The 288,358-nt window shown below is 36.3% G+C and overlaps 1 pseudogene; it reads right to left on the bottom strand.

Moving 5' to 3' along the window:
* Positions 1-88,980: 88,980 nt before the first annotated feature.
* LOC129014114 (small ribosomal subunit protein uS19-like) lies at positions 88,981-201,698 on the bottom strand (annotated as a pseudogene).
* Positions 201,699-288,358: the final 86,660 nt, after the last annotated feature.

Below are 288,358 nucleotides of genomic sequence, written 5' to 3'. Positions count from 1 at the left end.
TTTCCCTTGAGGACCCTGAACTGAAAAAGATGCTGTGTACAGGGACTACAATAGCCACTGGATTATAAAAGGTTGTAAAACCCAGTATTCTCAAGGAACTGATCATAGATAAGGTAGAGTTACACACAGAGCAGTACAGAAGCATTGACAAAGGCTATCTAAATCAAGTTGGGAGTGGTGATAAGGAAAAGTTTTTTTTTGGAAGAGATGATGCTTGATGTGAAACCTTTTATTACTGAAAAAATCAAATACATAAAAATGGAAAGAATATTGTAATAGGCTTCTCAGCTTCTTAAATAACCATTACTCAGTTTCAGTATTCATTAATTCCATCAACTCAAGGCCAATTTTATTTATCTCATCTAATTCGCCATCTCCTCCCCAGATTTATTTTGAATTTTTTTGTGGACAGCATATAATTACATGTGTATCTCCAAAATATGGGTACAGTATCACCATTTTCCAAAAAAATCAATGATTAAAGGTTAATATTATTGAATAGTCAGTGCTCAAAATTATCTAATTATATTATAAATGTTCTTTTTTCCAGCTTGTTTATCTGAATTTGGATCAGCTAAGGTCCATATATTATTATAATTGGCCTTTCCTATTCTATAGGTTCTTTTTCCATGTATAATTTTTCCCTTAGAATTTCTTTGTTGGAAAACCCTGGATTATTTAACCTATAGAATTTCTCTCTGTCTGGATTTTCTTGATTGCATAACATGTTTATCTCTATTTTCTATAACTTGATTGTAAGAACTAGAGCTTAATCTGACCCAGGTTCAACTTTGGTTTTGGTGAGAGGCAAGATTACTTCATAGGTTGGCAGTATGTACTTTTGTCAGAAAAAGTATAATTGGTTGCTTCTCATGTTTTTGATGTTAAGAGCCATTGATAATCATTGCCCTAGAGCAATGGTTTTCAAACTTCAGTGTTCATCAACATCACTTGGAAGACTTATTAAACCCCAAACTGCTGGGCCCTACCCCAGATTTTCTGATTCAGCAAGTCTGAGGTAAGACAGAGAACTTACATTCCTTACAACTGCCCAGTTGATGTTAGAGCTCTACCGGCCCAGTGACCAGATTTTTAGAGTTGCTCCAGTTAGCTTACCGATTCATTAAGGACCATCTCAAACATTTCCCATTCCAATACCAGACCTGGAATCAGCAATTTATGCACGGATCCCTGTTTCCTTATAGTAAGGTGTCTAGTTTAGAACCCATATTCTGAAGACTAAAGACACTAATTTCAGCTGGGATGTACATCGTTTTGAGACATTATGGATGGTTGAGTTGGGAAATATTTTTAAAAGAAAAATAAATTGTGACTTTGTATTGACAGTTCCAATCAAAATTGAAGACTACAGTTCAAGACTACTTAACCTTATATGTGTTACAATAGTGTTTCTTTCTTTCACTGTGAAAAATCCCTGCTTTTAATAACACCAGCATAATTCTCATTTGTTTATCCCATAATAATCACACAACAACCTAAGAATAACACTACCAACATATCCACTAACTATATGATTCCTCAAAATAGTCTAATTGTAGTGGGTGTTTTTGTTTGCTTGTTCTCTTTTATTCTACTTTTAATCCTTAGGGCATGTCCTAGGAATGTGCAATTAAATTACCATGTTTTAAATTCACTTGAATTAGTTCCTTTCTGTATAGTTATGCTCCTACTGTTTACACAGGTGGGTCATTTTTATACTTTTATTTTTAATTTTTAGAGATTGTATTTTATAAATTAAGCTGGCTTTGAAATTATGAAAAATATTTACAAGGGTCCAAAATTAAATTGTGTTTTATTTATTTATTTATTGTTAAAGACAGTATCTTGCTCTGTCACTTAGACTGGAGTGCAGTGCCATGAGGATAGATCACAGCAGTGCTGAACTCCTGGCCTCGAGTGATCCTCCCTCCTCGGCCTCACAAAGCACTGGGATTACAAGGCATGAGCCCTTACGCCCACCCCAGAATCAAAGTTTTGAAGCAAGTTATAATAAAAGAAGCTTAGCTTTTATTTCTGGTTATTTCACTCTAACTCTTCTCTTTCCCCACGAGTAAATTTAAAAGTTGTAAAAATATCTTCTGGCATTTAGGAAGGTTTGCATTTTTTGTTTTAATAATTACTTTTATATTTATTTTAATAAATCCTTTGTAATAGTAATTTCCATTCCTCCCTTTCTGGCTATTGACTATTGTTTCCTACTATGAGCACTAATGCAACCAACTAGTGACCTCTTTCTCTTTCTTTCTTCTCTCGAATCCAGCATTTGTTGACGTAATATCCTTGTAGACCTAATGAATACACATGAAATAATAAATGAGTTTATTGTACTTATCTATATTTGATTCTTGTACTACATCTACATTATTAGGGCACACAGACATTTTATTGTTATAATCATCAGCCTTGATTCTATAGAAAAAATATATTTAGTGCTACCTCTTGTCCTTATGTCAAAGCCTCTTAAGTCATTTTCATTGTATGAAGCTCATTCTCTAATGGATTATTCAGAGAAGGTTTAAGGGAATAATATTCCCTGAATAAACACACACACACACACACACACACACACACATGCACACACATATGCATGTATATATCTCCAGTCAGTTAGTAGAAAATTTCTTAATGTTGGCATTATAGATTTAATTCCCAGCTAAATGGTATACCCTTTCAATGTTTAGTTTTAAGACTTTTTATTATTGTAAAAGATTTTCCTGAGTTTTTAATATTTATTCTGTCCATTGCTTTGCTTTTCCTCTTCAGAGACTTCTAGTATATTTATGTTGAATCTCTTTTGCTTTTCTTCTATGTTCATCACTTACTCTCAAATGCTTTTTAGTAGTCTTTCAAAATTCTGTTATCTATAAAACTTCCTCTTTTCCGTATTCTATTTCTCTTAAGGCATATTTTGTTGTGTTTATTTACTTTTGTGTTTTTTCCTAACTTTAGAGGTAGTTATTTTTTCTTTTATTTCTAATTCTTTCCTGAATTCTTTTACCTCTCTTTTAAAATCTTTTTCTTAATCATCTCACTTCTGAGTTTTTAAATTCTGATATATTAAATTCTGATATATGTTGTTCTTTATAGATTCTAGAATTCTCTTATTTTTAGCTCATTTTGAAACATTAGGTTCTTCATCTGTTTTGTGGGCATAATTTTCTGGTGTGCTTTCCTTATTCGAGAGATTTTTTTTCACTATTTTATTTTTTATACTAATTTTATGTAGGATCCTGTGGCATTCTTTTGCTGCTCTTCATTGTTAAGTAAAATGACTTTTTATGTACTTTTAGAAGAGAAGATAGATCAAAATAGCTACCTCTTAGATCCTCCTCCTCTGCTACTCTTCTCAGTTTTGTCTTCACCATGTTTTTCCTTACTCTTATAGTCCCTGTTCTGCTCTCCGTGGCTTAGAATACCAGCAGTTTCTCCTTAGGGCTAAGCTCTGTAATGTAAGGGTTGATTTGTCTGTCACTTGAGAGTTTATAGACCCCAGACCCCAAAACTCTCTGGGACCATCAGATCATTCTTTAGGCCACTTGCACTTGCCCTCATTACTCTCAAAGTGGAACTTTCAAAATCCTCTCCCATTGTCTCCTGTTGTTCTCAGAAAAGCCCACTGTGCTTTCTAGGCGTGCCTGATAGTTGGGAGTTTCCAGCTCTCAGGGTCATCAGCAGTCCCTTTGTCTTTCCTCTGATTTCAGCCATACTGTTTTGATACCATATAGGTCTTGTAGTTTTTCCTAACTTAGCCCCACCAAATTATATTTTAGAGTTATATTTGTGATCTAGACTTATTGCGGATGTAGTCTATGAGGTCTTGTTTTTCCTACTATAGTTCCTCTGACTATCTTAATAGGAGGATTCAGGGAGCTTTCAGGTATTCCAGAACACTTCTTGAACTGATTCTTGGCAAGTTGGCTGGGTGTGTAGGAGGGAGGGCTAGGAAGGAGAGCAAAGAAGGGAAAAGGGAGAGTTTCTGAATAAAAATAGCACATGAGAAGGCAGGAAGGTGTAAAACACCGTGATGCAATAGTAGAGCTGTATTCTGGTTCGGTACCAGTAAAAGGTTTGTGTGAGGTAATGGAAGGAATGAATTACTGAGACAGAGCGGGTGTGACCACAATGAGCTATGTGTGCTAACCTGGGAAGCCTAAACTTTAACACTATAGGGAGCTGTTGAAAGGAGGCAAGGCAAAGTGACATTAGATTAATAATTTAGAAAAGTTTCCTTGGTAGCAGTGTAGAGAATGGCCTTGAAGTTAGTCCTGGGGCTAAACAGGAACCCTCTCTCCTGCCCATGTTAGGAAACTGGTAAAGTGAGAAGGGATGGGGACTAAACCAAGGCAGTGGTGGATGAAAAAGAATTGCTGTTTGTTATGTTAAATCTACAGGGTGTGGTAAATGGTTGGATATGAAAGGACAAGTTTGGATGTGCAGGATAAACCTAAAATGAGTCTCAAATTTCTGGGCAATATCTTGGTTCCTAAAATACTCACCCTTCTACTTCTTGCATCTCTTATTCTTGTAGGGTTGTTCTGATACTTCTCAAAATGGTAATTTTGGAGATGCTTGTTTTTCTGATTTTTACCTGGTGAGCTTAGTGATTGAAAGGGTTCTGTATAAGACTTATTTCAAACTTTTATAAAATAGTCTGTAATCTACAAAGTAATACAAAGAAGACACAGGATTATTTTTCCTTAACGCATGCCTGAGCTGGCTATCTCCCTTTCAGAATTTGGTGGCCATATTTATATTTATATTAGCATTCCAGTTTTCTTCTTCGAGACAAGGGGAAAATAGGATAGAAGAAGAAAGAGTCAGGAAGTTGAAAAGGGTATTCCAAACTAGATTGTGACATCACAGAAACTAGGTAATGTAAAGGAGGGCACAGGAAAACAACTAGAGCTGTACTTCTATCCCTTTGATGCATCTCAGGAAAAATTCCACAGACCTGCTGCTGTTTTTTCTTTTCTTTTTTTTTTTTTTTGAGACAGAGTCTCGCTCTGTCCCCCAGGCTGGAGTGCAGTGGCAGGATTTTGGCTCACTGCAAGCTCTGCCTCCTGGGTTCACACCATTCTTCTGCCTCAGCCTCCCCAGTAGCTGGGACTACAGGCGCCCGCCACTATGCCTGGCTGATTTTTTGTATTTTTAGTAGAGACGGGGTTTCACCGTGTTAGCCAGGATGGTCTCGATCTCCTGACCTCGTGATCTGTCCGTCTCGGCCTCCCAAAGTGCTGGGATTACAGGCGTGAGCCACTGCGCCCGGCCAGACCTGCTACTTAAAGTATGGTCTGAGGCAGCAGCAAGGACATCTCCAGGAAGCTTGTTGAAAATGCAGACTCTCAGGTCCCACCTCAGACCTACTGAATCAATATCTACATTTTAAAAAGATCTCCAGGTGATTTATTTGAACATTAAAATTTAACATCACTGCTCTAGACCATGTGAGGAAGTAAACTTTTTGTTAGTCTACCTTAACTCTCTGAAAATAGCAAGAGTCTTTATTACAGCAAAGCATTCATTTAGTGAATATTCTTCAGGAACTTGGAAGAGCGAATATAAAGAGGGTGTATAAAAGAGCAATTTAGGATTTGTGTTCGGTAGGGAATCAGTTTACTTAGGTTCAACATCTGGCTTCACAAGTAATTCATTATGTGACTATGGAAAAGATGCTTAATCTTTGTACACATTGGTATCCTCACTTAGAAATTTAATTAAGAGTGCTTACTTCCTAAGATTGTTGTGAGGATCAAATGAAATAGTATGTATAAAGTGGTTAGCACAGTTGCTGGTGCACAAGAAATGTGTCATTATCTATCGTTATTAAAAACGTAATAGTTTTAAAATGTCTTACATCTTGGATGTGTATAATACTTTATTAGAATTAACAATGCTGTGCAGGGACCTCATTTTTGTTCAAATATACAACATTGTCAGCGAATTTAGCACTTTACATACACCTGAAAATATTTCTCAGAGAAAGGTAAATCTTCAATATGATGGTTATATGTATTTGTATTATATGATTTCCTGGAAAAGGTGAAATATCAACATTAGAACCTACAAATATTTTAAACCTGTCTAGGTGAGCTAAACAAAAAACAGTATTTACTTTTTTTAAAAGAATCTTGAACTTCAGAAAGCTTGAGTCAGTCTTCATGTTTCTATTCACTCTGTTTTATATGTTTTTGGTATCTACATTCTGATAAAATCTTGATGAAATTTTACTTTAGATGCTTCATGATTCAGCCATCGTTAATGTCTTGAGACATTCTGAGCCAGTCATGTCAGAAATCAGCAACAACCATACAAAACATTGCATCTAACCACAAACTAATGAACAAAGGCAGAACACTAGACACAAACCCTTAAGTTTTTATATGCTTCAGGAACCTACCTGATTTGTTCTGTTTTCACCCACACATTTTAAAAGCCATGTTAATCCCTAGCAAGCATTTTTATCTAGAGAGGCCCATACTATGGAGGGTAGAATGAGGTCGAAGAAATAAACCCCAGATTGTATTTATTTCTTATTACAGAGCTCAGCATTTTTATGTTCTCTCATCAACCAAAAGACTCCCCCCTACACACCTTTGGTGTTTTCTATTTATGTTCACCTGCTACTCAATTAGCACCCCATCAAAACCCTCGCTTGCAGGGGGTTTATTGCAGAACACTGCACTGCAGCCCTTAACCCTCTATCTCATCTACATTACACATAGAGCTAAAAACAGTCCCCTGACTGTGCTTAGAAAACATGTCTTTTTATTTGGTGTTTGCGTAAGGTTTTCCTTGTGTGCATTACCCTGAGTGTTCCTAAAGTTATAACTGTATCTACGTGTGTTTGATATTTATTACCTTCCATAGGACTGTAAAGCACACTTTTCTCTTTTAATGGCATCTGCTGACATGTTGCATAAAATAAACTTTAAATATTATCTATAAATTAATTAGCATTTTATCTCTATTAGGAAAAGCAGATGAAGACTTACACTGTTTTAGTATACTCAGAAGTTTTAATTGGATTCTGTGCAAAACACAATGGTATTCTTATCTAGTTTTATTTTTTATTTTGCTATATTTATGTATTTGTATGAGCCATGTAATCTATTTTCATTTGTAGAATAAGGAAATACAGTAAAGTTTCAGAAAGAAAACTAACATCTTCCCCTTTAAAATTATTTCACTGGTTTCATAAACTCTATTACTATTTTATTTTTCTTAAATGTATAAATAACTATTATTTAAATTTTGATTTATAAATATTTTTTTAATTTAAATAAGTATTTTCTATATACAGTACTTTATATCAATGTATTTTTATACAAAATTTGATATTGGGCTTTTAATTTTTGTGTTGTTTTTTTATCCTATCTTTATTACATAATATTGCATAATTATCATGTCCCATGTTATCATATACTCTTCTTAATTTTGATTTTTAATACTATCTACAGTCATTTATCTTATGAAGATGCCATTATTTTATTATTTAGATGAGTTCAAAATTTTGCTGTTATAAATGACATTCAGCTGAACATCTTTCTATGAAAATTATGTCGGCATTTCTGATTATTTCTTCAAGTGAAATTCCTAGAAGTAGAAACACAGTTTAAAGCTTCTGAACAGCAAAGGAAATAATCAACAAGATGAAACAGCAGGATATATGGTAGCAGGAAATATTTGCAAATCATGCATCTGACAAGGAATTAATATCCAAAATTTATAAAGAACTTATACAACTCTATAGTGGAAAAGCAAATAATCGAACTAAAAAAAATGGCAAAAGGTCTAAGTAAACATTTCTCCAAAGAAGATGTAAAAATGGCCAACAGGTGTATGAAGAGATGCTCATCGTCATTGATCATCAGTGAAATGCAAATCAAAACCACTGTGAGATACCAGCTTACACCTGTTAGGATGGCTATTATCAAAAAGTCAAAAGATAACAAATGTTAGCAGAGGTGTGGAGAAGAGGGAACTCTTGTACATTGTTGATGGGACTGTAAATTGGTACAGTCATTATGAAAACAGTATTTCCATACTGTTTCTAAAGAAATTAAAAATAAACTAAAACGAAAACTAGAAGTATGACCTAGCAATCCCTCTTCTGGGCATATATCCAGAGGAAATAAAATCACCACCTTGTAAAGATACCTGCATGCCCATGTTCATTGCAGCATTATTCACAACAGCTAAGATATGGAAATGACCTAAGCGTCCATAGACAAATTAATGAATAAAGAAACTGTGATGCATATACACAATGGAATATTATTCAGCTTTAAAAAAGAACAAAATTTTTTTCCATTTCCCACAATGTGAATGAGCCTGGAGGATATTTTGCTGAGTGAAATAAGCCATACATAGAAAAACATATTGCATGGTGTCACTTACACAGGAAATCTAATAACAATAAATCATATACAGAGATGGAGAACAAAACAGTGGTTAACAGAGGCATGGCGGTGGGAGGTAGGGAGATGAGGATATGTAGGTCAGAAAATACAAAGCAACAGACAGTAGGATAAACAAGCCTAGACATCTAATGTACAACATGATAACTATAGATAATAAAGGTATGTGTATGGGATTCATGCAAAATGAGTAGGTTTTTGGCAATTCTTGCTACTAAAAAAAATGGGTAACTGTGAGACAATGCATGTTAATTTGTTTCACTATAGTAACCTTTTTACTATCTATATGTATCCCATAACATCATGTTGTATACTTTAAATATGTACAAAAAATTTATCTTAAAAAGTTTTAAAGATTTCAAAGACTCTTAAATCCCTTTACTAGAATGCTTTCCTGAAAGGTTGTAAAATTTTGTATGTCCACATTGTGCCCTAATCAAGTTTGGATATTTTTTAATCATGCTCAACTTAATAGTTGATTGTTGCTATTAAGTAGCTATTTATTTAATTAGTAGTTAGATTGAACATATAAAACTATTGCTATGTTTTGTCATCATTAGTCTTCATAGAACATACTGATAAAGTTCCTGAGCTCTAAAGATAGATGAATTTTAGTTCAGATTCAGACTTCATCACTGGTTTGGGAAAACATAAATTTCATGTCTAAAGCTCAGTTTCATCAAATGTAAATGGTGATGATATTAGCATCTATTTTACAGAACTGATGTGAGGATTAACAAAAAAGCATTATTGTACATAGCTTGGTACTTCACGTCCTCAATACATATTAAATGCTTAGTACATATTAAATGTATTCTTATCTGAATTTGGTTTTCATTACTTCCATCTACTTTTTTAAACTGATAGTTAATATAAAAAAGCTCTTCAAAACTAGTAGAAAAGATAGTATTTTCTATCATTGACTACTATATAATTGATTTTGCCATATTTTGACATAAAATTAGATTATAATTTTTATTTCAGCCACATCTCCATCAGTCAGAACAATATCTGGAAAATAGGGAGCACAGAATAGACATTTTTTGAATGAATGTATTCTTTTTCAAAATTTTCTTGGCTATTTTTGAACATTTCTCTGTAAGTAAATCTTAGAATCAATTTAAGAAATTCTCTAAAACATTCTGTTGGAATTCTAATTGCAAAAGCATTGGATTTATTTGCAGGGGAGGGGGGGACTGAAATATTTATAAAATTAGATGTTCTCATCCAGAATCATGGCACTTCTTTCCATTTAGTAGGGTCTTCTTTTAAGTTATTTTATAAAGTTTTATACTTACCATTATGTGGGACTTGACCATTTCTTGCTAGGTTCATGTGAGGTTTATTGTATTGGTTGTTGTTTTATTCAGTGAATTAGGTTTTTTAAAATTTTTGATTACATTTTCTAATTGGTTATTGTTCTAAAGAGAACTATTGAGTTTTCATATGCAGATATTTTATTAATCCAGTGTACTGATTCTAGTCCTTCTAGTTGTAGTAGTTGTTCAGTTAATTCTCTAGTTAGCTATTCACATCATTTACCAAAGATGCTTGTTTTCTCTTCTTTTTCTATATCTATTATTTATATTATTATCAGATCTTTTTGACTGCAATTGTAAGAATAATACTGAATAGTACTGGTAATAGCAGAATTCCTTGCACTAAAATCTGACTTTAATGAGAAGGCTTTTAATTCACAATTAAGTGTACTACTTGCCGTGAGTTTCTGCATAATTTCTGCATAATATTCTAACATTTAAAGGCAAATTCTTTTTAAGTCTACCTTGATAAGAGCTTTTTGTCATAAATAGATGTTCAATTCTATCAAGTTTTTTCACCATCTATTAATACGATTATTATGTTTTTGCCTTTAAATAGTAACCTATTCAAATGCATCACAAGAGTTTTAGATACTTAGCCAATCTTGTATTTCAAAAGATAAATTCTTCTGGGCCATCATGTGTTCTTTTTACTACAATTAGTTAAATTCAACTCATTAACATGTAATTTAGGGTTTTTACATCTGTCAAGTGAAGCTGACCAATAGGTGGTCATTTTCTTGTGATATCCTTTTCTGATGTCCTAAAGAAGTTTACTGACTGTACTCAGTTTACAGCACAGTTAAAGGAACTCAAAGATTGCATTAGTTCCATAGCAAGGGTTGTTTACCAGGCTGAGTTGGCTGAAATGACAGAAATAGAATTCAGAATATGCATAGAAACAAACATCATTGAGATTCAGGATATCATCAAAAACCAATCCAAGGAATATAAGGATCACAAAAAAAGATACAGGTGCTGATAGATGAAGTAGCCAGCATTAAAAAGGATGAAATTGAGCTGACAGAGCTGAAAAATACGCTACAAGAATTTCCTACTGAATCTCAAATATTAACAGCAAAATAGACCAAGCTGAGGAAAGAATTTCAGAGCTTGAAGACTAGTTCTCTAAAATAAGACAGACAGAAAGAAAAAAGATGAAGAGGAATAAATGAAACCTCTGAGAAATATGGAATTATGTAAAGACACCAAATCTGCAACTCACTGGTGTCCCTGAAAGAGACAGGGAGAAAGCAAACAACTTGGAAAATATATTTCAGGATATCATCCTTGAAAACCTTCCCAGTCTTGCTAGAGAGACCAACATCCAAACTCAGGACATCCAGAGAACTCCTGCATGATACTAAACAATAAGATCATCCCCAAGACAATAATCATCAGATTCTCCAAGGTTGAAATGAAATAAAAAATGTTAAAGAACATTTAACAGCTAGAGAGAAAGGACAGGTCACCTACGAAGGGAATCCCATCAGGAACTTTTCCCTGTAGCAGAAACCCTACAAGCTGGAAGAGACTATGGGCCAATATTCAACATTCTTAAATAAAAGAATTTTCAATCTAGAATTTCATATCCAGCCAAATTAAGATTCATAAAGGAAAAAGAAATAAGATCCTTTCCAGACAAATGCTAACGGAATTCATTACCACCAGATCTGCCTTCGAAGAGCTCCTGAAAGGATCACTAAATATAGAAAGAAATGACCATTACCAGCCACTACAAAAAAACTTAAGTACACAGATCAGTGGCACTATAAAGCAGCCACACAATTATAATATTGCATAATACCTAGCTAACAACATGACGACAGGATCAAATCCCATTTCAATACTAAATTTGAATGTAAATGGGCTAAATGCTCCAATTAAAAGTCACAGAGTGGCAAGCTGGATAAAGAAGCAGGGCTAAATATTGTGCTGTCTTCAAGAGACCCACCTCACATGCAATAACATCTATAGGCTCAAAATAAAAGGATACAGAAAAATCTACCAAGCAAATGGGAAACAGAGAAAAGCAGGGATTGCAATCGTAATTTCAGACAAAACAGACCTTAAACCAACAAAGAGCAAAAAGGACAAAGAAGGGAATTAATATTAAAGGGTTCAATTTGACAAGAAGACCTAACTATGCTAAATATATATTCACCCAACACAGGAGGACCTAGATTCATATAGCAAGTTCTTAGAGATCAATGAAGAAACTTAGGTTCCCACACAATAATAGTGAAAAACTTCAACACCTCACTGCGTATTAGATCATTAAGGCAGAAAATTAACAAAGATATTTAGAACCTGAACTCAATGCTTGATCAAATGGACCTAAAAGATATCCGCAGAACTCTCCATCCAAAAATAACAGAATATACATTCTTCTCATTGCCACATGTCATATACTCTAAAATTGACCACACAATTGGACGTGAAACAATCCTCAGCAAATTAAAAAAATCATATCATCAACACTCTTGGACCACAATGCAATACAAATATAAAATATGAAGAAAATTACCAAAACCATAAAATTATGTGGAAATTAAACAATATGCTTCTAAATGACTTTTGGGTGAATAATGAAATTGAGGCAGAAATCAATAATTTCTTTGAAATTAATGAGAACAAAGATACAACATACCAGAATCTCTAGGACACAGCTAAGGCAGTTTTAAGAGGGAAATTTATAGCACTAAAACGTCAACATCAAAAAGTTAGAAATCTCTTAAATTAACAATGTAACATCACAACTAGAAAAACTAGAGAAGAGAAAACCAAATTCCAAAGTTAGCAGAAGACAAGAAGTAATCAAAATCAGAGCTGAACTGAAGGAGATTAATACATGGGAAACCATATGAAAGATCAATGAATCCAGGAGTTGGTTCTTTGAAAAAATTATTAAGATAGACCACTAGCTAGGCTAAAAAAGAAGGAAAGAGAGAAGATCCAAATAAACACAATTAGAAATGACAAAGGGGATATTACCACTGACTCCACAGAAATACAGATTACCATCAGAGACTACTTTGAACACCTCTATGCACACAAACTAGAAAATCTGGAAGCGATGGGTAAATTCCCGGATGAATACATCCTCCTAAGACTAAACCAGGAAGATTCTCAGAAAGATTCATTGAAAAATACTACCAGATATACAGAGAAGAGCTGGTACCATTCCTATTGAAACTATTTCAAAAAAATGAGGAGGAGGGACTCCTCCCCAGCTTATTCTATGAGGCGACCATTATCCTGATATCAAAACCTGGTATAGAGAGACACAACAAAAAATGAAAACTTCAGGCCAATATCCTGGATGCAAAAGTCCTTGGTGCAAAAGTCCTCAACAAAATACTAGCAAACCAAATCCAGCAGCACATCAAAAAGCTAATCGACTACAATCAAGCAGGCTTTATCCCTGAAATGCAAGATTGGTTCAACAAATGCAAATCAATAAATGCGATTCATCATATAAACAGGACTGAGTTCAAAAACCACATGATTATCTTAATAGGTACAGAAAATGCTTTCAATAATATTCAACATGGCTTTATGTTAAGGACTCTCAATAAACTAGGCATTGAAGAAACAAACTTCAAAACAATAAGAGCCATCTATGACAAACTCATAGCCAACAGCATAGTGAATGGGAAAAAGCTGGAAACAGGCCCCAAGACAAGGATGCTCTTTCTCCTCACTTCTATTCAACATAGTTTTAGAAGTTCTGGCCAGAGAAATCAAGCAAGAAAAAAATAATAAAGAACATCCAAATAGAAAGAGAGGAAGTCAAACTATTCCTGTTTGCAAATGGTATGCTTCTATGTCTAGAAAACTCTGTAGTCTTTGCACAAAAGCTCCTTAAGGTAATAAACAACTTCAGCAAAGTTTCAGGATACAAAATCCATGTACAAAAATTAGTAGCATTTCTACCAACGATATCTAAGCCAAAAGCCAAATCAGGAACAGAATCCCACTCATAGTTGCCTCAGAAAGAATAAAATAACTACGAATACAGCTTACCAGGGAGGTGAAAGATCTCTACCCTGAGAATCACAAAACACTGCCCAAAGAAATCAAAGATGACACAAACAAATGGAAAACATTTTATGCTCATGGATAAGAGGTAATTAATATTGTCAAAATGGCCACACTGCCTGCCCAAAGATTATTACAGATTAAATGCTATTCCTATCAAACTTCCAATATTATTCTGTACAGAACTAGAAAAAAATCATTCCAAAATTCATACAGAAACGAATAAAAGCCCAAATAGCCAGGACAATCCTACACAAAAAGAATGAAGCTGGAGACATCATGTTACCTGACTTCAATTTACACTACAGGGCTACAGTAACCAAAACAGTATGCTACTGGAACAAAAACAGAAACATAGACCAATGGAGGAGAATAGAGAGCCCGGAAATAATGCTGCAGACCTCCAACTATCTAATCTTTGACACAGCTTACAAAAACAACTAGTGGGAAAGGACTCTGTATTTAATAAATAATGCTGGGATAACTGGTTAGCCATATGCAGAAGATTGAAACTGGGACCCTTCTTTACACTATATTAAAAAAAACAACTCAAGATGAATTAAAGACTTAAATGTAAAACCCAAAAGTATGAAAACCCTGGAATATAACCTAGGAGAAATCATTCTGGATATAGGAACTGGCAAAGATTTCAAAGATGCCAAAAGCAATTCCAACAAAAGCGAAAATTGACAAATGAGACCTAATTAAACCAAAGAGTTCTGACAGCAAAAGAAACTACCAACAGAGTAAACAGACAACCTACAGAAAGAGAGAAAGTATTTGCAAACTATGCTTCTGACAAAGACCTAATATTCAGAATCTATAAGGAACTTAAAAGCAAAAAAAAAAAAAAAAAAAAAAAACCATTCAAAAGTGGGCAAAGGACATGAACAGATACTTTTCAAAACAATATATACATGCAGCCAACACACATATGAAAAAATGCTCAACATCATTAATCATTAGAGAAATGCAAGTCAAAACCATAATTAGATGCCATCTTACACAGTCAAAATCGCTGTTATTTAAAACATCAAACAACAAATGCTGGCAGGCCAGGTGTGGCAGCTCATGCCTGTAATCCCGGCACTTTGGGGATCACGAGGTCAGGAGTTCAAGACGAGCCTGACCAATATGGTGAAACCCTGTCTCTACTAAAAATACAAAAATTAGCTGGGCATGGTGGCGGGCGCCTATAGTCCCAGCTACTTGGGAGGCTAAGGCAGGAGAATCGCTTGAACCCGGGAGGCGGAGGTTGCAGTGAGCCAAGATCGTGCCATTGCACTCCAACCTGGGTGACAGAGTGAGACTCCATCTCAAAAAAAAAAAGAAAAAAAAATCCCATTGTAAATGGCTAGCTGGGAGTTCTTTTCTCGGCTCACTGCAAGCTCCGCCTCCCGGGTTCACGCCATTATTCTGCCTCAGCCTCCCGAGTAGCTGGGGCTACAGGCGCCTGCCACCATGCCCGGCTAATTTTTTGTATTTCTTTATTAGAGACGGGGTTTCACGGTGTTAGCCAGGATGGTCTCGATCTCCTGACCTCGTGATCCGCCCACCTCGGCCTTCCAAAGTGCTGGGATTACAGGCGTGAGCCACCGCGCCCGGCCGGGAGTTCTTTTCTTTTAGATCCCACTTCCTCTTTCCTTGTTCATAAACCCCTAGATATTCTTTTATTCCTGTCCCCAAAATCTAAGCACCATTTGGGGAGTACAGAGGGATTATTATATCTTAAAATTCTATTAAGTACATGCTTTAGAATGAAATATCTACAATGTAAAGAAATATTTCTTTTTATAATATTAACTAGTTCTTACAACATAATTTTAATGCATAATTATGCTAATATAGTCTATATATTCTCTCTCTGTGTACATCTCTGTCTGTAGCTCTATCTTTATATCTAATCAAGGATTTTATCCAAAAATTTGGAAAGGAGGAAGAAGATAAGCAAAAAGGAGAACGGGAAGGAAGAAAACCTTCACCCTCTGATGCTTACCAACTTTTGATCTACTTCATTTCTTGATTGCTAATGAGGTATACATCCCACAGCACTGTGGATTCACCATATGTCTTCTTGAATCTCAATTTTTTTCCCTTTATATAATTCAACACTATATTTTTAGATTGTCCTTGGTAGAGTGTATATTTTATCAATGTGAAATTCTTCTGATACAGTTTTTCAAGCTTTTTACATAATATGCTATTTTTCTGTGTACTGTTTCTTTTAATGAGTATATGGTAGCCATATTTATATTGGATAATTATATATATATATTTATCCTGATAATTATTTTGTTTTCTATTTGTACTTTTTTGGTTTTTTTCCTTTGCTATTTTTTTAGGGGATTGATTGAATTTGTTATTTTATTTCTTCCTTCTTGTTGGTTGGCAGTCATATTTTCTCTATTTTTTTATAATGGTTATTCCTACATCCTAAACCATACTTTTACACTTATGTTTTTCTATTAAAGTCTAAATAGAACAAATGTATATAGCTTCCCCCAAAGACATAAATGTTATATACGTCCATTTCCCTCCTTTTTGCTTCCCCAACTCCACCACAGCTAACTCTCTTAATACCATCATCTGGAATTAGACTATTACATTTTAAAACTGATAAATTTTATATTTATATTTATTTAGTCTTAACTATTATATTTCAGACTCTTTCTTCTATCTCATACCTTCGTTTTCTGAATGTTTACATGCTTCCAAACTATCTTTATTTATTTTTCTAGTTTTATTGAGGTATAATTTATAAATAAAAATTATATCTCTCTAAGGTGTACAACATAATTGTTTGCTATGTGTATACATTGTAAGATGAGTATCACAACCAAGTTAATTAACACATTACCTCACATCATTATCATTTTTGCGTGTGGTACAAACACTTAAGATTTACTTTCTTAACAAATTTAAAGTATACGATACAATATTATTAACTATATACACCACGCTATACATTAGATCATCAGAACTCATTCATCTTATCACTGAAAGTTTGTATACCTAGACTGTTATCTCCCTATTTCCTCCACCCCACATTCCCTGGCATCCACCATTCTAATCTCTGTTTCTGTGAGATCAACTATTTTAAATTTCACATAAAAGTGATAGTATACAGTATTTGGCTTTCTATGTCTGGGTTATTTCACTTAGCATAATGTCTTCCAGGTTCATCTGTGTTGTTGCAAATGGCAGGATGTTTTCTCCTTATGGCTTTATAATATTCCATTGTGTGTGGGTGTGATACACACCCCCTCCCTTCACATTTTCTTTATCCATTCATCTGTCAACAGACACAGAGGTTGTTTCAAAATTTTGGCTATTATTAATAATACTGCAATAAGCATGAGAGTGCAGATATCTCTTCAAGATACTGATTTCATATTTGTTGGATATGTACCAAGCAATGAGACTGTTAGATCAGGTGGCAGTTCTATTTTTAACTATTTTAGGAAATTCGTACTGTTTTCCATGAGGCTGTACCAATTTACATTTCTAGCAATAATGTACAAGGGTTTCCTTTTCTCTACAATCTCATCAACACTTATTATCTTTCATCTTTTTGATAACAGCCATTCTAATAGGCAAGAGGTGATATTTCATTATGGTTTTCATTTGCATTTGCATTTTCCTGATGATTGGTGATGTTGAGCATCTTTTTATATGCTTGTCATTTGTATCTCTTTTTTGGGAAAATGTCTGTTTAGGTCATTTGCTCATGTTTTACTTGGGCTATCTGTTTTTTGTTTGTTTGTTTGTTTGCTATTGAGTTGTATGAGTTTCTTACATATTTTAGATATTAACCTTTTATCATATGGTGTTTTAGTCTGTTTTGTGTTCCTATTACAAAATACCACCAACTGGGTAATTTATAATGAACAGGAGTGTATGGACTTACAGTTTTGAAAGCTGAGAAGTTCAACATCAAGGTACCTGCATCTATTAGGCTCTTTGTGCTGCATCATAACATGGTGGAAGGCATCACATGGCAGAAGGACAAAGAGAGGACAAGAAAGAGACAAAAGTGGGATGAACTTGTGCTTTTATAAAGAACCCACTCCTCAATAACAGCATTAATGCATTCATGAGGGTAGAGCCCTCATTACCTCAACATCTCTTAAAAGCCTCACCTTCCAACACTTCCACATTGGGGATCAAATTTCCAACACATGAACTTTGAAGGGCACATTTAGACAATAGCATATGATTTGCAAATATTTTCTCCCATTCCATAGGTGGCCTTTTCATTTTATTGTTGGTTTCCTTTGCTGTGAAGAAACTTTTTAGTTTGATGTAGCCCCAATTGTTTAGTTTTTGCTTTTGTTTCCTATGCTTTTGATGTTATATCCAAAAAATCTTTGCCTAGGTCAATGTCAATAAGCTTTTCCCAATGTCTTCTTCTAGGAGTTTTACGGTTTCAGATCTTACATTTAAATCTTTAATCCATATTAAGTTATGTTTTGTATATAGTGCATGATAAGAGTCCAATGTCATATCTTTGCAATGTAGATATCCAATTTTCCCATTTATTGAAAAGATTGTCCCTTCTACAAGGTGTAATCTTGATGCCCCTGTTAAAGGCTACTTGATTGTATATACCAGGATTCATACCTAGGCTCTCTATTTTATTCCATTGGTCTATGCGTAATCCAACTTTAGTAGAGACAGGGTTTTACTGTTTTGGTCAAGCTGGTCTCAAACTCCTGACCTCAAGTGATCTGCCTGCCTCAGCCTCCCAAAGTGCTTGGATTACAGATGTAAGCCACCATGCCCAGCCTATGTGTCTGCTTTTATACCGCTGCCATACTGTTTTGATTACTATAGCTTTGTAGCATAGCTTTAAATCAGGAAGTGTGATGTCTCCAGCTTTTTCCTTCTTTCTGAAAATTGCTTTGGCTACTTGAGGTCTTTTGTGGTTTTATATGAATTTTGGGATTTTTTTTTCTATTTGTATGAAATATGCCATTGAAATATTGATAGAGGCTACAGTGAATCTGTAGATTGCTTTAAATAGTATGGACATTTTATCAATATTTCCAATCCATAAACATGGACTATCTTTCTATTCATTTGTGTTTTCTTCAATTTCTTTCTCAATGTCTTACAGTTTTTGATGTACAGATCTTTCAACTCCCTGATTAAATTTATTTCTAAGTACTTAATTGTTGCTATAGTAAATGGGAATGTTTCTATTTCTTTTTCAAATAGTTAATTGTTTGTGTAAGAAACACAGGTGATTATTGTTTGTTGATGTGCTTTCTGCTACTTCACCGAACTAACTTATTAATCCTAAAATTTTTTAGAGGATTATTTAGAGTTTTCTATGTATAGATCATATCATCTATAAATAAAGACAATTTAACTTTTTCCTTTCTGATTTGGATACTTTTTTTCCTCTTGCTTGATTGCTCTGGGTAGAACAGTACTCAGTTGAATAGAAGTGGTGGAAGCAGGAACCCTTGTCTAGTTTCTGATTTTAGAGGAAACACTTTTTAGTTTTTCCTTATTTAGTGTGATGTTAGCTGTAGGGTTGTCATACATGGCCTTTAGTATGTTGAGGTAGATTCCTTCTGTACTGAATTTATTGAGTTTTTATCAAAAGGATATTAATTTTTTTCAAATACATTTTGTGCAGCTATTGAAATGATCATGTGATTTTTATCCTCCACTTTGATAATGTGGACTATCATATTTATTGATTTCTGTCAAACCATCTTTGCATTCAAGAGACAAAACCCATTTGTTCATGGTGTATGATCCTGTTAATGTGTTGTTGAATTTGGTTTGCCAATATCTTGTTGAGGATTTTTGCACCTATGTTCATCAGGAATATTGGCCAGTAATTTTCTTTTCTTGTAGTGTCTTTATTGGGCTTTAATATTAGAGTAATGCTGACCTCATAAAATGGGTTTCAAAGTATTCCTTCATCTTCAATTTTTTGGAAGAGTTTGAGAAAGAATGGCATTAATTTGTTTTCAATGCTTAGTAAAATTTATCAGTAAAGCCATCTTGTCCTGGGCTCTTCTTTAACGGGAAACTTTTTATTATAGATTCAATCTTCATACTCATTACTGTTGTGTTCAGATTTTCTGTTTCTTCATAATTCAGTCTTTGTAGGTTGTATGTTTGTAGAAATTTATTCATTTCTTATAGGTGATGCAATTTGTTGGTGTATAATTGTTCATAGTGATCTCTTATGATCCTTTGCATTTCTGTGGTATCAACTGTAATGTCTTATCTTTCATTTATTATTTTATTTATTTGAGTTCTCTCTCTCTCTTATTTTTTTCATTTGTCTAGCTAAAGGTTTGTCCATTTATTTATCTTTTCAGGAAGCCAACTCTTACTTTTGTTGATCATTTCTATTGTATTTAGGATTGTGATCTTTTTCTAATGAACCAGTCCTTTTATAATTATATAATGTCCCTCTTTAGCTTTTTTAACTGCTGTTGCTTTAAAGTTTGTTTTGTTTAATATAAGAATAGCTTCTTATGCTTGCTTTTAGTGTCCATTTGCATGGAATATCTTTTTCCATCCCTTTTCCTTAAGCTTATGTGAGTCTTTAGGTGTTAGGTGAGACTCCTGAAGATAGGAGAAACTTGGTTGGTGAATTCTTACCCATTCTCCCATCCTGTGTCTTTTAAGTGAAGCATTTAAGTCATTTACATTCAATGTTAAAATTGAGATGTCATGTACTATTCTATTCATCATGCTATTTGTTGCCTGAGTACCTTGTTTCTTTTCCTTATTGTGTTATTTTTACATAGGCCCTGTGAGATTTATGCTTTAAGGTGGTTCTATTTTGGTGTATTTCAAAGATTTGCTTTAAGATTTAGAGCTCCTTTTAACAGTTATTGTAGTGCTAGCTTGGTAGTGGCAAACTCTCTCAGCATTTGTCTGGAAAAGACTGTATCTTTTGATCTATGGAGCTTAGTTTCACTGGATAAAAAATTCTTGGCTGATAATTGTTTTTTAAGGAGGCTAAAAATAGGACCCCAATTTATTCTAGGTTGTAGGGTTTCTGCTGAAAAATCTGCTGTTAATCTGGTAGGTTTTCCTTTATAGGTTGCCTGATGCTTTTGCTTCACAGCTGTTAAGATTCTTTCCTTTGCCTTGACTTTAGATAACCTGATGACTATGTGCCTAGGTAATGATCTTTTTGCAATAAATTTCCCAGGTGTTCTTTGAGCTTTTTGTATTTGGATGCCTAGATCTCTAGCAGGGCCAGGGAAGTTGTTTCCTCAATTATTCCCTCAAATATGTTTTCCAAACTTTTAGATTTCTCTTCTTCCTCAGGAATACTGATTATTCTTAGGCTTGGACATTAAACATAATTCCAAATTTCTTCGAGGCTTTGTTCATTTTTTTTAAATTCTTTTTTCTTTGACAGATAGGGTTAATTCAAAAGCCTTGTCTTTGAGCTCTGAGGTTCTTTCTTCTTTTTGTTCAATTCTATTACTGAGGCTTTCCAATGCATTTTGCATTTCTCTAAGTGTGTCCTTTATTTCCTGAAGGTGTGATTGTTTTTTATTTAAGCTATCTATTTTACTGAAGAATTTTTCTTTCATATGCTGTATCATGTTTTTTATTTTTTAAGTGGGACCTCACTTTTCTCTGGTTCCTCCTTGATTAGCTTAATAATCAGTCTTCTAACTTCTTTTTCTGTCAATTCAGAGATTTATTCTTGTTTTGGATTAGTTGCTGATGAGTTGGTATGATCTTTTCAGGGATGTTAAATAACCTCATTTTGTCATATTACCAGAATTGTTATTCTGGTTCCTTCTCATTTGGGTAGACTATGTCAGAAGGAAGATCTGGGATTCAAGGACTGCTTTTCAGGTTATTTTGTCCCTTAGGGTCCTCCTTTTATGTGGTGTTCTTCCCCTTTCCCTAGTAATGTGGCTTCCTGAGAGCTGAACTGTAGTGAATGTTTTTGCTGTTCTGGGTCTAGCCACCCAGCAGAGCTACCAGGCTCTGGGCTGATACTGGGGAGTGTCTGCAAAGAGTCCTCGGATGTGATCTGTCTTCAGGTCTTGCAGCTGTGGATACCAGCACCTGCTACAGCAGGGTTAGCAGGGAGTGAAGTGAACTCTGTGAGGGTCTTCCGTTGTGTTTTTGTTTAGTGTGCTGGTTTTGTGTTGGTTGGCCTCCAGCCAGGAGGTGGTGCTTTCAAGAATGCATCAGGTGCAATCCTATAGGAAGGATGCAAACTTGCCATAGGGACACCTGGTTGGTTAAGTATTCAAGTTTCTCAGGCAGTGGGCAGGGCCATAGAGGTCCCAAGAGATTATGATCTGTCTTCAGCTACCAGGGTACGTAGAGAAAGACAACCAGGTGGGGCAAGGATAAGCATGTCTGAGCTCAGCCCCTCCTTGAGCAGGGTTTGCTATGGCCGTTGTGGAGGATGGGGGTGTGGCTCCAAGACCAATAGAGTTATAGTCACAGAGGGATTATGGCTGCCTCAGCTGAGTAACAGAGGTCACCAGGGGAAGTGGGGGAAAGCCAGCAGTTACAGGCCTCATCCTGCTCCCATGCAGCTCACAATCCTAAAGGCTGGTCTTACTCCCATTGTGCCCCCACAAAGCACTGAGTCTATTTCCAGGCAGCCAGTGACCAGGGCTGAGAACTTGCCCCAGAACATGAGCCTCCTGCATTAAGAAAACAAGCAGACTCACAGTTTTTTATTATCTCGGGGAGCCTGCAGCTGTGATTCAGTTCCTTCAAAGGGTTTGTGAATTCTCTCAGCTTTCCTGGTATATTCCTGCAGTAGTTATTGGAGCAAAATTCATGATATGAGCCTTCACATGTTGCTCTGTCTGTCTGAGCAGGAAGCTAGTCATGCCTCCTATCCCACATCTGATCTATCATTAAAAATAAAGTCATAATTATAAGTCCTTAAAGTAAGTACAGGATTATTGCTTTTGATTGCCACAAGGATGGAGATGGATCTGGTTACCTGTACTTCAGCACCTTGCTAGGGTTTTCCTTTATCCCCTCCTATCTCTTGAGGACATGTGGCTTCTAATTTTCATGTTCATTTGCTCAATAGTGGCATGCTTTAATTCTTCTTCTCTTTATCTTTTGTGTATCTACTAGTGATTTTTTTCTTTATAGTTACCATGAGGCTTATATAAGCTCTTATAGTTATAATACTCTATTTTAAGCTGATAACAACTTAACTTAGTCATACAGAAAAACTCTTCACTTTTACTTCTCCCTCACATTTTATACTATTGATGTTACACTTTACATATTTTTATATTGTATATCATTAACAAATTATTGTAGCTATAGTTATTTTTAATACTTTTGTGACATTTATACTAGAAGTAAAAGTAATTTGTGCACCACCATTACAGTATCAGAGCATTCCAATTTGACTCTACATTTACCTTTACCTGTGGCTATTAGACATTCATGTTTTCATGTTGTTATTTACTGCCCTTTCATTTCAATGTGACAAATTCTCTTTATCATGTGTAAGGCATAGCTAATGGTGATTAACTTCTTCAGCTTTTATTTGTCTGGGAATGTCTTTATCTCTCCATCATTTATGAAGAATACCTTATATGAGTATAATATTCTTGATTAGCAGATCTTTCTTTTGGTACTTTGAACATATTACACCACTTTCTCCTGGCCTGCAATTTGTTAGTAGCCTCATAGAGTTCCCTTGTGTGTTACAAGTTACTTTTCTCTTGCTGCTTTCAAAACTCTCTTTGTCTTTGACTTTTGATAATTTGATAATAAAGTGTCTCATGTATTTACTTTGGGCTCATCTTGGTTGGAGTCTTCAGGAATTTGCATGTCCTTATATCCTTCTCAAGTTTTGGGAGGTTTTAAACCCTTATTTCTTATTTTTTTTTAGATGGAGTCTCACTCTGTTGCCTAGGCTGGGGTACAGTGGTGCAATCTCAGCTCACTGCAACTTCCACCTCCTGAGTTTAAGCAATTCTCCTACCTCAGCCTCCTGAGTAGCTAATTTTTGTATTTTTGGTAGAGACAGGGTTTCACCATGTTGGCCAGGTTGGTCTCAAACTCCTGACCTCAAGTGATCTACCCACTCAGCCTCCCAAAGTGCTGGGATTACAGGTGTGAGCCACCGCACCCTATTTTTTTTTAATTAAGAAATATGCTTTAACTAAAATTATTTCTCTGTTTTCTCTCTCTTCTTTTTGGGAACTCTCATAATGCATATATTTGTTCATTTGGTGGTATCCCATAGGTCCCCTATACTTCCTTTGTTCTTTTTCTCTCATTCCTTTTCTTTTTTGTTCCTATGTCTGGCTATTTTTAAAGACTGGTATTCAAGTTCACTGATTCTTTTCTCTGTACAATGGAGTCTGCTGTTGAAGCTTTCAATTGCATTTTATTTTTTTTTGTTCTGCCATTGTATTCTTTAACTTCTGGATTTTTGTTTTGCTCTTTTTTATGATTTTTATTTTTTATTGAACTTCTTATCTTGTTTATGCTCTTTTCCTGATTATATATAGTTGTTTATTTGTATTCTGTTGTATTTCATTGAACTTCTTTAAGATGATTATTCTGAATTCTTTATCAGGTAATTTGTAGACTCAATTTCTATAAATTGGAGATTGGAGCTGGTTATTGGATTGGTTATTGGAACTCTATTAGTTTCGTTTGGGTGTGTTGTGTTTGCGTGATTCTTCATGATTCATGTAGATTTACATCAATGCTTGTGCATTTGAAGGAACAAACACCTCTTCCAATCTTTAAAAACCAGTTTCAGCAGGTAAAGACCCTCTGCTGGAAGTCCCTGGGTTGATGGATTGCCTCTGGGATTACAGTCAACTGGGGTTGGAGCCAGGTTATGTGGTTGCTGCTATTTTTTTTTTTTTTTTTTTACTGGGGTCTATGGTTGAACCATGGTTTCGAGTGAGTGCGGATCCTGTCTGGTTCCTGGGCAAAGGATATTGCCTCTAAGACCTTGGTCAATAGGGCTGGCACTAGTACAAGGGTCTGCTTTCAGGTCCACAATTGGATCCACATATAACAGACCTCTTACCAAGTGTGTAGATGGGTGTGATTCCTGCTGGGTCTTTATAAGGGGCTCTGTTAGTTCACTGTATGGGTCTCTGGATGGGTAGGACTGCCCTGAGACTGTGGCTGAGTACAGTTGCAGCTGGGTCACAGGGCTTTCTCAGGATCTAGAGTTGATTTGAAGTTGGCAGATCTAGGTTCTGGAGCACGGACAGGCATGTCACCTGGAGGGTCCTTGGGTGGGTAGGACTGTTCCTGGGCCACAGATAAGAGGAGCTAAAATGGAATTACCAGAGCTACTTCAGGATCCGAATTGAATCAAGATCTTCAAACCTGCCTCCAGGGACACAGATGGGTATGTCTGCTGCCAGGTCTCTGTGCAGGCAGGACTGCTCATTGACTGTGGTCAAAAGAGTCTATAGCCACCTTACTGGGACACTTCAGGATCTGCAATAGGACTGAGGTCAGTGGGCCTGCCTTTAAGGGTATGGTCAGGCATGTCTCTTGGCCAAATTCCAATAGAACCTAGATACATCTGCAAGAAGTGAGTGTGAAATATGAAAGTCTGTGGAACCAACCAAATATCTGATAGTTGCCATCCTATACGCATTTTCCTTCTGTGTGAGACATAAATGGTATATAGCTTGAGCATTATTTAACTCATCAAGGCACATCTAACTCAATAGGATACATACTAGTAAATCTATAATTGATTCTGCTCATTCAAAGCTTTGGATGACTTTCCTTTTTGGTGTCATAGTCTGAGCATCAATTGTAAAACTTATCTTCACCATAGTAGCTAGACTAATTTACCCTGGAAATGTTTAGAATTTTCTTTCTATGCTATTGTAAGGTTTTGGAATAGTAATTTCCAATTATGCATATTTTCACATTACTTTTGTTTGGCAATTGGTGAATTTTTTCAACATGAATAATTTTACCTTTTTAAAAATTATCTTTTATAATTTTTTATTTGGGAAACTATCTTTTATAATTTCCCTGTTTATTTTCTACTATTTTCTTCTATCTTTCTGTGATTTCTATGGGAAGATATTGAAAGTTCTGTATCTATTCTCCATGTCACGTAACTTTTAATTATATTTTCCATCAGTAGCTGGTGCTGTTGATGCTCCACTCAGTTCCCAATTATCACTTTTGAGAATATTCTCCAAATGCTCTGCATTACTGCCAAAAGTTTACACCTCTGACTTTCTTTGGAGAGCTTTCCTTGGGCACTTGGAGCTGCTTTGCTTGGGAGATGACCGGTAGTCAATGACTAACCAAGGTAGGGATATAAAAGCCCAGATCCTTTGCCTCAAGGTAAGACAAACTCTCTAGGGCAATTTGCCTTTCAGAATGCTCCATAAAATAGATTGAGGCTAGACATCATTTGAAATCACAATTTTGCTTGACTTTTTCTTTTCTGTTTTCTTTCTTGCGTACAAGTTTTCTTTTTCATGGGGAGGTGGTCCTTAATAAATTACTCTTATATAAATCCTTGTCTCAGTTTTTTTTTAATATAATTCCATGGTCTCTTTATCTTGTTACACTCCATTTCTGGAGAATTTCTTAGTTTTATCACTCAGTTCACTAGATTTATCTTTGGCTATGTCTACTTAATAATTAAGCCCAACTATACATTTTTTTTATTTTGCTAATTAAAATTTTAATTAATAAAAATTGTCCCCAAATATTTATGGGTTAAGTGGCATCATATCTAGGATTTAATTAAAATAGCCCAGGATGGAAGTAGAAGAGTAAGTGGGGGTAATGATAAAATATGATAAGCCATGAGATGCTAATTATTGAAGGTATGTGAGAGGTACAGGGGCATTGATTATATTATACTTTCTTTTGTTGAATATGTTTGGCACTTTTTGTAATAAAATCTTGTTTTAAAATTATCTGTTGGTTAATTTTTATTATTCGTGAATATAGTCTTGAATTTTTCTAAGATTATTAAAGATGGTTATGCCCAATGGACATTGTTTGCCCTATTGTCTTTTTGAGGGTTTTTAAATGTTACTTATCTTAGTTTATTTTTTATTTCATTTTGCTTTGACATCCTTCTTTTCTCATTCATGGTGTTAATTTTTCTCAAATAGTTAGGAATATTGAATATTTGTCATTTAAAAATGTTTCCGATCATCTTTGAATATGAGAATCCCTGTTAATTGGCCTGTTATGCTTATAGCAGCTTGTGTCAGATGACTGAGTGAATGAATGATAGTGCCCATGCTATGCAGTGGTCCAAGAGTTTACTAACAGTACACAGGCATTCCTCATCTCTCATGGAACACTTGGCTATCTGGATTACTGATCTGCCTCTCTTACTGTAGTGTCACCAGTCTCTGCTATATTTTATACATAAAAGTGTAAATACAGGGTGTTTTTGGAAGGTGATTTGGGGTAGAGTTAGGTATTGTATTAGTCCATTTTCACACTGCTATAAACAACTGCCTGAGACTGGGTAATTCATAAAATAAAGAGGTTTAATTGACTTACAGTTCAACATGGCTGGGGAGGCCTCAGGAAACTCACAATCATGGTGGAAGGTGAAGGGGAGGCAAGGCACCTTCTTCACAAGGCAGCAGGAAGGAGAAGTGCTGAGCAAAGGGGGAAGAGCCCCTTATAAAACCATCAGATTTCATGAGGACTCACTATCATGAAAACAGCATGGGGGAAACTGCCCCATGATATAATTACCTCTACTTCTGCCTAGACATGTGGGGATTATGGGGATTCAAGATGAGATTTGGGTGGGCAAACAGAGCCTAACAATATCATTCTGTCCCTGGCCCCTCCCAAATCTCATCTCATTTCCCTTTCATATTTCAAAACCAATCATGTCTTCCCAACAGCCTTCCAAAGTCTTAATTTATTCCAGCATTACCCCAAAAGTCCAGGTCCAAAGTCTCCTCTGAGACAAGGTAAGTCCCTTCCACCTATGAGCCTGTAAAATTAAAAGCAAGTTAGTTACTTCCTACATACAATGGGAGTACAGGCATTGGTTAAATACACCCATTCCAAATAGGAGAAATTGGCCCAAACAAACAGGCTATAGGCACCATGCAAGTCAGAAATCCAGTGGGGCAGTCAAATCTCAAAGCTCCAAAATGATCGCCTTTGACTCCATGTCTCACATCCAGGTCATGCTGATGCAAGAGGTGGACTCCCATGGCCTTGGGCAGCTCCACCCTGTGGCTTGCAGAGTAGAGCCTCCCTCCTGGCTGCTTTCACAGGCTGACATTGAGTGTCTGTTGCTTTTCCAGGCACATGGTACATGCTGTTAATAGGTCTACCATTCTGGGGTCTGAAGTATGGTGGCCCTCTTCTCACAGCTCTACTAGGCAGTGCTCCATTGAGGACTCTGTGTGGGGGATCTGACCCCACATTTCCCTTCTGCACTGCCCTAGCAGAGGTCCTCTGTGAGGGCTCTGCCCTGCAGCAAACTTCTGCTGGACATCCAGGCATTTTCATACATCCTCTGATATCTAGGCAGCAGTTTCCAAACCTCAGATCTTGACCTCTCTGCACCCACAGCCCAACACAACGTGTAAACCACCAATGCTTGAGGCTTGCACCCCCTGAAGCAATGGCCTGAGCTCTATATTGGCTCCTTCTAGCCACTGTTGGGATGCAGAGCACTAAGTCCCAGGATTGCACAAAACAGCAAGGTCCTGAGCCTGGCTTATGATACCCCTTTTTCCCCTAGGCTTCTAGGCCTGCAATGGGAGGGACTGCTGTAAAGACTTCTGACATATCCTGGAGACATTTTCCTCATTGTCTTGGCAATTAATATTTCAATCCTTGTTACTTATGCAAATTTCTGCAGCCAGCTTGAATTTCTCCTCAGAAATGGTTTTTTCTTTTCTATCACATTGTCAGCCTGCAAATTTTCCAAACTTTTATGCTCTGCTTCCCTTTTAAACATAAGTTCCAATTCCAAACCATCCCTTTGTGAAAACATGAAACTCAATGCTTTTAAAAGCACCCAAGTCACATCTTGAATGCTTCGCTGCTTAGAAATTTCTTCTGCCAGATATCTGAATTAATCTCTGTTAAGTTCGATGTTCCACGGATCTCTAGGACAGGGGCAAAATGCTGATGCTGCCTGTCTTTTGCTAAAGCATAGCAAGAGTCACCTTTATTCCAGTTCCCAAAAAGTTCGTCATCTCCATCTGAGACCACTGGAGCATGAATTCATTGTCCATATCACTATCAGCATTTTGGTCAAAGCCATTCAACAAGTCTCTAGGAAGTTCCAAACTTTCCCACATCTTCCTTTCTTCTTCTGAGCCCTCCAAAGTGTTCCAACCTCTGCCTGTTACCCAGTTCCAAAGTCACTTCCACGTTTTTGGGTATCTTTATAGCAGCACCCTGTGCTCTCTGTGGTATCAATTTACTGTATTAGTCAGTTTTCATATTGCTATAAAGAACAGCCTAAGACTGGGTAATTCATAAAGTAAAAAGATTTAATTGATTCACAGTTCAGCATGGCTGGGGAGGTCTCAGGAAACTTCTAATCATGGCAGAAGGTGAAGGGGAAGCAAGACACCTTCTTCACAAGGCAGAAGGAAGGAGAAGTGCTGAATGAGGTGGGGAGAGCCCCTTATAAAACCATCAGATCTTGTGAGAACTGACTATCACAAGAACAGCATGGAGGAAACAGCCTCCATGATCCAATTACCTCCACCTTTTCTCTCCCTTGACATGTGGGGATTATGGGAATTATGGGGATTAGAATTCAAAATGTGATTTGGGTGGAGACATGAAGCCTAACCATATTGGTATCTATTTGTTTAGCTTCTCTAAATGCAACTCTCTTCTCTGAATGTAGCAGGAGTTCTTGTCTCCACTGACTGTTGATTTCGAAGCATCCGCCTCTCAAACAATCTTTACTCCATAATGGCTTATTCCTGAACATTTTTAGTGCTATAATTTTCTTCAGTTTTAAATTTTCATAAATATAATACTGTCTGCTTCTATCTTACATGGATTTCCTTTCCTGCACTGTTATGAATTATTTTTTTTTAAATGTGTGCGTGTGTGTGTGTTTGTGTGTGTGTGTGAGTGTTTGTGTGTGTATGTATTGTTTCATGACATCTGTTTAAAGGAATGTGAGCAGAATTCACCATCTTGATCCAATCCCCCTTTTACATCCACTAGAACGTATGATTTTATTGTTGCAATTTATTTCCTTGTCATCTAGTTTATAGTTTTTGCAGCCTATCCTATTTTCTTTTGTCTCATTTTGTTATTTCCTCCTGGCTTTCTGTTCCCATGTAACGGTCTTCTGCATGCTATCGAATATGCTAGATGCCTTGTTTTCAAGTTTGTTCTAGTTTCTATACTAGATTATATTCAGAAAAGAGCTTAACTTTGGGTTAAACTTAACTCATCTTTTTTGAGATAGAGCAGGAGAGCATGCTGATTCAACAGTTCAGAGCACAATTCCCATGATCCAGTCTGTGTCTGTCAGTTGTTTCTCTGGGGTGACTTCTTGGACCAATGCAGGAAGACATACCCTGATGTCCATTTCTATTTCTCTAATACTCCGTGTCCTCTCTTCCCCTATCCTCTAGCTCTAAAACTCTTTTAGTTAGGGCTAAATCTCACAAAAAGATTGTGCCAAAACCAGATCTTTTATACCAGCTATGAATTTCTAAGTGCAAATTAAAATAGAAAGATTAATTCAATTACTCAAGAATTATTACCTTCCTTCTCCATGCTTTCCTGAGACTGGGACTGGGAGTCAGCATGTGAAAATTTACTTTGCCTATCATGAAAGCCACATAGATACACTAGAGGAAGAAGACTTCTGGATGTTATGGATTATCTGAGCTGAAGCTAGTGATGAAGAAAGCCTTCCTACATTTTCTTTTTTCACCTTGAGTGGAGTTTCCCTATTTTGTCTATTCTATCTTTAGGGTACATTTCCTATATATGTTAACAATAGTTTCTCTCTTAGGGTTTGATTAGGGTATTGGTATGGGTGTCTGTTTTTTTCTCGTATACATTCTGGTGGAAAGTGATTTGGATGCCTGCCTCAAGAACTACTAGCAACTGTAGAAGTACAGATTAAATTTTGGCTTCTGTTAAGCATTGATTTTTCTTTATAACAAAACCGTATCTTAACTGTGGTTTTATCAATAGTTTACCATTCCAGATTTTAAATACTTTTTTTTTTTTTTTGAGTCGGCGTCTCTCTCTGTCACCCAGGCTGGAGTGGAGTGCAGTGGTGAGATCTCAGCTCACTGCAACCTCTGCCTCCCAGGTTCAAGCTATTCTCCTGCCTCAGCCTCTCAAGTAGCTAGGACTACAGGTGTGCGCCACCATGCCTGGCTAGTTTTTTGTATTTTTAGTGGAGATGGGGTTTCACCGTGTTAGCCAGGATGGTCTCCGTGATCCCCCTGCCTCGGTCTCCCAAAGTGCTGGGATTACAAGCATGAGCCACTGTGCCCGGCCTTTAAATACATTTGACTCACTAATTGTAATGCTGACAGAAGAAAATTATTTCAAAAACAATCTTCATTACTAGACAAGATTTTGATAGACACTGGTAATTCAACATGTTGCATTGTCCAGTAGAATATTACCAGGAGTTACTCTCTCAAGTCCCATCGATGTCCTTGGTTTTTCTTAAAGAAAACTCACTGAACAAAGTAGCTGTTTGTGGCAACTTCACAGATTGTACCACTTCAGGTGGTGATTCTGCTTTTGATTTTTACTAGATTAAAAACACCAAACTTATGGGGAGGAGAACTGCTTCTCTCCACATTTGTGTACTGCACTTACATATCACCTCTACCATAGTTCTAAAATAAATATATAAAAGAACAAAGACAAACAAAATAATAGCATTTTCTATTATAGCATCAATAATAGCATCAATCTGTCCCATCTCTACTCTTTTCTTGAAGTAGGACTTGGATTTTCTTTAACCACCAAATACTTTAGAAATTGAATTTTGCAAAGGGAAGTTCTTATTTCGAAGCATTTTAAAGTTTCAGCCTTCAATGTTTTGAAATGTTCCACTGAAACTTCTAGTATAGGATTAATATTTTTTATGTTTGCTACAGCATGGACATAATTTCCTTATTAGATTCAGTAAGAGTTATTGTCCCAATTTTTAAACGACTCAAATATTCTTTTAAAAAAGTATATCTAACGTAAGAGTCCACTGAAACTAATAAAAATTTTGAGACTTTAACTTTGATTTTAATCTGTTAATTATTATTTTGCCATAATAGTGAAAGTTATACCTGGGTATATCTATTAGTGACATTATTCCTTACTGGCTACTGGGTGTGAGTATGTCTGACTGTGATCTTATCCTCTCTATTAATTGCCAAGGTTGGACTGGCTTCTTTGTTCCATTTATACTCTGGACACTATGCTCAAGTGATGATAAATATTGTCGTCCTGAGCGACACTGGGGCTTTGTCTATTAAAACCTGAATTTCTATAAATGCATGCTGACTTCTCAGTGAATGTCTAGCCTATAGTTCTCTCAGGATTGTAAAGCCATAGCTTCTTTTAATTTTTAAATCCTCCCTGGAACAACTCATGAATCCTTAGCAAGAACACACACAGACCTTCAGGAAAATGTGACAGGTGGAGTGTAGATTTTCAGACCACTAACCATTTATTAGTTACGCTTTGGAGGCCTGGAAGTGAATTTTTTGGAAAAGAATATACCTTGTATTGTGTCTAAATTTTTGGTGGAATGAGTATAGGTTATGGAATCTCATAAAATTCAGGCCTTAGAGTCAGGTCTCCTTTTGATATCTCCTTTTGATAATGCAATATCTGTTTAAAAATAGTATCTATATTTCTTTTTTAATTATTAACATGATACATTTTATTATGAGAAATGTAAAAAAGAGGGATGAGTAAAACAAAACAGGAAAATAAAAATGCTCAGATAAAAACTCCATCAACAACAAAGAAAATAGCTTTCATGTATTTTTTAAATTAGTTTTTAATGACACATTTAATATCTGAACACCTCCTTTTTGTATAAAATTAAATTAGTAAAGGTAATCACCATCTTCAATTCCAATTTCTACCCAGTTATTAAACTTCTGTTTATCTGTCCAAACTTTTTTCCTATGCGTTACAGAAACACACACATACACACACACACACAAATGTAAGTGCTCCATTGTCCCTTTATATGTCAGCATGTACTTCTTAAAACAATACTCTCCCGCATAACACATTGTTACCGTCAATATTAGGAAATCAACATTGATACAATATCGACATTCAAATTTTGTTGACTGTCACAATAAAGCCATCTATAACTATTTTTTCTCATTCTAGTATCCAGTCAAATATCATGAATTGCATTTAGTTATCATGTCTCTATAGTCTCTTTCTATATAGAACTGTCCTTTAAGCTTTTCTTGTGAATCACGACCTTGATATTTTTAAAGAGTATGGTTAGTTTCTTGGTATAATGTCTCTCAATTAGCATTGGTCTATTGTTTCTTGGTGATTAGAATTAGGCTATGCTTTGGTTATAGTGATGTCTACATCATATAAGAGGCACACAATGCTGATATATGTGAGATTCACTTTTGACACTATTAAAATGGTCTCTTCTAGGTTTCTCCATTGTACATTTAATTAAAACACATTTTATAGTTATTTAATTAGTATTCAATAAGTATTTTTCAGAAACACTTAAAAAAATCTTGTTTCTCATCAAAGTTTTCTTCACTAATTTTAGCATCCATTGCTGACATTTGCCTGAAATACTTAATAGTAGGATGCAAAAGGGGATTGTCTAATGCCATCTTTCTTTACAGATTTATTACTAGGCATTTTGCTACAAGATAAAGCTTTCTGGTTCATTTTAAAAAAATATTAGTATAGAGTAATAGATTCTTATTTTATTAAATGGATTATAATTCCTTAGTATCATTATTTATCTTGATATTCAGATTATCCAAGATTTGGCCCTTTGTTCTTGTGTTCTCTTCATTCTCTGAGCAGTTGTTTATTTTCTGGCACAGCTATTTTTCCAAGGATTTCTAATTTTTTTAATTTTTTAATGAGGAGAGGTATGTAGAAACCAAGATTTGGGTGCTCAGTGTGTTTGTTACTGAAGTGTCATTGCTTCAAGGACAGAGCTTAGAAATATATGTTTCCACATGTACGTCTGTATTTATTTCTGTATTAGAAACTATGTGTTCACAGCAATACTGTCAATACCAAACCAATACTACAAGGTTTATTTTAGACTTTCACTTTTCATGTTTGTAACTCCCATCTCTTGCAAGAGAAATGTTGTTCCCACTATCCTCATTGTGTTTATTTATTTATTCAGTCTCCCTGTATAAAAACAATATCCTCAATTTGCAATTTGCCTCCTTAGCCCCAGCCATGCTGAATATACCAGTGCAGCTGGTGCACTGCTTAGCCTCTCCAAAGGAGGGAAAATGAGAAAAGGGCCTCTTAGATTTTTAAGTAAACATATTTCAGCTTATTTTTTTCCTGTCATAATTATTCATTATCTGTGTTGTCCCCCTGTATAAGTCAAGAAAGAAGCATGCTTTTAATTTTATCTGTCCCCTCAACCCCTATTTCATTTGTTGATATCATCTGAAATTTGATTTCCAGATTAGTAAACTTTATATGCTTATTTATGTAGACGTAATAATTATTTTAAAGTTTTTAGTCATTATTGTTGTTTCCCCCCGACTCCATTCTTCTTCTTGCTGAATTCCATCTTTTAATACTACTTCAGAATATTTGTCAGTCTGTGACTGGTAAATGTCTTTATTTCATTCTCATATGCCAATATTATTTGTCTAGCCATAGATTTAGAATTATACTGTTTTGAGTTCTTTAAAGTTGCTTCCCATTTTTTTAAAATTTATCCAATATAGCTGATGGGAAGACTGGTCTCAGATACAAGACTTACTTATGACAATTATTAAAAAAAGCCAATAGTAACAAGCAACCAAGAAATTTAACAAAACATAAGCAACAAAATAAGACAGCAGGGAAAGCTATAAAGTATTTTATATTTAAACAAAGTAGTCCTAAGACTTCTGTGGAGAATGATGAAAACTATATTGAAGAACATACATAGCTCAGAAAATATAAGGATAGTCCATGCTTTTGGATGGGAAAACTTGACATGTAAAGATGCCATTATTTACACCAATAATCTGTAAATTTATTGGAAGCTCTTTCAAAGCTCTAGCTGAAATTTCTTGCAAATGTATTCTATGAGTATTGTATTTGCTTAATATAAGATAAACAAACCGATAGAATAGAATAAAGACCTCAGAGAAGGGAATATATATAAACACACACATATATACAGGTATATATATTCAGGAGTAAGCTTAAGTTTAGCTCCCAGCCTCTTTAGAAAATATACAATCTTTACCAAGTTTTCATTATGTTAACTATATAAAAGTGAATTGCAAATGATTTTCTCTACTTCTAGTTTTTAGAATTATTTATATGATATCATTTATTCTTTAAAAGTTTAAAAAGACTATTTGAATAAAATGACTTGATAACTTGCTAAATTTATTATCAAAGTTTTAACTACTTTTATAAATCAATATTGGTAATTTATATTTTCCCAGAAAATTGATCATCTCTTTTTTTAAAGAGAGCTATGATATTGCATATACTAATCTATTTTAAATTAATTCCTGATTTTTCTGGTCTCCTTTTATGTTTGGGTAGGTTTATCAAATGTTTTTCCATTTTATATGTTTTGAAAGAACCAGCTCATGTTTATTTTACGTATTATTCTTTTAAAATTATTTTTTCTGTTTAAGAGTTATTTCTCTTATCTTTAGCTTTTCAATTACCTATATTATTATTTATTTTTTTCTTTTTTTATATTAAAAACACTTAAATGCATATGGTGAGTATTTTTGTATCTGATTTATATATATATTGTTTTTTAATTTTTATTAACTTTTATATAGCTCAAAATTGAAGCTTTGAGTTCTTTTTCTTTTTTTTTAATTATTATTATTATACTTTAAGTTTTAGGGTACATGTGCACAATGTGCAGGTTAGTTACATATGTATATATGTGCCATGCTGGTGCACTGCACCCACTAACTCGTCATCTAGCATTAGGTATATCTCCCAGTGCTATCCCTCCCCCCTCCCCCCACCCCACAACAGTCCCCGAAGTGTGATGTTCCCCTTCCTGTGTCCATGTGTTCTCATTGTTCAATTCCCACCTATGAGTGAGAATATGCGGTGTTTGGTTTTTTGTTCTTGCGATAGTTTACTGAGAATGATGATTTCCAATTTCATCCATGTCCCTACAAAAGACATGAACTCATCATTTTTTATGGTTGCATAGTATTCCATGGTGTATATGTGCCACATTTTCTTAATCCAGTCTATCATTGTTGGACATTTGGGTTGGTTCCAAGTCTTTGCTATTGTGAATAATGCCGCAATAAACATCCGTGTACATGTGTCTTTATAGCAGCATGATTTATAGTCCTTTGGGTATATACCCAGTAATGGGATGGCTGGGTCAAATGGAATTTCTAGTTCTAGATCCCTGAGGAATCGCCACACTGACCTCCACAAGGGTTGAACTAGTTTACAGTCCCACCAACAGTGTAAAAGTGTTCCTATTTCTCCACATCCTCTCCAGCACCTGTTGTTTCCTGACTTTTTAATGATTGCCATTCTAACTGGTGTGAGATGGTATCTCATTGTGGTTTTGATTTGCATTTCTCTGATGGCCAGTGATGGTGAGCATTTTTTCATGTGTTTTTTGGCTGCATAAATGTCTTCTTTTGAGAAGTGTCTGTTCATGTCCTTTGCCCACTTTTTGATGGGGTTGTTTGTTTTTTTCTTGTAAATTTGTTGGAGTTCATTGTAGATTCTGGATATTAGCCCTTTGTCAGATGAGTGGGTTGCGAAAATTTTCTCCCATTTTGTAGGTTGCCTGTTCACTCTGATGGTAGTTTCTTTTGCTGTGCAGAAGCTCTTTAGTTTAATTAGATCCCATTTGTCAATTTTGGCTTTTGTTGCCATTGCTTTTGGTGTTTTAGACATGAAGTCCTTGCCCATGCCTACGTCCTGAATGGTAATGCCTAGGTTTTCTTCTAGGGTTTTTATGGTTTTAGGTCTAACATTTAAGTCTTTGAGTTCTTTTTTAATCCATAACTCAATACCTTTTTTTCTTCCTTTCTTTAGTATTAGGGTGGTTTAATTTTAAGAAATCTTTTTAGTCCTTTGAAATTTAGAGGAAAGATATATTAAACTATTCTTTAAGATATTGAAAACATATTTATAACTGTTAAGGTAAAAATAAAGCAATTTCTACTGATTCCAAGAAAATGAGAAATTTTGTATGCTTGTACTTTCTTTAGCTATTTTTTTACCTCTTTATATTAAAATTTCTTGTTTATCATAACATAATCCCGAATTACAAAAATCAGGTTATTCACTTTTAGAGTATGTATTACCTCGTTCAATGTTTATTATGACACTTGCATTACATTTTATGAACATATTTTCAATAAATATTTAAGCAGTTGTTCAAATAATACTTTATTATTACCAATGCCCCTTCATAATATAATGAAATATATAATATAATGTAAATAAATATAAATAAATAAATGTAATGTAATGGCTAGTGGCTTTTAAGTTATTAGATTTATCTCTCCATCAGCTTGAGAATGGCCTTAAATAATTTTTAAGGAATATAATGTGGGTGGTAAGTTTTCTGAGCCCTGCTTTCTTGGCAATATATTCCTATTGTTCTTACCATATGCCTGGCAATGCATATCTGTGGCTACTTGGGTTAGTGCCGTACTTCTTCCTCAAGTTATAGAGGTTGCACCATTTTATCCTGGAGAATTAATTTTGTCCTGGAGATTAAAAACAGAACAACCGGATTTTTCTTTTTCTTTTAGAGATCATGTGTTTTTAAAATTTGCTTTCTGCTTGAACAAATGTGTGATTTTTTTCTTATTATTAAAATTCCAAGAATGTATCAAGATACATAGATCTTTTACAAGTAGTTTTTCTTATATGTGTATGTATGGGGAGAGTAAACTCTACCCCTTTGCCTCATGGTTCTAGGAGGAGGCTTCATTGACACTCTTGGTCCCCTTGAAAGCTCCTTTTCCATTCTCTAGCCAGCTCCTTGGAAGGAGTTACTTATCTATTTTTCTATTTTGTGAGTTTAGAAGATGTTGGTCAGTCACTTCTGAATATTTATCTCTGTCTTTTTAGTTCAGTCTACCTGCACAGAAGATGCATATCTGGTGTCCTCTGACCCCTGTGGTCAGCTACCAGACCGTGTTGGAGAGATGCAGTTGCACAGCCTTGCTAGTGACTTGGGTGGGTATGTCTGGCTGACTCAGGATTACACTACTAGGAAACTCTTGTGGTCTAAGATTTAAGTCAGGTTCTCAAATCAGCCCTATCAACCACCTGATAGTTTCATTTCTCATTACATGATTATTTTGTCTTCTTTGTGATTCAGGAGGACAATAGACACCCCATCCAAACTCTTAGTATTGGGTGTATTCTTTCTTTCAACTCACAGGTTCCAATATTTCTTCAGTTCAGAAAATTTCTTCTTGTTTTTCTCCTCTTCCTCCTCCCTTCTGTTTGCTCTGTATTTCTCTTTAAATTTAGAAATTCCTATTATTGCTTTGTTTTCTTTGTGTGCGTGTTTGTCTGTGTGTTTTATTTTCTTGATCTGCCAGTGGTCCTCACCCAATTTAAAGATTTTTGTGAATTTCTGCTGGGATTCCATCCCATTCAATTTTCAGGTGTTTTATAGAGATTATAAGCTGAGTTGGCCCTTCTTTCACTGTTTGTAGTAGCAGACAGCTCAGGAATTCTGGTGCATGATGCCTCATGGACTGTTTCCATGGCGGATACAGTCTTTTTTCTATTTGTATGCATGGGTAGTCATTTCAAGACAATTTGGAAAGGGGACCAGGGACAGCTAATCATGTTTAAGCAACTATTTTTTCTGCAAGTCTGTTCACTTAAATGGGTTACATTCACCTGTGACTTAGTTTCCCTATTTGTAAAGCAGAGATAACCTCAATTACTTACCAGAATCATGAAGATAAATATAGTTCATAGATGTGAAAAAGATTTGGAAGTGAATATTGTATGAAGTAGAAATTATGATTGGGCTTTTGAATAGTCACAAATATTACAATAAAATAAATTATGAGTTCAGGACTAAAATTTCCAACTGCTCTCTGTGGATAAAGTACTGATTCCTTACATTAAAAATAGCCACTGGATATAATTTAGTTTAGTGATGTGCTCTGAGGTAACCAGAACAGAAAGTAGTGACATATTCTTATAGCAGACCATGTGGGCAATCAGAATAGGAACAAATAAAGGATGCAGTTTCTTTTTATTGTACATCTGTTCTTTCATTTCTCTTTTCTTTGAAAAAACTGCTTCTTCAATAAAACCACCTTATGATGACTTTACTATGTTTCCATAATATTATGATGCAAATATTTATAGCCAGAGCTTGAGTGTGCAGGGGTAAAAGGCAGTGTTGTAAAGTTACTATTGAGATTTCTTTTTCTGTTGATCTCTTCAAATACAGGCAGGAGTTTCTCAGAATCTATAGGACTCAGGATAGTATTTTGGAAGCTTGTTGTGTTTTGCGTTTTTTTGGTTACTCATTTTAAAAAATCAAGTAACTTATTAAGCCTCAATTTCCTAAATAAAATAGAGATTATGTACCTTTGCTGAGTTGACAATTTTATACATCATTCATATATATTCATGTATGTTTATATCAATATCTCAATTAGTAATTTTAAAATGAGTTTAATAATCTAATATTGTAAGCAATATCTTATCTAATAGTCACTCATTTGTTCTAGGATGGCATGAAGGTAGAATCTGATTTAGATTGCCGAGAACTGAGGGGCTCTTTCCCTATGCTAATATTTTCTTTATCCTCTGTGGGATACCTCTACATGTCACAGGTTATATGCAGAGAGAACATCTATAGGACAAACTTAACAATAAGTAATACACTTCCTCATTTGCTTTTTAGAAATTACGCACGAAAATCATCAACTTAGTGAGTATGCTGAGAGGCTGAATCAGTGTGGCTGAAGGCTGGGGATAACAAACAATCTCATTATAAAGCATGTGATTAACATGGAATTGGTTAAAATGGAACCTATAATTCCTAACAGACAGATAATGGGCAATGGGAACTCTTAAATTTAAATCATTTGCTCCTACCTCTGATGTTGATGTGCTATTAGTGAACAATTTTGTCCATGAAAATAATGAAATACTTATTAATAATATGGCCATATATTTATTAACATATAGACTTTGATTTCTTCAGGGAAATAACGTGGAATAAAAGAATGAAATTTTTAATTACTTAGATCTCTTACAAATCTTGTTTGGGAAAATATTAAGGTACTTTATTTGGGTGATGCATTTCAAATGTCACTGAAGTTTTAATTACATCAATATAAAGACTCTTAATTAAACTCACAAGAAAAATAATTATTTGCATTAGCCATAACAACTTGTGCTATCACGTACTTGGCATGTCATTCAATAGAACCAGATCCTTGATTATTTAAAGGTGATCATAAATTACTTAGTATTGACAGCTATGCCCAATCTTAGTTTGAAGAGTATACATTGTAGAATCAAAGTTCAGGCTGTGAATCAAGTTCAGAATGCTGTTCAGGCATGGCTTCTATATATACAATGGTAATTCCACTGAAATCCACAAAATAGTTTGATTATTCTTCAAGAGATAGGGCCTAATGAGTGGTATTTATCAAGGCCATTACGGAAAAAAAGATTGTGTGCAATTTCTCTGTCTCTCTGGATTTCCACTTAGTCTACGTCAATTTCCCTCACCCCATCAGCGTCACTATAATCATTTTTCAGCTCCTTAGCTAATATGTTTCTACCTTAAGAAAGCTTCATTGAGTCTTTAGACTAAGTTATATTTCCTATTAAGGGCTCACATATCCACCTGTACTTTGTCTATGAAAATATTCATTATATAATGTTGATGTGACTTGTTTAATTATCTTCTCCCAGCTCAGTTCTTAAGACTAGACAGTGAAATAAACTCTTAGAAGGCAAGAACCATACATGCTACATTCTTAGTGTTCTTTTCTAAATCTTTTGCCTCTATCAGAGGACATGGTCTGTGTCATATTTAAAAGTTATTGTTGAATAAATAAGTAAATGAATAAATGGTTATGCAGATTTCTAGGTATGATGAACTTCTCAATGAAAAAAACTTCACTTAAAGCTAAAGCAGGTTTAATTAAAGCTAAAGTTTATCTTAATACCCACGGGTTTGAGTCAGTCAGTGAATTAACCAGAATAACCTAATAAAACTGTTCAGGTGGTTTTGGAACCATGAAAAATATGTGTATATTTAAAATTTTAATTATCTTAATTCAATGACATTAAAAATTGTGAATGAAGCTATTCTCTAAATATAAGATTTACTCTGCAGATAAGGAAAATATTGATCTTAAGTCAGTAAAGTATCTCATTCAATTTTATGGTCTATCCCTTGCTTTCAGACAGATTTATAAATGAATTCTGCTCATCACATTTTTTTCCTCTAGCCATTTGAAAAATGTTTAAGACAGTAATTTGATTATTCTAATGAGGTAAAAAAAATCATTGTTTCCCAAAACATTATAAATGAAAAGAGGAAACCTATAATTTAACCCCAGTTGAGGATATTTTCTTTGTTAGGCAGGTGTACACTGTCTGTGACTATTTATTTATAGTAAATGTTAGACATACTATGCTAGGTTTTTACCTTGGATATGATGGGGATACCTCCTGTGCTACCTCATAAGGCAGTGTAATAGAGTGGAAAGAATCTGGTTCTTGAAATAGATGAATCTGAGTTTAAATTCCATCCTATTCTGTATTGGAACTTAGCAAATTTATTTCTCTGTGGTTCAGATTTCTTTTGTTTTAGGGGAAAAATAATTGTAATAGAGGATGAAGTGAAATAATTGGTGTCATTTGAGTGGAGGATCACTTATTCTTTAGAGAAAAGGCTTTCCAAAAATGTATTACTCTGTCTTAAAAACTTCCACTGGAGAAAAGCACAAATTTGGTTTTAGTTAATATTTCTTTAAATCTAGAAATGGATTATCCTTGCCCATTTATATAGTATTTTGTTCCCAACCTTAAATCTTCTTTGGTCCTAATCTGATGTAGTATATGTTAATGTCTCAGGTTTATCTTTTAAGCAACATTAGGAATTTTGGTTCTACTGCATGTGAATTTTGAGTCACTTCTGATGGGGAGAATTCGAAAAAAGGCAGAATTCTTGGAAGAAATGAGAGTTAAAGGAGGTTGCAGAATGGTTGCAAAAAATTAGCCGAGTGTGACGGCGCATGTGTGTAGTTCCAGCTACTCAGGAGGCTGAGGTGGGAGGATCACCTGAGCCTGGGGAAGTCGAGGTTGCAGTGAGCCATGATCTCATCACTGCTCTCCAACCTGGACAACAGAGTGAGACCCTGTGTCAAAATAATAATAATAATAATAGTAACAACTGTCTCTCTCCTTCTAGTTAGGTTTCATTTGATATTTTATTTGTAAACTAATTATCAATGAGGAAAATGTTATTAAATGAAGAGTTTTGTACATGTTGACTTTAGTTGATGGTAAACAGATTTCAGTTTCTAATTTATACAATGTATATACTTTTGTATGACTATAGATAGAAAAAATATACATAAGGAGAAGAACCTCCATTGTATTTAGTGAACTTAAACTTTCTCCTTGCATTTATTATTAATGTGATAAGGTTAAGATTTAATCTTAACCTGTTTACTGAAGCCATAGCAGTAAATAAGATGTATTTTTGCAATTTATAGTTAAATATTATCATTTAAATTTGCTAATAAAATTTTACCTTGTCTATTAAATACTTAATATATTATTTTATGAATTAATTTTTCTCTAAAATATTTCTAGACTGATAATCATTTATATATAAGTCACAAATTTTATATACTGATTTTTACTTTCAATAGCTCTATAATTTAAATTATTTTCATTAGCTGAAGTACATTTAACTGTACAGAAAACCATATTTCTTGATTGCTACCTTAGAAAGAACAGAAATTTATCTTTTATGTCATTAATCTATTTTAATGGATATATAATTTCTGTGGGCTGTTCTTTATTAGTAAAGTCATACTTTCTGTATAACCCATTTAAAAATATTTGTATAGCTTAGAGTTGAAGGCTTCTTAAATTTGTTTTTGTATTTCAGGCTTTCTATATAAATGTATGTGCTACTGATTTTGAAAGAAGAACAAAGCCCCTGTGAGCTATATTGTAGATGTTAATGACATTGTTAAAATGATGACAGATTGCTTTAATGTTGGATATGCACTAATTGGAGGAAGTGTAACAAAATACTCTATTTCATATTATTTAAAAGAGTCAGTCAAGAGCCATCACCCACTTGCAGTTGAGTCTTTACCCAAATCATAAAGCATGTGAAGTATTAAAACTGATAGAAATTGCAAGGAGCATGTATTCATGCACTGTACATTCATCTAGACAACCCATTAAATAGTGTTTGTTAACCTTTAATTCAGATGTCTACAATAAGATAATATAATGTAAAACACAAGTCAATGGAGGGTCATAAAACTGTTTCTGCTACAGTTTTTATTAGCCTGGTATTTGATGCTGAATATAGTTAAACCCTGAAGCAAGTCTTGTATACAAGTATGGAATCAATATATTCTGATACAAATTTAATCTATTAAATATATGACAAGTAGTATGTTTATTGCTAGGATCCATTAAAATATAGACATTGTTGTTGATAAATGTCACCACATCCTACTCTATATCATTGGCTTGCCCTTGCAATTGAGAGAACCCATGGGGGCTCTTGGCTGCACCCTCTAACTTAGGTTGCCATAAAATCCAGTGTTGTTTAGCTACCCAGAGCATTTTTAACTTAATTTTTATGTTAGCTATTATATAAGGAAAGGAGATGTATATACACATAGATACATATTTTGCATAGACAAAGGGCAAGAATATCCTTCTAAAATGGGTGGAGGATTACAGATATCTAACTTATGTTATTTTCACTTATTTGTATTTTAGTTTTTATGTAATGAACATATGTTCTTGCATATTAATAATTTTTAATTAAGTTGACTATTGAATAGAAAAAGTGATGATAAAACTGCGTTAATCTCCTGCTCATGTTCACAAAACTATCTGTTGCAATCGGAAAATTAGATACCATCTTAGAGAGGAGCTTTAATTGAAGTTTAACATTCATTTGATCAGCCAGAGAAGCTATGTATATTATAATATTTGCTCAACGTTGATGGAGATTACTTTTTCGTGTTCTTCCAAATACAAAAGTTCAGAGTGATGACCAGCTTATGAATAGTAGCCATCAAGATACTCATACAGCCCCTCAACACTGCAAATGGATGACACCAGCTCTCAAACTTTGGGTAGAGTCAGAAAATGGAGTTCATTTTCTGTCTATTAGACTCTCATCTTCCCTGGCTAAGCATTGATAAGCATTCAAGATTTTCCTTGAAAAGATGACCTGAATTGGAAATAAAGTGGAATAGTTAGGAAACTTCGAACCATAACCTTCACACTAAATGAATGTGGTTGACACAGCTTATAAATCTACTTAGGGAAGGAGCACAAAGTCTTGAGTGCTTTCCCTCGTAAGTCCTTTCCATCTTTCCATTCATATGCCTATACACATTCATACACATACACACACAGAGACATTTACATTTAAATTTTCAAGTCCTCCAGAACCAAGTCTATTTACATAAGTCCTCTGAAGTGATAAATGTGTATTTGACTTACAAGAAAAAAGTGTATGTGGCTCTTTTTCATTTCTACCAGTTAATCAGGAGCCATTTTTGCCTCTGATTTTGTAGCCTATTTTTCTTCATAGTTGTGAGCCCAGTCTTACTTTAAGAATGATAGTACAACTTGCTTTGCTGTTTGATGATTTTAAGATACTGAACCATTAATTCCCTCATCTTTATCATAAACTCACACCTAAAAATAGCGTAATCGTGTGGTCTATTTACCTAATTCATTTAAACATATACAGGTTTCACATGGGCCATTATATAAGGTAATTCTCATTTTCCTCTTTCCCAAAGCTTGTGACTTCTTAATATCTAGATATTAAATTTTTAGCTTATATTTGGAAACCATAAATGTCTGGGGCTGACTCTAGAATAAGTTATATAATGTTAAAACAGCTAATCAAATCCAAGGATTTGCATTTAAATACATTATTAGCCCTCCTAAGATTTTCTTATTCCTTATAATTAGTTCTATGAGATTATTTACATTATTTATGCTGTTACATAGAGCCACTTCTTCCTTAAAATTAAATTGAGTATCTACCAACACTTCAACCATTTTATTAGGATAGTGGTCAAATTGCTCTGTCTTTAATTAAGAACCACTATAATTTGGACTGGTTAGTTATTTATAATGGTGAGTAGGTTGTTAATGGAATTGAAAGTAAAGTTTCTTTTACCTCTTAAAAAATTTTCTTGCTGTAAACTGCATTCCAATAACTCTACATAATGTTTGAAAATTTTACACAGCTTCAACAATTTGCTTGCTGAAAACATTTTTTTCCAGTCACATTCTTCTCTGATTTTCAAATCACTAGACAGTATCTTCTCCTGAACCAACACGTAAATAGCCTGTTGGAAGACTAGAAAAAGATTAACTTCATATTCGTTTTCTACTGTGGTGTAACAAATTACCACAAAACTAGTAGCTTTAAAGAAACTCGTTTATTGTGGCATAGTTTTTTTGGGGTGGGAGTCAGAGGACTATAGTCAAGGGGTTGAACAGGGTGTGTTTCTTTCTAGAGCTTGAGGCCCCTGATCAAGTGCACATGATTTTTGGCAAAAATCTGTTCTTAGTGCTTGTAGGACTAAGGTCTCCTTTTGTTTGGCTGCCTTTAGCCAGGGGTCACTCTCAGGTCCTATAAGTTACCCCAGTTCCTTCCAATGTAACCCTCCCACACACCTCTCATGACATAGAAGCTTGCTTTCTGAGGCCAACAAGAGAATCGGACCTCAGAGAAGGGCTAAGCACTCTGTTAAAGGGTTTCAAACTGATTAAATCAGACCTATCCAAGATAATCTCTCTTCTGATTAGTTTAAGTCAACTTGATCTGGGCCATTCATTACATATGCAAAATCCCTTCACCTTTGCCATATAAGGAAACAGAATCATGAATCCTTTCTTAATGTGAAGTGCACTTGAAATGTTGCTGTTTCTTACACCGTTGCATCTCAGAAGATCCCTTTGCTTGAAAGCCGTTATATTTATAATTAAAGGTAACGGCTCCAGCATATTGAACATCTATTATGTATTAGCACATACTTTTTAATCCTTAAAAACACTCTACAAAGGCATTATTGTGAACATCTTTTAAAGAAACCAAAGATCAAAAAGTTTATATTATTTTCTGAATGTCACAAAGACTGTAGAGATAGAGGTCTTATGTGAATTAGGTTTTTCTAATTCTAAAGTCTGTGTTTTTTTTCCCCCTTTTATTTCGCAGTATTGAAAAATCACATGGATTAGGTAAAGTTGACATAGCCCATCTGAAAAGTCCACTGAGCCCCAAATGACCAATGTATAGTCAAATCTCGCTCATAACAATTTCCCCTAGCACCTTGGGATTTGGTATTAAAAAGGATTTAAATCTATAACCAGGAAGAAATCTTTGTGCTAAATAGATGTGTGTATCTCATTGCACCATTGATGTCAAGCATTGAAATGGTAATAGATTATACCACTTCCAGAGATGTGGTGGAAGACAGATGGAAAAAGGGTTAAAATACCTATACGCTTTATTGCAGCTTAATGTGATTTTCTCCATTGCTCCATGTGAACAAAAAAGCTCTAAATACTTCTAGAATATTCCCTAGAGTCAATCACTTTGTTAATGCACAGTAAAGTTTGAGGCTGTATTCTTTCTAAAGAAAGCTAAGTTTACTAGGGCATGTGAGTTACAGCACCACCCCCACCCTCTTCACCCCTTTCTAATATTAATCTCATAAGAGCTACAGTTCAGTTTCTTAGATCATTGCTCCCTTTAGGGGAAAAAAAATCTTTCTTATGAGAATCACTCCTTGAATAGATCAGCCCTCACAGAAGATTTTAACATAATTCTGGTTAAGAATTTTAGAATACATTTTGTGCAATACTGCACAGAGGATTCATGGGCAGCATACCTATGAATATATGGAGAGTTGCAATGAAAACTTTCTAGGCTTTCATGATAGTCCACTGATTCCAGAAAACCAACAAGAACTTTGCCCAGTAGTGCTTAAGGTGCTATGTCTAGTCAAAGTATCCTTGGCTTTGTAACATATGTATTTAAGGGCTGGGAATTTATAAGCAGCTGGTAATAAATATTGATGTACAAAAACTTTGTTAGGCACTGCACTTAACTGTCAAACACCAGTGAAAATGTATGGCAGGTACCCGCTTTCTATGAATCTATCTTTTGAATTATTTCCTTAATTATTTTGTTTCCTAAGTTATCTTCTTTCTTCCACAAACAAAAGTATTGTTTAAATCGTTATGTACTGGAGTCTTTTAAAGAAAGCACTGCATAAGGCACATAAGCAGTAATTTGTTAAAAGGCTAATTTATCAAGACTCAGTGGGGCATGACCTCATAGCACATGCCATTCATTGCTTATGCCAGATAGGTGCTTGGCATAACTATATCCTAGAAAAAAAAATGTTGTCTCTACCTGACAGAGTCAATCCATGAAAATTTCAGCTACTGTTAAGATTCCTCAAAGACAAGCCAATAAATATAGCATGCTATTGGGAACACTTACTAGCAATCTCAGGAGTGGAAGGACCCACCAATTTTTTAAGGAATGCACTTTCAGTGACATTGTGACCCTAAAAGATGATGTCATTTTTTAACTATAGCATGATCTAGATAAATATGTGTCAGGCATAAGGCCAGGCACTCTACATACTTGCCTCACTTATTCCCCATAACCTGATGAGAAATATATTATATCCTTAATGTTGGCAAGGATAAAAATGAAACTGCTTCAGGAATCTAGAAGCTTCTCCAGGGTAAGGACAATAGATTATTAACCATACCCTTCAGTGCCTTGCACAAGAGCTGATATAGAGTAGGGGTTTAATAAATATTGGATGATTTGTATTTTCACATCTGGAGGGGCAGAGAGAGAATTCAAACCCAATTCCATCTAGCCCTAAAGGAAATGCCAATCGATTATGCCATGTGGATAAGTATGAAGTGGTATATTTATATATAAAAGCCAGATTGATAGTTAATGTGATCTGACCACCAAAATAACCACAGATCTTAGAAATGTAGCTTCCTTAATTACAGTCTACTATACTCAGGCTAGCCGTTGTGAAGATATTTTAAGACTATCATCAATGTTCTCTCTCTTTCTCTCTCCATAGATATATTATATATGTATATGTGTGTGTGTGTATGTATAAAATTTGCAACCCAGATTTTTCTTCTGAACCCTGCATTAGGTTATCCAACTGATTGATTTAACACATATATGTAGAAATCTTAAAATTATCTCTGACCCAAATAAAGAAGCAAGCACCAAACAGGGCAGAGAACATGGCTGTCTTGTTCATGACTGTTTCCTCAGAGTTTAGTATGATTCCTGACATAAAATAGGTTTTTAAGAAATCTGAGCTGAATGAGTAGATGGATGAATTAAGAAACTCATAATCTTCTCCATTGCCTGGTAGTTCTGTCCAAATCTGCTGTTTCTCTTGTATTTCTTACAAAGAAAAGGCATCATCTTCTTCCTGGTAACTCAGTTCTAAAATGTAGAAGTTATCCCCTACATTCGATTTCATTTGCTCTATGACACTCAAACATAATTGATGACCACATAGTATCATGTGCCTCTCCTAGAGTCCAATACTCTTATAGTCTTTCCTTCTATCCCAACCGATATTGCTGTAGTTCAAATCCATACCTTTCTTTTCTGAACTGTTGAGCTAGCTTCCTAGATGATGTCTGTGCCTCAAGTTCTGAAATCCTCCCATTTATCTTTCATACTATGCTGTTATCTTCTAAAATACAAATCTAATTATGTTATTTATAAGTTGGGCTCATTCCATAATTTCACCCTATCCAGACAATTATCGTTATTACCTCAAATGAGGCAAACAACAATGACAACAGTATACCTGACAATGGATCCCGTGATTACTAACATGTATTTTGGATTCTATTCCAGCCAGCTTTTTTTCTAGAAACTTTCATTACCAATTTTTCCTACTAATTAACCTCTTCTGCTTGACTGGAACTATCCCATGAACACTTAAATGTAACACGATTTCTATGTTTAAAAAAATGTAAATCTTCTTTGGCCCAACAGGAACCTAATTCCCTCTTTGTAAACAATTGTCTGTCCCCTGCACATTTTTCATCCTCACTAACAATACCATCGACCTCCCTGTTTCTAATTCCAATATTCAGAACTCATAATCCTTAACCTCTTAGCAATATCTGAGAGTTATTCATCACTTTTTTTTTCCTGGAATGATTCCCTTATTTCACCTTCGTGACATCACACTCTTCTTGTTTTCCTTCCATCTCTCTGGTTATTTTTCATTTTTCATTGAAGACTCTTTCTCCTCTATCTGGCCATTAAATGATAGCTTCTGAGAGCACAGTGATAAACCCTTTGTTTACTTGACATCTCCATCTGATATCTCAAAGTAACTTCAAATATGCTTACGATGTATTAGATGCAATGCTAAGAAACAATAATAATGAGAAAAAGCAGCCCTTGAAATCTAAGAATTGGTCTCACTTACAGCTAGGCCATAATATTCTCCTATTGGGCATATATAATCTTCCTAACATCAGACAAGGTCACTCTGACACCATAAGACGAAAGACCACTTCATAACTTTGTCTAAGCCCAGACAAAAACAAGATCACTGTGCAAAATACCACTCTCCTGACTAATATGAGTGGCCACTACTTAACCAATTACCACTTTAGCCATGCCTTCTCTGAGGATAATTTTTGAGATACCCAGTAATAGAATTCCCCCAACTTCCTGACACCACCCCTGTCTAGAGCCAAAACCTGCTTGCTTGGATCGTCCCCTAAATCTTTCAACCAAAGCCCAAATTCTAGGATAGGTCTTCCTTAACACTTCTTACTGAGGAGCCCATGGCTCCCCATGTTGTGCATTCTATTTCACTATAACAAGCAAGAAACCCAACTTACTCAATTACAAGTGTGTTCTTAATGATCATTGGCTGGAGAATATGACAATGCTAAGAAATTTAAGTGGATTACTTTAATTTTTGTAACAACTCTATAAATTGTAATTACTGTTATCATAATCTTTCCCAGTGTACATGTAAGCAAATTGAGGCTTATGGATGTTTTAAAAAAAACTACCCAAGATCACATGATTAGTAAGTCATAGAGGAATTCAACACAGCCAATTTAGATCTAGAGCTAGAGCTGGTAAAACATACACTAGACTTCCTCAATACATATTATTTGAATAAATTGAATAAATGAATTACCACTTATAACTCAGTATCTCCTAACTTTAGATATGTGGAATTACTTGCTGTTTTGTGCCTTAATATAGTTTATTTAACCCCAAATTTCCAAAATATCATAATTTCAACATATAATCAGTATAAAAATTGTTAATGAGATGTTTTACATTCTTTATAGCAAACTAAGTGTTTGAGATCTGGTATCTATTTTACATTTACAGCATCTTTCAACATTGACTAGCCATATTTCAAAAGTTTAAAAAGACACATGTAGTTAGACAGCACAGCTTTAGAATACTGAAATATTTCTGGCTTTAGGAAATTTAGTCATGGGTTTTTAATTTTAGCAAAAATTGTCACCTACCCAAAACACACTAAGTCAATAATGACAATAAACATTCTCTTACTTTACAATATACCTAGTAGTATGATTAAATTTCTTCTTTTTTATTATTTTTTAAAATATTTACTTTCTTGATAACAGCTTAGCAGTGCTATGATAGATTCAGTTATCATAATGTAATCAGTGTATATTTGCAATGTATTGACTTGGCTTAAAAGACTGTATCTTGCTGTCAAATTTCAATATCATAGTCTCATTGTAACTTCAAATTTATCAAGAAAAGCTTTTGCTTATCAGAACTTTCACATTTCCAAGAATAGAATAATGTATTTCCAAAATACACTGACAGAGATATGCAACTGAAAATATTAGAGACATTTCATTATTTTCTTCTTCAGGGTGCAATAGCTCAGCATCACCTTATCATAAAAACAGTAATAGACAAATTGGATCCAGGTGCTCCCAGATGAAATTTTTGATAATCAAAAGAAATCGGTGTGCTCAACTCTTAAATATTTAAAAGACCACTGAGGTCACTTGAAAACTTATGATACTGATTCCTATTAGAAAGATGATGGAAATAATAAAGTCATATTTAAAGAAAACTTATTCCATAATGATAGAGCAATAAAATGAAAATGTAACTGTTACTCTCATGAATATACATTTGTTATAGACAAATTTTCAATTTATTGGAGATGATGGATATAACTCAAATTTGAATAAAAGATCCTTTGATTCACACATAGAGAAGATGTCTTCTTGGTAGACAGAAGTAAAAAGTTATCCCCGACTTTTGTTATTGCAAACTAACTTCTGAAAAATGTTATTAGTCTCCAACTCTAAATTACCAAGAATAATGTCAAAAATAAAGAGACTCACAGGTCTTTCTGTGCATGTTAATGTCATATAAGTTGCACATATGCACCTAGAATATTTTTGTATAAGCAATGTTCATATTTTGTTCCTGTCAATGATCTTATATTTAGATTTTTTTCTCCTCATTACCATTCGTTTGCTATCACTAACTTAAGATTTTTAAGAATGTAGTAAAGACCACTCATGAAGACAAAATAAGAGTTTATGGGATGGGTGACAGCCACAACAAATTTGGAAAGATTTCCAGTTACTCCTGAGCGTAACTGATCAGTACTAGATGGGCAATGTAAAACTGATTCACACCTTGATGACTTTGATAAATTCCCTTTATGAGACATCCTCCCCTGTAATGCCTATTTTTTTTTTCTTTATGGTCCTATGCCTTTCCCCTGTGTCAGCTCCAAATGCACAGTGGCACAGGCATCCATGACTTTGAGAGGTGACCTCAGATAAGGGAGCTGGGAAAGGAGCTCCTGACATAGAAGAATGTGGGGAGAATCCCAGTTATTGTTTATCTCATTTTTTGCCACTGTACCCCAGTTGCTTGGAACTGTACAAGAAGGCAGGAAGGCTAAAACTCTGAAATAATCTCATCTTCCTGATCAGAGGAATTGGGAACTAGAAACCTCTTAACTGGGGCTTCTGACAACTAGAGAGAATGGCAGAAAATCCTGGCAGGAGAGAGCTGAAGGACATCCCTCATTTTCTGTTTGAACTGAAATGAATACTGAGATCCCCACTAAGCAGTGCATGTGTCAAACATAACCAAAGAAACACAGCAAAGATTTTTGAAACCGAACTTCAAAATAAACACCTATTATCTGAATTTTAAATAATGACAATGTATGTCATTTATAATTTAAAAATAATTTATAAATTTATAATTTAAAAATAAAAAATGAAAAGAAAAGCTGATATATCTAAAATAATGTAAAGTGAAGTAGAGTCTAAGGCAAAAGCAATACTAGAGATAGAGAGGAGTTGTTAGAGTTCCAAATTTGTATGCATCTAATAAAACAATGTCAAAACATATAAGGCAGAAATTGGGAGAATTACAAGAAGAAATAGACAAATACAAAACCATAGTAAGAAACTAAAAATGCTGTTTTTTTAGTAACTGATGGACTAATCACACCTTTTTAATACTCATATATTTTAGATACATCTCTTATTTACTCTATGGGCATTTATTTTTAATTCAGTCTGACAATCTTTGCCTCTTAACTGGAGCCTTTAGTATACAGTCATATATCACTTAATGACAGAGATGCATCCCTAGAAATGCATTGTTAAGCAATTTTGCTCTTGTTTGAACATTGTAGGGTATACTTACACAAACCTAGATAATATAGCCTACTGCACACCTAGGCTATTTGGTATATCTTGCTGCTCTTACTCTATAAACCTGTTCAGCATGTTACTGTGCTGAATACTGTAAATAGTTGTAACATAGTGGAAAGTATTAGTATTTGTGTACCTAAATATATCTAAACATAGAAAAGGTACAGGGAAAATATGGCATTACAATCTTATGGGATCACTGTTGTATATGCAGTTCATCATTGACTGAAACGCTGTTACGTAGCACATGACCATATTTCAGCATACATACTGAAATATTTGAGTTTAAATCTATTATCATACTAAATTTTTTCTATTTGCTCCACATTCACTGGAGCTCTTTTTGGTTTGAGTTTCTTTTTAGTCCCATTTTCTCTCATATTAGCTTGAAATGTATGCAAGTTTAATATTTTAATGGTTTCTCTGAATATGACAATGCGAATTATTGTTTATGAAAACCTAATATTAATGGGCACTTTTAACCTTTTTAAAGGTCAGTGTAAAGACTTTGAAATATCTTAACCATATTTTCCTATTACTGACTTGCATGCGTTTGTCTTAAATATAAATGAATGAATACAAAAATAAGTAATTACTATTGTATTAAGCCATCAGTATTAATTTATATTTACCCAAACCTTTTAACTTTTAATATTTTTCCTTGGATCTCTCAGCTTCCATCGTGGATAATTACTCATTTACCTAAAGAATAGCAGAGAGTACTTTTTTAAAAATGCTTTTCATTTTCAATAGTTTTCAAAAATAACTTTACTACACGTTGAGTATTCTTTATCTGAAATGTTTGAAACCAGAAATGTTTCAGATTTGGATTTTTTTTGATATTTGCATATATGTAATGAGATCTCTTGAAGGAAACCCAAGTCTAAACACAAAATTTATTTGTTTCATATACACTCCATGCACATAGTCTGAAGGTAATTTTAAACAATATTTTAAATAATTTTGTGCATGAAACAAAGTTTGTGTACACTGAACCATCAGAAAGCAACGGTGTCATTGTCTCAGCCATCCATGTGGAGAATCTGTGGTTGTTTGTCATCATCATTATTCCTAAGTGAATTTATGTGCTACTAATAAGTAATCATTTTCTTACTCTTACTCATGCATAAATACTTAACAGTAAAAAATATGACACACCATTAGTACAGAAAAAAATAATGTGTTCAGGTTAACTAAGCAGCACAGTGTCATCATCAGAATACCTGGATCAGCTATTAAAAGGTTACAAAACACTTTTTTTTTTTTTTTTTTGGTGGGAAGAAACATCAGAAGCAGTTGAGGGACCAGGAAGTGGGCCCTCTAGGGATAAAGAGGCGTTATGCTGGATGGCTTTTAAAAATGTTTTCTCGGCCGGGCGCGGTGGCTCATGCCTGTAATCCCAGCACTTTGGGAGGCCAAAGCAGGCGGATTACGAGGTCAGGAGTTCAAGACCAACCTAGCCAACATGGTGAAACCCTGTCTCTACTAAAAATACAAAAATTAGCTGGTTATGGTCCACATGCCTGTTATCCCGGCTACTCGGGAGGTTGAGGCAGAAGAATTGCTTAACCGGGACCCGGGAGGCAGAGGTTGCAGTGAGTTGAGATCACGCCACTGCACTCCAGCCTGGGCTACAGAGCGAGACTCTGTCTCAACAAAACAAAACAAAACAAAACAAAACAAAACAAAAATGTTTTCTCCAGAGTCATATGCCTTAACATTGTTTTTTGTCTCAGAAGTCTCTCTTTTATTTTATTTTTCATTTTTTTTGAGATGGAGTTTCACTCTTGTTGCCCAGGCTGGAGTACAGTGGCATGCTCTCGGTTCACCATAACCTCTGCCTCCCGGGTTCAAGTGATTCTCCTGCCTCAGCCTCCTGAGTAGCTGGGATTACAGGCATGCGCCACCATGCCCAGCTAATTTTGTATTTTTAGTAGAGACGGGGTTTCTCTATGTTGGTCAGGCTGGTCTTGAACTCCCGACTTCAGGTGATCCGCCCACCTTGGCCTCCCAAAGTGCTGGGATTTACAGGCGTGAGCCACTGCGCCTGGCCCTCTCTTTGTTTTTATAAGCTGAGATTATTTCTTTTTCTGTTATGAGTGAATACTGCTCTAGTCCTTCTACAAGCCCATCACACATTTTAACCATGTCATTTATGAGCACTTGGCTGTGGTGTTAAAAACATCATCTTCATCTTCACTATTATCACAATCACCTTAATTCAAAATCACTTTGGCTATTTCCTTATTGATTAATGAATGAAAATCTGAAGTCTCATTATCAATGTTAAAAAAACTCTTTGATATCCACTTCTTCCAGTTTACTGAGAGATTCTGAAAGTATATATTTTGCATATGTAGGAAGGTCAGATTTTTTTTTGCATTTGACATATGGAATCCTTCAAAGTCACCACCTTATTTAACATCATCACTGAACATAGTCACAAGCCAGGATTTGTGCCTGGCCTGCATAAAACTGGGTCATTCGTCACTGTATTCCAAGCATTGACAACAGCGTATATGCTATCATTCATGCTAACTTCCTTTTGAAAACCTTCCACACCCACGCCTCTGCACTGCTATTAGCATGCTGTTTAAAAGAGTGTTTTTATATTTACTCTTCACTGATCTAAGGATATACTGGTATCTGAGTGAATTAATGACGTCACATTTGGGGAAAGTACATAGCATAAACATTATTTTTATGACCATTTTAGTTGGAGAATGAGCAGAATAGTTGTCAAGGAATAACAAAATCTTGCATTCATTGTCTAGTCCAGTTTCCCTGCAGTGACCATGAGCCATTGGTACAAAATGTTTGTGAAACTAATTAGAAAAGATGCCCCGACTCCCTCTTCAATAAATGGTGCTGTGACAACTGGCTAGCCATAGGCAGAAGAATGAAACTGGACCCCTAACTTTCACCATGTACAAAAATGAACTCAAGATGGTCTAGAGATTCAAATGTAAGACCTCAAACTTAAAAAATTCCAGAAGAAAACTTAGGAAATACCCTTCTCAACATCAGCTTTGGCAGAGAATTTATGGCTAAGTCCTCAAAAGCAATTGCAACAAAAAATTGACAAGTGGAGCCTAATAAATCTAAAGAGCTTCTGCATAGCAAAAAACTAAAATTAAAAATTAACAGCTCCATCTTCATCCATGTCCCTGCAAAGGACATGAACTCATCGTTTTTTATGTCTGTATAGTATTCCATGGTGTATATGTGCCACATTCTCAGCAATCTATCACAAGGACTGAAAACAAAACACCACATGTTCTCACTCATAGGTGGGAACTGAACAATGATAACACTTGGACACAGGGCGGGGAACATCACACACTGGGGCCTGTCGAGGGGTGGGGGGCTGGGGGAGGGATAGCATTAGGAGAAATAACTAATGTAAATGATGAGTTGATGGGTGCAGCAAACCAAAATGGCCCATATATACCTATGTATCAAACCTGCACGTTGTGCACATGTACCTAGAACTTAAACTATAATAATAAAAAAAAATTAACAGCTCCAACCCCACTGGAAACAAGAAGAAAAAAATATTAACAGAGTAAACAGACAGCCTACAGAATGGGAGAAAATACTTGCAAACTATGTGTCTGACAAAGATCTGATATCCAGAATCTACAAGGAACTTAAATCTAAAAGCAAGAAAACAAAACAAAAACATTTAAAAAATGGCCAAAGACATGGATAGACACTTCTCAAAAGAAGACATAAATAAGTTGCCAACAAACATAAAAAAATGCTCATCATTACTAATAATCAGAAGCAATGCATCAGAGCAATGCAAATCAAAACCACAATGAGATACTATCTCACACCAGTCAGAATTGCTATTATTAAAAAGTCAAAAAAAATCACAGATGCTGGCAAGACTGCAGAGAAAAGGGAATGCTTCCACACTGTTTGTGGGAATGCAAATTTGTTCAGCCACTGTGAAAGCAGTTTGGATATTTCTCAAAGAACATAAAACAGAACTACGATGTGATCCAGCAATACCATTACTGTGTATATACCCAAAGGAATATAAATTATTCTACCAAAAAGACACATATGGGCATATTTTCATGCAGTGCTATCCACAATAGAAGACATGGAATCAACCTATGTATCCATCAATGGTGGATTGAATAATGAAAATGTAGCACATATACCACCATGGAATACTTTGTAGCCATAAAAAAGAATGAAATCATGTCCTTTGCAGCAACATGGATGGAGCTGGAGACCATTATCCTAAGTAAATTAACTGAAGAACAGAAAAACAGATACCTCAGTTTCTCACTTGTAGGTGGGAGCTAAAAATTGAGTACACGTAGATAAAAAGATGAGAACAATAGATACTGGGTATGGGACTACAAGAGTTGGGAGGGAGGGAGGGGGCCGTGGGTTGAGAAACTATGTATAGGGTACAATGCTCACTAACTGGGTTATGGGATGATCCATGACCCAAACCTCAGCATCGCACAATATACCCATGTAACGAAACTGCACATGTGCCCCCTAAATCCAAAATAAAAGTTGGAAAAAAATAAAGGGATGATGCATGGAAAAAAAATTAATTACAAAAAGAAGAGAAAATATGTCCCCGATGATCCATGGTTTTAGTTAGCATAACAACCGCGGGTGGTAAGGAAGTCATTCCTTGAAAATGGCAAGGACACAAAGCTTTCTCCTGTCACAGGAAGTTACATTTAACATGTGCCTGCTGCAATAGCACATCCCAGCATAGTTATTTCGTCCTTGGCATCCTTAATTCCTATAGGACATCAGCTGTTGTCATTGTCTTTCTGGGGCAATAATACCAAAACAGTGATCTTTCATCAGCATTATATACTTGTTCTACTGTCAGATTTTCAGCAGGGATAATGCTGGCAAACTCATCAATGAATTTCTCTACTGTTTCATGACTAGCAGATACTTTATTACCACAAATCTTTAAAAATGTAATGCCATGTATTTTCTTAAATTTCTGTAATCAGCCTGTTGAGTATTCACAGTTCCCTTCAATTTTTCAGTTCATCCTGGTAGATATTTGCTTGTTTCATTATCAGCATACCATGAAGTGGCATATGTTTACTGAGACTCTGATGGATCCACTCTTTCAATATATGATTGAGATTTTCAGTTTTAGCTTTATGCATTCTCTTTCTTGCTTGCTTGTTCTTTCTTTCTTTCTTTCTCTTTCTTTCTTTCTTTCTTTCTCTCTCTGTCTTTCTCTCTGTCTTCCTTTCCTTCCTTCCTTCCTTTTTTTTTTTTTTTTTTTTTTGACAGGCTCTCACTCTGTAGCCCAGACTGGAGTACAGTGGTGCGATCTCAGCTCACTGCCACCTCCACATCCCAAGCTCAAGCAATTCTCCTGTCTCAGCCTCCCAAGTAGCTGGGATTACAGGTGTGTGCCATTACCACCCAGCTAACCTTTGTATTTTTTGTAGAGACAGGGTTTCACCATGTTGGCCAGGCTGGTCTTGAACTCCTGACCTCAAATGATCCAACCGCCTTGGCCTCTCAAAATGCTGGGATTACAGGCACGAGCCACCACACCTGGCCTATGCAGTGTTTTTATATTTTTCATTGACTTCTGTTTATCACCTTCAGCATAAAACTTTATCAGCCTATCCTTCTGTTACTTCAGTTCATATATGATGGTTATTTGAACACCATACTCTTCTTTCACACTGCTGTCTAGTTTCTCCAGAAGCTTGACTTTCTGTGCTATAGGTAATGATAAATGTTTCCTCTCTTTCTTATCACTGTTACCAACAGTGCCAGCCTTTTGAACATTTTTAACAATATCTATACCATAGAACAGAAACTAGGCAAACAAAAAAACTCACAGTGAGTAATGCATGTAGGTCTTGTTCATGTACGTCATTGTGGGGAACCTGCCATTGGTCCATCTGGTCTTTATTAGTGTCATTTTATGACACTTTGTGGGTGTGCTTCTGTAGGGAAATCTGGGCATGTAAGGAAAAGATATATTGCAGCTGAAGAGAACTGGAAGGGTCTTTTTTCCCTTGGAGACACTGAATAAACTGTGTGTTGTGTGCCCGAGTTTAGACTGCAACCCATCATGTAAGGCCAGGTGTGGAATTTTATAAATGCGGCATAATGTTGGCACTCAGAAAGTTTTGGATTTGAAGCATTTACAATTTCTGATTTTCAGATTAGGAATGTTCAATCTGTAGCAGGCACCCAGTTTCTTTTTAATCTATAACACTTTTTGCATCTGTGGCTTGAAGTCTTTCAGCAATATTAGAAAGTTCACAGCTATTAGCTTTTCAAGTATTACTTCTTCCTCATTGTCTCCCACTCCTTTTTGGATTCCAGTATCTTAGTATTTTCTACGGTATAATCAATGTCACATATACTATTTTCTGTATTTTCCCTTGTTTTGTCTTTTCTTGTTTCACCTTGTATATTTTCTTCTGACATATGCTCCAGTTTCCTAACAGTTTTTTACAGCGATAACCGTCCAATGTTAACCTATCTGTTAAGTTCTTATTTTGGTTATTATATATGTATTTTTATATATTTAAGTTCCAGAATTTCCATTTTATTCTTCTATATATTTTGAGGTTTCTGATGATTTTTAAAATTTTTTTCTTATGTATCCTTGAACATCATAAATATAGCTGTTATAAATTGTATGTAGGATAACTCCCACTCTGTATTCCATTTGGGTAGGTTTCTGTTGTCTGTTGTTTTTTTCTGGCTTTATTTGTGTTGAGTTGGCTCTTTGTATCTGTTTATTTATTTAATGTGCTAGACCTTATATTTGCAGAGTTGTTTGTAGAAATAATGTAAAGCCATTACATTAAATGGCAAAAACCACAATTACTTTTGCATAACCTATACTTTCCTACATAGAGAAGTCTTGTTTGTTTATGTCAGGCAACCGGTGATGCTACCAGTATGGACTCACCATTGTCCAAGTTTAGCAATGGAGATAACTCAAAGCTGAGCTGCAGTACCTTTAATAATCTTTCTACTTGCAACTTACCCTATTTACTTCTGAATCACCAGAACTACCTTCCTGCTGGCAGTTGAACATCAATTGGAAGCCATAAAAAGTAGGGTTTAGTATTTTAGCCATTTAGAGTTGCGCTCTGGATTTAGTAAAGATCCAAGAGTGATCCCAAATTGGTAGTGTTGTCCTGAGTAACTCATTTCTCTAAGCTTTTGTCTTCCCTAGAACCTAGCCTGGTGAGTCTTCAGCATTTTGTTACTCTATGATACTTGCAAACGGACTTTACGTTTTCATACTTTTTCTTGCTTTTCTAGTTGTATTTTTAGGAAAAGTTAGACTGATTACTTTGCCCTCCAATTCTAGACTTTGATAAATTTTTCTCATTTTTGTTAAGCTGAGAGGCTGGTGACAGACTTATGCTGAAAAACCATTTGGTTCACCTCTTTCCAAGTTTTTCAGTGATGGTCATGCTTCCTCAAAATATGTAGAATATTTAACACTGATTGTCTTGACCTGTGGGTCTCTTCTGAAACTCTGAAATGAGAGAAAGAGTCTCATTTAATACCATTTGTTGTACATTTCTCACATTAAAATTAAATAGTACTTTACAGGGCTTCATATTTCTAAGATATTTAATTGAGTTTACAAAAATTATATCATTATGTCTAATGTGTTAATAATTTTATTTTATATATTAAATGTGATTATCTTTTTCTTAAACTATTTTGTCACCTTTAAATGTAGAAACTAGGTAAGGTAGAAAACCAAATCAAATTTACACGAGTAAGGCACTGGGCCAAAATAGTTCTTTAGTTTCCTAAGCTGGTTCCTCTTGTTGCCAGCAGTCTATTTACCAAGAACCTACAATTTATTTCTTTTAAAGTAATCATTTCTTCTTTAATAGAGGAATCAATGTTATTTCTGACTTTAGGATATTTAGAACTGAGTTCAGCTGTTTGTGGCCTAATTATATGACTTGGATTCTAGTTATTTTTTTTAACAAGCGTTTAACATTGGTAATGTGACTTTGGAAGACTGTCTTTTTAGGCAACTTGCATTTCATCTTGAGAAAGGTCATAAAAGAGGCTATCAGAAGACCCAGGTAAATCAACAAGATCTAGGGATTCCAGAAGATTTTTTGGAGAATTTAAATCTGTTTATTCAACTATTTGTGAGTACTTATTATTTGCTGTATGCTGATTATACAATGGTGAGCACAAGTTATAATGTCTTCATGGAGCTTATATTCTTCTCAGGGTTAGAGATAAATTAAACAAATAAACATACAATAGATCAGCTAGGGATAAATCCTATTCAGAGGGATAATATAAGATTATATTATAGAAATTAATTGGCTATTTGAGATTGAGTGGTTAGTAAGAGGATATCTTTTTGATATAATATTTAAGATAACATCTAGATGACAAGAAAGAGCCAGTCATAAAAGATCAGGGTGAAGAGTAATCAAGGTAGCGGATGATGAAATGTCCAAAAATGAGAAACATACCGATGTGCTCAAGAAATTGAGAGAATGCCATTAAGATTGGGACAAGACAGAAAGGAAAGATGAAGGAAACATCTTTTTATGTAGGACTTTGCAATTCAGTGTAAAGAGTTTGGATTTTATTATTTTTTAATTGCAGTAGGAAATCACTTGAAGATCTTAAGCATAGAGTAACATGATTTAAGTTTGAAAATGGCAAATATCTGCTGTTTGGGAAATGATTTGTAAGGGCCAAGACCAGTTAGGAGGTGATGGTGGTAGGTCAGGTGAGACCTGCTGGTAGTAGTAAAGAAATAGAGAATAGACTATCCAAGGTATATTTTTTGATAGATATGAGGTGAGCAAGGAAATTGAGATACATTGAAGGGTAAATTCAAAGGTAGTCTTTCAGATTGCTGGCTTAAGGAATTGGGTAGATGGGGCTGCCATCTACTGAGATGGGGATTCTGGAGAAAGGATCTAATTTTCTGGAGGGCTGCATTCCAAAGAGCTTTGTTGTGAGCCATGTTAAATTTGACCATGTTTAGGATGCCTATTAGCCATGTGGAAATGTTGTGAATACAGTTGTTTAAATGACCATGGAGTTCTGGTGCATGTTTGAGGCTAAAGATGTGGATTAGGGAATCATTGGCATGTAGCCTTTTAAAACCATCAAAGAGGATGAGTGTACTTAGAAAAAGTGAGCAGGTGAGAAGACAAAGGGAACTCAGGATAAAACTCTAGAAATGCTCAAATATTTAGAGATGGAGCAGAGGAGCCAAAGTCAGCTAAAGACACTGAGAGGAAACAATCAGTGGCCCAGAAGAAAATTGCCATAACTAGGTATATTAGAAGCTGATGGATATTATGTCTGACAGAAGGTGAAATATAAAATGAGTTCCTCTGAAGTCCTTTTTGCTTGGCATGTGTGTGAGATAAAAGAGGAAAGAGAATGAAATGTTTTAATCAGTTCCCTGATTTCTTTCCAAAAAGCAAAACATTGAAAGAGGAAATTCAGAACAATTGTGAATGAATGGCATGATTTTGTAGATGAACTCATCTAGGAGTCTAAGGGTCTGCCTAGGCAATTTCCAAGATGTTTTTGAGATTCTTTCAAGTGGATGTAATAAAATGAGTTTGCTTCTCTTACTAGGTTATAATACTCAAATGAAGTAACTTCCGGGAATGCATTTTCAAAGGTATGAATCTCTACATGAAAGACAATGTGAAATGGTCCACTGTTTTAAGGACCAACTAGGAAGCAACAGGCTCCTAAAGAGAAAATTTAATTTTAAAAGGCTATTAGTAACGACAGCAACAGCAACACAAACAACCCAATTCGAAAATGGACAAAGAATTTGAATAAACATTTTTCAAATGTTATACAAATGATATACAAATAGCCATAAACATATGAAAAGATGCTCAACGTCAGTTACAACTAAGGAAATGCAAGTCAAAACCACAACATGATATCAGCTCAAACCCATTAGGATGGCTAGATAAAAATAAAACGAAAAAAAAAAACCCAGAAAATAACAAGTCTTGGTAAGAAATGAAAACACTGGAACCCTTGTGCACTGTTGATGAGAATGTAAATCGGTACAGCTGTTCCAGGGAACAGTGTATGACAGTTCCTCAAAAAATTAAAAATAGATTTACCATAGGATCTAACAATTTCACTTCTGTTTTGGGCCATGTTAAATTTGTATATACGTAAAACAATTGAAAGGGTCTTGAAGAAATAGTTGTATACCCATTATGCAAAGCAGCATCATTCGAAATAGCTAAAATGCAGAAGCTATTTTGTATCCAACCATGTATCCATCCACAGATAAATAGTTAAGCAAAAGGAATATATATATACACACACACACACACATATACACACGCACACACATATACACACACACACACACTACACACACAATGGAATATACAATCGAATATATATACACAATGAAATATTATTCAGCCCTTATAAAAAGAAATTGTCACATATGCTACAATATGGATGATCTTTGAGGACATACGTTAAGTGGAACAGCCAGTAATGAAAAAGACAAATGATATATAATTCCACTTATATGAGATACCTAGAGTAGTCAAAATTATAAAGACAAAGTGTGGAATGGTGGTTTTCAGGAGCTCGGGGGAGAGGAGAGATAAGGAGTTATGGTTTAACGGGTAGAGAGTTTCAGTTTTGGAAGATGAAAATAGTTCTGATGATGAATGGTGGTGATGGCCGTACATGAATGTGAGTATGCTTAATACCACTGAATTGTACACTTAAAAGTGGTTAAGATAGTAAATTTTATATGTATTGTACAATAAAAATAATTGAAAAAAATAAATAGTAAGAAAAAGTTTTTAAAAGACTCTTGGTAGTATCTGGAAATTATTCAGCAGAATTCCATTCAGAAGAAGAACTGATTCTGATATATGGTCACTCAATAAAATTTGTTGGATAAATAAAATTGTATCGTTAAGGAGACAAAAAAGAATGATAAATGAAGGGGTCCCAATAGAGTGGGTGATATACGTACAGTGACTAAAAGCTCTGTTTATTTTAGCCTAGGAGATTCACTATGTTGAGGGGATGTTTTTAAACGGATGGATGTAGGGACATAATATTCAGAGTGGAGATAGTCCAAAATGTTACTTTACAGCCTCCTTTTCTTCCGTAAACATTTAGAAAAGTCTTCTTTATTAAAGGGAGATTAGTAAATTAATATAACTTGAGGATGTTGGTGCAAAAGTAATAAAGCATTCAATAATACCTGAAACTATTATTTTTCTTTCTTGAAAGATGTTCAAAAAATGAAAATTATGTGCTCAGTCCCATGGCTCCATATGAAGATGGTTTATTTGAGCAATAGCCAAGTGAATAACAGAAGTAAAAAATGAAAATTATATTTAAAAATTAGTTTAAATTATACAAGATGAAATTGTCCTATCTTTAAATTCTGAAAGGTTAATTGACTCAATCAAATTTTAAAATGTGGCAGTTGTTGACCCCTATAAAGTCAAAACAACTAATATAAACTTTCAGATAGTTGTTTTACAGTTTTACATTAGAAATAAAAATTGTTAAAATATGAAAGAAGCCAGTCAATTACCCTATTTCAATCTTTAAATTAAAGAAAATGATTTGTCTCAAGTAATGTAAGCCAATAGTGTGAGAGGTGAGAAAACAGCCTGGAAAGCCATTAAATGAATGAATACCTGTTTTGTATGGCACAGTTCACAGAGGAGGTAGGAATAATAATTCTTTAATTTTTAGATATTACATAGTTTTTCTAATGTTCTGTGTATCTATTTTAACCAATTTCTATCATTTTACAGTGAAAATGAACAGGTGAAAAAATATTTCACCAGGTGCATCTACGTCACATTTGGGAGATCTAACAGCTTATATTCTGGCAGCATGATGATGTTTACCAGGGACAGATCTAAATTTTGTGGGGCCTAAATCACATGCAACTTGGGTGAGGACTTTTTAAGGGAAATAGTACAAAATTATGAAGATAAAATTATTAGAAATACAATATTCACCTTGGAGGGTGTATTTAGTTGATGGACTTTGACACTTAACGCTATACTAACTTTGCATAAAATCTGCCTCTGCTGCACTCCAGCCTGGGCAACAGAGTAAGACTCTGTCTCAAAAAAAAAAAAAAAAAAAAAAAAATCTGCCTCTGCTTTAGGGAAATATTGGGTGAGTTTTTCATTACTCTTAAATATTTTTAAATAAAATTAACATTTTGATAAAAACTTCTGTTTGGATCTAATTTTGTATTATAAAATAATCCACTTTTTAAATTCTAAGAACTCTCCAAAATAGCATATAGTGTCTTCATAGTTTATTTCTACTTTGAATCTTGATAATATTTTAATGACAATAGAAGATGCCAAAAGTTACCCTTTTAGATTTTTTCAGCAGTATTTGTTTGGCATCTACTGTGTGAGGAGCAGGGAAATAATGGTATAAAACATCTATTGGGGTCTTTCTTCTCAACAATTTGATGCTAAGAACAACATAACTCCTGACTCAAGGGCGCTTGGGAAAGGGTAAATGAAGTGGTAGCACAAGGTTTACTTTAACAACTGAAAAAATGTGTCACATGTATTAATGTCAACAACTGGAATTTTACCTCATTAGGCAATTTCTGGATCTAAGGCTCTGATTATTATTCTAAGCAGAAAAAAATGCTAATTATTCACTCTGAATGTAGAAGGAAAAAACGTGTAAAATCTCCCGTTAGCCGTGTGACCATGTACTAATTGCATGTCATGTGTCAAAATAATGCAGCTCACTGTGCCTAAAGCAATTAGACACACAGAACTCCATTAATGAAGCACTGTCTGTCACTAAAAGTGTTTTCTGTGCTATAGTTGAAGATTAAAATATTAACTTCTCAAATATTTATGATAGTTACTGACAGCATTTCAAAATGTTGCTTTTAACAAAAGCTTTCTATTAAGAATTAGTTTTTAATTTGGATTTTATATTCAAGGAATATATTAACATATGGAAGTAAGAGGGGATTTCTTAGGTATCTGAAGAGAGTTTATTATAAAACGTGGATTACTTTTAGAAAACTTTACCATGCTTTTGCCCACTAATTTCTTTTCCTCAGAAAGGGAGTTTTCTCAAGGTATTTCCAAAATGTCTCTTTTTCTCATTTAAATATTCATTTGACGATGATGTGCAAATGTAGGTTTTACTTGTATTATTTCTCTCTTTTATTTAAATTAATCAGTTCTGAACTCATTATAACCAGTCAGACCCTACTGGTTAAATATATTATAATCTACATATTGTTTGGTGATTTGAGAGGCATCCAGAAGTGATGACAGTAACCTTAAAGATCATCAATTCTAAATCAATCAGGAACAAGAACACTGCTACCTCTACGCTTAACCCATTTATTGAGTGATTGCTAGGTGCCAGGTACTATGATAAACATACAGTTTTTAAAAAATTTATTCTGGCTGTGGACTCTACTTTTGTTTCTTTATTTTTTGTAACTATCTGATTCTGAACTAATTTCCATGACAGATAATTGACTTTGCTTTGGTCTATGCCTCAATTTTTACAGTCTGAAAGTTTTGGACAGAAAAAACAGCCGCCTTTAATTTTTGCATGTTTTGTACTGTTTCAGTGCATGCAATTCTCTACTAAGCTTTATGAATAAAAAAATTGTGTTGTCTTTTGTTCATGATTCCTTAGTTCCAGTTTATTTTAGATCAGTGATTTTCTGAAATCTGTTTAGATTCATGGCAAGATGATATAACCCTATTTATTAATTCAGGTTAAAAAAATAAAACTAATTGCTGTTATTAGACTAGCAATATTACATTAAGATGACATTCACTGATTTTTTAACATTTGTTTTGCCATTTTTGAGGTATCTTCTGAGTTTTCTATCAATCTTTTGTTTTGTAAATATACCTTAGAAAATTTAGTGCCAAATACTCTATCTTGGATTAGTGCGGAAACTTTTTAGTTTACCTCAATGAATGCTGTAACTCAATCTAAAATTAAATTACAAAACTTTACTCAGGTGGCAGCAAATACTACCTTTTTGTTTTTATAATCAAACTTAAGGACCACCTGAAGTTTTTGTACTTGATTGTGTTTCTTTTACCCTCTTCTCACTCCTATTTATATAGGAGGACAGCCTTGCTATCTAGAAACATTCATTATTATTGCAAACTAAAAGTAACACATTTTGTAGCCATATTAGCTGTTATTCTGATTAGTAATTTCTCTGCAGTTCTTAGCTGACTGAGTGCTTAACATTGACACCCTGAAAGTGATAACCTCCAGATTCTCCACTTTGGGATAGTATCTGGTTAATATGGACAAGTATTTATTTGGTTGAGGGTTCACATTGTTTCTAAAGGAATAGGCAAAGGTTTATTATCTACAATTATGATATGCTCAGTCCATATCTGCACCTAAAGAGTATTGAAGCAATTGTGAATGGGAGTTCACTCATGATTTGGCTCTCTGTTTGTCTGTTATTGGTGTATAAGAATGCTTGTGATTTTTGTACATTGATTTTGTATCCTGAGACTTTGCTGAAGTTGCTTATCAGCTTAAGGAGATTTTGGGCTGAGACAATGGGGTTTTCTAGATATACAATCATGTTGTCTGCAAACAAGGACAATTTGATTTCCTCTTTTCCTAATTGAATACCCTTTATTTCCTTCTCCTGCCTAATTGCCCTGGCCAGAACTTCCAACACTATGTTGAATAGGAGTGGTGAGAGAGGGCATCCCTGTCTTGTGCCAGTTTTCAAAGGCAATGCTTCCAGTTTTTGCCCATTCAGTATGATATTGGCTGTAGGTTTGTCATAGATAGCTCTTATTATTTTGAGATACATCCCATCAATACCTAATTTATTGAGAGTTTTTAGGATGAAGGTTGTTGAATTTTGTCAAAAGTCTTTTCTGCATCTATTGAGATAATCATGTGGTTTTTGTCTGGTTCTGTTTATATGCTGGATTACATTTATTGATTTGCGTATATTGAACCAGCCTTTCATCCCAGGGATGAAGCCCACTTGATCATGGTGGATAAGCTTTTTGATGTGCTGCTGGATTCGGTTTGCCAGTATTTTATTGAGGATTTTTGCATCAATGTTCATCAAGGATATTGGTCTAAAATTCTCTTTTTTGGTTGTGTCTCTGCCCAGCTTTGGTATCAGGATGATGCTGGCCTCATAAAATGAGTTAGGGAGGATTCTCTCTTTTTCTATTGATTGGAATAGTTTCAGAAGGAATGGTACCAGTTCCTCCTTGTACCTCTGGTAGAATTCAGCTGTGAATCCATCTGGTCCTGGACTCTTTTTGGTTGGTAAGCTATTGATTATTGCCACAATTTCAGATCCTGTTGTTGGTCTATTCAGAGATTCAACTTCTTCCTGGTTTAGTCTTGGGAGAGTGTATGTGTCGAGGAATTTATCCATTTCTTCTAGATTTTCTAGTTTATTTGCATAGAGGTGTTTGTAGTATTATCTGATGGTAGTTTGTATTTCTGTGGGATCGGTGGTGATATCCCCTTTATCATTTTTTATTGCATCTATTTGATTCTTCTCTCTTTTTTTCTTTATTAGTCTTGCTAGCGGTCTATCAATTTTGCTGATCCTTTCAAAAAACCAGCTCCTGGATTCATTAATTTTTTGAAGGGTTTTTTGTGTCTGTGTTTCCTTCAGTTCTGCTCTGATTTTAGTTATTTCTTGCCTTCTGCTAGCTTTTGAATGTGTTTGCTCTTGCTTTTCTAGTTCTTTTAATTGTGATGTTAGGGTGTCAATTTTGGATGTTTCCTGCTTTCTCTTGTGGGCATTTAGTGCTATAAATTTCCCTCTACACACTGCTTTAAATGTGTCCCAGAGATTCTGGTACGTTGTGTCTTTGTTCTCGTTGGTTTCAAAGAACATCTTTATTTCTGCCTTCATTTCGTTATGTACCCAGTAGTCATTCAGGAGCAGGTTGTTCAGTTTCCATGTAATTGAGCGGTTTTGAGTGAGTTTCTTAATCCTAAGTTCTAGTTTGATTGCACTGTGGTCTGAGAGACAGTTTGTTATAATTTCTGTTCTTTTACATTTGCTGAGGAGAGCTTTACTTCCAAGTATGTGGTCAATTTTGGAATAGGTGTGGTGTGGTGCTAAAAAAAATGTATATTCTGTTGATTTGGGGTGGAGAGTTCTGTAGATGTCTATTAGGTGCGCTTGGTGCAGAGCTGAGTTCAATTCCTGGGTATCCTTGTTGACTTTCTGTCTTGTTGATCTGTTGAATGTTGACAGTGGGGTGTTAAAGTCTCCCATTATTATTGTGTGGGAGTCTAAGTCTCTTTGTAGGTCACTCAGGACTTGCTTTATGAATCTGGGTGCTCCTGTATTGGGTGCATATATATTTAGGATAGTTAGCTCTTCTTGTTGAATTGATCCCTTTACCATTATGTAATGGCCTTCTTTGTCTCTTTTGATCTTTGTTGGTTTAAAGTGTGTTTTATCAGAGACTGTGATTGCAACCCCTGCCTTTTTTTGTTTTCCATTTGCTTGGTAGATCTTCGTCCATCCTTTTATTTTGAGCCTATGTGTGTCTCTGCAGGTGAGATGGGTTTCCTGAATAGAGCACACTGATGGGTCTTGACTCTTTATCCAATTTGCCAGTCTGTGTCTTTTAATTGGAGCATTTAGTCCCTTTACATTTAAAGTTAATATTGTTATGTGTGAATTTGATCCTGTCATTATGATGTTAGCTGGTTATTTTGCTCGTTAGTTGATGCAGTTTCTTCCTAGTCTCGATGGTCTTTACATTTTGGCATGATTTTGGAGCGGCTGGTACCGGTTGTGCCTTTCCGTGTTTAGTGCTTCCTTCAGGAGCTCTTTTAGGGCAGGCCTGGTGGTGACAAAATCTCTCAGCATTTGCTTGTCTGTGAAGTATTTTATTTCTCCTTCACTTATGAAGCTTAGTTTGGCTGGATATGAAATTCTGGGTTGAAAATTCTTTTCTTTAAGAATGTTGAATATTGGCCCCCACTCTCTTCTGGCTTGTAGAGTTTCTGCCAAGAGATCCGCTGTTAGTCTGATGGGCTTCCCTTTGTGGGTAACCCGACCTTTCTCTCTGGCTGCCCTCAACATTTTTTTCCTTCATTTCAGCTTTGGTGAATCTGACAATTATGTGTCTTGGAGTTGCTCTTCTCGAGGAGTATCTTTGTGGTGTTTTCTGTATTTCCTGAATCTGAATGTTGGCCTGCCTTGCTAGATTGGGGATGTTCTCCTGGATAATATCCTGCAGAGTGTTTTCCAACTTGGTTCCATTCTCCCTGTCACTTTCAGGTACACCAATCAGACGCAGATTTGGTCTTTTCACATAGTCCCATATTTCTTGGAGGCTTTGTTCGTTTCTTTTTATCCTTTTTTCTCTAAACTTCCCTTCTCGCTTCATTTCCTTCATTTCATCTTCCATCGCTGATACCCTTTCTTCCAGTTGGTCGCATCGGCTCCTGAGGCTTCTGCATTCTTCACGTAGTTCTCGAGCCTTGTCTTTCAGCTCCATCAGCTCCTTTAAGCACTTCTCTGTGTTGCTACCAATGACTTTCTTCACAGAATTGGAAAAAACTACTTTAAACTTCATATGGAACCAAAAAAGAGCCCGCATCACCAAGTCAATCCTAAGCTAAAAGAAGAAAGCTGGAGGCATCACGCTACCTGACTTCAAACTATACTACAAGGCTACAGTAACCAAAGCAGCATGGTACTGGTACCAAAACAGAGATATAGATCAGTGGAACAGAACACAGCCCTCAGAAATAACGCCGCATATCTACAACTATCTGATCTTTGACAAACCTGAGAAAAACAAGCAATGGGGAAAGCATTCCCTATTTAATAAATCGTGCTGGGAGAACTGGCTAGCCATATGTAGAAAGCTGAAACTGGATCCCTTCCTTACACCTTATATAAAAATTAATTCAAGATGGACTAAAGACTTAAATGTTAGACCTAAAACCATAAAAACCCTAGAAGAAAACCTAGGCATTACCATTCAGGACATAGGCATGGGCAAGTACTTCATGTGTAAAACACCAAAAGCAATGGCAACAAAAGCCAAAATTGACAAATGGGATCTAATTAAACTAAAGAGCTTCTGCACAGCAAAAGAAACTACCATCAGAGTGAACAGGCAACCTACAAAATGGGAGAACATTTTCGCAACCTACTCATCTGACAAAGGGCTAATATGCAGAGTCTACAATGAACTCCAACAAGTTTACAAGAAAAAAACAAACAACTCCATCAAAAATAGGGCAAAGGATATGAACAGACACTTCTCAAAAGAAGACATTTATGCAGCCAAAAGACACATGAAAAAATGCTCATCATCACTGGCCATCAGAGAAATGCAAATCAAAACCACAATGAGATACCATCTCACACCAGTTAGAATGGCAATCATTAAAAAGTCAGGAAACAACAGGTGCTGGAGAGGATGTGGAGAAATAGGAACACTTTTACACTGTTGGTGGGACTGTAAACTAGTTCAACCATTGTGGAAGTCAGTGTGGCGATTCCTCAGGGATCTAGAACTAGAAATACCATTTGACCCAGCCATCCCATTGCTGGGTATATACCCAAAGGACTATAAAACATGCTGCTATAAAGACACATGCACATGTATGTTTATTGCAGCACTATTCACAATAGCAAAGACTTGGAACCAACCCAAATGTCCAAGAATGATAGACTGGATTAAGAAAATGTGGCACATATACACCATGGAATGCTATGCAGCCATAAAAAATGATGAGTTCATGTCCTTTGTAGGGACATGGATGAAATTGGAAATCATCATTCTCAGTAAACTATCACAAGGACAAAAAACCAAACACCGCATGTTCTCATTCATAGATGGGAATCGAACAATGAGAACACATGGACACAGGAAGGGGAACATCACACTCTGGGGACTGTTGTGGGGTGGGGGGAGGGGGGAGGGATAGCATTAGGAGATATACCTAATGCTAAATGGCGAGTTAATGGGTGCAGCACACGAGTATGGCACATGTGTACATATGTAACTAACCTGCACATTGTGCACATGTACCTTAAAACTTAAAGTATAATAATAATACTAATAAAAAAAAGAGTACTGAATATTTAGAGGTGAAAAACATCAATTCTTTTTCACATTTGTGAAGCATTAAATAGAAAATAAATTATTTAAGCAGCTAAAACAATCATTTGTTCAGTTTGCCTTTCAAACCAAACCCTTTGGCCATCCCTGAAGCTCTTCTTTGTATGGAAAGGGTGAAATAAGATGACTATGTTAAAGAGATTTGATCTATTAATTTTTTGTCACCTCCTTTTGTCCAGATTATTGGTCATTTTTAAGTGAAAAACATTGACTTTATTTCTCCTACAGGCAACTTTGTAAGTATATTAATTTCATAAGTTCTGTTACATTAAGTTAGTTTAGCTGAATCTAGTAGAATGCATGGTCTATAAATACAAGAGTTTTCTTCTGTCACATTTAATACCAGTGGTATTATCGGTATTGTTTAATATCTGGTATGTAGGGTGGTTTCTAGCAGTAGTAGGTATTTAATAAGTATTTGCTAAATGAATAGATGAGTGTTTTATATTCTTTTATATCTTTATTCATTTTATTTTTATTATATCAATATGTTTTTGCATACACAAAAGATTTATATGCTATGCAAATATTATTAATAAAGCGTAAGGACACAACGACTCATAAGTCCAATACTCAGCCCAAGAAATAGGACATTACCAATAATTTGCATCTACCTACATGTTCCTTCCCTGTCTTTTTTTATTTATTTTTTATTTTTTTATTATACTTTAAGTTTTAGGGTACATGTGCACAACGTGCAGGTTTGTTACATATTTATACATGTGCCATGTTGGTGTGCTGCACCCATTAACTCGTCATTTAACATTAGGTATATCTCCTAATGCTATCCCTCCCCACTCCCCCGGTCTTATAATTGTGACTGTTTCCTCAAAGATACCACTATCCTAAATTTTGTGTTTATTATTCTGTTGCTTTTTTAAAATATGGAGTTCTTTCAGAAATACTAGCTCTTAAAAATATATTGTTTACTTTTGTTTTGGGGAGGGTTCTATAAAAGTGGTATTCTAAGTTATCTTTATCTTCTTAGACTTGCTTTTTTAACTCAACATTTATCCTTGTTGTTGTATGTACCTGTTTCTTTCCTTTACCGCTGTGTGATAGCCATAATGTATCTATACTATCTTAATGAAAAATTTCTACATTTTCCAGCTTTTTACTTTTATTAATAAGGCTATTGACATTCATGTATATCTTCTGGAACATGTGCATAAAACTTCATCACAGGCAGATACCTAGAAATAGAATTTCTCGGTTGTAAGGTATTTAATGGATTACCTTTGAGAGAAAATGTCAAATAATTTTCCAAGGTAATCTAAAAATTGAAATCAGCAACTTGCCTTCCAAGCAACAGTATATGAGAATTCCAGTGCTCTATATCGTTGTGCAAGCTTTGTTAGTTTTGTTGGTTTGCTTTTCTGCAAAAGCAAATGGTTTTTGGAATGGACGTATCCTTAGAAACTACCTTTACCTTTTTTGAGTCAGAGATTTCTCAAATAGTGTAGCTTTTCAAACCTCAATTATTTTGCAGTTAAAGGGTCCCTTGGTGCTGTAAGTCAGCCCTATTACCAGAACCTGAATACTTGCTATTTGAAAAATTATTCAAAGGTTTCTATATATAAGTACAATACACAAAAGCCACTTACAGTTTTGTATACAAGTAACAACCAGTTACAAAAATGTACCCTAAAAAGTCACTTAAATTACTAACTAAAAATATAAGTTATCTAAAAATAAATTTTTAAAAGGATGTGGTAAAGCTGTTAGGAACAAAACTATAACAGGTAGTTGATCAACAGAAAGTGAGAAGGTATGCCATGTTCATTGATAGAAGACTCAATATTCATGAAAATATATGTCCTTCCAAAACTGATCCAATACTTAAAAGCAACATCATTTCAAGTTCTAATATATTTATTCACCTTTCTAAATAATGAACTCATTGAATAATTTATGTGGAAGAATAAAAAGCTAAAAATTGCAAAGACACCTCTAAAGAAGCATTGGCAGGAAGATTTGTCCTATTAAATATCAAGACTTATAAAGGAAAATTATTAACACAGTGTAGTGGTATTGGTGTGGGGATGGAAAATGGATCAATGGAACAAAATAGACAGTCAAGGAACCTATTTATAAATGAAAACACATGCATTTATGGATATAGCTTTCATTGAGATAAATGAAGAAAGGAAAATATATTCAGTAAATATTGCTGGCACTAAAAATAAAAAATATTTTTTATTTGAAAAAATTTACCTCATAATATACACAAAAATCAACCTTAGAGAAATCAAAAACTTAAAGAAAAATTTTGAAATTTTTTTAAAAATTAAAATTTTGAAAATTTAAAAAACAGGATATATTTACCTCAGGATAAAGAATTATATCTCTTAAGAGCGATAGAAAAAACTCTAAAGAAAATAATAATAAGTTCAATAATAATAAAATTAAGAATCTTAAGTATATACACAAGAGAAACTCTTGTACATGAAGATGAATGCAAGAATGTTGAAAATAACACTGACTAATAAAAAAGAAATAGCCGAATGTCTATCAAAAAGAGAACAGTATTTTAAAAATGGATCAACGTGTAGTGATTTAAATGAATAAAAAGGAATATTTATCATCATGAATAATCCTCAAAAACATATTGCTTAGTTGAAAGAAGTAACAGAAAAAGGATAATTTTGTTTAATCTTTGATTTTTCCAAAATATGCTATCACTAGAGATGCAAACATATAGTGAAGTGTAAAATATGTGTGGAGATGTTAACCCAATTTGACAGAATGATTACTCGGGAGGTAGAGGGAGAAGAAAGAATGGGATACATGTGGTTACACAGGGACATTCAACCATATAAATAATGTTTCATTTCTTAAGTTTGATACATCAGTATCCATTATAATGTTTGTTATGCCTTTTGGGTACCTGATATGTTCCACAAAATACACCTTCAGTTCCTTTTTAATTTATAAATTTCTAACTAATTATAATATGTCCTACTTGGTTTGATTTTTCTCTAATTCCTAACTTATATTAATCCATCTCAGTTCAATATAGTTCAAAGCATAAAAATTGGTTAACAAATGTCCTAATCTTTATTTTAAAATATTTAAAAAACCTATCTGCCCAACCATCATGTATTGACCCTATGTGAGGTACTGTACTGATGGTTAGAAAAGAAGGAATAAAAAACAGCAGAAAAGAAGGAATAAAAAACAGATAGCACCGCTGCCCTGGAGGATCTCCCAGTTCAGTAAAGAAGATCAGCCTGTTAATGACCATGGTGTAAAACGCAAAGTAATAGATAAAAGGAACTAATGAACTGGGTCACAAAGTATGAACAGCCGTGTCAAGCATTCAAGATAAAGGGAACAACATATTTAAAGGTGAAGATGTAGACAAAGTATTAATTGTTTCAAAATTTGGGATTTTCTGGAATATCCAAATGCTGAGTCTATTTATCTTGAGAAAGTTGATATTGCTTGCCTTAGTTCTAACAAGCTATTGTTGTAATTCTGCCTATTGTTCCAATACAATAGAATTTTCTTTGTTTTCTGGACACTTTTGTCACCGAGTGTCAGTTTGTTTTAAGTACGGAATTTATGTTTACTCTTAATTTCCTATGGAAACAGTAATTATATACTTTGGGAATAATAATTTTAACTGGTTTACAAATTAGCATGTATTAAATAATACTACCATGTTGTAAATCTTACTCATCTATTTTATAGCCCTGACTTCTTGGAAATAATAAAAGGTGTTTCTGTTTTTTTTTTTTTTTTGAGACGGGAGTCTCACTGTCTCCCAGGCTGGAGTGCAGTGGCGCGATCTCAGCTCACTGCAAGCTCCGCCTCCCGGGTTCACGCCATTCTCCTGCTTCAGCCTCCCGAGTAGCTGGGACCACAGGCGCCCGCCACCACGCCCGGCTAATTTTTTTGTATTTTTAGTAGAGATGGGGTTTCACTGTGTTAGCCAGGATGGTCTCGATCTCCTGACCTCATGATCCGCCCACCTCGGCGTCCCAAAATGCTGGGATTACAAGTGTGAGCCACCACTGCGCCCGGCCTAAAACTGGTGTTTCTACGTTGGAAAATGGAGTAGATTATGATTGAAGTAAGAAAGAAAGATAATGTGTGTATATAGGTGTGGGCGACCTATGTTTGACTGGGTTTAGGGTTTGAGTAACTGGCTTTCTGTAATGCTCGTTTCAACAGTATGGAATGTGGCACAGTGTGATTGCTCCTCTAACAGAAACTCAATCCGCTGAGAGAGTACAAAGAGACAGACAAATTTCCATGGGAGAACTGGAGAAAGCCTCATGTAGGACTTTGCATTCGATCTGTGTCTTGGCAACTGGAAGGATTTAAAGTGGTAAAAAAGAGAAGGAAGAAATCACAAGTAGATGGAAGAAGTCATTCACAAAGAGCACAGTGGTGACTGTTTAGCCATCAAAAATTAGATCGCAGATAAAAAGTTCTCCAGTGTTGACTTTAATCTTCATTAATTTATCAGTTAACAACTTGATTGAGTGCCTACTCTAAGCAAACTAATATACTCAAGAGATTATGTTCTCAAAGAAGTTAGCAATTTAAGGGATGAAATAAATGTACATAGCAATAAATCTAAAATTAAAAGACAGTATATATTGAAAATTAAGACATACATCCAGGCTTTAGATGTCGAAAGAAAGAATTGAATTTTACCTTAGCACCAAATTAACACAGGATCCTAGTGTCTGAAACTCCCTTTCAACAAAAATGCCAAGTTACTTTTACTTGCGTATCTATTTTACCCACACTCCTGGAAATAGCTGCCTTGCGATATATTTGGAATACACAATTATCATTCTCAGTACATGGTTATAGGAAAATGAAATTATTTAGCAGAAAATAATAAGAAAAAGTGTTATAACAATAACGTGCATATTAAATGGAATCTTCTAACATTGGCAAAAGCTCAATTTTTTGAGTGTCTTCCACATTACTTACAGGACCTAAAATTGTACAAAAGTTTCTTGTTCCAGATTCCAGCTTCTCCTCCTGATTTTTCAGCCTTTCTCAGGTTTTCTCAACCTTTTTGGAACCTAAAGGTTATTGTAGTACCTCTGACACATTCTCAGCTATTTTGTGCTGAAATAATCTGCATTTGGACTCAATATCGGCAAGAAAGAGAACAAACGGAGCTTTAATTTGATATTAGAGCCTTCTTTTTTATTTCTGAAATTGGTATTTTAATTCATTAACTATCGGTAGAAAAAGTAATTTATATTTTCTGGACTTTGCACATCTTTCCTTCAAATCTATCCTTCTCTGTGTTTTTTTTTTTTTTTTTTTTGAGATGGAGTCTCGCTCTGTCGCCCAGGCTGGAGTGCAGTGGCGCGATCTCGGCTCACGGCAAGCTCCGCCTCCCAGGTTCACGCCATTCTCCTGCCTCAGCCTCCCTAGTAGCTGGGACTACAGGCTCCCACCACCACGCCCGGCTAATTTTTTGTATTTTTAGTAGAGACGGGGTTTCACCGTGTTAGCCAGGATGGTCTCTATCTCCTGACCTCGTGATCCACCCACCTCGGCCTCACGAAGTGCTGGGATTACAGACGTGAGCCACCGCGCCTGGCCAAATCTATCCTTCTAATAGATTCCTTGCTCATCCTTCTTCCTTTCTCCTCAAAACACGCACACATACACACACACACACACTCACGTCTTCCAGATTCCACACTATCTTCTTCAGCTTTCTCTGGCACGTCTGCTTTCTCACACAGGTGTTACAAATGCATTTAAATAGGGTTAGCCACATCATTTGCAGAATCGAGTAAAAATGAAAATGTGGGACTCTCCTTGTTTTAAAAGCCAGAAAAGAAAAGGCTTTTTTTTTGTCCTTGATCTGTCTCCACCTAGTTAATGTGCTTCCTCAGCCACCAGGTGCAGATGGTCACAGATGCCTGGGGCCCTACCATGAGATGCAAAGCCTGTGGAGTGTGCATAACCAACTCAGTCCTTTCTGCATTTGTGTCCAGGCCCCTGCCAGGGGTGAAGGTTGAGGTAGTCATTAGATGGACACATGGGAGATGGCTAAGAACTGATCCACAGAGGTAGCAGGAGGCTGGCTTTATATAAGCTGAGTCTCCAAGCCCCCGGCACAACCTTGATTATTCCATCAAACTTCACTAACAAAACAAAATCAAAGATAAAATTATTATTAAAGATTAAATTATTAACAATCTGAAGTTAGTGACTACAAAGCATTAAGCACCAGGGTGGGGTGGCTTCTGAGTGTGAGGCTCTGTGTGTCTACTGGTCACAAGCTCAGGCAATGAAGAATGAGGCCCCATCATCATTTAGTGTCTCCATACTGTTATTTTAAAGCTTTTCTTGACAATTTCTGTGGATCCAAGAATGTGACACTGGAAGAAAAGAACTATATGTCTACTTTCATAAGGGAAGTAGGAGCTGCTCCTCTAAGGAATGGGAAGAGTTGAAATAATACTGCCAGCTAAACAAGTTATCTCCTGGAGGATTCCCTTAAACTGTACTGGTATGGAATTCTTTTAATGAAATTTTATGTTGACTTTGGAAGTAATAACTACCCCTTATCAGGCACCAAGATATCATTGAACAATTTTATGTGCTTCTTTTTCTAAAAGAAATGTGCAACTTGGGCTTAATACAAATGCTGTATCTAATTAGGTTGAACCATATGAAATTGCTCTTATTCAACCATTTCTGAACTACAAAAGCAGCAGTTTTATATGGTTCCACCTAATATTAGCTGGCCAATGTTCCTTTCTCTGTTAATAAGTATACACAAATATTGTGCCTTACTTCTCATTTTCCTCCATCCAACTTCAGTTGCTTGATAATTCTGCAATATTACATCAATCTTTAATAAAATATTTCACCATTTTTAACATGTAAGTGTTTCTAGGAAGTTTAAAGAGATACCCTTTAATAACATTAGAAAATTGGCCTTCACTGTTTAACTAGAAAGTACACCAAAGTTAGAAGCAAACATATTTGCCTTGATAGCAACACCATGGAAACCAGAAGATACTGATTTGGTTGCTCAGAGCTTTCTTTCACTATGACCCTATTAAGCATTGCTTTACATATTCAGTCTTTTAAGAAACAAGGTAAGTTTATGGGGGCAAATATGTCTGTTTCACTCTTTTTTAGTTCTTTTGGGGTTAGTTTGTTATATATTTGAAAGGAAGTTGGTATATATTTCCTTTAGTCAACCAACTTTTTCCCCTTTGCCTAATAATATGCAGGAAGAAGTATAAGGTATTTATTATTTATTCTTATAATTAAAAAAAATTTTCATTCAGCCTGGTACTTAGGATGGGCTCAGAGACTGACGAGGAGAGGCCACAAAAGGCATTGGGTAATGCAGAAGAACACAGCGCTAAAAACTGTAAGTCCTACACATTTCCTGTTTGAGCAACTGGCATTCTTCCTTTGATTTCAATTTCTGGTGTATTTGGATTGAAAGAACTTCTTACTCTTTAGATATTTATGGAATAAGTGACTATCAGCTCTAAAATGCTTGCTCATTGGAAAAAGCAAATGTTGCTTTGGAACCAGTAATGCGAGAGCATAATAAAAGTGATAGAAGTACATTGGTACGGTATTTCCTAACATCATAATCATAAAAAACTAGCAAGAATTCTGTTAGAAAAATTCACAGCACTAATATTAAAACCAAAATTTCATGTAGTGTGTTGTCTGAGAAAAATTGTAAGATAAGAGAAAACAAAGATATTTTTAAATATCATTTTTAAAAAGTAGCTTGCCACATTTTATATTCTGTAAAAACATTATATAATTACTTAAACCTAAATAATTAATGTTGTATGACTTATGAGCATCATTGGTCAACTTTTACTCCAAAAAAAAAAAAAAAATGAAAGAAATTTGACCTGGAGTGCCTCTGGCCTATCTTATAGCATTAACTGTCAAACTTCCTTTTTTCATTTTAACCACAGAATTGTTATTCCTGTGTGTTGACTGCAGACTCTGCCTTAGTTTGGGAGCTATTAACATCTATCAGGATCAATTGTACATACTTGAACTAAGAAAAATTTACTTGACAACTCTAATGGCTGTGAAAAAGCCATTACAGAGTCACTGAGAAAAGGGGGAAAAGAGGCCAAGGCATGCCAGAACAAGAGGAGGAATTTTTCTCTTACTAGCCCCTAACATTTTTTCCTATTTCTAGCCCCAACTCTGTAATGTTTCCTTGTCCATTTTTACAGAGTTAAATGCATATGTCTCAAAGCCTTTGTGTTTTGTTAAAAACATGTATGTATAATAAAGGGGCACGGGCTGAGAGCTGTGGGCTGCTGGGAACACATGGCAATGTAGTGTGATGCAGCTGACAGGGCCAGCAAACACTGGAGAGAAGACTCTCCTTTAAAAAGGGCAGCAAAGAGCATGAAGGAAATCTCCTGATAGGTGGTATTTGTCAGGCCATCAGAGCAGCACTACCTGTGTTCAGTCCTGCCCAGGAGCCTTTCAAATGGCAAATAAGAGAATGATGCCATTGATGAGCTGAATCATTTCTCCGAGTCTTTTCCATTATATTTCAGAGCAGCCCCACCCAACAAATCCCTTACAATCCCACGCCGTATTTAAAGTAAATATACCTGGGAAAGGTAACCATAAAAGCTTTGTAAGTTCAGCCAAATTATTTGCAAATTGGCACTTTGGAGGATTTGGGCAGACAATTAGTATCCCTTTAAATAAAACAAAAAAGTATATAATTTGTATTAACCTTTGATGAGTAGTTGTCATTTTCCCCGAATACATTAAGATTTCTCCTGTTACTTTTCCTTCTGATCCTGCCTCCTGTTGTATGTATGTTTTATAAAGCAACAAATGGGTAAAAATGCATATTGTCCCGAAGATGACTATAGAAGATGATGGTGAAAGGAGCTGTCCAAGAGCGGTGGAACTGATTTCAAAATCAAACAACTTGTTTATAAAAATAATTTTATAACCACAGCATTTATTTAGAATGCAGCAGAGATCTGTCCAGGAGGAATAAATGTACCAAAAAAGAATAAAAAAAGAAGGAAGAAAGAAAAAAAAGAAAAGAAACAGAGATTTTACTTTTAGCTCATCTTCAGATTTGCAAGGGACAATAAGTGAGATTCATTAGGCCATTTGTTTCTGTCATCTGCCATGATTCAAAATGAAATACTAAATGTTTCATGGACTCGGAAAAAGAGTAAAATTTGTCTTTGTGTTGGCTGTGCAAAGATGGTGTGGCTTACAGCCCCTATACAAGAGGCCTGACAGATGAAAGGGGGCAGGGTGGTGCCGTCTGAATGATGATGGGCTAATATCATCACCCTCTTGTCAGCTGTAATAGGCTTTTCCTCACAGAAATAATTCATAAAACCGCTACATTATATTCTATCCCTGACAGGCCCTATCTATCCTCCAACCCAGCAGGCTCACAACTAATAAGAAAATATGTGGTTCAGGAACCCTGAAAAATTAAACAGGTAGTTTATGAACAATTTGTTTCATGGGGATGTTTATTATGTTTATTAAATATTGAGCTTTTAATGTTTTCCCAGTGCAGATGATATCATAAAAATGCTGACTTAAGCCTCAAATGTATTCTTAGAAAATGACATTTTACAGCACTGGTAGCACATAATAAATAACTAAATTATAGCAGCTTCTGTGTGGGTATAGAGACAGTATGTAGAAAATGTAATTTATAATGTATCTTTATGTATGTGTGTATGTGGGTTGCGCCCTTGTGTATCATGTTGAAGCTTCCCTTGTAGTGTTAGGTTGAAAAGTAAGTTGGGGAATACCATTATTTTAGCACTTGTCTAGGGGAAGGTCAGCCTGAGATTTGTTTTATTGCTTGTACTAAAGGAGAAACCTTGAGTTCAGTGTTTCAGGCATCAAGAGTACACATACTCTGGACACTAGTAATAAACTTAATCAGGAATGTTACTTTGTAAGTACAATTTTTATATAAATCCTTTACCTGGGTTTTCTCTGGAGACCAATGTATGTGAGAATGTGAGAGTAAAATGGCTCCTGGTAATGTGATGTTCTTTATTTGAAAAGTATCAAATTAGATACAGAAACTGTTCTGCAGAGAGCTGGCAGAGAAGGTGCATGAAGCATGTTCTTCCCGCGCCCATACCTTGCACAGTACTAGCTTTGCTGTCATAATATATTTAATCAGTGTGACAGTAAATGATCTTCTGCTGTAGACAAGCAAGTGGAAGATTATCTGCATCTTACAGGGTTAATGGCCCTTCCATAATAAACAATACCCACAATATGAAAATAAGGCAATAATTCACGTACATATTTCAGAAAACACATGCTCAAGGTGATTTACAAAGGAAGTTGGATCAAACCTGTGGTTAAATGTTATAGCATTCCCGGGTACAGCTTTACTGATCTCAGAAGGACATCTTAATTTACTATATATACCCGCAGAGAAACATACGCACAGGCATTTTGCAGCGAATACATCATCATAGGGTTTCATCGAGGGTATAGGTACATGTAATATGAAAATTCAGATGAATTTGAAAATACCAGCATGAACAGGTTAAATGCAGGGTCTATTTGAAGAGTGGTTATCAGTGAATCAGCTTCAACCTAGGGGAGTTGTTTAGAGGCCACTCATGGACCTTTGTTGTCTAATACTTTTATAAATATTCGAAATGATGGAATAGAGACAAACTGACCCCAAGCTTGAGGATGACTCTGGAAGCTAGCATTCAAATTAAGGTGACTTTGGTAAATTATGATGCATGGCCAGAAATTCATCAGAAAGGGGAGGTGCCCTTGGGTAAGAAAGCTAAGCTTGCACATAGGAGATAGGGGATGCCTAACTCTCTCCAAGGGCAGGAATAACCTTTCTTGCTTTCATTGTGCATAAGCTAGCTGACAGAAAAACAAAATAAGTATTGAAAAATCAAGAAAGCTACTATGATTACTAAAAATGGTCTAGTTTAGGGAATGTAAAATAACCTTTGTGTTCAGTACTCTCAGCTTCTGAGCTGTTTTCAACTTAGCTGCTATAAATGAAGAGCAGTGTGAGAATTTAGACAGAAAAAGTTAAAGGATTGAGATATGTAGCTTGCAGAAGAGAGCACTTAGACTGAATAACCACCTTTACTTCTAAAGGGGTTTTTATCTAGAGTTTGGGAACAAGCTGTTTTCTGCTGCCCCAGTAAACTGGTCCAGCAGGATGGGTTGAGATTAAATGCATTTTTTAAAAATCATGGGATCATTAAATATCAGATTAGTTAGCAAGAGTGGCATATTCTGTTGCTGAGATTTTAAAAGTAGAATTGATATACATTGGTTAGAAATAGGCTAAAAACACTCTGTCCCTAAGAGAAGGGGATTGGTTGGTTAACTTCTTGTGGTTCCTTCCAACTTCAAGAATCTACAAATCTAGAGCAGAGGTCCCTGTGCACAGTTTCCAACACTGCCATTTAGAGTGTATTTTAATGGCGATTAGACCTCCTGAGGCTTCTTTTGAAACTTAATGTTAAATAATAAAAACTATAACTCCCTCTCCTTTCGCAAGTACATTCTCCAAGTGGCAGGTTGTTTTCTAATAATGTTGAAAATTTATTTTTTTAAACTTTGACCTGTTTGCAATTTTATGTCCTGGTAGGAGCTGATACCTCCTAAAAAGCTGTGTTTAGTTCTTGCAGTGGGTGGAGATGGGAGTAACCCTTTGTATCCTGCCTGTGGTTTTCTATGTGGTCTGAATTTGTTTATGAAGTCAAAAAGCCCTGAGTAGTTCTCTGCACAGGAGACAGACAAAATGCATGGCAGTTTGTAGAAAGAAAAAGTTTACTCTGGGTAATTAAAGAGCCATGAACATCCTAAACAGCATTAGGCTATGTTTGGTCTCAGGGACACATGTTGTGCCACCAGTTTCAGACACTCTCCTTTTTAGAGAGAGGCAGTTGGTGGCAATTAATTACCCCTGGATTGCACATACAGCTGCAGCCTATGTATGGAAACAGAAGAGAAATTAGATTTAATTGGCCTTAGTGCAATCAAGAATGTGGCATTTATTTAATGATGACTTATTGGGAATGAAACCTTGATTAGTGTTTTATTGCATTTTTAATATTAATATTAACATAATAATAACATACAGCACATAAAAATGAAATAAGCTTTTTGGATGTTATATTAAGGTATCACATGTTATTTTTGGAGACACATGAAGTGTGTTCTTTTGACAATCAAAAAATTCTCAACTATATCAAAAATGAAGGGTTTGTTACCCTTAAGTGTCAGTCACATTGATTATTTCAAAGTTTTCCTTTAGGACCTGACGCATCCTCGGCAGAGCTTGTATTAGTTGGTGAAATGATTCATTGAAACCCAATTTATTTTCTATTTTGGTCTACTTTTTGGCTTTGAAGTTAAAATGTTTGTCATTAAGTGCCCTTGCATCTTTTACTTGGTAATAACTGGAATTCTTTCAAAGGGGAAAAAAAAATCTGCAGTTCAAACTAAAAATATAGAAAATAACATGTTCTAACTATATAGGGATTTTAAATTTGACCTAATTCTCAAATACTCATATTAATAAAAATTCTCATATTAATAAAATAATTGCACTTACACTTTAATTATTTACATGATATTTTTCCTGGTTTGTATATCTTAAATAAATCTTAAATATATCTTAAATATGTTCTTAACAATGAGCCCACAGAGTTTTTTGACCCTATGGTTTTGAAGGATGAACATTTGCTCCCAATGTACTGGAACATACTGTGTTACAATATGCATTTAAACAGTGTCTCCCTGATGGGAATGTCCCCCAAATACCACACAGACTAAACAAAATGAATGCTTCTGACTGCCATGCTATATTAAGAAAATCTGTCTTATATTCCACACGTGCCAGGCAATCTTTCTGCATAGTTTCACACAAAAGCAGCAGGATTAGAAGTGCTTTGCTGTTGCATAAAGCATTTGTAAACAGGGGAAAAGCAACACTCCATAGTCCTATAGATGTTTATAAACTAAAGCAGTTGTGTGTTCTAGAGAGTAAGATAGGAATTGTCTTGCCACACTTGCAGTAGTCACAGTGACTTGCTATGTTGTCTAGAGATCAATGTTTATTCTTAAATCTACCACCTCTGCAAATGGGATGCTGAAATATTACACCACCCCAGAATTAAGCAGAGAGAAAGGATTTAATAGTGATACCAAGTTCAGAGGGTAAGCAAGAAGCTAGGAGGGCCAATCATACATGCCCAAGGCCAAGGCTGGGAAAAAGAATTATTTTACAGATGGCAGTTTTCCTTGAATTTTTTCTTTTCCTTGAATTTTTTGTATTCTGTTTTTTTTTTCATTATATGAAGAAAAAACTTTGTCATAGAGGTCTCGACACTTTATTTCACCCAACATTTCTTAAATACCTGCTGGGTGTACATATCATGTTCAAGATACATTGAAAATTAAAGATGGGTTTGCTCTTTAAAAATAATGAGGGAACCTGAGAATCAAAGCAATTGCATGATTTTTTTTTTTTAATGTGGGACACCCAGAAGCAGTGCTCAGGGAAAACTGTTCCAGCCTTAGAGTCATGAAACCTAGTTGTCATTCTTGTTATTTTGCTAGGAATTGACAACGTGAACTTGGGTTCACCATTCCTTCTCTTGAACTCAATTTCCTCATTTGCAAAATGAAGCTGTTAGGCTCCTTAGAAGATCTCTGAGGCCCTTTCATATCTAATGTTCTATTATTCTTATCTATAAGACTGAGGGGAAATGTTGGAGCCTTAACAAAGAAAAAGGAAAATCCTAAAATTCAAAAATATTTTCTAAAGACGTGTCAAATATATATTCAAAATGAGAGAACAGATTCTTTTTGCAAAAAAAAAAAATATCACTATGAAAACCAACTCAAACAGGAGAGTGGGAGGTAGGGGGAAATAATTGTTTCATTTTCTTTTTTCAGAAGCAGAGACATGTTCATAAATATGAGAGCATCTAGCTGCTACCTAGTGCTCTGTGGTTCTCTGCAGAGTGAGCTCCGTTGTTGTGCCTTGAGCATCCTGCCCTACATATGGCCATAGCCTTTCACAAGGGGATGGGTTATTTCTGATGAAACACCTCAACTGACCCTTGAATCCGCCTTTAAAACTTAAGCAGGAGAAAGACATACAGAGTGAATAACTGTACCTCAAATTACAGCAGCATTTGGCACTTGGTGCCATACATCAGAAACAATCATTGAAAACTAACATGTATGTGTACATTTATATGTGTCTATAGACATAACCTCTGCCTTTCTGCTAACTTCCCTGCTAAGCTGAGCTCACTGTTTTTGTCGGATTCATTGTAGGGCTGTTTTCAAGATCTCCCAGTTGAAAGTAGCTACGTTTTATAAAGTTAAATGAACCTGGGCCAGAAAACAGTCCCTTATATGATTAATTTCATATAAACATATGGGAACTGAATTACTTGTTACTTTAAGCAGATGACAAGTATCATTATCCAAAGTGTTGTTGGTTTGGTGCAGGAGCAGTGGAGCTGCCTGTGCTCCTAACTTACTTTCTTTACTTTTCTATAGAAAAACCCCTCAGATACAGTGCATAATAGCAGCATGTACCTGTCTGTCAACAAAGAAGTCTAGGATATGAAATCACCATTGCAGCAGCTGGCAGAGACAGGCAGCAAACAACCCAAGCCTGACAGAATCACCCAAACCTTTGGTGGCTAAGAAGCCAGTTGTGAAGGAACAATTAAGAACAGGGATTTTATTTCCAATTCCTCCAACCCCATCTTCTCATCAGTTTTTTTGTTTTACAGAATATATTACTATAATAAAGACTTACAGTGAGAACAAGGCATCAGGGATTCTCATAGCAAGTATACTTAAAATAAAAATATTACATACACACACACACACACACACGAAAATAAAGCCAGGTGAACATGAGTACATATCTGCTGGGTAAAATTACAAAGCAGATGCATTCCAAGCTTCATTTTCAATGTATGATTTGACATGTTCCTTACAATGTAACTCATTACATTTACAAATAAGTCTTCACAGGTGTTGAGAATAGAATGGCTGGCTGGAGCATGTACTAAATTCACAGAAAAGGAAGGACGTTTGTTTATTATACGTGTGGCTACTTAAATAAGGCTTTTATCTAAATATGGTTTTCTTTTGTGCTGAAAAAATTTAATGACATATTTTTAAGATAAAAATTTTATAAATCAGGGAGACTCTAAGTGCCTTGATAAGGTGCTGTCTTTTGTTGGAGTTTATTGGAGTGGCTTGGAGATAAATCTAGTCTCCTTTTGATACCACACTGGGCAACTGGGGAGTGAAAAGGAATAGGAAGTTAGGAAAAGGAAGGCAATCCTTTTTGTTCTGGCTCAGGAGAAACTTGTATTCATTAAAGTAGTTTCCAGATATGACTTTCAGGCTACAAACTGACTTTGTAGATTCGTACTGGGGAGAAAGGTGGAAAGCAGAAATGAATGACTTCTATACACACTTGCCCATAGTGTACAAATGTAACATATTTACTCCTACTGCCAGTAGCCTCTCTGTTGTGAATAATGGGATGCTGCTTCTTAAGAATGATTTCCAGTATCCTATTGCAGGACTGAATTCAGAGCTGTTTCATATAATACATTTTGTTTGTTTATTGGTTAATAACTGTGATTTAAGTTTTGAAATCTAAAAGTAAAACAGAGATTGGATTGGATTTGGGGGAAGTTTGAATACTTCTGTGCTGGAAAAGAAGTAATTGCAACTGATACAAGCTACTGCAGGGCATCAGATTACCTGTCCCCTCTGGCCCCAGATATTTATTTTATTGAGAGGTTTTCCTTGCGTCAGAATCATCTCCCTTTGCCTTATGATTTCCTCTCCCTTTGGTGAGCTATTTTAACTTGTCTCCAGCTGCCTGACAAAACAGCATCACATCCCTGACACCAGAGGGAGAAATAAAATCAACTATGTAAAAAAGTGTTTTCATGTCAAAGTTTTATAATTTTAAAACATTGAAAAAAGTTGTCCGCACATCATATATTGCAGTTACCTGGTAAACAATGAGGTACACAGGCACTGAGGAAGAATAAAACAAATCAAACTTTTGCCTCAGGGAGGAATAAGCAAGATAGGATTTTATTATTTCCATGTGTTATTTTGAATATATTATTCTGAACATCACTTAGCACCTCCATGGTGCTAAATTAATTTAAAATGATAATATTTTCCCTTCCTTTCTAAGTGATCCCTTTTGTGGGTATTATTGGGTACAGGTGGTGGCCAGAAAACTTGGAGGTTTTGATCTTGCATGAGAAATATTTCAAGTGGTTAAGTTTTTACATACCCAATTTGTTGCTGGGTAACAAACCATGGAGGTAGGATATGATTATATTTCCAGAATAGATATTTTCATTGGTTTATGAAAATGGCGTTTTTAATAACATATTTATAAAGCTGTATTAGCTTTCTCAAAGCATTTCACATTTGTTATCTTACTTAACCCTTCCACTTCACCAAGTGCTGTTCATTGAGGTGCTACTTTATATGATTTACAGAGGAGGAAGGTTAAAGGACTTAATCAAAATTTGGGAGCAGTATTACCACCAGAAGCTGGATATTGTCTCCTCTACCTCACAGAAGAACCAAAGTAGACACACATTTTACTTGAAATAGAAAGTAATTTGAATCTATTTCATCTTTAAGTCCTAGGAAAACAGGACCCATGGCTTAAGGTGGGCTAGAAAGGTTTTCCAGGGAGATATAACAAATGAAACTGGCTCTTTGTGAAGGCACCTTGTAATAAAATGTAGTCAACTTGTAATTATTACTGTAGTATTTGCTTTTATTTTTCAGATGAGTATGCCGAGCCTCACAAAAGGAATATATGACTCTTAAATTCAAGCTAGGCCCCTTTTTTTTTTTTTTTTTTTTTTTGCAAACATGGGTTTTTGTAGTAAACATGGATCTTTGTAGTGGTCCGTTTCCTCTCATTGCTCTGTGCTTACTCCTCTTTCTTCCTATCAAAACCAGCTTTCTGGAAATACACTCGTAGCATTCTCTGAAATAATAAAAATTCATATTAGGTTTTATACACAGACACACACACACACACACACACACATGCACACAAGCTTTAAATGAGGCAGATTTTTATTGTCTTTATCTCCAATGGTATCAACTGGGAATAACTTTTCATTTACAATCACTGGCATGGAAAGGTAATTGAAAAGTAGAGTCAAGTGATAGAAGGATATTTAAAAGAGAAGAAAGAAAATTTTAGGAGTGAGTTGAAAGAAAAATACTAGCTATTGATATTGTATGAAAGGTATGAACACAAGGAGAGAGAAAAAAGAGAGGAAGAGGGAAGAAATGGGAGGGACAGGGAGAGCTAGAGAAAGGAAAGACAAAAAAGACTGAAGGTCAGAAAAAAGAGAGGAAGTAGGGAAAGGCAAGAAAGAAATGAGAAAGGAAGGTATAAGGCAGGAAAAAGGAATGAAGGGAAAGAAACAAAAAGCAATTAAACAAAGAATGAGGTAGAAAGAAAGAAGAAAATACATGTACATTTCTAAAAGATAAAAGTGAAAGCAGACAGTCGCAGATCAGTACTTGTATTTACAGACTTTGAAGTTAAGTTTCAAATATGAACATGGTAATATTTAATATGATAAAATTTCCAAGGTTGGATTTTTCTTTTTAACTTTGCTGAAGATGTGATATAGGAGATTGTAGATGGACATCTGGCATCTTTTAAAATAAAAAGTAAAAAATATGAAGTTAATGGGGTCCTGAGCATCGTATTCATGTCTTAATTGTTCAAATGGAAAATCTTGATGAGAAATTTGAAAGTTTAGACCCAAGTGCTTTGATAATTACTTATGATTAATCTTAAAGATAAGTTTTCCACAAATTATTACTTTACACATTTAAAAAGTATAGTTATCTTGATTTGATTATTTTAAAACTTGGGTGACAACTCATTAATGAGTCATAAGGTTGACTTAGATGATAGCAAACACAATTTAGTTAAAAAATGCAATAGAATTAATAAGAGTATATTAGAACTGAAATGTAAAACTGAGTGCAGCAGATGTAGGAATGGTAAATACTTATTTCTGAAGCTTTTGTTTTAGGCATGTGTGGGTGTATAACCCAAAAGTAAGATGCTTTTCTCACTGCAGATGATAATCAAAAATGTTAGGAAAACACTGATCTGGGTGATACTGAACAAAAATTCATTAGGATATGAATATGTCATGTTCTCTGAGCTGTTTTAATAGTGTCTTTATTTCTGATGGGAAATATTTCTGATGGGAAATAATTTCTGATGGGAAATTATTTCATAATGTACCCATTTTGTTTTCCAGCCCATCATATTCCCAAAGTTAATTTTTCATTCAAAGGCATCACTTGATTAATGGATATATATATATAGATAAGAGATGCTTTAGTTGAACAGCATATGTCATTGGAGAATTTCAGGCTAAAACAACAGTAGGATATCACATCACACCTATTAGAATGGCCAAACCCCAAAACACTGACAACACCAAATGCTAACAAGGATGTGGAGTAACAGGAACCCTCATTCATTGCTGTTAGGAATGAAAAGTGGTATAGCTACTTTAAAAGACAGTTTGGCAGTTTCTTAAAAAACTAAACATACTTTTTCCATGTGATTCATCAATCATGCTCCTTGGTATTTACTCAGAGAAGTTGAAAACGTATGTCCATACAAAAACCTGTACACGGATGTCTGTCACAGCTTTATTCATAATTGCCAAAACTTAGAAGCAACCAAGATGTTCTTTAGTAGGTGCATGGATAAATAAACTGTGATATGCCCAGACAATGAAATATTATTCAGTAAAAAGAAATGAACTATCAAGCCATGAAAAGACTTGGAGGAATACTAACGGCATATTATTGAATGAAAATAATCAATTAGAAATGTCTACCTGCTGTATGATTCCAGCTCTATGACATTATGGAAAAGACAAAACCCTGGAATCAGTAAAAGGATCAGTGGTTACCAGGGGTTTGGGGGAGGGAGGGATAATTAGGCAGAGCACAGAGGACTTTTAGGACAGTGAAACTGTTCTGTATGTTACTGCAATGGTGGACACATGTCATTATACATTTATCCAAACCCACAGAATATACACCAAGAGTTAGCCCTGATGTAAACTATGGACTTTGGGTGATAATCTGTTTCAATGTCAGTTCAATGTAAGTTCATGGATTGTAGCATATGTACCATTATGATGCAGGATGTTGATTGTAGGGCAGGCTGTACATGTGTGGGGATTGGGGTTTATGCGAGCTATCTTCACTTTTGGCCGAATTTTGATGTGAACTCAAAACTGCACTAAAAAGTTCATCAATGGATATGCACTTAAAAGGTTGATCTGTTTTGCCAAATTGACCTACTCTAAGTTAGGTACATTTATTCTCCCATCAACGTTATATTGGTGAGTGTCAGTTTTCCTACACACACACCAACTCTTTGTGTATAATTAATTTTCTTTTATCTATTTACCATACCAATATGTGAAAAATTGTACCTTGTTAGTGTTTTAATCTGCATATCTTTAATTATGATTAAAGCTAAGTTTCTTTTCCTATGTTCATAAACTATTTAGACTTCATTTTATATCAATTGTTTGTTTATTCATGTTCTTTGACAATTGTGTAATTTTTAGAATTGATGATCATTAAAAAATTATCTGATTTTTTTTAAAGGTGCTTTGGGTCCTTTAGAAAGAGTCTTAATATAAGTCTAAAACAGAAGAAGCAATTACCACGATATGGTGAAAAACTATGGAGATAACATCAGATCAACTCTCACTCAGACCCGGCCTGTTCCTTAGGCAGCCTGGAGACCACCAGTGCCAGTGCTGCCCTGGCTCTTGGGGCTGTGAATTACAGAGCAACATAACCATTGCCTTCGGTAGCATACTTTTAAATCAAACAATCTAGAAATCTTTCTCTTTTACTTCTTTTCCTCATAAAGAGGTAAAATGAAACTGAATGGGAGGCAGGAGGTAAGGGAGAAGTGGGCAATAAACAGACTTTTTAGCTAAGGAGTCAGAAGCTAGAGATGACACAGAAGAGAGGTAAACATATAAAATGGGAGAGGTTGCAGTCCTGCAGGGTGTTTGGATGGACTCTCTGGAGGAAAGCGCCAGCCCAAATGTTAATACTACTGTGTGATCTGCAGATTCTCCTCCAGATAATTATAGCAAATCAGACAAATCTGTTGTAGACTCTATAAATGAGAGTGAGCGGCAGGAAGCTGTTCAGGCACTTCTGCCTCAACCAAACTACTCTGCCGCTGAGGTGCAACCTTTTGTTGACTCTGGTTGGGGAGAGTTCTGGGGACATGCATCTCCACCTGTGGTCCTCACATCTTGACTTGCCGACCAAAGCACTGCTGGGAGCCAGGAAGAAGCCCAGGCACCCACTCTACTCTTTGGATTTGCCACAATCAGTTACTAAGAAGGCAGTGAAAATTTGGGAGGCCAAGGCAGGCAGATCACAAGGTCAGGAGTTCGAGGCCAACCTGGACAATGTGGTGAAATTCTGTCTCTACTAATAATACAAAAATTAGCTGGGTGTGGTGAGGGGCACCTGTAGTCCCAGCTACTCGGGAGGCTGAGGCAGGAGAATCACTTGAACCTGGGAGACGGAGGTTGCAGTGAGCCGAGATTGTGCCACCGCACTCCAGCCTGCGCGACAGAGCGAGACTCTGTCTGAAAAAGAAAAAAAAAATGCTTTACCCAGCAATTAAGACACATTTTATGTGGTCCAGTCTCACCTGCACAAATTAGGTATCTTGTTAGTACCCTTTTTTGAGAGCCATTTCTGATTATCCAAGTCTGTTTACATTGGTTCAATATTACTGGAATGCTCGGGCCAGGGTGGAGGATACAACTTGGATACAACCCTTTTATGGCTCTGTTTATGAAGGAAACAGCTCATTTGCCAAAGCTTTGAACTCTTTGTCATGATTGGCAATCACAGAAAACCTCCTTCCCTCTCCCTCCCCTACAACTGTTTGAGTTACATTGAAATTATTTTTCCTGCCTCCAGAGGAAACGTCATTGGAATTCAGTTTCCTGGTGCACCATTTCCACATATACATCTTAAATAGACAATCCCAAATGTAGGTGAACCCAAAATTATGTTTTCACTGTTAGCCTTAAAATAATTTCAGAATGTGTCCCCAAATCCCCCACCATAGCTCCTGTCTCTGTAATCCCCCTATCATTCCATCTGCATGCCTTTATTTTGTAGTCTACCTTCATGAGGGCAATGTGTCAGGAAGCATCCCGTCTGTAAGTGACTAGAGTGAAAATCATCCTCAACAAATCGGCAACGGGATCAGCTCAGAGCCATGCTAATAATGCCATCCTGTCAGCTTCTACGCTTTTGATAAACACTCCTTCCCAGAGAAGGATGTGGGGAAGTTATGTAATCATTTGGAAATAAGTCAACATAGCCATGGGATTGGAGCAATTAAGCCTGCTCTTCCTTACGTAACTGCAGAGTAGGGTCAGAAAAGTGGGTATTTATGCCCAATTTCATGACGACGTCTGGAGCCAATTCATTTGTTTAATATCTTCTTGTTTATGTTTAGTTGGAATTTCTCTGGGGAGGGGTGGCAGAAGGTGGGGAAAGGGAAAAGGAAGGTGGCAACTGCTGAACAGGAGAAAAACTAAATAGGAGATAGAGGTTGTGTGTGTTGGGGACAAGGCTGACGTGACTTCCCATTTGTTCACCCCAAAATAGCAAAATAGCTCCTATTTCCTTTACGATTCTCTTGGACAAGCATCCTGCCATGCCACTGGCTTCCTCTGCAGGAGGTGGACACCATCACTGACACGTGCAGCAATCTACAAATGCGTTGCTTGGCTGGTGTTCTGACATTGTCTGTGATAAACAGCGACAACGTTTCTGTCTCTTTTCATGCCAAATCTCATATAGTGTGGTAACTGAGACTCCCAGTGTGCCTACCCAATTCGGTGCACATTTCAGAATATCTTCCCAATTTCTAATCCCCCAATATCATGGTTTTAGGTTTTGTTTGTTTATTTTGGATTAAGTTTTTACATTACCCATTTTCTGGTCATTCATTACTCACATATCTGGGTTGCATCATTTCTTTGAAAGCAGAGAGAATCAAGTTAGCATTTCCAGTTCTCATCAGATCGATGACTCAAAGCCAGACAAATTTGGGTGGATTGGCAGCTTATAAGAAGTGACAGTGGACTTGGACTGAGGCTTCTTGATGCGAATGACCACAGAGCTGGAATCCATTCCTATCAGACCCATTGCTGGGGTGCCGTCATGTGTTTGGGGTATGGGAGGTCTATTTCAGTATCCTGTGGTGGTTTCTCGGCTTGCACTTTGAGGCTGGTGTCTAGCTGGGATCATGCTTACCCTGCTTTCTCCACTCAGCATGGCTGCTTCTGTGGTGACTAATTGCAGGGGAGGTGGATTTCTAGGAATGCATGCAGTGTTTAGTCCGACGTCCTTGCGGTGTTTAGTCCGATGTCCGACATGGTTGTGGTCACTGCTGTTTCTGATGCCAAAGGCCAGACCTTGAAGCAAGCCTGCTGGTGAAGCCATCACTGTAGCTTGTCTCTGGAATCCCTGTTGTTTAGAGATGGAGAGTGGTGGGAGGTGGGAAGAAGAGAGATGAAATCAGAGTCCGGCCTAGTCCCGAGGGGGAAGCCGTGGAGGGTGGAGGAGGGGAGAGGGCAGAGAGCACTTTTGTTAGAATGTTTCCTCTCCTTCCTTCCATCTTTTCTTTTGTCCTCTGCACACTTTTTGTTTTTCTCCAAACTCTTGTTTCTGATCTCATCTGGAGTTCATTCTTGACCTGCCTCTCTATTGTTAACAACCGTGCTAATGTCTGCCAGGTGTTTCCCACTGTAAGACTGTGTATAACACGATGGATAAGAGAGGAAACTGTGAGGGGTCAAATATCGAAGACTTTGAACCAAAAGTGAGGTCTGATGAAATAGTATCTTTAAGCAAAGAAAAAGGTAAAACTTTGGGAGGTTGCTGATATTACTGCCCATAGTATCAGCAGACTGTGGGTATGACACTTGCTGAGCACCAGTAACTATGGTGTCAGCAAAGAATGCCTTCTCTCCAGAGACCTTAGCCCTCTGAGGTTTGAGGAAACTGTTAGATACTGTCCAAAAAATTCAGCCACAATTCCTTGCATGCAATACAGGAATAAATTAAGAGCCATCATTTGAAATTTCAATAAATGCAGTTCAGTCTGCAAGTAACACACTTTTTCTATGTGCAGGAAAGCAGTCTTCATCAGAGAGTGGCAAAGGCAAAAGGAAAGTCTGAAGACATTTGTTTCAAGAAGGAGGTGAGTTCCAATTTAACAGTTGTGTGGAATGTGGAAAACGAGGGTATTAGGTTATGAGTGAAAAATTCCAAAGCAGAGAATAACAGAATAAATTTGTCTGATGATACTGGTGGGCTAGTCTAGGAGCTCCAACTAATCTGAGATTGCTAATGGCATCTGGTATGTTGCTGCCCCTCAGGACAATTTTACTTTCTGAGATTAAAGGTATTACAGTGGATGTAATATATCAAGATGTACTTTATATAAATGACATACTATGTATATTCATATATACTAGTATGTACATTTGTACATATTACAGAAAAATAAACAAAAATAAAACTTCTCCTTTAGGAATCTCTGAAGTATGTATGTTTATGAGAGCTGTTGCTTGTAGATGAAGAAGCTCAGCAATGGAAGAAAAAATGATCCAAGACTCCACCACTTTGAGATTGAGTGACAGTGATGAGAGATATGCTAATTATCTCAAAAGGAGTCCACTGATTTTAAAAAATGAATCTGTACAGATTACTTATAGAGTTGCTTACTTATGGTATTGTTGAAAGTCCCAGAAACATCTGGCTTCCATATATCCACTCCTTGTAACTATTTCCTCTGTTGGAGAGAACACTGAGTCTTCCTAAGCGCCCCCATCCCACCATAAAACCCCTTGACTTGGTGTTTTTCTGAAAGGTTGTTTTTCCTGCATTTGAGATGAGCCTGTAACCAAAAGAATAGTGTGTTTTCTACCTATGTGATGCTTTCAGTGTTTTATCCTTGGAATTGGTGCATTGACTTCTGCATTGCTCTTGTTTTGAGCTATGTAATTAGGTCATCCTGATTAAAAATGGCTCAGATTAACACAAAGTTTTAAAAAGGCAGTCTCATTTTCTCTTAAACGAAATATCATTGTTTCATCAGTCCTTTGCTTTTCCATAATGCAGAAGTCAAAAATTTTGAGTGAATTCTTGAATATTAATCTTTGTCATTGTAGTCTATCCAAGTTGAAGGAGATAAGGAGAAAATAAAACAAAACAATATATAATGAAAACTCTACCAGAAGTTAAGTTCTCTATTTTTTTATATTGTGCTATTTGAAGGAAAGAATTGGTAAATACGAGACATTAGAAATAGGACTGCCCAGACTATATTCTGGAGTCAAAATCAATTCGGCCCAATCTCCTGTGCCTATTATATTTAGAGCTTTGCTTCTGCACATTGAGAATTAATGTTTAGAATACTAACTTCGAAGCATTGCAGCATCTTAAAATAAGTAACAAAAAAAATCCTATTACAGAAGAATGTCTCTTACCCTAATTCCACTTAACCACCTCTAGCCTAACTGATTCTCTCTACATCTTTGGCAAAACTCAGAGACTGATATCATGTGCTTCTGTACTCCTGTGGCAAGCATGTTGACACACTTCTTTTTTCCCTACAGGTTGAGTTATCTGTTTGCTAAGAGCCCGTGGTATTTGCTCCCAAATCTGATTATGTCAGTTGTGCTTGTTCTTGTAATTACATAATTTAATTAAATATTATGTAAACTGATGAACTAAGGAGATGAGAGCTGTTGTTTCTAAGTTGAGTGCTTTGAGGACTCAACAAAGCAAGTCACTAAAAAGTTACTATCAAAATATGTGAGGGCAAAGCAACTACAAAGGATTGAGAGAAAAAGTCATTTGTCAACCTAGATTCTTCCCTGAGATTAATTCACAATTGTCATTAAGCTCCTAATTCAGTTCAAATTGTCACAGGATCCTTGTGGTGTAGTTTTTCTGGCTGGAAACCTCTGTGACTGGTGGTGCCTTTGACCAAGTTTTGCTTGGGCCCACTGGGCTCATTCTGCCCACTTGGCCTGGCAGGCTGCACTCTACTCCTGCTACTGGCCTGGATCCCATGCCTGCCAAGGGTGAGCCAGGCACAGAGCAGTGAGGAGTGTGTGAATGAATGAGCATGGGATCTCGCCACTGTGCAGAGCCAGACATGCTGGCCGTGGCAGGGCAGGCAGCTCCAGGCACCAGCACAGGCCCTGGCCCCCTGTGAGGCTGCCGCTGGACTAGGTGTACTGCAAGCAGCTACCACAGCTGGTACAGGGGAATGTGGTGGTGCCCAGAAGCTTGGAGATGCCAGGAACAGAGCCCTAAAAAGGGTGTCACATCCCTGTGTCTGGGGGCTCTAAGGCCTGGGTTCCCCGAAGGGCTGCAACTCTTCTCTCCTTCTCATCACCCACAATGTAGTGAGCAAGGGGCATGTCTCAGCCCTGTTTATGTTACAGCTCTTTCAGCTCCCCCATTTGGCAGCTCCCAAGTTCTTGTCCCATGTCCAGGAAGAATAAGGTATGTGAACAAGTGGAGGGGGAGCAAGGCAAAGAGGTGCTTTATTGAGCAACAGAAGTGCTCAGAGGAGACCCACAGTGGGTAGCTCCTCTCCGCAGGCAGGTTGTCTTGTCATATGCCCAGTGTATCTAAATTTGGGTTTTTATGGGCTTCAAAGGGGAGGAAATGCCTGCTGACTGGTCCATGGGCAGGCATGGGCAGGCCCAGACAAAGCAAAGTAAGTTCTCACTCCAGTCCATGGAACTGGCAGCCCGGCCCTCAGCCTCAGGCCTTCCCTGGTCTGAAGGTGGGGTTTCACCAGGGACCTTCCTCTTTCCACCCAGGAGCCTGTCTGCCTTCTGCTGCCATTAACCTGCTGTCCACGCTGCCCACAGAGCCAAGGTTGTTCGTGCCCATGCTGCCTGCATTCCTGTGCTGAGCCGCCCTTAGCCCCCACTCGGCCTCCTGCCAGTGCTCCTCAGTGCCCAAAGTCCGGAGGGGGCCGAGGTGGCAGGGGGCTGGCGTATCAGCACTGCCCTGAGCACACACACAGCTGCCGGGTCATGACAGTGCCCTGGCTGGGCCATAACTTTGCTCAGAAATAGGAGCAGTCACCGGGAATGGGGAGAGGCCAGGCAGAAGGAGCAGGAAATTCCGAGCCTGCGGGGCAAGGTGGGGTGAGGGGCGGCTTCCCAGGTCCCTGAGAGTGTAGAGATGCCCAGGTCCGCAGCTGCAGCTGCAGCTGTGTGGCTGCAGCTACAACTAGGAAGGTAGGGCCCCCGCCCCTCCAACTTGGAAGCGGGCGGGGCTTTCGCCTGTTCCCAGATCTCCTCAGCTTCGTGGAGCACGCAGCCCCGAAGGCGCCTCCCCCACTGCAGCCAGCGTCACGGAGGCCCGCTCCAGACAGGCTGCCGCTGCCGTCAAAACTGGCAATCAAGGAGATCACCTTGATTGTGTGACTGCAGCTGAATCACAGAATCACTAATTTCAATTCTGTCGGCTAAGAGGACTTTCATTACATTTAGTATGCTGTTTTTGAGGCAATAGAGTATCTCTATACTATTTATTCATTTATTTATTCAACAAACGAATATTAACCATGCGCTATGTTCTGGGACCTATGCTAGGCCTAGAATTTAAGGTCGTTGCCCTTAAGGGTCTTATGTTTAGTGGGGAGAGAAAGACACTTAAACAGATGATAGCAATGTAATTGGAGTTTTGAAGATGAATAAGAGTTGGCCAGATGAGTAAGGCAGAGGGATTACTATTGGTAAGAACTGGAACTATGAAAGACTGTGCTGTTTAAGAGGACCACTTGAGGTAACAAAATGGGAAGGCTGTGAACAGCTGCTGAAGGTTTTTAAACCAGAGTGAAGATCAAATGTGTGTTTTAAAAGAATTACCTGGGCATTCACTTGGAGTTTAGATTAGAGGAACTAAAGATTTAAACCAAAGATACCAGTGAGGAGGCTATTGCTCAGTTGAAAAATGATGGGTATTTGAACATCTGTACTAATGCGCTCTTAATAGTGAACTTGTATGTGGAGAGAACAAGAAGAGAGAGAGAGAAAGAAATAACAGGTCCATTTCTGAAACTTCATCCCACTAGGATTTAATCAACTGTGGTCCTACCAACATGTATAACATTCTATTTTTTTTTTTTTTGAGACAAAGTTTTGCTCTGTCACCCAAGCTGGAGTGCAATGACGCGATCTTGGCTCACTGCAACCTCTGCCCCTGGGTTCAAGCGATTCTTCTGCCTTAGCCTCCCAAATAGCTGGGATTACAGGCGCCTGCCACCACACCAGGCTAATTTTTGTATTTTTAGTAGAGACGGTGTTTCACCATGTTGGCCGGGCTGATTTCGAACTCCTGACTTCAGGTGATCTGCCCGCCTTGGCCTCCCAAAGTGCTGGGATTACAGGCGTGAGCCACCGTGCCTGGCCAACATTCCTTTTTATTAAAACACTTAATTGAGAATTGATTATTAAGAATAGTAAAACTGAATTTTAAAATAATATGGTAAGGAACAATGAATAAAATTATTCTAATATTGTTGAATCAATAAATCATATAAATTATATATAAATTATAGCAATAATGCTTCTAATTTAGGAGAATGGTTAGTGGTCTAAAATCTGCTTTTTTTCATTGATCCCACACTAGTTAGCGTAACAGAGGTAGCCTTTTTAGATGAAGAATTTCAAACTTTGTTTTCCCTGAGAGTATCCAGACATGGCTTTTAGAAGTTGGTTTAATTATGAACTGGACTGCAGTACTTTGCCAGGATTCTAAACATGATACTGCCTAAATTTAGAATAGATTTCTGCCCACTAAAAGTCTCAAGTTGAATTTGCTAGAAAATATCAAAAGCTAGGGTTGGAAAAGGAGGGCATAAAAGGCAGTTTTGACTTGGGGCCATTATTCTCAGCTTATGGATATGTTTAAACAGAACAAACCCCAGAATAAAACACAAAACAAATATCATTCCACCAACTTGAAAACATAATTTTCTAATAAATATTCATATATATTTAATTAGTAAAACTGCTTCACATCCTCTTCTGTGATAGAAAAAAACCCAGTTCTGCTGAAAACCTCTTTATCAAAGGTATTTTAAAACCAGGTGACATATTTTTATATGTTGAGTGATTTTCAAGTCATTGTGTCAACACTCATTTTCAAAGGAAAATATAAAATCATATTTCTGCTTTAAAGATTGGTATTCAACTTTACCTGGAAAATGATGTTGTTAAGGTCTGAGCCAGGACAATGCCTCCTCAGGCAACAGATATAAAAGCCCAACTCTTAATATGCAGTAAGTCTGAAGCTAACATCTTTCCTCACTTTCTTACTTTGTTAGTTAAATGTGTATTATGCCTTTGAAAGCTGTGGCACATCTGCTAACAATGCACTTTTCATTATTCAAAGCCTTAAAAAAAGATCTTAGTAATTTTGCAGTTCTGAAGATGAGATTGTCATAAATGTCCAGCTATATAAGATCAGAATTAAATCATTTGTAAGCAAAGTAGCTTAGAAACTAGCAAAAAACACTTCAGAATTTCTGTATTCTTCTCTATATTCACAACACCGTGCTGCAGGTAATTTTGAGGTAGCAGCACTCCATTTATTGTACAATTATGTCATGTTATTTTCTTATTGCCACAAAGCTGCCATGAAGCATGCTCCATATATGCCTGAAGAGTTTACCTTGTATGAATATTTGCATTAAATAAATGAAAATTCACCTCTTTCTACAGATACCATGCAGAGACACAAAAGTGTTCCCTGCTATTAGAAATGGGCTTTTACCCATAAAAATTGTAAATGAATTTTTGGTTGATTTGTTCCATTTATATAAAATAGATTGAACATGCAGCTTTGTGAAAATGTGTTTATTTAACCAGAAACCACAAATATTTTTAAGAATGCACTTTCCTATTTAGCTTTTAATTCCAGGATTTCTCTTTATGAATGTTCATAGTGATTTTATTGAACTGTAAGCTAAAATAAATGCACCAGTGGGATTTTATAGTGTTTCTTTTTTTTCTTAACAAAATGTTTGTTTGGGATAGAACGTTAAGTTTAGAACTATGATTGATAGATGGTTGAAATAAAATAACTGCAAAAGCAGAGAGAGCAAATTCAGGACAACTTCACTCTGAATATTTAACTGTCCAGGGCAATGTAAACGCTAACAGACGAAGGAAATCTCCCAGAGTAATTATGCATTTTTATTGTGATTAAAAATTCCCACATGACCATACCTTTCTTCATTTGCAGCCTCAGCAAGAAAGAAGTGGATCCTTTATACAGTAATTTTATGACTATTTTGAAATGCTGGGAAGCCAAATAGAAATAGTAGTGTCCATTGTGAACATTGGTGCTTGTACTCTATTCTCCACAAAAAGCATGCAAATATACGTATATAATAATTAGTTATAGAATTTAAATAACATCTGAAGAAAACAAATGCATCCAGAGAAATGAAGTCAAAGTACAGATGTATTTTGGTTATCCTGTCGGTAATTCATGGTAGATAATCATGAGCCCAGCAGTTAATGACCTCTACTCTGATACATTAAGTCCAACCAAAGATAATGGTGTCCTGGGTAAATTAACAAACCCAGTGGTAAACTTGCTTCCAGTTCAGCAGGAGACAGTGTGCAAATTAGCATAAGTTCTTAATAAGATCAGTGTCCTGCAATCCTCAGTTCTTCAGTGTTCATAATGCTGTCTCTTTTCAGGTGAAAATTGTTTCTCCTGAGAAGCCTTACACAATACGTTCTCTTGGCAGAGATTGTTGTCATCCTAATCAGTCCCCCACCTTAAAACTTTTTCCATTTTTCCCACTTTCATGCTGTGAAGGCTGCTGTGAGTTGTTGAGAATGATTATTCATTGGTAAGCTTTTTTAATAACATTTTTGTTAGATGTTGAGGTTCCCGGTGGAGTCAACGAAGAACTTGATTTTATAATTATAACCATTCGTAAAAAGTTATGGTCAGTGTCTGGGTAATCTTGGTGGAATTTACTAATCACCACCTTACATATCTTTTTTCAAACAGAAGTTATATTTTGTTGAATAATTGGAACACCCATAGACAAGTAGGTGCTGAGTTACTTTGCAGGACACTGGATCTCTTAGGCATCTATGTCTGTCCTAGGTTACATTTGGAAAAGAATAAGACTTGCAAGGGAAGAAGGGGGTTATTTTTAAAATCCACTTGAAAAGCATGTTTTACTACAGAGTTTGGAAAATTACCTATATTTGAAAGCAATTATTTTTATAAAACCTTGTGATACATATGATATTGGTGCATATCTGCTATTTTTTTTTGAAATAAGTATATTTGGCTTTATAGAGCACCTGCTAAAAATGATATATGGAGTCTTAGTGTTTCAAAGAGATGACACTTAAGTGTCTAAACAAGTAAGGAGTGTGCGTGTGCATGTGTGTGTGCATGCTTGTGTATGTACATTTATGTGTTTACAACCACCAATCTTAGAGTTGAAGCACAAGATGATGAAAGAGTGTATGCATATTTCCATGGGTTTGGAGTGTTTGGGATACAAGTTCTCACACATTATCTGTCAAAAGTTTCGTAAGTTAAAAAAAGTTAAATACATGGATCTTGTCTGAAGAATCCTCTCGTTGTAAAATGTTTACCTTTTGTGACACATATTATTATTTCATGATTATGTTAAAATACTCTTAAGGAGTTTTACATGTTAACCAGCTACTAAGAATGCCTTAATAGAGTACTAATTTTTGTTAGAGGTGTCTCGACAATTTGAATTTTATATGCATGCATTATATTTTCTTAAAATGGGAAAATTATGCATCTGAAGGAATCTGTCTAGAATAATGGGGTTCTATAGAGGTTACTTTAATCACGTTCTCCAGCAGTTATAGCTGTTTTACATCTTATTTGCAACAAAAGGGAACTCTAATTATCTTCAAAAAGAGCATAAAATGGTGTGTCTTGCTGCTGATGTAATGTTGATTCCTGAATGCTGCTGATAGGAACTGACAACTAAATGCATGTCACACTTTTCAAAAATCAGCCGTAGTGACAGGATAACCACCTTTTGTGACCTAGGAACCCAAAAAGGGAGTATATATTTGCCTGTTAAGTAGAAACAATTTGCAGTCTTTCTTTTTTAAAAATAAAAATACACTTGTCCTTAGGTTAGCAATAATTTATTTACTAATGTTAAAACTTGCTTGTGTGATTTAAATTTTTAGTAGCCTTCTATTGTAAATTATACCAAGTGCATTTAATCTCAGTTCAAACCACGGGAGAGGAGAGTATACTGAATGTCTGACCCCTCATTTCCTTGCTTTTTTTTTTTTTTTTTTTGGCCTATATACATAGGTGGGTATATATTTACACCCAGTAGTGGAGTTCTGCAATATGTGATTAACATGTGCTTCAGTTTTATATCTAACTCACATAGATCTCATTTATAAATACAAATGAGATGCATATAGCCTATTACAAAATATTAAAATTAGAATTGAAAAGAAGATTGCATGTTTTAAGCCTGGCTGCAGTCGTCGTGTTATACAGTGTTTGTGAGATTGAACTGGTTGATTCTGAGCCCTACATATGAAATTAATCAGTGCAGGTCTGTAATATACTGCAAATAACCAACCTGTACCACAAGACTTGATTTAAGGTTCACATTAAGTTGATGGTGAGCTGGTTTAGAAAACAAGTCACACATCCATACACAGCATGTTCAAATATACAGAACTCAACTGCAAAACTAAGGTTGAGCCTTTGTGAACAATAAAACTTATAGTTTACACTCAGGCCGACTTTTATGAACAACAGCGACATGACATCAGATCCTATTGCTTCTATCTGTCTTTATTCCTCTCCTGCCTACAGTAGGAGATTTGAAGGGGGTTAGGGGGCAGAGATGAAGACCAGAGGAGACATTTACCTGTATCATACAGTAAATTACATAAAATGTGTCTCTATTACGATTGCTTAGACCAGAGCAGATTTTTAGTGAGCTCTGAATTTTGAACATATAATACACATTTACTGGTCAACTATTCACAAAATGGATTGTTACTTTTAGAATTAAATTGGCATTCACTTTTTTCCTTTGCCTGGCTATCATTCAAGTTTTCAATAATACAACTGAACTATAAGGAATCATACTAGGCAGAGAGACAGAGAGAGAGAGAGAGAGTTAAAAATAGAAGGAGGAGGCCAGGCACGGTGGCTCACATCTGTAATCCCAGCACTTTGGGAGGCCAAGGCGAGCGGATCACCTGAGGGCAGGAGTATGAGACCAGCATGGTCAACATGGTGAAACCCTGTCTCTACTAAAAATAACAAAAATTAGCTGGGCATGGTGGTGCACACCTGTAATCCCAGCTACTCAGGAGGCTGAGGCAGGAGAATTACTTGAATCCCAGAGGTGGAGGATGCAGTGAGCCGAGATTGTGCCATTGTACTCCAGCCTGGGCAACAAGAGTGAGACTCCATCTCTAAATAAATAAATAAATAAATAAATAAATAGAAGGAGGGATGCAGAGAGGAGTGGAAGAAACATACATCTGCAATCAAGTTTGATAAAATATAAATAATCTCAAATAATTATTTGCTTTTTAGGATATGTGTACCTTCTACTTCAAATATAGTAAATAAAAATGGGTAGAAATAAAACCTTACATTTGAGCAGATGATATAATTCGAATGTATTCCTTCATTCCTCCAACAAATATTACCGCAACTTCTCTTGAAGGAGGTGAGTGGCCTAGGTCCTGAGGACACAGAAGTGAACAATGCCACTAAAGAGATGACGTTGTAGTTGAGGAGATACAGGATATGATTAATAATCAAATTACAATCCTGATAAGGTCAAAGGAAAGTGCAAGTTACTTGGAAGTTAGGGAAGATATTTTTAAGGAAATGGTGCACAGGTTACAGAGGGTAGAAGGCAAGCGCAAAGTGATGGCTGTCTAGATTGTTTGCAACTGTAGAGTGTAAGAGATGAATAATGTCCCTGGAATTTAATCATTCTTATGCTCCCTTGGTGGCAGAAGCAGTGATACTCTTCACTGTTCTTTGCTTCTTAGATCAAGGAAAGATTCTTGAGTGCTCTGTGATGATAGAAAAGCATTTTCTATTGTCCAAATTAAGTAATTTCTTTAGTTGTGAATATAGAATGGAATGTGAAAAAGACTAGCTCCAACAATTTCTTTTTTTTTTTCTTTTTTCTTTTTTTTTTTTGAGACAGAGTTTCACTTTGTTGCCCAGGCTGGAGTGCAGTGGCACGGTGTCAGCTCACTACAACCTCCGCCTCCCAGGTTCAAAGAATTCTTGTGCCTCAGCCTCCCGCTCCAACAATTTCTAACTGTGTAACTTGGGGCAATTTACTTGGAGTTTCCATTTATTCATTTGTAAAATAGAGAAAACACCGACATTACTGGGTTATTGTGAACAGCAAAATACATATAACATCACACCTAGTACACAATAGGTACTCAGAAAAACGAATCTCTAGTTAAATTAGTTAGTAAATTAGTTAGTAATTAGTAAACAAAGATTTTCTAGAAGAGATTTTGAGATACAAATGGAAGAAAATAACAGCAAAGAGTTGGACATTAATGGAGAGAGTGATTCCCAGAATGCCTGCTACCTAAAAATCCCTTAGGCAAGAATACCTTACTCCTTGCTCACTTTCAAAACTCCACCATTAAGTAACCCATCATGTTCCTGTCCTTGGAATTTCAACTTCTCCAAGCCGGATGTCTTCATTCTGCTTTCATTTTTCCTATACCCTTACCTGGCATAGGTTGTATCAGAATTTCAGCAAGTTAGTTTTATGGGATATTAGTACATGTTATATGTAAAAAATAAACCAAAAGTTTTTTGGCCAAATTAATTTAGGAAGCTCTGGCTATATAAAGCCAACCCTTCACAGAACTTCTTTTTTTTTTTTAACTTTTATTTTAATTTCAGAGGAACATGCAGGTTTGTTACATAGGTAAAATTGCTTTATGGAGTTTGTTGTACAGATTATTTTGTCACCTAGGTATTAAATCTAGTACCCATTAGTTATTTTTCCTGATCCTCTCCATCTTCCCACCCCCCACCATCCGATAGGCTCCTGTGTATATTGTTTCCTTCTGTGTCCATGTGTTCTCAGAACTTCTTTTCCTTTCTTTTTTTTCTTTTTCTTTCTTTCTTTTTTTTTTTTTCTTCTGGAGATGGAGTCTTGCTCTGTCATCCAGGCTGGAGTGCAATGGTGCAATCTTGGCTCACTGCAACCTCTGCCTCCCTTGTTCAAGCGATTCTCCTGCTTCAGCCTCCTGAGTATCTGGGATTACAGGCACCTGCCACTACACCCAGCTAATTTTTGTATTTTTAGTAGAGACGGGGTTTCGCCATGTTGGCCAGGCTGGTCTCGAACTCCTGACTTCCAATGATTCACCCACTTCAGCCTCCCAAAGTGCTGGGATACAGGCGTGAGCCACCGCACCCGGCCTGTTCTCAGAACTTCTTAGTAAGCTTATGTGCATTATGTACTCCTCAACCCAGGCCCACCTTCCAGAAAGTGGCATGGTGTATCTAAGTTTTCTAAATGTTCTTAACATACCAGAGCATCTGGAGAAATACTTTTTCCCTAGAGGAACAAAGATCTCTTTGCTCCTCTTAGAAACTTTAATATGGTCTCTCTCATTTTCTCTTTTTCACATACACTCACACATTTCTCTTGCGAGAAAAATGGTTATTAAAAGTTGAAAGATTCTCAAGACAGTGTAGTAGGCATGAGGATGGGAATGCAGATCAAGGAAATAGAATTGAGAGTCCAAAAATAAATCTTCACATTTATGAGTCAGCTAATTTTTGACAAGGGTGCCCAGGTGATTAAAAAAGAAAAGAATATTCTTTTTGACAAATGGAACAATTGGAGGTCCGCATGCAAAATAACAAAGCTAGACCCCTTCCTTACACCACACACAAAATTAACTCAAAACATATCATAGACCTAGATGTAAGAGCTAAAACTATACAGTCTTTAGAAAAAAAATGTAGGGGTCATTCTTTGTGACTTGGGATTGGATGGTGGTTTCTTTGTTATAATACCAAAAGCACAGTAACAAAATAAAGAATGTAAATTGGATATTGTCAACATTAAAAAATTTTGTGTTGCAAATAGTACCACGAAGAAAGTGAAAATAGAACCCACAAAATGAGAGAACATATTTGCGAATTATATATTTGATAAGAGGTTTGTATCCAGAGTATATAAAGAACATTAATATTAATTAATAAAAATACAAATAACCCAGTTTGAAAATGGGCAAATTCTTTGAACAGACATTTCTCCAAATAAAATATATAGTTAGTAATCATATAGATATATATACACTCAACAACATTAATTACAGAAAAGCTAATTAAAATCACAATGAGATATTATTTCACATCCACTAGGATGTTTATAATTTTAAAAAGACACATAATAAATGTGTTGTCAAGGATGTAGATAAATTGGAGCTCTCTTATATTGCTAGTGGGAATGTAAAATGTTGAAGCCACTTTGAAAAACCATATGGCAGTTTCTCAGTAAGTTAAACAGAGTTACCATATGATCCAGGAATTCCATTCCTAGGTATATGCCCAAGAGAAATAAAAACATGTGTACCCACAAAAATTTGTACATGAATTGCTCATAGCCGCATTATTCATAAAAAAACAAACAATGTAAATAATCCAAATATTCATCATCTAATGAATGGATAAACTAAATATGGCATATTCGTACAATGTAATATTATTTGGGAATAAGGAGGAACAAACTACTGATAGATACAACAACATTAATAAACCTCATAAATGTGATGTGAGTGAAGAGCCAGCCCCAAAAGCCACATAGTGAATAATTCTACTTGCATGAAATGTCCAGTATAGGCAATCTATAGAAAGGTAAAATAGCCTAGAGCTATAGGAAGGTGAAGGAGGAAGGGGAAATCACTGCTGTTGGATATAATGTTTCTTTGGGTAATTAAAAAAATGTTCTAAAATTAGATAGTGGTGATGGTTGCACAACTCTGCAAATAATATTAAAAACATTGAATTGTATATTTTAGGTGGGCACAATTTATGGAATGTAAATTATATCTTAAAAGAGCTGGGGTTTTTTTAGAAAAAAAAGGACCAGATGATAAAAATGTTGAAGGATTCTGCTAGTCTTGGATAAGACTCACCAGGATGAGACTCAGGGTCTTCCATAATTTTCTAAAATAAAAGCATTGGTAGGGAAATAGAAATCCAAATATCACCAAGTATTTAAGAAAATACTATCAAACTCAAATTAATTATCATAAAACAAAATAGTTTGTGAATGTAAGTAGCATATACTCAAATTTACACACAGAAAAATAAAACTCTGGGAGATCACTGCTATCTACTTACTGTCACCATTGTGACTAGAATATTGACTTCTTACAGCATACATTTTTGTTTTACAGCGTTGTATTCTATAATTTTAGAAGAGTATTGTGTTTATTGGAAACACAATGCACTTCTAAAACCAAAGAAATAGTTGGTATTTATCTGGACTGTCAAACCTGCATAATGTATCTAAAATGTATGTATGTATATATATAAAATACATAAATAAAAGAGAAAATATTTCACTTTATATCTGAGTGCTTTTTATGCAAAGAATCTTTATAAACTACTGACCTGGAAGTAATATTACTTTTAAGGAGGAATTTTGATTTAATCACTTGGCAGTTCTCTATTTTTGTTAACTTTACATAATACATGAAGGAAAACTTACGTTTAAACTCTGTGAAGCTAATTCCTTCTTTCATGATTTTTAAGTAGATACAAGGAAGAAAATTTTTTTAAAGACTGAGGCATCATTTTTAGACCTTAATATTACTAGTATATTGCTTAATCTAGATAGGATTAAATATATAGCAATCTGCAGAGGTTTTTTCCTAAAATTGAATTATTTTTATATTTATTTTAGATAACCAATATTCCTGAAATTATGTGAGTGCAGACCTATGGTAAAAGGAGGAATGGATAAACTGGAAAAAAGCTACTATGTTTGCATTTCTCTAATGGCAGATGACTTTGAGTAAATTTTCATGTGCTTATTTGCCATCCATATATCTTCTTTGGTAAAAATGTTGCCTATCTTTGGCCTATTTCCTAACTGGATTGTTTGTTATTTTACTGTAGAGTTGTGAGAGGTCTTTATTTATTTTAGATACTAGTTTGTCATATGACATGCAGTTTGCAAATATTTATTCTCAATCTGTAGCTTGTCTTTCATCTTCTTACTAGAATCAGTTACTGAACAAAATTGTTTAATTTTGATGGAAATTCAGTATTGGTGTCAAGCCTAAGAACTCTTTGCCCAGTCTCAGATCCTGAAGATCTTATTCTGTTTTTTTTTCTAAAAGTTTTATGATTTTACATTTAAGTCTGTGATCCAATTTGTGTCAATTTTTATATAAAGTGTGAGACGTAGGTTGCAGTTTGTTCTATTGCTTTTGGATGTCCAATTGCCCTAGCACCAGTTTTTGAAAAGTCTATCTTTCCTCTATTCTATTGCTTTCAGATCTTTGTTGCAAATAGTTCTGTGGCTCTAGTTCTGGATTCTATATTCTATTTTATTGATCTATGTCTTAATTACTGTAGCCATATAATGTCTTGAAATCAAATAGCTGGACTCCTGTCACCATATTCTGCTTTTTCAAAATTGTATTAGCTCTTCTATTTCTAATGCTGTTCCATATAAATTTAAGAATAATATTGCCTACATTTAAAAAAACTTTAAAAATTTTTAATAAGAATTGCATTTAACCTGTATATTAATTTGGGAGAATTGACTTTTTTTCTATGTTGTCTTCCAATCAATGAACATGGTCTGTCTCTCCATGTATTTAGATTTGTTAATTTTCATCAGCATTTTGTAGTTCTCTGAATATAAGTCCTGTACCTTCTTGTTAGATTTAATAGCTAAGCATTTATTTTTCTTTTTTGGCTTGTAAATTGTATTATATTTTAAATTTCAGTGTCCCACATGTTTGTTGCTGGTATAATTAAATTCAATTGACATTTATATATTCATCTTATGTCCCTGTGACCTTGCTGAATTCACTTATTAGTTTTAGGTCTTTGGGGTTTTACCTTTAGGTGTATTTCTTAGATTTTGAAGTGTCTCCCTGCTCATTCTTCCACAGTTCGGATGAATAGCATTTGGTGTCCTTCTCTCTATACTAATCTCCCTATCAAAAGGTCACTTGGCCACATCCTTGGTTTTCTGTCCCAAACATGCTTTTTCATTGATTACAACATGGCCAGGCTGATAATGTTTCAAATCTTTAAATTCTCCTTCCCTTTTGATTATGAATTCTATCTTGAAGTCATCACTCTCACATTTTACTATAAGCAGTCAAGAAGAGCCATGGCACTTCCTCAAAACACTTTCCTTAGATATTTCTTCTACCAAATATCCTATTTCATTGCTCACAAGTCCTCCTTTCTCAAAACACTAGGATATGAACACAATTCACTAAGATTTTCTTTTGCTACTTTATAACAAAAATTGTCTTTTTTCCAAGTTTTCAATATCATGTTCCTCATTTTCATCCAAGACCTCATCAGAATGAATTTTACTATCCATGGTTCTACCAACACTCTGTTTATAACCACGTAGGTAATCTCTAAGAAGACAGAGGCTTTCTTTACAGGCCTCTTCTTCTGAGCTCTCACCAGCATGACTCTTAATACTCCATTCACGGTAATGTAGGCTTTTTTTAGTATGTACCTCAAAACTCTTGCAGCCTCTAGGCCGGGCACAGTGGCTCACGCCTGTAATCCCAGCAGTTTAGGAGGCCAAGGTGGGTGGATCACCTGAGGTCAGGAGTTCGAGACCAGCCTGACCAACATGGAGAAACCCCATCTCTACTAAAAATAGAAAATTAGCCATGTGTGGTGGCACATGCCTGTAATCCCAGCTACTTGGGAGGCTGAGGCAGAATTGCTTGAACCCAGGAGGTGGAGGTTGCGGTGAGCCGAGATCACGCCATTGCACTCCAGCTTGGGCAACAAGAGTGAAACTTCATCTCAAAAAACAAACAAACAAATAAAACAAACAAACAAAAAACAACTCTTGCAGCCTCTACTCAATACCCAGGTTCAAAACTACTTCCACAACTTTAGGTGTTTGTTAGAGTAGCACTTCCCTCTCAGTACCCAGTATCTGTCTCAGTCTGCTAAAGCTGGTATAACCAAATTAGCAGCTTTAGACTAATTTGTAAACAACAGATAATTATTTCTTGCAATTCTGGACGCTGTGAAGTTCAAGGTAAAGGTGCCAGCAATTTCAGTGCCCAGTGAAGGCTTGTTCCTTGTAGATGGTGCCTTTTCTTTGTCCTCATAGGGTGGAAGGGGCAAACAAGCTCCTTCCCTCTTTTATAAGGGAACTACTTCCATTTATAGGGGCTTTACCCTGATTACCCAATAACCTCCCAAAAGGCCCCACTTCTCCATCACCTTGTGGTTAGATTTTAACACACAAATTATTTTTTTTGGTTGGGAGAGACACATTCAGACCATAGCATTGTAGTTTGTGTTTTTCCAGGAATTTATGTGTATAGAGGGATTTGTTGTATTTCCTTAATATCTGTTTGATGTCTGCAGAGTCTGTACTAATGTTTCCTGTTTTACTTATGATATTGGTAATGTCAATTTCCCCTCATTTTTGTTATTCAGTCTTACTAGAGGTTTGATTTTTTTTTTATATTTCCAAAGAACTAGCTCATTGTTTTATTAATTTTTCTCTATTTTTTTAAAATTTAGTTTCATTGATTTCTGCTCTTTATTTTTTTCTTTTGTTTACTTTGGGTTTCTTTTATTCATTTTTCTAGCTCCTGAGTGGGCGTTTAGATTATTGAGACTTTCCCTCTTTCCTAATTAATGTACTTTGTGATATAACTTTCCCTCTCAGTACAATTTTGTCTGTGTCCCACAAGTTTTAATGTTTAATTTCATTTAATTCAATATTTTTTAATTTACTTGAGACTTCTTGCTCCCTTGATTATTTAGAAATATGTTGTTTAGTTTCCAACTATTCCAGTGTTCTCCTGTTATCTTTATAATATTAATTTCTACTTTGATTTCATTGCAATCAGAAAACATACTCTGTATGATTTCTCTTCTTTAAATTTTTTGAGGTTTATTTTATAGACCAGTATATGGTCTATCTTGGCATATATTTTGCTGACATTGAAAGGAATGTGTATTGTGTTGGTTTTGGATGGAGTGTTTTATAAATGTCAATTAGATTTTCTTGGTTGATGGTGATGAGTGTTCTTATATCCTTGAAAATTTTCTTCCTAATAGTTCTGTTAAATATTAAAAAATATTTGATGTCTCTAATCATAATCGAAAATTTGTTTATTTTTCTTTTCAGTTCTGTCAGATTTTGCTTCACATATTTTTCAGCTATTGTTTAGTGCATATACTTTTAGAATTGCTATGTCTTTTATTAATAGTTTGATCCTATTATTATTATATAATGTTCTTTTCTTTTATATTCCTTTCCTCTGATATCTACTTTACCTGAAATTCATATTTACACTCCTGTTTATTCTTGATTAATATTTGTATGGTATATTTTTCTATTTTTTTTTAAATTTCAACCTGCCTATATGGTTATATTCTAAATGAGTTTCCTGTAGATTACATATAGTTGGGTCATGTATTTTTTTAAGCCACCTCTCAATCTCTACCTTTTAATTGCATTTAGACCATTTCCATTTAATGTAATTATTCATATGGTAGGTATTAAGTGTGCCATTTTATTTTTTGGTTATATGTTTTTTCTTTCTGTTTTTCATTGCCCTGTTTTATTTTAACTGCCTTCTTATAAGTTATTTGAACATATTTTATAATTACATTTTCACCTATTTATAATGTTTTTGAATAAATCTCTTTTTATAGCTTATAGTTGATTACTTTGTGTATTACATTAAATATTACTTATCTCAGTTTATTGGTGTCATTTCACCAGATTCAGTGAAGTATAGGAATCATACCTGCCTTTATATCATTTTATTTTCTCCCATTTATAATAATGTAGTCTTAAATATTTACCTGCATTTAGAACCAAATCAGATATTGTCATGACTTTTGCTTCGACTGTCAAACATAATTGAGAAGACTCAAGAAAAGAAGAAAAATCTAGTGTATTTACCCATATTTTTGCTTATTCTATTTATTCTTTCTTCCTGCTATTCCAAGATTCCTTTCTTTATTGTCCCCTTTTCTATTAAAAAACTTCCTTAGCCATCTTTTTAGGGTAGGTCTGCTGGCAATACATTCTCTTAGTCTTCCTTTATCTGAGAATGTCTTAATTTCCCCTACATTCCTGAAGGATATTCTTGTTGTGTGTGTGTGTGTGTGTGTGTGTGTGTGTGTGTGTGTTTTCCTTTTAGCACTTACAACATGTTATGCCACTTCCTTCTGGCCCTCACAGTTTCTGATGGGAAACCCACCTAATTTGAATTGCTTTCCTTTATAGGTAAAATGTCTTTTCTTTGTCATTGCTTAAAGACATTTCCTTTTTCTTTAGTTTTCACAGATTTGATTATCATGTATCTTGTCGTGAATTTCTTTAGATATATCCTATTTTGCATTGATTAAATCTCTTGAGTGTATCGATTTATGTCTTTTGCCAAATTTTGGAAGTATTCAACTATTATTTTTTTGAATACTTTTTCAGCCTTGCCTTCTTTCTCTACTCCTTCTGAGACATAGACTACATGGATGTTAGACCTTTTGTTAACAGTCCCACAGATTTCTGAGAATTTGTTCTTTTTCTTTTATCTCTCTGTTGTTCACACTGGATTTCTGTTGCTGTATGTTCAAGTTTATTTATGTTTGTTGTTGTTGTTTTGTTTGTTTGTTTTTTGTTTTTGAGACGGAGTCTTGCTCTGTCACCCAGGCTTGAGTGCAGTGGCACAATTTTGGCTCACTGCAAGCTCCGCCTCCCAGGTTCATGCCGTTCTCTTGCCTCAGCCTCCCGAGTAGCTGGGACTACAGGCGCCCGCCACCATGCCCGGCTAATTTTTTGTATTTTTATTAGAGACGGGGTTTCACCATGTTTGCCAGGATGGTCTCGATCTCCTGACCTCATGATCCGCCTGTCTTGGCCTCCCAGAGTGCTGGGATTACAGGAGTGAGGCACCGCGCCCGGCCAAGTTTATTAATTTTTTCCTCTGTCCCCTCCATTCTGCTGTTGAGTTCAACCATTTAATTTTTATTTTCAGTTATTGTATTTTTTAGTTCTAACATTTGTTTGGTTCCTGTTTGTATTTTCTTTGCTGAGAATATTTTTTCATTTGTTTCAAGTGTGTTCATAGTTGTTCATTGAAACCTATTTATGATAATTGCTTAAAAATTTTGGTCAGATAGTGCTAACATATCTAATTTTTGTGTCATCATTTATTAGTTGTCTCTTTTAAAAAAATCAGTTTGAAATCTTCCTGGATCTTGGTATGATGATTTTCAATTGAAACCTTGGCATTTTGGGTATTATGTTATGAGACCCTGGATTTTATTTAAACCTCTGTTTTAGATGGCTTCTTCTGATACTATGCTGGCAAGTAAAGGGGGAGCACTGTCTTTTTACTACCAAGTGGGGTTAGAAGTTCAAGTTCTCCACGTGACTTTGTTGACATCTACCGCAGAAACTCTTCATGACTACTGAGTGAGGGTGGGCATTCTGGTTCCCCATGATGCCTCCATTGGCTTCCCTGGTTGAAATGTGTAGGAATGCCTCCTAGTTGCTCCCCAAGGGCCCTTCACTGACCACATGGGGGTCAGGCGGGTGGCTTTACCAGCATTCGATGGTGGGGAAAGTCCTGACACCATCCCAGCAGGGAGGGGGAGGGGTTTCTCATTAATGCAGTGCTCAGAAGAGGGTGAAATTTCAGGATCCCCACCACCTGAGAATCCACTGACACGGGTTCAAGAGGATAGGGGAGGGAGGAGCTCATTACTACCTAGTAGGGTTGGAAGCCTTGACTCCCTACTTAGACTTCTCTTACACTCCCCCAGTGGAGGATTTGGATACCTCAATACAATCTGGTTAGGCTGGAAGTCTACACTCCTCACTAAGCTTTTGCTAACAAGGTTGGGGCCGGGCTACGATTTTTTTTTCTGTGTAGTTTAGCTTCAGCAGAGCAGTTGTTTTCTAAAAGTTTCCATTCTTGCAAGGCTACTCCTTTTCTTATCCTTTTGTTAGAGAAAGTAAGCTTTTGTTGTTGTTGTTTTAATGCTCATTGACATTTCTGGTATTGCTTGCTTCTTCAGGAACAAGTCTGATATATAAGAGGCAAAAGATAAATGGAAATCACTGCCATGTGATTCTATGTGTCCTCATGTCTCTGGCATTCTGCCTTCTCTTACCTTTCAGAGCCTTTGTGTTTGTTTTATAAATCATGTCAAGGGATTTTACTTGTACTTAATGAAAGGAATAGGAAAAAGTATGTGTACTCCATCTTGCCAAAAGCCAAAGTCTTCCTGTTTAGGGTTTTGTTTTTTTGTATTGTGTTTCTTTAGAAGCTGCCATACCATTTTCCAGAGTGGCTGAATGTACTATTGACATTCCTACCAGCAACATGGAAGAGGTCTAGCATCTCTACACTCTCTCCAGTATTTGGTGTTGTCACTACTGTTTATTGCTGTTGCTCTAATAGGTGTATAGTTGTATCTCATCATACCCTTAATTTGCATTTTCTTGATGGCTATTCATGTTGAACATCTTCTAATTTCCTTATTTGCATCTATATATGCCCTCTGGTGAATTTTTTATGCCTTTTGCCCATTTTGTAAATGATTCCAATTTATATCAGATTACCAGGAAAGTGAATTTTCATGATTATTAAGCCATGCTCTGTCAACAATACTGGGAAATAGAGAAATAAGACAACATCATTAGGAAACAATATCATTTATTATTTAAGCCAAAGTTGCTCAGCTTAGGCACCATTGATACTATTGATATTTTAGGATAAATATTTTTTTGTTGTGGAGAAATCTTCTATGCATTATAGCATATTTAGCAATATCCTGACTCTTTATTCATGGGACACCAGACTCTATTTCTCCTCCAACTTATGATGACCAACACTATCTCCAGACATTGCCAAATGTCCTCTGGGTGGCAAACTCACCCTCACTTGAAAACCACTGATCTACACTTGTTTTAACCCATATCAGTGGAGAAAAATATATATTAAATTCAGGACCTTTTAAGTACATAGGTTCAACACATAACTCAATTTTATATTCTATCATAACTTCTTCACTTATGGTGCAACACCTCCTTTACTCCACAAGCTCTGCTGTGGCATACCCCCCACCGCAGCTCTTCCCATGCTTTCTTTCATGTTAATGTTTTATAGACTTCATGTGAAACTGCCTATGATTATGATTTTTCTCATTTGCACGTAGTTTTTATCATCAAAATGTCATTATCACAAGGTGGAAGCCCCTTAGTTAGGGTGTCATGGAAAAGATCCATTGGCAGTTCAATCTTTAGTGAAATTTTAACTCCATTTGGTAAAGCTCCCACTGTGCTATTGGCTCACTTAAGGTTTGTAGTCAAAAACTGCTTAATAGTCTACCATTTCATTTATTTTCCATTATTTTTCCCATCTGTCCATACTTCCTTGCTGAACTTCACAGTTTCTCCTGAATATATCTTAACTCATTTTTTTTTCTACTAACTAAACTTGATACTTTCTGCTCTTCTTTTATAATAGATTCCTCATCTGAATTCCCCTCTGGTCAATCATCCCTAAATAAAGGTAGGAACCTACATCAATATTAATGAAAAAATTCTTGTTTTCTGACACAGGAAAAATAAAAATAGAAATGTGAACTCTTTATGAGTAACATAGTTGAAACTGTGTTCCAGGGAAACCAAAACCTAAGAAAAAAAAATTTTACTGCATAAGGAGATCTGGCTAGGGAAACCCTATTTCATGCAGGTATATTGACACATAGGCATAACATCATAATAATATGTATCTTTGCTATATGGCATTCCTTAATGTGGAGCTGTACCACCAGGGACAAAAAACAATTGTTAGAGTTCATTATTTGTAGTATTGTAAATACAGTACTTAGCAGAACCAAGAAGGTTAAATCATAATAATGACCTTTCTCCTTTTCATTTGTAGAATTGATTGAATCAACGTATCACCTTTTGCTTAGAACTCAGCCCTGGGATCATAAGTGTCTAAAGACACTTCCATGAGAATTAACATTTTGTGCTGATGTACTTTATCTTCCTCACTTTGAAGCTGCATTATAGAAAGCATTGAGATGGTGTATTCAACTATTTATGGAATGTCAACATTTAAATTTTTTTTTAGCTTTCATTTTAGCTTCAAGGATACATGTGCAGGTGTTTGAGACAGGAAAATTCTATGTGGTGGTGGTTTGATATATAGATTATTTTGTCACCCAGGTAATAAGTATAGTACCCAATGGCTAGTTTTTTGATCCTCACCATCCTCTCAGCCTCCAACCTCAGGTAAGCCCCAGTGTCTGTTGTTGCCTTTGTTGTGTCCATGTGAACAGTGATAGTTTGACTTCCTATTTGCATGCCTTTTATTTATTTCCCTTATTTGACTGCTCTGGCCAGGACATCCAGTACTATATTGAATATGAGTGGTAAGAGTAGGCATTCTTGTCTTTTTCTGATTCTCAAGGGGAATGCTTCCAGGTTTTGCTCATTCAATATATGGTGCTGGCTGTGGGTTTGTCATTGATGGCTCTTAATATTTTGAGGTATGTCCCTTCCATGCCTTGTTTGTTGAGGGTTTTTAATGTGAAGGTTATGTTGAGTTGTATTAAAAGTCTTTTCTGCATCTATTGAGAGGATCATGTGGTTTTTGTTTTTAGTTCTGTTTATGTGATGAATCGTATTTATTAATTCGTGTATGCTGAACCAACCTTCTATTCCAGGGATAAAGCCTCCTTGATTGTAGTAGATTCACTTTTTGATGTGCTACCGGATATGATTTGCTAGTATTTTGTTGAGAATTTTTGTATCTATGTTCATCAAAGTTATTGGCCTGAAGTTTACTTTTCTTTGTGTCTCTGCCAGGTTTTGGTATCAGAATGATGTTTGCTTCATAGAATGAGTTAGGAAGGAGTTCCTCCTCCTAAATTTTTTCTAATAGCTTCAGTAGGAATAGTTCCAACTCTCCTTTATACATCTGCTAAAATTTTGCTGTAAATCTTCTGGTACTGAGCTTTTTCTGGTTGATAGGCTTTTTTTACTGATTCAATTTTGGAACTAGTTATTGGTCTGTACAGGGATTCAGTTTCTTCCTGGTTCAGTCCTGGAAGCTTGTATGTTTCCAGGAATTTATCCATTTCTTGTAGGTTTTCTACTTTGTGTACACAGAGGTGTTCATGATAGTCTCTGAAGGTTTTTGTATTTCTGTAGGGTTTTATTTCTGTGTTGGTAATGCCCTCTTTGTCATTTCTGATTGTGTTTATTTGCATCTTCTTTTTTTTAGTCCAGCAGGCAGTCTATCAATCTTATTTTTTCTTTCAAAAAACAAACTCCTGTATTCATTAATCTTTTGAATGTTTTTTGGTCCCACTTTCATTCAGTTCAGCTCTGATTATGGATATTTCTTGTCTCCTCCTAGCTTTGGGGTTGCTTTCCCCTTGTTTTTCTAGCTCCTCTAGTTGTAATGTTAGGTGGTTGTTAATTTGAGATCTTTCTAACCTTTTGTATGGGCGTTCAGTGCTGCAAATGTTCCTATTCACATTGATTTAGCTATGTCCCAGAGATTCAGGCATGTTATATATTTGTTCTCATTAGTTCAAAGAATTTCTTCATTTCTGCCTTAATTTCACTGTTTACCCAAAAGTCATTCAGGAGGAGGTTGTTTAATTTTCATGTAATTGTATAGTTTTGAGCAATCTTCATAGTATCGATTTCTATTTTTATTGTGTTGTGGTCCAACAGTGTGATTGGTATGACTTTTTTTAATTTGCTGAGAATTGTTTTATGGCTAATTGTGTGGTTGATTTTAGAGTATAAGCCACGTGGCAATGAGAAGAATGTATATTTTGTTGTTTTGGTGTGGAGACTTCTGTAGAAGTCTGTTAAGTTCATTTAGTCAAGTGCTGAGTTCAGGTCCCATATATCTTTATTAGCTTTCTTCTTTGATGATCTAATACTGTCAATGGGGTGTTGAAGTCTCTATTACTGTGTGGTAATCTCAGTCTCTTCATAGGTCATTAAGAATTTGTTTTATGAATCTGTGTGCTTCTTTGTTGATGCATATATATTTAGGATAGTTAGGTATTGTTTTTGAATTGAACCTTTCTTTGTCTTTTTTTATTGCTGTTGGTTTACAGTCTGTTTTCTCTGAAATTAGAATAGCAACCCCTGCTTTTTTCTGTTTTGCATTTGCTTGGCAGATTTTTCTCCATCAATTTACTTTGAGTCTATGGGTGTCATTGCATGTGAGATGGGTATCTTGAAGACAGTATATAGTTAGATCTTGCTTCTTTATCCAACTTGTCACTCTGTGCCTTTTAATTGGAGCACTTACCCTGTTTACATTCAAGGTTAATATTGGTATGTGCAGATTTGATCCTGTCATTGTGTTAGATGGTTGTTATGTAGACTTGACTGTGTAGTTGCTTTCTAGTGGCTGTGGGCTATGTGCTCAAGTGTATTATTTAGATAGCCAGTAGCAGTCTTTTATTTCCATATTTAGCACTCCCTTAAGGACTTCTTGTAAAGCAGGTCTGGTGGTAATGAAATCCCTTTACATTTACTTGTCTGAAAATAATCTTATTTCTCATTTGCTTATGAAACTTAGTTTGGCTGCATATGAAATTCTTGATTGGAATTTATTTCCTTTAAGAATGCCAAATACTTTGGGAGACTGAGGCGGGTGGATTACCTGAGGTCAGGAGTTCAAGACCAGCCTGCCCAGCATGGTGAAGCCCCATCTCTACTAAAAATGCAAAAATTAGCCAGGCGTGGGGGCACATGCCTGTAATCCCAGCTACTCATGGGAGGCTGAGGCAGGAGAATGGCGTGAACCTAGGAGGCAGAGCTTGCAGTGAGCCAAGATCGCACCACTGCACTCCAGCCTGGGTGACAGTGCAAGACTCTGTCTCAAAAAAAAAAAAAAAATGCCAAATATAGGCCCCCAATCTCTTATGACTTGTAGGGTTTCTGCTGAAAGGTCTACTGTTAGCCTGTTGCGGTTCTCTTTGTAGGTGATCTGCATCTTCTCTCTAGCTGCCTTTGGCATTTTTTCTTTCATTTTGAGATTGGATAATCTGATGACTCTGCATCTTAGGGATGATCTTCTTGTAAGGTATCTTACTAGGGTTCTCTGCATTTCCTGAATTCGAATGTTGGATTTTCGTCGATGGTGTCCTCAAACATGTTTTCCAAGTTACTTGTTTTCCCTGCCTCTCTTTCAGGGACTCCAATGAGTCATAAATTTGTTCTCTTTACATAATCTCATATCTTTCCAAGGTTTTGTTCACTCTTTAATTTTTCTTCTTTATTTTTGTCTTCTGGTTTCAGGCTCTGAGATTCTTTCCTCACTTTGGTCTATTCTGCTGTTAATGCTTGTAATTGTATTATAAAATTCTTGTAGTGAGTTTTTAAACTCTTTAAGCTCAGTTTGGTTTTTTCTTAAACAGAAGATGGCCTATTCATCTTTCAGCTCTGGTATCACTTTATTGTATTCCTTAGATTCCTTAAATTGGGTTTCAACTTTCTCCTGAATCTTAATCTTCTTCACTTCTACCCATATTATGAATTCTACGTCTGTCATTGCTATGTCTGTCATTTCAGCTATTTCAGCCTGTTTAAAAACCATTGCTGAGGAACTAGTCATTCAGAGGTGAGAAGACACTTGGGCTTTTTGAGCTGCCAGAATTCTTGCACTGGTTCTTTCTTATCTATGTGGGCTGATGTTCCTTTAATCATTGAAGTTGCTCTTCTGGAGGGAGTTTTTTGCTCTTATCTTCTTTGATGCCCTTGAGGATTTCCTTGTGGTATAAAGTGGTTTCAGTTGACTGGCTTCATTTCTGGAAGATTTTAGGAGGCTAAAGATCAGCTCAGCACTCCTGATCTGCATTCTTTAATTTTGGGGGGCTGGTACTGGGCCCTTGGCTTTGTTCTCTGGTCCCTTGAGGTTAGGAACCTGTTGCACTGAAGGGGCTGAGGTTTTCCCAGTCTGTTGGCCACAACACTGTAATGGGGCTGCCAGCCAAAGTGCTTCACTGGGGCATTGGCAGAAGGATGCATGCTCACCTGCATGTGCTGGCAGCCATGATAGCATGGCGATGTGCACACACGTCAGCCTAGGGAGGGCACTGGCAGTGGTGGGTCAGGGGAATATGCATGCACACATGTCTGATGGGGGAGGGGAGGGAGGGTCTACCTATGTGCAACCACTGGCGAAGCAGTGGGGGAGGGGAGTGAGTGAATGCTGGCAAAGCAGAGAGAGGAGACTGCAGTGGGGGCAGGCTGCAGATGGGCTGGTGCATGTCGACAGGGGCTGGTCTGCTGAAGCATGTTCTGCCTGTGAAGGAACTATGATAAGGGCCCCAAGAAGCACTCTGGTTGGGCATCTAAGGCTGTACTGCAAGCAGGTGCATCAGGCTCTGGCCCAAGGAGAAGCTAGCAGACAGAGGACACTGACATTGGACTGACCCTGTCCCATGGGCAAGACCGCTCTGTTCTGTTAAGACATGTTTTTCACCCAAAGGCTAAAACCTCCTAGAGGAGCATAGCAAACTGTGGGGGACAGGGATCCCTGGCCATGATCTACTGTAGCTGTTCCCATGCCACATCCTCTGGGCTTTGCATAGGCTGGAGTCCTGCCCCTTCCACTTCTCTAAGCAGCTCCACCTACCAGTTCAGTTGTCTGTGTGGGTCATGGAGGATTCTGGAGGTCTATTGGAAGAGCAGGCCACTCTTCACCTGTTCAGCTTACTCCTTCCTCAGGAGTCGTGGGCCAGGCATCAGTCCTGGTGCTCAGCAGCCCTGTACACAGTTCTCAGCTTCCTCCTGGTTCAGCCAAGCAACTGTGTCCTCTCTCCATCCACTCTCAATGCCTTTATTCTGAAGATCTGCTCGGAGTGTGCTAGTCTTCCCAATGTTTTGGTCTCTCAGTGGCACATGTTGCTCCTGGCTCATCCAGTCAGCCATCTTGGCTCCCATCTCCTAAATTTTTAAAAGGTGTGTACATCTCTGACAATTTTTGAATATATACGTCTTATTTCAGTATTCAGTTCCAATATTTTCCTAGTCAAGGATGTCTAGATGTGATTAGGCTTTACTTTTTCTGAAGAAATTGAAGGAATATTTTGCCATCCTCAACTTCAGTGATTTCTTGGAATATTTGAAATAACTATGTATAGATAAAATTTAGGTGAACTTTTTAAAAGCTTTACTTAACTTTTTTAAAGGTGGTTGATTTCACATTGGAATTCAGTGAAATTTAAGCCAGTGCTTCCATATAAACTCTTTCATATTGGTGAGTCATATGGGTGTTGGAGATTTGAAAAGTCATGTTTTCTTCAACATGTAATAGTAGAAAATTTGACATGCAAGGGCCAATTTATAGGATGTATTTTTCTCAAAACATTTTACAACTTAGGAAATGCTCCATTTCAGCATGCTTTAAAGCCTGTTCTAAAAAGCATCAGTTTTTAATTAATGCCAACTATTCAGTTTGAGGATTATTCATATCTCTTGCTGTTACTATTTTTTATACTGCTAACCTTTTATTCATGACCTTGCTCATTAGTACATCTAATTGGAGGAGAAGCAAATATAAAGTAGAAAATATAAATTAGTTCATTACATAATTTTCCAACCACCCTGGTAAATTTAGAAGTGGAGATAGTACAATCTATGTGCCAAATTACCAGTTTGTAATACTTGTGAATTTTAAATTACATTTTAGGTGGCCCAGAACCAGCATAAGTGAACTAAACGAATATGCATGCATATGTTGTTGTAATTATTTCCTGTAATACACTTAACAGCATCAGTAAAATGAAAGATTGAGGATGACATTAACCAGAACATAGGTTTATTAAGTTCTGATAGGAGTTAAAAAATATTTATTTTAGAAATATAAGTTTTACATTCTGTACAACAGAAGACTGGCCTTCCATTAAAATCTTTGCATTGCTAAACAAAATGTATACACGTGTAGAAAAATAGTTCTTTTTAAAATTAAAATTATATTGAGCATATGTGTGTCATATATGTATATGTGGATATATATCTATATTTCTATCTACCTATGTCTTGTTTTTCTATTGAAAATACAATTTGTTAGTTGTGGCAAACTTAATATTATTTTTTAGCCAAAAGTGAAGATAAAAATAACCTTGTGTTCAGATGAGAGAAAAGGATTTAGTCTCTTAAGATATCTTCTTGGGGAATAAGAAAAAAACACTTTTTAAAATCAAAAGACAATAAAGAATTTAAAGAGATCTTTAAAGTGTAAGTTCACCTAAACAATTGTTTGGAATATTTTCTATGGTCACAATATAGAGAAAAAAAAGTGAGAATTTCCAACTATATGTGTATAGGCCACACACACGCACACACACACACACACCCACACACATCTATCTCTCTCTCTCTTCAAGACCTCAGTGATCTTGGAGTCAGCAATTATCTGTCTTTATCTGAAAATGTATTATATAGAAATGTTGCTTTAAATGCTAATGTAGATGAATATTCAATTCTATTGATAGTTATTTTCCCTCACATTTATATAGGTTCTATTTGGTTCCTTTAAAATAACTTCTTTTTTCTTAGTTTTTTTTTTTTCTTTCACTGTGCTTTCTATTTCTTCTTATATATCTTTTGTCATTTTAAGTTTACTTATTTTGTGGCCTAATATTATCTCAAGTCCTTAGGATGCAAATTCTCTAGTTTATTAGGACTGTTGATCATATTTCTTGGTGGATCATTTCCCCTTGTGTTTTTTAATTTTGGAAATTTTGCCAATTATAAAAGAGAAATATTATTTCCTGGGAGTCCAGTGCTCTCAGAGTCATTTAAGTTAGACAATAATAACTTTTCCTTGATGAATTCCAGCTTTGAGTAGTCCAAGATAAGGTTTTATGTTTGTGTAAATGTAATTTCCAATTTTCACATGATGTAGGCCTGGAATTAAAGTTTATAAATAAATCTTTTTTTGTCTTGTCCTGTCATGCTGTACTTTGCCTTGCCTCATCTTAATCCTGAGGGAAAGGCAAGTTTTGGTATTACTTTCCTGAGCAGAAGAATAGGATATTTCTAATTGTTCTTTCCATGAGAACCCAGCACATACAGAGTCTCAGCTCCATGCGGAAATTTCTCTTCCAGTGTGCAGCCTCACCTGGACCCAAAAATTATGTTCCTCAATGTGTGTGGATGTTCAAAACTCAAGAAAAAACTCAAGAGCCTAGCCATCAGGGTTCACAGTAGCCTGACATTCTTCTGGGGCTATAGAATTATCTAGAGAGTCACAAGTTTTCCATTCTAGATTTGTTTCTTTTTTTCTACCCTTAGTGATTTCCTTTTCAGGTATGTGTTTTTGGCTTTTTCATTATATTTTATTGTTCCATGTTTTCTTTGAATTGATTCGTTAATTATACATCTTTGATTCTTCTTTTTGTGGGCATCTTGGAGATAACAAAATATATCTTTGACTTTTAGAAATCTAATACAAACCATTACTTTTAATACTTTCTTAATAATGTAGATACTTAGAGCATACAGTCTCCAGTTTTCCATCCTCTGATTTTTTGCATTATTGTTGCCATGCATTTTGGTTCTCCCTATATTTTAAATTCCAAAAGCTATTACTATGAATGTTTTGTACAGTAAGCACATGGTTTTTATTTACTCACATATGTATACTTTCCAATGTTCTTCATTTCCTCCTGCAGGTCCGTGTTTACGTTTGGGACCATTTTCCTTCAGTCTAAATAACTCTTTTTAGTTTATGTTATTATAGGCCTATTAAAAACCAATTCCATTAGATATTCTTTATCAGATAAAATTCTTATTTTACCTGTACTATTGAAAGATAATTGTGTTTGATGCAGAATTTTAGGTGGGTAATTATTTTCTTTAAGCACTTTAATGTTTCTTTCCATTGTCTTCTGGCATATACTACTTCTTTTAAGAAGTCAGATGTCATTCTCATTGCTATACCTCTGAGGGTAATGTCTTCTTTCCTCTGGTTGCCTTTTAATTATTAATTTGTCTTGAGTGTTTAGCAATTATATTATGATGAGCCTAGATGTGTGTCTTTTTGTATTTGTCCTGGTTAGTTAAGCTTTATGTCTCTGTAAATTTATGTCTTCCTTCAATTTTGAAAAATTCTTCTGCTTTATCTCTTTGAATATTGCTTCTGCCCCATTTTCTCCATTCTGCCTTTCTAGAATTCCGCATTCCTATAAATACAAATTTTGAGTATGTTCTATATTTTCCTCTTGCTCTTTTCTTTCTTTTCCATCAGAAAGAATTAAACACTTCCTCCATTTAGAACATAAAGTTCAAGGTAGGGTAGGGTTGGAGGGCTTGTCATATCAATATGATCAGGAATTAGGTTGTGTTGAGGCTGGGTTGTAATTTTGGTAAGACTCAATCTATACCTGGGTCTTCCCGATTCCTAGGGCATTGCCACCACAGATTTCAAGTGAGAGATTGATTGATCTTTGCCTCCATCAAAGATCTATAGCAGAAACACCACAGACATTATTTCTGCCTATCAGAGGTTTTAAAGTTAGCTCTTTAACCTCACACTCAATAAAACTTCAAAATTTGGTCTTGAGGAAAAGACTGACATTGTGTTTGATGTCCTCATGTCTCCAATTTTAACAGTTTGGCTCAACACAACACCAAAGTGTTGGTTGGTTTCTTGGTATCTCAGCAGCAGCCTTCTGCTAGCTTCAAGCCTGGGTTATTAGCCTCCAGCTATGCTCAACATTAAAAATTGTTTCTAGGGAAAAGGTGCCTGTGGATACTTAGTGTTAATTCTCAACTCTATTTAAAACTCCTTCTAAGAATTTTGTTTCTTGTTTGCTTTTTTAAAAAAAAGTCATATCTCCTGCTTCTGATAGGTCTTTACTCTCTAAGGTCCATGAAACTGTAGGGTAGTCTACTTTTTCCACAGATTTCAGTTTAGCTTATTTGCTTCCCCAATGCAGCCTTGCAACTCAATAAATGTCTCATGTGGAGGTTAGTCAACTTTTGTTTAAGATCTCTTGAGTTTTCCAATTTTGTCACTCCCATCTCTGTGATTACTAACAGATTTTGGGATGTTTCTCTTTTTAGCAAAAGCAACCTGTGGTTCTCAACCTCTAGCCTGTACCTGTAATTAGCAGATGCTACATGGAAAGATCAGCTATCATCTCACCTCACTTCTGGACACTTTAGCCCTCTCTTGAAATTTAGTTTTTCTAGTTCTCATTGCCTCTACAGTTCACTGATACTTTTTTTTTTTTTGAGACAAAGTCTCACCCTGTCACCCAGGCTGGAGTGCAATGGCTCAATCTTGGCTCACTGCAACCTCTGCCTCCTGGGTTCAAGCAAATCCCCTGCCTCAGCCTCCCGAGTAGCTGGGATTACAGGTGCGTGCCACCACGCCCAGCTAATTTTTTGTACCTTTAGTAGAGACGGGGTTTCACCATGTTGGCAGGCTGATTTCAAACTCCTGACCTCATGATCTGCCTGCCTCGGCCTCTCAAAGTGTTGGGATTATGGATGTGAGCCACCGCTCTGGGCCACTGATACTTCTTAAATTATAATTTCTTTTTCTGTGATGCTGCGAGCATTTCTAATTGTTATGAGTAGATTATTTACATCTTGCTTGGAATCAGAAGTCAGATTTGCTTCAATATGTTTCATCTATATTATTCGTATTGGTTTGCAGCAAGAGGAGGTTCTGTTTAGGTATATCATTATAATCATTACTAGCATTATCTCCAAATACTTTTATTGAAAGTTTAAGCTAGATGCTTTACTAAATGCTTATTATGGTCTACTTCACTTAATTCTTATGAAAAGCCTACGGGAAAATTTCGCTATTAAAGTCACTTTACAGATAAGAAAACTTGAAGCTTATAGGCCAACTATCCTGAGGTCAAACAAATAATAATAATTGGTGGAGTTGGGATTTTAGTTCAGACTACTAAACTCTACTACTTCCACAACATCCTTCTATAGGATAGGACATTATAATTCATTTATATCATTTTCTGGGTCTTTTATATGCATTTGATTCTCTCCCCCCAAATAGGATAAATATCTAAATTATTAGTACCAAGTTTAATACTATACTAATAATGCCATTCTTATTTCAGGCACTTGAAAATATATTGACATGACATGTCAATAACATGTACAATCTAAGTGTATGTGTAGCAAATACTAATAAAAATGTAGTATTTAGAAAATGGACCCAACATGTGGCATCGTCTACTAAGTCTCTGCTCATGCTGATTCTTGATGGTTTTGTGGAATATTGTGTTAGTTTTTTTAGGGCTAATGAATTTGACTTAATTTCTTTACCCCTCTCAGCCAAGTCTTTCCACATTGTGGCTTCTCCCATGGGGTCCTTGCTAATAAATATTTTAATTGAACTGCTTTATTAAAATGAGTGTCTATATGATCATCTAGACACCCCACAGATGTAAGGGGAGATTACAAGTTCAAATTAGATTGGAGTAGGCAGATCCAGGTTTGGTCCTGCTACTGCATTGTCACAAATTCTGCTAATAAGGGAATCCAAGTTCACACAGATTAGTAACATAATGAAATGAGACTTTAAGTACTTGTAAGTTTTCTTTCAGTAAATCATTGATATTTATTAAGTATGAAAGACTGACAGTTTCCAAGCAAAGAAAGCAGATAAATGCTATTAACCACATATTAATTTCAATTGCTATGTAACTTGATTATTTGCTGATTTTATTCATCCAGGTGGGTGATTTCTAGTTTATTGTTCCTAAAAAGAATGTCTTTCATTTATTTTTAAAACAAAATAATACAGAATAAAATTTCTGCCTCTATTTCTGTTTAGAATGGCATTTCTCTATTATTTTATCTTTTTGTAAGCAGCCACAACTATTCATAATTCATTTAATTGTGAATATTTTTATCATTTTATAATGTTTCAATTTTTATATGGCTTTATAATTATGTGTATAATTCTATGCAAACTGTCAAAGAATATAACCTAACAAATTGAAATTTTTAAAAAGAACAAAATCTCCTTAAAATAAATTTCCAGGTCTTATACTTCTGAAAGTTTTTCTTACCATATTTGTTCTCTATATTAATTAAAATCTAAATAACATGTAAATATTCTTATATTAAGCTTTCTTATTTAACTGAAACCTTTCAATAGCAGGGCTGTCAAATATTTCATATTCTAAGACAAGGACAAAAAAAGTCAGACTAATGCTAATATTGATGGCAGTGGCTGCTGCCATCACCCTGGCTGCAACAGGGAGGCACAGCTTGAGTTGAGCACTCCATGGGGCTGGTGGAAGCCCCGCCTTTTCTGAGTTGGAGCGGGACGTCCTCAGGTGCAGCTGTAGTTGCCCAAACCGCGGCTGCAGACCCAGGCCTCCTGCTCTATGGAGCTCTATAGAGCAGGTAGCCTCCCAAACCGCAGCTGTGGATCCAAGCTTCCCCGTGGTCTTGGAGGAGGATGGGGAGCAGGCAGGATCTGCCTTCCTGGTGCAGCTGCAGCGCAGGACCCAGTGTCTCTGCAGCCTGCATCCTCAGGGGCCCTGAGAAACACTCCCCCAACCCGCGTCCCCATATCTGCAGGCTCAGGAGTGTCTGCTCCCACGGCCTGGCCTCTCTCAGCTCCTAGTTTCTGCTCCGATCCGAGTAGGGTTGGGGCTGAGTCCTGGGGCTTGAATGGCGATGGGAGGCAGACACAGTCCTGGGCGGAAGGAGGCAGGTGCCCAGCTAGGACCCATCTTCAGGCAGAGGAGGGCCTGAAGGCTGGGGGCCAGTTCTGTGGACTGGAGTGGGGACTCGTGGTGCCTTTTCTGCTCAGCCCATGGCCACCCATAAACAGCAGGTACGCACTTCCTCCTCTCTGAGGTCCATAAAAGCCCTGGGCTCAGCCAGAGCAGGGCAGAGGACAGCCAGAGAAGGCAGAGAGATCAGGGGACGAGACGACTAGTTGCAGAGAGGAGTGCCCTCTCCGCAGAGAGCTACAGAGACCACCTGCTGGCAGAGAGAAGCTATCCTCTCTACTGAGAGCTTCAGAAACTGGTGGAGAGGAGCTACTGTCTCTGCTGAAAGCTTCAGAGACCTGCAGAGACAACTGAATGACCTGCCTGCAGAGGGTAGCCACCCTCTCCAGGGCCTCTACTCCATTGAGAGCTGGACACTCAATGGGAAGACCTGCGTACAGAGAGGAGCGCCCATTGTATGTCCCCTCTGAGCTGTTCTAACACTAAATACAACTCTCATCTTCTTCACCCTTCTCTTGTCTGCATACCTCATTCTTCCTGAGGTATGACGCAGGACAAGAACTCAGACAAAGGTGCCACAGCCACAGAGGTTTTGGCTAGAAAAATTGACATCCCAGAGATCCTATAACAATATTTTCCTCTATTGCTAAACTGAAAGCAGGTTTTATTATTACAGTTTGGGAAAGGAGGCTGAGACTTCTCTTAATTTAAATGGCATCTCACTTGGTAAATAATTCAAAAGGTGTAAAGGACGATGCAAAAGAAAGGGATAATGCTATTGGTATGAAGTAATCCAAGACAAGTCTCTTGTTGGGAAGGTAAAAACAGAGATCTAAAGGTGATTCAGTTAGTTGTACAAAAGAGGTGTGAATGACAAATTGTGAATATTATATTTCTTTATATAAATATTATTTCCATTTAAGCAATAACTGAAAATTGCTTGTAAATAAATCTTTTCTAATCATTACTGTTCTGGAGAGCTTATTAATTTGAAAATAAAAATGCCCATTAAATTTTTCCTGAATTTTACCAAATCTTAAGAATATTGAAGTTTACTATCAATTTAATTTGTATTCCATCAAAGAGGGAACAACAAACTCTAAGGCAGCCTATTTGAGGGTGGTGGATAGGAGGAGGGAGAGGTTAGAAATAATAACTCTTGGGTACTAGGCTTAGTAGCTAGGTGATGACATAATCTGTATAACAACCCCCCCATGACATGATTTTATTAATACCTATATGACAAACCTGTGAATGTACCCCTGAAACTCAAAAGCTTTGAAAAATGGGCACATATTCCATTTATTATAATATATGGGCCTCTTAAATTGGTCCATTTTAATCTGGTTAAAGCAAATTTTCTCAAATTTTCTTTGAGACACAATAAGGCTTTAACATTGGTTACAGTTCCCCTCAGCCACATCTGGTTTGGGTCATCTTTTAGGCTTGCTAAAATAATAGTAATAGAAATAATAGTAGTAATGATGATAATAAAAGTAAATTAAATACCCATAAATACAGCACATTATTGGTTTCCTAAATTTCTTTTTTTTTTTTTTTTTTTTTTTTTTTTTTAGTTTCAACCTAATGTTTATTGGACTAAAGATGATCTACTGTGTACTCAATAATTAAGGGAAATAACAAAATTAAAGAATATGAGAAATATGCTAGATTAACTCAACTCTTGCTCAAAAACCTCATTTAAATGATAGTAAAGGAATTTTTTTTTTTTTTTTTTTTTTACCATCTTAACAATTTTTTTTTCTTTTATTGTAATTATTATTATTATTATTATTATTATTATACTTTAGGTTTTATGGTACATGTGCCCAATGTGCAGGTAAGTTACATATGTATACATGTGCCATGCTGGTGCACTGCACCCACCAACTCGTCATCTAGCATTAGGTATATCTCCCAATGTTATCCCTCCCCCCTCCCCCCAACCCACAACAGTCCCTGAAGTGTGATGTTCCCCTTCCTGTGTCCATGTGTTCTCATTGTTCAATTCCCACCTATGAGTGAGAATATGCGGTGTTTGGTTTTTTGTTCTTGCGATAGTTTACTGAGAATGATGATTTCCAATTTCATCCATGTCCCTACAAAGGACATGAACTCATCATTTCTTATGGCTGCATAGTATTCCATGGTGTAGATGTGCCACATTTTCTTAATCCAGTCTATCATTGTTGGACATTTGGGTTGGTTCCAAGTCTTTGCTATTGTGAATAATGCCGCAATAAACATACGTGTGCATGTGTCTTTATAGCAGCATGATTTATAGTCCTTTGGGTATATACCCAGTAATGGGATGGCTGGGTCGAATGGAATTTCTAGTTCTAGATCCCTGAGGAATCGCCACACTGACTTCCACAAGGGTTGAACTAGTTTACAGTCCCACCAACAGTGTAAAAGTGTTCCTATTTCTCCACATCCTCTCCAGCACCTGTTGTTTCCTGACTTTTTAATGATCGCCATTCTAACTTGTGTGAGATGGTATCTCATTGTGGTTTTGATTTGCATTTCTCTGATGGCCAGTGATGGTGAGCATTTTTTCATGTGTCTTTTGGCTGCATAAATGTCTTCTTTTGAGAAGTGTCTGTTCATGTCCTTCGCCCACTTTTTGATGGGGTTGTTTGTTTTTTTCTTGTAAATTTGTTGGAGTTCATTGTAGATTCTGGATATTAGCCCTTTGTCAGATGAGTAGGTTGCGAAAATTTTCTCCCATTTTGTAGGTTGCCTGTTCACTCTGATGGTAGTTTCCTTTGCTGTGCAGAAGCTCTTTAGTTTAATTAGATCCCATTTGTCAATTTTGGCTTTTGTTGCCATTGCTTTTGGTGTTTTAGACATGAAGTCCTTGCCCATGCCTATGTCCTGAATGGTATTGCCTAGGTTTTCTTCTAGGGTTTTTATGGTTTTAGGTCTAACATTTAAGTCTTTAATCCATCTTGAATTGATTTTTGTATAAGGTGTAAGGAAAGGATCCAGTTTCAGCTTTCTACATATGCCTAGCCAGTTTTCCCAGCACCATTTATTAAATAGGGAATCCTTTCCCCATTTCTTGTTTTTCTCAGGTTTGTCAAAGATCAGATGGTTGTAGATATGTGGCATTATTTCTGAGGGCTCTGTTCTGTTCCATTGATCTATATCTCTGTTTTGGTACCAGTACCATGCTGTTTTGGTGACTGTAGCCTTGTAGTATAGTTTGAAGTCAGGTAGCGTGATGCCTCCAGCTTTGTTCTTTTGGCTTAGGATTGACTTGGCGATGCGGGCTCTTTTTTGGTTCCATATGAACTTTAAAGTAGTTTTTTCCAATTCTGTGAAGAAAGTCATTGGTAGCTTGATGGGGATGGCATTGAATCTGTAAATTACCTTGGGAAGGATGGCCATTTTCATGATATTGATTCTTCCTACCCATGAGCATGGAATGTTCTTCCATTTGTTTGTATCCTCTTTTATTTCCTTGAGCAGTGGTTTGTAGTTCTCCTTGAAGAGGTCTTTCACATCCCTTGTAAGTTGGATTCCTAGGTATTTTATTCTCTTTGAAGCAATTGTGAATGGGAGTTCACTCATGATTTGGCTCTCTGTTTGTCTGTTATTGATGTATAAGAATGCTTGTGATTTTTGCACATTGATTTTGTATCCTGAGACTTTGCTGAAGTTGCTTATCAGCTTAAGGAGATTTTGGGCTGAGACAATGGGGTTTTCTAGATATACTATCATGTCATCTGCAAACAGGGACAATTTGACTTCCTCTTTTCCTAATTGAATACACTTGATTTCCTTCTCCTGCCTAATTGCCCTGGCCAGAACTTCCAACACTATGTTGAATAGAAGTGGTGAGAGAGGGCATCCCTGTCTTGTGCCAGTTTTCAAAGGGAATGCTTTCAGTTTTTGCCCATTCAGTATGATATTGGCTGTGGGTTTGTCATAAATAGCTCTTATTATTTTGAGATACGTCCCATCAATTCCTAATTTATTGAGAGTTTTTAGCATGAAGGGTTGTTGAATTTTGTCAAAGGCCTTTTCTGCATCTATTGAGATAATCATGTGGTTTTTGTCTTTGGTTCTGTTTATATGCTGGATTACATTTATTGATTTGCGTATATTGAACCAGCCTTGCATCCCAGGGATGAAGCCCACTTGATCATGGTGGATAAGCTTTTTGATGTGCTGCTGGATTCTGTTTGCCAGTATTTTATTGAGGATTTTTGCATCAATGTTCATCAAGGATATTGGTCTAAAATTCTCTTTTTTTGTTGTGTCTCTGCCAGGCTTTGGTATCAGGATGATGCTGGCCTCATAAAATGAGTTAGGGAGGATTCCCTCTTTTTCTATTGATTGGAATAGTTTCAGAAGGAATGGTACCAGCTCCTCCTTGTACCTCTGGTAGAATTCGGCTGTGAACCCATCTGGTCCTGGACTTTTTTTGGTTGGTAAGCTATTGATTATTGCCATAATTTCAGCTCCTGTTATTGGTCTATTCAGAGATTGAACTTCTTCTTGGTTTAGTGTTGGGAGGGTGTATGTGTTGAGGAATTTATCCATTTCTTCTAGATTTTCTAGTTTATTTGCATAGAGGTGTTTGTAATATTCTCTGATGGTAGTTTGTATTTCTGTGGGATCAGTGGTGATATCCCCTTTATCATTTTTTATTGCATCTATTTGATTCTTCTCTCTTTTTTTCTTTATTAATCTTGCTAGCGGTCTATCAATTTTGTTGATCCTTTCAAAAAACCAGCTCCTGGATTCATTTATTTTTTGAAGGGTTTTTTGTGTCTCTATTTCCTTCAGTTCTGCTCTGATTTTAGTTATTTCTTGCCTTCTGCTAGCTTTTGAATGTGTTTGCTCTTGCTTTTCTAGTTCTTTTAATTGTGATGTTAGGGTGTCAATTTTGGATCTTTCCTGCTTTCTCTTGTGGGCATTTAGTGCTATAAATTTCCCTCTACACACTGCTTTGAATGCATCCCAGAGATTCTGGTATGTTGTGTCTTGGTTCTCGTTGGTTTCAAAGAACATCTTTATTTCTGCCTTCATTTCGTTATGTACCCAGTAGTCATTCAGGAGCAGGTTGTTCAGTTTCCACGTAGTTGAGCGGTTTTGAGTGAGATTCTTAATCCTGAGTTCTAGCTTGATTGCACTGTGATCTGAGAGACAAGTTTGTTACAATTTCTGTTCTTTTACATTTATTGAGGAGAGCTTTACTTCCAAGGATATGGTCAATTTTGGAATAGGTGTGGTGTGGTGCTGAAAAAAATGTATATTCTCTTGATTTGGGGTGGAGAGTTCTGTAGATGTCTATTAGGTCTGCTTGGTGCAGAGCTGAGTTCAATTCCTGGGTATCCTTGTTGACTTTCTGTCTCGTTGATCTGTCTAATGTTGACAGTGGGGTGTTAAAGTCTCCCATTATTAATGTGTGGGAGTCTAAGTCTCTTTGTAGGTCACTCAGGACTTGCTTTATGAATCTGGGTGCTCCTGTATTGGGTGCATATATATTTAGGATAGTTAGCTCTTCTTGTTGAATTAATCCCTTTACCATTATGTAATGGCCTTCTTTGTCTCTTTTGATCTTTGTTGGTTTAAAGTCTGTTTTATCAGAGACTAGGATTGCAACCCTGCCTTTTTTTGTTTTCCATTTGCTTGGTAGATCTTCCTCCATCCTTTTATTTTGAGCCTATGTGTGTCTCTGCACGTGAGATGGGTTTCCTGAATACAGCACACTGATGGGTCTTGAGTCTTTATCCAATTTGCCAGTCTGTGTCTTTTAATTGGACCATTTAGTCCATTTACATTTAAAGTTAATATTGTTATGTGTGAATTTGATCCTGTCATTATGATGTTAGCTCGATGTTTTGCTCGTTAGTTGATGCAGTCTCTTCCTAGTCTCAATGGTCTTTACATTTCGGTATGATTTTGCAGTGGCTGGTACCGGTTGTGCCTTTCCGTGTTTAGCGCTTCCTTCAAGAGCTCTTTTAGGGCAGGCCTGGTGGTGACAAAATCTCTCAGCATTTGCTTGTCTGTAAAGTATTTTATTTCTCCTTCACTTATGAAGCTTAGTTTGGCAGGATATGAAATTCTGGGTTGAAAATTCTTTTCTTTAAGAATGTTGAATATTGGCCCCCACTCTCTTCTGGCTTGTAGGGTTTCTGCCGAGAGATCCGCTGTTAGTCTGATGGGCTTCCCTTTGATGGTAACCCGACCTTTCTCTCTGGCTGCCCTTAACATTTTTTCCTTCATTTCAACTTTGGTGAATCTGACAATTATGTGTCTTGGAGTTGCTCTTCTCGAAGAGTATCTTTGTGGCGTTCTCTGTATTTCCTGAATCTGAATGTTGGCCTGCCTTGCTAGATTGGGGAAGTTCTCCTGGATAATATCCTGCAGAGTGTTTTCCAACTTGTTTCCATTCTCCCCATCACTTTCAGGTACACCAATCAGACGTAGATTTGGTCTTTTCACATAGTCCCACATTTCTTGGAGGCTTTGCTCGTTTCTTTTTATTCTTTTTTCTCTAAACTTCCCTTCTCGCTTCATTTCATTCATTTCATCTTCCAGGGCTGATACCCTTTCTTCCATTTGATCGCATTGGCTCCTGAGGCTTCTGCATTCTTCACGTAGTTCTCGAGCCTTGGTTTTCAGCTCCATCAGCTCCTTTAAGCACTTCTCTGTATTGGTTATTCTAGTTATACATTCTTCTAAATTTTTTTCAAAGTTTTCAACTTCTTTGCCTTTGGATTGAATATCCTCCCGTAGCTCGGAGTAATTTGATCGTCTGAAGCCTTCTTCTCTCAGCTCGTCAAAGTCATTCTCCGTCCAGCTTTGTTCCGTTGCTGGTGAGGAACTGCGTTCCTTTGGAGGAGGAGAGGTACTCTGGTTTTTAGAGTTTCCAGTTTTTCTGCTCTGTTTTTTCCCCATCTTTGTGGTTTTATCTACTTTTGGTCTTTGATGATGGTGATGTACAGATGGGTTTTTGGTGTGGATGTCCTTTCTGTTAGTTTTCCTTCTAACAGACAGAACCCTCAGCTGCAGGTCTGTTGGAGTACCTGGCCGGCCGTGTGAGGTGTCAGTCTGCCCCTGCTGGGGGGTGCCTCCCAGTTAGGCTGCTGGGGGGTCAGGGGTCAGGGACCCACTTGAGGAGGCAGTCAGCCCGTTCTCAGATCTCCAGCTGCGTGCTGGGAGAACCACTGCTCTCCTCACAGCTGTCAGACAGGGACATTTAAGTCTGCAGAGGTTACTGCTGTCTTTTTGTTTGTCTGTGCCCTGCCCCCAGAGGTGGAGCCTACAGAGGCAGGCAGGCCTCCTTGAGCTGTGGTGGGCTCCACCCAGTTCAAGCTTCCAGGCTGCTTTGTTTACCTAAGTGAGCCTGGGCAATGGCGGGCGCCCCTCCCCCAGCCTCGCTGCCGACTTGCTGTTTGATCTCAGACTGCTGTGCTAGCAATCAGCGAGACTCCGTGGGCGTAGGACCCTCTGAGCCAGGTGCGGGCTATACTCTTCTGGGGCACCGTTTCCTAAGCCCGTCGGAAAAGCACAGTATTCGGGTGGGAGTGGCCCGATTTTCCAGGTGCCGTCTGTCACCCCTGGAAGGGGAACTCCCTGACCCCTTGTGCTTCCCGAGTGAGGCAATGCCTCGCCCCTGCTTCGGCTGGCGCACGGTGCGCTCACCCACTGACCTGCGCCCACTGTCTGGCACTCCCTAGTGAGATGAACACGGTACCTCAGATGGAAATGCAGAAATCACCCGTCTTCTGCGTCGCTCGCGCTGGGAGCTGTAGACCGGAGCTGTTCCTATTCGGCCATCTTGGCTCCTCCAGCCTAAATTTCTTTTAAGATGTGTTTCTGCCTCCATTCTTAATTTTCGGGGCAAAATTCCTAAATGCTCCCACTATGATTATTAATTTCCTGTCTCTCAAATTATCTTCTTTGTGACCTTTTCTGCTATCTGAAAATATTTGGGAATATTTTAACCCATCCTAGAATTTAAACCATGAAAGACAATAGGCCAGATAAAGTATCCTCCCAGAAGTTTCTTTGGGTCCTGTGCAATGTGCATCTGCTCTTTCCTTCTCAAGTGACTGCTGCACACAGCAGCTTTGTCAAGTCACAAAAGATTCCTTACTCTTCCTTCTAGGGTAATAGTTGTCTGCTGTTTTATATTTATGTGATTACATTACTATATAATTATTCCTAAAACTAAAAGAGATCTGCATAGTGATGATTTTCTGTCTCCACAGATAGGTGGCTAGCTACGGTTTAATGATGGACTTCTTTCGGTAATACATACATGAATACCACATTTTCCACCTGTTCTTCATGCCCCAAATTCACACAAATCAGTGGGTACCTATGAAAATCCTAATCTTTGTGAGCAATTGTGTGAGGATAAAGGCATATGGCTACAGGAGGCACATGGCTACAGGAGGCACATGGCTTAAGAAATTTACATTATAGATGTTGATAGTTTGCCATATATTTCTGTGAATGTTGGCTGCAGAGAAGGTAAATTCCAGTTTCAGCGCCACTTTAAAGCTGCTTTTTCTTTTCTGTATGGCTCCAAGTTAGTCTCCCCTGCCCAGAAACAGCAATAGGAGATTTTCTGATTTAACTGTTTCATACCCAGAGATCATGTATTTTACCAAAATGACATGCACACATATATTGTACCTTCTCTTCAATTCTCTTTTATCCTCAGTCAAAGCCCTGAGCATAAGTACTGCCTCTAGTTAGTTAATTGACCAGCAAAGAGAAATTTCTTTTCTTTTGTTTTTCAGAAGAAAGGTTTAAAATAATAAATTATAGAGGTTTTGTTTTTATTTTTGTTTTTGTTTTGTTTTGTTTTAGTTTTAGATGCTGGAGTACATGTGGAAGTTTGCTACATTGATATACTGTGTGATGCTGAGGTTTAGGCTCTAATGGTTCCATCACCCAAGTAGTGAACATAGTACTCAATAGATAGTTTTCACCCCTTTACCTGCTTCCTAGCCTGCACCTTTGGAATTCCTATTGTTTATTGTTCCTATCTTTGTGTCCATGTGTACCCAGTGTTTAGAACCCACTTGTAAGTGAGAACTTGAGGTATTTCGTTTTTTGTTTCTGCCTTAATTCACTTAGCATAATGGCCTACAGCTGCATCCATGTTGCCCCAAAGGACATGATTTCATTCTTTTTAATGGCCTTATAGTATTCTATGGTAACTATGTACCACATTCTCTTTACCCAATCCACTGCTGATGGGCAGGTAGGTTGATTCCATGACTTGCTACTGTGAATAGTGCTGTAATGAACATACAAGTGCATATGTCTTTATGGTAGAGCAATTTATTTTCTTTTGGGTATATACCAAGTAATAGGATTGCTGGGTCAAATGGTAATTCTACTGTTATTTCTTAGAGAAATCTCCAAACTGCATTCCGCAGGGGCTGAACTAATTTGTATTTCCACCAACAGTATATAAGGGTTCTCTTTTCTTCCCAACCTCACCAACATCTGTAATTTTTTGACTTTTTAATAATAGCCATTCTGACTGGTGTGAGATGGTGTCTCATTGTGGTTTTGATTTGCATCTCTATGTTGATTAGTGATGTTGAGCATTTTTTCATATGTTTCTTGGCCATGTATATGTCTTCTTTTGAGAAGTTCCTGTTTGTGTCCTTTGCCCACTTTTTAATGGGTTGTTTGTTTTTTGCTTATTGATTTAAGTTTCTTATAGGTTATGGATATTAGTCCTTTGTCAGACACACAGTGTATATTTTGTGAATATTTTCTCTCATTCTGTAGGTTTTCTATTTAAAATTATAAACTATAATTTTTATAGTTTGAGGTCTTACATTTAAGTCTTTAAACCATCTTGAGTTAATTTTTGTATATGGTGAGAGTTAGGTGTCCAGTTTCATTCTTCTACATATGGTTAGTCAGTTTTCCCAGCACCATTTATTGAAAAGGGTATCCTTTCCCTATTGCTTTTTGTTTACTTTGTCAAAGATAAGTTGGTTGTGGGTGTGCAGCTTTATTTCAGGGGTCTCTATTCTGTTCCATTGGTCTGTGTGTCTATTTTTATACCAGTACGATGCTGTTTTGATTACTGTAACCTTATGGTATAGTTTAAAGTTGGATAATGTGATACCTCCAACTTTGTTCTTTTTTGTACGATTGCCTTGGGTATTCAGGTTCTTTTTTATTTCCTACGAATTTTGGAATATTTTTTTCTAATTCTGTGAAAAATAATGTTGGTAATTTGACAGGAATATCATCGAATCTGTAGATTGCTTTGAGCAGTATGACCATTTTAGCAATATTGATTCTTCCAATCCAAAAGCATGAAATGCTTTTCTATTTGTTTGTGTCATCTCTGATTTCTTTCAGCAGTATTGTATGGTTCTCCTTGCAGAGATCTTTTACCTCAGTTAGACATATTCCTAGGCATATTTTTGTGTGTGGCTATTCTAAATGGGATTGTGCTCTTGATTTGATTCTCAGTTTGGAGGTTATAGGTGTATAGAAATAATACTGATTTTGTATGTCGATTTTGTATCATTAAGGCTTTACCAGCAAAGGGAAATTTTGATGGAAGTTTTTCTTTATAGGAGTAAACCTGAGGCTAATAGGTGGAAAGCCAGGTAAAATGATGAAAAATGCCCTCAGTTCAAAGTCAGTAGACATGTTTATGAACTCAGCATTGCCATAAAGTGAGAGTCCATAGTTTCCTGGGTCTCTGTCTCTTATCGGTAGCACAAGAGACATTTCTTAGCTCAGAAACTCTCTGATAAGAATAATCATTTCAAGCATCATTTACAACTGCCGAAATTGTAATTAAAATGTAGTTTGCTCTCTCGTTAAGTAGAAATTTTTGAATCGGGTCCAGTTAGAGGAGCAGAATCCTGGCAGGAGAGTCTTCTAGAATCTCTTTCAATTGAGTTTTGGCCTTTGTCAATGCAGATGATGTCTCTGGGACTTTCTGGGTCCAAGAGGAGTACGTCAGGCTTTGTAATTATGTAGGTTCCACTTGCTTCATGTTTTTCTAAGTGTCTCTAATGAAATATATTTGAATATAGTTGATTATATTTACTTGTAGCAAATTTAATTATTACATACTTTAAGAAAGTAATATCTTAGAGAAATCCTTTGAATAATTAACTATTAATTACAGTGTTGGCTGTATTAAGGAAAAATGTGCTTTTCAATTTTTATGTGAGTATCTATTTTCCCTGTAAGTAAATTGTGAAAGACAAATACTTCTACATTCTAATTTAAATGCTTTTTAACTCAAAAGAGGGATTGTGGAGTTATTGTTTATTAATAGAACAAAAGAAGCACATGATTGAAAATTTAGAGAAAATAGAAGTGGACTTTTTCCTTCTATCTAGAATCTAAAATTCTTCCTCTTCTCTGTTAATCTCTTTCTTTCTCTCTCTCCCCCTCTCTCTCATTTCCACAGAGTTCCAAAACACTAGAAATCATTATGTTGGTACCAATGACATTAGAAAATACATAAATGCATGAAGATCCTATATAACCGTATATCCAAACAGACTGACTAAGAGTGCCAGTACAGTAGTTGGATTTGATGTGTTAAATGTTTATATATTTTATCTTTTATTAAATGCAGTAAATAATATAAATTCTGCCATTCGCAATGTCTCAAGATCTTGAAATGGATTGAGGTAGAGATTTACCTTTGCTCTATCTATGAAAAAAATATTTTCTAAGCAAAGTCGTTATTGAAAATATATTTCAGCAGGAAGGCATTTATCCCATTTAGGACATTTGATCAAGTAATTTAAAAATCACCCAGTGTTAATTTATTTACACATAATCAATATGTTAATTACAAGTAGTTCTATCATTTACTTACTTGCATGTAATAAATATAACTTTTGTTTGTTTTCATTTTCTTTTTAAAATTTCAACTTTTTTTATTTTAGATATGGGGGTATGTGTGCAGGATTATTACATAGGTATACTGCACCCAAGTAGTGAGCATAATATCTAAGAAGTAGTATTTCAACCCATGTCTCCCCTCCACCACTCTAGTAGTCTACAGTGTTTGTTGTTTCCGTGTTTATGTCCATATATGCTCAGCGTTTAGCTTCTACTTATAAGTGAAAACATGCAGTATTTGATTTTCTGTTCCTGTGTTCATTTGCTTAAGATTATGGCCTCCAGCTGCATCCATGTTGCTGCAGAGTACATTATTTCATTATTTTAATGGCTGTGTAGTATTCCATGGTGTATATGTACCACATTTCTCTATCCAAACCACCACCGATGTGTACCTAGGTTGATTCCATGTCTTTGCTATTGTAATTAGCACAGCAATTAATATAGAAGTGAATGTGTTTTTTTGGTATAACAGTCTATTTTCTTTTGAGTTATATACCCAGAAATGGGATTGCTGGGTTAAATGGTAGCTCTGTTTTAAATTCTTTGGGAAATCTCCAAACTACATTCCACAGCAGCAGATCTAATTTGCATTCCCACCAGCAGTGTATAAGTATTCTCTTTTCTCTGCAGCCTTGCCAGTTATCTATTGTTTTATGACTATTTAAAAAATAGCCATTCTGACTTGTGTGAGATTGTATCCCATTGTGGTTTTGATTTACATTTCTTTGATGTTTAGTGATAATGAGCATGTTTTCATGTTTGTTGGCTGCTTGTATCCCTTCTTTTGAGAAGTGTCTCCTGATGTTATTTGATTGTTTTTAATGGAATTATTGGTTTTTTTCTCATTGATTTATTTAAGTTCCATAGAGATTCTGGGTATTAGATTTTGGTGGATGCATAGTTTGCAAATATTTTCTCCCATTCTGTAGGTTGTCTGTTTACTCTGTTGATAGTTTCTTTTGCTGTGCAGAAAGACATTAGTTTAAATACGTCCCACTTGTCAATTTTTGTCTTTGTTGCAATTGCTTTTGGGGACTTAGCAAAAAATTCTTTGTCAAAGCCAATGTCGATAAGGATACTTCTTAGGTTTTCTTCTAGGATTTTTATACTTTGAGGTCCTACATTTAAATTTTTAATCTAACTTGAGTTAATTTTTGTATATAGTGAAAGGTAAGGGTTTAGTTTCATTCTTCTGCATGTAACTAGCCAGTTATCTCAGCACCATTTATTGAATAGGAAGTTCTTTCCTCATTGCTTGTTTTTGCTGGCCTTGTCAATGATCATATGTTCATAGGTATGCAGCTTTATTTCTCAGTTCTCTATTCTCTTCCATTGGTATATGTGTCTGTTTTCATACCAGTACCTTGCTGTTTGGTTACTATAGCCTTATAGTGTAGTTTGAAATTTGGTAGTATAATGCCTCTGGCTTTATTCCTTTTGCTTAGGATTGCTTTGGCTATTCAGGTTCTTTTTTCATTCCATATAAATTTTAGAATTTTTTTTTTCTAATTCTGTGAGGAACAATGTTGGTGGTTTGACAGGAGTAGTGTGGAATCTGTAAATGGCTTTGAGAAGTATGACCATTTTAACGATGTTGATTCTTTCTTTCAGTTCATGAGTGTGAAATGTTTTTCCATTTATTTGTGTCATTTCTGATTTCTTTCAGTAGTGTTTTGTAGTTCTCCTTGTAGAGATCTTTCACCTCCTTGGTTAGCTGTTTTCCTAGTTATTTCTATGTGCATAGATTTTTTCATAGTATCTCTAATGATCTTTTATATTTCTGTGGGATCAGTTGTCATGTCCTCTTTTGTACTAATTTGGATCTTCTGGGTTTTTTTTCCTTTGTTGCTCTAGCTAGCAATCTATCAATCTTTGTTTTTTCTTGAAGGACAAATGCTTTGAAAGTTTCATTGATCTTTTGTATGAACTTTTGCATCTTAATTTCATTAAGTTATTCACTAATTTTAGTTATTTCATTCATTTTGCTAGCTTTGGGGTTGGTTGTTTTGTTTTGTTTCTAATTCCTTTAGGTGTGTTAGATTGTTTATTTGAGATCTTTTCGACTTCTTGATGAAGGCTTTTAGGGTTATTAACTTTCCTTTTAACACTGCTTTAGCAGCATACCAGAGATTTTGGTTATTCATGTCACTATTTTCATTAATTTCAAAGAGTTATTTGGGAACAGGTTGTTCCATTTCCATGTATTTATGTTGTTTTGAGAAATCTTCTTGATATTGATTTCCATTTTTATTGCATTGTGGTCCAAGCATGAGCTTTGTATGATTTCAATATTTTTGAATTTATTGAGACTTGCTTTATGACCAAGCAAGTGGTCAACCTTATAATATGTTCCATGTGCAGATGAGAAGAATATATATTCTGTTTGTTGGTCAGCTGTTGAATTTAAATCCAGAATTTATTTGTTAGTTTTCTGCCTCCATGATCTGTCTAACACTATCAGTGGGGTTTTAAAGTCTCCCATTATTATTATGTGGTTGCCTACATCTTTTCATAGGCCAAGAAAAACTTGTTTTATGAATCTGAGTGCTGCAATGTTGTGTACATATATATTTAGGATAATTAGGTCTTCTTTTTAGATTGTACCCTTATTATTATGTAATGCCCTTCATTGTCTGTCTTAATTTTTATTGATTTAAAATCAATTTTATCCTATATAAGAATAGTAACTTCCACTCTTTTTGATTTCCATTTGCATGGTATGTTTTTCTCCATCTCTTTACTTTGAGCCTTTGGGTATCACTACAGGTGAGATGGGTCTCCTGAAGACAACAGAAGGTTGGGTCTTGTCTTTTTCTGCAGCTTTCCACTCTGTGTCTTCTAAGTGGAACATTTAGCTCATTTACCATCAGGCTTAATATTGACATGTGAGATTTTGAGCCTGTCATCGTATTGTTAGCTTGTAGTTATGTACACTTGATTGTGTAGTTGCTTTATAGTGTTTGTGGGCTATGTGCTTAAGTGTGTTTTTGTGGTAGCTGGTGGTGTTCTTTCGAATCCATGTTTAGCGCTCCATTAATTACCCCTTGATGTTTGTTAATATAAATTCCCTTAGCACTTGCTTGTGTGAGAAAAATTTTATTTCTCCTTCACTTATGAAGCTTCATTTGGCAGGATATGAAATTCTTGGTTGGAATTTCTTTTCTTTAAGAACGCTGAATATAGGCCCTCGATCTTTTCTGGCTTGTGAGATTTCTCCTGAGAGATCTTCTGCTAGCCTAATGGGGTTCCCTCTGTATGTGACTTGACCCATTCTCTCTAGCTGTCTTTAAGATTTTTTTTTCTTCATACCTTGGTGATGGTCATCTTATGTAGTATCTAACCAGGGTTCTCTGTATATGCATATCAACCTCTAGCAAGATTAGGGACATTTTTATGGACTATATCATCAAATATATTTTCCAAGTTGCTTATTCTCTCTCCTTCTCTCAAGAATGTCAATGAGTTGTAAATTTAGTCTCTTTACATAATTTCATATGTCTCAGAGGTTTTGATCATTTTTAAAATTCTTGTTTATTTATCTTTATCTTACAGAATTAATTTGGAGAACTGGTCTTAAAACTATGAGATTCTTTCCTCAGCTTGGTCTATTCTCCTGTTAATACTTCCAATTGTATTATAAAATTATTGTAGTAAATTTTTCAGTTCCAGAATTTCAGTGTGATTCTTTCTTATAATGGATATTTCATCTTTTACTTCGTGGATCGTTTTTCTAGATTCCTTGAATTCATTTGATTGGGTTTCATCTTTCTTTTCAATCTCAATGTGCTTCTTTGCCATCCAGGTTCTGAATTCTATGTCTGTCATTTCAGAAAAACTGGATTTAAAAAATACTTTTTTGATTGCAAGGACTACTTACTATAGACTATTTACTATTTATAGTGCCCTCCTTTCCTTTGCCAATCTATTTCTCCCCCAATGAATTGAGTTTTTGTATGTAGAGAAATTATGTAACTGGTCATTTATTCACAGTGTAAGAGTTGCTCATCTTATTAATGTGCTCTAAATTTACCTATACTCATTCACTATATTACAGATAGATAGATAGATAGATAGATAATAGATGGATAGATAGATATACAGATATAGATAGATAGATCACCTTTCTTCCAAAGAGCTCTATGTGTTTCATTCATTTTATCACTTCCCCCCACCCCAGGAATGGACATTATCACACTGCACAGAAAAATAAAAGCAAAATTAAGAGTGGGGCCTAGAATCCAAATTATCTGTGTCTGATGCTGACTGCAGATTTTTATAAAACAATGACAAGCATTCATTGAGCACACACTATATGCCTAGCATTGTCCCAGAGGTTTCACATGCATAGTCTCATTTATTGTCTTTTAAGACAGGTAAAATCAATAACTCCATTTTGCAAAGGAGAAAATGAAGGTGTGGAGAGGAGAGGTTAAGTAACTTGCTCAAAGTCTCAGGTTAATAAGTGGCGGAGCTGGACCCATCCTGGTATATGAACATTCAATGCCTTACTCTAAGCACTAAATTTAATACAGCCCTGTCTTTGCATCTTTGGTGTGCAATCCTATGTTCACTTTTCAAATTTTTTATGCCAGAGAAGTATTTAATATTAGGTAAATGAAGCTGTAAGCTTCAGGGTCCCCTTGGTTTTTGGGAGTTGCTGCAGGTTTCAGAAGGGGAGACAAAGCCTGTTTATAGTCACGAAGAACTTCTGTTTAAGTATTTCTGGTAAATTGCCTGAAGAGATCTCAGAAGAAAGAAATCTAAATCTCCAAGTCTCCAAGAAATTGTTGTGATTTTTTTATTTATTCCATGTAAGTATTTATTTTCATATTTAATTTTGTAATTATAGCTTGATATTCTTTTCCTTAAAAAGGGCTCCCATAATTGTGTACGTTTTGGTTCCATGAATCCTGGCTCCTCTCTTTATTTACCTTTTGGAATTTTTGCAAATAGAAAATTACCGCATCTATTTCATAGTTAGAAACATGCTGAATGCTAGGTACCAGTGGGAGGGCTGATTGTATGGACAGAATCAGACTGCCTTAACAGGCAACTAATAATTTCAGGGGCTATTTCTGGTCTGTATTTTTTAAGATAGTAGGAGAGGCCAGGCACGGTGGCTCATGCCTGTAATTCCAGCACTTTGGGAGGCTGAGATGGGTGGATCTCGAGGTCAAGAGATCGAGACCATTCTGGTCAACACGGTGAAACCCTGTCTCTACTAAAAACACAGAAATTAGCTTGGCATGGTGGCATGCACCTGTAGTCCCAGCTGCTCAGAAGGCTGAGGCGGGAGAATCGCTTGAACCCAGGAGGTGGAGGTTGCAATGAGCCGAGATCGCGCCACTGCACTCCAGCCTGGAGACAGAGCGAGGCTCTGTCTAAAAAAAAAAAAAAAAAAAAAAAGATAGTAGGAGATAGCAGATGACCTATTGTTTCTGAATTCTCTCTTAATAGTCTGTCATGGTGGCAATTTTCCTGGTCAAAAAGCATCTCCTTAATGCTAATTTTTAATCCAATGTGTAAATAACCAGTGGCTTTCAAACATTTTTGAACGCAACCCACATAAATAAATATAGGTTACATGCTTGGCATGACCCATTAAATGGATTTCCCAACTTGCTAACAGGTGACAGAATTTAGTTTGAAAAAGACAGTTCAAGAACATACTGGCTCCCTGAAATGAACTTTTTTCCATAAGCAAAAACTTGGGGGGCATAGGGAAAGTGCACTAATCTAGTTGTCCCTCCTTGTCCAATCACTCTCCGCAATGAGAAGTAGAACTAGTTGTTCCAAAGGGAAACGAACCTCAGACAGTAAGCAGAAATCAGTTATCCAAGGTACTAAAGAGATGTCATTGGTTTGTTGGTTCATTTATTAATTGGGAGTGAGCTATTCCATGGCTTTTACTGCCCATTTTACAGAGGTGCCTCGCACTGGTTCATTGGCTACATTGTCTAATCATCCACAGGAGGCTAATTTAAATGACTATGCTATTTGTGATTAAGCCATCAGTTGATGATGGAACTAAAGGTTATTAGTTTAAATTCCCCTCTGAAGATTTTTTTGTGTAAATATTTAAACACAGAAACTAGCTGAATATAGTGATGAAGAAATTTGATACACCGTATAAAGAGGAATGTTCTTCCACAGTATGTATACAATTACTGCTGATTCATAATTAGCATATGTTACCTAAATTGCACATTTTGTGAAAAAAATATGTAGCAAATTGATTGACTGCTCAACATCTTTGAAAACTACAGACTTTTCACAGGACTTATTTTTGTATCCTGTGTCTTTGCAAAAAAATGAAATTCACCAATAACTTTAAATGTAGGCAAACTTGGAACATGAATTCATGAATCAAAGTTATCTTTTCATTTAAAGTTAATTGTTTTTTAAATCAAGGAAGCTTAACATAGACATTAATTGGCAAAATAGAGCTGCAGGTGTACTTTTGGTTTCTAATTTAGTATAGCAATTTCTTCTTATCTGTAATAAAGTATATTTATCAAATGTTAGCCACCTGTAGGAATGTGGAAGTCACCTGGAAGACTCAAATTAAAGTGTGGCCTTTTTAAGTCTAAGAGTTTATTTGTAACCAGTTTTTAATATATTGGCAAAATGTCCAGTAACCCTGGTAACAGCCATTGGGGCAAGCATCTGCTAAGTGCTTAGTTATTCCCATTTTGTAGATGAGGTGATCAATGATCTTTTCAGCAGATTTCCTCAGTAAGAGGAAAGCTCTGTTCATGACTCACTGCCTTACATGAAATACCTCAGCTCACTAAGCCTGATGTTGGTCTTAATGAATGTGTATTCTTGAGGATATAGATAAATAAGGAGAATGGTGATTAAAAAAAATCCCTCTGGGTTATGTGAGCTATTCCTCATCATTCTCTCATCACATAAGCCTGCTGAGAACCACTACAAGGGAAACTTTATGCTACAACAGTTCGCTCCTATGCCTAAATGACAAGGTCAATGCCTGGTCTTGTTTTCCCAGTGCCTGTGAATCTTTTACACAATTATATTTAAGGGAGTCCTCTAAAGAAAATGAAGCTCTTTAGTGTTAGTCCCACTTGTTCAATCCTGTCCACTTTGATCAAGGCAGGATATTATTCCTAAATGCCTGGATGAAAAACCAAGAGGATTTGGGTAGGCAAAAAATGAAAATAAACAGTTTTAAACACTTATTTAAATCAATATTTAGTGCCTCTGTCCTGAGCTCTGTGCCAGGTGTTTTCCTGATAGCATCTCAATTAAACCTATACTGATTTCTCTAAGAATTTTCCTTATTCCTGCCTTACAATAAGGACAATCAGACCCAGAGAAGTAAATCCCTGAAAGATGGCTGAGAGATAGTAAGCAGCTGAGTCAGAATCCATGAGGAGGTGTGTCTGAAGACACAGCTCATTACAATATGTTCTTGGAGATCCCAAATTAATTCAGGGCTTGTCTGAGACTAGAACCAAGCTCCAATCTTCATGACCTACTTTCCTTGCACTAGACTATGCTGCATCATGACGTGGCCACAGATTTATCAACTAAGGGAGAGATTGTCTTCTAAACATGGGCTCTTTACTAATAAAGTATCTTAGGTGAAAGGTCCTGAGCTCTCCAATGAGAGGCTTGTCATTCAATGAGTCATCCTACTACATATTTGTGACAGAGCAATCAGAGGTCTGAGTCAATCAAAATCAAATCTGCCTCCATAACTACAACCAAATGTTGCCATCCAGGAAGAAACTTGGCTTCATTGATTAACAAGTAGCCATGATAGCTGATTGAGAACTGAGCAAAGCAGTCTTGCTTACTCTATAAATGGGGCCTTTCCATTGTGGTCATAGTCTGAGAGTCTTCAGAACTTATAGTCAAGACTACTAAGCTCAACCTGCTCTGTCTTGATTCTTCAGTGCAAAATTGTTCTAAGCTATATACTACTTACAAAAACCTAGAATAGCTCTTGTCTAGCTTTCCCTTCTCTAAACAGTGCTGTTGATTCTCTACTCCATGATAACCATTGCTTTCTAGATCAGGATAGATGCCAAAGAAATCATTAAAATTCTCAAAGCCAGTTAAATACAATGAATATCAACTACCTGCTGCATGACAGGCATAGTCTAAGCGCCTAAGGAGGTTACATAAACGAATGCATAGTCCATCAAAGGAGAAAGACAAGTACACAAATAACTCTAATGTAAATTGTGCTGTGCTTGAAAATAGAGGTGTGTGATAGAGGTGGCTACCTCTTACTAGGAGAAACAGCAATATATCAAAGAAGAGGAAACACTGGATCCTGGTGTGGAAGACAAAGAGTATTTTAACAGAGAAGGTACTTGGATGACAGGGAGGAGAAAAGCAAGAACGTTACACACAGGGGAGATAGCACAAACAAAAGTACATTGGTATGAATACGTATCACTAGAATAATACAAGTAGCACCACAGTGAGAGATGAACAGGGAAGAGATGGTTGAGATTCAAGGGGCAGATCAATCTGGAAATTCTTGCGAAGCAAGCAAGATTGCTGAGCAATACCAAGAAGTTGTAATTTCATTTGGTAGGAAATAGGAAACCTTTATGAATTTATAAGTAGAGCAGAGGAAGGAATATTGCTTAGGACATATAGCAATTTTTTTTATTTTATTATACTTTAAGTTTTAGGGTACATGTGCAGGTTTGTTACATATGTATACATGTGCCATGTTGGTGTGCTGCACCCATTAACTCCTCATTTAACATTAGGTATATCTCCTAATGCTATCCCTCCCCCCTTCCCCCACCCCACAACAGGCCCCGGTGTGTGATGTTCCCCTTCCTGTGTCCACGTGTTCTCATTGTTCAATTCCCACCTATGAGTGAGAACATGCGGTGTTTGGTTTTTTGTCCTTGCGATAGTTTGCTGACAATGATGGTTTCCAGCTTCATCCATGTCCCTACAAAGGACATGAACTCATCATTTTTTATGGCTGCATAGTATTCCATGGTGTATATGTGCCACATTTTCTTAATCCAGTTTATCGTTGTTGGACATTTGGGTTGGTTCCAAGTCTTTGCTATTGTGAATAGTGCCGCAATAAACATACGTGTGCATGTGTCTTTATAGCAGCATGATTTATAGTCCTTTGGGTATATACCCAGTAATGGGATGGCTGGGAAAAATGGCATTTCTAGTTCTAGATCCCTGAGGAATCACCACACTGACTTCCACAATGGTTGAACTAGTTTACAGTCCCACCAACAGTGTAAAAGTGTTCCTATTTCTCCAGATCCTCCCCAGCACCTGTTGTTTCCCAACTTTTTAATGATTGCCATTCTAACTGGTGTGAGATGGTATCTCATTGTGGTTTTGATTTGCATTTCTCTGATGGCCAGTGATGATGAGCATTTTTTCATGTGTCTTTTGGCTGCATAAATGTCTTCTTTTGAGAAGTGTCTGTTCATGTCCTTTGCCCATTTTTTGATGGGGTTGTTTGTTTTTTTCCTGTAAATTTGTTTGAGTTCATTGTAGATTCTGGATATTAGCCCTTTGTCAGATGAGTAGATTGCAAAAATTTTCTCCCATTCTGTAGGTTGCCTGTTTACTCTGATGGTAGTTTCTTTGCTGTGCAGAAGTTCTTTAGTTTAATTAGATCCCATTTGTCAATTATGGCTTTTGTTGCCATTGCTTTTGGTGTTTTAGACATGAAGTACTTGCCCATGTCTATGTCCTGAATGGTATTGCCTAGGTTTTCTTCTAGGGTTTTTATGGTTTGAGGTCTAACATTTAAGTCTTTAATCCATCTTGAATTAATTTTTGTATAAGATGTAAGGAAGGGATCCATTTTCAGCTTTCTACATATGGCTAGCCAGTTTTCCCAGCACCATTTATTAAATAGGGAATCATTTCCCCATTTCTTGTTTTTGTCAGGTTTGTCAAAGATCAGATAGTTGTAGATATGTGGCATTATTTCTGAGGGCTCTGTTCTGTTCCATTGGTCTATATCTCTGTTTTGGTACCAGTACCATGCTGTTTTGGTTACTGTAGCCTTGTAGTATAGTTTGAAGTCAGGTAGCACGATGCCTCCAGTTTTGTTCTTTTGGCTTAGGATTGACTTGGCATGGGGGCTCTTTTATGGTTCCATATGAAGTTTAAAGTAGTTTTTTCCAATTCTGTGAAGAAAGTCATTGGTAGCTTGATGGGGATGGCATTGAATCTATAAATTACCTTGGGTAGTATGGCCATTTTCATGATATTGATTCTTCCTACCCATGAGCATGGAATGTTCCTCCATTTGTTTGTATCCTCTTATTTCATTGAGCAGTGGTTTGTAGTTCTCCTTGAAGAGGTCCTTCACGTCCCTGGTAAGTTGGATTCCTAGGTATTTTATTCTCTTTGAAGCAATTGTGAATGGGAGTTCACTCATGATTTGGCTGTCTGTCTGTTGTTGGTGTGTAAGAATGCTTGTGATTTTTGCACATTGATGTTGTATCCTGAGACTTTGCTGAAGTTGCTTATCAGCTTAAGGAGATTTTGGGCTGAGACAATGGGGTTTTCTAGATATACAATCATGTCATCTGCAAACAGGGACAATTTGACTTCCTCTTTTCCTAATTGAATACCCTTTATTTCCTTCTCCTGCCTGATTGCCCTGGCCAGAACTTCCAACACTGTTGAATAGGAGTGGTGAAAGAGGGCATCCCTGTCTTGTGCCAGTTTTCAAAGGGAATGCTTCCAGTTTTTGCCCATTCAGTATGATATTGGCTGTGGGTTTGTCATAGATAGCTCTTATTATTTTGAGATACGTCCCATCAATACCTAATTTATTGAGCGTTTTTAGCATGAAGGGTTGTTGAATTTTGTCAAAGGCCTTTTCTGCATCTATTGAGATGATCTTGTGGTTTTTGTTGTTGGTTCTGTCCATATGCTGAATTACGTTTACTGATTTGCGTATGTTGAAGCAGCCTTGCATCCCAGGGATGAAGCCCACTTGATCATGGTGGATAAGCTTTTTGATGTGCTGCTGGATTCGGTTTGCCAGTATTTTATTGAGGATTCTTGCATCGATGTTCATCAGGGATATTGGTCTAAAATTCTCTTTTTTTGTTGTGTCTCTGCCAGGCTTTGGTACCAGGATGATGCTGGCCTCATAAAATGAGTTAGGGAGGAGTCCCTCTTTTTCTATTGATTGGAATAGTTTCAGAAGGAATGGTACCGGCTCCTCCTTGTACATCTGGTAGATTTTGGCTGTGAATCCACCTGGTCCTGGACTTTTTTTGGTTGGTAAGCTATTAATTATTGCCTCAATTTCAGAGCCTGTTATTGGTCTATTCAGAGAATCAACTTCTTCCTGGTTTAGTCTTGGGAGGGTGTATGTGTCGAGGAATTTATTCATTCTAGATTTTCTAGTTTTTTTGCGTAGAGGTGTTTATAGTATTCTCTGATGGTAGTTTGTATTTCTGTGGGATCAGCAGTGATATCCCCTTTATCATTTTTTATTGTGTCTATTTGATTCTTCTCTCTTTTCTTCTTTATTAGTCTTGCTAGCGGTCTATCACTTTTGTTGATCTTTTCAAAAAACTGGCTCCTGGATTCATTGATTTTTTGAAGGGTTTTTTGTGTCTCTATCTCCTTCAGTTCTGCTCTGATCTTAGTTATTTCTTATCTTCTGCTAGCTTTTGAATGTGTTTGCTCTTGCTTCTCCAGTTCTTTTAATTGTGATGTTGGGGTGTCAATTTTAGATATGTCCTCCTTTCTCTTGTGGGCATTTAGTGCTATAAATTTCCCTCTACACACTGCTTTAAATGTGTCCCAGAGATTCTGGTATGTTGTGTCTTTGTTCTTGTTGTTTTCAAAGAACATCTTTATTTCTGCCTTCATTTCATTATGTACCCAGCAGTCATGCAGGAGCAGGTTGTTCAGTTTCCATTTTGTTGAGCGGTTTTGAGTGAGTTTCTTAATCCTGAGTTCTAGTTTGATTGCACTGTAGTCTCAGAGACAGTTTGTTATAATTTCTGTTCTTTTACATTTGCTGGGGAGTGCTTTACTTCCAACTGTGTAGTCAGTTTTGGAATAGGTGTGGTGTGGTGCTGAGAAGAATGTATATTCTGTTGATTTGGCGTGGAGAGTTCTGTAGATGTCTATTAGGTCTGCTTGGTCCAGAGCTGAGTTCAATTCCTGGATATCCTTGTTAACTTTCTGTCTCATTGATCTGTCTAATATTGACAGTGGGGTATTAACGTCTCCCATTATTATTGTGTGGGAGTCTAAGTCTCTTTCTAGGTCACTCAGGACTTGCTTTATGAATCTGGGTGCTCCTGTATTGGGTGCATATATATTTAGGATAGTTAGCTCTTCTTGTTGAATTGATCCCTTTACCATTCTGTAATGGCCTTCTTTGTCTCTTTTGATCTTTGTTGGTTTAAAGTCTGTTTTATCAGAGACTAGGATTGCAACCCCTGCCTTTTTTTGTTTTCCATTTGCTTGGTAGATCTTCCTCCGTCCCTTTATTTTGAGCCTATGTGTGTCTCTGCATGTGAGATGCATTTCCTGAATACAGCACACCGATGGGTCTTGACTCTTTATCCAATTTGCCAGTCTGTGTCTTCTAATTGGAACATTTAGCCCATTTACATTTAAGGTTAATATTGTTATGTGTGAATTTGATCCTGTCATTATGTTAGCTGGTTATTTTGCTCATTAGTTGATGCAGTTTCTTCCTAGCCTCGATGGTCTTTACATTTTGGCATGTTTTTGCAGCGGCTGGTACCGGTTGTTCCTTTCCATGTTTAGTGCTTCCTTCAGGAGCTCTTGTAGGGCAGACCTGGTGGTGACAAAATCTCAGCATTTGCTTGTCTGTAGAGTATTTTATTTCTCCTTCACCTATGAAGCTTAGTTTGGCTGGATATGAAATTCTGGGTTGAAAATTCTTTTCTTTAAGAATGTTGAATATTGGCCCCCACTCTCTTCTGGCTTGTAGAGTTTCTGCCGAGAGATCAGCTGTTACCCTGATGGGCTTCCCTTTGTGGGTAACCCGACCTTTCTCTCTGGCTGCCCTTAACATTTTTTCCTTCATTTCAACTTTGGTGAATCTGCCAATTATGTGTCTTGGAGTTGCTCTTCTCAAGGAGTATCTTTATGGTGTCATTTTCAAGGTGCGAAATGCCTATGAATCAGTTAGGAAATAGAAAGCAATTCTATCCACCTCAAAGCAATACTTAAGAAGGATGTAAATAAATTTCACCTAGATTCATATGACAGCAAGTCAGTTTCAACCTTGGATGTCAATACTCCAGCTCACGATTTGAAATATACTCCAAGCTGAAGGTTTTTGAACTACAGGCTTCTGTTATGTAGCAAATGTCTGAGAAGGTTATTATCTGAATGCTTGCTGGGTAGAATAATACAATGAAGGCACCGTTTCTCTCGCACTAATAAAGATGGTGGAATAAGCATCTCAGCCATGCTGTTTGGAAATTATGGTCTCTTAGCATGAAAGGATTTGGTTTGGGAAGCATAATTCTAAAAACAGTAAGCATCAGGTGCAATTCTTAAACTTTCATGACTTTATGAATTACCAGTGCTATTAAAGGAGAATGATACCTTAGCCTTTGCTTCCCTTACTTTATAAACTTCAAGATTCTAGAGACTCATAGGTATGTAACAAGAAGATATTAGAGAACATGAACAGAAAAGGGTGAGAAAAAAATCAATTCAGCTCTATTATTATTGTCTTTATGAGAAAAACAAGTTGATCATCTCATTCCTTTACCCCAATAATGGCCTCTTAATTTCAATTACATATATTTCCTAATGCAAATTTTCTGAGAATGTGCTGATTTTTCTCTGTCCACTATGATGTGGAAGTGTACCCACATTATCATAGGATGTATTCCCAATCCTTGTCTCTTCTATTTGTACATAGATTAATTAATTTTAATCCTTCCTTGGTGCTTTTAATGTCTCAAATGAGACTATAATGCCAACAGGCTGATTCTCACCCTTTTATTAACAAATGTGAAACATATGTAAGTAATAATCACCTGCTTGTTCTTAGCCCAGGGCAACCAGAAAGCCTTTTCAAGATATCTACTCTTCCCTTCCTAGGCACTCACCAAAAGGGAGTACAAGACTCGGCCATTTTAACCCTGTGAATCTGGTCCAGATTTAATTATTCAGGGTTTCTATTTCCTACATTCTGTCATAAATCCAGCCTGGAATTTATCTAATAGATATTTTAAGCTAAATGTTTAAATAAAAATGACCAACACTAATGAAGACTTCCAATGAGAGAGTAATGTTAGACTGAGTCAACAACTCAGTTTCAATGTTTGTTTAGAAAGAGGCATATTATACACAGATACTCCCTGTTTTAATGAATTTTCTGCATTAAACGCTCTTCCAAACAACCACAAATTTCTATAGTTGTAGACACTTATGTGAGTACATTGATTACAGATATGTGAATCCAAGATGCTTTTTCAGAATAAAACTAATAGTCCCCTTATCCAGCTAAACGATAGCACTGGCAGGCAGAAAAGAACAACTTAATTAAAATTCTCACAAGTAATAATTTATTCTTAGGATCATTGGTCACAGAGAACCATGAGAAATTTCTCAGTTGCTGATTCCATATCTAAGAATGTGTTGATAGTTAATATGGGTTTTCTTATTTAAGAATAATGATTTTAATTTGATAATGAATGAAAGCAACCTCCAAATTGTACTGATTTTTGTTATTACTGGTGATTGGGGTTGCTCTTCATACAGCCACCTTCTCCTTATCATCACATTGTGACCTGCTGAGACAGGTGCCCTAAACAACACAATTTTGAGGAGCCCTGTGACACTGTTGCTATTGCAGTATCATCTTTTTTTCATAGCAGTTATCACTATCATATATTTTCTTGTTTACGTATTTATATATTAATTTACTGTCTCTCTCCACTCTAGAATGTAAGCTCCATGAAAGCAGGAACATTGCTGTCTTGTTCACCACTGTATTCCCAGTAAGTAAATCTGTCTAGAATTAGCTGGGACCTCAATTAACATCAAGGTATGATTTTGATGCACTGGGACATATTGCTTCTAAAACTTAGAGAACATTTGTTTTATTTAATGGTATTAATTATTATCTGTCTTTTAGATATAAAATTTTAAAATCCCTTGGATGCAGGCATGTTCGTGTTAAAATGTTAAGAGTAAGAAAACATCTGTGTGTCTTGTTTGCATATATATTGTAACCATATTGTCATAGACTGAATTGTGTCCCCCCCCACAAAAAAAAATTAATTTGTTGAAGCTGTAACTGCCAATATGGTAAGTTTTGAAGAAAGGACCTTTTAGAAGGTTTTATCGTAGTCCATTTTCTGTTGCCTATAACAGAATACCTGAAACTGAATAATTTATAATGAAAAGAAATTTATTTCTTACAATCATGGAGGCTGGGAAATCTAAGGTCAAGGGGGTGCATCTACTGAGAGCATTCTTGCTGCTGGGGACTCTCTATGGTGTTCTCTGGCAGTGCAGAGTATAACATGGTGAGGGGGCTAAGAGGGCTAAAATGTTAATATACTAGATGAGGTCTCTCTTCCACTTCTATAAAGCCACCAGTTTCCTTCCCATGATAACCCATTAATTTGTTAATCCATGAATGGATTAATCCATTCATGAGGGAAGGGCCCTCATGATCTAATCACCTCTTAGAAGTTCCACTGCTCAATAGTGCCGCATTGGGGATTAAATTTCAACATGTTTTGCAGGGGACATTCAAACCATAGCAGAAGGTAATTAAGTTTAAATAAAGTCGTAGGGGTGAGACCCTAGTGTGATAGGATTACTGCTCTTTGTCCTTATAATAAGAAACACCTAAAAGCTCCCCTTCCTACCCCTTGCCATGTGAGGACACAGGAAGAAGGTAGCCATCTCAAGCCAGGAAGTTCTCACCAGAAAGTGAATCTGCCTGCACCTTGATTTTGCACTTCCAACTCTCCAGAACTGTGAGAAAATGAATTTATGTTGTTTAATCCACCTGGTTTATAGTATTTTCTTCTGGCATCCTGAGCTAATACACATACTAATCAACATACAATTTTTAAAATGACTACATTAGAAATTTCTCTATTTTTCATGCTCCATTATTCAGGCCTTTTTATGCTTATGCTATCGATAGCATTTGAAAGCTGTGGTGATGGGGATGAATGGAGAAGGGAAAACACAGTTCTGTGAGATCAGAGCTGAAATTGCCACGATGTAAAGTTTTTTCCTCTACATGCTTCATCATTTATTATGTGCTATGTTCCAAAAATAGGTGGCATTGAATGTACAAGGGAAAGCATATTGGTTGTCATTATATGATCACTGCTTCAATTTTAGATTGGTCAAGGGGATAGACTTCAGGGAGGAGCTTAATCTTCAATTGGCACTAATATTCTCTTAGATCAAGAAAATGGATGGTGCAGTGTTTCACCACTCTTTGGACCTTAGAAAATCAGGTTAACACCAAAATCATGACCACAAATAATTCCCATGTTGCTCTGTGTTAACTCCGACTAAGTGCTTACATTGTTAAATAACTTAGTAACACCTCCAAATATTTGGGAACCTAAGTTTTATTTTATTTTGTTTTCAAGAAGTGAAAGCTACAGGTATTTATGAGCATGAAAAAAAGTCATTGTTGCCAAAGGTTCACCAAAATCATGATTATTTTTAAATGATGCTGGTCATTTTAAAATGCTCCATATACTAATCATCTAAATTAATGAATTAAGCAGGTGCTTACATTGTTTTAATTAACAACACCTGCATTATAGCAACATTGTAGGAGCTTTTTGTGACATCATGTATTAAGAACATGTTGCCAATGCATTTTATAATATGCATTATAAAAAGTTATTAAAAGATGTGACTACATCTTGGAATCCTTCAATAAATATTAATAAAGAATGTATTATTAGGCATTAAAAGTTCATTATCATTCAAACAGATGTTAGACATCAAGTGTCAATGAGCCATTCGATGGCATAAATAGTTCAGTAGTAGTTAGCAGTTTCCCTGAGTGTGTGTTAAATATCCTTCTCTTTATTATTTTGGAAATAGTCTCCATCTAAATGGTAGCTCCTGAGTCTCCTTGTGTGCTACCTAAATATTCATAGGAAAATAGACCAAACAAACCAAAAAACTTTAACTGTCTCAAATCTTACCTCTGAGTTTTAAACTATAGCTACATGTAACTCATGTATTAGATACTGATGATGGTTTAATTTTTCACGCCATGTATAACTGTTATAGGAAATTGATTAATTTCCTTTAAATTCTCTTGATTACATTACCAAATATATTTATTGGAACAGAATAATTCTCTGAAGTCCTAGTGGGATTCCATAGCCCATTAATTGCTTTGAAATCTCATGAATCAGCTTGCAACTTGCTTTTGGTGTAGTTAGCAGTGCTGAATGGAATGGCTAAAAATGGAGCCACTTAGTTCATTAATCATTTGTTTTACCAAATATCAGTTTACAAAATAATGCTAAGGAATCTTCTGTAGATGAAAACGGCTAAAAATAGATATAGCATTTTTGGAATTACAGATTCTTGTGCAAATCAATAAAAAGTCCTGAAATGTGTTCTTTTTACAAGGTAGGAAATTCAAAGACTTTGTAAACTACAGCTATGATGATTAATCAGCTATGAAAGCAAACAAATTACAGAATTAACATTATTTCTCTCTCTGTGATATAGAATACAAAATTATGAATAACTAAAATTTAGCTACAATTCTTTTACTTTTATTAAATGGAATCCTAGAATGTGATCTCTCCCCACCCCCAGCAAGCCTATTTGCAATGAAGTTTGGACTCTTAGGCCAACCAAACAAGCACTATTGATACCACCTTTCATTGTGAGTAGATAAATCTCTTAAACTTTCTGGTTTTTCTCAGTTAAACTAGATTCATTATTTCTAGCGTAAATCCCTTAGCTTTTAAACTAAGACCGAGATTTACTACAGCTCCTTTTGTTTTTTTGTTTTGTTTTGTTTTGTTTGCCAAGAAATGCTTATTAACTTCTTTTTCTCATCTTAGGCAAACAAACCCAGAGGACAACCATGTTTCCTATCAAATAGATCCTGTTCTTAAAGCCTTCTTTCATACAAAAGAAGGCTAAATCCTCAAAGAACCAAAATCTTTAAACCTGTTTGGTTTGTACCATCTCAGGCAACATTTCATGGTGAGGAATATGCCATGGCGTGAGTTGACCTTGAAATTTTCTTATTTTAAAAACAGAAGTATATATATATATTATATAATATATATACATTTGTTTTTGCCCTTTTTTCTTTCCTCCCTTCCTCTCCCCATATATAGTCATATAGATATATATAGTTATATATATAGTTATATATATATAGTTCTATATATAGTTTATATAGTTTATATATAATATAATATATAATATATTATATATAATATATATTATATATAATATAATATATATTATATTATTATATTAATATAATATATATTATATTATTATATTAATATAATATATAATCTTATATATTATGTTATATATATTATTATGTATCAATAATATAATATATATAGTTTATATATATAGTTATATATATCGTTATAGATATCGTTATATATAGTTATATATATAAATTAATATATATATTTATATATTATATATAGTTATATATATAAATTTATATATATATTTATATATTATATATATAGTTATATATATTTATATATGTATATATAGTTATATATATTTATATATATTTATATATATTTATATATAGTTATATATATTTATATATATAAATATATAGTTATATATATTTATATATATAAATATATAGTTATATATATATAAATATATAGTTATATATATTTATATATATTTATATATAGTTATATATATTTATATATATTTATATATAGTTATATATATTTATATATATTTATATATAGTTATATATAGTTATATATATTTATATATATTTATATATATATAAATATATAGTTATATATATTTATATATATAAATATATAGTTATATATATTTATATATATAAATATATAGTGATATATATATATATAAATATATAGTGATATATATTTATATATATAGTTATATATAGTTATATATATTTATATATATAAATATATAGTTATATATAGTTATATATATTTATATATATAAATATATAGTTATATATTTATATATATAAATATATAGTTATATATATATTTATATATAACTATATAGTTATATATATATAAATATATAGTTATATATATATAACTATGTAGTTATATATAGTTATATATATAACTATATATTAAATATATAGTTATATATATAACTATATATAACTACATAGTTATATATATTTATATATGTTATATATAGTTATATATTTACATATAGTTATATATATAAATATATAGTTATATATTTATATATAGTTATATATATAAATATATAGTTATATATTTATATATAGTTATATATATAAATATATAGTTATATATTTATATATAGTTATATATATAAATATATAGTTATATATTTATATATAGTTATATATATAAATATATATAGTTATATATAAATATATAGTTATATATTTATATAGTTATATATAAATATATAGTTATATATTTTTATATAGTTATATATATAACTATATATAGTTACATATAAATATATATAGTTATATATATAACTATATATAGATATATATAACTATATATAGTTATATATAAATATATATCGATATATATAAATATATATAGATATATATAAATATATATAGTTTTATATATATAAATATATATATAGTTATATATATATGCTGCTTAAAAATATGGATTCCTAAAACTATATTTTTTAATCCAATAAAGTTATTACATATAATTATGGTTTACAGTTTTCCAAACCCAAGTAGCATTTTGCTCTTGATGCATAGAAAACACCATAGCTTGTAAAGTATATGTACATTGTATGCTTCATATTATAGAATTATTAGCTAATGATAATTGAGCAATTGTTATATTTGGTAGTGTTTTAAGTGCTTTATATTATAAATAATTTAATCCTATCAACCTGATAAGATAGACAGCAGTGTAGTTTCCACTTAATAGTTGAGGACACTGAGACACTAACTTGTTAAGTAACTCTTAAGGCTCATCGCTAATAAGTAAAGGAATCAAAATTTGAATCCAGGGTAGAGACAAAGCCAAAGCTTACAAGATATGCAATTGTGCCCTGAATTTCCAGGCTTGAATAAGTTCAAACCCATTTCTTGAGGCTTCTATGTGAAAAAAAAAAAAAAAAGAAAGAAAGAAAAAAAAGACTCAACACAGTGGATCGGTTTTACTTTACAAATTTATCTCAAATTTCACATGGGTTCTCAACATGGTCCAGGAATTCTGCAATTCTTGTATAATAAAATTCATCTCCTGCTTTCTGAGATGATGATTTCATAATTTTTCCTCTCTTTAAATGTTCTACATCAGCTTTTCTTTCCCAATTAGTTTTATTATTGCCTTTTTTTTCCTAAAAAAAAAAAAAAAAAAAAGGGAGGGAGGGAAATAGTAGAGTAGCACTTTCTCATTTCCCACCAACTCTGTGAACATTTATGCCTTTCTTCTCCTAATATAATTAAGCAAAAGTTTCTCTTTATTGCAAGAAAAGTTTCTCTGTGAGGGTGCTGGATTTGAGTCCTACCCACCAGCTTCGCCTAGCCCCCTCTCAGCTGAATTGGCAATATCTTCCTCTCTAATAGACCTCCCTTGGTACCTTGCAACCTACTCTGGCCTTTTCATCCTAAAGATAATACAGACTTCCACAGAACCCCTTGTCTAGTCCATCTTCCATACCATTTCTCTGCTCCTCTTCACAGCAAATTACTCCTCTTGATTTCTCTACTTCCTCATATTTATTCTCTTATCATCCTAATTCACAGTGGTTCCGTTTCCGTCATGCAACAAAAATGGCTTCTGGCCATGATGCTAAATCCTCTGGACACCTTTCTGTCCCTGTCATATTCCACCTCTCAGCGATATTCCACATGGTTATTTACTCTTTTGAAAACTCATCTCTCTAGCATTTCATAATGCCACCTTTGTCTAGTTTTCCTCCTGCCTCTCTAAAGCATTTTCTTAATCTCCTTTACAGGTTCTGCTGTCTCAACCCAACTTATTATCTAAACAATGGCATTTCCCACAGTTTTTTCTGAATCTTTTTCCTCTATTCTCTCCTTACCCTCTTCTTAAGACCTTCAGCATATTAAACTGTCTTTACATGTTTGTGGTGGACTGAATAATGGCCCCTCCAAAAGGTATCTCTATCCTAATCCGTGGAATCTGTGAATGATACCTTATATGGCAAAAAGGGAAGTTTCAGCTATGACTTAATTAAGAAACTTGAGATGGTGCAATTATACTGGATTCTCCATGTGGGGCCTAAATGCAATCCCACGTATCCTTATGAAAGGAAAGCAGAGGAAGATTTAGGTCATACAGAAGGAGAGAATGTGATATGAGCACAGAGGCAGAGATTGGAGTCATGCAGCCACAAGCTAAGGAATACTGTAGCCCCAGGAAACTGGAAGAGGCAAGGAGCAGATTCTGTAGCAGAGGCTCCAGAGGGAGCATGGCCTTATTGACACCTTAATTTTTCCTTGATTTCAAGCTTCTGGTCTCCAGTACAGAGAGTAATGTCTGTACTGTGGTTCTAAATCTACTGTAATTTGTTACAGCAGCCACAGTAAACTATTGCAAAGCTAAAGGTTACTAACTTAAATATATAATCCAAATTTCTTCTCTGAGCTTTAGAATCATAAAGAAGTATCTTCTGGCCTTCACCATGTGAATACCTTAGAGTTATTTCATCTGTAACATGTCCACCATGGAATTCTTGTCGCTGTATCCCTTCCCCATGCTTGCTCCTTTCCCAATCTGCCTGTGTCAATCAATGGTATTGTCATCCACCCAACATCTCAGGCTAGAAATTGCATCCATCCCTTGATTCTTGTCATCTTCTTGCCTTAGAAATGCATGGAGGGATCCCCACATCTAATCCGTCAACACACCGTGGCACCTTTTTGGAATCTCAGGTACACTGAATTGGCTTAATCATGACAGTCTCTTATCATTTGTCCATGCATGGTTTATTTTTATTTATAAGCACACTTCATTTTATTGCACTTCACTTTATTATACCTCACAAATACTGATTTTTTACAAATTGAGGGGTTGTGGCAACCCCTTAGTGAGGAAGCTGGTGGGTAGGACTAGAATCCAGCACCCTCACAGCATCCTGCATACGGTAAGTCTATTGGTTCCATTTTTCTAACAGAGTGTGCCTTCTTCATGTCCCATGGTCATATGTTGGTAAGTCGCACAATATTCCATACTTTTTCATGATTATTATATTTGTTTTTGGTGATCTATTATCTGTGATCTTCGATGTTACTGTTGGCATTGTTTAGGGATGCCACGAACCACACTCATCTAAGAGGGTGAACCTCATCATAAATATGTGCGTTCTGACTGTTCCACCACCTGTTGTTTCCTCCTTTCTCCCTCTCCTTGGGCCTCCCTATACCCTAAAACACAACAGTATTGAAATTAGGCCAATATATCACCCTTGGTTGCCTTTAAGTGTTCAAGTGAAAGGAAGAGTCACACATCTCTCACTTTAAATCAAAAGCTATAAATGATTAAGCTTAGTGAGGAAGATATGTCAAAAGCCAAGATATGCTGAAAGCTAAGCCTCTGGTGCTAGTTAGCCAAGTTGCAAATACAAAGGAAAAGTTTTTGAAATAAATTAATAGTGCTACTTCAGTGTACACATGAACGATAAAAAAGCAAAACAGTCTTATTGCTGATAATGGAGAACGTTTCAGTGGTCTGGATAGAAGATCAAACCAGCCAAAACTTTCCCTTATGTCAAAGCCTGATCCAGAGCAAGACCTTAAATCTGTTCAATTCTGTGAAGGTTGAGAGAGGTGAGGAAGCTGCAGAAGAAAAGTCCGAAACTAGCAAAAGTTAGGCCATGAGGTTTAAGAAAAGATGCCATCTCCACAACATAAAAGGGCAAGGTTAAGCAGCAAGTGCTGATGTAGAAGCTGCAGCAAGCTATCCAGAAAATCTACTTAAAATAACTGATTAAGGTGGTGGCGTTAAAACAACAGATTTTTCACTGTAGAAGAAACAGCTTTCTATTGAAAGAAGATGCCAGCTAAGATTTTCATAGCTAGAGAGTAGAAAGTCAATGCTTGGCATCAAAGCTTCAAAAGACAGGCTGACTTTCTTGGTAGGGATTAATGCAGCTGGTGATTTTAAGTTGAAGTCAATGCTTGTTCCTCATTGTGAAAATCCTAGGGCCCTTAAGAATTATGCTAAACCTACTCTGCTCCTTCTCTATAAATAGAACAAGAAAGCCTAGATGAGAGCACATCTGTTTAGAGCATGGTTTATTGAATATTTTAAGCCCACTGTTGAGGCCTACTGCTCAGAAAAAAAATTACTTTCAAAATATTATTGCTTATTTACAATATGCATAGTCACCCAAGAGCTCTGGTGGAGATGTACAAGGAGATGAATGTTTTTATGCCTGCTATCAAAATATCAATTTTGCAGCCAAGGGATCAAGGAGTAATTTTGACTTTCAGGTCTTATTATTTTAAAAATATGTTTTATAAGTCTGTAGCTGCTGTAAATAGGAATTCCTCTGATAGATCTTGGCAAAGTAATTTGAAAATCCTCTAAATAAATTTTTACCATTTTAGAAGCTGTTAAGAACATTTGTGATTCATGGGATGAGGTTAAAATATCAATACCAAACAAGAATTTGGAAGAAGTTGATTCCAACCCTTGTGGATGACTTTGAGGGGTTCAAGACTTCAGTGGAGGAAGTAATTTCAAATGTGGTGTAAATAACAAGAGAGCTAGAATTAAAAGTGGAGCCTGAAGATGTGATTGAATTGCTCTAATCTGTTAAATGATAAAATTTTATCAGATAAGTTGATTTTTATCAATGGTGAAGAAAGTGGTTTCTTGAGATGGAACCTAGGCTGGGTGCGGTGGCTCACACCTGTAATTCCAGCACTTTGGGAGGCCGAGGGGGGCTGAATACTTGAGGTCAGGAGTTCGAGACCAGCCTGGCCAACATGGTGAAGCCCCATCTCTACTAAAAATACAAAATTAGCCGGGCATGGTGACACACACCTGTAATTCCAGCTACTTGGGAGGCTGAGGCAGGAGAATCACTTGAACCTGGGAGGTGGAGGCTGCAGTGAACTGAGATTGCACCACGGTACTCCAGCCTGAGCAACAAGAGCAAAACTCTATCTCAAAAAACAAACAAAGAAACAAACAAACAAGGAGATGGAATCTATGGCTGGTGAAGATGCTGTGAACATTGTTAAAATGGCAACAAAGGATTTAAAATACTGCATAAACTTAGTTGATAAAGTCGTGGCAGGGTTAGGGAGGATTAATTCCAATTTTGGAAAAAAGTTCTACTATGGATAAAATGCTATCGAACAATATTACATGCCACAGAGAAATCTTTTACGAAAGAAAAAGTCAATCTCTGTGGCAAACTTCATTGTTGTCTTATTTTAAGAAATTGCCACAGCCACCCTAATCTGCAGCAACCACCACCCTCACCAGTCAGCAGCCATAAACATTGAGTCAAGACCCTCCACAAGAAAAAAGATAATGACTTGCCGAAGGCTCAGATGCTGGTTAGCAAGTTTTAGCAATAAAGTATTTTTAAATTAAGATATGTACATTGTTTCTTAGACATAATGCTAATATGTCTTAAAATTATTATTACTTAAAATTAAATTTCTATTAAAATAGATTACTGTATAAAATAGATTACTATTTGCTGTATAAAATAGATTACTTTTTAGAAATTAATATAATATTGCTAAAATTTAAGCATATTTGTGTTGATATAGATTGTTTTTGCTATTGTCTAACTTCCATATGCACTGAGAAATCAGAAAATTTGTGTGACTTATTGTGATATTCACTTTATTGCAGTGGTCTGGAACTGAACACACAATATACCTGAAATATAGCTGTAGTTAGTTTTCAAGTTTGTGGTAATCTAATAAGCACCTGTGAACCCAAAACAAACATCTGTGAACTCAAAATAAAACTGAAGACCAGAAAATAACCTCCATCTAATGCTTTTCTCTCTCATTCCATAAGCCTGTCTCACTCAACCTGAGCTAAACTATCATCTTGGATGCCATGTCTATCATTTTCTTGCTTTCCTTTTTAAAAACAGTTTTTTTGCCTCTGCATGTACAGTATTCCAAAATAGCATATCTCATTATTTTAGTTATTTTAATTTTATTTTTAAAGTGGTTTCATGTAGCTAGGAGTTGGACTTACTTTTTTAAAAAATTAACATTATATTGCTAAAATTTAAGCATATTTGTGTTGATATAGATTTTTGTTTTTGCTATTGTCTAACTTTTCACTATGTGAGTGACTATGCCACAGTTTATTCATCAGCTCTTTTGATGATGGGCACCTCCGTTGTTTCCATATGTTCCTTTTGTAATTAATGCTGCTATAATCATTCTTATGCATGTCTACTATTGTATAGGTGCATACCTTTGGGCATTATATATTTAGTGCCAAAATTACTGAGTCATTTTCTCATAATTTTTGTTTCCTAAGCACCCCTTCTCTCCATCTGCACCACCCATTCATCTATATCTTCTTCATCTCCACCTAGTCTCCAACAGTCTCTTCCCTGGTATATTTTCTGGTTTCTCCTGGCAATTTAGGCTTCACAATGCAGCCAATGTAATATTCTTTATGAAGAGAATGAGATTATTTTTCCTCTCAAATTAAAACTCCTCACTCATTTCTTATTATTTTTCAACAAAATCTAAACTTCTTGCAAAGGCCAAGTGGCCCTTTCCTGCCCACTGTTCCAGCCTTCCAGCATACCTTCCCTGCTCTCTTTTTACATGCCAATCACACTGACGTCCTCTCAGCTGCGCAAAGACCCCAGGCTCTTTCCCACCTCAGTTACCTCATATGTGCATTTCTTTATACCTGAAATATTTCCTCTTGCTTCTAATGTGGCCAAGCCTTCTCTTCATTCAAGTCTTATCATAAAGCTCATCTTCCAGAAAATTGTTTCCTCACCACCTGTTCATTGTTAGATCCTTGTTTATTATCTTTTGCAGAATCCTTTCATTTCCTTCATAATATGTGCCGCAAGTTGTAATACTTATTTCTGCCTCCTTTTTTGCTATACTATAAAGTCTGAAAAGGCAAGGACTGGTTTTATCTTCTTATAATGGCCTAGCAAACTGTTTGCCATACACAGATCAAACGATATGAAATGACCAGTATATACTTCTTTCTTACTATAGAAAGGCAGTATCACATGATCATCTGGTTAAAACTAAGAATAGTTGGCATTCAATGAAAAATTCTTAAAGTCCTAGCTAAATGAAGGAGTGGATGGATACACACGCTATAGGGTAAGGATAGTGGCAGCACAGCTTACATTGAGAATTCTGGAAGAAAGGCACCTCGTGAGTTAGAATGCTGTTATGTTTTGACTCCACCTTTCAACACTCCACACAAGAATAATCCAGTTTGAGACAACTTGGTAAAGTAACAACTTCCAATTTTATTACCTGCTCTAACATCCTAGCACCTGAAGACACTTAGCCCAATTAACAATGTTGATCAATCTCCTCCACACAATGGAATCCAGTTCTGTAATTTTTTAATTTATCCATTGTAGCTTTATTTACTATCTTATTTCTTTTATTAATTTTAACTACATTCTTGGGTCCCGACCTGCCTCAAACAAGTTTCAATTGCCATAGCGATTCTTTAAACATATGGTATTTTTTTGATTCAGTTTATCCTGAGTCTAATAGTCAAAGTCTGCCCCCTGTTCTTACCAGCCCATACTTTTTCCTTTGGGCTTGTGTCCAGCTGTGGCAACTAGTGTTATTCTGTTTTGTTTTCCACAATACTTTATTTCTCTCTCGCTTTTTTTTTTTAAGAGACAATATCTTACTCTGTCACCCAGGCTGGAGGCTAGAGTGCAGTGACACGATTCTAGCTCACTGCAGCCTCGAACTCCTGGGCTCAAGCAATCCTCCCACTTCAGCCTCTCAAGTAGCTAGGACTACAGGTGTGTGACATCATGCATGGCTATCTTTTTTATTTTTTGTAAAAACAAGGTCTTACCACATTGCCCAGGCTGGTCTCAAACTCCTGGCCTCAAGTGATCCTCTTGCCTGAGCCTCCCAAAGTGCTGGGATTACAGGCATGAGCCACTGTGCCTAGCCCCTTTTTATATAAGAATATCTCATCCTGGACATTCATATACTGTCTTTTTTTTTTTGTATTTGTAGTTACAATGGCTAGAAATATATACCTTCTTTATCTGCAGTATTTACTTACTTCAGTGCTATTGACCAATTTTTTTTAATCCACTGAGATTCATTTTTGCTCTTGGGTTGTAATATAATTTGTCGCTGTGTTCCCACCCAAATCTCATCTCAAATTGTAATCCACGTAATTCCCACATGTTGCAGGCAGAACCAGCGAGAGGTGATTGCATCATGGAGGTGGTTCCCCCATGCTGTTCTTGTGATAGTGAGTGAGTTCTCAGGAGATCTGATGGTTTTGTAAGTGTTTGATAGTTCCTCCTTCACAAGCTCTCTCTCTGGCCTGCTACCATGTTAAGATGTGCCTGCTTCCCCTTCTGCCATGATTGTAAGTGTCCTGAGGCCTCCCAGCCATGCATAACTGACTCAATTAAATCTCTTTTTTAAATAAATTACCCAGTCTCAGGGAAAACCTTTATAGCAGTGTGAAAATGGACTGATACAGGCTGTGAATCAGATCTAACTTGTAAACAGTGAAAATGTTATTCTTGACCTTTAGACTTAAAAGCTTTTGGATACTATATACTAAATTGTATATAGTATATTGTACTATTTACAGTAGTCAAGACAAAGATTTTTTGTCATTATCAGAATATATCCCCATAGATATAACAGAGTGATAAGAACTTGCTGGTTCTCAAACCCATTCTCAGTCAGATCTTGCTCTGGAACACAGGGTGATGCAAAGTTTTCACAAAGTATGTTTACGGGATATTTTTGCCTAGATAGTCTATGTTTGGGAAAGTGGCCCATTATTTGCAGCTGATTCATTTTAAAGTTTTGCCAAAATACTATACAAGTAACAAAACTATTACATTATGTGTTAATATACTAATAATTATTCATCTATATTTAATGTTTTTAAAATACCAAAATGATGGCTTGAGCTTAAAAACAAATAAGAACAAAGAAAATCTCAAATATTATGAAATTATAAAAGTGTAAAAGTATCAAAAGCTTGCTTTTTCAAGATCTCTTTAAGAGATCTTTTCTCCACTCTTTTATACTCACGTTTGAAGCTGAAGGTGGGCATCTGGAAGAAGCATCTATCATAAACCATAAGAATGATTAATCCTCCGGGTCATATATCCCCCCATCATTTGCTCATGGCCAGATTCCTCTTGAGCTTAAAACTAATTCCATTCATGCTTTGGGCCTGGAGCACTGCACTCATTTGCATAATACATTTTGCACTCACTGGATGCCAAGTGTAGATTAATAATCTGATTTGGGGAATAGTGAACAATTGTTTGGGAAAGTTCAATTGTTACTGCTTTCGGGGTGCTTGAATTACAAATCTAGTGACAAGTAGCATATTGATCCAAACATGTTTATGTCATACAAATAAAAATCATAGAAATATCAATATTTGAATTTAAAATACGGCAGTCTTGCCCGACATTCACTGCCTTTTGGCAGGCAATTCAGTGAATCTGTGAATGTATTCATGCGAATAATTGTTCATGATCACACTAAATCTTTTGACTGCTATTGTTAGCTCAAACCACACAATGCCATAGCAGGGTTTTTGGAACTATTTTTGAATTTTTCTGAATGGAATACATACCCAGGGGCCCAGAGTGGGATTTTAACTGGGTTGCATTTATTTTTGGCTATCTGTCTGTTTGCTCATACCTCACAGCATTTCAATCCAAAGCACATTTTTAAAAAATGTAGAATTACTTGGTTCAGGTAAGCGTTATTTGAATGCTGCTTCCATGGTACCAAAGAGATAGTCAGAGAGTCAATTATTTTCCTATTTTCAGAGGCCATAACAATCCCAACACCACCTCTCACTAATATTGACCAAGTGTATGGGTCTCCTTAATAATGTTTTTCTTTGTAAATGATCTTTTGGCCAGAGCCATGAGACCACAATCAGTCACTGGAAATCCCTGAGAAAGAAAACATTTTGGTGTAAAGGGTTTATGAAAAATGACACTTTGTCGCAGTTTTTCCAAGCAAATTATAACTGCCTGTCATGCAGACAAGGGTTGCCATGGTAAGCGGTTTTTTGAATAGGTAAACCAAATAAAAGTGAGACGGAGCATGTGTAAAGCTCGTGGGAAAGGGAAGTTCAGGTTGCCTGGAGCAAGAATAACCTCAGTATTTAAAGTCACGGAAGAACCCAACACCCTTTCCCCAAATGTAGTGCAGGCAAATGTCTGTTTTCTTTCTCAGACAGTTTCTTTCTGAAATGTTTAGCATAGAAATCACTAATGGTTTGTAGGAGAAATGGCTGAATCACAGTACTATTACTATTGTGATAGGGTTAATTGTTTATTGATTCTAAAAAAAAAAATGAACCTCTCTTCTCTTCAACGTATATCGTTGTCATTGTGCCACGAATAGAACAGTATTTCAGATACTTAGTCTTCAAAGAGTAGCCAAAAGGCAGGGTAAAAGTTTCATAATTCTAACACATAAGCTTATTAAAATTATTTAGTAGGACACTGTCACTTCTAAGTAGCCCTAATTCAAGAACTCTTATGTTTATATTATGATTTCACTTGTCAAAATGTATCAATACATACCACATTATTGAACACACAGCTTTTAATACACTTTCTAGGATGCCGGCTCTCTCATGTAAGTGTCAAAAACTCCAGTCCAGTATTCCATTCTCCCATCCTCATATTTGTACCTACATGTGCCTACAAATATCTTTATTTGCATGTCTAACAGATAAATCCCTTCTTCAATATAGTGGGCTGAGCATGAGCTAAGTTGTCCCTCTCTACATAAAGTCTGTAAGAATGACATATATTAGCAATTAAACAAATAAATAAATTATGCATAGAAACTAAAAGTTAGAAAAGGGAATATACCAGCAGAAAATTTTTAGAAGACCGGGTATGGTGGCTCAAACCTATAATCTCAGCACTTTGGGAGGCCAAGGTTGGCAGATGGCTTCAGCACAGGAGCTACAGACCAATCTGGGCAACATGGTAAAACTCTGTCTCTACAAAAAATACATGCATCTGTGGTCTCAGTTATGTGGAAGGCTGAGGTGCAAGGATCACTTGAGCTCAGGAAGTTGAGGCTGCAGTGAGCCATGATGGAACCACTGCACTCCAGCCTGGGCAACAAAGTGAAGCCCTGTCTCAAAAAATAAATAAATAGATAAATAAGAAAACTCTTAAAAATTCTGGAGGATGGCAAGCAATAAGATTGAAGCAGTAGGATTGGAGTTGTTGGATACTGAAATTAGGAGGTAGCCTGGGAGGAATCATCAGAAGGCTAGAAAGCAAAAGCAGCCAAGTGAATCAGCACTGTTATAACATGAACCAAGCTGCTATGGCAGAGACTTTTGTCTCCAAGTAGTGGCAGGGGTGTGTGAGCTTGGGTCAGAAGACAGTGCCACATCCAGATGGCTAGCAAAGGCTGGGAGAAATAGCATACATGCCCAGAGGATGAGCTACCCAGGTATAGCACCAGAAAGTATGTACCACTCTTCCTCAGAGCTCACTGAGAAATAGCCAACATAGCTTCTCAGCAGGCTCTCCTATCTCTCCCCTTAGCAGGCCTTAGGCCCATATAAATACTATTTAACAAGAAATCACCATTTCAAGGATGGACACACAATCAAGGCTCTCCAAGCACTGAGGAAAACCAAGAGCCTAAAGGCAAGACAATAGAATCAATAAATGAATTGCTTACACTGGAACAAACAAAAATAATAAAGCAAAGAGAAAAAATGTTAAAATGAATATAATTGATACCTGTATTGAGAAAAATAAAGGAAAATAGAATACTCATGAAAAAGGAACATGTTTTGTGCAAAAGAGCCAATTCAGAATCTCAGAAATGAAAAATACAATTGATAGTTAAAGAAAACGCAATGGATTCTCCCAGAGAGCCCCTTAGAAAAGCTATGATGCGGAGGATATACACAAAAATTCTAGCGTTAATTTTGTAGTAACTTCAGGTTTAGAGAAAATAAAAAATGAAAGGCAATATTTAAACGACTAAAGATAAGAAGCCCCCAGAAATTAAAAAAAAGGTTCATCAGTATTTACACTAAAAGTACACACAAGCCAAACATAATTTAAATCTAAAAATAGTCTCTATTTATAATATGCTGGTATAAAATTTCAGAAACTGAAGATAAAGAGAAAAATTATAAACATTACTAAAGGGATACAAAAGCAGATTATTAATACTGGAACAAGATTTAGATTAATATCAGTCTTCCCTAAAGCAACCCTAGAGAAGCAAGAAGATGATGGAGCAATATCTTGGAGGCAGTGATTAGGGAAAGTAGCTTTATCCTAGGATTCTACAGGCAAGCAGACATTCAAATGCGAGGGTAAAATTGAGACATGTTTTCATAGAAATTAAGACAGAAAGGCAGCCAAGACTCTAAAAGTTTACCAGTTGATCAGTTCCACAGATGTCTGAAAGAATATAGGAAAGTAAGAGGAATGTCTACTGGCCTGTGAAATGGACTACCAGCAAAATGGAGCTCCCGATTCCCCCTCCACAATTCTGTCTCTTTCCCAATCTTCTCCATCTTGGCCAATGGCATAATTGTTGACCATGACACTTGTGATTCATCTTTCACTCTTCCTCTTCATTTTTCGTCTTCCTCTACATTTAATTCATCGTATCCTATAGGTTCTATCTTCAGAATTATCTTGAATCTATTACTTTTCTCCAACTGTACTGCCATCACCCAAGCTCAAGCCACCTTCATCTTCTTCCTATACTGCTGCAATAACCTCTTCCTGGGACTTTTCTCATTTATTTTCCTCCTCAGAGTACTTGCATTTACTGTCCCCTCCATCAGTAATATTCTTCCACCACTCTTCATCTGGATTGTTCATTTCCATTTTTAGAGTCTTAGCTCAAATGTTGCTTCTTCCACCTTTTTTTTTGGTTGACATTTGCTTTATAACACCCTGTTTGTTTTCTGCGTGATACTTATCACAGCCTATAATCACTTTTTAAACTATTTTATTGTCTATCTTTTCCACTAACATGTAAGCTGAGGATAGTGGTCCCACTTGTATTGTTTATTAAGTTTTCTTCACCTCAAAGGGGCTCATTTTGTTCTGAGCCAATAACATACTTACTGACATGGAACATTTGGAAAACAGCTACCTTCACTGATTGAATGGACCCTAGGAGGTGCATGAGAAGTATCTTGAACCATATTAGGAATTGAGGTTCATAACATTCCCCTACAGCCATTCATACAAAGACAATTGTCCAGTAGACTAGAGGCAAGAAGGTGTGCAGGTGATAACCCTAACCAGGAACACAAATGGAGATGATGTGTCCCCTGTAATAAATTTACCACAGAAATGGGAGAAGTCTGAAAGGTTAGCCAGACTGAGCCTGGGGTTTGAGGCTGTTATCACCTACCCTCCCCTTTTCTCAGCCTCTATCATACATATGTCATTTGGGAAGGAAAGGTTTTGGCAAGTCTAAACCATTCTGCTCTAGAATACTCCCCTGAAAGAGCTGAGCTTAAGAGAAGTGTTTTCTCTAAAATTCTGAGGAAGTGATGAGTAGCAGAGACTCAGGGGAGGTTGCCAGTTCTGACAAATGTTGTCCAGAGGATGTCAGAAAACAGAAAAAGTACAGAAACAGCCTGAGGCCAACACAGTACTGTGAGTGTGGAGCAGTGGTCTGTGGGGCTGTAAGCGAGGGCCTTAAATCCTGCATGAAACACCTGCCTCCTCTCCATGCAGACTTGCAACCACCCTCCCCTTGCCAGAGTCTCTCAGGGGACAGTCATCTTTTCTTAGGAACTATAACTGGTTGGGGACAAACACATAACACATTTGACTCTCCGGATTCTCAAAAACGTTTGGGGAGGACCCACTCGAAAAAATAAAGACGCTATACTAATCTCGGAATTAGAGGCTCACAGTGTTGAAATTTGGAGATTCTCGGAGTTGAGACATGGCTTAAGGGTACAAAGACAAAAATGCATAGGTTCTCTACTTATAGAGACCCAAATTAATTAGAGTAAAAATAACAGTGATGATGAAAAACAGTATTGATTCTTTTGTGTCAAGGTCTCTGCTAAACACTGTACACACTTTATCCATTTTAACTTTTCAGCAATCATATGAATCAAGTACAATTATTATCAATTTTTAGATGAAGGAAATGAAGCTTGTAATGATAATGTTACTTATCTAAACTGATAAGTTTTGGAGCTAGTAGAATCCAGACAGTCCAGAGGTCCAGACAGTGCTTCATCACTGTGCTCACTGACTTCCTAACAGTACTGAAGAAGTAAACCTATTAAACATTACAGTCACAATGCAGTTTATAGATATTCCCTAACCACAGTTAAACCTGAAGTTGCCCCTTGAATTCCTGGGGGCAGAGCATGGCTACTACACACAGAATATTTAGGCGGTATCTCTGTAGAAGGGCTTCATTAGCTAGTGGATGCTTGGCCACCCATCTCCAAGAGGCAAAAGAGGAACCAACCCTTGGAGCAGGGCTGCAGCTGATTTGGTGGGGTAGGAAATACAAGTTTCCATGGGAATGCCCATGTTTGGCTGGGGAAGTCAAGGGAAGGATTATCAGAAGCAATAATATTTGAATTGACTCTGGACTAAAAATACAACATGAGAGGACTATAGTCCCATGGCTTAGGCTAAGGACAGCACTCTATTCCATGCAAAAATAAATGTGAGGAAAGCAGAGTACCAGGGCTGGAAGACTGGACTACTACATATACTATCTAGACAGAGACTCAGAAAGATAAGATAGAGACTCAGCCAAATGAGATATTAGTGAGAAGGCAAAATTTTAATAAAACCACAGGTTAAGGTCAGAGTGGCATCAACCAGTAAGCTGGCTTGAAACTAATTCCTTGAAAATTGAACTGGAGCTTTAATTCCCCTAAAAACAGGATTGATCCCAACAAAGGAAACTGGGGAACTTTTTAAAAAAGAAGAAAAAGAAACAAACACCAATACTAGCAGAAGAAATGAGATGACTAAATTAGAAATGAACTGAATGAAACTGAGATGAAAAAATTCATACATAGGATCAACAAAGCCAACGATTGGTTCTTGGAAAGAATAGCCAATATGTATAGATCTCTAGATGCATTAACAAAAGAAAAAGAGAAGACACAAATACAATAAAAAATGATGAAGATGACATTACAACTGATCCCACAGAAATACAAAAGATCCTCACAGAATACTATTAAAAACTTCGTGCACACAAATTAGAAAATATAGAGGAAATGGATACATTCCTAGAAACATATAACCTCCTATGACTGAATCAGGAAGAAAATGAAAACCTGAAAAGAACAATAACAAGTTCTGAAATTGAACCAGTTATTTAAAAAAAAAAACAAAAAAACAAAAAACCTACCAACCAAAAAAAAACCTCTGGACCAGATGAATTTAGAGCTGAATTCTACCAAATGTACAAAGGTACAAAGAATGGTACCAATCTTACTGAAACTGTTTCAGAAAAATCAAGGAAAAAGGAGAGGAGGAGCCAAGATGGCCGAATAGGAACAGCTCTGGTCTACAGCTCCCAGCGTGAGCAACGCGGAAGACGGGTGATTTCTGCATTTCCATCTGAAGTACCGTGTTCATCTCACTAGGAAGTACCAGACAGTGGGCGCAGGTCAGTGGGTGAGTGCACCGTGCGCCAGCTGAAGCAGGGGTGAGGCATTGCCTCACTCGGGAAGCGCAAGGGGTCAGGGAGTTCCCTTTCCAGGGGTGACAGACGGCACCTGGAAAATCGGACCACTCCCACCCGAATACTGTGCTTTTCCGACGGGCTTAGGAAACGGTGCCCCAGGAGATTATAGCCCGCACCTGGCTCAGAGGGTCCTACGCCCATGGAGTCTCGCTGATTGCTAGCACAGTAGTCTGAGATCAAACAGCAAGTCGGCAGTGAGGCTGGGGGAGGGGCGCCCGCCATTGCCCAGGCTTGCTTAGGTAAACAAAGCAGCCGGGAAGCTTGAACTGGGTGGAGCCCACCACAGCTCAAGGAGGCCTGCCTGCCTCTGTAGGCTCCACCTCTGGGGGTAGGGCACAGACAAACAAAAAGACAGCAGTAACCTCTGCAGACTTAAATGTCCCTGTCTGACAGCTTTGAGGAGAGCAGTGGTTCTCCCAGCACACAGCTGGAGATCTGAGAAAGGGCAGACTGCCTCCTCAAGTGGGTCCCTGACCCCTGACCCCCCAGCAGCCTAACTGGGAGGCACCCCCCAGCAGGGGCAGACTGACACCTCACACGGCTGGCCAGGTACTCCAACAGACCTGCAGCTGAGGGTCCTGTCTGTTAGAAGGAAAACTAACAGAAAGGACATCCACACCAAAAACCCATCTGTACCTCACCATCATCAAAGACCAAAAGTAGATAAAACCACAAAGATGGGGAAAAAACAGAGCAGAAAAACTGGAAACTCTAAAAAGCAGAGTACCTCTCCTTCTCCAAAGGAACGCAGTTCCTCACCAGCAACGGAACAAAGCTGGATGGAGAATGACTTTGACGAGCTGAGAGAAGAAGGCTTCAGACGATCAAATTACTCCGAGGTACGGGAGGATAGTCAAACCAAAGGCAAAGAAGTTGAAAACTTTGAAAAAAATTTAGAAGAATGTATAACTAGAATAACCAATACAGAGAAGTGCTTAAAGGAGCTGATGGAGCTGAAAACCAAGGCTCGAGAACTACATGAAGAATGCAGAAGCCTCAGGAGCCGATGCAATCAAATGGAAGAAAGGGTGTCAGCCCTGGAAGATGAAATGAATGAAATGAAGCAAGAAGGGAAGTTTAGAGAAAAAAGAATAAAAAGAAATGAGCAAAGCCTCCAAGAAATGTGGGACTATGTGAAAAGACCAAATCTACATCTGATTGGTGTACCTGAAAGTGACAGGGAGAATGGAAACAAATTGGAAAACACTCTGCAGGATATTATCCAGGAGAACTTCCCCAATCTAGCAAGGCAGGCCAACATTCAGATTCAGGAAATACAGAGAACGCCACAAAGATACTCCTTGAGAAGAGCAACTCCAAGACACATAATTGGCAGATTCACCAAAGTTGAAATGAAGGAAAAAATGTTAAGGGCAGCCAGAGAGAAAGGTCGGGTTACCATCAAAGGGAAGCCCATCAGACTAACAGCGGATCTCTCGGCAGAAACCCTACAAGCCAGAAGAGAGTGGGGGCCAATATTCAACATTCTTAAAGAAAAGAATTTTCAATCCACAATTTCATATCCAGCCAAACTAAGCTTCATAAGTGAAGGAGAAATAAAATACTTTACAGACAAGCAAATGCTGAGAGATTTTGTCACCACCAGGCCTGCCCTAAAAGAGCTCCTGAAGGAAGCACTAAACATAGAAAGGCACAACCGGTACCAGCCACTGCAAAATCATGCCAAAACGTAAAGACCATCGAGACTAGGAAGAGACTGCATCAACTAACGAGCAAAATAACCAGCTAACATCATAATGACAGGATCAAATTCACACATAACAATATTAACTTTAAATGTAAATGGACTAAATGCTCCAATTAAAAGACACAGACTGGCAAATTGGATAAAGAGTCAAGACCCATCAGTGTGCTGTATTCAGGAAACCCATCTCACGTGCAGAGACACACATAGGCTCAAAATAAAAGGATGGAGGAAGATCTACCAAGCAAATGGAAAACAAAAAAAGGCAGGGGTTGCAATCCTAGTCTCTGATAAAACACACTTTAAACCAACAAAGATCAAAAGAGACAAAGAGGGCCATTACATAATGGTAAAGGGATTAATTCAACAAGAAGAGCTAACTATCCTAAATATATATGCACCCAATACAGGAGCACCCAGATTCATAAAGCAAGTCCTGAGTGCCCTACAAAGAGACTTAGACTCCCACACATTAATAATGGGAGACTTTAACACCCCACTGTCAACATTAGACAGATCAATGAGACAGAAAGTCAACAAGGATACCCAGGAATTGAACTCAGCTCTGCACCAAGCAGACCTAATAGACATCTACAGAACTCTCCACCCCAAATCAACAGAATATACATTTTTTTCAGCACCACACCACACCTATTCCAAAATTGACCACATACTTGGAAGTAAAGCTCTCCTCAATAAATGTAAAAGAACCGAAATTATAACAAACTATCTCTCAGATCACAGTGCAATCAAGCTAGAACTCAGGATTAAGAATCTCACTCAAAACCGCTCAACTACATGGAAACTGAACAACCTGCTCCTGAATGACTACTGGGTACATAACGAAATGAAGGCAGAAATAAAGATGTTCTTTGAAACCAACGAGAACCAAGACACAACATACCAGAATCTCTGGGATGCATTCAAAGCAGTGTGTAGAGGGAAATTTATAGCACTAAATGCCCACAAGAGAAAGCAGGAAAGATCCAAAATTGACACCCTAACATCACAATTAAAAGAACTAGAAAAGCAAGAGCAAACACATTCAAAAGCTAGCAGAAGGCAAGAAATAACTAAAATCAGAGCAGAACTGAAGGAAATAGAGACCCCAAAAAACCCTTCAAAAAATAAATGAATCCAGGAGCTGGTTTTTTGAAAGGATCAACAAAATTGATAGACTGCTAGGAAGATTAATAAAGAAAAAAAGAAGAATCAAATAGATGCAACAAAAAATGATAAAGGGGATATCACCACCGATCCCACAGAAATACAAACTACCATCAGAGAATACTACGAACACCTCTACGCAAATAAACTAGAAAATCTAGAAGAAATGGATAAATTCCTCAACACATACACCCTCCCAAGACTAAACCAGGAAGAAGTTGAATCTCTGAATAGACCAATAACAGGAGCTGAAATTGTGGCAATAATCAATAGCTTACCAACCAAAAAAAGTCCAGGACCAGATGGGTTCACAGCCGAATTCTACCAGAGGTAAAAGGAGGAACTGGTACCATTCCTTCTGAAACTATTCCAATCAATAGAAAAAGAGGGAATCCTCCCTAACTCATTTTATGAGGCCAGCATCATCCTGATACCAAAGCCAGGCAGAGACACAACCAAAAAAGAGAATTTTAGACCAATATCCTTGATGAACATTGATGCAAAAATCCTCAATAAAATACTGGCAAACAGAATCCAGCAGCACATCAAAAAGCTTATCCACCATGATCAAGTGGGCTTCATCCTTGGGATGCAAGGCTGGTTCAATATATGCAAATCAATAAATGTAATCCAGCATATAAACAGAACCAAAGACAAAAACCACATGATTATCTCAATAGATGCAGAAAAGGCCTTTGACAAAATTCAACAACGCTTCATGCTAAAAGCTCTCAATAAATTAGGTATTGATGGGACGTATCTCAAAATAATAAGAGCTATGTATGACAAACCCACAGCCAATATCATACTGAATGGGCAAAACCTGGAAGCATTCCCTTTGAAAACTGGCACAAGACAGGGATGCCCTCTCTCACCACTTCTATTCAACATAGTGTTGGAAGTTCTGGCCAGGGCAATTAGGCAGGAGAAGGAAATAAAGGGTATTCAATTAGGAAAAGAGGAAGTCAAATTGTCCCTGTTTGCAGATGACATGATTGTATATCTAGAAAACCCCACTGTCTCAGCCCAAAATCTCCTTAAGCTGATAAGCAACTTCAGCAAAGTCTCAGGATACAAAATCAATATACAAAAATCACAAGCATTCTTATACATCAATAACAGACAAACAGAGAGTCAAATCATGAGTGAACTCCCATTCATAATTGCTTCAAAGAGAATAAAATACCTAGGAATCCAACTTACAAGGGATGTGAAGGACATCTTCAAGGAGTACTACAAACCACTGCTCAAGGAAATAAGAGAGGATACAAACAAATGGAAGAACATTCCATGCTCATGGGTAGGAAGAATCAATATCGTGAAAATGGCCATCCTTCCCAAGGTAATTTACAGATTCAATGCCATCCCCATCAAGCTACCAATGACTTTCTTCACAGAATTGGAAAAAACTACTTTAAAATTCATATGGAACCAAATAAGAGCCTGCATCGCCAAGTCAATCTTAAGCCAAAAGAACAAAGCTGGAGGCATCACACTACCTGACTTCAAACTATACTACAAGGCTACAGTAACCAAAACAGCATGGTACTGGTACCAAAACAGAGATATAGATCAATGGAACAGAACAGAGCCCTCAGAAATAATGCCACATATCTACAACTATCTGATCTTTGACAAACCTGACAAAAACAAGAAATGGGAAAACCATTCCCTATTTAATAAATGGTGCTGGGAAAACTGGCTAGCCATATGTAGAAAGCTGAAACTGGATACCTTCCTTACACCTTATACAAAAATCAATTCAAGATGGATTAAAGACTTAAATGTTAGACCTAAAACCATAAAAACCCTAGAAGAAAACCTAGGCATTACCATTCAGGACATAGGCATGGGCAAGGACTTCATGTCTAAAACACCAAAAGCAATGGCAACAAAAGCCAAAATTGACAAATGGGATCTAATTAAACTAAAGAGCTTCTGCACAGCAAAAGAAACTACCATCAGAGTGAACAGGCAACCTACAAAATGGGAGAAAATTTTCGCAACCTACTCATCTGACAAAGGGCTAATATCCAGAATCTACAATGAACTCCAACAAATTTACAAGAAAAAAACAAACAACCCTATCAAAAAGTGGGCGAAGGACATGAACAGACACTTCTCAAAAGAAGACATTTATGCAGCCAAAAAACAGATGAAAAAATGCTCACCATCACTGGCCATCAGAGAAATGCTAATCAAAACCACAATGAGATACCATCTCACACCAGTTAGAATGGCAATCATTAAAAAGTCAGGAAACAACAGGTGCTGGAGAGGATGTGGAGAAATAGGAACGCTTTCACACTGTTGGTGGGACTGTAAACTAGTTCAACCCTTGTGGAAGTCAGTGTGGCGATTCCTCAGGGATCTAGAACTAGAAATTCCATTCAATCCAGCCATCCCATTACTGGGTATATACCCAAAGGACTATAAATCATGCTGCTATAAAGACACATGCAGACGTATGTTTATTGCGGCATTATTCACAATAGCAAAGACTTGGAACCAACCCAAATGTCCAACAATGATAGACTGGATTAAGAAAATGTGGCACATATACACCATAGAATACTATGCAGCCATAAAAAATGATGAGTTCATGTCCTTTGTAGGGACATGGATGAAATTGGAAATCATCATTCTCAGTAAACTATTGCAAGAACAAAAAAACAAACACCGCATATTCTCACTCATAGGTGGGAATTGAACAATGAGAACACATGGACACAGGAAGGGGGACATCACACTTCGGGGACTGTTGTGGGGTGAGGGGAGGGGGGAGGGATAGCATTGGGAGATATACCTAATGCTAGATGATGAGTTAGTGGGTGCAGCGCACCAGCATGGCACATGTATACATATGTAACTTACCTGCACGTTGTGCACATGTACCATAAAACCTAAAGTATAATAATAATAATAAAAATAAAAAAATAAATAAAAAAGGGAAAAAGGGGTCCTTCCTAACTCACGCTATGAAATAAACATTGGCCTAAAAACAAAATCTGTCAGAGACACACACACAAAAGAAAACTTGAGGACGATATTCCTCATAAACACAGAACTCAAAATGCTCAACAAAATACCAGCAAACTGAATCTAGAAACACATCAAAAAGCTAGTTCACTGTGATCAAATAGGATTTAAATCTGAAATTCAAGGCTTTGTATCTGGAGTACACAAATCAATAAAGGTGATTCACCACATAAACAGAATTAAAAGCAAAAGCATAGGATCATTTTAATAGATGCCAAGAAAGCTTTTGATAAAATCTAACATCCTTTCATGACAAAAATCTCAACAGACCATGTATTAAAGCAACATACCTCAAAATAATAGGAGGCATCTATGACAAACCCATAGCCAACATCAAGCTGACGCAAAAGCCGTAAACATTCCCATTCAGAACCACAACAAGACAAGGATACTCACTCTCACCACTTCTATTCAACATAGTGCTGGAAGTCCTAGCAAGAGAAATAAATAAAAGGTATCTAAATAGGAAAAGAAGACAAACAATCTCTTCATACTGATGATATGATTTTCTAGGTAACATAGAAAACCCTAAAGACTCTGCCAAAAGGCTCCTCAACCTAATAACTGACTTTAGTAAAGTTTCAGGATACAAAATCAATGTACAAAAATCAGTAGCATTTCTGTACAACAGTAACAATCAAGCTGAGATCAAATCAAGAATACAATCCCATTTATAAAAACCACCCAAAGATGAAATATCTAGGAATACAGCTAACCAAGGAGGTGAAAGATCTCTGCAAGGAGAACTACAAAACACTGTTGAAAGAAATCAGAGATGACACAAATAAACGGCAATATATTCCATGCTCATGGATTGGAAGAGTCAATATCATTAAAATGACCATACTACACATAGATTTAATGCTATTCCCAACAAACTACCAATGTCATTTTTTTACAGAATTAGATAAAACTATTTTAAAATTCATATGGAACCAAAAAAAACATACTGAATGGCCAAAGCAATCCTAAGCAAAAAGAAGAAAGCTGGAGGCATCACATTACCGAACTTCAAACTATAGTACAAGGCTGCGATAACTAAAACAGCATGGTACTGGTACAAAACCAGATACTTAGACCAAAGAAACAGATTAGACACCCCTGAAATAAAGCAACACATCTACAACCATGGGATCTTCAACAAAGCTGATAAAAATAAGCAATGAGAAAAAGACTCCCTATTCAATAAATGGTGCTGAGATAGTCATATGCAGAAGAATGAAACTGGACTCTTACCTTTCGACCATATAAAATATTAACTCAAGATAGAATAAAAATTTAAGTGTAGACTTCAAACTATAAAAATCCTAGAAGAAAATCTAAAAAGTATCCTTCTCAATGTTGGCCTTGGCAAAGAATTTTTGGCTAAGTCCCCAAAAGCAATTGCAAAAAAAACCTCCAAAAATTAATAAGTGGAACCTAATTAAACTAAACAGTTTCTGCTCAGCAAAAGAAACTATCAAGAGAGTAAACAGACAACCTACAGAAAAGGAGAAAATATTTGCAAACTATTCATCTGACAAAGGTCTAATACCCAGAATGTGTAAGCAACTTAAACAAATCAACAAACTAAGACAAACAGTCCAATTAGAAAATTGGCAAAGGACATGAACAGACACTCCTCAAAGGAAGACATGCAAGTGATCAACAAATAAATGAAAAAAATGCTCATCATAACTAATCATTGGAGAAATGCTAATCAAAACACAATGATATACTATCTCAGACCAATCTGAATGGCTACTATTAAAAATTAAAATTATATCAGCCATAGGCAATGCAAAAATCCTCAATAAAATACTGGCAAATCAAATCCAGCAGCACATCAAAAAGCTTATCCACCATCATCAAGTCAGCTTCATCCTTGGGATGCAAGGCTGGTTCAACATATGCAAATCAGTAAATGTAATCCATCACATAAACAGAACCAATGACAAAAACCACATGATTATTTCAACAGATGCAGAAAAGGCCTTCGACAAAATTCAACATTCCTTCATGTTAAAAACTTTCAATAAACTAGGTATTGATGGAACATATCTCAAAATAATAAGAACTATTTATGACAAACTCACAGCCAATATCATACTGAATGGGCAAAAGCTGGAAGCATTCCCCTTACTGGCAGAAGACAAGGATGCCCTCCCTCACCTCCTATTCAACATAGTATTCAAAGTTCTGGCTAGGCCAATCAGGCAAAAAGAAAGAAATGAAGAGTATTCAAATAGGAAGAATACGCCGTCATCTCAGCCCGAAAACTTCTTAAGCTGATAAGCAACTTGAGCAAAGTCTCAGGATACAAAGTCAATGTGCAAAAATCACAAGCATTCCTATACATCAACGATAGGCAACCAGAGAGCCAAATTATGAATGAACTCCCATTCACAATTGCTACAAAGAGAATAAGATACCTAGGAATACAGCTAACAAGGGAATACAGCTAACAAGGGATGTGAAGGACTTCTTCAAGGAGAGCTACAAATCACTGCTCAAGGAAATAAGAGGAACACAAACAAATGGAAAAACATTCCATCCTCATGGATAGGAGGAATCAATATCATAAAAAATAGCCATACTGCCCAAAGTAATGTATAGATTCAATGCTATTCCCATCAAACTCCCATTGACATTCTTCACAGACTTAGAAAAAACTACTTTAAAATTCATATGGAACCAAAAACAGCTCACATAGCTAAGACAATCCTAAGCAAAAAGAACAAATTTGGAGGCATCATGCTACCTGATTTCAAACTATACTACAAGCCTACAGTAACCAAAACAGCATGGTACTGGTGCCAAAACAGACATATAGACCAATGGAACAGAATAGAGACCACATAAATAACACCACACATCTACAACCATCTGATCTTCAACAAACCAGACAAAAACAAGCAATGGTGAAAGGATTCTCTATTTAATAAATGGTGCTGGGAAAACTGGCTAGCCATATGCAGAAAACTTAAACTGGACCTTTCCTTACACCTTATACAAAAATTAACTCAAGATGGATTAGAGACTTAAATGTAAAACCTAAAACCATAAAAATCCTAGAAGAAAACCTAGGCAGTGTGATTCAGGACATAGGCATGGGCAAAGATTTTATGATGAAATCACCAAAAACAATTGCAACAAAAGCTTAAATTGACAAATGGAATCTAATTAAACTAAACAGCTTCTGCACAGCAAAAGAAGCTATCATCAGAGATTTATGTGGCCAAAAAACATATGAAAAAAAGCTCACCATCACCGGTCATTAGAGAAATGCAAATCAGAACCACAATGAGATACCATCTTATGCCAGTCAGAATGGCGATTATTAAAAAGTCAAGAAACAACAGATCCTAGTGAGGCTTTGAAGAAATAGGAACTCTTTTAAATTGTTGGTGGGAATGTAAATTAGTTCAACCATTGTGGAAGACAGAGTGATGATTCCTCAAGGATCTAGAACCAGAGATACCATTTATTTGACCCAGCCATCCCATTTTGGGGTATATACTCAAAGGAATATAAATCCTTATGTTATAAAGATTTGTGCACATGTATGTTTATTGCAGCACTATTCACAATAGTAAAGACATGGAACAAACCCAAACGCCCATCAATGATAGAGTGGTTAAAGAAAATGTGGCGCATATGCACCATGAAATACTATGCAGCCACAAAAAGGAATGAGATCATGTCCTTTGCAGGGACATGGATGAAGCTGGAAATCATCATCCTCAGCAAACTAGCACAGAAACAGAAGACCAAACTCCGCATGTCTTCACTCATAAGTGGGAGTTTAACAATGAGAACACATGGATGCAAGGAGGGGAACACACACCAGGGACTATCAGGTGGGGGTGGGTAAGGGGAGGGAGAGCATCAAGACAAATAACTAATGCATGTGGGGCTTAAAACCTAGGTGATAGGTTGATAGGTGCAGCAAACCACCATAGTACACATATACCCAAGTAACAAACTTGCACATTCTGCACATGTATCCTGGAACTTAATAATTAAAATATTTTTTAAAATTCAAGTTTTATTTTAGATACAGGGGGTACATGTGCAGGTTTTTTTACATGGCTATACTCTGTGATGCTGAGGTTTAGGGTATGAGTCTTATCACCCAGGTAGTTAGCATGGTATCCAATAGGCAGTTTTTCAACCCATGACCCCTTTATTTTCCCTGCTCTAGTTGTCCTCAGTGTCTCCTGTTGCCATGTGTGTGTCCATAAGCACCCAACTTTTAGTTCCCACTTATAAGTGAGAATATGTGGTATTTGGTTTTCTGTTCCTGCATTAATTTGCTAGGGATCATGGCCTCTAGATCCATCCATGTTACTGTAAAAGACATAATTTCATACATTTTTATGGCTGCTTAGGATTCCACAGTGTATATGTACCGCCTTTTCTTTATTTGATCCACCATTGAGGGGCACCTGGGTTGATTCCATGCCTTTGCTATTGTGAAGAGTGCTGTGATGAACATGTGAGTGCAGGTGTCTTTTGGTAGAATAATTTGTTTTCTTTTGGGTATATACTGCAATAATGGGATTGCTGAGTTGAATGGTAGTTGTTTTAATTTCTTTGAGAAATCTCTGAACTGCTTTCCACAGTGGCCAAACTAATTTACATTCCCACCAACAGTGTATAAGTATTCCCTATTCTCCATAGCCCTGCCTATAACTAATATTATTTTAATACTAGCCATTCAGATTGGTGTGAGATTACGTTTATTGATTTGCATATGTTGAACCAGCCTTGCATCCCAAAGATGAAGCTGACTTGATTGTGGTGGATAAGCTTTTTGATGTGCCACAGGATTTGGTTTGCCAGTATTTTATTGAGGATTTTTGCATCAACGTTCATCAAGTATATTGGCCTGAAGTTTTCTTTTCTGTTGCTGTGTCTCTGCCAGGTTTTGGTATTAGGATGATGCTGGCCTCATAAAATGAGTTAGGGAGGAGTCTCTCCTTTTCAATTGTTTGGAATAGCTTCTGAAAGAATGGTGCCAGCTCCTTTTTTGTGCCTCTGGTACAATTTGGCTGTGAATCTGCCTGGTCCTGGGCTTTTTTGGTTGATAGGCTTTTCATTACTGCCTCAATTTCAGAACTTGTTATTGGTCTATTCAGGTATTTGACTTCTTCCTGATTTAGTCTGGAGAGGGTGTATGTGTCCAGGAATTTATCCATTTCTTCTAGATTTTCTAGTTTATTTTCATGGAGGTGTTTATAGTATTCTCTGGTGGTGGTTTCTTTTTCTGTGGGGTCAGTGGTGATATCCCCTTTATCATTTTTTATTTATCTATTTGATTCTTCTCTCTTTTCTTCTTTATTATTCTAAACAGTAGTCTATCTTTGTTATTAATTTTTTTTAAAAAAAACAGCTCCTGGATTTATTGATTTTTGAAGGATTTTTTCATGTCTCTATCTCCTTAAGTTCCACTCTGATTTTAGTTATTTCTTGTCTTCTGCCTGCTTTTGGAATTGTTTGCTCTTGCTTCTCTGGTTTTTCTTTTTTAATTGTGATGTTAGGGTGTTGATTTGTGATCTTTCTAGCTTTCTGATGTGGGCATTTTAGTGCTATAAATTTCCCTCTTAACACTGCTTTGGCTGCATCCCAGAAATTCTGGTATGTTGTCTCTTTGTTCTCATTGGTTTCAGAGAACTTCTTGATTTCTGTCTTAATTTCATTATTTACCCAGGAGTCATTCAGGAGCAGGTTGTTAAATTTCCATGTAGTTGTGTGGTTTTGAGTGTTTCTTAATCCTGAGTTCTAATTTGATTGCACTGTGGTCTGAGAGACTGTTTCTTTGATTTCAGTTCTTTTGCATTTGCTGATGAGTGTTTTACTTCCAAATATGTGGTCTATATTACAGTAAGTGCCATGTGGCACTGAGAAGAGTGTATATTCTGTTGTTTTGGGGTAGAAAGTGATGTGGATATCTATTAGGTAAACTTGATCCAGAGCTGAGTTCAAGTCCTGAATATTCTTGTTAGTTTTCTGTCTCATTTATCTGTTTAATATTAACAGTAGGGTGTTAAAGTCTCCCACTATTATTGTGTGGAAGCCCAAGTCTTTTTGTAGGTCTCTATGGACTTGTTTTATGAACCCGGGTGCTCCTGTATTGGGTGCATATATATTTAGGATAGTTAGCTCTTCTTGTTGCATTGATCCCTTTACCATTATGTAATGCCCGTCTTTGTAGTATGTTTTGATCTTTGTTGGTTTAAAGTCTGTTTTGTCAGAGACTAGGATTGCAACCCCTGATTTTTTCTGCTTTCCATTTGCTTGGTAAATTTTTCTTCATCCCTTTATCTTGAGTTTATCTGTGTTTTTACACATGAGATGTGTCTCTTGAATGCAGCACACTGATGGTTCTTGACTCTTTATCCAATTGGCCAGTCTGTGTCTGTTATTGGGGGCATTTAGCCCATTTACATATATGGTTAATATTGTTATGTGTGAATTTGACCCTGACATCATGATGCTAGCTGGTTATTTTGCATACTAGTTGATCCCATTTCTTCATAGTGTCATTGGTCTTCATATTTTCCTATGTTTTGCAGTGGCTGGAACTGGTGTTTCCTTTCCATCTTTAGTGCTTCCTTCAGGAGTTCTTGTAAGGCAGGACTGCTGGTGATGAATTCCCTCAGGATTTGCTTGTCTGAAAAGGATTTTATTTCTCCTTCACTTGTGAAGCTTAGTTTGGCTGGATATGAAATCCTGGGTTGAAAATTCTTTTTTTTTTTTTTTTTAAGAATGTTGAATATTGGCCCCCATTCTCTTCTGGCTTGTAGGGTTTCTGCTGAGAAATCTGCTGTTAGTCTGATGGGCTTCCCTTTGTAGGTGACGTGGGCTTTCTCTCTGGCTGCCCTTATCATTTTTTTCTTCATTTCAACCTTGGAGAACCTGATGATTATGTTTCTTTGGGTTGGTCTTCTCATGGAGTATCTTACTGGGGTTCTCTGTATTTCCTGAATTTGAATGTTGGCCTGTCTTGCTAGGTTGGGGAAATCTCCTGGATAATACCCTGAAGTGTATTTTCCAAATTGTTTCCATTCTCTCCGTCTCTTTCAGGTACTCCAATCAGTTGTAGGTTCAGTCTTTTTACATAGTCCCATATTTCTTGGAGGTTTTGTTCATACTTTTTCATTCTTTTTTCTCTAATCTTGTCTGCCTGCCTTATTTCAGCGATATAATCTTCCATCTCTGATATTTTTTCTTCTGCTTGATCGATTCAGCTACTGATATTTGTGTATGCTTCACAAAGTTCTCATGCTGCATTTTTCAGTTCCATCAGGTCATTTATGTTCCTCTCTAAACTAGTTATTTTAATTCACAGCTCCTCTAACCTTTTATCAAGGTTCTTAGCTTCTTTGCATTGGGTTAGAACATGCTCCTTTATCTCAGCACAGTTTGTTATTACTCACCTTCTGAACTGACCTTCTGTCAATTCGTCCATCTCATCCTCTGTCCAGTTCTGTGCCCTGGCTGGAGAGGTATTGTGATCATTTAGAGGAGGAGAGACACTCTGGCCTTGTGGGTTTTCAATGTTTTTTTGTGTGTGTTGTTGTTGATTCTTTCTCATCTTCATGGGTTTGTCTGCTTTTGCTCTTTCAGGCTGCTGACCCTTTGACGAGGCTTTCATGGGGACTTTTTTTGTTGTTGATGCTATTGTTGTTGCTTTCTGTTTGTGTGTTTTTCTTTCAGTAGTCAGATCCCTCTTCTGTAGGGCTGCTGTGGTTTCCTGGAGGTTCTCTTCAGGCCTTACTCATCCGGAGGTGTCACTCGAGGAGGCTGGACAACAGCAAAATGGCTGCCTGCTCCTTCCCTTGGGATCTCTGGCCTCAAAGGGCACCAACATGATGCCAGTAGGAATGCCCCTGTATAGGATGTCTGACAACCCCTGTTGGTGGGTTCTCACCCAGTTGGATGGCACAGGAAGCAGGACTCATTTAATGAGGCATTTTGGCTGTCCCTTGGTGGAGGGCATGGGCTACACTGGTGGGGGAACCCACTCATCTGGGCTGCCCAGATTTCTCAGGGCAACTCCCTTGGCTGGGTGTGGGGGCTCCCCTGCCCCGTGTGGCTCTCAGGTGGGCTGCCTGCACCACATTGCTCTTCCTTCCTCTCCATGAGTCATGCCAGCCACCTAGTCAGTTCTAATGACAAAATCTGGATATCTCAGTTGCCAGTGCAGGATTCACATGTTGTTTTGGATCTTATCAATGGGAGCCTGCAATCACCACTGCTTCTAGTTGGCCATCTTGGCTCCACTGAAATTTTTCTTTTAAGAAAAGATCATGACCTTTAAAGGAGAGATAATTTCTGTCTTATTTACCAATGTATTTCCAGAACTACTTTAAACTCAGAACATTGTAGACAGAGTTTTTACTTGTTGGTGCTTGACACCAACTGGATACTGAAAAATATGTTGTTACTTCTTCCTCATATTATTTTTAAATTCAATAATATTTGCCAAATTGGGAATATTATCAAGAAAACTAACCTACTTACCTGGTTATGGATTGCTTAAAAAGTTTTAAAATATGATCATATTTGTAAAACATTTTATATATAGAACCCATTTTCAAATATTTTATAGTTCCCAAATATATACTTGTTTATCTTGACATATAGAAAAAGAAATAAAGAAATACAGAAATGGTTACAATATGTAAAATTAATTGAATTATTATGGAATATAATATAAAGGACTAGATATTCAACTCTAAAACTCAGAGTTAGTCTGATTTATAGTTTTCCTTTTTAATATTTGTTTTAGAAAATTACCATTTATCTGCTTTTAATTTGGTAGTGCATTTTACAATTGACGGCATATTTGATTCAATAAATTATTAGAGAGTCAGGAGAGTTTTTTCTGAGGAGGCACATTTTCCCCAAACCTGGCCCTCAACAGCAAACTGGTTAAACTTGCAAGTGTCCTTGCATCTGGCATATAACACCTACAGCTAGGCTATCTGTGTCAGGTATCCTGGGGCCACTGACTTCTCTTCCAGAATTATATTCCTCAGAAGGATCCTGTCTCACCATCTCCACCTGGAGGAACAATAGTGGTCCTTCTTCTCAGGGAGCTACAACTTGCTGCTAATATTATAGAGCTAATATTACAGAAATTCACATACCGATGGACAGAAAGAAGTAAGAAAGAATTCCTAGGAGAGGTCTATGACTATGATTTGGTTTTTTATTGTCTACCAAAGTGTAAACTGTAGTGGCAGAGTCTGTCTTTCTCTCTGGTATATGTGTTAATGTGCCCAAAGGCTAGTAAGCATTGAGTATATTTAATATGCATGATAAATAAAGGGAGAAAGCCACCAATTTTGCCTTTTTAATGTTTATTTTTCCAAAAATACAAACTTCACTGTAAATAAAAATTGATAAAACATACTATCAATCTGAAATACTTTGAAGTAGGAAGTAATAGTAGAATAATTCTGATTCTGTACAAAAGAAACCATGCAAATTTTTTACTGGAGAGTGGTCTACCTCTCCTTATTCCCTACCTCTTCATGCCAGAAATCAGAAGAGGAATGGATTAGGATGAGACTGAGGCTTCTGGGCACCAAGTACAGTGCAAAGCCCCCCTGCAGCTACTAAGCCTAAAATTCATGTGTTGAATGACACAAGTAACGGAGGATGTGGCATTTAACATTCTAAATTGTGTGCCCTGTAGCTATAGCTTACTCATAGTGAAATTGGGCCCACTTTCTGTTCCAACCCATTCTTTTACATGTGTTGAGTGGAACTAAGCCAGAAATTGAACCAGAAGTACCCAGACATGTTGGTCAACTATTGCTTTAACAGATGCATTCTTTCATTCTGGCTCAATCTCAAATTCCTGTACTTCATGGATCTAAAAGAGGAAGAACATTTCACTCTGTCTTCATCATCTGGAATGCTCAAGTGTGAGTTTTATAAATTTTTAAATATACTTTATAAATATTCTTTGATATACATTCAATATTTAATAAAATTATTAAATATATATAAAATCAAGCCAGCTGTATGGCTCATATTCTGAGCTACATTGCCAGGTATTTAAGAGTCCAGAGCCACTGTATTATGGTCTGATGTCTGACAAACTGGCAAGAAGGCATGTTAACTAAACATAGGGCTACGGGGATGAAGCATTATTAGGCCCAATGTTATCTCTTTGGATTATGAAGTGTCCATTTTCTCTCTGATACTGATGGTTTTCTACTTTGGGAAATGGGTCTTTCTGTTTGTTTAGACTGACAGTGCTGATAAAGCCAGAATTGTGAGTTTAATTTTTGAAATGACAACTCAGTTTGGCACAGAGGAAGGCTCTTATGCTTAGCCCCTTCTTGTACTACTTGCTGAATGCCAGCAACCTATTGTAGTGAAGGTTCAGTGCAAACATGTGGATGGAGCCCTGCAACTATCAATGTTGTGTGGAAAAACAAGTATAAGTACATGTACACACTAGTACACCTTTCAGCCATTCATTTCTTCTTTCAGCCATTTGTTATTTCATTCAATAAGCTATAGCTGAATAGTCACAGGATACAGAATATATTAACAGCTAGTGACCAAAGACAAAGTCATCCTGTTGGATTTGAATCCAGGTATGTTAAGGCCAGTACATACTTTGAGTGTGTGGATTTTATCTAGGTTGTTTATAACTTGGCTTTGATTGGTTTTTAATTTTCTTTATTAAAGACAACATTTAAGAAGTTGTACTGAATTTGATTTATTTATTTTTATTTTATTTATTTAATATTTTTTGAGATGGAGTCTTGCTCTGTTGCCCAGGCTGGAGTGCAGTGGCGCGATCTCGACTCACTGCAAGCTCCGCCTCCTGGGTTCACGCCATTCTCCTGCCTCAGCCTCCTGAGTAGCTGGGACTACAGGTGCCTGCCACCACGCCTGGCTAATTGTTTGCATTCTTAGTAGAGACAGGGTTTCACCATGTTAGCCACTTAAAGCTATGATAAAAATAAATTTACAAGAAAGGTATCAATTAGCTTTGGTAAACTTGTAGCTTACTTCCGTTTTTACAAACCTCCCACTTAGTACTTAAGGCTTTTTCTTTTTTGCATCTTTATAGAATCCAGTATGGCTGTAGGAAACCTAAATCTCTCTGCAAATGAACTCCATAATTAATTATTTGGTTCAGCTGTAAAAGTTTCTTTCATTCAGTATTATTAAGCCCTTCTAAGATTGTGCCATTTTTATATATTTTGTGTGAGGACTTCCGGTAAATTAGTAATGAAAAATGATTACTTGGAGTTCTTGCTCTTATGTTATTACCTCCTTTGGGCCAAAGATCTCAGGTTATGGAATTAAAATTGACACAGATTGCTTTATCAAATGATAGTAAGATGTGGTTTTGTTATACCATATAATGAGAAGTATATGCACGATACCTAAAAAAATGAAAAACTCTCCAAGTTCATATCCTGTAAATTCTAAAATTAAGGATACATTATTTAAATACACTGTTTTCCATAGCAGAGTCACACTCATTTTTTCCTTTATATCATTCATATTTACCAGGCCTTGCCTAAAAACTCCAGGTTTGGTCTTTGGGCTGGCAATACAGTTTTTGCTTCCTAGCTGTGATATAGGAGGATATACAGTCCAAAAATTCAACTGCAAGTGGCTGGATAATTCCTTCACTTTTCTGAGCATCTATTTTTTTGTCTTCAAAATGGAAATTTTAATGTCATTCTTATTTGTAAGGATTAAATGTTTATAATGGACATAAAGTTATCCATAAATATAAAATGGGCATAAATATAACTTCATATTAGTCTTATATTAGACTGTGGTAGAGCTATATTAGAGGTGATGATGCTTTCTCGAATTCCTTGTAAGCTTCTAGTTCACTAAAGGCAAAAACCTCTCCATTCAGTCACAAATATATTTGATGGTATTGCAGTGATATTTATGTTTCATTTGCATATGTGGAAAACTGACTAAACCTGCAGATTTTATTTTCACTTATAATCCCCATGCATCTGATGACAAAAATTCCCCATCTGTCTTTCACAGAAGGGTAATTATTGGTGCTAAGGTGTAGAGCGTAATGTTTGGGAATCTCTTAAACAGTTTATCCTGCACTTGAATTCTAACAATGAAAATAGAAAAATGGTAGGGATTTCAAGATGGACTCTGAGGAATGATCAGACAAGCATGCTTTTATTCCATTTCCATCATTTTGAATTTTAAATCACCTTTTAAAGGGCACTAACTCATTCTTGCAAATTAATCTGCTTTCCAATTAATGTGCCCAACATGACAATAAGACCAGTTTTAGCTTGGCTAAGCAGACCAGTCAACCAGGAGTGTGTGACTTGAGGACTTGGAAAGCTTGTTGGAGTCCACATTTCCTTCCCCCTCCTTCCTCTGGGGCTCTTTTAACAGCTTAGATTTAATTAGGCCAGCTAATCCACCTAAAACCAGTGGATAGAAGAGTTTCTATAGAAACCCTCCCACTACCAAACAATATAATAATCTCCAGTATTCCCACTACTAATTACTACATGGAACAATGGCAGTACATTTATTAATCTGGATCAGTGCTTTCCAATAGAAATAGATTGTGAGCCACATATCTAATTTTTTAATTTTCTAGTAACCATGTCATGAAAAAAGTAAGAAAATTTTAAAAACACAAAAATCAAGTGAAATCAATTTAACAGCATATTTTATTTAAACATCCTATCCAAAATATTATCATTTCATCTTGTAACCAATACAAAACGTTGTTAACATGGTATTTTATCAATTTTTACATGTCTTCAAAGTCTTGTGTGTATTTTTTACTTATAGCTCATTATAATTTGAACATTTCAAGTGCTCAATAGCCACATGTTGTTAACAGCTACCATATTCTACAGGCTAGGTCTAGATTATTAGAATTCTTTCCTTGATAAGCCCATTTATGACATTTACTGATATATAGAAGTTTCCTTCTTTGTCTTTTTATTTTCCAGACCATGCACATTTTTGACATGCATTAAATTTTATAAAAGTAGACTGCAAATGGTAGTGATGAGAAATGCCAGGTTTTATTACAAGAAAGCGTTCATAAATAGAAATGACTTTGTGTTTTCAACCAAAAAGTAAATAATGCTTGCATGAAAATATGAGCATCAGATTTTCCAAAGGAAAATTGAAGAGTGGTGTGCGAGAAGAAACCACTTATATACTTTATGAATGTAGAGATGTGCTATATCCCAAGTTTCTATAGAAAAATAGTGATTTTGAACTACAAGAAATGTTAAGTCATAGTGCAAAACAGTGCTTAGTGGTATTCTGGTCTGAAACATACCTATTAAATGCTTGCCTTAGGTGGTTAGGATTAAATACCATACCAATAAAGATTGGCCCTGGCATATTGGAACTTCTAAGTTAAAATTAGTCATAGGAATGCAAACGTACAGAGATGTACTGGTTTTCTAAAATACCCTCTTCACTATCACCTTCAAAATTATTTTTTTCTCAGTTTTGGAGTGTTTGGGAGAGTGATTCTTTCCTTTCACTTTTGTTTACTCAATTTAGCATAATCTTGAGGAAATGGGAAAATGAATAGAGAGATTACATGCCCCGAAAACCACTCACATCTATGCAAGAGAACATGTATCCTTAATATTTTCCTAGCCCTTCCTTGTTCTAATATCTAATATCTTATAGCCTTAATGAATATGGCACATGGGCACAATCACAAAGATATTATGCCAGAAAAAGTATCTTCAGCACTGTTGAATGTCTGAGGCCAGCCAGAGTCTGTGGAATTCTTTTGTGGAAGAGTGGTCTCAGAATCACCAAAGGCATCTTATTCGTTACCAACATGGTATCTTCTGACAATGCATCTGCCCGTGGAAGGGGGGCATGTTGTGTTTCTATAGCTCAAGATCTCAATATATTTGAAAACTTATCATTAGATAATTAGAACTAGTAGTAGTAAGATTATTATTGAAAACACATTTTATCCATAGATGTTATGAATAGTCAAAATAAAAGTAAATATGTGTCTACATAAAACTTGCACATGAGTGTTTATACCAGACTTATAGTTGCCAAAATTTGGAAGCAACCAAGATGTTCTTCAGTGAATGAATGGATTAACTGTGGTACATCTAGACAATGGATTTTTTTAATTATTATTTTTTAAAATTTTACTTCAGATTCAGGGGTTACATGTGCTTTTTGGTTACGTGGATATATTGTCAACTGGTGGGGACAATGGACTATTATTTAGCACTAAAAGAAAGCTAACAAGCTTGAGCTATCAAGTCATGAAAAGGCATAAAGGAACCTTAAATGTATATTAGTGAGTAAAAGAAGCCAATCTGAAAAGGCTACTTACGTATGATTTGAACTACGTGACATTCTGAAAAACGCAAAACCGTGGAGACAGGAAAAAGATCAGTGGTTGCCAGTGGTGAGGGGGGAAGGAGGAATGAATAGGTAAAGCACAGAGGATTCTTAGGGTAGTGAAAATACTCTGTGTGATACTCTAATGGTAGATACATGTCACTATACATTTGCCACACCCCTGTACAACACCGAGATTAAATCCCCATATCAACTATGGACTTTGGGTGATAATGACATGTCGATGTAGGTTCATCAATTGTAATATATGTACCACTTTGGATGGGGATGTTGATAATGGAGGAGGCTATACATGTGTCAGGACAAGGGACATATGGGAAATCTCTGTGTCTTTCTCTCAGTTTTGTGGTGAACCTGAAACTGCTCTAAGAAAATAAAGTCTTCTAAGAAAAGTCACCATAGATAGGTAGGTAGGCTTAAAATAATTTACGGTCATTTGAAAATTACAGTTTATTCATTTCTTGCAAAGCATATCCAAATACTGGCCTACTGTATTTTATTCAATTTAATGTCTGTATAATTTCTCATGCCTGAGGGGCATGAGAAAAGTTGATTCCCAGAGCTTCACTTTCAGAGATTCTACTTCAGTAGCTACCATGTGGGGCCCAGAAATCTAAATGCATTCAAGCCCTCTCAGATGATTTTGAAGATCACATTGAAACAGACATGACTCTGTCAGGATTGATTGATATGAATTGGAATCATGTGTATAGGTGTAAGAATTGCTATCTTAGCAGATGGATTCATTATTGCTAGCAATGCTAATAAGCTTAAGGTCAAATCAGTTAATAAATGTTAGTTCTTTGGGCAATTTTTGATTAAGTTGTGCTTTCAACATTTTAAAATACTGTACTAAGTACAGATTTTTAAGGCATTCAGCCCCTTAAAAATCAATACATAATTTGCATTTTAGGAAGAGGAATGGAAATGTTCAATAGAAGGACATCATAGTCATTGGTCATTAAAATATTTGGCTCCATTTAAGTGCTAACTATGAAAAGTGGACATAAATATAGGTACTTTTCTAAATATAAATTAGTTCTCTCAGATGGAGGTGATTTTGTATTTGCTAAGATATCCCTTTATTTACATTATTAAAGAAATGCTTTTATTGTTTGAAATGACAAATTGCCCTTATTTAAATGCTTATTAAAAATGGCAACATCTTTTTTCTTCAGAAATATACAGAAATATTTATGTGATAGATTTTATCAGCACAGCTCCATCTCTCAACAGGTAGTTGTATTTGCTTCTCAGTAGAATTGGTGACAGATTATGACAATTTGATTTTATCCTAACAAGCAAAAAGTATTTCAGAGCCTCATGGCTGAACCTGGCTGCACCTTCACTTATTTGAAAATTAAAGTTTTATTAGCCTTTTAGTTATCATGTTTGCTGAGAAATTATATCATATATTTCATAGTGGAGACAAGAATCACAGTGATTCAATATTGATACCAAAAAGATAAATGTTTTCTTTCTATATTTTAGAAAATTCTAATTGTTATTATTCTCATAAAGAAAATAAAAATTAAGGTATATTTTTATTCAAAATATATTACATACAAAATACATGAAATATTATATCCAAAATTAAATATTTTTATTTGCTACAAGCAATTAAGGTTATTTATTTTATACTATCAAATGATGAAAATAGAAAAACCTTCTCTAATTTCTAAGTCAAAGAAATGTAAAACAAAACATTCATAAGTTTTAGCATCTAAATTTGCTCCCTGGAATGAACCATAAGCTATAACAATATCTAGCCCAAGAATTACTATGAAATGTGTTCATAAGAATTAAACTTATTTTTCCTGATGAGTACTAGGTTAATAAGAAAACAGAAATTACAACCAGATTTATTTTTTTCCTAAAGTGACCAAAAACTGAAGATGTAGAAAAACTAAACTGAAAGGCTTACAACTTTGTTTGCTAAAGAACAGGTGGTATTATGTTTCTGTTTATAAAATAATTACTTGGAGATTATTAAAAGAAACATGGAAAACCAAGAAAATTGGCAAAATTAATCAGAACCCATTATCTACAATGCAGAAATAATTACTATTTCTGTATTTCATTTCTGTATGTCTAAGAAGTATGCAAAAATATTTTTATATAATACATATTTAAACTTTCACATGCTGCTTCAATGAACTTCAACTTTAAATCATAAAGATGTTCTTATGTCATTCATTTTCTGTATTTTCACTTTTTAGTATTATGTAATATGCCAATGAATTGTAATTTATTTGAGGACTTCTTTAATTTTTGGCCTTTAGGGTTCCAAGTTTTTACTGTTATAAATAATGCTGTGATAAACACACTTATATGTTAATCATTATCCACATTTCCATAGGACGAACCTTATAAGTATGGTAAAAGTACCAACATTTCTATGCCACTAAATATGTATTGCCACATATGTATTATTACACGGTAATATGTATTGCCACATAATACACAATATCTATTGCTTTCCACAAAGATTATGCCAATTTACACTTCCACCCCAGTGTTTTAAAGTTCTGATCTCATCACACCTCAAGAGAACAGATGAATCTCAATATGTTTTTTGTATGCGAGAGTACTGTTCCAGTGGTCTTTAAAAGCAGCAATTAAATGAGGTCAAAAGGAAGAGCCTGACTTAATCCATGAAAAATATGACTTTACTGTTAATTAACCGACCCTAAAGCTTAGTGATATTTTTCCCGATTAGCTCTTAGACCCTGAACTTTTCCTTGTGCTGATGCAAGTCAGGGTAATAGGGAACATGTGATGGCAATCATTAATTGCATTGGCTACTTCATATCAGCGGTATAGTTATTGCCCATTTTCCTGTTTGTTCTTAAAACTTGTAGTTTTCTGAAGGATTGACTGTGCCTGTCATTATCTCTTTGCCCTTGTCATAGTTTATGAGAGACACGTACAGAGAGATATTTGCCAAAGATAAACTGGGTCAAGGAGATCTTTTGATTGCCAACATATGATACCGTGTCCAGTTTTGCCATTTGTTGATAACGTTGTTGTGTTATTATTTGGTGATAACCCTCTCTCTTGCTCTCATTTTTTAATACTCAACATGTAGACTTGATGCATAAATTATAAGGAAAAAACTGAATTGAGTTTTGCTCTACCCTAGGGATCTAAAATATGAGGCTTAAAGTTCTATAACATTTAGTCTGGGTAAGTCAAACTATTAATATGCCTGGTTAGCCTCCTCTACTAGCATCACCCATGATGTGTTCTTGGTCTATAGATTTGTGGGTATTTACAGTTTTGTTTCTTCTGACGTTCCCCATAGGACTTGATTTGCTATGTTTGAGGGACTTACCTAAAAGGCTTTAAGTAAAGCTGAGCAAGTAGCATTAATAGATTTATCATAGTTCTGGAAACTCTTAACAGTCACTGTGCAAGGTAACAAACTACATCTCCACTGGACTGTCTCATCTCAAGTAGCATGCATCCCTAAACCTACTTCACCTGCCACTTTATCTCTCAACTGTTGGCAGCTGTATCCTCCAAGACCTTAGTTCAATATCCCTGTAGTCATCTTCAACTATTCTCTTTCTATTATACCTAACAGCTGATGTATGAAACAATCCTATCAGTTTCGCTGTTGAAATGGTTGCAGACTCCATTATTTCTCGTCACTTCTACTTATACCTTGATCCAAAGCACCATTATATCTTGGATGATTTATTGTCAGGTAAGACAAATCATGTCACTCCCTTCTCAGAATTCTGAAATTCATTGTTCTCCATCTCATTCAAAATTTTTAAGAGTCCCTAAGGTGGCCCCTGCTGACCCCATAACCTTCTTTCACAACTGATCCTCTTGTTCACATCACTTTGGAGTCATTGTGACCTCCCTGTTATTCCTCTGCCCCAGGACTTTTGCTCCAGCAATGTCCTCTACCTGGAATGCTTTTCCTCCAGGTAACCACTTAACTGAACTCTCACTTTCTTCAATGTTTTGCACAAACATCATCATCTTAATGATGCTTACAATGACCACCTTATTTAAATTGCAGCCCCAAGACTGAGAGGTTTTCTTAACTCTGCTGTATTTCAGATTTTTTTCTCACCTATGTGACATAGTTATTTACTATTTTTATTGTTTTGTGTTTGTCTCTTCCACTAGAAGGCAAGGTACTTGAAGGCAAGGATCTTTGCTTGCCTTACTCATTAATAAAAATTCCAAGAGTCTAGGATGGTGCTTTGCACATGAAATAAGTGGAATAGATAGTTGACAAATAAATGCCCCCAAAACAAACAAAAGAAATTAAAAATCTCGAGGTTAGGAATTAATTATTAAAATGCGAATGAGCTTTAATGAAAACTATGGAGATGCAGCTGCATAAAAATGTGCCCCCTGCTTCTAACTACTCCTCATCACCTTGGGTTTTCATCCCAATTCACACCTTTAAACCAGCTTGATCAAAACCAACAATAACTTCTACCTTGGAAAATTCTTATCTCCCTAATCTTTCAGAAGCTTTTTTTTTTTTTTTTTTTTTGAGATATATATGCCTTTATTAGCTAAGCCAGTACTTGAGGGGGATGCAGCAGGGGTGGCCCTAATGCCGGTCGGCAGTGCTTCACGGGCTTGTAGGTGATGGAGAACTCACCCAGTAGTGGCCGATCATCTCCAGCTTGATCTCCACCTGGCTGAAGGTTTTGCCGTTGTAGACGCCCACCATGCTGCCCATCATCTTAGGCAAGATGATTATGTCCTGCAGGTGCGTCTTCACCACTTCCGGCTTCTCCATGGGCGGTACCTCCTTCTTGGCCTTGCGCAGGCGCTTCAGCGGCGAGTGCTGTTTCCGCCCCAGGCCAGGTTCAAACACTGCTGCCGACGCGCACTGTACGGCTGCATAAGCTGCTCGTAGGACACGTCCAGCAGCTGGTCCAGGCCCACGTCGCGGTAAGTGAACTTGCGGAAGGTCCACTTCTTCTGCTCTACGTCTGTCATCTTGCCGCAGAAGCATTTTAAACGGTCATCCACCTCCCCTCTCTTGAAACGTTATACTGTGAATTTTATGTTATGATACGCTCCCGTTTCCTAACTTGCGTCTCCTTGGTTGGCTCTTTCCCCTCCGTTCAGCCTGTGTATATTGGAAAGACCTGGGACTCTGTTCTGGGCAATCTTTTTTTTTTTTTTTTTTTTTTTTTCCTATTGCGTGATCCTTTCTGCACTTGCAATTCCATCTGTGTGGTTATTACTGCTAAATGTGTGTTTTCAGCCTTGACCAGACTGCTATATTCATGTATACAGCTGTATACTTGACATCAGTATTTAGGTGTCTAACAGGCAGCTTTAAGTCAACAGGGTTAAAATTAAACTCTTGATGCACTGCCCTTCTGCCCTTCCTACTTCTATCTCCCCATCTGAGTAAACACCACCAACTATTACCCAGTTGTTCAAGCAAGAAAATCTCGATGTCATCTTGATTCCTCTTTCTTTCTCATCTCTCCTTAAGTCTAAGGTATAATGAGGCCTTTAAGCTTCATCTCTAATATACCACAAATCCAAGCTCTGGTTACCAACTCTACAGCTGACATCGCTGTCCACTCACACGACTTCAGGAGTCTCCTACCCGTTGCCTTTGTTTCTGTTCTGTGTTCGTAGAATTCATTGTCTACACAGCAGACAATCAAATTAGATCATGACACCCGTGCTTAACTCTACAAAAGTGTCCTATTAGAGTTAGACTAATCCTGAAGTCTCTATTGTGTTTTCTAAGATGGACATGATACATCCCTTTGCGCCTCTAAAACCTCATCTCATACTACTGTCTATCTCATTCACTACCCTTAAACCATCTTGGTCTTATTTTTTTTTTTTTTTTTTTTAACTGAATGAGCTCTTTCCCCCTTCAGGGCTTATTGCTTGATGCTTCTCTGCCTGGACAACTCTCTGTTACTTCAGATAGACCCAAATTTTACCCTCTCAAAGAGGACTTCTTGGATCATTTACTCTAAAGAGCACCGCCACTCAGTTACTATCACAATACCCTTTTACATTTGTTTTCCCCTCAGTCCTCAAGTAGAATATAAGCTACACCAAGAGCTCAGACTTTGTGTTTCTTGTTCAGTTCTGTATCTACAGTGCTAAGTATAATTTCTGGCTTAACAAATATTTTTGAAAAGACGGGTGAATAAACAAATAAAAGAATAACTGAATAAATTAGCTACCGTTGAGTACTTTAGTGGTTGAGCATTTATTTGGTGTAAAACATTACTAAACAAGATAATTTTGGACACCTGAAAAGCCCTTTTTATACACATCTCTGAAACCTTGGCCAATGTATATATCTCTAAGGTAATTGGATATTATGGCTGGGCTTCTTTCTTTGTTTTTATCTTTATAGATGGAGAAACTGAGATACAAATTGACTCTCCAACATTACTGGTAATCTCTGGGACCATTAAACCTTTATTCAGAATTGCTAGTGAAACTTATGGCCCATTTCCAAACATGAGACCATGCTTGGTAAATACAATTGATTTGCTTGTATAAGAGACAAAACAGTGTGCACAGGACTCCATTTATTTGGCTGCTTTCTTTTTTGCTCAAGATACCTGGCCCTTTGCTATCTTAGTATCAGAGACCTATAATGCTAATACTGAGTTTTGGGGGAGACTGCAGAATGAACATTTTAGAAAGAAAACCAAGAAGCAGGTTATAACTTAGCTAAAATTTTACTATTCTCTCTTTGGACGTAAATCTGGCCAGATGTCTGTGACTTACCATGATAAAAAAACTTATTTTCTTGTTTTCAGAAAAGTAAGCCAAATAATTCCACTACTGTTTAACTAGCCCATTTTATTTAATGAGCAGGGAAACGTAAGACTATGTTTGCCCTATCAATGATGATCACTTTCCTAGCAGAATGGACCCAACAAGAGATATGACAATATCTTAACTTGAACTGTTCATTAACTATCTGTATAAGGGAAGAACAATTAAAGTAATCAAAAACAAACTTGCCAAAATACTTCAAGGATGATCAGAGAGCCTATCTTTATCAGATGAAAGAATGTAGCTACTCAGAAGTTACTGTTACCAGAAACTAAGATGAAAGGAAACATTGGTGAGACAGAAAATTTGCCACAGAATTGATTGAATAAAAACATGAAAGAAAACACATGAAGCATGCAAGTATAGACCTAATTGCAAAGAGGAGCCATTCCATGAAATGCAATTAAACTTCTAGAGAGATCAAAGTGTTCTCCCACAAGGGAGGTGTAAGGGCAAAGAAATATTTCCCTTATAATTAAGAAACATTACCAAAATTTAGAGGAAAATGCAGAATATCTCCCAAGTTTGGAGGAAAAAGTGAAATTACTATAATAGGATGAATTGTTTGTTATAATGGCATATGTATAAAAAATAAATGCCATTAGTTCAAGGTACTCCAGTAAAATAAATTACCTTGCACTGCAATCAAATGTCATCTCAAAGTATTTTTATACTAATAGTTACTTCATTTTATAATATTTTTTGAAAATTAAATATACCAACTGAGTGGAAATGATTCATAATTCTCTATTATGCTACATGTAAACATAGAAGACTGAGTTTGTAATGCTATTCTTCTGAATTGCTTAAAGTACGTGAAAGACAATGAACTTCACTACTTTAAGTAAAGTAAAATGGAGAAGCATATTTTGTACATAGAATATATGTATTAATGACTTTCTCACTGAGAGTTTTTCTGACCCCAAATCCTAGCTAATTTAGATTTGATTTTGTTTCCAGCTTTTTACTAATAGGAAAGAAAGCAGATGGCAGGTGGAAGTATAAGTTTTGTTGTTATTGTCTGTTTTCAAGGAAGCCTAGGACAGCAAAACAGAAGCCAAGAGACTTTAGAGTCAAATTCTGTTAGGGGAAAAGGTATCAGGACATGTGTGTCAGCAGGCAGTTTCATAGTGCTTTAACAAGAAAGTTCCATGCATTGTGTAAGACCACATAATCATAGATTGTATGAAGAGAGGTTGAAAAATGTCTACTCAACTATATCTTACAGGGTAAAACGTTACTCAAAGTCTCTCAAACAATTAAAGGATTCTATGTCTGAGACCAGGTAGTATCCTAAGGCAGGAGATATTAGTGTTATGTCATAAAATCAGAAATGCATGAGAAACAAAATAAAGCAAACCTCTTATATATTTTATTTCCAACAGAGCACTTTCAGGTAGTTTGTTAAAATTACAAGAAAGGCAGTTTTTGAAATGTTTATATTAAACAGATTCTAAATGAAAATGAACTGTTACAGTTAACTACTATAGCTAAGTAGAGATATATAAGGCATCATTGATATTCGTTTTATGTACTTTGCCATCTTTTCATAATATAACAATTTTAACAGATTAAACTGAGTTTTCTGACCCTAGTTTTCTAGTTCAACCAATAATTTTGTTATTAAAAGGCTAGTGAGAAACAATACTCTCCTGATCAGAAAAACAGGCTACTGTTTTATTTTTCTAAGGAAAAGAATGAACTAGTATTTCCAATGTATAACTGCCATGCATATCTAATAAAGCCAAGTATTTCATATCCCAACCACATTTCTTTTTTCATACAAAAATTCTCAACAAGTGAATTAGAACATTTATATTCTGGCAAAGTGTTTATTTCTGGGGAAAAAGTAACAAACTTAGATTTTTGAATTTTAGATTTTAATTTTCAGTAGCAATAAATGAGGGAGATTTAACTTAAAATTTCCTTGAGCCTCTTTCTACTTCATCAATACTGATGTCTAGATGAGGTTGTATTTCTGTTCTTAAATTTTGTTATATTTAAGTCATTTAAAATTTCACACATTTAATTAAAAATAATTATAACTCAAATTCTAGGAGGCACACGGTGATTGAAAGTAAAGCAAATGGAAACAGCATTTTGTGGTGTTTACCAGGAGCCATGGCACTGCACAAATAGAGATTCTGATTTTTTTTTTAAATTTAGTTTCTAAGCAAAAATGGACACTTATGTCTCCAAGATGTATTGTTAGGTGGAAAAAGCTGGGTTGGAGTTCTTTCGTATTATGTACTACCTAGTCTATTAAAGGATGAAGATTAAGAGTATATTGATACTTTCATATGCATGAAGAAACCATAGATTCCAAGAGCAAACAACATGGGCCAACAGGATGAACACAGACAGGGAGCTCAGGTACAGAGAAGCTTTCCTGAGGTTCACAGTAAAGAACATGATGGCCTTCCAAAGATATACTGGAGAAGGGCAATACCCTGCTTAGAGTGAAAGAGTAATGGTAGATGTAAAGTCTATAATCCTAGTAATAACGGGGGGGCCGCAATGCAAAAACAGCATTCCAGCACACTGGTAGGATGCAATCTACTGCAACATGTGGAGGAGTTTCAGGAAATTGTTCCTGAAGAAGGGACACCCAAATAACACTTGGTGAGGAGGGACTGGGTTGTCTGTGGAGTTGTTGATGCAAATATGCTTGAGTCTGTGCAGGATAAAGTTAGTTTTCTTTTTTGGCCTTAGGTTAAATTTTTATAAAATCTTGTGTTGGTGAATGTAAAGTAATCAGATATGTAATTTAATAGGTAAGGTATTACTATTAAAATGCAGCAGATGATTATAATCACTGCCTCCCACTCCATGGAGTAGGGATGGGGGAGACAGTGAATAGAAAGACTTTAATTTGACACAATCCCAAGGATGACAAAGAAAGCAGCCTTCACAAGCCAGAGTAGTTTTTGTGTTTTGTGTTGTAAGTGCCCTGGTGGAAAATTGAAGAAACCAAATGCTTTTCAAAAGATGATCAGGACCCATTAACTCCAAGGACAAGAGTTTTTGGTAACCTGCCATTAACAGGCAAAATTTTTTTTTTTTTCCTTCGACGTGAGTTTAGACTATGATCCTGAAAACAATTTTTTAAAGACTTGAAAGGTAACCTCCAATAGTTAAGCATAGGAAAAAAAATTACCAAGAACCCTCCCACACAGTTTAAAAAGATTTAAGAAATAAAACACTTTCATGAGACAAAGGGTGGTAATTGCCGTGTGGTGGGAGACTCATCATTCACAATGACAGGTGTGAAAAAGGGAGTGTCTAGAGCCCCGCATGAGAATCTGAGGGAGGTTTAGATGGGGAAAAGCATCTGGGGTGCCCTTTGCTTTGTGAAAGCTTATGTTTCTGGGTGACTTCCGTCATCCATGGGTGAGTTGGGTCCAATTTCTAATTATAAAATTTATTACAGCCTTGTCCTTTGTGTTTTTTGTTGTTTTGTTTTGTTTTTTATTATCTTGGAGGAGGGCACAGTAGCAAGGAAATGATGGATTCATGCCTAATGATATCAATTGACTGTGTCCCCACCCAAGTCTCGTCTTGAATTCCCACATGTTGTGGGTGGGACCCGGTGGGAGTTAATTGAATCATGGGGGCAGGTCTTTCCCATGCTCTTCTCATGATAGTGAATAAGTCTCATGAGATCTGATGGTATTGAAAAACGGGAGTCTCTCTGCACAAGCTCTCTCTGCCTGCTGCCAGCCATGTAAGATGGGAGTTGCTACTCCTTGCCCTCCACCGTGATTGTGAGGCTTCTCCAGTCACATGGAACTGTAAGTCCAATTAAACCTCTTTCTTTTGTAAATTACTCAGTCTCAGGTATGTCTTTATCACCAGTGTGAAAATGGGCAAATACAGTAAATTGGTGCCAGTAGAGTGGGGTGTTGCTGAAAAGATACCTGAAAATATGGAATTGACTTTGGAACTGGGTAAGAGTTGGAACAGTTTGGAGGACTCAGAAAAAGACAGGTAAATGTGGGAAAGAGTGGAACTTCCTAGAGACTTGTTGAATGGCTTTGACAAAAATGCTGATAGTGTTATGAACAATGAAGTCCAGGATGAGATGGTCTCAGGTGGAGATGAGGAACTTGTTGGGAACTGAAGCAAAGGTGACTCTTGTTACATTTTAGCAAAGAGACTGGTGGCATTTTGCCCGTGCCCTAGAGACTTGTGAAACTTTGAACTTGAGAGAGATGATTTAGGGTATATGGCAGAAGAAATTTCTAAGCAGGAAAGCATTCAAGATATGACTTGGGTGCTGTTAAAGACATTCAGTTTTATAAGGCAAGCAGGGCATAAAAGTTTGGAAAATGTACAGCCTGACAATGCAATAGAAAGGAAAATCCTGTTTTCTGAGGAGAAATTCAAGCCAGTGCAGAAATTTGCATAAGTGATGAGGAGCAGAATGTTATTCCCCAAGACAATGGGGAAAATGTCTCCAGGACATGTCAGAGACCTTTGCAGCAGCCGCTCCCATCACAGAGGCCCAGAGGCATAGAAGGAAAAAGTGGTTTTGTGGTCTGGGCTCAGGGTCCCCATGCTGTCTACAGCCTAGGGACTTGGTGCCCTGTGTCCCAGCTGCTCCAGCCGTGGCTGAAAGGGGACCAATGTAGAGCTCAAGCTGTGGCTTCAGAGGGTGCAAGCCCAAAGCCTTGGCAGCTTCCACATGGTGTTGAGCCTGCTAGTGCACAGAAGTCAAGAATTGAGGTTTGGGAAGCCCCGCCTAGATTTCAGAGAATGTGTGGAAACACCTGGATGTCCAGGCAGATGTCTGCTGCAGGGGCGGGCCTCTCATGGAGCAGTGCAGAAGGAAAATGTGGGGTCAGAGTCCCAACACAAGAGTCCCTACTGGGGCAGGGCGGGCCTCTTATGGAGCAGTGCAGAAGGAAAATGTGGGGTCAGAGTCCCGACACAAAAGTCTCTTCTGGGGCACTGCCTAGGAGCTGTGAGAAGAGGGCTGCCATCCTCCAGACCACAGAATGGTAGATCCACTGTCAGCTTGAACCATGTGCCTGGAAAAGCTGCAGACACTCAACACCAGCCCATGAAAGCAGCTGGGAGGGAGGCTGTACTCTGCAGAGCCTCAGGGTGGGACTTCCCAATACCCAAGACCATGGAAACGCATCTCTTGCATCACCTCCATGACCGGATGTGAGAGATGGAGTCAAAGGAGATCATTTTGGAGCTTTAAGATTTGACTCCCCCACTGCATTTTGGACTTGCATGGGGCCTGTAGCCCCTTTGTTTTGGTTAATTTCTCCCATTTGAAATGGTTGTATTTACACAATGCCTGTACCCCCACTGTATCTAGGAAGTAACTAACTTGCTTTTTATCTTACAGGCTCATAGGCAGAAGGGACTTGTCTTGCCTCGAATGAGACTTTAAACTGTGGACTTTTGAGTTAATGATGAAATGAGTTAAGACTTTGGGGTACTGTTGGGAAGGCATGATTGGTTTTGAAATGTGAGGACATGAGATTTGGGAGGTACTGGGGCAGAATGATATGTTTGGCTGCGTTCCCACCCAAATTTCATCTTGAATTCCCACATGTTGTGGGAGGGACCCAGTGTGAGGTAATTGAATCATAAGGGCAGGTCTTTCTCATGCTGTTCTCATGATAGTGAGTAAGTCTCATGAGATCTGATGGTTTTGAAAAACCTGGAGTCTCCCTGCACAAGCTCTCTCTTTGCCTGCTGCCATCCATGTAAGACAGGACTTGCTCCTGCTTGCCTTCTGCCATGATTGTGAGGCTTCCCCAGCCATGTGGAACCCTAATTCCAATTAAACCTCTTTGTTTTGTAAATTGCCCAGTCTCAGGTATGTCTTTATCAGCAGTGTGAAAATGGACTAATACACCTATATTTTTCCCTCCTACACTCTAACACAGAAGGGGCATCTCATTTTCTGGTAGATTATGACTTGAATTTTCAGATGGTTATTAAGAGAAATGGAGGCAGGACTGCCACCCTAAACCCATTAGCGGTGGAAGACCCAGACTCTTGAGAAGCCTTAGATAGAAAAACAGTAGTGCCAAGAGGAAGCACCTTCTGGAGCTGGGAAAGACCTAGTGCTCCTAGATTAATAAGGAGATCAAATGACCAGTTCCCAGCATTGTCAAAACTATGAACTACACCCTTGCAGAATGTAATATTCATCTGATTTAGTTCTGTCTACATGAATTACTTGTTATAAAGAACAAAAATTATGGTATTGCTAGTGGAAGTGGCAAATAAAAAGATGTTATCAAAAAGGAAAATTTTAGAATTTGGAAAAAGCTTTTGCCAAGTAATGCTAGGATATAGCTTTATACTAGACTGCCATACTAATATAATTTCTTTAAAGTGACTTTTTCTGTTTTCTAGAAAAGAAAATATTATTCACCATGAATAAAGGGAAATATAATTTAGTTTTTCCTGGAATTATCAAAAATGGTCTTAGATATGGATTGTTTAGTAGAAGAAATGTCTAGGATAGGAGGAGAGAAAGTAGTATAACTTTAAGTGCAAGAAAGCTAGTGCATTTCTGCCATGGACTAAATTGCATTCTCTTAAAATTCATATGTTGAAGCTCTATCCTCCAATGTGACTTCATTTGGAGATAGAGCCTATAAGGAGGTAATGAATGTTAAGTGAGGTCATAAGGGTACAGCTCTAATCCAACAAGGCTCATGTTCTTATAAGAGGAAAAGATATCTGACCCTCTCTGTCTCTCCTCTCTCCATCTTCTCTCTCTCTCTCTTCTCTCCCCCTCCCTCCTTCCCTGTCTCCTCTATCTCTCCTCTCTCTCCTCTGTCCTCTACCTCCTCCCCCTCCACCATATTCTTAGAAGAAAGGATATGTGAGGTCACAGCAAGAAGATGGCTCTCTGCAAACCAAGAAGAGAACTCTCACCATGAACCAAATCACTAGGCACCTTGATCATGGATGTCTAGCCTCCAGAAGTGTGAGAAAATAAATATCAGTAATTTAAGCCCCCAGTCTGTGGCATTTTGTTATGGCATCCTGAGCAGACTAATACAATCTCCCCTGGAGAGCCACAGCCATATATTGAAAGTTAGTATGGTGAGAAATCACACCTGGCTTTTTCTTTCCCATTCTGTATACTTTCCACTTCACTGATTACAAAAGCTTGGAATGTTGGCCTTTTTTTCAACCATTTCTCATTCCTTTTCCCCCACAAGCAGTTAGGTACCAGTGTTACTTAATATCCCTCAATAATGTCTAATTCTGGTAAAAACGATTTTAATTATAAGGAATAAAAATCTATTCTACCTGAGATAGAAATCCTTAATTTCTTTTAACTCCTGTTATACTCACTGTTATAACATTTATTACTCTTTTGGCGTGTAATTTGGCAAGTGACATCTGCTACTTGGTTTCACTCTGAGCCCCTCCAAAACATGTCTCTGTATATATTATACAATCAAAGAGAAACTCATAGAGATGAGTGAGCCCAACGTACTGAGTTTCCGTTTCTATTGAAGGTATTTGCTGAGTCTACAGCCTGATGAGGCAAAATGCTTAGAAGCTGAACAGCATGCAGCCACTAAGAGGCAGAGAAGACAGCAGAGCTTTTAGAAATCTCATAGGGCTCTGAGAGGCAAACATTGGAGTCTGGACCTCCCAAAGTAATCAGTATTTGAGAGAGCAAGATTCCAGAGGGAAAGGAAACATGGGGAAATGATTCTGACACTAGGCACTAGTTTTCTCTTTCAGGCATTTGCCAATTGTTAAACCACATAGAAAAAAACCTGAAAAGTTCAGGAGAACTTTTGGTAGTCTCATAATGACACAAAATTTGATATTGAATTTATGCATTAAGAAGGAAGTACTCTGCTAAATATCCAAGGTTCTTAAGGGGACTCCTGAAAAGCTACATCTTAGTATTGAAGGAGACCCAGAGGTAGGCAGAGCCTTACAAAGTCTTAAATTTAGCACTGAGTCAAAACCTCATTGGATTGAGGTGATGATCTGCTTCTACTGTTTTGACACGTCAGAGGATTGGTTAAATCTTCTCTTGAGGTTGAGAACATCACACAGATCCTCCGCAGTTTTTCAAACCAAATATTTGACTTTCAAATCAAAATTATTATTATTTCCATTCAAATTTATTTATATTCAAATAAAAATTCTTTATTTGAATATAAATATTTATTTGAATATAAATATTTATTTATATTCAAATAAAAATTATTATTCCCCCACAGGGAAACAGGCTGAAGGGAAAAATCAGAAAATAGAAACAGACCAATAGATGATTCTGACTTGTAGCTATCAATTACTTTAACTGTGTTAATATGCTCAAGAAAATAAATAAGATTGGAGATGTTTATTAGATAACTGGACTCTATTAAAAATATATTTTTAGAAAATAGAAAATACAATAACTAATATTAAGAAATATAGGGCATACATTCTTTTTGTCTGGCTTCTTTCACTCATCTATGTCATTATGTGTATATGTCATTATGTGTAACAGTAGTTTGTTACATTTTCATTACTGAGTAGGATTCCATTGTATGGATATATCACAATTTGTTTATGCATTCACTTTTTGATGGACATTTGAGTTGTTTCCAGTTAAGGCTATTACAAATAAGGCTGCTATGAGCATTCATGTATAAGCTTTATGCTATCTTCTATATAGCTTTATGGTATCTTTTCTTTGGGGTAAATGACTAGGAATAAATGGCTGGATCATTTGGTATATGAAGAGAATCAACGTTTTCACACTATTGAGTCTTCCAACCCATAACAAGATATATTGTTCTATATATTTATGTTTTTTAAAAAAGTTTCTCTGAGCATTGATTTGTATTTTATAGTGTACAGCCTTACACAATCTTTTGTCAGATTTATTCTTAGGTATTTTATATTTTTTATGCTCTTGGCAGTATTATTTTAAAATTTTCATTTTTTTCAATTCATTGCTAATAAATACAACTAATTTTTGTACAATTTTTTGTCTGTCACCTTGTGAAATACATTTATTAGTTCTAGCATCTTTGTAGATTTTATCAGATTTTCTGTATAGATGTGATGACATCTGTGAATAAAAATAATACTGTTTCTTTTCAATCTGCATACTGTGATGTTTTTTCTTCCTTTATTACATTAGCTAGAAATTGCAATATAATCATGAATAGATGTAGTGACAGCAGACATCCCTGTCTTGTTTCTGAAAGCATTCAGTCTTTCACCATTAAGTCTAATGCTAATGGTAGGTTTATCAGGGATGCTTTTAATTAGTTTGAAATATTCCATTTTACTTCTAGCTTTCTGAGAGTTTTTATTGTGCATATTGGATTTTGTGACATGCTTTTCTGAGATTGAGATTATCATATGATTTTTAAAAATTTCTTAATGTGGTGAATTACATTGATTGATTTTAATTTGTTCAACCAACCTTATGTTACTAAATTAACCCCATTTGATCACTATGTGTTATTTCTTTTACATATTGCTGGATTAAATTTGCTAAAATGTTACTCAGAACTTTTGCATTTATGCAAAATGAGAGATATTGATCTGTAGTCTTTATTTCTAGTCATGTCTTTATAGTTATGGTTATCAAGATAATTGTGGCTTCATATAATTAGTTGAGAAGTATTCCCTCTCTTTTAATTTTCTAAAAAAGTTTTTTCATATAAAATTAGTATAATTTCATCCTTGAACATTTGATAAACATCAACTACGAAGACATCTGGACCTGCAACTTTTGTGGGAAGAGTTGAAGCTACAATTTTTGGTTTTTTAAATATAGTGTTTCTAATCCAGGGCAATTTTGACTCCTTGGAGAACATTTTGCAATGTCTGTGGACGTTTTTTGGTTGTCACAACAAAGAGAAGGAATTGCTATAAGCGTCTAGTAAATAGAGACCAGGAATGTTGCTAAACGTTCTACAATGTATAAGATAGCCCTATAATAAATAATTATTTGGTGCAAATATCAATAATGCCAAGTTTGAGAAACCTTGCTTTAACAGATGTAAAGCTACTCAGTTCTTGAGTCAACTTTAGTATTTTGTGTCTTTCAAGACATTGGTTCATTTCATGTAAATTATTAAATTTAATGGCATAAAATTGTTCATGATATTTCCTAATTTTTATCTTAACATCTGTAGAGTCTGTAATGGTATTAAACCTCACTCTTGGATGGCTAACTTGTGTCTTCTCTCTCTTTTTTTCGTGGTCAGACTGGTTAGAGGTTGATCAATTATATCTATCTTTTCAAAGAGCCAAGGTTGGTTTCATTAATTTGTTCTACTTATTTTCTTTTTTTTATTATTATTTTTATTTCATTATTATAGTTTTAGGGTACATGTACACAATGTGCAGGTTAGTAACATATGTATACATGTGCCATGCTGGTGTGCTGCACCCATTAACTCGTCATTTAGCATTAGGTATATCTCCTAAAGCTATCTTTATTTTCTATTCTATTGACTTCCACTCTGTTATTTCCTTTCATTTGCTTACTTTGAGTTTAATGTGTTCTTTCCTAGTTTCTTAAGGTGAAAGTTGAGGCATTCACAGAAGACCTTCCTTCTTTGGTATTATAGGCATTTAGAGCTATAAATTTTCTTCAAGTGCTGCTTTAGAGTCATTCCACAAATCCTAATATGTTATATTTTTATTTTCATCAAATTCAAAATATTTTTAAATTTCGCTTTGCTTTTTTTCTTTATTCAGAGTGTATTTAGAAGTTATATTACTTGGTTTCCAAAAAACTGAAACCATTCTGAGTATCTTGCTGTAACTAATTTAATTCTATTGTGGCCAGAAAATATTCTTTGTACTACTCCTTTTAATATCATTCACACTCATTTTTTGGTTTATAACATGGTATGCATTGGTAAATTTAACATGTACTTGAAAATAATGTTTATTCTGATGTGATTGGTTAGAATGTCCTATAAATATCAATTAGGTAAAAGTTGTTGATAGTCTTCAAATCTTCCGTATCATTGTTCTGTCAATTATTCTATCAGTTATTCAAATCAATTATTGAGAGACGGTAATTGAAATCTCTGACAATAATTATGGATTTGTCTATTTCTCCTTTCAGTACTATCAGTTTTTGTTTTATGTCTTTTGATACTCAGTTATACCAATTAAACATTTAAAATCAAATGTTCTTTTATAAGTTGATCCCTTTATCATTATAAAATGGGCTTTTTTATCCTTAGTAATATCCTTTGCTCTGAAATCTACTTTATCTAATATTAATATAGCCACTTCAACTTTTCTTGAATTAATTAATGTTAGCAAGGCTCATTGTTTTCCATCCTCTAATTTTACCTTATTTCCGTCTCTTTATGTAAACTGAGTTTTTTGTAAGTGGCCTATAATTGGGTCTTTTTTAGTTATCCAGTCTGACAATCTCTGCCTTATGATTGGATTTTTAGACAATTTGCATTTAATGTGATTATTGTTATGTTTAAGTATCTTTTTTGCATTTTTCTATTTGTCCTTTTACTCTGTTATTTGTTAATTGAACATGTTTTAATTTCTCAATTCTATTTCCTTTATTAATTATAAATCTTTTAGTATTTGTTTTGCAGGTAATAGTGTACTTATTTAAATCATAGTCTATCTTTAAGTGTTATTATATCACTTCACATGTAGAATAAGAACTTTACCATACTATACTTGTATTTTTTCAGCCTTTATGTTATTGTCATATATTCTACTTATTTACATATTATAACCCACCAAACACATTGTGAATTTTTATTTAAGTTATCGATTTTAAAAAATATTTAAATATAAAAATATGATATATTTACCCTTATAGTTGTCATTTTAGATGTTCTTTATTCCTCGTATAGATCCATATATTCACCTTATTTCATTTTCCTCTTTCTTTCTGGAAAACTTCATTTATAAGGTGGGTCTGTTGGTGGTGATTTCTTTGATTCATGCATATCTGAAAAAGTCTTTATGTTTGTTTTGAAAAATATTTTTGCTAGTTATAGAATTCTTAAAGACTGTCTTCTCTTACATTGTTTCTTGATGAAAAATGGATATTGTCATTCTTATTTTGTTCTCTATGTGAGGTGACTTTTTTCCTTCTGGCTGCCTTAAGGTTTTCTCTTTATTGCTAGCTTTGAACAATTTTATTATGTTGTGTCTTGGTGTGGTTTTCTTTATGATTCTTGTGTTGGATATTCATTTTTGAAACTGTAGGTTTATAATTTTCTTTGTTTGGGAGATTTTCATCTGTTATTAAATTTTTTTTTTCTGTTCCTCCCTCCCCCAACACACATTACACTTCTCCTTTGGGAACTCCAATTACACATACAGAAAGTTGTTTTAAGTTGTCTCATAGCTCATTGATATTATCCTAATTTTCAAAATCCATTCTCTTCTCTTTAATTCATTATATATCGTATGTATTGCTATGTCTTCCAGTCCACTAATCATTTTGTCTGTGATATCTAATCTGCCCTTAATTACATTTAGTATAGTTGGGTTTTTTAATATTTTCCATGTCTCTGCTTATTTTTTAAAAAACAACTTTATTAAGGTATAACTGGTACACAGTAAAATTTATCTGTTTTAAGTGTATAAGTCAATCATTTTTATTTTATTTTATTTTATTGTTATTATACTTTAAGTTTTAGGATACATGTGCACAATGTGCAGGTTAGTTACATATGTATACATGTGCCATGCTGGGTCAATCATTTTTAGTACAAGTGTTTATGTAGGCATGTTTTATTTCACTTGGTTAGTTATCTAGGAGTGGAGTTGGGTTATAAGGTAATCCTATGCTTAACATTTTAAGAAACTCTCAAATTATTTTTCAAAGTGGTTGCACTGTTCTGTCTTCCCAGGAGCAATGTACATGGCTTCTAGGTTCTCTACACACTCATCAATACTTGTTATTGCTTTTTTTTTGTTATAGCCATTCTTGTGAGTGTGAAGTTGTATCTCATTATGATTTTAACTTGCCTTTCCTTAATGAGTAATGATGTTGAACATTTTTATGTGCTTATTAACCTTATGTATATCTTCTTTGGTGAAATATCTATTCAAATCTTTTACTCACTTTTAATTGTCTCATTTAAATTTTTGTCATCATTGTGGGTGTTTATTTTAAATTTTATGGATGCATAGTCATTCTACTTATTTAGGGGATACATATAATATTTTGATACAGACATACAATTTGCAATGATCAAATCTGGATAATTGTGATAACCATTACCTCAAAGATTCATCATTTGTGCAGGGAATGTTGCAAATATTTTCTTCTAGCTATTTTGAAATATACAATATATTGTTAACTATTGTCACTCTATCGTGCTATCAACACTAGATATTATTCCTTCTATTCTCAGCCTCTGTTAACCACTAATACATTTACTACTTCTATGAGGTCAATTTTTTTTTTTACCTCCAACATATATGTGAGAACATGCAATATTTGTCTTTCTCTGCCTGATTTATTTAACTTAACGTCCTCCAATTCTATCCATGTTGCTGTGAAGACAGAAGTTTTCATTTTATGGTTGACTAATATTTCATTTTGTATACCACATTGTGTACCACATTTTCTTTATCCATTCATTCTTTGATGGACACTCAGGTTGATTCCATATTTTGGGTATTGTGAATCATGTGAATGATGCAATAAACATGGGAGTGCAGCTATCACTTTGATATACTGATTTCCTTTCCCTTGAATATATACCCAGAAGTGGGTTTGCTGGATCATATGATAGTTCTATTTTTAGTTTTTTGAGGAAAGTCTATACTGTTTACCACAGTCAATGTTCTATTTATATTCCCACCAGCAGTGTACAAGCATTCCCCTTTCTCTACATCCTCTCTAGCATTTATTATTTTCTATGTATTTTGTAATAGCCATTTTAACTGGGTGAGATGATATATTATTATGACTTTGATTTGCATTTTGCTGATGATTAGTAATGTTGAAAATTTTTCGCATATCTCTTGGCCATTTGTGTCTTTGGAGAAATGTTTATTCAGATCTAGTGACCATTTTTAAATAAATTTTTTTTTTTTGCTATTGAGTTTCTTACATATTCTGATTATTAATCCCTTGTCAGATGAATAGTTTTAAAATATTTTATCCCATGCTGTAGGTTGTGCCTTCATTGATTGCTTCCTTTGTCATGCAAAAGCTTTTTAGCTTGATTTAATCCCATGTGTCCATGTTTGCTTGGGTTGCCTGTACTTTTAAGGTCTTACTCAAGAAATCTTTGCCCAGGACAATGTTCTAAAGCATTTTCCCCTTGTTTTCTTCTAATTATTTTAGTATCAGGTTTTAAATCCAAGTCGTCAATCCATTTTTATTTGCTTTTTGTATATGGTGAGAGGTAGAGATCTCATTTCATTCTTCTGCATATGAATATCCAGTTTTCTTAGCACAATTATTGAACATTTCCTTTCCCCAATGTAAGTTGTTGGCATCTTTGTCAAACATGAGTTGCTTGTAGATGCATAGATTTATTACTAGGTTCTCTCTTCTGTTCCATTAGCTTATGTATTTTTTATGCCAATACCATACTATTTTGGTTACTGTGGCTTTGTAGTATATTTTAAAGCCAGGTAATGTGATGCCTTCAGCTTTGTTCTTTTTGCTTAAGGCTACTTTGGCTATTCTTGGCCTTTTGTGGTTCCATAAGAATCTTTTCATTATTTTAAGTTGTAAGAGATCTTTATGTATTCTGGATACGAGATTCTTATCAGATATATAAATTGAAATATTTTCGGGGCGGTTCCAAGATGGCCGAATAGGAACAGCTCCAGTCTACAGCTCCCAGCATGAGCAGCACAGAAGATGGGTGATTTCTGCATTTCCAACTGAGGTACTGGGTTCATCTCTCTGGGGTGTGTCAGACAGTGGGCTCAGGACAGTGGGTGCAGCCCACCGAACAAGAGCCAAAGCAGGGCGAGGCATCACCTCACCTGGGAAGTGAAAGGGGTCAGGGAATTCCCTTTCCTAGCCAAGGGAAGCTGTGACAGACAGCACCTGGAAAATCAGGTCACTCCCACCCCAATACTGCACTTTTTCAAGGGTCTTAGGAAATGGCACACCAGGAGATTATATCCCGTGCCTGGCTCAGAGGGTCCCACAGCCACGGAGCCTCGCTCATTACTAGCACAGCAGTCTGAGATCGAACTGCAAGGTGGCATTGAGGCTGGGGGAGGGGTGCCCGCCATTGTTGAGGCTTGAGTAGGTAAACAAAGCGGCCAGGAAGCTCAAACTGGATGGAGCCCACCACAGCTCAAGGAGGCCTGCCTGCCTCTGTAGACTCCACCTCTAGGGGCAGGGCATAGCCGAACAAAAGGCAGGAGAAACTTCTGTAGATTTAAGTTTCCCTGTCTGACAGCTTTGAAGAGAGTAGGGTTCTCCCAGCAAGGAGTTTGAGATCTGAGAACACACAGACTGCCTCCTCAAGTGGGTCCCTGACACCTGAGTAGCCTAACTGGGAGGCATCCCAGAGTAGGGGCAGACTGACACGTCACACGGCTGTGTACCCCTCTGACACGAAGCTTCCAGAGGAACGATCAGGCAGCAACATTTGCTGTTCAGCAATATTCGCTGTTGTACAGCCTCCGCTGCTGAAACCCAGACAAACAGCATCTGGAGTGGACCTCCAGCAAACTCCAACAGACCTGCAGCTAAGAGTCTTGACTGTTAGAAGGAAAACTAACAAACAGAAAGGACATCCACACCAAAACCACATCTGTACGTCACCATCATCAAAGACCAAAGGTAGATAAAACCACAAAGATGGGGAAAAAACAGAGCAGAAAAACTGAAAATTCTAAAAATCAGAGCACCTCTCTGCCTCCAAAGGAATGCAGCTCCTCGCCAGCAACGGAACAAAGCTGGATGGAGAATGACTTTGACAAGTTGACAGAAAGCTTCAGGAACTCAAACTTTGCCGAGCTACAGGAGGAAGTTCGAACTCATCACAAAGAACCTAAAAACCTTAAAAAAAGATTACACGAATGGCTAACTAGAATAACAGTGTAAAGAAGTCCTTAAATGACCTGATAGAGCTGAAAATCATGGCATGAGAACTACATGACAAATGCACAAGCTTCAATAACCGATTTGATAACTGGAAGAAAGGGTATCAGTGATTGAAGATCAAATGAATGAAATGAAGTGAGAAGAGAAGTTTAGAGAAAGAAGAGTAAAAAGAAACGAACAAAACCTCCAAGAAATACGGGACTATGTGAAAAGACCAAATCTATGTCTGATTGGTGTACCCGAAAGTGATGGGGAGAATGGAACCAAGTTGGAAAACACTCTGCAGGATACTATCCAGGAGAACTTCCCCAATCTAGCAAGGCAGGCCAACATTCAAATTCAGGAAATACAGAAAATATCACAAAGATACTCCTCGAGAAGAGCAACTCCAAGACACATAATTGGCAGATTCACCAAGGTTGAAATGATGGAAAAAATGTTAAGGGCAGCCAAAGAGAAAGGTGGGGTCACCCACAAAGGGAAGCCCATCAGACTAACAGCGGATCTCTCGGCAGAAACTCTACAAGCCAGAAGAGAGTGGGGGCCAATATTCAACATTCTTAAAGAAAAGAATTTTCAACCCAGAATTTCATATCCAGCCAAACTAAGTTTCATAAGTGAAGGAGAAATAAAATCCTTCACAGACAAGCAAATGCTGAGAGATTTTGTCACCACCAGGCCTGCATTACAAGAGCTCCTAAAGGAAGCATTAAACTTGGAAAGGAACAACTGGTACCAGCCACTAAAAAACATGCCAAAATGTAAAGACCACCAATGCTAGGAAGAAACTGCATCAACTAATGAGCAAAATAACCAGCTAACATCATAATGACAGGATCAAATTCACACATAACAATATTAACCTTAAATGTAAATAGGCTAAATGCTGCAATTAAAAGACACAGACTGGCAAATTGGATAAAGAGTCAAGACCCATCAGTGTGCTGTATTCAGGAGACCCATCTCACATGCAGAGACACACATAGGCACAAAATAAAGGGATGGAGGAAGATCTACCAAGCAAATGGAAAACAAAAAAAGGCAGGGGTTGCAATCCTAGTCTCTGATAAAACAGACTTTAAACCAACAAAGATCAAAAGAGACAAAGAAGGCCATTACAGAATGGTAAAGGGATCAATTCAACAAGAAGAGCTAACTTTCCTAAATATGTATGCACCCAATACAGGAGCACCCAGATTCATAAAGCAAGTCCTTAGAGACCTAAAAAGAGACTTAGACTCCCACACAATAATAATGGGAGACTTTAACACCCCACTGTCAATGTTAGACAGATCAATGAGACAAAGTTAACAAGGATATCCAGGAATTGAACTCAGCTCTGCACCAAGCAGACCTAAAAGACATCTACAGAACTGTCCACCCCAAATCAACAGATTCTTCTCAGCACCACATCACACTTATTCCAAATTTGACCACATAGTTGGAAGTAAAGCACTCCCCAGCAAATGTAAAAGAACAGAAATTACAACAAACTCTCTCTCAGACCATAGTGCAATCAAACTAGAACTCAGGATTAAGAAACTCACTCAAAACGACTCAAATACATGGAAACTGAACAACCTGCTCCTGAATGACTACTGGGTACATAACGAAATGAAGGAAGAAATAGATATTCTTTGAAACTTATGAGAACAAAGACACAACATACCAGAATCTCTGGGACACATTTAAAGCAGTGTGTAGAGGGAAATTTATAGCACTGAATGCCCACAAGAGAAAGCAGGAAAGATCTGAATTTGACACCCTAAAATCACAATTAAAAGAACTAGAGAAGTAAGAGCAAACACATTCAAAAGCTAGTAGAAGGCAAGAAATAACTAAGATCAGACCAGAACTGAAGGAGATAGAGACACAAAAAACCCTTCAAAAAATCAATGAATCTAGGAGCTGGTTTTTTTAAAAGATCAACAAAATTGATAGACTGCTAGCAAGACTAATAAAGAAGAAAAGAGAGAAGAATCAAATAGATGCAATAAAAAATGATAAAGGGGATATCACTACTGATCCCACAGAAATACAAACTACCATCAGATAATACTATAAACACCTCTACGCAAATAAAGTAGAATATCTAGAAGAAATGGATAAATTCCTGGACACATACACCCTCCCAAGACTAAACCAGGCAGAAGTTGAATCCCTGAATAGACCAATAACAGGTCTGAAATTAAGGCAATAATTAATAGCCTACCAACCAAAAAAAGGCCAGGAACAGACGGATTCACAGCCAAATTCTACCAGAGGTACAAGGAGGAGCTGGTACCATTCCTTCTGAAACTATTCCAATCAATAGAAAAAGAAGGAATCCTCCCTAACTCATTTTATGAGGCCAACATCATCCTGATACCAAAGCCTGGCAAAGACACAACAAAAAAAGAGAATTTTAGACCAATATCCCTGATGAACATTGATGCAAAAATCGTCAATAAAATACTGGCAAACCGAATCCAGCAGCACATCAAAAAGCTTATCCACTATGATCAAATGGGCTTCATCCCTGGGATGCAAGGCTGCTTCAACATACGGAAGTCAATAAACGTAATCCAGCATATAAACAGAACCAAAGACAAAAACCACATGATTATCTCAATAGATGCAGGAAAGGCCTTTGACAAAATCCAACAGCCCTTCATGCTAAAACCTCTCAATAAATTAGGTATTGATGGGTCGAATCTCAAAATAATGACACCTATTTATGACAAACCAACAGCCAATATCATACTGAATGGGCAAAAGCTGGAAATATTCCCTTTGAAAACTGGCACAATACAGGGATGCCCTCTCTCACCACTCCTGTTGAACATAGTGTTGGAAGTTCTGGCCGGCACAATCAAGCAGGATAAGGAAATGAAGGGTATTCAATTAGGAAAAGAGGAAGCCAAACTGTCCCTGTTTGCAGATGACATGATTGTATATCTAGAAAACCCCATTGTCTCAGCCCAAAATCTCCTTAAGCTGATAAGCAACTTCAGCAAAGTCTCAGGATACAAATTCAGTGTACAAAAATCACAGGCATTCTTACACACCAATAACAGACAAACAGAGAGCCAAATCATGAGTGAAGTCTCATTCACAATTGCTTCAAAGAGAGTAAAATACCTAGGAATCCAACTTACAAGGGATGTGAAGGACCTCTTCAGGGAGAACTACAAACCACTGCTCAATGAAATAAAAGAGGACACAAACAAATGGAAGAACATTCCATGCTCATGGATAGGAAGAATCAATATTGTGAAAATGGCCATACTGCCAAAGGTAATTTATAGATTCAATGCCATTCCCATCAAGCTACCAATGACTTTCTTCACAGAATTGGAAAAACCTACTTTAAAGTTCATATGGAACCAAATAAGAGCCCGCATTGCCAAGTCACTCTTAAGTCAAAAGAACAAAGCTGGAGGCATCACACTACCTGACTTCAAACTATACTACAAGGCTACAGTAACCAAAACAGCATGGTACTGGTACCAAAACAGAGATATAGACCAATGGAACAGAACGGAGCCCTCAGAAATAATACCACACATCTACAACCATCTGATCTTTGACAAACCTGAGAAAAACAAGCAATGGGGAAAGGATTCCCTATTTAATAAATGGTGCTAGGAAAACTGGGTAGCCATATGGAGAAAGCTGAAACTGGATCCCTTCCTTACATCTTATACAAAAATTAATTCAAGATGGATTAAAGACTTAAATGTTAGACCTAAAACCATAAAAACCCTAGAAGAAAACCTAGGCAATACCATTCAGGACATAGGCATGGGCAAGGACCTCATGTCTAAAACACCAAAAGCAATGGCAACAAAAGCCAAAATTGACAAATGGGATCTAATTAAACTCAAGAGCTTCTGCACAGCAAAATAAACTACCATCAGAGTGAACAGGCAACCTAGAGAATGGGAGAAATTTTTGCAATTTACTCATCTGACAAAGGGCTAATATCCAGAATCTACAAAGAACTCAAACAAACTTACAAGAAAAAAACAACCCCATCAAAAAGTGGGCAAAGGATATGAACAGACCCTTCTCAAAAGAAGACATTTATGCAGCCAACAGACACATGAAAAAAAGCTCATCATCACTGGCCATCAGAGAAATGCAAATCAAAACCACAATGAGATAGCATCTCACACCAGTTAGAATGGCAATCATTAAAAAGTCGGGAAACAACAGGTGCTGGAGAAGATGTGGAGAAATAAGAACACTTTTACACTGTTGGTGGGATTGTAAACTAGTTTGACCATTGTGGAAGAGAGTGTGGCGATTCCTCAAGGATCTAGAACTAGAAGTACCATTTTTCCCAGCCATCCCATTACTGGGTATATACCCAAAGGATTATAAATCGTGCTGCCATAAAGACACATGCACATGTATGTTTATTGCGGTACTATTCACAATAGCAAAAACTTGGAACCACCCCAAATGCCCATCAGTGATAGACTGGATTAAGAATATGTGGCACATATACACCATGGAATACTATGCAGCCATAAAAAAGGATGAGTTCATGTCCTTTGTAAGGACATGGATGAAGCTGGAAACCATCATCCTCAGCAAACCTTCGCAAGGACAGAAAACCAAACACTGCATGTTCTCACTCATAGGTGGGAATTGAACGATGAGAACACTTGGACACAAGGTGGGGAACATCACACACCAGGTCCTGTCATGGGTTGGGGGGAGCAGGGAGGGATAGCACTGGGAGATATACCTAATGAAATGACAAGTTAATGGGTGCAGTACACTAGCATGTTACATTTATGCATATATAACAAACCTGCACATTGTGCAAATGTACCCTAGAACTTAAAGTATAATAAAAATTAAAAAAATATATTTTCTACAAATCTTTGGCTTACTTTTTCACTTGTATGAGAGTGCCTTTTGAAGTACCAAAGTACCAAAGTTTTGAATTCTGATAAAGACCTATTTATCAATTTTTTTTTATCAATTCTGTTTTTGGTGTCCTGTATTGGAAATCTTTGCCTTAGTAAGGTCATAATGATTTATGTCTTATTTTCTTCTAAGAATTTTATAGTTTTAGCTCTTATATGTATGTCTGTAATCCAATTTGAGTTTTTGGCTTTTTTTTGTTTTTGTTTACTTACCTTTGGAATATCTGGAACATAATTTTAACTGTTTTAATCCCCTTGTCTGCAGATTCTAACATCTGTATGAAACCTAGCTCTGTTTTGATTAGTTGATTTTCCTCCTTATTATGAGTTATATTATCTTGCTTTTTTGGATGCCTAGCAGTCTTCAGTTGGATGCCAGACATTGTGAATTGTACCTTGTTCCATCAGGATATTTTTGTATTCCTATAAATATTTATGAGCTTTGTTCTAGTACATAGTTAAATCACTTGGAAACGGTTTGATCCTTTTAAGTCTTGCTTTTAAGTTTTGTTAGATGGGACCAAAATAGCATTTAATCTAGAGCTAGTTATCCCCCATACTTAGTCAAGGCTTTTCTCTATATTTTATTTAATGCTATATTAATTATGAGATTTTTCCATCTGGCTGGTGACAACAGGCACTATTCCTGGGCCTGTGTGAGTACCAGGCACCGTTACTGCTAATTCTGTCAGATGGCTCTTTCTCTGGGCTCAGATCGTTTCCCCACACATATATGATAACAATTATTTGGCTGAATACTTGAGGGAGACCCTCCTCATATCTGCAGAGTTCTCTCTCTTTGTGCAGATTTGTCCACTCTGGTACTTTGTTCTGAGCACTCTCCCTGACTTGGTCGCCCTGGTCTCTCAGGCTCCATTTCTACAATTCAGTTCTGCTAGTCTTTGGTTGGGTTCCCCCTTGTTGCCTAGAACTCTCATATAGCAGTTAGGTCTCCTCTCATTTGTTTACTGTTTACTCCCAGGTAGTCCATTTTGGTTCAGTTGGGAAATCCATAAAATGACATTTTTTTAAAATGCTGAACAAAACCTCTACAGGAAAACTTTATCTAGCAAAAATATCCTTTAACAAATATATGTAATTGTATTAGTCCTTTCTCACACTGCTATAAGGAACTACCTGAGACTGGGTAATTTATGAAAAAAAGGAGTTGTAATTGACTCACAGTTCCACAGGTTTAACAGGAAGCATGACTGGGAGGCCTCAGGAAACTTATAATAATGGTTGAAGCAGAAGAAGGCACATCTTGTCATGGCAGAACAGGGGGTGGGGTGGGGAGCTGCTGCACACCTTTAAACCATCAGATCTCATGAGAAGTCTCTATAACGAGAACAGCAAGGGAGAAGTCCACCCCTATGATTCACTCACCTCCCACCAGGCCCCTCCTCTGACATGTGGAAATTATAATTAGAGATGAGATTTGGGTAGGAGCACAGAGCCAAACCATGTAAGTAATTATTATTGTTATGGTTTGGCTTTGGGTCTCCACCCAAATCTCACCTTGAAGTATAATAACTCCCACATGGCATGGCAGGGACCTGATGGGAGGTAATTGAATCATGTGGGTGGGTTTTTCCCATGCTGTTCTCTTATAGTGAATAAGTCTCATGAGATATGATAGTTTTATAAAGGGGCATTCCCCTGAAGATGCTCTCTTGCCTACCACCATGTAAGAAGTGACTTTGCTCCTCCCTTTGTCTTCTGCCATGATTGTGAGGCTTGCCCAGCCATGTGGAACTGTGAGTCAATTAAACCTCTTTCCTTTATAAATTATCCACTCTCAGGTATGTCTTTATGTGCAGCGTGAGAATAAACTAATACAGTAAAGTGGTACTGGTAGGGTGGGGTGCTGCTGTAAAGACACCTAAAAACGTGAAAGCAACTTTGGAACTGGGTAACAGGCAGAGGTTGGAACAGTGTGATGGGCTCAGAAAAAGACAGGAAGATGTGGGCAAGTGTGGAACTTCCTAGAGACTTGTTGAATGGCTTTGACCAAAATGCTGATAGTGATATAGACAATAAAGTCCAGGCTGAGGTGGTCTCAGATGAAGATGAGGAACTTGTTGGGAACTGGAACAAAGGTGACTCTTGCTATGTGTTAGTAGAGAGACTGGCAGCATTTTGCCCCTTCCCTTGAGATTTTTGGAACTTTGAACTTGAGAGAGGTGATTTCGGGTATCTGGTGGAAGGAATTTCTAAGTGGCAAAGTATTCAAGAGGTGACTTGGATGCTCTTAAAATCATTTCATTTTATGTATTCAGAAAGAAATGGTTTGAAATTGGAACTTATGTTTAAAAGGGAAGCAGAACATAAAAATTTTGAAAATTTGCAGCCTGATTATGTGATAGAAAAGAAAATCCCATTTTCTGAGGAGAAAATCAAGCTGGCTGCAGAAATTTGCATAAGTAATAAGAAGCGAAATGTTAATCACCAAGACAGTGGGGAAAATGTCTCCAGGGTATGACAGAAGTCTTCACAGCAGCCCTCCCATCACAGGCCCAGAAGCCTAGGAGGAATAAATGGTTTCATGGGCCAGGCCTGGGGCCTTGCTGCTTTGTGCAGTCTCAGGAGTTGGTGGCCTGTGTCCCAGCCGTGGCTAAAAGGGACCAACATAGAGCTTAGGCTGTTGCTTCAGAGGATACAAGCCTCAAGACTTGGTGGCTTACACATGGTGTTGGGCTGTCAGGTGCATCGAAGTCAAGAATTGAGTTTTGAGAACCTCTGCCTAGATTTCAGAGGTTGTATGAAAATGTGTGAATGTCCAGGCAGAGGTGTGCTGGAGGGGTGGAGCCTTCATGTAGAACCCCTGCTTGGGCAGTGTGGAAGGAAAATGTGAGGTATGAACCCCCACATAGATTCCCCACTGGGGCACTGCCTAGTGGAGCTGTGAGAAGAGGGCCACAGTCCTCTAGATCCACGAACAGCTTGCACTGTGTACCTGGGAAAGCTCAACACCAGCCCCTGAAGCAGCCTTGAGGGAGGCTGTACCCTGCAAAGTCACAGGGGTGGAGCTGCCCAAGACCATGGGAACCCACTTCTTGCTTAACTGTGACCTGGATGTGAGACATGGTATCAAAGGACATAATTTTGGAGCTTTAATATTTGACTGCCCTGCTGGATTGCAGACTTGCATGGGGCCTGTAGCCTGCTTTGTTTGGGCCAATTTCTCCAATTTAGAACAGGTGTATTTACCAAATGCCTGTGCCTGCATTGTATCTAGGAAGTAACTAACTTGCTTTTGATTTTACAGGCTCATAGGTGGAAGGGACTTGCCTTGTCTCAGAGGAGATTTGGCCTTAGACTTTTGGATTAATGCTGGAATTAGTTAAGACTTTGGGGGACTGTTGGAAGGCAGGATTGGCTTTGAAATGTGAGGACATGAGATTTGGGAGGGGCCAGGGGCAAAATGATTTGGCTCTGTGTCCCCATCCAAATCTCACCTGGAAGTGTAATAATCCCCACATGTCATGGGAGGGACCCAGTGGGAGGTAATTGTATTGTGGTAGTGGGTTTTTTCCCATACCATTCTCCTAATAGTGAATAAGTCTCATGAGATCTGATGCTTTTATGAAGGGGCATTCCACTGCACATGCTCTCTTGCCTGATGTCATGTAAGACATGCCATTGCTTCTCCTTTGCCTTCTGCCATGATTATGAGGCTTCCCCAGCCCTGTGGAAATGTGAGTCAATTAAACCTCTTTCCTTTATAAGTTACTCAGTCTTGGGTATGTCTTTATTAGCGGTGTGAGAAGGAACAATACAATTGTCAAAAATAAAATAAAACTAAAATCAGAGTGCAAAATAAATACTTTACCAGATAAACAAAACTGAAAGAATTTGTCAGAAGCAATCACACATTGAAAGAAAGAGTGAAGAAAATCTATAGGTGGAAAGAAAATGATCCCAGAAGGATTCACAGAAATTCAGAAAGAAAGTACAAACAATTGAATGCATTAATTTTGTACAAAACAATGTATACAAAATAAAGTGTGAAGTTCAAACATACATCTAATGTTGAAATTCATTGAAACTATAACAACACGTAGAAGTAAATGTTTAAGTGTTATAAGGTCTTAACATTGGAAATTTCTACTTCTTTTTAACTCTAATAAAGTCAAAAATGCAATTGTAATTTCAAGGTTCACCACTAAAAGAATGGTTATGAAATATTTCAGAAGGCAGCAGAGGAATGGAAAGATTAGGTCATTTTCTTTTTTTATAATCAACATGAAATAAATTTCTGTATCATTATCTTTCTCATACAAACAATTGGTAGAGCTGGAAAAAATAGAAGATTGGATCTTTAAAAAAATGAGTTTTCTCCTGATGTAGAAGGGTAAGAACCAGAATACTACGCATGCCATCTTTCACCAGTTCTAAATTTCACATTATTTTACATTTTAATTCCTCTATAATTAGAAAATGTCTTACAGTCAATGAGTTACCATAGTTCATGTAGCAGCATTTTTTTTTCTTTTGAGTAGTACATAAAATAATGGTGTAATTTACAATTGATTGAATTTTAAATTTAATGAAATATAATAGGTACTTACTGTATATATTAATGGGTCATCTTCAGATTTCATATGCAAAAGCCTAAGCTTACTTTTCTGAATAATAAAATACAGGAATTGAGAAATGAAGTCTTCAAGGAGAGATGTCTTTCTCACACAAGAGAATGATACAATGGCAACATGATGTCTTGCTACATCAGAGAACTCGGACACTCAATGGCAAATTGTTACTGCAATATAAAATTTTCAAAAATTCTCCAAAATTCACCAAACTCTCTTTCAAACATGAATGTCTTAAATGGAAAAAGAAGTGACTTTGGCAAAACGCCAAAACAGTTTATGTGAAGTAGAAGAAATTGAATGAACATGTGGGGGATATACCAATGAGATCTAGAATTTAGCAGGAGTGGGAACATGTGACCTGAAATTAGCGTGACAACTTAGGTTCTTGAAAATTTCTGTAACCTTGGAGAAAATCATTGGCTATACCTAGCCGATTCCATTTAATCTTCAAAGAAGAGAGTGACATCATCTAATATTTAATACATTTTTATGCAACTATTATATGCAGGTTGCTGTGAAAGTTATTTTACATGATTAAAAAAAAGCAAATGACATTGCCCTAGATCTCAAAACAGTATATTTGTGTATGTACACATATTATATACCAAACACATAGTTATACTAAAAGATATCTAGATAATTATCACAAAAATATTATATATGTAAGTTGCAAAGATTAAATTAAAACTTTGAATCCAAAATAAGCAAAGGTCATCAACATGTGATTTAAAAAGAGAATTTACCAAGTATAGAATAATTCTAGCAATCAAAGGCATGTATACCAAACAATATCATAGCATTTTTTAAATCTCTGTCACTTTGATATCTGTATATAACAAGGCTATGAAAAAAACTGATATTATACACAGCTAAAGTTATTCTAAATTGGTTTAATACTTTTGGAAATACAAATAATAATGACCGCCATTTATTAAGTTTTACTTTGCCCAAGTTTGTTTGTTTGTTTTTTTGGAGATGGAGTCTCACTATGTTGCCCAGGCTGGAGTGCAGTGGTGCAGTCTTAGCTCACTGCAGCATCTGCTTCCCGAGTTCAAGTGATTCTTCTGCCTCAGTCTCCTGAGTAGCTGGGACTGCAGGTGTGCACCACCACACCTGGCTAATTTTTGTATTTTTAGTAGAGACAGGGTTTCACCAAATTGGCCAGGCTGGTCTCAAACTCCTGACCTCGTGATCCGCCCGCCTTAGCCTCCCAAAGTGCTGGGATTACAGGCGTGAGCCACCATGCCCGACCACCACATTTTAACATATTATTCCTAATCCTTACCTAAAGACCACATAGTACGTGATATTATTGTATTATCCAACTAGAAACTGAGTCTACAAAAGATTAAATTATATGCTTAAGACTATATCAATGGGTGAGTTAAAATTTGTATCCAGGTGTATGGCTGTCAAGCTTGTATTCTTTCAATTGTATTATTAATGTTCATATTTTTAAGCCAGTAACTTTTCTTTGAATTTGCCTTAAAATAATGTAAATATTTAAAAACCCATAATCACAGATATTTGAAATAGCATAGGCTATAATAACAATACTGTAAATAATTAATTGGCATTGCAATAGTGTATTGTTAAGTAATCTTGATATATCTACTTAGGGGAATACTAGTCAACATTTTTTATAGACTGATGTGATGTGGAAAAGTTTGTATGAGTTAGTAGTATTCAATAGTAGTTCACTGTACAAAACTATATGAACAATATTTTTGCAAATATATAATATAGCATGAAAATTAGGAGAATGTATAATTATGGTTATTTTTAGGGCATTGAATTATGGATGATGTCTTTCTCTGTTATTCAAATTCTTTAATATTATTTTATTACATTTTTATAATTGTTTTTTAGGCTAAGCATTATCACAGAGCAGTGGACAAAAAGTCTTGAAATACCATAAACAAGGGTCATAGGCTTTGAGACAAGGCATCGAATTATCATTGTGGTCACAGTCACAAGGGACATTTTCATAGAGGAGACTTCAGCAAGGCCTTGAAAAATGAATAGAATTTAGAGATATAGAATGCTTGTTTTGCCCAATCATGTCTATAAAGTGATTTCAAACATTATACGTCATTTTTTTTAAAAGAAGGAGCAGGTGTTTAAGTATCAAACAATTCACTTGGGACCTTTGCCCTCTCACTATGATGGAAATAGTGTTGGCCTGGGGGTTTTTGATGAGGCAGTGGAGAAGGAATGATGTCTCAGTTCTTTGTTCTGAAAGATTTAAATTTTATCACACACCTCCTCTGGCTTTCCCTCTAGCTTTTCTTTCTTCTCTCCTCTCCTCAGGGAGGAAAAAGAGTGTGGTATTAAGTGGTCCTAAGAGAGTACAGGAAGGAGGAAAATGCTATTAGAACATGCTCAACTTCAAGCAATGCTTTGGTTCTATTGATCTTTACCAGTCATTCTCAGAGGCAGATCTTTAAAGCCTACTTCACATTTCTGGGCTGAACACAAACTGGGAATGAATGTATTGGGTTGCTACATCTACCAAATACTGTCCCATTTCCCAGAGCAAGTAACCTTGTCCATTAGCGTTAGATATTAAGAGATCAATGCCAGGAGATAGATGGTGTAAGTTTCACTGAAGTATGCTTTTCTGAATTTATCTATTAATTTTATTACAACAAATAATTCATTTTTGTTTGAACCTAACAAGGTATTATAACATTGTGCTTCTTATATTTATCAATGGAATAAAAAGCAATTAAAAGGTGAGCTCAGAGAAGGAGCGGAATTTTCATGGGTATTTCAATTCACATGTTGATAAAATGTGTAAATAACATTATAATTAGTTCTGCTAAATCCTCGCTTTTATTGAACAGTGATAGAGTAGTATGGTAAATAGGGTTGTTTGTTTTTAAAGTTATAACCTGAAGTCATCTCTGTTATCACTAATCTAAGAAGTGGAAAAATACCAGAGCTGTTCTAACCGTGAGCCTTAAGGGACTAAGTAGCATTTCCCACTCTCCACCAAACCTCCCCACCATCTGAATAAAATAACCATTGCAGAATAGCACTTTTCTCTTGCTTAAATTTGGTTTTAAAGTGAAGCGTAACTTTCTGAATAATTATTTTCAGCTCGTAAATGGTGTCTCTCTAAAACCAACCAAGCATATAACAAGAAGATGAAGATGAGACTTATTTTCACTTCATTTCACTTCTTTGTAATTGACAAGCTCTCGCTGGGTGTCAACTTTAAAAGATGACAAATCCTAAATCTTAGAGGACCCAATTCAATAGTTCAGCTTTCTAAATTGTTTGCAAATTAATCTACATTTTCAAATGAGTCAGGCATGAAATATAAGATGATATCTATATTACAAAAATATTAATTTCCTTGTCTTTCTCTTTTTCCCAGTCAAAGACAAAAGGTACACTGAAAATATTCATTTTGTTAAGAGACTGTGAAAATGAACATATACTGTGCTAAATTAGCAGCTTGGCTGTATCCATTTATTTACACTAATTTATTTCCATCTTTTTAAAAATGCAAGTTATTCAGTTTGTAAATGCTCTGTTTGTTGATGAGGGGAAAATTAAATTTGTGAAGTGTTTCAATACATTATACTTTTTAATGTAGGCTCATTTAGATTCAATAAATAAAATAATAATTTGAGCCCTGCTGGTTTACAGGCTAGCCAGAGTCCTCTCCTCAGGTAGCCTTTGCCTCAGTTTACCCACGTGTAAGTAAATGCTGCTGCGTTGTTTCCATGCAAACTGATTGATAGTTGCACAGCACTTTGTACATGTTTAGTTCCTGACTAAACTTGCTATAACACTGATGTCAGTGATTTACTGAAGGGTACATAAGATAGACATTGTGAGATTTTCTGTTGCTATAAAATGAAATTTCAGATAATTTTTTAGCCCCATTGATTAACCATATATTTTGTGTCCAACAGTTAACTCTAATATCACTATCAAAAGATATCGATCTAAATTAATTAATGATCATTAGGGGACAGTCAAATCATTTCTCTCAAAGAAATCACATTTCATATGAGACTATTTCCTTAATACTTTAACATACTCTATTAAGGAAGACTAGGAAAAGATCTCCATTTCAGGAAATTTGAGTGGAAGAATTTCCAAGTTGTTTTAAAAATTAGCTCTTCCTTGATCAACTGTCACAGTTATTATCAAATATTATTGGACATAAGATTCACATAAATAAATTAATAAAAGCGAAGTACCCATTTCAATGAACAGGGTCACTTTCTCTCTGGGATAGGAAACTGACCAGTGAAACAGCCAGTTAGGTCACAGTTAAATTCAACAGAGACTTGTTTGTTTAGGAACATTATATAAAGGCATATATTTGTGGAAGTAAGAAGCACTTTAAATGCCATCTCACCTAACTTAATTATTTTATAGAAGATCTGAAGATAGGATAGTTAATACAAATCTAAAAGGGGAAAAGTTAAGACAATAAGTATTTTAAAAATAGTCATATATTATGCACATTTTATTATGTGTATTAATGAACACAGATTACTTTTTACATATTAATAGATTCATGTCTGAGTTCAAGACTATAGCACTAACCACTGTGGCTTTACAGTAATAGGGGGATGGCACAAAAGCTCAGCTCCTTCAGTTGCTGATTCAGCTGCTGCAATCAAGAAGGGGACAGAAATTTTATCTGATATAACTCAATGAAGGGAATATAATTTAATGCAAAACTCTGGGATTGAAGAACGGAGAAGGAAACCAGAGACTCTAATTTCGGGTTCCAAAACAATTATGCATGAGTCCTTCTTTGATTTCAGTGGTTCTAATATTACCGTTTCACTAATTAAAATTGAATCTCTTGACTGAACATTTTTCATTGAACTATGCTAAATGTATTTCTAAAATGCTCTGTCTCACACTGGCTACACTGCACCAATAATTTCTATATCCTGCCATTTGGACATGGTGTCTTGAATCCAGACAGTGTTAGTTACACATATGAATTTTGGTGATTTGTTTCTTCTGCCTTCATGCTTGGTCCATTCATAAATTCCAGCAGCAAGAGAGATTGTTGTATTATAATATAGTTATTTGTGAATATGTCCATCTTTCCCTTAGATTGTGTGATTCTTAAAAGGCATCTGTTTTTCTATTCATAATGCCAAATAAGTGTCATGATCTGGGTAGGTGCTCAGAAAAAAAAAAATGAATGTGAATGCCTTTTCAGGATTATCAATTGTTCTTCCAATCACCCAGCTATATACCTTCCTCTCAGTTCTGTCTTAAAGGTAAGATCTGGTCAAGAAAAGTTATAAAAGTATCTAATACATTAAGTCACATTTTCTTACTCTCTCCTGAGACTTTCAGGGTTGGGACATAGCTCCTTCTTAAAATGCTGATACACAGGCACACCAGCCATTTTGCAAAGCAGCTGCATCTAATTCTTTCCTTTTGCTGAGAGAATTTCTGGATTGATAAGAAAGAAAGAAAATGAGGTTATCTAAGGAAGCAAAGACACTAATGTCTATTGATTAAGGTTTTTGATTATCCATGCTGTAGCCTTCCTCCATTGCCCTGATAAATACTTGGTGGCTCACGTCATTATCACCACCAAATACTTGCACTTGGAAGATCATTAAAATACCTAGTTAAGAGGGTCATTCATAGATCAATGCCTAGCAGAATATATTACAATCATAAGAAACTCAAAAAAAATTAAATATCTGAAAGAGAGAATATGATTATGGGTTTGTTTGTTTTCCAATTCTGTATTTCCTCTATTGCTCTGATCAATAGTACTGTTAATTACTCTTCAATGAAAGATGTTGTGAACAATCATGCATCTACTTTGACATAATTGTATTTGATGCTCAGAGCTTTCTCGTGGTTTCCAGATTCTCTCTCTTCTACCTTTCATAGTATACACAACCTCTTTGGTTTAGAAAAAGGGTTGGCAAGCTCTTTCTGTAAAGGGACAGAGAATAAATATTTTCAGCTTTTGGGCCATGTGGTCCCTGTCACAGGTACTCCGCTCTGCTACAGTAGCATGAAAGCAGTCATAGACAATACATAAAGAAATGGACATGGCTGTTTTTCAATACAATTTTATTTACAAAAACAGGTGGGAGGCTGAATATGGAGTCATCAGTTGCCAATCCCTGGAACTTATTTTCCAATGTCATTTTCAACAATGTTGTACTAGTATTTCAGATCCAGAACAAATGTACAATTGTGATTCCAATTCCAAGCACTTAAAGTACTGTAATCTTCTATTATAAGTCACATGAATACTCAGCCTTAGAGGTCAAATCTGTGGAGTAATAGCAATATGTCCTTTCTACCTCTTTTGTGTAGATGAAACTACTGTATGTCAAAATTTTCTTTTTTTAATCACTTGTGAAGTGCTTGTAAAGCTAGTGTAGGATTATTTTGGAGGCCTTTGAATCTGTGAAATTATTGAGATCAAAAGTTCTTAAATAATTGGTCTTAGAAATGTAATGATTAAATACAAAAAAATGACATTTTATAAGGTTTTTAAAATGTGACCATATCAAGGTGGACAAAACACATGCTTAATGTATTAGTTCATTCTCACACTACCCAAGACTGGGTAATTTATAAAGGAAAGAGGTTTAATTGACTCACAGTTCCACATGGCTGGGGAAGCCTCAGAAAACTTAGAATCATGGCAGAAGGGAAGGCAAATACATCCTTCTTCACATCTCAGCAGGAGAGAGAAGTGCTGAGCAAAGGGGAAAAATCTCCATATAAGACCATTGGATCTCATGAGAACTCACTATCATGAGAACAGCATGAGGTTAACCACCACAATTCAAGATGTGATTTGGGTCAGGAGACAGCCAAACCATATCATTCTGCCCCTGGTCCCTCCCAAATCTCATGTTCTCACATTTCAAAACACAATAATGCCTTTCCAACAGTCCCCTAAGACTTACCTCATTCTAGCATTAGCCCAAAAGTCCAAGTCCAAAATCTCTCCTGAGACAAGGCAAGTTTCTTCCACCTATGAGCAAGTTAGTTACTTCCTAGATACAATGGGGGTACAGGCATTGAGTAAGAATGGGAGAAATTGGCTAAAACAAAGGGGCTACAGGCTTCATACAAGTCCAAAATCCAATAGGACAGTCATTAAACCTAAAAGTTCCAAAATGATCTCCTTTGACTCCATGTCTCACTTCCAGGGCATGCTGATGCAAGTGATGAGCTCCCACCACATTCTTGGGCAGCTCCACCCCTGTGGCTTTGCAGGGTACAATCCCCTTCCCTGGCTGCTTCCACAGTTGTGATTGAGTATCTGTGGCTTTTCCAGGTATATGGTGCAAGCTGTTGGTGCATCTACCATTCTGGGGTCTGGAGGATGGTGACCCTCTTCTCACAGCTCCACTTGCCAATGTCCCAGTGGGGACTCTGTGTGGGGGCTCTGACTCCACATTTCCCTTCTGCACTGCCCTAGCAGAGGTTCTCCATGAGGGCTTCACCCCTGCAGAAAACTTCTTTCTGCTTGGACATCCAGGAGTTTGCATACATCCTCTGAAATCTAGGTGGAGGTTTCCAAACCTCAATTCTTGACTTTTGTGCACTTGCAGGCTCAACACCATGTGGGAGCTGCCAAGGTTTGGAGCTTGCATCCTCTGAAGCAATGACCCAAGCTGTACCTTGGTCTCTTTTAGCCATGGCTGGAGCTGGCATGGCTAAGATGCAGGGCACCAAATCCTGAGGCTGCACACAGCAGTGAGGCTCTGGACCTGGCCCAATAAACCATTTTATCCTCCTAGGCCTCTGGGTCTGTGATGGGAGGGGCTGCCATGAAGGTGTCTGACATGCCCTGGAGACATTTTCCCCATTATTTTGGCAATTAACATTTGGTTCCTCATTATTTATGTAAATTTCTGCTGCTGGCTTGAATCTCTACTCAGAAAAATGGATTATTCTTTTCTATTGTATCATCAGGCTACAAATTTTCCAAACTGTTAAGTTCTGTCACCTCTTGAATGCTTTGCTGCTTAAAAATTTTTTCACCAGATACTCTAAATCATCTCTCTCAAGTTCAAAGTTCCACCAATTTCTAGAGCAAGGTCAAAATGCTGCCAGTCTCTTTGCTAAAGCATGGTAAGAGTCACCTTTGCTCTGGTTCCTAACAAGTTCTTCATCTTCATCTGAGACCACCTCAGCCTGAACTTCATTGTCCATATCACTATCAGCATTTTGGTCAAAGCCACTAAACAAGTCTCTAGGAAGTTCCACACTTTCCCACATCTTCCTGTCTTTTTCTGAGCCCTCTAAACCATTCCAACCTCTGCCTGTTACCCAGTTCCAAAGTTGCTTCCACATTTTCAGGTATCCTTGTAGCAGCACCCACTCCTGGTACCAATTTACTGTATCAGTCCATTCTCACACTGCTGTAAAGTACTGCCCAAGACTGGACAATAAGGGAAAGAAGTTTAAGTAACTCATGGTTCAGCATGGCTGGGGAGGCCTCAGGAAACTTACAATCATGGCAGAAGGGGAAACAAACACGTCCTTCTTCACATGGCAGCAGGAGAGAGAAGTGCCAAGCAAAGGGGGAATAGTGTCTTATAAAACCATCAGATCTTGTGAGAATTCACTATCATAGGAACAGCATGGGGGTAACCACCCTCATGATTCAAGTGACTTCCCACCAAGTCCCTCCCATGAAACGTGGGGATTATGGAAACTACAAGATGAGATTTGGGTGGGGACACAGCCAAACCAAATCACTTAATTTGTATTAAATAGCTTCCTATTGGCATCTTTGACCTCTTAGTTATACTAGTGTTTTAAGAATTTATTCTTAGTGACTCAGTAATTCTTACAGTGAGCATGATTGAAAACAATGGGCTCTATTTCACACACTATTTCTAATTATGAAATAATTCAATGATTCAAAAATACCAAGGAATTTAACATAAATAATTATATTATTCTTAATATACCTTTTCAGTCTACTCTAATCATTTCTAAGCAGATTTTACTAGCTTCTCAAAAATGTATTTTCAATGTATAAAACTGTATTCTATATCTAGCAGCAGAGTCCAGGAAGAAAGTGCAGTACACATTCACTGAGCTGTGAAATGTAAAAATCTATTCAACTCCATTAACTGCAAAATATACATCATCCACTAACGTACTGGACAATGAATGACTCTGTATGGAGTGCTACATGTCCAAATTACTGCGAGATGAACACTTTGGTAAAGGTTAGATGTTGCAGATATCAGTTTACATATTTTAACAGAAAAGTGAACAGTGATGATGACCTTGCAGTCCTTTCAAAAGCTTAATTCTCTCCAATTCCAAAGAGCACTCTAGGAATTTTAGAAGATACTCTGAGAGACTAATCCATAACCTTTATTTACAGGGTAAATAAAAAGTAAATTATTTGCAACACTTTTTACTTTTAGAAAAGTTGTAACCCATGAGGACTTTAGAATAATTTTTATTTATTAGGCATCTATTAAATGCCTATGTAAATATATACCTATTTTAAGCCCAGCTAAATTTTCTTCCTTTTTTTTTTCTTCCAAACACATGGTCTCTCTATGTTGTCCAGGCTGCTCTCAAACTCCTGGCCTCAACTGATCTTCCCACTTCAGCCTCCCAAAGTGCTGGAATTATAGGCATGAGCCATTGTGCCTGACCCCAACCTACTTATTTGGGGAAGATTGTAACATACCAAAAGTTAGCAAACATTTCATTTAGATATTTTTATATACTCAAGTGAAAGTGCTGCCATATAAGTTGACCAGACTATTATTTTTTTTTTAGAGATGGGGGTCTTGTTATGATGTCCAGGCTGGTCTAGAACTCCTGACCTCAAGTGGTCCTCCCACCTTGGCCTCCCAAAGATTTGGGATTACACTCATATGCCACTGTGCCTGGTCTGTTGCAACTTTTGAGCAGCAGAATTACATAATTACCTGATTATTTTAATGTATTATTTCATCTTTGAAACTCTACCGTGCAAATGCTAATACTAAATCCTAGATATGAGAAAAACTTCACAAAATTAAAATTGATGAGACACATTTTGAAACCACTATAGGACTAAAAGCTACAAGACTTTAGCTTCATTCATATTTTTATGAGACTTGAGCCAATTGATTTCAATTATAAGAGAAAAGATCAATATTCATGATCATGTATGAAATGTTGGGGAATGTCTCATCAAAGATTATGCCTAAAAAAAGCAATATAAATAAACTTATATTTATCATATAAGCTCTCTGAAAATCATATAAGCTGTCCTCCTCTCCCTGCAGTTCACAATACATTGGTTTATTGTTTACCTCACCCATTAGGTTTTCTTGTTCTGATTTTCAAAACATGGTATATATTAAATTCATGAGCTTTCTGTATAATACTATATTTAACCCTACATATATAAAGTCTACCTAAGCCATAGAAATATTTCTATCTTATATGCTAGGTAAAAAAAAAAAAAAAAATTCAGTCTACTTTTTTGACCTTCTGTGAATTCTTTAAGCATAGTAGAAGGTCCTGTAAGCTAAGGTATGGCTACTTGGTCATTGGAATTTATTTGTAAAGCTGTTACCAATTTTAAATTTGGGAAGAGGCTGCGTGTGGTGGCTCATGCTTGTAATCCTAGCACTTTGGGAGGCCGTGGTGGGCAGATCACAAGGTCACGAGTTCAAGACCAGCCTGGCCAATATGGTGAAACCTTATCATTGCTAAAAATACAAAAATTAGCTGGGTGTGGTGGCAGGTACCTGTAGTCCCAGCTACTCAGTATGCTGAGGCAAAAGAATTACTTGAACCCAGGAGGCAGAGGTTGCAGTAAGCTGAGATTGTGCCATTGCACTCCAGCCTGGGTGACAGAGCAAAACTCCATCTCGGGGGAAAAAAAAAAAAAAAAAATTGGGAGGAAAGTTTTAAATGATCAGTTAAAAAAAAATAGACACATGGTATGTACATCATTTGTTTTGAAGGAAATTTCCAACTTCTATAATTATGATCCAATATATGAATATCAAGAACTCAAAGGTGCTATTACATGACAAAGATCAAGCCATTCCAAATGTTCAGACAAAGCCTAATAAAAGTATCTTTTAGAGAGCAAGAAAAATAAAACCATTTTTTACAAAATTATAGAAAGAAACATTAAAAGTGAACAGTAGTTATTTGCGGGTGTTTTTTCCTTCTTTCCCACTTTTCCCTATTTTCAAAATTTTTAATAATTTGGGAGCAATTACACTCAAATTTGAATTTGGGCATTTGGTAAAAATAATTAGGCAAAATCTCTTCATGTCTAATCCACAAACAGATCATCACCATAGAAATTTTTAAGTATTTCAGGTGGTAAAGATGTTATAATTACAATATTTTGAATTTAAAACTACTCACTGGCTATAAATTATTTGAAACAAAATCAGTTAAATGGAGGTGGAAACCACAAACCTATTCTATGTTCATTTTATTAACACTTTCTACAGTGCAATTCAATTTTGGAGACAAATTTATATGTGAATTTTCTTAATGGCACCAATCATTTCTATGGGGTCAGGGTTTTGCCATAACATATAATAGTATGGTATAATAATTTTTCTTTGTTAATGCAGCATAACTAATTAAGTACTTCCTTTTAAAGTTTGATTGAATTTAGTGAAACCGTATTTCAAACAAATGAAGGTGTATTGCTGACCTCAAATGGGACCTGGATTTAAGGAAATTCTTTGATGGAGCAATTGAATTAGTTCTTTTCCTCTCTCTATTTTTATCAAGATATGAAATATCTTGGGCTAAGTTAAGATAATGAAAGTGCATTTGTAAGATGTTTATTAAATTGTGCACTTTCTAGCTCTGATCCAAAGTTAAAGAGAAAGCAGAATTTTCTTTGTAAATATCATATACGTAATATATTTATATAAAAATTTTATACATTTTTCTTTCAAAATGTTATTAAATCAGGACGACTGCTTATGTTTCCATTTATCATAGTGCCACTTTATTTCAGTGTTGTCATGTGAATAATAGGCAATCAGAAGTGAAAGTTTTTCAAAATTGCAGTCCTCTGGATGTTACAATTAAATTAATTACAAATCCAGAATAAACAGTTTTTAATCACATAAAACAGTTCTGCCACATTATACACACTTTTGTTATGATGTAAATTGAAAGGCAGTGGAATATTTTTTTAAATAAATAGAGCCGCATGTTCACAAAGCTCCTGCTTACCCCTCATTAATAAACAGATGCACTAAAATGATGTGCCCAAACATCTGCTCTTGCTAGTGACATCTTATTTTTCAATTTTAATATTAACAATGTGACAATCTAAATAATACTTATTTCTAATTTTTACATGAGCAATCAACAGCTAAACAATTCCTAAGTACTTTATTCATGGGCCAACCAGCTTGACAAAATGGGCTGTTTTCAGGAGAGGTTCAAAGAGATAGAGGCAGTCAGGGGATAGCAGATCTTACCAGTCAAGGAGAACAATCTGAAGACATGCGTCCTAGCATGCTGGAGTTATGCATAGAATCAGACTAAGTAGGGCATTATTTTTAGTTCCATGTCCTGTAGCAGGTAGAGAGAGACTGATGAAGAGGGTCAAATGAAGAAATCAGCTCTACCAGCAGCTGGTGATGAGAGAGAGAAACAGGGAGGTTGTGGGGAGAGATTCTTATGAATAAAAAAAAAAAAACCAGTAAAGAGCCTCATTATTGCTAAGTCAAAGAAATGGGACTGCCTTTGGACATGCCCATGGTCTAATAAAAGCCAGGAAAAAGTCAAGTTTAAATTGGGTTCTAGTTTTTCAAGGCTGTGGCTTGTGCTCACAGCCGCTACCTTAAGGCAAAAAGTCTTGAGAATGTGCTTCTGCTATCACCCTATGATTCAGACTAATTTTCATCCTCCAGTAACAGAAAACTTTTTCCAAACGAGGTCTACTTTGCAGTTATTTTCTGAAATATTTTGGGTTACCCTTCATTCTCTGCCATTTGAGTGTACTAGTGCAAGTTAGCTTTTCCTGGGAATATTCAAGGCTCTTTCTGAAAAGTTTACAATGTTTTTGGTTTCTTGTAACTTCCAATGAGGGAAGCTGGGTTTTCCTGTTGTTTTGTTTTATTAGGTCAGATATTTTACTAGATTGAGGCTGTTGTAACATGTAACAACCTGTACAACAATTAGCTATAAACCTGACTATACGCACATTCTGTAAATGGTACTGCTTCTCTGAGTTCAAATCCTGTGAATTTTGAAATCTGAGCTAGAATCATTGAGGAGGGGTGGATGTGAGGGAGGTTACACTAAGTTCAGACATCCTTCTATAAAAATACCAGAAGGTATTTCTAAACATCAGACTTTTTGGGAGATGACTATAGGATTAGTTGAGAATGACTACAACCATACTTTGGAGTGAGAAATCCACTCTCTATTATGTAAAATAATACCTTAAATGGCCATACATATTATAATCTCCAAATAATACATAATCATGTCCAGATGTAAACTTCTAATTTACCTCACCACTGGTCCATAACAAAATGATTGTCTCCGTAGTGGTGTGATCATATGTATTTATTCATTATCTTATGTATTTATTTGAACACATATGTGTTGAGCAAATGTTCAGATGCTGTCCTATGAACTGGGGCTGCAAGGTCCAATCCTTGCTACTAAAAATCTTGTTTTCTACTAGGTCTACATTCCTTTGAATCTGTGCTGCGTTAAGCCATGTACAGGGTTAGCATGAGAATTCATATGAACTGAGGCCATTTAAATGTCTTGGGGAATCAGAAAAGATTTTCCTTTTTTTTTTTTTTTTTTTTTTTCATTATTTGAGACAGAGTCTCACTCTGGTTGTCCAGGCTGGAGTGCACTGGGGTGATCTCAGCACACTGCAGCCTCAGTCCCCAGGCTCAGGTGATTCTCCCATCTCAGCCTTCTGAGTGGCTGGGACTACAGGTGCATACCACCACACCGGCTAATTTTTTGTAATTTTTTAGAGTCAGGGTTTAGCCATGTTGCCTGGGCTTGTCTTGAACTCCTGGGCTCAAGCAATCCACCAGCCTCAGCCTCCCAAAGTACTAAGATTACAGGTGTGAGCCACCAGCACTTGGCCAGATTTTCTAAAAGAAGTCTATTTGAAACCAAGATATGAAATGTGAGCAAAAGTTAGCTGGAGAAAGAGATGAAGTAGGAGTATTCTTGCTAGAGGAAATGCCTATAAAATCATTGTTTCAAGGACTTTACTTGCAGTTTGTGTCAAATGCAAAATTTAGGTTTTATTTTTAAAGGGTCTTTATTGCTATGTACCAAGAAGGCTTTGTTTTCTCCCAGCAAATTATGTTATATAACACTATTTTCATATTTTTGTTAGGAATAGCAGGCACTAAATGTCCATCCCTTTTTTCAATCTGAGCTATTATGCCTGCCCGAGTACTTAGTGTACTCTGCTGGGGTTCTCTGTTAATGAAGGAAGAATAAATAAAGTGAATATCTGTCATTTTTTCACAGAATTAGAAAAAAAATTCCCAAAATTCATATATAATGAAAAGCCTGAATAGCCAAAGCAACCCTAAGCAAAAAGAACAAAGGTAGAGGGATCACATTACCTAGCCTCAAATTATGCTACAAGGGTAGAGTAGCCAATACTGCATGGTACTGACATAAAAATGGACACATAGATCAATGGAACAGAATAGAGAAGCCAGAAATAAAGCTACATATCTATGGCAAACTGATCTTTGACGCAGTCAACAAAAACATACACTGGTGAAACATACACCCTATTTAGTAAATGGTGCTGGGAAATTTGATTGCCATATGCAGCAGAATGAAACTGGAATCCTGTCTTTCGTCATACACAAAAATCAACTCAAGATGAATTACAGACTTAAATGTATGATCTAAAACTATAAAAATACTAGAAGAAAACCTATGAAAAACTCTTCTGGACATTGGTCTAGGCAAAGAATTCATAACTAAGACCTCAAAAACACAAGCAACAAAATCGAACATGGAAAACTGGGATTTATTTAAACTAAAAAGCTTCTGCACAGCAAAAGAAATAATCAACAGAATGAAAAGACGACCTGCAGAATGGGAGAAGATATTTTCAAACTATGCGCCTGACAGAGGACAAATATCTAAAATTTACAAGATATTCAAACAACTCAACAATAATAACAAAAAACAAACAGCCCCACTAAAAAGTGGGTAAAGGATATAAACAGACATTTTTCAAAAGAAGATATACTAAATGGCCAAGAAGCATATGAAAAAAATGTTCAACATCATTAATCATCAGAGAAATGCAAGTCAAAACCACAATGAGATATTATACCAGTCATCATGGCTATTATTAAAAAGAAAAAAATTAACAGATGTTGGCAAGGATGCAGAGAAAGTGGTACACTTATATACTGTCACTGGGAATGTAAATTAGTACAACTTCTATGTAAAAAAGTGTGGATATTTTTAAAAAACTAAAAATAGAACTATCATTAGATCCAACAATCCCACTATAGGTTATGTCATTATATCAAAAAGATAAGCACACTCGTATGTTTATCACAGTACTATTCACAATAACAAAGAAAAGATATGGAATCAATCTGAGTGCCCATCAACAGATGATTGGATAAAGAAAGTATGACAATATATATAGAGAGAAATATTATACAGCCATAAAAATGAGTAAAATCATGTTTTTTTGCAGTAACATGGATGGAACTGTAGGCCATTATCTTAAGTGGAATAACTCAGAAACAGAGAGTAAAATACCACATGTTCTCACCTATAAGTGGGAACTAAATAATGTGTACACACTACCATAGAGTGTGGAATAATAGACACTGGAGGCTCAGAAGGGTGGGAGAATGGGATGGGGATAAAGGATAAGAAATTACTTAATGGGTACGGTGTACATTACTCAGGTGATGGTTACACTAAAAGCCCAGACTTATCCACTATGTAATGTAAAATGACTGCCCTTGAACTCCTTAAATATATACAAATCTAAAAAATAATAATGGCAAACTCTCTGGATATTAAGGCAGGCACTGGTTTGAACATTGGGATCAAGAATATTTTAATATCTATGTGTCAACAGCAATACAAATATTTTTAGGGACAGATGAATAATTTTAGGAGTGGAAAAAAGATGAAACTGACATTGGCATGCTGATTGCTTTTGATTAAAGTGATTTATTCAAAAATTTGATAAACTTCCATACATTTTTTTTTCACTGAGAACACATAAGAATATTGTAGGCAACTTTGTGATATTACATATGCCCAGGAGCCAGCCCATACCTAATCTTGGAATACTAAAAGTGATGCACAGCCCTTGTTAAGAGCCATTGGCTTAAAACAGATGACTGGCAGTTATAAGATTTTGATAGTACTATTCACACTTCTTTAAAAAATATAACATTACTTTCCCAAAGCTCCTATCACACTAAAAACAATTTGATGACTATAATTATCTGTTTATACTCATTTCACGTATGTTTATGTGTTCTGAGAGTTGTTCAATGACTTTCTTTCCAATCCTCTGTTTTAGAATGACTTGGATTTGTGCAAAAGGCAGTATTTATTCAGTCAATATTATTCATCAAGAATCTATTATGTGGCTGTACTCTGCTAAGCACTAGACTACATACTATCTTCAGAAGTTCTGTATTCTCCTGGGAGAAATTAGTCAAGTAAACCAACAATTATAACACTGCATTTTAAAATCTTGGCCAAAGATACATACAAAAGATATTCTAGGGGAAGACTATACCTGGAAACTGAAGTCAATAGGTAAAGTGGGGGCATCTAGAAAAAATTTCTAATAAACTAAATGAGTTTTAAAGGACACAAAGGACTTAGAAGAAAAAAGATATTCTATGCTAAGGGAACAGCATGCAAGATGGCTCAGAGTAGTGAAAGATCCTGAGAGAGCATATGAGGAACTCAGACTAAGTTTTATATATCTATATGGTGTGAAGAGCATGCAGTGCAGTGGTAGCTGCGGATAGGAGACAGAGACCGAGGCAGATCTATATCAAGAGAATTTTAAGTGAGGGAATAATAGTAAAGGATTTGCATATCAGAACAGTCACTTAGGTATCAATCAATATGAAGGATGGTTGGGAATGGGATTAAAGCACAGTAAGACTATCTCTGTTAAGCATTATTTGTGGCTTCCATAGGTGCTGCACGTCATACAAAGATGAGCAAGATCTAGTCAGTAACCATAGGCATATTTATTTATTTACTAATTTAATTATTACCTGCTGCCTTTTTTCAAAATGGATATGAAACAGGACTGACCCCCAAGTTGCTTGGTACCTGGTCAGTGGGGATAGGAGAGGTGACATATGTATATAAGTCCTTAGATTATATAGAAACCCATACCAAAGGCAGGTGAGTTGTTTAAAAAATGTTCCTAAGAGAGTATCGACAGGATCAGTTCCAATTGAGACGATTAGGAAATGCACCAAGAGAGCTTAAGCCAAAAAAGAGAGCTCTTCTTGAGAAAAAGAACTTTATAGCCATGATTTTGAGGCTGTCCAAATATCCTAAGCTCCTTCTAAATTAAACTTACCCAATACCTGGAAAAAAATAAATCATTAAAAGTGAATTGAAAAAAGAAAAAGAAATTCTGAAGTATGTTAAAGGGATTATTCTATAATGAAGTATAGGATTTACAGATGCCTCCAAAAAGGACATTTCACTTTTCACACTGAAAATTCTCTATTTTTCCCCAAATCATGTTTCTCAGTGCTGCTTCCCAGCACTTCTTTCATTTATTCTGGATTTTCTTTCTTGCCTCTTTCTGATGATCTGTTATCCAAAATGTCATTTCAATGATCTACTAACAAAAAAACAGAAATTTTGCCACAAAATGGAGTGTTTCCATGTTTCATAAAATCAGGAATCTCAGTCAGGCAGTACCAAAAAGAATAATGCTATATGGGAGAATGATAAGTGAGACAGCCTGAAAATAAGATATGAACAAGGACTCAACCTTATCAGATTTTTTTCTTCTACCAACCTTGCATTTTGTCTAATTCAGACTTGTTTAAAAACTATATATTAATAGTTGATTACAAATTAAAGATCACTGTGTGATCTTCTAACACAGTCTTTAAACCTTGGCTGGATATTTTTGATTGAAAAATGCTCCTTTTGTGAAGCTTTGAATAAAGTGGTAAATACCACTAACTGATGCTTTTTGCCTAGAAACATCTGTATGATGGATCTATTTTGAAAGACAGATTAACAGGATGAAATGTAAACATGTCTTTATTTCAACTACAAAGACCCCTTTGTTTTTCTGGAACCAGAAGTTTAAGTCAACTACTGAAAGTCAATATTTATTTGTCTAGTCCATGGTCAGCAAGAAAAGAAAAATTAACAGCTAAAACAATTCAAACTCTAAAATGAGTTTTTGGAAGCAGAAGCTCTTCAAATCAAGAGTAAATTAAAACAAATTAGATATTTGTCCTAATGCTCTCCCTCCCCTTTCTCCAATACATGTGGGGCTTAAAACCTACATGACAGGTTGATAGGTGCAGCAAACCATGATGGTACACGTATAACTATGTAACAAACCTGCATCTTCAGCACATGTATCCCAGAACTTAAAAAAAAAATAGATTTTTAAATGACTATAGGAACATTAAACAAAGGGTTGTAGAAATATATTTTGTCTGAAATACTGTACAGTGACTTCCAAGAACTGGTAGAAACATGTAAGTCCAAATACAACTCTCATAATGAAGATTACAATATGCAACATCTTTTAATCCTTCCTGATAAATTCTAAATCTAAAAGCCTCAGGATTATTAACCAAAACAATACATAAACTAGTTGATCACTGGGGGATTTAAGTTATTAGATGTTTTTCTTCTTGTAATTGATTTCTCTCAGTAAGTAACTTTGGTCTGAAAAAAATAAAAATATGAATTTAATATTAAATTAATGTGAAGGAAACTATTACAAATTTCAACTATAGTTAATTCTGCTTTATAGTTCCCAAGGGTCTCTGAACATTATTGACTGAATTTCTCAAGATTGTTATTCTTAAGAAAGAGTTAAAAACTCAAAATTTTTCCATCTTAATCTTGAAAGTGAAATATCAATAATGTAGTGGACAGATTGCATCTGAATACACTGATTCTGGATTCAGTGCTGTGAAGAGTGTTGCCTCAAGAGGATCGATGGAGGCATAAAGAAAACCAAAATAGGCCAGGCATAGTGGTTCCCACCTGTAATCCCAGCAGTTTGGGAAGCCAAGGCAGAAGACTGCTTGAGCCCAGGAGTTCATGACCAGCCTGGGAAACATATTGAGACCCCTGTCTCTACAAAAATAAAAATAAATGAGCCAAGCATGGTCCATGTGCCTGTAGTCCCAGCAACACAGGAAGGTGGGAGGATCAACTGAACCCAGGAGGGGAGGCTGCAGTGAACCATGATTTCACCTGGGTGACAGAATGAGAACCTGTCTCGGGGGAAAAAGAAATAGAAGAAGCACTCTAAGGTTTGTTTGATTTCTCCTAAATCAGAGGTTATCCCAAGTCACTCTTGAAATCTCCCTAGCTCCTTTTTCACAGTATCTCTTTAGGAGTATATACTGATTTTAAGTGACTGCAGATTCAAGGACACTGGTAAGATTAATTTGGTATTAGGAGCCTCTCCCTTTATAGGAGATACTATCTAGAAGACACCAGTAATATGGACAGCCCAATTCAAACTTAAAGTCCAGATAAAATGGGTACAAATATTTATGTAAATTGGGACCCAGAGCAAGGTTAATTCATCTGAAATTTTCTTTCCTTTAACTCATGTAATCCTGCTCTAACAAACTTTTTCTTGCAGCTTTTTGTCTATTTCTTTTTTTATTCCTTTACTGATGTTCTTTCTCATCCAAGACCCTAGATACGTTCCAAATTCCAATGCTTGATTGATTTCTCATCTCTACACCAAAGCAATAAATGTAAAAAGAGGAAAATGGATACATTCCCAACAAAATATAAATGTTAAATATTGATCCAACAATAGAAATTTTGAGCATACCAATAATTATAGAAGATGTTAACATTTTACCATTGAAAAAGTTATAAGATCAGATGCAGATAGAACTTTAAGAAGCATAAAATTCTTATACAGATACAGTATCTCCCACAGTTCTTATATCTAAAACCAAAAGGTTTTTTTCAAAAATTGATTTGGTAGAAAAACCTGACTTCCTAAGTCTAGTTCAAACACTTTTCTGTAGAAATATTAATATGATTACAGAGTAACAAAGCCAGATCCAGCATCTAAAAGCAAAATGTTTAAATTAACTATTAACAAAACAAATACAAGAATTTAAATAATCATTTGCTACCAATCAGATTTAGTCTAATAATGCAAGAACGTTTTAATAGTAGAAAGTCTATCAACATGAGTCATTTAAAAGGAGAAAAAGATTATATTAATAGATGCAGACGAAATGTTTGACATAATTCCATTTGCTATAACTGATTTTTTAAAGCCTATAGTTAAGAAAGAATTTGAAGAAACGTTTCTATGTACATTAATTAGTATTTACCAAAAGCCAAAACAAGCAGCAAGTCAAATAAATGTTAAAAGCCTTTCTAGTATCTTTAATAATAAGGCAGGGATGCGCTGGGCACGGTGGCTCATACCCGTAATCCCAGCACTTCGGGAGGCTGAGGCGGGTGGATCACGAGGTCAGGAGATCAAGACCATCCTGGCTAACACAGTTAGCCTGAAACCCCATCTCTACTAAAAATACAAAAAATTAGCTGGGCGTGGTGGCGGGCGCCTGTAGTCCCAGCTACTCGGGAGGCTGAGGCAGGAGAATGGCTTGAACCTGGGAGGTGGAGCTTGCAGCGAGCCCAGATTGTGCCACTGCACTCCAGCCTGGGCGCCAGAGCAAGACTCTGTCTCAAATAAGACAGGGATGTTTATAGTTGCTACCAACATTGTTTTTGAGGTTCTGTCAAATGCAAATTGATAGGCACAGTACAGAAGCACTACAAAAGCAAAGACATTACCACTATTCTCAGATTATATCATTATATTTTAGAAAACTTTAGAGAATCAGCTAAAATTCTTTGAAATAATTAAAGTTTAGTTGTGTGCCTATCATTGAGGAGCTTTTCAGAAACCCCTGGACACTTGAACTTTCTCTGCTTCAGGCCTCCCAAATGAGGAAACGGCACTGTCTAACTCATGTTATGGTGAGGATTCAATGAGTCATTATATATATATTGTGCTTGGAATGCCTGGCTAAATGAGTATTTTATCTACTGTTTTTGCAATGACTGATATATATATATATTTTTTTTTTCAATGTTCAATTTTATATTCTCATCTTATTTGATTTCTCAACAGCATTAGACAAAGTTGACCACCCTTTTTTTTCTCAAAAACACTCTTCATTTTGCTTTAAAGATTATCAGACATGACAATTTCCTTCCTGCCTCACGGGTCACTTTTTATTTGTCTACTGCACAGGCCTATTTTTCTTTGTCTCCCAAAGTTTGAGTGCTTCAAGACTCAGGAATTAGATTCTATTATATAGCTATGTAGTCTTCCTTAGGTAACCTAACATGGAAGTCAATTTAAAATAAATTATTGGCATAGCACTTATGACCACCTGATGTGTGTGTGTGTGTGTGTGTGTGTGTATTCTGCCTCTCACCATTTGAATATAACCTGTACAAGTGAAAGGAATTTATTGATGTTATTTGCTGTTTAATTGATAGTACCTAAAACTGTTCCAGATAAAAAGTATGTGTTCAGTAAGTTTCTGTTGAATAAATTAATTGAATAAGTACCAGTTAGAAATTAAAATAGAAAAATATCAAATTGATTATAACAACAAAAAGTACATGAAGTACCTAAGAATAAATTTAACAATAGTACATAACCTCTAAGAAAAAACAATTATATAATTTAATTAAGAAATATAAAACTTGAGGCCGGGTGCGGTGGCTCACGCCTGTAATCCCAGCACTTTGGGAGGCCAAGGCGGGTAGATCACAAAGTCAGGAGTTGAAGACCAGCCTGGCCAAGATGGTTAAACTCCGTCTCTACTAAAAATACAAAAATTAGCTGGGTGTGGTGGTGGGCACCTGTAGTCCCAGCTACTCAGGATGCTGAGGTATGAGAATCGCTTAAACTCGGGAGGCAGAGGTTGCAGTAAGCCGAGATCGTGCCATTGCATTCCAGCCTGGGTGACGGAGCAATACTCCATCTCAGGGGGAAAAAAAAAAATTGGGAAGAAAGTTTTAAATGATCAGTAAAAAAAAAAAAAAAAATACAAAAATTAGCTGGGTGTGGTGACGGGCACCTGTAATCCCAGCTACTCGGGAGGCTGAGGCAGAAGAATCACTTGAACCCGGGAGGCGGAGGTTGCAGTGAGCAGAGATCGTGCCACTGCACTCCAGCCTGGGCGACAGAGCAAGACTCCATCTTAAAAAATATATATATATATAAAACTTGAATGAATGGAGAGACATGATATGCTCTTAGATGGGAAGACTTTTGTATCATAATAATACAGATCCTTCTTGAATTAATATATATATTACATATGTTTATGTATTTGTATATATTACATATGTTTATGTATTAACATCAAAATCAAGGCAGGGCAGGATTTGTTGGTTACTTTGCTTTTTGAAACACAGTTAAATTGCACAAAAGTTAAAATGGAAGAAAAATGTGTAAGATTTGCCAAGAAAACCTTGTAAAAGAATAAGAGGGGTAGTTAGTATTTTATTAAAACAATATTCCAACCAGTAGTGAAAAAATAAGTTATCCAATCAATGGATACCTATCTATGAAAAAAAAAATCTACTCCTAGATATTTACCTGAGAGAATGAAAACGCACATCCATACAAAGCTTTGTATGTAAATGTTTATAACAATGTATTATTTTCATAATTGCCAGGAACTGGAAACAACTCAAGTGTCCTTCAACTGAAAATGGTTAAGCAGATTGTAGTACATCTGTACAATGAAATACTATTCAGCAATTCAAACGAACAAATTACTGATACACACAGAACAATATGGATCAGTCTTAAAAGAATTATGCTAAGTGAAAGAAGCCAGACTCAAGAGGCAACATACTATATTTTTCCATTAGTATGACTTCCTGGGAAAGGCAAAACTATAGAGGAGACAGATCAGTTGTTGCCAGGGGCTAGGAGTGTAAGGAAGGTATTAATCACAAGGGATCATGAAGGAGCTTTTATGAAGGAGCTCTTAGAAATGGTGAAAATATTCTATATTTTTATTTTGATGAAAGTTATGACTGCATAAATTCGTTAAACTCAACATTTTACTGTATATAAATTACATATAAACTTAAGTTGAAAAAAAGAAATCCCTACCTCAAACCACAAACTGAAAAAATTTTAGATAGACTAAAAATGTAGGCAGGAAGTCCTAAAGGGAGAACCTGCAGAAAAGGACCTACCTTTTCTGCAGACCGAGTCTCAAGATAGGACTGAGCATTAATCAATCCTCTTGCAACTTGCTCTAGTCTCACTTTCCCAAGGGGATGAATAATTATGAGGAATGTTTTATAAGGCCTAGGCAAGGCTTTAACAATCTATAAATGTAAGAAATAATTCATCTTCAATTTAAAGAAATTTTCAAAACTATTCCACTTAGTGATGAATTCCTCAGAGTCTTAAATTTTATTTTCTGGTAACGAAACACAATTAAAATATAATTAATGTGTATATATATAATGTATTTTATATATATATGTATACACACACACACACACACATTAATGTGTGTGTGTATATACATATATATATGGAAACTTAACCAAAAACGTAAGGCCCAAAATAGAATATAAAAATTATCCACTATTCTATGATTACTTTTTCGGTTTTTCAAAAGGCATAAGGAATGAAATTCTTCCCCTTTCCTTGGCCCAGCTCCATCCCCCAGAGGTAACTGCTGTCATCTGCAGTTTGATGCACATGGTATTGCAGGCTTTACTTTTACTAGAAGAGACTTCTCTGCTTCTGTACACGTAACTATGTTAGGGTTTTAAAAATTATTTTGTTTTCCAAAATATGATTATGCTATACATATTTTTCTGAAATTTTGTTTTTTCACTTCCTAAATATGATCGAGACATCTAAATATATATTATATATATATTTATTATATATACATATATAAATATATAAATATAATAAATTTATATACAAATATATAAATATAATAAATTTATATACAAATATCATAAATTTATATACAAATATATAAATATCATAAATTTATATACAAATATATAAATATCATAAATTTATATACAAATATATAAATATAAATTTATATACAAATATATAAATATCATAAATTTATATACAAATATATAAATATAAATTTATATATAAATATAAAATAAACAATAAATTATATATAAATATATAATAATAAATATAAATATATATTATATATATAATAAATACAAAAATAAAATTAGGATGATTTTAGAAGAATTATAGCAGAATACTTGTGGACGTTGCAGTGAGAGGATTTCTTAACTAAGATAAAAGACACAAATGTAGATCTTCTGTATCTAAAATATACAAAAGCAAAATCATTTAAGCAATTCATTAAGTGGAAATATTGAAACACATAGGATATGTTAATGAGAACAAGATAAACAAAATCTGCCACCAAAAACAGAGGAAAAGGAAAAGTAGGCAAAGCAAATAGATGACAAACACATTAAAAAATATACAAATGTGCCAAAGGTCAAGAAAATACAAATTAAAATAACATAACATTTTCTGGTCCTTATTGGCAAAATATTTATGTTGAAAACATTCAGATTAAACAGATATTTCTATAAACTTTGTGGTAGTGTATGTTACTATATCAATTTAGCAAAATAATCTATGGTTTATTTAAACAAACGTGTACTTGATTCAGCAGTTGAACTTCTGGAAATTTATTTAATAAGTTAATTAAATTATTTGTATAATAAAACAATTATTGGAATTATTAAATTATTACCTAGCAATTAATATTAATTCAATTAATTAGTAAACAAAATTAATTGTTAATTTTACATTCATTAAAGTTTTTAAATCCATACTGGGTGAAATGAAATTCTTAATAAAGTATAAATTCAGAAAAACATACATGGAAAGATACTGTAGCACTGTTTGCATTAGCAACAAAGAAAACAAAAATAAATTAAATGTATATTATGATTATTAGGTAACCACTAAAATGAATGAGACAGAATTATATACTTTCACTTAGAAGGATGTGTTCACTACATAGTTAAATAAAAATGCAAATAACTAAAGTCATGCATATGTGATTTTATTTTTTATTAAATCAATGGAAATCTTAACTGCATATGTTGACATGGAGGATATTGTGGAGTCCTCCACTCAGATTCCTTCTTCAAGGCCATTCCGCAGTTGCTCAGATTATCAACTAATGATGGCTCTGAGTTTTATACTTTTCTGGGAACTACTTCCAAAGAAAGATTGGCCAATAAGTGACTGATGTGGGGATACAAAATCTAAGAAGCACCCTTGCCTGTAGAGTTGCTCTGTAAGTTTAACCAAGGCATCAGTTGCAGCTTCATCCAAGATCAGCTTGTCCTTTTGTCCAATGCTGCCTTCCTCGCTTCCTTAAGTGGTTATCTTAGAGGTGTGTTCTGAAGTACTCACTGCAAAGACTCCACGTGCGACAGCCTGTCTCAGAGTCTGTTTTTTTGAGTGCTCAATTGAAAACAACCCATGTGTCTGCACAGGTTAATAAATGCAGAGGAGATAGCACCAAAAAAAGATACACAGGAAGTCATTTATATTAGATAATTAAGGGTGTAGGACTGGCACAGAAGAGCAAATGAGAATATTTTATTTATCCCTTTATTGTTTTAATTATTAAACTTAGAGGTTATTTCTTTTGTAATTTAAGTCACTGAGAAACTACTTTGTGAATCATAGTAAATTATTCCTTGTGACATATAAGGAAGAAACAACATTCCTAACTTTTAATTCATTTTATCTGCTTTAAAAAGAAACTTGTTCAAAGTTTCTTTTAAGCCACTCAGTAAAGTAAGTCATCAGCCTTCCCAAATGGACATATTCTGCACTTTCCATTTTATGCTGGCAGAAAATGTGATCAATAAATTATTGCTGTTTGTGAAACATTTGCTTTCATGGTTCTAACATATTTTAACTCATAGGGTTACTAGAATTTTTTTTCACATTATTTGACAGCTGAAATTAAACAAATCCATTCAACTACAGAGCTAAATAGAAGGTTTACTACATGTGTCATTAGCACCATCCATATAAGGTAACAGAAAATATGAGGTGTGGATTTTAAAAATATGATAAAATGAGAATACTGTTAGATGCACAAGAAGGTGTGACTTCAGGCCAGGCATATTCTTATTAGAAAAAAACTGCCTCTATTTTATTTTACTAAAATAATTGGCATTATGTGTTTTGAGTTGACATCTTTCAAATTATTTTATCAAATCAAAAATATATACCTCAGTTGAAATATATTTTAATTATCATGTCATTTTAACGTAGCATATGACATAAAAGATTGCTCTGGAGTAGGCTGCTAAGCATTTTTACCATTAAGAATATTATGTTAGAATGAAGAAACATAATTTATTTGGTTATATATTTTGGCCCTTAACATATTTGCAACATGTTTTTGATGCTTCAGTAGAAAACTCTTAGAAAAGTATAAAAACACATAACAATTGCTCAAAATATTTAAAGATTAACACATTAGAATATTCACATATGTATAAAAATTTTAATGAGCACGTTATTCGTAATCACAACACTTAGATTATGTGTCATCACACCCAGCAGCCTATAATCTTGACATTGCCTTTTGTCTACTTTGCATTTATACAAATTCTTTCATTCAGATATTCTAAGAATAAATATACAAAGAACTAGAAAGTTGTACAGCCTATAGCTGGGAAGAGATTGGAGATTCTTCATTTCCCCTTTAAAACATATAGACTGATGTCCTCAGCAATGTTGAATGCCAATTGAGTTGCATACTTCCGACAGCATTTTCATTTCCAATCCTATTTATGCCAGTAATAGTTATTGCAATTCCATAACTAAATATATAAAATTAAATATATAAATATATTAAATATATTAAATAAGTACAACTATGTAAAGAGAGTTTCAATTTTTAAAAAATTGAAATTATGAATGTGTAAACTAAAGACAAATTGCTTTCTACAAGATGTAATCACTGTACATTGAGGTGTGCATGAGACAACAACTATATATAGAACATTAGAACCAAAATTTGTAAGACGCTAGAATAATAATTTACTTATATTCTTTTACAAATGTTCTTGAGGATCAGTTGGATCCTCACAGAGCACCATGCCCAGCATTCAGCAAGTTCTCAATAAATGTAAGCTTATCTGTAAGGAGATGTGGAGAACACTGTGAATCTGCATTCATTGCTATCCAGCAATTTGCATTTTTTCCCTCAAAAATCCCAGTTGTTTACTAAAAAATAAAGGACTACATATGAAAAGTGACTAAATTTAATATAATTTTATTGTTATTAGTATTGAGACTATGAGGTGTTGAACCTTCACACTTTAAAAACTAAGAGCAGAAAATATAAAAATACAATCTGTGAACCAAACACATTCTAAATATGTTACATTTCTTTTCATAATTCATAATACGTGAAAAAATTCTCAGATACGCCCCCTGATTATGTATGTAGATTAATGGCATAATACAGCTGAAATTAGGAAGCAATTGTAAAATCCGGTTTTATTATGACCATCTTTGATGTAAACAAAATTTTGAGGATTACTGAAGTCACAAAACTCTGTCCTAAATCATTTTTTTTTTAAATCATAGATTCAAGGGGTACATGTACAGTTTTGTTACATTGCATATTGATGAAGTCTGGACTTTTAGTATACCCATCACCCAAATTATGAACATTGTACCCAAGAGGTAATTTTTCTACTCTCTCTCCCTGCTTTTGGAGTCTCCGGTGTCTATTATTTCTCCCTATATGTTCATGTTTACCCATTGTTTAGCTCCCACTTATAAGTGAGAACATGCAGTGTTTGATTTTCTGTTTCTGAGTTACTTCCCTCAGAATAATGGCCTCCAGCTTGATCTATGCTGCTGAAAAAGGCATGATTCTATTAATTTTCATGGATGCATAGTATTCTGTGGTGTATATATTCCACATTTTCTTTATCCAGTCATCCATTGATGGACACTAAGGTTGATTCCATATCTTTGCTAAGGTGACTAGTGCTGCAATTGACATACAAGTGCAGGTGTCTTTTTGATATAATGATTTAAATAGATGATTTATTTATTAATTTAAAATAAATGATTTATTTTCCTTTGAGTAGATACACAATAATGGAATTGCTTGGTTGAATAGTGGTACTATTTTTAGTTTTTTGAGAAATCTCCATACGGTTTTTTATAAAGGTTGAACTAATTTACATTCTCACCAACAATGTACAAACAAGCATTCCCTTTTCTCTGCATCCTCACTAACATCTGTGATTTTTTGACTTTTTGATAATAGCCATTCTGACCCATGTGAGATGGTATTTCATTGTGGTTTTGATTTGCATTTTTCTGAAAATTAATTGTGTTGAGCATTTTTCATATTTGTTGGCTGCTTGTATGTTAAATCATTCTTTTTTACTTAAACATGTTTTAAACTCATTTATGTGCACATTTTTTTTCCTTTCAGAAACAGTAAGAGATGATAAGCCCTTAAGTTATACACTATGACTTGTTTTAAAAAACAAATTTCAAAAAGGATAGGAAATAACTTTAGGCACCCAGTGAGTGTATGCATATTTGAAATGGTACTCATTTATAAAATGTATGGTTCACTATAATCACCCCCTTTACAAAAAAAAAAACAAGTGTTGGCCAGGCATGGTGACTCATGCTTGTAGTCCCAGAACCTTGGGTCTGAGGCAGGAAGATTATTTGAGCCCAGGAGTTCCAGGCTTCAGGGAGCTGTGATTGGGCCACCCCATTTCAGCCTAGGCAAACAAATGAGACACTGTCTCTAAAAAATACTCTTTATTTAAAAAATCATGGAATTTCCAATTCAATTTCAAATGTCAGTGAAATGTTTCCTCTTTCCAGATTGGCCAACAGTGTTTGCATCACTTAGGTAACAACTCTAAATACTTCCAGCATTGTTTTTAGCTATGGCTGGAGAATAATTTTTATGAATATACATCAAAGGAAAAATTGAGTCATAGAAATTACCAGGAAGAGTCTTTTGGATTTTAAACTTAACCGTTTCTACTATATATCACTTACAATGATTTTAAATTTTTTTAGTGAAAAAAATGTTATTAAGTCTGTGCAGTTTGGCATCAAGGAAATAAATATCATCTTTCTGTTTGGTAATGTAGTTTCTTCTTATTAGTCTTTACTCAGTATCTGCTAAGGCAGTTATTCTTGTTGATACCACCTGCTGTATGCAATAGAAAAACCATATATTCCTTATGTGGAACCAGATAATCCTAAATTTAGACCACCTGTAGATTCTTAGGAATAAAGGCCCTGTATGGGAATGTGAACTAGTACAACTGCTATGGAAAACAGTGTGGAGATTCCTTAAATAACGAAAAGTAGATCTACCATTTGATCCACCAATCCCACTCCTGGGTATCTACCCAGAGGAAAATAAATTATTAATGAAAAAGATACTTGCACACATGTTTATAACAGCACAATTTGCAATTGCAAAAATGTGGAGCCAGGCCAAATGCCGATCAATCAATGAGTGGATAAAGAAAATGTGATATATACATATATATATACACACACACACATACCATGGAATACTATTCGGCCATAAAAAGAAGTTAAATAATGACATCAGCAGCAACCTGGATGGAATTGAAGACCATTATTCTAAGGGGAAGTCGCTAAGGAATGGAAAACCAAACATCATGTATTCTCACTCGTAAGTGGGAGCTAAGCTATGAGGATGCAAAGACATAAGAATAATACAATGGACTTTGGGGACTCAGGGGAAAGGGCAGGAGAGGGGAGAGGGATAAAAGACTACACATTAAGTACAGTGTACACTGCTCAGGTGATGGGTGCACCAAAATCTCAGAAATCATCACTAAAAAACTTATCCATGTAATCAAACACCACGTGTTCCCCCAAAACCTATTAAAATAAAAAATAAAAATAAAAAAAGGAATAAAGGTCCTATAACCAGTTAGATCATTATTTAGTAGAATTTCCTGATTTCACTGATTCTAACAATTAGCTTAACACAAAATATTATAAAAGAATAAGTTTTCTTTAAAAGGAGTTTTGTTTGAAGAAAAAAAGGAAACAATGTAGCTGATAGGATTTTTTTCAGGTTGTACAATGTTGATTAAATAACACAAATTTCAACAGTTTTTTGTCTCCATTATTAAATCAAGCAGCTGCAAAAATATAGTATTCTTATTCTCCTTATTCTGTAATTTCCAAGCATGATAGAAAGAAGGAAGATAGTTTAGCAATAAAAAATTATTTTCTCTAAGTAAACATCAAGATTATTCGACTCAATAGACTCATTTTCCTGGCCAAAATTAATAGTGATAACTGATAATAACCTTGAAGAATAGCATACAACCTTTCTTCTCTATGAGCTCTATTAAACTGGAAAAATACAAATATATTCACATCCATCATTTCTGATTACATTATTTGAAAGCCTGGTTTGTAGAAGGGAAAAATGTAGAAAAGAACTTCGCTTATTATTGCTTTACAAACAGTATAGATAAATCTAAAAAAAAAAAATCATTCTATAAGGCTTTGAAGCATTAAGATATTTCAAATTTTAAAAAATTTTAATTAAGAATTCTTTTCTCGGAATACCCATTTCATTTTAATATTGTACCCTCTTGCAAACCATACCTGATAGTATTGAGTGTAGGCCATTACACAAATCCATAATGCTAAAAGGAATTGGACTAATCTGTCTTTTTCAAGCAACTGACCTCTAGGGCATTGTGAACTTTTGTCAGGGAGATTAGCGCTCTCTCTCTCTCTCTCTCTCTCTCGATGGGGTCTTTGTTGCCCAAGCTAGTCTCGAACTCCTGGCTTCAAGCGATCCTCCCCGTTCAGCCTCACAAAGTGTTGAGATTACAGGCATAAGCCACCGCAACCAGCTTTCTGAAGTGAAAATATTTTACATCCAAAAAGACTAGTTTCATGAATGGGTTAGAGGGGATGTTCAAGGCAGATGGGAATAACACAAATATCTTAACATGGTCATGGCTGGAATGTGATGATGGAGTCAAGAATTTTTCATCCATAGTTTACTATGGGAAGAAAGTATAAAATCGCTATCTGTATGTTCTCCTCATTATCAGAATATTGGCAACGTCACAAGTTGTGCTGTTCATATTCCCTCCTCTGATATCACAGAAAGACTCACTATACCTTGTCAAATCGGGTTTGGAAGCCAGGCTTTAGATACTGTCACCACTGCCACTGTCACACTTTATAGTCAAATACTATCACCACTGCCACTATCACATCTTATAGTCAAAGAGACCTTCCTAATTTTAAAAGTGCTATAGCTAGAGTAAACATATGACCCTGTTTGCCCCAGGTGGTCCTGGTTTATAGATATTGTACCAGTATAATTAACAGTATCTCCCTCCTGCAGTCTCAAAATTGTCCTGGTTTAGATGATAAAATTTAGTCACACTAACAACAGCATTCATTCGCACCGTCAGTCTATGAACTCCAAGGATCTATCAGAAAAATGACATGGATTTTACATAACAGATGAGAAAACTGAGGCCTTGAGAGAGTTATTGAATGTAAACTAGGACTTTTGGCTCATTTTTCATGACTTTTTCCTCTCTACATACTAAGTGTACAGAGCTGGGTCCAAAGTGCTTCACGAACTACCACTCAGGCAGAAGAGCTACTGTCCTGATGTCTTGTAGTATACTTAAAATAAGTTTATTCTCCATAGAGTATAGTTAGAGATTGCCCCCGAATTCTTATTTGGTGTGGGTGTGTGTGTGTGTGTGTGTGTGTGTGTGTGTGTGAGAGAGAGAGAGAGAGAGAGAGAGATTGGTCAGATCCTTACGGGCCAAAGAGAATCTGATAACAGCCCACACTGCCAGCCTTCTGAATTTCACAATGCCACAAAACAGCCCCAAGAACTCCCAGATGTACTGGCAGCTGTTCTGAAAGCTGTACCCCTAGGTGCCTGATTCCTGGATCTAGCCAATAGGAGCTATACTAATCCTGCCCCACCAAGTTTATGACACATATTGTCACCCCAAAAAATGTCAAGTACAGAATTAGGTAACAGAATAGTTTCTCTATGTGCACAGTCTTATGCAGTGAAAGCTTTATAATCACAGGATCTTCCCTTTCCCCCAAGTTTTGCCCATTTTCCTTCTGTTTTAGAAAATGAGTGTCTACTATCATGGTTTAAACAATTGCAAGATAAAAGCAAATGTTAAACAATAATTCAGCTATTTTGAATTTGCCTAGGAGGAGATATTTTAATTTGCTATTTTTTTAGAGTTGATGCTATTTCACAATTAAAAATAATTTCAAAAGTAGCACAGCTTAAAAGAAGAAAGAGTACAAAAATAATTTATTATGAAACAAGTAGATGCATTTGAAAAGAAAAAAGCGTTTAATTACATCTTAGTGTATTTGCAGTGATTCATGATGGCTATTTACATCAAATGATTTTTTAAATATTAAATATTAATTCCATTTAAATGCAATAAGTTGTATGGAGAATTTTCCTCTTTATTTCAGAGTCATGCTACTTTAAAATTCGTCATTAGAGCTAATAAGAAATTATATTGGAACTACTCTGTACATTTAAATGACGCATAAATCAATTATTGAAGCAAGGAATTTTTTCATCATTGTAATGATTATTGGAATAAATTTAGTTCTTCAATGCTGCCTAATGATATCTTCAATAACAAAAATTTGCATAGACTTAATTTTTACTAGGAACTCTTTAGATGTGCTTACAGTGTCTTTTTTCAGGAAAAAAATATTTTAAAGAATTATCATGCAGTATTGGAATGCTCTAAATGCCAGATTCAGTTATCCTCAATACCCTGGAAACCAAAATTAGATTCAGAATCAATACACTGTACTATCCATTTAACATCTAGTACACCAGACACTAACAACATTTATGAAAGAGTAACAGACTCAAAAAGGTTAAGCTGGTTAAACAGATCAATATACCAAAGCAGTATTATAGAAAGTAGAATTTTGTATATCAGTGGCTTCCTCAGTTGTGACCCACAGAAGCTATTTCTCTTTTAGAAGAATATCATTTGGAATTTCTATTGAAATTCATATGAAACTCCCTTTAGTGAGGCATGAAGCACAGGCACCTGCTGGCAGTATCATACACTTTGAACATCTCACCTTTTGTGGAGGACAAAACAGGGAAAATATAAGATGGGTGTTTGCTGCCTTGCTGATTAAATCCTGGTGTAAATTAATAGAATTATGTAATCATTACTTATTATTATTGTTAAGTGCACATTACGTGCCAAGAATTTGGGGAAAAAAAACTTCATATGCATTACCTTATTTGGTCCTTAAAATCATCTTTCTCATCTTCCTGATGAGGAAGCAGACAGAGTAAATGTCACTGGTCAGGGTTCCACCAGCCATGCCAGAACCCCCATTTGGTCTATCTGATGCCAAAGACCTAACTAAGTCTACACAAGTGTGTCGTAGTTTAATCTGCAGCAATCCCAGGAACTCAAGACTCTCTCAATCAACAAAACAATACAATTAAGTGATGAAGATTTGTCATTAGGCCTCCCTACACACACACGTATACACTATTTAATCAATAGAAACAGGACCTTAAAAAAGTTCTGAATATTGATCTACACATGAAAGTTTTGAAATACACCCCCAAAATGATACTTCATTAAATGTCTTCACATGTTCTATAACTTCAAATCCAGGCACTGCAAGATAATACGGGTGTTCTGTAGATCTGGCCATCAGAAGGTGATGTGTTCGCCTCAGTGACTAATCCACTGCACTCCATGCAGATCCGTGTTACTCCCTTCTAAGGCAGGAGTGATCGTGGTGGGATCTTGATACCTTGATAGAGCTGATCAGTTATAAACTCAGTTACCAATAATACCTAATATACTGATGCTTGAAAACAGCCAGTAAGATAGATTAGATAGATAGAGAGAGAGAGAGAGAGAGAGAGAGAGAGATGAGATAGAGAGATATAGAGGGATAGTTTATTACTTAAAAATACAACTTTCATGTCTATTACTTAAAAATACAACTTTCATGTCGATATGCTTTCTCAATATGAAGAAAGGGGTTGAGTATGAGCTAACCTTTAGGGAATTTCCTTATCAAGAGTCCATCAATAACATTAGTTTTGTTGTATGTGTGTTTTCTGCACCAGAAAAAAGGTTTACCACAGTGGCTCAAGGAAAATGGAACCAGAGTAAGGCAGTTTCTACTTGGACTTGGGGAACCAGCAGACTCATTCAGTTACAATCAAGAACAAACCGATCAAATTGCATAAAGGTAGGTTATATTATGTTTATATTTATTCATTATATTATATTGTTTAGAGATGTTATGATTTACATTTCAAATTACTGCTTTATTGACTATGACTGCAAAGACTACGACTTTTTTAGTATATATAGAAAATTGTTGGTATTCCTGAAAGTGACAGGGAGAATGGAACCAAGTTGGAAAACACTCTACAGGATATTATCCAGGAGAACTTCCCCAATCTAGCAAGGCAGGCCAACATTCAGATTCAGGAAATACAGAGAACATCACAAAGATACTCCTCAAGAAGAGCAACTCCAAGACACATAATTGTCAGATTCACCAAAGTTGAAATGAAGGAAAGAATGTTAAGGACAGCCAGAGAGAAAGGTCGGGTTACCCACAAAGGGAAGCCCGTCAGACTAACAGCGGATCTCTCGGCAGAAACTCTACAAGCCAGAAGAGAGTGGGGGCCAATATTCAACATTCTTAAAGAAAAGAATTTTCAACCCAGAATTTCATATCCAGCCAAACTAAGCTTCATAAGTGAAGGAGAAATAAAATCCTTTACAGACAAGCAAATGCTGAGAGATTTTGTCACCACCAGGCCTGCCCTAAAAGAGCTCCTGAAGGAAGCACTAAACATGGAAAGGAACAACCGGTACCAGCCACTGCAAAATCATGCCAAATTGTAAAGACCATCGAGGCTAGGAAGAAACTGCATCAACTGACGAGCAAAATAACCGGCTAACATCATAATGACAAGATCAAATTCACACATAACAATATTAACTTTAAATGTAAATAGACTAAATGCTGCAATTAAAAGACACAGACTGGCAAATTGGATAAAGAGTCAAGACCCATCAATCAGTGTGCTGTATTCAGGAAACGCATCTCACATGCAGAGACACACATAGGCTCAAAATAAAAGGATGGAGGAAGATCTACCAAGCAAATGGAAAACAAAAAAAGGCAGGGGTTGCAATCCTAGTCTCTGATAAAACAGACTTTAAACCAACAAAGATCAAAAGAGACAAAGAAGGCCATTACATAATGGTAAAGGGATCAATTCAACAAGAAGAGCTAACTATCCTAAATATATATGCATCCAATAGAGGAGCAACCAGATTCATAAAGCAAGTCCTGAGTGATCTACAAAGAGACTTAGACTCCCACACAATAATAATGGGAGACATTAACACCCCACTGTCAACATTAGACAGATCAACGAGACAGAAAGTTAACAAGGATACCCAGGAATTGAACTCAGCTCTGCACCAAGCGGACCTGATAGACATCTACAGAACTCTCCACCCCAAATCAACAGAATATACATTTTTTTCAGCACCACACCACACCTATTCCAAAATTGACCACATAGTTGGAAGTAAAGCTCTCCTCAGCAAATGTAAAAGAACAGAAATTATAACAAACTGTCTCTCAGACCACAGTGCAATCAAATTAGAACTGAGGATTAAGAAACTCACTCAAAACCGTTCAACTGCATGGACAAAAACCACATGATTATCTCAATAGATGCAGAAAAGGCCTTTGGCAAAATTCAACAGCCATTCATGCTAAAAACTCTCAATAAATTAGGTATTGATGGGACGTATCTCAAAATAATAAGAGCTATCTGTGACAAACTCACAGCCAATATCATACTGAATGGGTAAAACTGAAAGCATTCCCTTTGAAAACTGGCACAAGACAGGGATGCCCTCTCTCACCACTCCTATTTAACATAGTGTTGGAAGTTCTGGCCAGGGCAATCAAGCAGGATAAGGAAATAAAGGGTATTCAATTAGGAAAAGAGGAAGTCAAATTGTCCCTGTTTGCAGATGACATGATTGTATATGTAGAAAACCCCATTCTCTCAGCCCAAAATCTCCTTAAGCTGATAAGCAACTTCAGCAAAGTCTCAGGATACAAAATCAATATGCAAAAATCACAAGCATTCTTACACACCAATAACAGACAAACAGAGAGCCAAATCATGAGTGAACTCCCATTCACAATTGCTTCAAAGAGAATAAAATACCTAGGAATCCAACTTACAAGGGATGTGAAGGACCTCTTCAAGGAGAACTACAAAACACTGCTCAAGGAAATAAAAGAGGATACAAACAAATGGAAGAACATTCCATGCTCATGGGTAGGAAGAATCAATATCGTGAAAATGGCCATCCTTCCCAAGGTAATTTATAGATTCAATGCCATCCCCATCAAGCTAGCAGTGACTTTCTTCACAGAATTGGAAAAACTTACTTTAAAGTTCATATGGAACCAAAAAAGAGCCCGTATCGCCAAGTCAATCCTAAGCCAAAAGAACAAAGCTGGAGGCATCACGCTACCTGACTTCAAACTATACTACAAGGCTACAGTAACCAAAACAGCATGGTACTGGTACCAAAACAGAGATCTAGATCAATGGAACAGAAAAGAGCCCTCAGAAATAACGCCGCATATCTACAACTATCTGATCTTTGACAAACCTGACAAAAACAAGCAATGGGGAAAGGATTCCCTATTTAATAAATGGTGCTGGGAAAACTGGCTAGCCATATGTAGAAAGCTGAAACTGGATCCCTTCCTTACACCTTATACAAAAATTAATTCAAGATGGATTAAAGACTTAAATGTTAGACCTCAAACCATAAAAACCCTAGAAGAAAACCTAGGCAATACCATTCAGGACATAGGCATGGGCAAGGACTTCATGTCTGAAACACCAAAAGCAATGGCAACAAAAGCCAAAATTGACAAATGGGATCTAATTAAACTAAAGAGCTTCTGCACAGCAAAAGAAACTGCTGTCAGAGTGAACAGGCAACCTACAAAATGGGAGAAAATTTTCACAACCTACTCACATGACAAAGGGCTAATATCCAGAATCTACAATGAACTCAAACAAATTTACAAGAAAAAAACAAACAACCCCATCAAAAAGTGGGCGAAGGACATGAACAGACAGTTCTCAGAAGGAGACATTTATGCAGCCAAAAAAACACATGAAAAAATGCTCACCATCACTGGCCATCAGAGAAATGCAAATGAAAACCACAATGAGATACCATCTCACACCAGTTAGAATGGCAATCATTAAAAAGTCAGGAAACAACAGGTGCTGGAGAGGATGTGGAGAAATAGGAACACTTTTACACTGTTGCTGGGACTGTAAACTAGTTCAACCATTGTGGAAGTCAGTGTGGCGATTCCTCAGGGATCCAGAGCTAGAAATACCATTTGACCCAGCCATCCCATTACTGGGTATATACCCAAAAGACTATAAATCATGCTGCTATAAAGACACATGCACACATATGTTTATTGTGGCACTATTCACAATAGCAAAGACTTGGAACCAACCCAAATGTCCAACAATGACAGACTGGATTAAGAAAATGTGGCACATATATACCATGGAATACTATGCAGCCATAAAAAATGATGAGTTCATGTCCTTTGTAGGGACATGGATGAAATTGGAAATCATCATTCTCAGTAAACTATCGCAAGGACAAAAAACCAAACACTGCATGTTCTCACTCATAGGTGGGAATTGAACAATGAGAACACATGGACACAGGAAGGGGAACGTCACACTCTGGGGACTGTTGTGGGGTGAGGGGAGTGGGGAGGGATAGCATTAGGAGATATACCTAATGCTAAATGACGAGTTAATGGGTACAGCACACCAACATGGCACATGTATCCATATGTAACTAACCTGCACATTGTGCACATGTACCCTAAAACTTAAAGTATAATAATAATAAAATTAAAAAAAAGAAAAAAAAGAAAATTGTCTGAGCTCACATGCTCCTAAGAAATCTAATTCATGAATACACAGTAATCTATAGGAATACATTTATACTGATGGGAATAAATCTGGATAACCTAAAAGGGAATGATATATTGTGTACGATTATATTAATCTTGAGGGGTTTTTTTGCTACTCCTAGGAGGTACATGATTACACTTTTAGTAACAAAATTCTCTATAGATGTGCTTAAATACAGAAGTACTTAATGACAATTTTTAGGTATATCATACTTACTCAGCTGTCAGTATTTTATATTAATAAATTGTATAAAGAAGCTAAGCAGACAAAAAAAAACTGATGTAAACATTTGCTGTATAGTCCTTTTTTACTTAGAATCTGGCAAATCTAGCTACTATGGTTTGGCTTAGTGTCCCCACCCAAATCTCATGTCGAATGTGTTGGAGAAGGAGCCTGGTGGGAGGTGATTGGATCATGGGGGTGAATTTCCTCCTTTCTGTTCTTATGAATGTGAGTAAGTTCTCATGGCATCTGGTTTAAAAATGTGTGGCACATCCCCCTGCTCCCTTTCTCTCTCTCCCCTGCCACCATGTGAAGAAGGTCCTTGTTTCTCCTTCACCTTCCACCATGATTGTAAGTTTCCTGAGGCCTCTCAGTCATGCTTCCTGTTAAGCCTGTGGAACGGTGAGTCAATTAAATCTCTTTTCTTCATTCATTACCCAGTCTCAGGTATTTACAGCAGTATGAGAATGGACTAAGACACTAACCAAGTCCAATACTCTGAGATACAAAACTAGGCATGTGAGCACCAAGGCAGGAGTCAGAAGGTCTGAACCCAAGCCTGACTCCGCCACTTATTAGCTGAGTAACTTTTAGAAATTCTCTTGATTTTTCTGGTTCTTAGTGTTATAATCTGTGCAGAAAGGGGGTTTAAAAATATACTTACGTGCTAAAATTATTGATACGGACTTTAAATTTTAAGTTAAGTAATGCAGAATTATTCAGGAAATGTTTGAATGATTATTTATAAAAATATATTTGATAGATTTCTTTGTCTTCCGTTTTTTAACCCCAACCAAATTTTTTCCTCTTGATAAAGACAATAGAGAGTGGATATATATTGAATTATATCAGTACATTTATATAACACAGAAATTCTGCAAGGGAAGTCATTATCATCATGTCCATTTCATAGAGAAAAGCAATGAGACCTAACACTACTGACATTCCAGGAGTTAAGCAATTTTATAAAGACAATATGGGAATTAATATTTTAGTGCTTCCTAAGTTTTAGCCCTATGGAAGTGTGTTACTTTTCCATTGGTTATTCATGTCTGTCTCCTTCACATGACCATGAACCCTGTGAGGGACAATTTAAAATTTCTCCCGGCATTTGTCTCAATGCTTGGGGCATCACAGTTACTGTGATTAAAATTTGTTTAACTTGTTAGACATTGTCTTTGATACAAGGAAATATCAGCAGTGACCTGTGATCTGCAGACCTCTCCTGTCTTAAGAGCACAGCTGCCCAGTGGTTACACTAGCTTTGGACATTGAGTGGGCAACAGCATGACAGATGGGAGCAATATGGGAAAAGAAGCTCAAAATTATGAGCTATCTGTGCTGTTATATTTCCTCATCACTATTAATTTCTTTCCCTAATCCATTGAGTTAGCAATCTTAGATGCTGTTGTAAACCCGTTTACAGTTTTCCTGAGGGCTTATCACTCAGTTTCTTTTTCCATGAGAACACCATATTATCTCAAGTGAAGATCTCGTTTGCTTTTTCAAGTTCTTCCTTGCACTGAGCTCACTCACTGTCCTAGTTCTGCTGTCTACTCTTTGTATTGTCTGCATGCCATTGTCATGCAGCAGCAGGATTTTAGGAATTTCTAAACTTAAAAATCCCCAACATTACAAGGCAGATTTTTACAAATAAGTTCATCATGATATAATAGTCACTACAGGTAATAGATTCACAGAGGCCCTTTCGTGTTAATTCCCTTCTGCTCTCAAATGTAAGAAACATCAGCTGGGGCTGGTTTTAGAATTATTATCCCATTGCTTACTGACGAAGAGTTTGGCAACTTATTTACGCTATCAGCGCATAATGAGCTAATATGTATGAAAATGTGTAGTGTAGTGTTTGGCACATGATCGATTTCCTTCTTTCCTAGTCACAGGATTGTCACTTAGATTTTGTTCCTTCCTATGAATATTACCCACTGTTTATCTAAACATTTAAAAAAAGTTTGTATCTTTCCAGACTTTGATAATGGCTAGAAACCACATTTATAAAGTTTTCCATCTATTGATTTGTCATACTTACATTTATTTTGTGTGAATTTAATCTTTTACATTAGTGTCAAATCATCAAGTGCCTTCTAGTTCTATTATAAGGATTTGTCCATATTATCAAAGCTAGTCATACATTACAGATCAGCTCTGCTACTAATGATAACCAAGATTTTGAGTTCTAATCCTGATAAAAATAATAAAATATAGTAAGACATACAAACACATTGAAAAATTGTAAAGTGTGATAGATTACAAAGTTTCACACTACAACTTAACTGGCATGGTAAAGATGGGACATTGTAGTATAATTTAAATTCCAATTATTTGAAGACCACCAATTTATGTGGATAAATTGCCTTAGAAAGGGACACTACTGGTAAGAGTGGGATTTTGTCTCCCAGACAATTTCACTACAACTCTGAGTATGTTAGTCGATTTCTTGGTTACAATAATTTAGAAAAATAGCAAGTGCCCAGTAGTGACACCAAAATTTCAACATTGATGTTTTTGAAAGACGTCTCATAAGAACACAGCGAACATAAAGCTAGATATATTGTAGACCCAAAGAATTTGCTGCCTCTTTTTCTACTCATTCTCCTGCTCTTGGTGTGATTGTATTTCTTTTTTTAAAAATCATTCAACCTCACCTATATGTACAATCCCCACTCTCTGGGCTGAGAATCCATTCCACTCTACAAAGTTCACCCATGCCTAGTAAGAGATATGCTCAGTAAACAACATTGTATGTCACTTGTTCCCATGCAATATTGTTTACAAACAGAAAAATCCCATGAACCAAATTACCAAAAGATCAAGTGTGTAGTGAAAAATAAGAATTCTCCTTTCTGATATCCAAAGGCAGGCAGTAGGAAATATAAAAGATGTACATAAAAAAATACAAAGTACTTGGAAGCATGAGATATTTCACAAATCTGTTTCTGTTACCGTCTCTATATTTTCAAATAGCTACATTTTTTATGAAGTCATTCTTAGAGACACCCTCATGAGAAATACTCTTTGTTTTTCATATTCAAATGGGAATTATTTTTTCCTCCACAGAACACAACCATTTATTGTCTTTGCAATAATCAGATATCCGACAAATTCTTTGGGCCCATTGCACAGATGTAGGCAGTAAAACATTGAAAGACTGTAACTAGGTCAGTCTCAGAGGTTATGCTAGTTACTGAAATTCACTTTTATAATTCCCTATTTTATGAAATAAGTCTTTGGGACAAGCCTGCTTGATGTGGCATATATCATATCACACTGTTTTGACAGGAAGGGAAACATATCTAAATTAAATCACTGCCATAGTCAAACCTACTAGAAATGCTTTGTCAGCAATGACAAAGTTTTCATATTTGATTTAAGTTATAAAATTGCAGAGTTTCAAGCTGAAAGGGACCACAGAGATAATGTAATCCACCTCATCATTTCCGAAATGAGGAGACTGATTCACAAAGAAGTGATGCAAATTACCCAAGTAGATACTGTAAATATTTTAAATATTTTACACAAACCCATAATTTTATACATGGTTAAAGTGACATAATTTTATTCATGGGTAAGCCAGAGAGAATAAGTGACTCCTTCAATGCTGCCTGAGTAATTAGTAGGCAAAAGAATCTAGATCTCCAGAATATTAGTCTTAGGCTTTTATTTAAATGTTTATTTCCTTTGTGCCAGGTAATTTACCAAGTACCTTACCAACATTATCTCCATTAATCCTCATAAAAACACTATGGTAAGTACTATTATTATTCAAGAAGGAACCTGAGACTTATTGAAATTAAATGACTTCCATGGATCAGAGCCAGGACTCAAAGCCAGGTCTGTCTTAATAGAAAGCTCTCAACCAGCATGCCCAAATAAAATAAAATGTGAGCTACATATGTGATTTTTAAAATATTTTGTTTTAAGCACATTTCAAAAAGTAAAAAAAGAAACAAGTGAAAATTTCATTTTAATAATACATTCCATTTAATCCAGTATATCTAAAATATTATTTCAGCATACATTCAACATAAAAAATTATTATATCACATTCTGTTCTTTGAACTGTTTGCTTATGTTACATCTCAATTTAAACAAACCACATTTCAAGTGTTCAGTAGGAAGATCTGGTTAGTAGCTACCATACTGGACAGTGTAACCCTAGATGATTGTGTTCAGTTGTCCATCAGCACTAGTTTAACATGAATGTTGATGCAACTTCAGGACAAATTATCAATCAGACTTTATTTTGTTATATTTAGCTCTCACCTGGATATCACATTTAATATTGATTGCACTGCCTGGTCCAAGGCAGATCACACTAATCTGTGATCTCTTGCCTGCATCTCCCAATGAACTATTTTCATTGTTACTATATGTACAATGAAAGGCCACCAGGAAAAAACAAAAACAAAAACTTGACCTAAGGCTCAGACATTCTCTATCCTCACAGCAGAGAACCCCATCCCAAGAAAAGCCTCTATGAAGTAAGTGCCATATCAAAAGGAATCAGTTCAGTATCAATTACTCAAGAAATTCAAAAATACGGATAGTTCAACATACCTTAATTCTGGTGGCTCTGCTCTCAAAGTGCCCCTTTTACCAGATAACAAGCAGTAGATATGTTTTGACTCGGATGGTTTTCCAACTTTGGAAGATGATGCAACCCATTTAGATGAAGTGGGAGGGGCTCAGCATTAAGCATATGTTGAGCATCCATCTCTGTCTCATTTCTCAGACTATGGACAGCATGAACATCATCAGCTGACAATGCCTGTTCTCATTCAACACCATTTTCACCACTGGGAAGCAATATACATAATGAGAAGAAACAGGAAGATTGTTGGGAAGCCCACTAATAAATGAGAATACATAAGGTGCAAAGTGAGGAAAGATAATTATGTGAGCCAAATCTGTAAGTAATGAAAAATAACTATTCCATAAACTCCATGAGCTCATATCTCTACATTATCTAATTCCTATTACTTTCCAAAACCTGTAATTTATTCATGTAAATCTGAGTACTGTGTTTTACTGATAAGCCTAAAGAGACTGGAAACTGTTCTAAAATTTCCACATTTAAGAGTGAAGTACCATATCTGCCATTGATCTGCCTTTTTTTATTATTATTATACTTTAAGTTCTGGGGTACATGTGCAGAACGTGCAGATTTGTTACATAGGTATACATGTGCCATGGTAGTTTGCTGCACCCATAAACCTGTCATCTACATTGGGTATTTTTCCTAATGCTATTCCTCTCGTAGACCCTCACCCCCGACAGTCCCCTGTGTGTGATGTTCCCCTCCCTGTGTCCATGTGTTCTCATTGTTCAACTCCCACTTATGAGTGAGAACATGTGGTGTTTGGTTTTCTGTTCCTGTTAGTTTGCTGAAAATGATGGTTTCCAGCTTCATCCATGTCCCTGCAAAGGACACGAACTCATCTTTTTGTGGCTGCATAGTATTCCATGGTGTCTGTGTGCCACATTTTCTTTATCCAGTCTATCATTGATGGGCATTTGGGTTGATTCCAAGTCTTTGCTATTCTGAATAGTGCTGCAAGAAACATATGTGTGCATGTGTCTTTATAGTAGAATGATTTATAATCCTTTGGGTATATACCCAGTAATGGGATTGCTGGGTCAAATGGTATTTCTGGTTCTAGATCCTTGAGGAATTGCCACACTGTCTTCCACAATGGTTGAACTAATTTATATTCCTGCCAACAGTGTAAAAGCATTCCTATTTCTCCACATCCTCTCCAGCATCTGTTGTTTCCTGACTTTTGAATGATCGCCATTCTAACTGGCATGAGATGCTATCTCATTGTAGTTTTGATTTGCATTTCTCTAATGATCAGTGATGATGAGCTTTTTTTCTTGTTTGTTGGCCACATAAATGTCTTCTTTTGAGAAGTTTCTCTTCATATCCTTCACCTACTTTTTGATGAGGTTGTTTTTTTTCTTGTAAATTTAAGTTTCTTGTAGATTCTGGATATTAGCTCTTTGTCAGATGGATAGATTGCAAACATTTTCTCCTATTCTGTAAGTTGCCTGTTCACTCTGATGGTAGTTTCTTTTGCTGTGTGGAAGCTCTTTAGTTTAATTAGATCCCATTTGTCAATTTTGGCCTTTATTGCCGTTGCTTTTGGTGTTTTAGTCATGAAGTCTTTGCCCATACCCATGTCCTGAATGGTATTGCCTAGGTTTTCTTCTAGGGTTTTTGTGGTTTTAGGTCTTACATTTAAGTCTTTAATCCATCTTGAGTTAATTTTTGTATAAGGTGTAAAGAAGGGGTACAGTTTAGTTTTCTGCATATGGCTAGCCAGCTTTCCCAACACCATTTATTAAATAGATGTTGAGGCAGGCAGAAGGGAGAAGCAACGAGACCACAGGGAATGCTGGGAGCCTCCCAAGAATGCCTCTTCTATCCCAGAAGCCCCCAGGGCTGTCCTGGACAGGCTGTAATGCCCTAGGCTTTTTTAGCAGGTTGCCTGGGTATCTCACAGAAGGCCCCCACAAGCGAAAACGTGGCCGCAGGGTGGCCTGGGCGGGCTGCAGGGACCCAGGGGCACATTGAGGCAGGCCGAGGGGGGAAGTGGCAAGACTGCTTTGTCAGGTTTGTCAAAGATCAGATTGTTTTAGATGTGTGGCATTATTTCTGAGGCCTCTGTTCTGTTCCATTGGTCTATGTATCTGTTTTGGTACCAGAACCATGCTGTTTTGGTTACTGTAGCCTTGTAGTATAGTTTAAAGTCAGGTAGCGTGATACCTCCAGCTTTGTTCTTTTTGCTTAGGATTGTCTTGGCTATATGGGCTCTTGTTTGGTTCCATATGAAATTGAAAGTAGTTTTTTCTAATTCTGTGAAGAACATCAATGGTAGCTTAATAGGGATAGTATTAAATCTATAAACTGCTTTCAGCAGTATGGCCATTTTCATGATATTGACTCTTCCTATCCATGAGCATGGAATGTTTTTCCATTTATTTGTGCCCTCTTTTATTTCATTGAGCAGTGATTTGTAGTTCTCCTTGAAGAAATCCTTCACATCCTTTGTAAGTTGTATTCCTAGGTAATTTTATTCTCTTTGTAGCAATTGTGAATGGGAGTTCACTCATGATTTGGCTCTCTGTTTGTCTATTATTGGTGTATAGGAATGCTTGTGATTTTTGCACATTGATTTTGTATCCTGAGACTTTGCTGAGGTTGCTTATCAGCTTAAGGAGATTTGGGGCTGAGACAATGGGGTTTTCTAAATATACAATCATGTCATCTGCAAACAGACAATTTGACTTCCTCTCTTCCTAATTAAATACCTTTATTTATTAATTTTGCCTGATTGCCCTCGCCAGAACTTCTAATGCTATGTTGAAAAGGAGTGGTGAGAGAGGGCATCATTTTCTTATGCAGGTTTTCAAAGGGAATGCTTCCAGCCTTTGCTCATTCAGTATGATATTGGCTGTGGGTTTGTCATAAATAGCTCTTGCTATTTTGAGATATGTTGCATCAATACCTAGTTTATTGAGAGTTTTTAGCATGAAGGGGTGTTCAATTTTGTCAAAGGCCTTTTCTGCATCTATTGAGATAATTGTGGTTTTTGTGATTGGTTCTGTTTATGTGATGGATTACATTTATTGATTTGCATATGCTGAACCAGCCTTGCGTCCCTGGGATGAAGGAGAGTTGATCGTGGTGAATAAGCTTTTGATGTGCTGCTGGATTCTGTTTGCCAGTATTTTACTAAGGATTTTTGCATCCATTTTTATCAGGGATATTGGCCTGAAATTTTCTTTTCTTGTCTGCCAGGTTTTGGTATCAGGATGATGCTGGCCTCATAAAATGAGTTAGGGAGGAGTCCCTCTCTTTCTATTGTTTCAGAAGGAATGTTTCAGAATAGTTTCAGAAGGAATGGTACCAGCTCATCTTTGTACCTCTGGTAGAATTCAGCTGTGAATCCATCTTGTTCCGGGCTTTTTTTTGGTTGGCAGGCTATTAATTACTGCCCCAACTTCAGAACTTGTTACTGGTCTTTTCAGGGATTCAACTTCATCCTGGTTTAATCTTGGGAGGGTGTATGTGTCCAGGAATGTATCCATTTCTTCTAGATTTTCTAGTTTATTTGCATAGAGGTGTTTATAGTATTCTCTGATGGTAGTTTGTATTTCTGTGGGATCAGTGGTGATATCCCCCTTATCATTTTTATTGTGTCTATTTGATTATTCTCTGTTTTCTTTTTTATTACTCTGGGTAGCAGTCTATATATTTTTTTCCAAAAAAATCTTATCAAAAAGCCAGTCCTGGATTCATTGATATTTTGAAGGGTTTTTCATGTCTCTATGTCCTTCAGTTCTGCCCTGATCTTAGTTATTTCTTGTCTTCTGGTAGCTTTTGAATTTGTTTGCTCTTGTTTCTCTAGTTCGTTTAATTGTGATGTTAGGGTGTCTATTTTAGATCTTTCCCACTTTCTCCTGAGGTTATTTAGGGCCACAAATTTCCCTCTAAACACTGTTTTGTCTGTGTTCCAGAGATTCTGAGACAAAGACCCAATGTATGTCTTTGTTCTCATTGCTTCCAAAGAACTTATTTATTTCTTTTGCCTTAATTTCATTATTAACCCAGTTGTCATTCAGGAGCAGGTTGTTCAGTTTCCATGTAGTTGTGCAGTTTTGAGTGAGTTTCTTAATCCTCAGTTCTAATTTGATTGCACTGTGGTCTGAGAGACTGTTTGTTATGATTTCCATTCTTTTGCATTTGCTGAGCAGTGTTTTACTTCCAATTATGTGGTCAATTTTAGAATAAGTGTGATGTGGTGCTGAGAAGAATCTATATTCTGTTGATTTGGGGTAGAGCGTTCTGTAGATGTCTGTTAGGTCTGCTTGGTCCAGAGCTGAGTTTAAGTCCTGAATATCCTTGTTAATTTTATGTCTTGTTGACCCGTCTAATATTGACAGTGGGGTGTTAAAGTCTCCCACTATTATTGTGTGGGAGTCTAAGTCTCTTTGTAGGTCTCTAAGAACTTGCTTTATGAATCTGGGTGCTCCTGTATTGGGTGCATATATATTTAGGATAGTTAGCCCTTCTTGTTGCATTGATCCCTTTACCATTATATAATGTCATTCTTTGTCTTTTTTGATCTTTGTTGGTTTAAAGTCTGTTTTATCAGAGACTAGGATTGCAACCCCTGCTTTTTTTTTGCTTTCCATTTGTGTGGTAAATATTCCTCCATTCCTTTATTTTGAGCTTATGTGTGTCTTTGCATGTGAGATGGGTCTCCTGAATACAGCACACCAATGGGTCTTGACTCTTTATCCAATTTGCCAGTCTGTGTCTTTTAATTGGGGCATTTAGTTCATTTACATTTAAGGTTAACATTGTTAATGTGAATTTAATCCTGTCATTATGATACTAGCTGGTTATTTTGCCCGTTAGTTGATGCAGTTTTTTCATAGTATCGATGGTCTTTACAATTTGGTATGCTTTTGCAGTGGCTGGTACTGGTTTTTCCTGTCCATATTTAGTTCTTCCTTCAGGAGCTCTTGTAAGGCAGGCCTGGTGGTGACAAAATCTCTCAACATTTGCTTGTCTGTAAAGGATTTTATTTCTCCTTCGCTTATGAACCTTAGTTTGGCTGGATATGAAATTCTGGGTTGAAAATTCTTTTCTTTAAGAATGTTGAATATTGGCCCCCACTCTCTTCTGGCTTGTAGGGTTTCTGCAGAGAGATCTGCTGTTACTCTGGTGGGCTTCCCTTTGTGGATAACTCGACCTTTCTCTCTGGTTTCCTTCATTTCAACCTTGGTGAATCTGACGATTATGTGTTTTGGGGTTGCTCCTCTAAAGAAGTATCTTTGTAGTGTTCTCTATATTTCCTGAATTTGAATGTTGGCCTGTCTTGCTAGCTTGGGGAAGTTCTCCTGGATACTATCCTTAAGATTGTTTTCCAGCTTGGTTCCATTGTCCCTGTCACTTTCAGATACACCAATCAAACATAGGTTTGGCCTTTTCACATAGTCCCATATTTCTTGGAGCCTTTGTTCATTCTTTTTTCTCTAATCTTGTCTTCTTGCTTTATTGCATTAAGTTGATCTTCAGTCTCTGATGTCTGCTTGATTAATTCAGCTATGGATACGCATGTATGCTTCAGGAAGTTCTCATGCTGTGTTTTTCAGCTCCATCAGGTCATTTATGTTCTTCTCCAAACTGGTTATTCTAGTTAGCAATTCCACTAACCTTTCTTCAAAGTTCTTAGCTTCCTTGCATTGGGTTAGAACATGCTCCTTTAGCTCAGAGAAGTTTTTTATTAACCACCTTCCGAAGCCTACTTCTGTCAATTCATCAAACTCATTCTCCATCCAGTTTTGTTCCCTTGCTGGCAAGTAGTTGTGATCCTTTGGAGGAGAAGAGGTGTTCTGGTTTGTGGAATTTTCAGTCTTTCTGTGCTGGTTTTTCCTCATTTTCGTGGATTTATCCACCTTTGGTTTTTTATGTTGGTGACCTTTGGATGGGGTTTTTGTGTGGACAGCCTTTTTGTTGATCTTGATGCTATTCCTTTCTGTTTTTTAGTTTTCCTTATAACAGTCAGGCCCCTCTGCTGCAGGTCTGATGGAGTTTGCTGGAGGTCCACTCTAGACCCTGTCTGCCTGGGTATCACCAGCAGAGGCTGCAGAACAGCAAAGATTGCTTCCTGTTCCTTCCTCTGGAAGCTTCATCCCAGAGGGGCATCTGCCAGATGCCAGCCAGAGCTCTCTTATATGAGGCCTCTGTCAACCCCTGCTGGGAGGTGTCTCCCAGTCAGGAGGCACAGGGGTCAGGAACCCACTTGAGGAGGCAGTCTGTCCCTTAGCACAGCTGTGCTGGGAGATCCACTGCTGTCTTCAGAGCTGACAGGCAGGAACATTTAAATCTGCTGAATGTTCAGCAGCCCCTTTCCCCAGGTGCTCTGTCCCAGGGATATGGGAGTTTTGTCTATAAGCCCCTGATTGGGGCTGCTGCCTTTCTTTCAGAGATGCCCTGCCCAGAAAGGAGAAATCTAGGATGGCAGTCTGGCTACAGCAGCTTTGCCAAGCTGTGGTGGGCTCCACCCAGTTTGAACTTCCCGGAAGCTTTGTTTACACTCTGAGGGGAAAACCACCTACTCAAGCCTCAGTAATAGTGGACACCCCTCCCCTGACCAAGCTCGAGTGTCCCAGGCCAACTTCAGACTCCTTTGCTGGCCACGAGAATTTCAAGCCAGTAGATCTTAGCTTCCTGGGCTTCGTGGGGGTGGGATCCACTGAGCTAGACCACTTGGCTCCCTGGCTTCAGCCCCCTTTCCAGGGGAGTGAATAGTGGATGGTTCTGTCTCACTGGTGTTCCAGGTGCCACTTGGGGATGAAAAAAACTTCAGCTAGCTCAGTGTCTGCCCAAATGGCTGCCCAGTTTTGTGCTTGAAACCCAGGGCCCTGGTGGTGTAGGCACCTGAGGGAATCTCCTGGTCTGCAAGACCATGGGAAAAGCATACTATCTGGGCCGGAATGCACCGTTCCTCATGGTACAGTCCCTAATGGCTTCCCTTAGCTAGGAGAGGGAGTTCCCCGACCCCTTGTGATTCCTGGGTGATGCGGTGTCCCACCCTGCTTAGGCTTACCCTCCTTGGGCTGCGCCTACTGTCTCACCAGTCCCAGTGAGATGAGCTGGGTACCTCAGTTGGAAATGCAGAAATCACCCACCTTCTGCATTGATCTCTCTGGGAGCTGAAGACTAGACCTGTTTCTGTTTGGCCATCTTGCCAGCCACACCCCTGATCTGCCTTTTTGAAATATTGTGTGTTTATAAGCTCCCTTTGACATATTTCTATAATATTAAAGAGTTCAGTGCAACCTACACTTAAATATGTTAATAAGAAATAAAATGTATTAAAATGAATACATTTACATCACACCCATTTCTAATATCCATAATCTATTTTCTTCTACATAGAGTAGCAGTCATTCGAAATTTAACATATTAATCATAAAGACATTTGTTTTTCCATTTTGTTAACGTTTTGTCACATGATTTTGTCACTGACCACATTATAGAACAAATGAGAAGAATTTAAAACAATAGGCACAGTACCTGCCTTGAAAAAATATATGATTTAAATTCTTTCTTGGGGAGACAAGACAAACAAGATAAATTACTGCATGACTCCAGTAATTGCCAAAGTAAGCAGAAGAGAAGCAAACAGAAAAACCGTGCTAATTGATTGAAGAGAAGGGGATAATAAATCTGAGATAGCCACCTGGGAGAGTTTTAAGCCCAGCAAAGTATGGCTCAATAAAAAAAAAAATGTTTAATAAAAAAAATTGTTAAAGGAAAACCACTGGGTGACATGAAGAGGGGATTGCACTGAATTTAGGTTACAGGACAAGGCATTGAATTTTAGGTGCTGAAAACAGAAAGACATAGAGAAATGAGAACCATGAAAACAACCTGGGACATAGCAAGCAATAAAAATAAATGTTTATTATTATTAAAATAAATGTGGGCAATGGTAAGAATACTTCACATAAAGGCAATGAATATATAACATCAACGTAATGGTTGAAATGTCTTGGGAGTTATTTTAGCTGTAATGTTTTAGGGTGGAAATTGCCTAGAGTCTGGTAAACCAAGGAGAATAACACAAATAGAAGTGTAAAGCCCTAGTAGAGGCAAGGCAAAAAGGGATAAAGAAAGTGAAACAATGCTTTGGAGAAACAATTGCCTAATTGTGAAAAATTACTACAGGGTACTGATTTAATAACCAAAACAATGATGACACTCATCACTCTTTTTTATGAAAACTAGTGAAGGCTAGCATAAGACTGGTCTGTTTCTGGCATGTGAACAGATCATGGTATTTTGTGTGTTCAGCTTTTTGTTGAGGATGAGTGGGAGGAAAAGAGACAGATACAAAGAGAAAGAGAAACTGTTCTGGCCCACTATATAATGTTACTCTACTAAAACTGCTCTTTTAATTTCTCCAAATCAGAATTATATACCCAAATGGCATTATCATTACTGTTATGTTTAATGCAAATTTTATGCCATATTGTCAACCCATTTCCTTTTCTTCTGTCTTCACAGAATTCTGTCTGGAATCTATGGCCTAATTCAGTGTGCGTCACATTTTTTTTTTTTATTTCAAAGAAATGAGCAAAGATAAGTTCTGTGACTAGACATGCTCATTTGACATTTTGCACCAAATACACATTTTATAAATTCTATCTTTAGAATCAAGGAACTAACTGAAAATTCCTAACAAAAAATTCTTTCTGTTTAATTATAATGCATAAGCTACTTTTAATGATTTTTCTACCATTTTTTTGACTATGCCTTACTTTTGTTCCGGTTGTAAACTATCTCAAAATCTAGTGTCTTAGAATAAAAATTATTTATTTAGCTGACATATAGGCACTTCGGGAAGGGTATTATGGGGAAGACTTGCCCTTGCTCCATTTGTCAGCTGAGGTGACTCAATTGAGCATTGTACAACCTACAGTACTTCCAAGATAGCTCACTCACCCAACTGGCAAGGTGATGGTGGCTGTCTGCTGAGAGGTCAGGACCAGAGGCTTAATTATTCTTCTCATGGATCTCTCCACGTGGACCTCTCCGTGAGTTGCTTGGGCTTTCTCAGAGTACAATATCTGATTTCCAAGTGTGAGGATTCCAAGAAAACAGGTAGAAGATATATCACATTTTATGGCCTAAGCTTGGAAGTCACAGAGCCTCCTTCTTGCCATAGTTGCAAGTCAGCCCAGATTCAAGGAAGGGATCACATACCTCACCTCTCAATGGGAGGAATGGCAAAGTCACATGATAATATGAATTATGTGGGATGTGTGATACTATAGTGGCCATTGATATGATTTGGATCTGTGTCCCTACCCAAATCTGATGTTCAGTTATAATCCACAATATTGGAGGTGGAGGCTGGTGGAAGGTGATTGGATCATGGTGTCAGTTTCTCATGAATCATTTAGCACCGTCCCCTTGATGCTGTCCTTGTGATAATGAGTGAGTTCTTGCAAGATCTGATTGTTTAAATGTGTGTGGCACCTCCCCCCATCTCTCTCTTGTTCTTGCTCCTGTCATATAAGATGTTTGTACCCCTTTGCCTTCTGCCATGATGGGAAGGTTCCTCAAAAGTGGAAGCCACAGAACCTTGAGCCAATTAAACCCCTTTTCTTTATAAATTACCCAGTCTTAGGTATTTCTTTATAGCAATATGAGAATGGCCGAATGCAGCCATTTTTGGATAATTCAAAATCTGTTCAATTCTAAGTAAAGGAAACAAACTTCTGGTTCACAAGCCTTCCTTATATTCCTACCCAAATTGCGTTACTCAGAAATCCAACATTTCTCTCTGGGTTTGTTGGCTCTTTAAAGAGAATCACAAGGAAAGGGTTAGGAAACAGGAAGCCTTGGTCTTCAACACCCGTAGACTGACCACTGTTAGTGCTGGAGTCTAATGCCATGTACTTCTAAGAGATCACTCAGTACACCTGCTGCAAATTGAAGTCCTTCTCACTGATTTGATAGTCATGACTTAGCAAATCACAGCCCCCATAGCCCTCTTGCTATATGCAACTTCTGGAGTAAATCTAGAGAAACTAGAATATAACTTAGAAAAACAGTTTCAAATTAGACAATACACACTACCAGGGAACAGACAACAGCATGTTTTCTATTGAACATTAATTCTGAGAGTTGCCTTAAAAGATTGAGTATTTCAATGGATAGATTGAAAGAATCACTTGATCTTGGTAGAGTCCTGGCTCAGATTTAAAGGGCTGTGTACATAGTGGAACAGATACGAGCTCCCAAATGGATCGAATAAGTTTTAAATTCAGCTTTGCCATTCAACTGTGTGATCTTAGGCAAGTCACTTAATCCCTTTGAGCCTCAGTTCCCTTGTCTGTTAAGCAGGAGTAAAAACATCTACCTCACAGGGTTGTGGCAAGGACTAAATAAGACAGTGTATGGAAAGCCCTCATACCTACCACATGGCAGGCCTCAAATAAAGAATTTTCTTCATTCCTCTGATGCTGATTTATGATACTTCAGAGCACTTACTTTTTTTCTGAATCTCTATTGTCTCTTTTTATAGCAAAGGAACTCAGGTGAGCTTGACCTCTGTATCTCAAACCAGCAAGTTGATGACAATGCCAAGGATGGTGTACACATAATACAATCTGAAATGTATTGTGTTCCTCAGATGCAAAAGATGCATAAGTACAGTGTAACCCCGTCATCATGTTTTCTGAAAAAAAAATCAGAAGCTTCCACAATTGTAAGCAAATATTAAAAAGATGTCGCATATGTAAAAATGAAGATTCTCAAAAGAAAATGCAAATATAGATAATCTTTACCAGAAAACACATTTATATGTGGATTTTCTTTCACTATATGAAATAATTTTGTGTATGTGCTATACATGCAATTTAGTTTGAGAAGAATGCTGGTAAGTCAGTTTGGTGGTGGGGAGGGCAGGGATTTCAAAAGTGTTCTGTTTGTCTAAAAGCCTATGGAGGACTTAATTAGACTCAATGATGAAATCACCAAAGAAATACCCATTAAGCTTTTCAAGTGCACTGATTTTGCTCTGGGCTTATATTACTGGCCTTTTTCCGTGTCATTGCATCAATACTCTTTTATGATGAAACCAGCAAATAGAGGAATGTTGGCAGCCTTCACACATGCTTCATGCCCTGAGCCCAATGGGAGAAGAGTAGCAAATTTGTAATATTTGCCAAAACAGCCTAGAGACAATTGCTGGGCTGAGTTTAAAACCCTGGCAAATAACAGAAGCTAATTTCAGCTTTAGATGACAGCTCACTAAATCCAGACTCTCTTTGACCAGAAGCCCAGTTCAAGCCACATCCTTCGTCTTTAACACTCAAAAGAAGAATCCCTTGGGCTCTGGAGACTCACTCGAGTGCCTACTACCGACCATCTTTTATTCTATAATCATGATGCCTTGTTAAACCCATCTCAACACTGCCCTCCTTTATGTGGCTTTGAAGACTATAGGTTTGGGGGTCTTCTAGAACACTGCATTATTATTTTAGTTATTTTCCATTTGAGTCATTTTAAATTGGCAGCTGGCCCAAGAGGCCATTACCTGCCTTATCAGAATCAATTAGTAATCTACTAGCAAAAATTAAGTCCAGGCAAACAGAAAGGAGCAAGTCAACCTACTTCTGAGAAGAGACCCAGTTTCCTCATCTATGAAAGTTATTCCTATTTCAAAACATTGCTACAATGATCATATAAGAAAACATTTTTAAAGCACTTTATAAAATCTACAATGGCAAGGAAATAGGAAGGGTTCAAATTCATTATATTGAGAAACTCTGGGAAGTCAACATAGAGCCCTAGGACAGGAATGCTAAAGGGAAGCCCTCAAAGAAAAGTGTTCAGTCAGGAGAAATTAGAGGCAGGGAAGCAGGTTGGGATCAGAAACTTAGGCTTCTGCTCAGGTCAACTGAAGTCATCTCAGGTCTGGAACCCAGGAGATGAGGGCCACTGCAGAAGTACCAAGATCCAACAATGAGGATTGAAGCGGGGAGCTGTAAAAGATTCGGCTTGCCATAGAGGGCAGGCAGCCTGGGGAGCCTGAATTGCCTGTTCACCACTTTATATCTTCATAGTCTAGCCTGTCTGTTTTCCTTAGGTAAAATTTTTAAAAGAAAGAAAAAAGTTGAACTTTCAAGCATGGAATTCAAGCATGAGAATGAAATTTGCCACGCAAAGCTAACCCTAGAGAGTAAAGAAAGCAGTATAATTTCCTAATTAGAGTTTTCTAAACTCTAACCCTACAGAGGTCCACTTCCACTGTTATCAGCATTCCCTAGATATTACAGTTTCCTGAGGGATTCGAAGCAACCCACTCCCAGGGTTCTCTGGGGAGTAATGCTGCTGAAATTTCTCAATACACCCACCTCAAGAGAATATCTTAATGTCTCTTAACATTCTTCCTCAACCCTATTAAAATGTATATTATGTTTCCTTCCCTTGGACATCTGGTCTCTGACTAGCTGACCATTCTGTCTTGGGGTGTGACAATAATGGTCAATAGTGACTGAAATGTTATTTCTCCTAAATAACAATTTTGCTGTGGGAGATTTTTAATGTCATCAGTCAGAAGAGTGAGTATCTCATGGTGTAGCTACTGGAAGTGAAACTCTGTCCATGTTTCCAGGCATCCTTCAAATCATCCTACCAAGGTGCGTACCACCTCTGTTGTACACATAAGGCATTACACAGGAAGAGATAAGTAGGTAGGTCAGTTCCAGTTGGGGGTGCTTGGTAATGATGGTGATAAAAATGGGAGCAGTAGTGGTTCATTTGAAAACCAACATATATGCAAAACACTGGGGGAGAAAATGATGTATTATTCACCAGTTTTTATGATTTTTCTAAACAAATGCAGTTAACGATTGGAGATTGTGCATATAATTACCATGATATTAATTTATTTGACACATATTTATTAAGCATTTACCATATGCTGGGCACACTGCCAGATCTGGAACTTATAGTGAACAAGAAGACACAAATCTAAGCACCCAAATAAATAATTTGGTTAGATAATAACAGGGACATGCTATTTGAACTGGAAGTTAGGAAGGGACTCTTTAAGCTTGTGTCCTGAGGGACAAACAGAAATTGGGTGAAAAGAGGGAGGCAAGAACTTTCTGGGTGCTGAAATATAGAAAGGCCTAGTTACTTAGCTAGGAACTAATAAAGGACAGCATGGCTGTAGCCAGTCAAGAGCAGGGGAAAAGCAGAGTGAGGAGACCCAGAGGAGTAAGCAGTGAGCACATCACACAGCTTCCTGTAGATCTGTAAAGAACTGTGGTGTCTCTCAAAGTACAAGAGAAAGCTGTGGGCAGTGAGAATGGGCAGACTCATTTAATGAGGGGAATGGCATGATATTTAGATTCTAAAAACTCATTCTGATTCTTGTGGAGATGGAATTATAGCAGGGGCAGGGAGTTCAGAGAGACAAGCAAGAGAGGGAGCTTGGACTAGAGTGGTGGCAAAAGAGTAAAGAAGATTCAAGATATATTTTATAACGATATTCTGAAAACCTTAATGATGGGTTGATTGGGGCAAGCATTCTGTGGGACAGATGAGGTGTCAGTCATCACTATCACATTTCTGACACAGCACCTAGACAAATGGAGGTAACATTAATGGAGATAAGTACTTTCTCATGAGCTGATGGGATTTCAACAAGCATAAAATGCACACAGTGTGGATATAGGCTTCACTTTCTAATAGTCAAAGAAAATCGCATGCTGGTTGCCATCATCATTTTAGTGTGCCTGTGTGTGACTGTACTGTGTTCGTGCTTTGTGGAGAGGAGGCTTAAAAAGGAAAATTGCAAACAAGTAGGTACCTAAAATAATGAAAAATGATCACTGACTGGTATAGATGCTGCTGGGAAGTCTTTCTGATGCAAATACATACCTAAGTTAGCTTTGCTTTCATCTCAGGAACAAAACAAAAAAGAAAAGCAAGGTTTAGAAAAGAAACAGTGCCACCACAAGCTACAGATTCCATTGTTTCTAGAGAAAAATTCATTTACATCAAATATCTGAAGCTGTCAGCGCACACAAAGACTTTGAAAGCATTTGTTTGGAACTAATACTGTACTTTCTATTTATATTCTAATACCTCGTCCACCCCCTTATGATTCTTTGTGAACTTGCTCAAGTTTTGGCTCTACTATACTTTTATTTTTTTTCCCCTGAGACACACTTGTAATCTTTACAGACTTGTTCCAAGAGCAAAGAAACAGATCATTAAAGAAAGAATGAAATGTCATTTGATGGTGTGCCTGCTGTTTTCTTTGTGGGGAATCTGTTCCCATAGCCATGTAAAACTGGAGAGGCTGAATGCCATGGAAGTTAAGGACCAGATTAGACCTGGTGAAGGTCAGAAAACACATGTTCTCTGCACCCACTTCCAAGCAAATAATTTCTGAAGCTAAGTGAAGCCTGGCATTTCTCATTGTTTTCAATAAGAATAATCTTTCTGTGACCTGTCTCAGGAGTGATAAATGGTCTCTGAAAAAGAAGTCTAATGCAGATAATGGATGTAAAGCTCTCATAAAAGAAATAATAATAAAAATAACATTTTGTAAATCTAAAATAATGAGAAAGAACATCTAACAGAGTAAGTCATTGGCTACTTGAAGTTCTGATGATAATAATAATGTGGAATTAAATACACAAAACTTCTAGAGAATTTCTAAACCTTATAGAAAAAGAAACTATATCAAAGATAGATCAATAATATGAGAAATGGCAAGATAAAAGGGGATATAAGAACACATATCTGTTCATTTTTGCAAAAGAAATGCTGGAAGGATGAGCCAGAAGCTAAAGAGATTTTTTTCTCTACAAAGAGTAAATGAGAAAGTGGTAGAAAAAAAGAGGGAATGGGAATAAGCTGGATGGAGAGTGTGTGACACTTCTTTGAGTGTACCATTTTGTACACCTCTGACCTTTAGAACCATAATATTACTTCACATTCCAAAATGATAATTAAAACCAATTAGGTTGCAGAGATAACCCCCAAAAGAATACAAGCTGTAGCAAATAAACCTAATTGTATAATTGTATTTCAAGTGAATAATATAACCATACTGAGAACAGCAAAGAAAAACAACTAACCTATGTAACTGAGGCAACAGTATCTTATCTGGGTGCTCTAAGACTAAAGACCAAAAGAACTGTACACGGACACACTGTACTTGAATTAGTAAATGTGTTTCTTATAGAGATATGGCTTAGCAATTCTAAAACTACCTCAAATGTATGCTAGAAATAAACAAATAAGTAAATATTTTGTAGAGGGCTAGGTTTCTCACAGGTGAAGAATGAAGTTAAAAATAAGGATATGGGAAATGAAGAACAAACCCTGTGGTATTAGATTTAAATCAAAGATACCAGTATAAACTCATGGTTTTTCGTAAAAACCCTAGATGAAAACCTAGGCATTACCATTCAGGACATAGGCATGGGCAAGGACTTCATGTCTAAAACACCAAAAGCAATGGCAACAAAAGCCAAAATTGACAAATGGGATCTAATTAAACTCAAGAGCTTCTGCACAGCAAAAGAAACTACCATCAGAGTGAACAGGCAACCTACAAAATGGGAGAAAATTTTCGCAACCTACTCATCTGACAAAGGGCTAATATCCAGAATCTACAATGAACTCAAACAAATTTACAAGAAAAAAACAAACAACCCCATCAAAAAGTGGGCGAAGGACATGAACAGACACTTCTCAAAAGAAGACATTTATGCAACCAAAAAACACATGAAAAAATGCTCATCATCACTGGCCATCAGAGAAATGCAAATCAAAACCACAATGAGATACCATCTCACACCATTTAGAATGGCAATCATTAAAAAGTCAGGAAACAACAGGTGCTGGAGAGGATGTGGAGAAATAGGAACACTTTGTTGGTGGGACTGTAAACTAGTTCAACCATTGTGGAAGTCAGTGTGGCAATTCCTCAGGGATCTAGAACTAGAAATACCATTTGACCCAGCCATCCCATTACTAGGTATATACCCA

Source organism: Pongo pygmaeus, chromosome 16 (assembly GCF_028885625.2).
Source record: "Pongo pygmaeus isolate AG05252 chromosome 16, NHGRI_mPonPyg2-v2.0_pri, whole genome shotgun sequence".
NCBI classification, from domain to species: domain Eukaryota; kingdom Metazoa; phylum Chordata; class Mammalia; order Primates; family Hominidae; genus Pongo; species Pongo pygmaeus.
Note: the sequence above shows the minus strand (reverse complement) of the source record. Positions and strands in the feature narration are given on the sequence as shown.